The sequence below is a fragment of the Mus caroli genome, unplaced genomic scaffold (assembly GCF_978045245.1).
Source record: "Mus caroli unplaced genomic scaffold, Mus_caroli_1 scaffold_9, whole genome shotgun sequence".
NCBI lineage: Eukaryota > Metazoa > Chordata > Mammalia > Rodentia > Muridae > Mus > Mus caroli.
In genome coordinates this window covers 22241129-22529486 of record NW_028227264.1, presented here as the reverse complement: position 1 = coordinate 22529486, position 288358 = coordinate 22241129, and the positions used below count along the sequence as shown (strand labels likewise).

Genomic DNA, 288358 nt, shown 5'->3' with positions numbered 1-288358 from the left:
CTGGGACTCTCTCCCAATGGTATTTGGGTATGGAGTGCTGTGGCACAGGATCAGTTCAGGGCACAGAGGGAAACCGGAAGGCTCGGGTCTTTTATTTATTTTACATTTTGTAGTGTCTTTTATTTTGCATTTCTTATCTCTATTCTGCTTTATTATTTTATTTTATATTTTCTTTAAGATAGGGTCTCACTCTGTAGCTCCAATTATCCTAGAAATTACTATGTTGCCTAATTTGGCCTTGAACCCATGCCAATCTCTCTGACTCCCATTCTTCTCTCAAGTGAGATAACTTCTTGAGTCTTTAAAACAAACAAGGCAATATGGAAAATCTTGGACTTCACTAATAATTTTACACTTCAAATTAAAGTGGCCAAGAGATACCACATTAAAATCTTAGACTAACAATTTAAAGAACTTAAAATTTTTTTCATATGCTTAGCTGAGTATTCTCAGGGATTTATTGAGTCAGTGTAAGAATAACAGAGAAAAAGTTAAAAAAATAAAAATTAAGTTTGACTGAGAAAGTGAAATTTTTGCCCAGCCATGCAACAGGCTAAGATGAAAACCAGATCAAGACAAAGGTAGATGCAAGGGAGTCAAAATGACACTGGGGTCCTGGTCATGCTGTAGTGTAAAGTGTTATAACAAAATCTTCCTTCCAGGAACCTGCTTTCCTTTTTAAAGCAATTTTGTTTTCAGAAACCACGGGCTGTCAGGACCTGTGCTCTTTAAAGTCATAGAAACAATAACAGAGAGCCAGAGAACTCCAGCCATTTGGACATAGAGGCATAACCTTGATTTCCAGCCCCATGTTAAGGCACAGACATGTAGCTTCTGGTCTCAGCATATTTGGTCTATCTTAACTTTGTGGTTTTCTGTCAAAGTATTCCCAGGATGGACTTTGAAGTCTCAATGTCATTTTGACTCTCTTTTCACACAGCCCTGTTTAACTCTGTGCCTTCTAAAACCTTTCTTCTCCTAAATCACTGAGTAACCCAATTCTTGGATGAGGCCACTACAGGTTCTCCAGTGGTTTCCTGGTTCACAAAATGTCAGTAACAGAACTTCTCATACTACAGCTTTGTTCCAATGATGGCCTTTGTCAGACCAGTCTATGGCACAACTAAATGGCTATGATGAGTGTCTTCCGGGGATAGTGTTGTCCTTCTAAGTATCTTGTGGTTATCCAAAAATATTTTAAAAAGAAATTATTTCTTCCATAATGAGGAAAAGTTAGGCACGATCATTTTCAATAAAATTATTTCATCTCATATGCCATAACACTATTACTATTTCTAGGCAGGAAACTTACTGGTAATTTGGTTTTTTTCTTCCACAAATTGTTTTCTTCTAAAGTCATTATAGAAAATGTATTGCTTTTACATTAAAAGTAAACCCACAATTACTATTTAAACATTTCTTGACAAATAGTTCTCTTTTACTAGCAAAATAAAAATTAGGCTCTTTCACACACACACACACACACACATTGCTATAACATGTAACAACAGGTAGAAAGGAGACATTCAATGTCTGGACAGAAACAGGGGACAGAAGTGATAACTCATCCAATAAAATGGTGGTACCACTGTCTGTCACCCATCTGTAGTCTCCTTCTCTCCCTATCTGCACTCCATCAGCCAGAGCTACTGGTGTCATGCTCTGCTTACACATTTGAAAAGCACACTTTATTTTAGAATACTAGAAAGAAAAGTTGCAAGCACTTAAGAACACTGAAGAGCCATCTGCCCATCACCCTGTCAATGGTCTAGTGAAAAATACATCATCAACTAAATGCAATTATGTGTGTGGCTAGAAGAGCTGAGGAATGCTACTGTGGCACTTTCAACTCAAACAGAGAAGGAACATCATAGATGTCTGTCGCTCTCATTGGCTACTTTGACTTGATGAGCTAAATATTGTAGTGCAGTGCCATCTTTGGGTGCCTCTTCTGCTTCTCATTTGAAATTCATGGTTAAAATGAAATGCAACACAGAGGAAGGGGTGCATGTTTCCTGAATTATAAGAAAATATGTAGGACACCTTTCTACCTTGACCATCTTTGGCTTGTACAGTTCAAGCTGCCAATTAATTCTTGAGGTTTTAGTATTTGTCACTAGCACATGTTTCTGAGAGCCTTTGTCAAGGCAGAGCCCACGCCCTCTGCCAAGCGCCTCAGCGCTGAGACTTTGCTCACTGCCCCCTTTCTCCTCAGTGCCTGGAATCCCTAATTTCCCCTTTGATCACTATGAATTTGCCTATTTTATGTGTTTCAGATGACAGAAATTGAAGAATACCTGTCCCTTTTGCCTGGCTTACCTCAGTTAGCATGATGCTCTCAAGGGTCAGCCATTGTTACTGTTTGGATGCTGAACATCCTCTGTGAGTCCAAGTGGAAAAGGCGTGGTGACCAGGTGGCATTGTTGAGAAATGCTTAGTTAGGGTTCTACTGTTGTGAACAGACACTGTGACCAAGGCAAGTCTTATAAGGACAACATTTAATTGGGGTTGGCTCACTGTGCGGTCCATTATCATCAAGGTGGGAGCATGGCAGCATCTAAGCAGGCATGGTGCAGGAGGAGCTGAGAATTCTACATCTTCAGCTGAAGGCTTCTAGGAGAAAACTACCTTCCAGGCAGCTATGATGAGAGTTTTCAAACCTGTGCCCACAGCTGCATACCTACTCTAACAAGGTCACACCTACTATAACAAGGCCACAGTTCCAAATAGTGCCACTCCCTGGGTTAGGCATACTCAATCCAGCACAGATGCCATGACCCCTTAAGAGGTGGAAGCTTATAAGAGGTATTGAAGACACGACCTCAAAGGGGATTCTAGGACTGACTACCTTCCCATTCTCTTTTGCTTTTTGTCCCTGTCCTTGAGGTGACCAATGTCCTCCACTCTGGCCTTCTTTACCATTACCATCCAACATGTCCACCAGGGGTCCACAGCAACAGATCTGCCTGATTGTAGGCTGAGACCTCCAAGGCTGAGTAAAAGTAAATCTTTTCTCTTCATAATTTAATTACCTTGGGGATTTCAAGATGGTGAAGAAAAGCTGTAGATACCCAAGATGTAGCATGTGTAGAACTTCATTGCTTTCTGTGGCTGGATAATATTTCTTATGTGTATGCCACATTTCAGTTGTTATTCATCTGTGGATGGGTGCTAAAGGTTGTTTTCTACCTCTTGCTTATGATGAATGAAATTTCTGTTGTTGTTTAAGACCAGTTTTTTTGTTTTTGTTTTTTAATTTTTTTATAGCCCTGGCTGTCCTGGAACTCACTCTGTAGACCAGGCTGTCCTGGAATTCAGAGAGATCCTTCTGTCTCTGCTTCTTTAAAAAATGAATTAACTTTATGAATACTGGTAGACAAGTTTCTATTTAAGTCCTATTTTCAATTCTGCTGAATGTATATATAAAATGCATACATAGGAGTAGACTAGGGAGGGGGGGTCATAGAGTCATACTTTACCTAAATGTTTGAAAAATTGGCAAGCTATTTTTCAGTGTCTATCTTATTTCAGATTTCACTAGCAATACATAATACATCTATTTTTCAAGATGGAGATACATTTGAGACCTAGTTCATAATCATAGATCTTCTAATAATTTGGTTTACTATTTGACAATGATTCTAAATAAGATATACATCATTTTTCATCTTCAATTGAATTTCAAAATACTACAGACTCTGGTAAAAGATTGACTAATCACTGCTTTTAATATCTATGCTTGGTGATTACTCTTAATGCAATAAACCCAGCATTTCACCAGCTAGGACCTTTTGGCTAGATTTCAAGGTGACTCTTCTTTGTGTCCAATTCCAACTTTTTAATCGAACAACAGAGAATTCACTTATAAGGCACTTTGAGTAACTGTCACTTGTTTTTATCTACATGTAATTGTAACTGTTCTCACAGGAGAAAAGGTGTTCTAAGGAGAGAGACTTGGAGCCCTGCTTTTAGCTATCATACTGTTGAAATAATAGTCTTCACAAAATTGGAATTCCTCCAGGAATGTAACTCTGGGAGAAGGAAAAAGCTGAAGTCTTCTGGCAGACGGAGGAGGAACTGTTTCTTGGAAAGAAATTTCACCCAGTTGTGACAGCTTGTGCCTTGCACCAGAGCAGAAACAATGACTGACCAATTATGAACAAGACTTACCTTGGCTAGGACTGTTTAAGATATATATATACATATACATATATTAGATGCACACACACACTATATATATATATAGTACACACACACTGGTGCTTATTTAAATCTGAACTTTATGTCAAGACCTTGAAGATGTATTTGAAGGTCACCGAATATCTTTGTTTCTTGAATAACTCTCTTCTTCTGCTTTTGATTGTCATTTACCTGTTAACAATGAATGGCCATGTCTAGTTTGTTAAGGCCTCTAGGACCCAGACTTTGACCCGAATAATTCCATAGTAAGATACTTCTGCTAGTTGCATAGAAAATAAACTGTAAAAAAATTATCAGCTGGTGTATGCTGCCTGTTTGGTGGTCCAGTGTTTGAGAGATCTCGGGGGCCCAGATTAATTGAGACTGCTGATATGAGGCCCCCAACACATATACAGCAGAGGACTGCCAGGGTCTGGTTCAATCAGGAAAGATGCACCTAACCCTCAAGAGACTAGAGACCCCAGCGAGTTTAGAGGCCAGGCGGGGTGGGGGTGTGTGGGATGTGGAACAGTTGGGAGGGTGGACGGGGTGAGGGGTAAAATATGGAGTGTAAATAAATAAATATTTTTAAAAGGCATATATATACATATACATACACACATATATATGGTACCACTTTGATTCAAAACACCTTTTTCACCTCAGAAGAGATTTAGTTTCCTTTGATTTTAAATGTGATGTTGGCCACACCTACCGTCCTGCAGAGCCTACAACTCCTTCCAGATAAAGCCTTTGCATTTCACTCCTAAATTCTTGTAATGTGGCAGTGGCATGATGCAAATAGTAAAAGTTAAAACTAGTAAAGAGGCATGCTATGTAAATACTGAAGACGATATTGTTGTTTCTGTGCCTATGGCTCTGGCTATGTTTATCTTGGTTTGTGAAAATCTAGGATTATTGAAAGAGCCATACATTTCTCAGGCTCTGTTCTCTGTGGTGAATTATCATTTTTCCAGCAAGAGATTACCCAGAAAATCAACATTCACAGCCCACATGCGGCCATGTTTAAGCACAAGGCTGGGAATTCTCCATCACCTCTCCTCTTGAGATCTGCCTGTTGTTCCTGGCCCCTGCACTCTTTAGCTTCCTGTTGGATTCAGTCAATTGGTAACTCAGTAAAAGTTTCTGGAGAAAAAAGTCAGGACAAATGCTTTTCTTTGCCTCCTTTCCTGAGCAGTTTCCTCAGGCAGCCTGGAATGTTTGTTGTTGCTGGGTAAGGTGGCACACATCTTTGAAGAACTCAGGAGATAGAAGCAGGCAGATTTCTATGATACTTAGACCAGCCTGGTCCACATAACAAGTTTCAGGTCAGCCAGGGCTACATAGTAAGACTCCGCAAGGACTCTCCCACAATGCTCTCCCTCCTTACTATGGTAGCATCCCATTTGTTGGTGTTGGCAGCAAGCTCCTGCACTATTCTTTGTTCTTATCTTTGCAAAGTTTTTTTTTCATTGTTGGCAATAAATATTTCCGTTTCCTGAATTCAACCTGACCGCCCATCTGTTCTCTGTTGGGACTCCACATGGCACAGAAAGCCATGGAGCATCATAGAAGAGGGAGTGCAAGGAATTTATAAGTCAGAGGAAGGATTCGGGTGTTCCAGAACACTGTCTTCTAAGTCTGACATGACCAGTGCATCCACAAACTTACAGCAACTGTGTTCATATGCATAAGAGCTGCAAGTGGGGAGTGGAGAGATGGCTCAGCTCTTAAGGGCACTTTCTACTCATTCCAAAGACCTATGTTCAGTTCCCAGTTCCCAGCACCCACGACTGGCAGTTCACAAGCAACCATCTGTAGCTCCAATTCCAGGGGACCCTATTTTTATTTCCTGGTCTTTAAGGGCACTTCCATACACATGGCATAAGACACATAGAAGAAGAGGAAGAAGAAGAAGAAGAAGAAGAAGAAGAAGAAGAAGAAGAAGAAGAAGAAGAAGAAGAAGAAGAAGAAGAAGAAGAAGAAGAAGAAGAAATATAAAAGACCCACACAAGATTTAACCTGTTAACTTTGTCAAGAAATGTGAAGTGACTGAAGAGATTTCACTCCTCCCTGAGGACTGGTAGGAAGTTAGTGGTTTCTAAGGTAGGGGGAGATTTCTTTTCAGTTGTGGTAACAGGTAGCCATGCTTTTGTAAATATCCCCTTATCTATGCTTCTGCAAACAGCTTTAACAAAACCATTAGCGCATGCTCTCTCTGTCTCTGTCTCTGTCTCTCTGACTCTCTCTCTCTCTCTCTCTCTCTCTGTGTGTGTGTGTGTGTGTGTGTGTGTGTGAGAGAGAGAGAGAGAGAGAGAGAGAGAGAGAGAGAGAGAGAGAGAGAGAGAGAGAGGTTGAGCAGGAGCTGATTCTCTGTAGGGGGAAAAGACCAACAGGGAAAACTACAAACTGCTCCCATATGTTGCAGTGAAATGGGTTCTGGGACTAAAAGATTTTTGGTACTTAGAGCTTAAGTACCCAAATCAGAAACACCAAGGATGAGAAACCAGGAGTCAAAGAGCTTGATGTTTGAGATAGCCAAGCAAACCTGAGAAGAGACAGACAGATATGGAGAAGCAGGTCCAGTGTTGGGTGGTCCGGCTAGCAAGCTTCCTTGATCTCCTCTAAGAATCTGTGTTAGGCACTGCCATCCCGTTACATATTGTTGGTTTTAATGCAAATAATGGTGACACACTAAATAAACATAGCTTTAAAGAAACCTCTACTCATTTCAGGAAAGAAACACTGGGCATAAACAAAAGTCACCTAAGTCCATGCTCCATGGCTTTCTGTGCCATGTGGAGTCCCAACAGAGAACAGATGGGCGGTCAGGCTGAATTCGGGAAATGGAAATATTGCCAACAATAAAGAAAAAAATCTTTGCAAAGATAAGAACAAAGAATAGTGCAGGAGCTTGCTGCCAACACCAACATACGGGATGCCACCATAGTAAGGAGGAAGAGCGTTCTGGGAGAGTCCTTGAGGAGTCTTACTGTGTACAACTACTTCTTGATATCTGTGAGAACAAAGAGAGCTTAGTGTAATTAACAACCTTTGCGATTCCTGAAAAGAATCCACAATGCCAGCCACGTGACCAAAAACTAACAGATACAAAGGTCAATAGCTAACAAAATAGGAGTTAGAGATGGACAGAGGGCCTTCAACTATGCCTAACTGGGTGGGAGCACATGCACTGTTGCAGTCATCCTGGTTAGGCCGTACACAGAGCATGGTGACCCTTCTCTGGCTCAGCCCACGATCTCCCAGAGAACTACCCATTCTCACAGTTTGCCCAGTGTCTGCTATGACACACTTTTAAAAAATCCCTAAACAAGTCCATCAGCCATTTTTCCTCTTGGGAGTTTCTCTCACTTGTCCCTGATTTTTTACTTTTCTGTAAATGTCCTCAACAAAGCTTTCCTCCACACTCAGTGGATACTCACACCTGAGTTTGCCTCTTTAGTCTTCATTGGCGTCAGGCAACAAACTTGGAAGACACTGCCTCCAGTTCATCTTAGGTGACTGAGTGCCCACCCTCATAGGTCCTTGGGTCACAGTCAAAACTGTAGTGTCTGTTAGCGGAAGAGATTGGCAGGAATAGGACAGAGAGAGTGACTGGGGGAAGGGTAGACACAAACACGATCTCAAAATATATTACATACATATGTGGAAGTGTTTTAATGAAACCCATGACTGGGCATGACTAATGTATGCCAATACAAATGAAGAAATGAGCAAGAATGGGGTGTTACTGTTTCTTTAAGTAAAGCTCACGGGGCAAAACTCACCACTTTCTATCTTGGCGTGTGACAGTTCTGGTTCACAGCGTTTCAATAAGTGTCACAAAATTTCCTAAATAGTTTTCACTGTGACTCAAAAACATCAGCTTGACATTCAGCACCTGCAGCCAGTGGGAAGCAAGGAAGTGCAAGTGTTCGAACCACCGCTGACTGGCATTTCTGAGGTGGCTGGTAATTGGCCACTGGAGGGAAGCTTCCCAGGAAGTCGGGCAGGAAACCAAAGAGCAGCACTCTCTCTAGCCAAGGACCGGGCAGGTGTGGCACAGATGTTGGCTATTATTAATCACCAAGGAGATGCTTTGCTCAAAGCCACTCACATCCAGATTATTATTTCAAGAAATGCTGCATAACTTGCCAGATTGAGCTGTAAAGTTTTGGATTTACGTAGAGATCGTGAAACTGAAAAGCCCCATTGATACGTTTTAGTATAGCTGTGAAATTTAATTTAAATTAGAAAACATTTTTACTTAAAACATCGTGGCAGATCTTCTAAACAACAGCAAGGTTATGTTTTTATTTTAGTTACCACCAAATGTCTACTGTGCTATGTATTTCAAAACTGTCATATTAATTTTCATTATCTGTAACTAATTCTCTTTCATGATTATCTGTTCCTGTCTTATGAGATGCTTTTAGTATATGAATGCAGAAATCTCTATTTCTAATTCAAATTGATTATATATATTATCATTTATATTTTGAGTACTTTTTTTCTTTAGTATAAAAAAAGTTTGTGAAATTATATATAAGTGCTTTAAGTCAAGTGAGTGACTGATACAGATCTTAGAGTCTTGTCATTAGAACGGAACACAGGATGCTTTGATAATTCCATAACAAAATACTGTATCCTGGGTAGCTTAAGCAATAGAAGATAGTTCTCTCTGTCTTAAGTCTGGAAGTCCAAGGTCATGGTGTGAGCTGCTGTTAGTTTCTCCCAGGGTCCAGCTTTCTGGCTTCTCACATACTCTGGGTGCTCATGTGCTCTCTGTGCACATAGATGTGGGGTCTATCTGAAAGTCCACATTCTCTCTCTCTCCCCTCTCCCCTCTCCCCTCTCCCCTCTCCCCTCTCCCCTCTCCCCTCTCCCCTCTCCCCTCTCCCCTCTCCCCTCTCCCCTCTCCCCTCTCCCCTCTCCCCTCTCCCCTCTCCCCTCTCCCCTCTCCCCTCTCTCCTCTCTCCTCTCTCCTCTCCCCATTTGACTATTTGTATTTTGAGTCTTTTCCAATTACAAATGACCCTATGAATACAGGATCTTTGTGGTAGTAGGAATCTTAGCCAAGGTTCTATTGCTGTGAAGAGACACAGATACTTGATCCGTGATCGCAGATACTTTTATAATGAAAAACAATTAGTTGGGGCTGGCTTACAGTTTCAGAGGTTTAGTCTATTACCATCACGGCAGAAAACATGGCAGCATGCAAGCAGATATGGTGCTGAAGAGGTATTGAGAATTCTATAACTGGATCCTCAGGCAACAGGGAGAGAGACTGGGCCTGGCCTGTACATTTGAAATCCCAAAGCCTACCTCTAGTAAGTCCACATTCTCTTTTTAGGACAACACCATCCTGTAGGATTAAGGCCCACTCCAATGCCTTTATTAACTTTATAGATTTTAGAAGCTCTTTCTCTAACTACAGCTATATTCCAACAGACTCAGGGGTGAGATCTTCAGCGAAAAAATTTGAAGAAGACGTGATTCAAATCGTTATAGGTGATGATATTCTACTTGCTGACTTAGGTGATGGTTTTAGAGGCATATTAGTTTCTTTTCTGTTGCTGTGATTAAACACCCTCACAAAGGCCGCTTAAGAGAGAAAGGGTTTATTTATTTGGCTCACAGATTTCACAGGAAATATAGTGCACAGTGGCAGAGGAGACGTGGTGCTAGCAGCGTGAGACAGGAAGCAGAGGGAAAAAAGAGGAAGTTGCCTGCTGGTGTTTAAAACCACCTAGCTGAGACCTCCTAGCTGGGTCGTGATGCATGTCTTTAATGCCAACACTCAGGAGGCAGAGGCTGCCAGATCTCTGAGTTTGAGACCAGCCTGGTCTATGGAGCAAGTTCCATGACAGCCAGGGCTACACAGAGAAACCTGTCTTAAAAATCCAACCAACCAACTAACTAACCAACCAACCAACCAAAAGCCCTTAAAGCCTGATTCCAGTAATAGGACTTCCTTGAATAGGTCTAGAACCTTCCCAATCAGCACTACCAGCTGAGGACCAAGTGTTCAAACCTAGGAGCCTATGAGAACCAAGCACTTTATATTCAAACTACATCAAGAGGTTTTCAAGATAATTATTCATTAAGTGATTTAGTCACGATTTATGAACTTCTGTGATTTTTTTTTATTTGCCATGGTTTTTAAACATTTAAACTGGTTGGCTGACCACATCAATCAAACCACCATGATGTTTTGAGTTCACTATTTTGGACTCTGTATTGAAAAATAAATTCCAGCCGGGCAGTGGTGGCAATCCCAGCACTGGGGCAGGGTAGGGGGGTTAGGGTGGGGAGAAGAGACAGGTGGATCTCTGTGAGTTCAAGGCCAGTCTGGTCTACAAAGAGAGTTCCAGGACAGCCAGGACTGTTATACAGAAAAACCCTGTCTAGAAAACAAAAACAAACAAACAAACAAACAAACAAATGATAAATAAATAAACTACACCCTTCTGAGAGTCAAAAACAGGAATAAGCTAAGTTGAGCCTCCATTCTGAACACTGTCTTCTTTTCCAGGGAAAGTATTAATATAGTAATTTACACCTGTCACCTCAGTACTTGTGAGACTTGAGGTAGGAGGATTTCTGTGAGTGAGACAAGCTCGCCGGGGCCACAGAGTGAGACCCTGTCTCAACAATTCAAAAAGTTATAGCGTAGAGTATTTTAGTACATTTACATGGAAAATTTACTTTATACCTTAGTGGATTTTTAATGTACATGTATTCACACATGTATGCACACATATTCATATATGTAAATACATATATATTCAAATACACACACATATGTGTATATATATGTGTACATATATACATGTATATATATATGTATATATATATATATGTATATATATATATTCAAACTGTGTTAATTTAAACTCCATCTCCTCAAAGCTACAGACTTGAAACCTGTTCCTTCTTGTTGAATCTGCCCAGTGGGCTATGGATGACCCGGTAAAACTGTAGGACTCTACCGAAAGAGAATGGCGTCCCAGTCAATGGCAGAGGCACATGGCAACTGAGGGTTCAGAGAACATCTACTTTCCCAGGCACCCAGAGAATGTGCCTCTCAGAGTAGACGTTTATCCGGGGTGTTCCTTTCCACATTGTGCCATTGAGGTAACCTAACATGTAATTGGGTTGCGTATTATCTTTTCTTAGTGAGAAGGACAGACATTGGTTATGTGGTGATTTTTGAAGGGTAATGAAAGTCTTTTCTACCCCAGGAGAACTTCCAACGAAAGATTCCCATCAACCCATTTACTCATCTGCCTGCTCTCCTGCAGGGCTCCAAGTATTGGAAAACACAAATGGAGAGCAAGCAGTTCTTATCCTTAAGGGGCTCTGCCTACTGACAGAGCCAGGTGCGTAAACGGGTAATTATAATGAGTCAGGGAGTAGCGGGAGCTGAGGCCAGTCTCTGGGAATACAGAAATGGAAGCAGATACGCAAAGCCATTTGGAAGTTCCAGGGATTCGTCCCAGAAGGGGATCTGTGCTCACACATAAGGAAGAAGGAATTAATTAGGTTATAATCAGCTGAGGGGAACCACCTGAGAAAAGCCACCAGCGCCAAAGGCATCTCAGGGTATATGACGGCAGTAATTTCTGGGTTTGAGAGACAGAAACGGAGAATGTGTGTGGAGAAGTGGAAGCGGAGGAGACTGTTGGTTTATGTTAAGAAGGATGATGTCGTATTTCCTTCAGCCACATTCATCTTGTTCCTACATCAAAAAAGACTTGAGAGAGAAACGGAACAAACAGAAATGGCAGAACAGTCAGGAAAGGGGGTGGGAGTTTGAGCCCTTGCCGGTGGCAGTGAGGATGGGGCAGATTTGTGAAACGGGAAGGGTGATGGAGGGACCAAGGATGAGCCAGGGCTGGGATGACTTGAAGGATAGAGATGGCAGGGGAAGAGCCCAGGACCAAGCTCTGAATATGACAAGGAAGGAGTACACAGGCTCTAGAGACTGAGTACTCTGCCAGAAAGTCTATTAGGAAGAGAACGAGAACATCCTCCCCTACCCCTGCAAGCAGGAGAGTTCCAAGGGTCCCACTCAGGCAGCAAGGACTGGGTGTACCTGCTAACAGCAGTTCAAGGGACGTAAGGTGCCTTGTGTTCTCCAATGCATGAAATGACTGATCTCCTCCCAGTACCTAAGCCTTTACAAGATAGTTATCTAATGGTTTGTAAGAAGAGGGCTTTGCACCCAGAGACTGCCCCACCTGGGGATCCATTCCACATACAGCCACCAAACCCGGGACTTTATTGTGGATGCTGGGGAAGTGCTTGCTAATGGAAGCCTGATATGGCTGTTCCCTAAGAGGCTCTGCCAGAGCCTGACAAATACAGAGGTGGAAGCTCGCAGCCAACCATTAGACTGGGCTCAGGAGCACGCGAGGGGGGGGGGGGCAGGGGGGGGATGGAGGAGTTGGAGAAGGGACTGAAGAAGCTGAAGGGGTATGCAGCCCCATGGGACTGAACTACCAACCAAAGAATACACATGGAGGAATCCATGGTGCTGGCCACATATGTAGCAGAGGATGGCCTTGTTGGACATCAGTGGAAGGAGAAGCCCTTGGGCCTGAGAGTGTTCGATGCCCCAGTGTAGGAAAATGCCAGGGAAGGAGGACAGGAGTGGGTGGATGGGGGAGCACCCTCATAGAGGCAGGGGGTGAGGGATGGGATGGAGGGTTCCAAAGGGGAGACACTAAAAAATCAGACACCTTTTTTTTGGATTTAAATGACCACATTAACAAGTGGAAGTATCTGGGAGTTGCTGGTGCCCATTAAAAAACAACTACTTCCTCTTGGTCAAAAAAAAGAGAATACCTGGGTACCTGACATTCTAAGACACTCAAAATGTTCTACATTTTTGCCTCTTCCCATTAACAGTTTAATCTAGCTGCCTCTGTCAATAAATTTACTATAAGACTGACCCCCAGGAAAGCTGATAAATCATAGACATGCTAAGGATGGGGAGGACTAAGTATCCTTTTAAGGATACAATGTATCCCTCATTGCTTCTGCTTGCTGAGCTTCCGTTTTGTAGTGCTGCCTACCCATTTTCTGGGTTATTCAGAATATCATGATGGGATGACTATTCCTGGTTGTCAAACTACATCTGGAATGAACTCTAATCCATAAATAGAGGGCACACCTGTGATCCAGATCTTGAGACTGGAAGACACAGGCTGCTGACCTGGATCTTGGCATGGAAATCTTGAGGCATAGTGGCCATGAAAAGCTTAGGCCCAGGTAAGGCAGTACATGCCTTTAATCCCAGGAGACTGGGGCAAGCAGATTTCTGAGTTCAAGGCCACTCTGGGACAAAGCAAGTTCCTGATCTAGGTATGGTGGTACTTTTAATCTGGGCCACACCTTCTGCTGGAGGCCTACATAAGGACAGTGGTAGAGGAAGACTCGTTTCTCCAGCACATCTATTGGAACCTACCTCTTAAGGATGCCAGCATATACAGAAGGCCAGCTGAAACAACCAGCCATATGAGACGGATCAACTATAGATTCTGGGTTTCCAATTCACAGCTGCCCATTGTTAAATTAGGTTAACTACAGACTTTAAGCTATTACCATACATTCCCCTAAGATATAGAAACATTCCTTAAGTTCTGTGACTCTAGAGAACCCTGACTAAAAACATGTGACTTTTTCTTTTCCTGATTTTTTTGTTTTGTTTTGTTTTAATCTCTTTTTCTTTCAGATACTGACCAAAGCCTGGGCGTACTTTGATGCTCTGGGCTTTTCCACTCTTTCTCTGAGGCTCCCATCTCCTACCTTCACAGTGTGTTGCTTGTTGAACACCACTGTGAAATGCATGCTCTCTCCCTTCCTCTTGTCTCTCTCTCCTCAGGCAGCCATGAGGTCTTACTGCTTGCCTTTCTTGTTTTTCTCTCAAACTCTAAACTTGTCCTGGAGCTTCCTCCCCAGCTTGCTTAAATTTTTTTACGTGAAGGAGATTAAGACTAAGAACATTTGCTAAACGCATGAAACTCAAGAAGAATGAAGACCAAAGTGTGGACACTGTGCACCTTCTTAGAATTGGGAACAAAACACCCAGGGAAGGAGTTACAGAGACAAAGTTCGGAGCTGTGATGAAAGGATGGACCATTTAGAGACTGCCGTATCCAGGGATCCATCCCATAAGCAGCTTCTAAACGCTGACACCATTGCATACACTAGCAAGATTTTGCTGAAAGGACCCAAATATAGCTGTCTCTTGTGAGACGATGCCGGGGCCTAGCAAACACAGGAGTGGATGTTCACAGTCAGCTATTGGATGTATCACAGGGCTCCCAATGGAGAAGCTAGAGAAAGTACCCAAGGAGCTAAAGGGATCTGCAACCCTATTGTTGGAACAACATGATGTACTAACCAGAACCCCGGAGCTCTTGTCTCTAGCTGCATATGTATCGAAAGATGACCTAGTCGGCCATCAATGGAAAGAGAGGCCCATTGGACTTGCAAACTTTATATGCCCCAATATAGGGGAATGCCAGGGCCAAAAGAATGGGAATGGGTGGGTAGGGAAGTGGGGGGCGCTATGGGGGACTTTTGGGATAGCATTGGAAATGTAATTGAGGAAAATATGTAATAAAAATATTAAAAATTAAAAAAAAAAGACTAAGAACACCAAAAGGAAGCCCCAGTTTCACCAGTAACACTATAAAAGGAATATTTATTATTTTCCAATGAGTTATGGTGAGGGCTGGAAAGATGATGACTCAGCAAATAAAGGCATTTGCTACTGGGCCAGGTGACCTGAGGTTAAAGAGGGAACCAACTCCCCCAAATTGCTCTCTGATGTCCACTAGTGCACCATGGTATTTGTTCTCTCTCTCTTTCTCTCTCAATATATAAATATGTTTTTTTAAAAAAGTTTTATTGATCTTTAAAGAACCAAAAGGTTGTTTTTATAGAGTCTAATATCTAAATTATTTATAGCTATAATTATGCACTCCCAGGCTATCATAAAAATTAACTGTATCATCCTCATCTCTTGGTTAAACTATTTGGCAAAATTCCACACCCCTAGGAAGCTATCCAAGTTTTAAACCTTCTTTCCATGAACTACACAAAGTAAATACCCAATAGTGGCTGTACATAGACACTTAGGGGATAATGTCCAAGTGCTTATGTGACTTTAAACTTTGTATGAACACAGGTGTTTCCTAACATTTCTCTAAGATAGGTTTGCAGATAAATGGCATGTTATATGATCCACTTGTCCATATGATTTTCCATTCATTGTAAATATACTGCATATCATTTTGGCTACAGAAGAGTCTTATAAATTATATTCTTTATTCTTTGAATAAATGTCAATAAATGCTCAGCTGAAAACATACAATATAGAATGTGCTTATTTATGATGGGTGTATTAGTTACTTTGTTGTTTCTGTGATAGAACAGACAACCTCCACCACCTCCACCACCTCCACCACCTCCACCACCTCCACCACCACCACTATCAAGCAGCTTAGAGGAGAAAGGGGTTTCTTTTGGCTTACAGTCCAGAGAAAAGGCATTGCGCATGAGAGTGTGGTTCTGAAGTTAGCAAGCAGGGCAGGCACATTTCATTCACACACAGGATGCGGAGAGTTAGCGAGTACAGGATGAGGCATAGGCTGTAGACTCTCAAAGGCCACCTTCTGTGAGTGATGGACTTTTTCTAGAGAAATTCGGTCTCCTAAAGTGTTCCACAACCCCCACAAACAGCACCACTAACTGGAAACTAAATGTTCAGATACACAGCCTATGTGGAACATCTCCCATCCAAACTACAATATGTATATTTTATATTTGAGGTTGATGATAAAATCCTACAATTCCTGCTAGACAGAACCTACTTTAGAACTCTTTCTCTTGACAGGTGATGTGACACGATGGTGATATAACAATTAGAGACACTTAAAAATTATATATGTGGATGTTTCACCTGCATGGACAAGTATGTGCCACATGCCTGATGCTCATGGAGGCCAGAAGAGGGCACTGGATCCCCTGAAGCTGAAATTGTGAGCTGCCCTGTGGATGCAGGAAATCAAACCCGGGTCCTCTGGGAGAGCAGCAAGCACTTTTAACTTCAGAACCATCTCTCCTGCCCCCAAGACACTTCTGAAAAGACCTCTACTTCCACGTTACATGGGAATAATGAATAGAGGGCAGGAGACAGATAAGCCTGGACAGCCCTTCGCTCGTGACGGCAGTACTCAACAGTGGTATTGATAGATCTGTACCCCGAAGATTCTAGATTCATTTTCTGTCTTAGCCATTTCAGGTTGCACTGACATCCACCCAGTGGATTTGGACTTTACGAACACTGTATCTTGGTTTTATGGTCCAGGATATGAAATATTCCTCATAAGCTCCTGTACTTCCATGTTGTGCCCCGAGCACTGGTGCTGCTTTGGAAGGTTGAAGAACCGGCAGAAGGCAGAGCCTAACTAGAGGAAGTGGGTCTCTGGGTGCAGGCCTTTAGGTGTCGTTCTGTAGCCAGGCCCCTCTCCTTGTCTGTTCTCTGCTTCCTGTTCCTCCAAGATATGAGACTTTGAGGAGTTCCGGCAGCATGTCCTGCGATGTCTTCCCTACCACCATGGACCATATCCCCAAACTGTAGCCAAAATAAACACTCTCCTCCTTAGTTCACTTTTGTAGAGATTGTGTCAGAGCAAAATACCAAGTAAGGATCAACTCATCATAACTGAAATGTTGGGTTGAATAACGAACACCAAATATGTAGATAGTCTCGCTTGGAGAAAAACATCTTTGCATATGTCATAAAAATGTTCAGATAATTAATGATTTTAAAATTTAAAAACCATCACAGATTACCTGAGTGGATCCTAACCACCATCTCAGTCTTTATAAGTGAGAGGCAAAGAGAGAGGCAGACAGTGGAGCAGACCATTTGTAGACAGACCAGTGACTGGATGGACAGTGCCACAAACCTAAGGAAGGGGCCGGGTGGGAACATCAGAGGCAGGCTGGATCTCCATCAGTGGACTTCAAGAGCAGCTCCTCTGGACTCCTGGCCACTCAGTCTCTGTCCATCCTGAGGTCCTGGAGTGTCCTGTAAGTTCATGTGACCTCAGTTGTGGGGTTAAGAGTGAAACAGAGAGATTGGTTTCACTTGGCACAGATGTGAAACAGAAACACGAGAGCCTTGCTCCCAGATCACTCCCTGGGGGAAGCTTCACTCGTGTTGGGGGAAGGAGGGGACCAGCCTACAGAGAAGAGACATAAAAGCAGTTCGGGTCCCGCTGTTAGTGACAGACCACTGAAAGACAAGACGGAACATCAGTGGTGGGACCCTCCTTGAACTCCCTTCACATGTGGCCTGAAGTCTGTATTAGAGTAAGGGTACAGGTTTTTAAAGAGCTGGCCATAGATACATGGACTGAGGTGTGTAAAGCACAAATACTTTGAGAGTTATCTGTGGAAAATATCTGCTAAATTATAAAATCAAAATAAATACAAAAGTGAAGTTTTAAAAGAATTTTTCCTTTAAAAATTTTCTTCAACATTTTTTTAGGAAAAGAATATCACAAAATACAGTTTTTAAAAAGTTGGTTGATATACATTTTTGATATATAATTGATATATTTTATATGTTGATATGTTTGAGGTTGTCATATAATTGACACACTGACATATTTGATATATGACAAAATCAAGAGAATATGAGAGTCTTTTCAAGCAGACAACCTTCTGCGTGTATTTTACTACATTTTCTTGGCTACATTTCATGGGTGGATTTATGGTCATTCCAGGGTCACATCCATCGTGGGTGACAATCTCTGCCAATTTCAATGACCTCATGGCTAGTAAGAGTCATTTCCATGTTAGGCAAGCTATCAATAATATAATGAATCGACTCTGACAGGAGCCACAGAAGCATAGCCCGTCTATTCTTATGCAAATATGATCCCACCCACTTATTCTTATGCAAATGTGATCCCACCTTACTTCTCTGTTAGCTGGATCATCAACATCCTAGTGATCATCTCACGTCACAGAAGTGTCATGTAGGGAAACAAAAGTGACGAGAGCTGAGGATTTCTTTCGCACGGTTTCAGGTACAACAGCTGACTTCTGCGGATGCCACAACCCCACGCCTGACGTGATGCATCCTGTAATCCCTTGAAAGGGGCCAGTGGAGGTCCGGGGCACTGTGGCTGGTGCTTCCTTGTCTTCGTAGGGAATCTTTCTCTGTATGCGCACAACTCTGTTCAGCTCATCAACTGAACCTGTAAGGTGTGACCCAGACAGACTCCCTGCACACAGAATTCTCCTCCACAGTTGGTGGAGACCCAAGAACGGCTGAGTCTTACTTCATGCAGTCTTTCCGCAAAGTACCATAAGATGCTAAAGGAGTTTGATAGTTCATATATACCCTTACCTGTTTTAGACCTTGAAAACAGATATAAACAGCACACAGAACACCCTGCCCCCTCCCTCTTCCAAATTGCTTTCTGGGTTCTAAACTACCCTCCTGTGAGGCCGATAACAGTACTGTTGGGAGCGTTTCAAAATGGAAGCATGTATACCCGGATGCTTCATGCTCTGATGAAATAAATCTGTCTTCACACTATTTTTATCTAAAAGTTTCAAAGCGCTTGGAGCATGGATTATGAAGTGATGTTTAAACAGACAAATGTGCCATTGGAGAGGACATTTTGCATTCCTGGGGACACCCTGCTGATTACAACGAAGGGAAGAAAAGCTCTGTGCTGTGGCTGAAGACACAGCTGCGGGGCGGAAGCAATCTTTCTTTTTGTTTTGCTCATTTTGGCATTTGGTGGATTTTTTTCAATGCTGTCTGAAAGCGTGAATATAATAACAATATGAAAATTAAAGTCTTTTATCCTTGAATTCTGACAAGTTGCCAGAGCGGTAACATTACTCAAGCTTGTAATCACTCATGCAAAACTCAGAGGTTTTGAAAAACTAAAAATAAATCGGAAAACAGTGGAAACGTGTGTATAATATACACCCTACTTATCTCTATTGATTTATATTCTGAAACTGAAATTAAGGAATACACTTTTGTGGGGTATTGTTCTGTCAGTACTTCCTGAAGTGAAGTTACATATAATAATAAATATGAAGGAAACATTCTCACTTCTTGAGTCATTTAGGAGTAATTTTAGGAGTCTTAATTGGCTCCATTTTTACTAATTTGTGATCATTGAATGTGTGTCTGTGCATGCACATTTGAGGGCATGCATGCATAAGTGTGTGTACATGCATTTGTGTCTGTGTATGTATGTGTGTGTGTGTGTGTAGTGTGTATGTGTCTATGTGTGCATGTCTACAAATGTGTGGATGATGGGACAGTCAGTCCCTGGTGTTCTGATGATGCCATATACTTTTCTTTGGGGACCAGGGTCTTTCACTGGCCTGGAACTCATGACAAATCCAGGCTGTCTGGCTAGTTGGCATGCATGTGGTACTAAAAATAAATAAGTAAATAAAAAAAAAAACAGAAGTTTGCTGGAAAATATTAATTCTTTGAGAACTTAATACAATGCATTTTGATATTTACCCATCTCCTCCTAAGTCACCCCCACTTTCTTATGCCCTCAACCTCATGTCGTTTTAAACTTTTTATTTTTAATTAAATAACTCACTGACTCCAATCTGTGCTGGGGCCACACACTAGAGCACTATTGATCTACCAGGAGCCATTAAAAGAAACTGGCTTCCTCCCATTCCTGAGAAGCCACTCACTGTCTATAGTTCCCAAGTTAGGGGTAGGAACTTACTAAGCCTTTCCCACTCCATGATAGAACATTTATTGGCTTCATCTTGTTTAGGTCTTATGCAGGCAGCCACAGCTGCTGAGTCCATTTGAGCCCAGAGCCTGTCACGTCCAGAAGATACTGGTTTCCTCCAGTCCTGTACAGTCATGTACATGTGTGTGTGCACATGTGTGTGCGTGTGTGCGTGTGCGTGTGTGTGTGTGTGTGTGTGTATGTGCACATGTATGTTGGGGACTGGCCAGCAGCCCGCAACGTGAATGGTTCCACTGAGATGGCAGCTCCGAGCTGAAAAGAGAGGAAGCTAGACGGGGAGGAAGAAGAAACGAGGCCAAGACAAGTTCATCCTGTTCAAAGCCCAATTTTACTAGTACCGACATCCAGTTATAAAGGAAGGGGGAGGGAACCCGATTTCCCACCAAATAACTCGGGGTCCAGTAGCAGGGTGAACACGTGTGTGGCTCCGAGCAGCAAAGCGACAGGGTCCAGCAGTGGGCATGGCAGAACAAATGAGCAGGAAACTCCACCCTTGAGCAAGCAGGTTCCAGGCTGGGGGAAGGGAGACTGCACATGTATATGTACTGCGTGTGTGATACAGATGTCCCCATTTGTGACTGAGCACTCCACAATCACTAATTCTCCACACTTTGAATAGATGTGGGTTTCTGCATTAACCACTGTCCACTGAACAGAGAAACGATGTCTGATAATGTCTGAGACCTGCATGGTCTCCAGATGGAAACTTGGATGTAGAGAGCACTTAGATCCTATGTCCATTCAACAGAATAATAGGAATGGGTTCAACCCTGTGGTCTGTGTTTTGTAGCTTCTAATATGAAGTTAACAGATGGCAAAATTGGATACTGAGTCACTAAATGGCTTAGCTAAATATGCATATTAAACTAAACATTAATGTCAAACAGACAAAATTTCTCTGCAGCAAATGTGATTTTTTTTCATGATTTTTTACAATAAGTCTAATGAAGATATTGTTTCATCTCAAGTAGAGGGCTATAGGTTAGCACTGGGAGTGTATGCCTTGCACTGCAAATGTTGTCAAGAACTCATGGGTAGGGAGCTCCCTCAAATGATGATGGTGATCATGGTAACAAACATAATCTCAGAATGAGCTCAAACTATGTACCAGGTAAGGATGACTTCATCTCCTGACATCTGACCCCTTCTCTGGTCATTTCTATTGTCATCTCGGACATAAAATATGTTCCAGGGAGGCAGAGAAATTCCCCAACCCCTGTATGCAGCACCAAATAGCCCAACTCAGCCTTTAAACGTGTTTGTGCCGTTCTGCCCCAGAGCTCTCCAGTCTTGGACACATGAGAATCTTCTCAGGAGCCATAGCATGCTCCACATTCAGTTAGAATTGGGTCAGTTGTTTTAATTGTTCCTGTCTGAAAGAACTGCAGGGATGGAAATGGAGAGGAGCCTGAGGAAAAGAAGGTCCAGCAACAGGCCCAAAGTGGGATCCAGCTCAAGGGGAGGTCCCAAGGCCTGACACCATTACTGAGGCTATGGAGTGCTCACAAAAAGTGACCTATCAGGACTGCCCTCTGAAAGGCCCAACAAGCAGCTGAACGAATCAGAAGCAGATATTTGCACCCAACCAATGGACAGAAGTTACTAACCTCTGTGAATGAATTTAGAAAAAGCTGAGGAGGAGGACAACCCTGTAGGAGGACGAGCAGTCTCGATTAACCTGGACCCCCTAGATCTCTCAAATACTGGACCACCAACTAGGTAGCATACACCAGCTGATATGAGGACCCCAACACATATACAGCAGAGGACTGCCGGGTCTGGGTTCGGTCAGAAAAGATGCACCTAACCCTCAAGAGACTGAGGCCCTAGGGAGTTTAGAGGTCTGGTAGGGTGGAGGTTGGAGGGTGTAAACATCCTTGTAGAGACAGGGGGGTGGGGAGGAGGTATGGGATGTGGAACAGTCGGAGGGTGAACCAGGAGGGGAATAAAAATCTATACTAAAAAAAAAAGGACTAAATAAAAAAGGAAGCAGAAATAAAAGAACCTTTTCAATTAGCTTCACAGCATCACTATTTTACTGAGGAGTTAATGTGCGTGTGGGGGTGTGGAGGAATCAACATCTGCCATACGTCAGTGTTTGTCAGAGGTGGGGCATGCATACATGGGGTTTGGTATATTGTTCATTCTGGTTTTTGAAATGTTTCAAATTTTCATAATAATAATGTCCCCTTTTGTGTCTCATTTTAACTCATGACTCCAGTGTATAATGACTCCAACTCAGTTCCTGGGGGCTCCAACCAGTAACAACTACGAAACGACAGGGAGCAAATGCTTATAAATGCTTACTCTTGTAGGACGAATGCTGACCCAGTGACGGGGCTTGAATGGCCTGTTCCTTATAGGCTCAAACATTTGAACACTTAGTCCGGAGTTGGTAGAAGTCTGGGGGAGGTTTAGGAGGTGTGGACTTACTGGAGAAAGTGTGCCACTGGGCTTGAATTTTGAGAGTGGATAGCTTTGCTTTCTAGTTCTTTCTCTCTCTGCTTTGTGCTTTGGATTAAAGCAAGGGATCTTTCAGCTTCTTTCTGCTGCCACGCCCACCGGCCACCACGCCCACCGGCTACCACGCCCACCGGTTACCGTGCCCACCTGCTGCCACGCCCACCCGCTGCCATGCCTACCCGATGCCACGCCTACCTGCTACCATGCTTCTCCACCATCATGGACTCACCCCCCTGGAATCGTGAGTTCAAACACACTTTTAAGTTTCCAGAATCCTAGTGTTTCATCGCAGCAGCAGAAAAGTAGCTAATGTGCCTTTGAAGACCTTTAAAGATTCTCTGGTTAGATTAGATGGAGACATTATGTACCAAGAACTAAGCTGTAGATAGCAGAGATGTTCAGGGAGCAGTAGTGTACAGAAGGAGTCTGCATGTGGAAGGTGAGGGTCCGTTACACTTCCTGAAAGCATCAGAAACTTAGCAAAACTTAGCTATCCTTTAAGAGTCAGCCTTTAAATCCTCCGTTTCACTTGAACACTCTTTCTGTTGTTAATAAAAACATCAAGTTTCCTATCTTTACTGTAACCTTGGTTTCTACAGTTCATCTCTATACAGCGGATCTCATGTCATTATCTGACCAGATCTTTGTCATGAAGAACTATTTTCTTTATTTTTGCATCCTTCAAACCCTTCTGAAAACGACTTGGGCATTCTAAGGATCCAATAAGAGGGTACTGTATTAAATAAAATAGATAATGCTTAATGCCACTCTCCTAAACAATCTTGTCCCAGCTCTTGAAATGTGAATATTCACATGCTGCTTAATTGGGAATCAATATTAATTTAGAAAAGAGTACTGATCAGAGAAGAAAAATAAAGGTTGGAAAGAGACCCGTGACCCCCTTTTTTTATTCCATCAAAAATGGACGCTATTCTTTTCAAAGAGAGCTATAAATAAACACCCCAAACCACTCCCTGAAAGAGGCACTTGGTCTGGCCAAGTGCAGCCTTGAATGTTAATTCTGTTCTATTGAAAGCTCCTGGGCTTCAAAGACTTCTCCAGCATGGCTGGCACAAGAGCAGTTTTATCTTCCACTCAGGCCTTGGAATGACCCAATTCTGTCACTTTTAGTGGAACAAATAGTTAGAAGGAAGTTAGTTGACAGAGATAAAAAGCACATGTGGTGGTGGTGTTGGGGACAGAAAATCTCAAGAAAATCTTTAGTAGGGCATTTCCTTGGGACCGTGTTAGTTTGCAGTGAGGTAGCAGCTATTGCTTTGAACTTGGTAAATTCAGGCCATTCCTTCTGCTTGGTTTTAATGTTCAATGTGGCTCAGAATCATGCCGCCGGAGGTCCATGCCACAGAGGAGATAAATGTGTCCACTAATCAAGAATGGACCTGGCACCCAGATGAGGAGGCTCTGTCTGCTTCTAGACTGAGGAAATCCTTATTTTTAGGAGCACTGCAGCTGGTGTCCTGAAGCAAGCCAATTAGACATCAACACTACTATAAAAGTGAGCAGAAATTAATGGGTATTTTCCCTGTTACCAATAACAAGTCTTTCCCCCACCTCCAACACATACCTCCTAAATGAAGATAAAGTCACTATGCTTATCTTGGGGTGCAATGTAGATTTCTTTCTTCTATTTTACCACAAAAATCTCAGTTGCCAATACCAGAGCATTTGTATTTGCATAAAAGTATCACAATACACTGCAACAGACTTTTAAAAAGTGCTCTGCCAGCTTTCTGCTCACCAGCATCCCTGCCAAGAACAATTAGTAACGCCAAATAACATATTACTAAGTATCTATTGGAAAGCACCAGCGAGCTCCCAGAACATCTAGACAAAGGAGGTCACTGTTGTGAGCCCCATATTCCCTCAGATTGACCTCTTATGCCACTGGCCAGTTAATGAGCAGCACTGGGAAGCAGAAAGCAGAAGAGACTGGAAGGAAACAAAAATGAACTTGGAATCTATTGAGATCTAACCCTGGTACCCCAGCATAGCTGTAGCCATTTTGTTCCATGCCTGTGTAGCTATTTCATATTGTTGCTATAATATGCCTGCCAGTCACTGACACAGAAGAATAACTTGACTCCGAGCAGGGTCATGCTGATCATTCTGTTATTTTCTGTGTATTTTGTATGAGGTGCGTTAATCTTAAGAAATTCCAAAAACCTAATTTATGAAGGACCCATCAAGTTAAAGGTCAATATAAACTGCTATGCCTAAAATGGCTTGAGTCAGAGCTGACCACTGGGCAGCACTTCCTTCACCTGTGTATTAGCTCACTGTGACTTTTGTGAATTTTTCTTTATAAGCTGACAGAGAAAGATACTCATTGTCATAGCTCAGATTCTGAGTTATGCCCCCGGTCCAACCAGTATTAGGGTGTGCATTCAATAAACCATCCCCGTCTGACTGAAATTGGTGTTAATGTGGTTTATGAAGTGACTCATGGACCGCAACAGAATTCATCAAAGAAGACAGGCTCTGGCTTTCTATTGGGACTGTGAACATGTGAGGAGCAGGAGAGATGAGAGATGGACAGGTCCATCCTGGGACTGCAGGACAGAGCAGCTTTGAAATAGCCCAACCCAAGTTCAAACAAAGGCCATCTGTGTCACTGCCTGCTAGAAAGAAAGAGGCCATTGGGATTCTTCAATTTTACTGAAAACTTAAAGCACAGCGGGAAGTAAGGTGAAATGACTGAAGAACGAGAGACCAGATCACAAAGTAACACAGAGAGGGGTAGCTCTGGGAAGTCCCCTGATCTACAGTTCAAATTATCCATGGTTCATACATTCAAGAAATTACACGATGGAAAATTTCAGCAGGCTAAAAGCCTGAGGTAAAATATCGAAAGGAAATTCTGAAACTGAGAAGTTTAGTTAGGGTTTCATTGCTTCAAAGAGACACCATAACCAAGGCAACTCTTATAAAGAAAAACATTTAATAGGGGCTGGCTTGCAGTTCAGTTCATTACTGTCATGATGGGAAGCATGGCAGCATCCAGGCAGACATAGTGATGGAGAAGGAGCCAAGAGCCTTGATTGGAAGGCAACCAGGAGAGACTGTTTCTTCTGTAATGGGTGGGACTTGAGGACTCAGAGCCCTCAAAGCCTACCCCACAGTGATGCATTTCCTCCACAACTATTCTAAAAAGGACACACCTCTGAATAGTGTTCCTCCCTGTGGGCCAAGCATTCAAACCCATGAGTCTATGGGGACCTATTCAAACCACTACAGTAACTGAAATTATGAAATAAATATATAGACCCTAAGTGTATAGTGGTGGGGGGTCCCGGGGTCACCTGGGACTTCACTGTTCTCTTCCTTTTGTGGTGACATGGCATATTAGGTGGGGTTCTCTAGAGGAACAGAACCGTAGACTGTGTGTACACATCACGAAAGGATATTTACTAGAATGGCTCAGAAAGTAGGGGGTGAGCAGCCCCACGCCGGAAAGACAGGGAACCAAGTAGCTTTGCAATCCACCAAATATTTTAGTGGTCCCAGGCCGGGGCTGAGAGCCTGGATGATTCCTGGGGATTTGCTATTTTCAGTCCACACTGGAATGCCAAAAGGAGGAAAGATGGTAGCAGCACCGGTGGCCCCAGCATAAACTCTCATGGTGAGAAGTGAGGGCGGGCAGGCGGGCGGGCGGGCAGGGGCGGGCAGGGGGCGGGCAGGCAATGCCCAGGCCACCTACCTGGGAGAAAATGCTGTCTCTGAGTTAACTCTTTGTGGACATGCTCTCAAAGCCTCATTCTCTTAGTTGATTTCAGATCCTGCTGGGGATTTTCATGACGTAGGTGGTTCGTGCACCAAGAAAAACTAACAGGCAAATGCATTTTCAGAAAAAGATGCCTATTTATTTATCATCCATTGATAGTTTCACATAGTCTGTAGTGCATTTTGGTCATTTTTACCCCATTACCTCTCATCCTCCCTCTACTTCTGCTGAGCCCTCTCATCTCCCCAAATCCTCTCCTGTTTTCATGTCTTTGCTTTGTGGTCAATTCACAGAATTGCACTAGGGTTGCTTGTGTGAGCAGGGAGGAGGTTATTCCTGGAGCAGGGGCAGATGAACAATGACGACACCACCGAAGAAAATTACTTTGATCCTGCCCAGCAACAATGGATTACCAATAGCTCCCGGGACTGGTTTGAAAGAAAATGGCCCCATAGGCTAACAGGTTTGACTCTATTAGGAAGAGTGGCCTTTCTGGGGTAGGTGTGGCTTTGTTGGAGGAATTTTGTCACTAGGCTTTTGCAGTCTCAGATGCTCAGACCACACCCAGCAGGGCATTCTCTCCTTTCTTACTTTTTTTTTTTTTTTTGGTGATAATATCCTGTGGAATTAGAAATCTTTATTTTATTGGATATTTTCTTTATTTACATTTCAAATGTTATCCCCTTTCCTGGTTTTCCTCCTTCTCTGAAACACCCTATCACATCCTCCCTTCCCCTGCTTCTATGAGAGTGTTCCTCCACCCACCCACTCCCACCTCCCTGCTCACAATTCCCCTGCACTGGGGCATCTATCAAGCCTTCATAGGACCAAGGACCTCCCCTCCCATTCATGCATGACAAGGCCATCCTCTGCTACAGATGCAGCTGGAGCCATGTATACTCCTTTGTTGATGGCTTAGTCCCTGGGAGTTCTGCGGGGTCTGGTTGGTTGATATTGTTGTTCTTCCTATGGGGTTGCAAACCCCTTCAATTCCTTCAGCCCTTTCTCTAACTCCTTTATTGGGGACCCTGTGCTCAATCCAATAGTTGGCTGCTAACATCTGCCTCTGTATTTGTAAGGCTCTGGCAGGGCCTCTCAGGAGACAGCCATATCAGGCTCCTTTCAGCATGCACTTCTTGGCATCCACAATAGTGTCTGGGTTTGGTGACTGTATATGGGATGAATGCCCAGAAGGGACAGTCTCTGGGTGGCCTTTCCTTCAGTCTCTGCTCAACACTTTCTCTCCATATTTGCTCCTGTGAGTATTTTGCTCTTCTAAGAAGGACCGGAGCACCTACATTTTGGTCTTTCTTCTTCTTGAGTCTCATGTGGTCTGTGAGTTGTATCTTGGGTATTCATAGCTTGTGAGATAATATCTATTTATCAGTGAATGCATACCATGTGTGGGTTTTTTGTTGTTTTGTTTTGTGATTGGGTTACTTCACTCAAGATATTTTCTAGTTCCATCCATTTGCCTAAGAATTTCATAAATTCATCGTGTTTAATAGCTGAGTAGTACTCCATTGTGTAAATGCACCACATATTCTATATCCATTCCTCCTTTGAGAGACATCTGAGTTCTTTCCAGCTTCTGGCTATTATAAATAAGGCTGCTATGAACATAGTGGATGTCCTTATTACATTTTGGAACATTGTCTGGGTGTATACTCAGGAGTGGTATTGCTGGGTCCTCAGGTAGTACTATGTCCAGTTTCCTGAGGAACTGCCAAACTGATTTCCAGAGTGGTTGTACCAGCTTGCAATCCCACCAACAATGGAGGAATGTTCTTCTTTCTCCACATCCTCGCCAGCATCTGCTGTCACCTGAGTTTTTCATTTTAGCCATTCTGACTGGCGTGTTCCTTCTTCCTTTGAATCAAGTTGTAGAACACTCAGCTCCTTTTCCTGTACCATGTCTGCCTAGAGACTGCCATGCTTCCTGCCTTGATGATAATGGGCTGAACCTTTTCACTCCAAGGTCAGAGCAGCTGCCTAACACTCTTCTGCCCTTAGCTTCATTTGTAGTCCTCAGCTGAGAACACTATACCCAGAACATTCATTAAGCCTTCTTTCACATCTTGTCTTCAAATTTCAACTTGATGGGACATGAATAATTCACACTCCTCGAGTAGTTTTCTGCATGGCTGGACTAATCACAGAAGCCTACCTAATTCACTGCCTTGTGTCTGACTGTGTAAGTGTTCACTAAATATTTATTGAATTATGACTTATTGTGCTAATACAAGCTTGATGTTGGCAGACATGATTCTCGGAAATGGTTATGATGGGAGAGGAGACCTTTTCCCTCTGAGGCCTTCCAAATTGGGTTAAGTTATTGTGTTAGAAGGGTCTGGCTGTCTTGCCTGAAACAGGCAGTGGGAAGAGTAGCCCAATCCTGACGTCTTAACTCAGTACCATGGAAGCAAAAGTGGCAAATGGAAAATGAATCTGTCATAGTGCAAAAGCACCTCTCTGTATCTTACTCTTTCCCAAATCTCATCAGCCATTTGTTCAGGGAGTTTTAGGTTTTGAGAAAGTGCATTCAAAGCTCCACTCACCATATCTTCCCCCCCCTCCCCCCCCCCCGGTTTCCGGCAGCTAAATAACCCTCTAATCATTAGATGGAAGAAGTTTCACTTTACCATCAGACTCTTCAGACCCCTGCAGGAAGAAATCAGCCCTCCCCCCACCCCACCCCCGCCTGTGTTCTTGTAGATCCAGAGAGTGATTTAAGGGAGCCAAACTCCTTCCTGCTGCTCTTTCTATAGCTAGAGGGACAGGCAGTTCCAGGAACAAAGAGGGAGGTAGGGAAAGGAAGGAGGTCAGAAGAAGGAAATACGTTCAGGAGAACCAGTCCTGAGATGGCTGGAACTGACTCAGCTGCCGGCTCTGTGGTGAGGGCTGTTCCTTCATCTCTTCTCATAAGTCCTGAGAGATGTTACCTTATCTGGCAGTCTCCACCACTACCAGAGACCATTCAGCGGAAGGACTCAACCCCTGCAGCTTATGGAAAGGATTTGAGCTCACAGTGAGACACAAGGGAAGAGAAGCCAGCCACAAGCTTCATTTACGTTTCTTGAGAAAAGGATACATGAGTGTCACCAGTGGGTGACTACATTAATATTTAATTTTCTTAATTAATAGTAAGGGCTCAGATGTGCATCTTTTATGGGTAGTGCCATATATATTAAGTATGTAGGAGTCTCATAAATGTTAGGGACCCTTGGTGTGTCTGTCATTGTGTCTAATGAATGTACAGTCCAGTTTTACTCAATAAATAATTCATCTGCTTACAGCCCTCTTATACGTATCCCTCATGATGTCTCTTTAGAAACACAGGGTGGCAACAGCCTGAGCTATCACAGCTGACCAAGTTGGAACTCTTCCCTAGCTACATGACCAGAGAAGCCCTCTTCAATGCACCCAGAACTACCTCCCTCTGACAAAGACCTCCCTTCAGCAGAAAACAGCTATAATCCCCCTGCCCCAAATTTTTAACATCCTTTCAACATTAGGAATGGTAGTCTCCTGCTGAAGGAATACACTTCCCATCTTCATTTTTCAGACTATAGAGTCTGAAAGTCATTTCTGCCACTGTAAAGAGCAGCATACCACTCTCTCCAGTAGGCATTTGGACCATCCACACCCGTCAGTGAGAAAGATGTCCACGTGCTGTCAATCAATATAATCCTGCCTAAGGTCAGGCCACACTCGCTTTCCACCTGCTTTCTCTCTGTCTTTTTAAGAAATAATCTAATATGTGGTACAGGACTTTCACCATATACATATATTGCATCCTACATAATGACATATATCATATCTTATATACCCACCTCATGAATTCTCCTACTTCACATCAACTTCTTTTGCTAACTTGTTCCTATTTTAATGTTAAAAAGTATTGACCATTTTACAAGCTATACACTTACTTGCCAAACAGAGTTAATTTCAAGAACATATTATGACACATTAAGAAAATTCATTCATGTGTGTCTAGTACCAACATATCATACTCACTATATGATACCTTAAAAAAAAAGAATGAATTTCAGGATAATTGCATACCTGCTACATCAAATAAATGAAAAATGTACCTTACCTCCTTATATATTGTAAGTTATAAGCTACTTAGTGATGTAAATCAGCAACTATTAGGATTTTCCCATGAGCCTGTGAGAAGCCTGTGGGTTTGCTCTCTGACCCCTGCTGTAGATGGTCCTGCAGTCAGCTGGCTACTCAGTGGGACTGTGGATGCTTTAGAAAGGGAAGAAGTTTAGGGTCGAAACCCAAGGAAAGAAAATATGTGTATGTCCTTCCTTTATATTATATTTGCATAATAAACCTTGGAGCCAGGCATTGGTCGTGCATGCCTGTAATTCCTGCACTAGTGAGGCTAAGGCAGGAGAATTGTGAGTTTGAGGAGACCCCGTGAAGAAGGAAAGATTGAAGTTGGCAAGGAAGGGAAGAGAGGCGGTCTTGGGCTGCTTTTTTCCATGAAAATGTAAGTCAAAAATCATGTTTCCAAAGATTCCCAGATGGTTAATGTAGTGAAAGAGATTTTTAGGAGTAAATTTTTTTTTGTAATAGTAGTGGGGACTAGAACTTTGATTATATACTTAGCATGTTTTGCTTTGTATTTTTAGTCAGTCTCCAAGTTGCTTAGAGCGTCACTGAATAAGTTTGGTTGTCTTGCCTCGACCTCCTGAGCCGCTGGGATTATAGGCTTTGCCACTGGGCCTGACAAAACTTCTACAATGATAAATTATATTTGATTTGATATGGTTTTGCAGAAAACCAGCCAGCCAGGGGAGAAACAGCCCCATTCCTGTCTTCCTACCTTTCCTATTGTGACAGAGAGACTACTTGCCACCTCCGGAAGTGCCACTCGAGCATGGGAGCAGAAGGAAACCAGGCCATGCCTCCCTGCTTTGGTGCCAGCTGACGCTAAGCCCGGAGAGAATCCCTGATAGCTGCTCTTCCCCGAGGCTGTGGAAAGTGCAGGGCAAATGGAGCTTCAGGAGATGAGGGTGACCTCATTTCGCTGCAGGGAGTTCTAGCACAAATTAGCTTACTGTACAGTAGCACACTTCTGTCTTATAGTTAAAGAGTACATGCCAGGTTTCCCAGTAGTGGCCTGAAACTACACATGGCAATAAGACATCCCCCATTTTTTGATGCAAGCACATTTGTTATAAAGTTTGATTAATAAATTAGGCATAGTAATAAATTAATAAAATATAATAATAAAATAGATCAATCCTAACTACACTGCAATATAGTATATACCTCTCTTGTGTGAAGATAAATGCAAATATTTTCAATTAGTGAACAACAAATTTAATTATAAAATGATTATGGATAAACAAGCCTTTGAAAGACTCAATAAGAGGTGTGAGCTATAGTTTCTGCCTCAGCATCTGATTAGAGACTTGACCTAATTTCTCTGAAGCCCAGTGGCATCTGATCACCTTTTGCCCTGGTTAAGATGATTCTATGTGGTTATTTGTGGTACAGCTTATTTGTGCCTCATCCTAAGTAAAACCATCACAGCCCAGCAACTGATCATGATACAACCTGTCTAACAACTAAGATAGTCAAACACTGCAGTTGTTTGAAAAGGTCCATAGGTTCATGTGTTTCCGTGGTTGGTTGGCCTTAGGTAGTGGCTCTATTAAGTGGTATGGCCTTATTGGAAGAGGTGTGGTCTTATTAGAGGAAGCATATCACTCTGTAGGCAGGCTTTGAGGTCTCCTAAGCTCAGGTTCTGCCCAGTTAGGATGAAAGTCTCCTACTGGCTGCCTTTGAAAGACAGTCTTCTTGCTGCCTTCAGATGAAGATATAGAACTCTCAGCTCCTCCTGCACCATGCCTGCCTGCACACTGCCATGCTCCCACCATGATGATAATGAACTGAACCTCAGAACCTATAAGCCATCTCTAGTTAAATGCTTGCCTGTATAAGAGTTGCCTTGATCATGGTGTCTTCATAGCAATGAAACCCTAGCTAAGACACACACATCTTATTAAAGGGACAGTTCCCAGGTCCCCCCTCAATTTCTCATATGCTGGCTACTCTCTCATTAACTGTCCATTGGCATCACTGGTCTCTCTGGAAATAGTAAGTAATAAGATTGTTGTGTTTTGTGCCTTTTAGCCTCATCTTATGTTGCCTGACACGACCCCACCCAAACCTGATCTTATATCCACCCTTATCATCCTCTTCCACTGGGTTGTGGTCTCCTCTAAGGCTCTCAAGACCTCATAAGGAAAACACACAGGGCTGAAGAAGCGGGCAAATGGGGGAAAAGCTGCAATCCTGACACCTGAATTAATTAAATAACTTTTAATAGATTTTTTTCATAATGTTAACTGATCCCATATTTCCTTGGGGGTATGCCACACTCGCTCATGATTTATGACTTTCTAAAGTACAATTAACTTTTATATTTCATTAGGGCTTTTAGATCTATGTCAACAAAGGAGATTAAACTATCATTCTTTAAGAGAAAGACACAGAAAATAGAGAGAAGAGGGACGAGGAGGATGGAGAGAAGGGTGGGAGAGAGGGAGGAAGAGACAAAGACAGAAACAGAGAAACGGAGAACCAGAAGTTGCAAAGAAGGTAACACAGTTGGCAGCCCCAGCTTGGGAAGCTTAACAGACTCATTTCCAATGCATGTGGCTTCCTAACTGCCCTCACCTGAGAAGGATGCTCACCTTGTTAGGATGCTTCTGAATGGCTGAGTGATGCCCATCAGTCTGTGGAGCTTTGCCAAAGCTCCTGCCCCTACATTGGGTGCATCCTAGACAGTCCAAGTGCTCCCTGAGTCCCATCAGCTGCCAACTTTAGGAGGGAAAAGGGGTGATCACGCATAGCATTTCAGGCTGTCAGTCACTCTACTAAAGAGAGGATGCTTTATTCTGACTACATGCCAAAGACTCTCAGGCTGAGTGGTGTTTTCCTAACAGGCAGAAGCAGAAAGTCTACTGTGATGCACTGTTGGGTAGATACGAGGCTGGTTCAGATTTAGCAGGTGAACAGAAAGCCCACACTTGTAAATGCCAGCTCTTACTTACCAGGCCACGGTCACCTAATATAACCAAAAGGAATTAAAGCAGGACAAATGGGGGGGTCCATAGCAAAACTGATACCGTGGCAATTTTATTGAGAGCAATCAGACTTTTTTATACCTTCATCAGAAACAGAATATAATTGTCAGTACCAACACAGTTGTAGTTCCCAGGATACAGTGATGTTTGCAAGATATACTGGGTATACGAGATTAATGCGATGTTTGCAAAGTATACAAGGTACACAAGATTAATGTCTACAACCAATTATCCTGTCAAGCTTCCGTGCTTTCTTGACTACTAAAGGGACACTCCGAGAAGCACAAAGCAGCCTGAACACTTCACTACTAGAGGGAGTATGTTGGTCTCTCAAGAACTGGAAGGCACATAGTGTGTGCATCAGGAGCCATGGGCACTAACCTGAAAAATCTATGATGCATGCCTCTCAGAGCAGCTAGGCTGGGCCAACTCTATATGTCCTTGTACATACCCTACTGAGTCTGCGTGGCAGTGTCTATGGGAGGCCCCTAGGTGCCCTGCCTGACAAGAAAAGGTCTCTTTCACTGGAGATAATGACCCCGTGTGGGAAGGTGGTGTCAGGCTCTGGGACTTACATATTGCTGCTTTTTCTTGATTCTGTCACATCCCATCCACGATGAGAATGATTGGGGAATCCCAGAGATGGAGGCAGTTGCAGACCAGTGGTCCAAGAGGAGCCACCATAAAGGCTGCTGCCCATGAGGGTGCAGAAGGCACACACAATATCAGGAACTTGCCATAGCAATACTCAACATGAGAAGGGAAATTATTTTAGCTGTCTAAAAATAAAGCCATTCTACAGATTTTACCTCAAATGGTTGAGGGCTGGGGAAGATGATGGTCATCTTGTAGGAAGAGAGTATCTCAGAGAATGGCCACCCATCTCTTGTGATTGACAGATGGAAACCAAAGCAAAGTGAAGCAGCAGAACAAACAAGCACAAAAGAAAAACAATCTCACCACAGCCACCGAGTACCTGCAAGTCCAGGAAAGTGCAGTTTAAGGCACGTCTGTCCTTTATTACTGAGCAAATGTCTGGTCTCACAAACAACGCTAGTTTTAGATTGCTCACTAGTTTAAAACAACCCCCTCAATTTGGGGGAGGGGTGTAATTAAGTAAATTATATATACTCTGTCCTAGTTAGATTTCATTATTAACTTGACAGAGCCTGCCAAGTCCTCTGAGAGAGAAGCCTCAGTTGATAAATTACCTAGACCAGATGTGTTTGTCTTTGGGGGGCTGTCTCAAGTTTCAATTGATATAAGAAGGTCCAGTCAACTGTGAGCAGTACCCAGTCTCAGGCAGGAGGTCTTAAGTTGTATAAAATGGCTAGCTGAGCATGAACTTGTGAGCAAGGCAGCAAGCAGTATCTCTCCATAGTTTCTGCTTGAGCTCCTGCCCTGACTTCCTTCAATGATAGATGATAACTTGTTAAGTGAAATTAATTCCTCTACGACAAAACTATTTTTGGTCAGAGTATTTTGTCATAGTAATAGGAAGGAAATTAGAATATAGTTACATGGATATTGTTTTGGTATAAGTGGGCATTAAGCAGTAATTTGAGTAGGGACATATAACACACATATGTAACTAAAATTTTTGTAACTTGATTGAAAATTGCAAATCCCAAACTTATATACTATATAATTTAGGTACAGTTTCAGCTGCACAGGTGGCTATGGCAAGAAGTCTCTTAAGTTCTGGAACTCAAGACTTGCATAGGCTACATAGCGACACCCTTATGTATCTCAAAGCTAGAGAGGTGGGGGAGGAAGAAGGAAGACAAAAGGGAGCAGAGTGAAGGTCAAGAGGGGGGCAGGGATTGCTTCTGTGTCTCTGGAACACTGATTATTTCTCAAGTTCAACAATCACTGATGTGTACCAACTGACAAATCTTCCTCAACTGGTCAATGTTGGTGTTTGGATTGCTACACTTGAAGATTCCACTAAGTTTGAACATGCTGATAATATAATTTTCAAAAAGCCACCATATATATAAAAAATGGCCATGCTTTAGTCCAAAGCCTTTCCTAATTTCCCTGTAGTCACAGTAATAATTGCTGTAATGTGTTTTATATAGGGCACAGATACTCTGGTAATAAAATAAGTACTTACAAATTATCTTAATACAAATATTGTCAAAGTATGTAATATTCTTGAAAGAAATGTCATTATGAATCCCATTGCTTCATACAATGTATATACACTAACAAAGTTTTTAATATAAAAATTTGGCTTAATAAAATAGGAATCCTATAACTCCCCTATTTTAGAGAGTTATGTAATCCAATATAAGTTAAAGCAGGGCCTTCAAGGATAAAAATGTGTATGTGTGTACATATTTATGTCTGTGTGAAACATTATTCCTACTTAATATCCACTTGACAGCTCAATTTTGCTTATTCCTAACTTTGGGGAAAATAAAGGATTTGCTGTTACAGTATTGCAACCTGTGGTTCCATCTGCAAACGTCTCAATAGACAATCCCTAACAGGACTAGAATTAATATTTTTGCTAAAGCAACAACTGCTAAGTGCTTTGCTCATCCGGTAGAATGTGAAGTCTGGTGCCTATTTCAACAGCCCCAGTGCAGCCTCTCTCTCTCACCCTGAAGGGATTTCTAGGCTGCCTACAGGGTCATCACACACAGTTTGCAGGCAAGAGCCTAACGGCATCCACCTTCCCAGAAACATAGATACAAGGTTACCTCCATAGCATCCCCCTCAAGGAGTCCAATCTGACATGCTGCTCAGGCACACATGGATCCAATAGTTTTAGCGCTTCTGGTTTCTGGCAGCAAAAGGTGCCTTGTTTACAAGTTTTACGTACAGATGAAAATCAACGGGTTCCCAAGTCACTGCCCTCAGAAAACCCTCACTGCAGATACTTTGGCGGCTGTTCTCGTGCTTCCAGAGTCTCAGACTACTCCGTGCTGCTGTTTGGTTGTTCCTGGACTTTGGATGAAAGAAGTTGCTCCTCCTGGCCATGTGCCATCCACTGCTCAGTATCTGGCTACTTGCTGGCTGCCTTAGATCCCAAGCCTATGACCTCCACATCCAGCTGTCTATTTTGCTCAAGGACACAGCATGTTCCAACATCACCAGGGTTCTGGAGACTTGGTAAGATAGGATGGAGGGAAACTCGGAATATCTTGTATATACCACCTAAAGAGGGCCTTCTCCGGTCCTCAGCCACTTCCCAAATTTGCTGGACAGTGTCTACTCTCCGACTCTGGGACCACCTTCAGACCAGGTAGGATTGGCTGTGTGAAGCACAGTGGGTGTTTGTAGACCATTCAGATGTATGGTGAAGCACACGCGATGGGGCTCTCAGAGATACCACCGTTTACACTTCCATAGCCAGTATGTTCCTTAAGAAGGGCAGGGCTCAGAAACAGCTCCTTGGCCAACCTTTGGGCATTCATATTAATGCTGGGTGCCCTTTCCAACATGCAGTCACATCTCACATTTGTGATAGACCATTAGCTAAAGTTTTGAAACAAAATTCTTTAAATATGAAATCAAAAGGCAGAGCAAATAGCATCAAAAATTTTCTGTAACTCTCTTGGCTCCCAGACGTGCAAAGCAAAATCACCCACCTCCACAACAGGAATCCCTGTCGAGCCACCTCTTTCCCAAAGTTCTGGAGGTCAAGCCTAGGGCCTCATTCTCATGCTAGGGGGTACTCCATCACTGTAGCTACTCCTCAGCGTCATAGTCATGGGTAGCACTGGTAGTAACCCATATCTGCACTTCACTTTTTAAAACATACATGGGGGTGGGGGCAGCGGAGGGAGCATGTCTTAAAAAAAAACATTCAGTAGCTGCTGCAACACAGGCATGTCATCCCCAAGCTCCTTTTGAAAACCCCGTCTAATTTATAAACTCCTAAATCTCTCTCCCTCCAGGCTATATAACCCTCCTCAATTTGTGCATATGTGTTTTGTCTGAACATATGTATGTATATTATATGCATGGTATGCAATTGATTACAGAGGCCAGAGGAGGAAGTCAGACCTCCTCGAACTGAAGTTACAGACAGTTGTGAACCACCATAAGAATACTGGGAATCGAACACAGGTCCTCTAGGAGAGTTTCTGGTTTTCTTAACTGCTGAGCTGTCATCTCTCTAGCTTCTTTTGTCGATTTTTAAAGATAATGAATGTGAGACCTTGATCCTTCCCCATGAAAGCTGGGCTGGGATGAGGAGGCATACCCTTGGGCCATGATGTTTCCTTTCTGATAGGTGGGTGTCCTGTTTGAAGCCCCACTTGCACTAGACCCTAAACCCTTTCCGGTGCAGTCTCGTACTCTTCTGCTGCCTGCTGGTCCTCTTGCTGCCAGATGCCCACTTGGAGAGGATCCTCCAGTCCCACATCTCAGATGCCATCTCCCTTTGAAATCAAGTGGGCAAGGAGTCAGATACAAGAGAACCAAGGAAAACTGCAACTGTGTCTTGGTCACCGTGTCTCCTGAGAATTGAATGCCCCTTTGTGATTAAACATCCTCAAAGCGACAGTTGGGTTGTTCATGGTGTATCAGAAGCTAATATTCCAGGCAATCTCCCTGCTCACATTACAATATTTACATTGTACCTTTTTAATCTTCCTTCTGTGGCCTTCCTAGAGAATTGTGTTCATCTTACGTCAGAGGAAGGGTACTTCATGGTAACACCGATGAAACACATTGTCTTAATTAGGGTTTGCGTTGCTGTGAGCAGACACCAAGACCATGGTGTCTTATGAAGGATGACATTTAATTGGGGCTGACTTATAGGGTCAGAGCTTCAGCCCATTATCATCAAGGCAGGAAGCATGGCAGTGTCTAGGCTGTCATGGTGCTGGAGGAGTCAAGAGTTCTCCATCTTGATGAGGAGAGTCTCAAAGCCTGCCCCCACATTGACAGACTTCCTCCAACAAGGCTACTCCAACAAGTGCTACCCCCTGGGCCAAGCATAAAGGGAAACCCAGTTGACCATGCTTTGGGTTGAGGGGCAGGCCACCTTATTGCATGATTGTGCTGTGTACTTCATAAATAATTGTAGAAGTGTTTTTAAAAGCCACAATGCGGAAGCCACTGGGTTCCTTCTCTCTCTCTCTCTCTCTCTCTCTCTCTCTCCCCCATTAAATGGTCTGTCTCTCAAAAGCTGACTTCTTTTCTTTGAAAAGACAAAATCCGGGAGGCCCCTGGATGGCAATGTGGTAACTGGGAATTCATCCCTTCAAGCCAAAATGCCAGAGTGCACTTCTCTCCCTGTGCTGTAGCCTCTGTTGATCTAGCCATGGCTGTAGACCTCTACCCAGTGTTACCATGAAACACTGTTTCTATGACAAAACATGAACTGGTTATATGCCTTCCTCTCTGCTTAACTTTCTCTGCTTGGGCTATGATCCCGGTCTAGCCTTTGGTCTGTATTCAAAGGTGTAAGCCTACACATTTACACTAAATGGTTAAAGTTACTCAGTGGTTAAAATTAATCAAATTGAGGGAGATTGTTGCGTTCAGACGGCCATCTGTCCCATATCAGTTAACCTTTTGATTTCCTGAGACTGCTACTGAGCTCAGCTTTAGAAGTTTGTTACACATGCAAAGCAATATACAAGAAGTGAGTTCAAGAGAGAAAGAAAGTTTTATTGAGTTTTATTGGTTTATCGAGGGTGCTAGCAACCTGGAAGAAAGTAAACATGTTATTATCTCCCCTCTCCTCCTCCATCTTTGAGGAAGCAGGGGATATTCATGAATACGACCAGGTTAGAGGGTACGCATAGAACTCAACCCCATATTAGACAGAGTTAGTCTGGCACTAACTGCAATTGCTCAACTTCTTGGGGTGGCATTTTGTTATCTTGAGGGTAGGATGCCCCTGATTTTCCCCTGATCAATTCTTGTGATCAGAAGCTGTTATCTAGCTGTCATCTTTGAAGTGCAGGGAGATCAGAAGAATGTGAGGGAGAAGCCTTTGTCTGTGAATAAGGAAGCGAACAGAGGTAGGTCGAGAATTTCTGCCTGAGAACAGTTTTAACCTGAGTGGTAGCTTAAGTCAGAGATGTCGTCTATGGCAAAGCTGGAGAGATAAAAATGAATTGTGCGGCTGCTTGACTTCTTACACTAGTGACTTTTAGAGTCAACTGAAGGCCAGTGATACTATAGAGTTTATTCAGGCAAAGCCAGGGCTTCACACATGCAAGGACAACACTTCCAACTGAGTTGAGTCCCCAGATTTAAAACTCCCAAAGTTACACCATCAGAATAGGTGCTACAAAGCTGGGCCTCTCCTTTTTTTTCAGTAGTACAAAAGGAAATGGCAGAGGGTTAACTCCCCAGGCCCATCTCAGCATAATACCAGAACCAGGGTGTCTAGAAGCATCGGCAGTCTGTTCTGTCCTGCATCTGGGGGCCTCGCTGCCTCTGGGGTTAAAGGGAGAGACCCAGGTTGCTTTTCCGAGTTTTCGAAGAGTGTTGGCATTCTATGAGTGGGTTCCTGCCTCTACCCTTGTAGTGCTTTTATTTCTGGGTCAGAGTCTCTTTCCCACAGGGATACTTGATGTTGGATTTTGGCCCATCCAGAGAGTATATTAATTTGAGATACTAAATATAATTACATCTGCTAACACATACCCCCACCCACTAAACTAAGGCAAATTTTACAGGTTATAGGACTTAAAGCACAGACACATCTTTTTGGGAAATGTGACTTCTCTTTCTGATTCACAGTACTTCATGAAGCCTGTGACTTTCATTTATCTGTAAAAAAAACAAAAAACAAAAAACAAAACAAAACAAAAAACCACACACACACACACACACACATGTGCATATACATATACATGTGCATGTATATGAATGCTCTGTTTTGCAAATACAGGTGAAAACTGTTTTTTTCCTATTTATGATCCACCTTGCTGTGATTGTGGCAAATCCAGTGTTCTACACCAATTCCCCCCCCCGCCTCCCCCCCCCCGCCAGTTCTCTGGCCTTATCCAAATATACCAGGAGACTTGCGTCATTGTGGTTGTTGTCAGTGGTAATGGTTGCACAAGAAGGGCAGGTGTTTCTAGCTGGTTTATCAACAAGGTGCATGTAGGTCTTACCAACTCAAGGTGTTCTTCCTGGGGTCTAGCCTACACTCACAACACTGAGGCAACTTTTCTTCCTGATCCAAAATGTCCTTTGAAATGTTTGGCAAGTAAAAGTGAAAATCTGGGGCCTGGCGGTAGGGTGCTCATGTAGAACACACAAGAACCTGTGTCACCCAGCACACACAGAACTTTTGCTTGATCCCAGTACTATGAAGGAACATTCACACCAACACCCCCCCCATACACACAAATACCCCCCTCCCGCCCATCCCCACCTGCCAGGAAGCATGGCCACTATTCTGCCCACAAGCCACCATCAATTCGCTGATCAGACTTCAATCTCAGGTCAGGCGACTCTGACCTCACTCCTACCCCCAGACACCATTCCTTAGCTCCTGTCCTAAATAAGAGAGATGCCTTGGGAAAAGGAAGCCATGAGTCTCTAAGACTGATATTATCAACCAAGGTTGAACTGTGGGGGAAGGACAAATTCTCATTTTTCCACTTTTCAGACAAACCAGACAAACTGGAGGAAAAAGAACCAGCAATAAACGACAGACAGCTCTAAAAATGTGACATCTCAATAAAACTGCCTTCGTTATCTCTGTAGTTCTGATTTATTTTCTAAATCTTATGGGTAACTCTTAAGGCATATACTAATCTGATTTGTAAGATTGGGCTTATTTCAGAAAAAAAAATTATTTGTGTGTAGGTGGCGTGTTGGTATGAATGTGCCTTCAAAGTACCGGGATCAAGCATAGGTTCCTGTGTGCTGGGCGACAGGTTCCTCTGTGTTCTACATGAGCACTCTACCTCTGCACCACCAGGCCGAGCGTTTCACTTTTACTTGCCAAAACATTTCAAAGGACATTTTGGATCAGGAGGAAAAGTTTAGGGACAGCAGCAGTGGCTCATAAGGTTGTGGTTCCAATAGAAGGGGAACAGGCGCCTGGCTTCTCCCCTCCTGCTCCCCAGGGCTTCAAGCATGACCCCAAGATTTAAAGCTATCCTAGGACTGAGCCTTCAAGGAAATTATTTCAGGAAAAATATATGAGAAATAAGAGCTTAATGGTGTTTTTGAGTTCCATTTCCCCTTTAAAATCAACTTAAATATTCTCAGAAAAATGTAGAATCCCTACAGAGCTGGCGATGAAAATCCGCCCTTAGCCACATTTGCCTGTGTTGTACTTGGCAATGAGGTTTCTTCTTTTTGAGGTATATCAGGGAACTGAGGATCTAGGAGTGGGTTTGAGAGCTCATTTCAATCTCACCCTTTATAAAGATCCACCCCCAAACAGCGCTGCTCCGCGTTGGTTGAATAATTCACAAATGGACAGATGGAAGCAGGCTTAGAGAAACCGAAGGCGGCAGCACACAGCAGCGCCACACTCACCCAGCCTTTTTCCCATTGTGGCTAAAACAATACAGAGAAAGATTTAACAAGGCAGCTCACTAATAGACCTTTTCTATGTGGATTTATTAAAAAAACAAAAAGCAAAACAAAACAAACAACATCAAAAACCTCTTCTTAGTGACGTGTTATGATCTAGAATTGGATAAAAGAGACCAAGAGTAAGATGGAGCCCAGGCGGTGCACCTCGAAGCCTTCCTGTGGCTTTGTCAATGGTCCTCGTTCTGTTTCTTTCTTCCTTTTTAAAGATTATAAAAACATGGTGATTGTTTTGCTCATTCAAAAGCAGGAACTGAAAAGTAGGGCTGAAGCCACCACTGCATTTTCCTGGGCCTGTCAGGCAGCCCCCCTGTGGAGCCTGGGGGCGCTGTGTGGGGGGCGCTGTGTGACTCTGCAAATTAAGCATCCTGTTAGCGCCCTGGGTCTCCATCTAATTTTCAGTGACCTTGTGAAAATTTCTTCAAGTGTCTGAGTTTGTGTTTGATTTTTAGGTGTGGAAAATAACATCAGCCTCCTACCAGGAAGGGACAGGAGTGATCCCAAATGAGTATTATTGAAAATGCACTGCTCACAAGGTGTGAAGGGTTGACTCAATGCAGGGTGACTAGATGGTGAGATGGTGAGAAATCACACACACACACACACACACACACACACACACACACACACACACACTGCGGGGAGGGGGTGGGAGGACTAGGACTGTTCTGTTACCAGGTTTGCACTGCACATTGGCTACAGCTTTAGAGGCACCGGCAGCTTTGCTGTGGTCTAAGAGCAGAAGTAACCCGCATTATCTTAAAGAAGCCAAGAGTTAACATTTGCACCATCAGACATTTTAACAAGAATTTGGAAGGAATGTGGCTAAGAGAGTTTGGTTTGGCTTAAGCATCTCAAGGCCTCAGAAGCCGTTCAGTCCACCCCTTCCTCCTCCCTTAGCTGTCCTAGTGGTTGCTGGAACCACACCCAAGGAGGGCTGCTCTCCCTCCCGGTGTATTGGACAGCAGCTCCAGACTCTCCTTCCGTTCCTAGCCTGCGCCATGGCTTAGCCTTGTCCTCTGCTGCAGCAGCGTCAATCTGCTCATTTTCCTGTCAGACAGACTTTTCAGAATTTGAAGCCAGAACTCCCATTTGGCTAGACTACTGTCTTCAAGAAACATTTCTCACATCTACTTATTGTACGGCCTGGTGCGGACTCAGAGTCTTCTTGTAACTCAAGATTTCTTGTTATTGTTTCTCTTAAAGATATTGTTTTCAAAGTGACTCGTGGCCCAAAGAGATGGGTCTAATAATTCAAAGTACAATGAAGTCTCCTTTACTTACCTCTTTGTCTTCTTTTCATTCCGGATGGCTTGAAGAACTAAAACTACATTTCCCAGATTGCTTTGCTGTGGATAAGATTCCGGGTAGCATTTACATTCGGCCACATAAAAATAACTCAGATGAGCCTTTGCTTCAAATGTTTTTACCTGAATAGAATAAAAAGCCTTTGACGGATTTTCAGTAGTGTTCCAGCTTTATATAGTACAGGGTTTAAACATAAGGCTAACCTCTTCCAATGAGATGGAACTTAGAATCATTTTATCATTAAAACAAAATAAACAAAACAAAACCTTCCTTTGGCAAATGGGCTACATCAAACTAGAAAAATCATTTAGGAAGAAATCTTTTCTTCAATTTTTCATCTAGAACATATTTTTCTTAATATATGTTGTATATTTTTCAATAGATTAATATACAGAATGTGGTAGTTTATATATTGATTGTTAACTTAATTGGCTAAGCAATACCTAAGAAATCAGTAAATCACTTGTTATATCTGTGTAGGCCTTTCCAGAGATGATTGGCATGTAGGATGGCAACTGAGGAAAAAGAGCTACCCTGTATATGGGCAATGCCTCCAAAAATGGGGGAGGCCTAGATAGAACCAAAGAGGAGGCAGTAGGAAGCCCACTGGTGTACCTGACCCCCTCTCTCCTCTGTGGTTTCTAAGATGCTAAACTCCGCTCCCCACCCAGATCTCTCTGTAATAACTTCTTCCAGCCCCAACTTACTTACAGTTCATTTGTTTCTCAAACTCACGATCCAGAGCAGGCTACCCTAGAACTCTCACCAGCTCTTCTGACTCATCTCTCCAAGTGCTGGGACCGTAGGCATGAGCCACGACCCAGAGCTTATCCCTGCCTTCAAATCTAGGCTTCTTATGTGGAGCTCTGATTTCCACGCTTGATTGTTCTGGACTCAAGCTACAAAGCTCTCTGTGACTGCAGGTTCCACTGGTTGGTCTGCATATTCAACCAACTGCAGACAGAAAGTATGCCCAACGGAGTCTGAAACGTCCAAAATAAAATCTTGAATTTCACACACACACACACACACACACACACACACACACACACCCCAAAGAATAATTTTAAAGGTAATCCTATGTATTTAAAATAGGCAGTGTAATATTTGGATCTATCTATCTATCTATCTATCTATCTATCTAATTGATCTAATCTGTCTATCTTCTACCTTTCTACCTAATGTATCTATCATCAACCTATCACCTATCTCTATCTATCTACTACTATATCATCTATACATCTCACAACCAAGTTAGCTAACATAAATCTATCTCCTTCTCAGTTACCTTTGGTTTGTATACATGTTAAAATAGCCTCTATTCTTTGTGCAAATTTCTAGTACACCAACACACTATTATCACCATGGCACACATTAGTTTTTCAGAACCTATTTTTAATGGAAAGTGCTCTTGACCCACAGTTGCCATCTCTAAAGAGAGGAAACAGAAAGTCAGCTTGCAATATAAAAACAAAATGACTTCACTTATGAAAACCTTTATGGGGTCAGCAAAGCACAGATTAGAAACTGGACAGTCAGTGAAATGGTGACAACTCTGGGATTTCAGGCCACCAGAGAGTGCTTCCCTCAGGCAAAGGGGCACACTGTCAAGATGTTTCCAAATGCACCCTGAAGGGAGGTCTGCACTGTGACTTTTGTGAGGATGCCATGTAATCACAGCATTGTGCAGCCTCCAGCTTCCCTGGACACCAAATCCACTTTGCTGTGTTCTGCATCACCTCTGCTCTCTGGGAACTGGACCAATGCCAGGGTGTAAGTCACTGGAGTTCACTCCTGCTCATCAAAGGACCTTTACTTCATACTTTGTTCCTTGTAGTTAAGTGGCATTTTCTTTCTTTGGAACTCAAAGTAGCAAGACACTCTTTTTTGGATGCCCTTTCCTCCTTTGAACATATATTTTTTGCAGTGCTGGTGATCCAACTCAGGGATCGCTGCATGCTAGGAAAAGGCTGTGCTGCTGAGCTGCCCTTTGGGATTCTCGTAGCTTGTTATCTTTGTCTATACAATCCCATATTTCCTTTGTTAGAACAGCTAAAAATGTCACTTTGTAGATTCTTCAGTCCCTTAAGATAAAACGGCCTCTTTCTATAGATATGATTCCCTAGTGCTGGTCAGAAAAGCATGCTTAGAATCTACCTTGGCAGCCCTCCAGAGCTACTCAGACTCAACCGAATCAGAAATCTAAGCATGCCTACATTGGACACTGAGTTAGGGTTTCCATTGCTATGGAGAGACATCATGACCAAGCCAACTCTTATAAAGGAAAACATTGAATTAGGGCTGCTTACAGTTTCAGAGGTTCAGTCCATTATCATCATGGCAGGAAGCATGGCAGCATGCAGGCAGTCATGGTGCAGGAGGTGATGAGAGTTCTACGTCTTGTTCCAAAGACAACGAGGAGAAGACTAACTTCCAGGCAGCTATGAGGAGGATCATATTGCCCACCCATACAGTGACACACTTCTTCGAACAAGACCACACCTATCCAAACAAGGCCACAGCTCCTAATAGTGCTACTCCCTGGGCTATGCACATTTAAACCACCACAGACACAGCTTAGCTGCAAGTTAGGTTCAGACTACAACCTGATTATGTTTGAACTCCAGTCTTAGATTGGAGGAAATCTTGGAAATGAATGAAGACATACCCATAAGGGGCCGAGTTTGCTGAGGTCACCCTTACTGCTTTTTTTACTCCTAATTGGGTTAAGCCAAATATTAGAATCTCCGCTGATGTGGGAGAATAGACTCCCTGTATCCTATTTAACTATTGCTAGTCTCCGATGGCTTCAGAGCTGCCATGAAGGCTTACTGCAGAAACGCTAGACTCAACTCTCTACTTAAGCCCCTTTTCACTAAAGGAGAAAATCACACGGCTTGCAGAGCCGTCAGGTAGTTTCTTACATATGCCCCAAAACTCTGGATCTTCCTTCTCATCTGTCTTTTCTATTGTATATACAATGGCCGCCATTCAAACCACAGGTTTGAGTCCCTCTGTAGTAGCCACTCTCCAGGCCAGCACCAGCTGCACCTCCCTATCCTAGCTGCTCCTCACCTTCATCTTAGCAGGGATCCCTTATTATAACACATGAAACAACAACAAATCAGTCAGTAGATGCCAGGTTGCTCTACACCCACCTCAATATCTGTTTTGGTTAAGTTTCATTGCTGTTGAGAGACACGGTGGCTATGGCAAGTCTTATAAGGACAACACTTAATGGGGGCTGGCTTACAGTCTTAGAAGTTGAGACCATTATCACCTTAGCAGAAAGCATGGTGGTGTGCTGGAGGAACCAAGAGTTCTACATCTTGATCTGCAGGAAGCAGAAAGACATTGTGCCACACTGGATTATAGATTGAGCATAGGCCCTCAAATCCCACCTCCACAGTAACACACTTCCTGCAACAAGGTCACATCTACTCTAAGAAAGCAAGACCTCCTAACAGTGCCACTCCCCACGGCCAAGCATCCAACATGAGTCTATGGGGGCTACTTCTATCAAACCACCACATTCCACTCCCTGGCCACCATAGGCTCACAGATACAATATAATGCAGAAATTCATTCCGTTCAACTTCAAAAATCTCCATAGTCTATTCTATAACAATCTCAACCCTGATAAAAAAAAGTCCAAAGTTCACCGTCTCCTCTGAGATTCAGGCACAGCAACATACTTCCTCCAACAAGGCCACATCTCCTAATAGTGCCACTCTTTATAGCCAAGTATTCAAACACATTAGTCTATGGGGGGCATTCTGATGAAGCCGCCACAATATCCTACTTATTTCTTTTCCTATTGATCATTCATCACCCCACTGGAGTTTAGTGTAGGTTCATTTGCTTTTCCAGAGAAATTGCTCTTTCCTGACAAATCCAATGGCAAATTCAGGTCTTCACCTCCATCCAGAGTTATCCTTGACACAGCTGATCCTTGACTCTCCTCTCACCTGGCTGGAAGCTCTTTCCTAATCCCTTATGAGAGCCCTTCTTGTCTAGCCTGTGTTCTTCAAGTTTCCATTGAGGGCCTGTTCTGTCCATCATTCTCTTGAGTATACTATCTTAAAACTATAGTTATCACCTTAAAGCCCAGTATGACTGGAATTCTTACCTTTCTATATTCTTAGCTCACATAGCTGGTCTCTGAGCCATCCCTTGGTATCTTTAAAGCTTCGGCCCCTTCCTCATTGCCATTGCCCTAGCCATCTTCAGACTCCTGACATTTTTCACAGAAGACTTTGATAGCTTCTAGTTTCAGGGATGGGACAGTGCATTTTCCCATGGAAGAATGGTAGATAGCAGATGTAGTAAGCAAAGCCAAAGGCATGATTTATAGATCATATATTCTCTATGTGACCACAGGTCTTATTTCCACCGATGTATAGGAAGTATCACAGTATCTCACAGAAGACTTGAGCTAGCTTCCGGTGGACTTCCTGGCTCTGACCCTGGTTTCCACTATTCATTCAAACCTGTCCTTCTAAAACAGATGTTAACAAACCATTTCTGTAAAGGATCCGATAATAATTATTTTAGACTCAGCAAGCCCTACTAACTCATTTGCAATTCTCAGTGTGGCACAAGATGGGTCATAGTCACCATTAAGTAAATGAGCAAAAAAAAATTAAAATAGCACAGATGTGATTTATAGTCTCCCCTCTCCAATGTATAAACTTGATCTCATTCTTACCATTGACTTTAGGATAAACTTCATATCCTTCCAAACAGTTTATGACACCAGTTATCACTGAGCACCCCCCCAGTGTGGCAGCTATATTGGAAGACCTGTACCTGCCTTGCATTTCTATTTACAGCTAAGTAGTTTCTGAGACTGACATAGATAACCAGTGATTGGGAAATTTATATCATGTAGCATTGAGTTACAGTTCTGTCCTCAGGAAAGCTGTGATCTTAGGCAAGCCTCAATTTCTTCACTTGTGAGAATACATAGTAATATTAACATTGTTTTGGAAAAAAATACTAGCAGCCCCTTTTGAAATTCAGGTACATATAAAATAAATAGTGTAATAAGAAAGGAAAAACAAGTATCCGTCCTGCCTATGTAGACTTGGCTGGTCCATACTTCTCCCTTCCCCTCTAAGTCACTATCTTGGGGTTTCCAGTCTGCCTTTTATTGACACAGGAGGTCAGGAGCAGCTCCTTGGATTCCTAGAGAGTTTGTGCACCTGTACCCTCTTCAAACTTACGCATCCTTTTCGTTATAGAAGCTGACACCTACTTATCTCAAGTCTAGAGTGGGAGCCTTGGCTCCTGACCTTTTTCTGGAGTCATTTATTCCTTTCATGAAGCTAGCTAGAAATAACACTGGTGTGTGTGAGTGTGTGTGAGTAGGAGTATGAGTGGTTGTGTGTAAAACTGTGACTTGTGTAGGTGTATAGATGTGAGTGTGGGTACGTGTGTGTAATCATGAGTGTGCTTGTGTAAGTGTTGGGAAAGTGCGTTTTCCCATAGAAGAATGATAGACAATAGATGCAGTAAGCAAAAGCAGGGTGTAATTTGTAGACTTTTTTTTTGTGACCACGGGTCTTATTTCCACCTATGTGCAGTATCAGAATATGGGTCTAGGCTTAAAAGTCAAGTAGGGAATTCTTATTCATATACTTGCTGCTTTTAAAGTACTCCTTCGTGCAGCTTTGGTTGCCTTGCGACTTGAAGAATCTGATTCATTCAGGCTGTTATAATACACCTTAATGAACATTTCTGATAAGCATCTAAAGCTCTGGGGACCAATCTTCTGTGTTCACAAGGAACTTTGCCTCTCGTCTCACATCAACTACACAGAAGGACCCTATAAAGCAGATGCAATGGCTCTGAGCATGGCAATTCTTTCCTTTGTTGCCTGGAGCTAGAAAAAAATCACTTTTAATGAGGGATACCTAGAGAATGCATTAAAAGGCTTTATACAAAATTCACCTTTTTGGGTTACAAAATCAAATTCAATTACTGTGAGTGGCACCTTTTACAAAGCACCCTTTGTATATCCATAAATTACACCCTGAAGCATTTCCACAGAGAAGGACATTCATACATGGGATCCTATAAATGATCACGTGTCAGCTTAGAAATCCATCCCAGTCTCTTAATTTCCTGTTTAAATTTTTCTGCTGTCTTTATGAAAATTAATAAACCAAACTGTAGCATTTAAACTCTCTATTATAATGACTTTAATATAAATGTCAAATGCTCTGTTAAATATTAAAGTATAAAACATGTCCAATCTATTTATATGCTTTCTGCAAATTTTGGATAAAAGCCTTCTAGTTCCTCTCCTAGTTTGCTTCAGCTTGTATTTGAGTGTCCAGAATTTGCTGAGAACATGTGGGTTAGAATATTGCTCCAGATTGGTCTGTGGGCACTTCTATGACAGATATTCTTCACTGAAAATTGATGTAGTAGAGCCCAGTTCACAGTTGGCATCACCACCCCTATATAAGCAGTCCTGAGCTGTATTAGAAAGCACAGTCCACTGTTGGTGTCGCCATCCCCATGCAAGTGTTTCTGAGATGTATAAAAAAGCTAGCTGGGCAGAAGCTAGGGAGCAAGGCAGTGAACTGCACTCCACTGTGGTTTCTGCATTAAACTCTTGTCTTGATTTCCTACCCAAACTTCACTCAAGATGGACTATAAGATGGAAGTGTAAGATGAAACAAACCATTTTCCTCTCCAGGCATTTTTAGTCATGGTGTTTATCGTGGCAATGGAAAATGAAACCAGGTCAGTCAATCCCTTTAAGTCTGAATGAAAGCAGAGAATCTTCCTTTTTAAGGAGGAAAATGAATCTACACACCACCTACTAACAAAGCTACCAAATATATGTAGCAAAATGTGATGGAACCGAAGGAATACATAAATCTCCAATGATCGTTTGGATACATCCAGACCTCATTTCCCACAGTGGACCAAAAACTATACAGAACATGAAAAAGACTGAAGAGTAGACTAGTATAAGCCAATAGAACCTAAAAGACTATGTTTTAAAAAAAAATCTACCCTAAACCAACAAAATGCATATTTTCCTGAAGTGCACATGGGACATACTCATGGGATATGAGACAGATGGGATCGACCATATGTTAAAACAGAAAACAAGTCTCAATAAATTTGACAAGTTTGCAACCAGCAGCAGAAATCAATAATCGAGAAAAACTGGAAAATCTACAAATTGGAAGAAATTAAAGAACACATTCTAAAAACAATTCAATCCATGACAGGAAGAAGTATTGGTCTTTCTCAGTTCCAGCTAGTGCCTGCTCTTGACCAGCTGATGAGATCAGGTGGTGTCCCCAAAGCCAATTTGACTGCAGCACCTCAGTGGCTCTATATGAAGTGGCACTATATGAAGATGGCAAATCCTGTTCTTTTCACACACAGCGTCTGGGCAATTTCCCAGAGCAGGAAGCAAATCTGATCAAGTCATGCAGATGCACAAACTGACAGTGCTTTGAGCAAAGCCATAAAAATTCTGATGAAATAGAGGCTGAACCCGAAAACAGGGAGAGGCAGATGACCCCATTGGCAAGTGCTTGTCGTACAAGCATCAGGAAAAGCTTGGCCCAGGAAGTCTGTGCCTATAATCCCAGTACTAGGGAGGCACAAAGAGAAGCCTGGAGCTTGTTGATCAGATCCTGTCTGAAAAAATAAGGTTCTCCACCTTTAAAAAATAAGCTTTCACTTAGAAAAGATGCCCAGTGTTGACCTTTGATCTCTGCGTATACTTGCTCAAGAACCTACACACACAAACTCAGATGAAATGAATAAAGCGCACGTGGGGAGGAGCAAAGGATCAGAAGTGATGGGTACAGCAAGGCATAGTGTCATCAGAGGCAACTGCTCTATCATCTTCTGCCAGGGAAGAAATGTATCAGAGTGCATCAGCAGAGAAGCACACCATGACCTAAATAGTGAAGTACAGAGAAAAAATGAGTTGGTTTGTGGAAAAAGAAAGAACCAACATTTAAATAGCAGAGATCTGGATGGTGCCCACAACAGAACATATGCACATTTATAGAAGCATATGGGAAGAATGAGCTAGATTCAATAAAAGACCTGAGACGGTAGTATCAGGGAAGTGATGAGACAGGGCATCATCCTGGACACCCAGGAAACAAAGAGTCTCAAGGAAACATGGTACCCAAGAAGAAGAGAAAAACAAAAACCCATGCCAACAGAGGCTATGGTCAGCACTTTTAAATAAAAGGGACCTAGATTGTGGAAAAAACAGAGTGAAGCAAAGATATAAAGAGCTAGCCAGCATAGAGGAGTCTGTTAAGATATTTGACAGGAACTTAAAGCAACAGGAGCAAATTTCTCTGTTTCCTCCTTTATACAAAGAAGCCAAATAAAGCTTCCTTCCCCTGGCTGTGAAGATAAAGGGAAATGCTTATCATAGAGCCTGAGCAAAATGAAGTCATTAAAGAGAAATCATATTACTGTTGCTGTATTGTCATTCCCTAGTGTGATGGTTTGTATATCCTTGGACCAGGGAGTGGCACCATCTCAAGGTGTGGCCTTGTTGGAATAGGTGTGACCTGGTTGGAATGGGTGTGTCACTGTGGGTGTGGGTATAAGATCCTCACCCTAGTTGCCTGGAAGTCAGTCTTCCACTAGCAGCCTTTGGATGAAGACATAGAACTCTCAGCTCCTCCTGTGCCATGCTTGCCTGGATACTGCCATGCTCCCACCTTGATGATAATGGACTGAACCTCTGAACCTGTAAGCCAGCCCCAATTAAATGTTGTTTTTTTATAAGACTTGCCTTGGTCATAGTGTCTGTTCACAGCAGTAAAACCCTAACTAATACAGAAGTTGGTACCAGAAGTGGGGTATTCCTGTGACAACCTGACCATGTTTTGGGGAGGACTGTGGAAGGACTTTGGAACTTTGGGCTTGAAGATCCATTCGTTGTTAAGAGCTCTGTCAGATGTTGTGTAGGAGCTTGGAAGATAATGCTGAGAACAGTGCAGAAGATGGAGGCCTGGTTTGTGAAATTTCAGGGGGAAAATTAAAGACTCTCTTCAGGGCCATTGCTGTTTTTATTGTGAAGATTTTGTAGTTCTGGTTAGCTGGGACTGAAGAATCAGCTGTGATTAACAAGATACCAGAACTACTAAAGCAAAAACTTTGCATTACTGGGACTATTGATGCTGGTTAGCTGGAGCTAAGAAATTAGCGGTGATTAAGAAGAGACCAGCATCGTTGAGGTGACATCTTCTGGGAAGTGTTTTCTGAAAGCACAAAGAGGCTGTGTTCCAGAGATAGGCAAGGTTGTACTCCTTCTGCAGTGGGACTTGGTAATGTGTAAGGGTCACCCAGGTGGTACTGGTTTTGAAGGCATGAAGGGGTCACACAGCAGCTCAGGCTCGGCACTGTGAGAGGCCATGGAAGGCCATTGGTGAAGGTGCAGCCCCAGTTGTAATTGCAGGCCCAGGACTGAAGGGGTCATGCAGTGTTTTGGAGATGCCAGTACCAGGAGATGACCACCAAGAGCAGCAGCAGCAGTGGAGTACAGGCATCTGGAGCCCAGAGGACGACGTGTGTGCTACAAAGGGCATGGCTGGAGAAGTGACCCAAGCCCTTGGAGGAGCCCAGAAGATCGTGAGTTGGATCCCAGACGTTGGACGGTTGGAGATTGATTTTTGCTTTGATTGTGACTGTGCCCTGATATTTTCCCTCTTGAAGGAAGAAACTGTTTTAGTGGAGCCCACAGTTAAGAGACTTTTAATTGTAAAAAGACTTTGGATTTTAAAAGAGATGGATATTTTAAAGAGATTGAAATTTTAAGAATATGTAAAGACTGTGGGACTTTTAAAGTTATTTAGATCTTGGGGATGAATAAGAATGTAAGGGTTGAGGCTTACTAGTGATGTGTTTGTGTGTCAAGTTGACAAGGGGTCAATTGTACTGGCTGGTTTTGTGTGTCAACTTGACACAGCTGGAGTTATCACAGAGAAAGGAGCTTCAGTTGAGGAAATGCCTCCATGAGATCCAACTGTAAGGCATTTTCTCAATTAGTGATCAAGGGGGAAAGGCCCCTGTGGGTGGGATCATCCCTGGGCTGGTAGTCTTGGGTTCTATAAGAGAGTAGTCTGAGCAAGCCAGAGGAGGCAAGCCAGTAAAGAACATCCCTCCATGGCCTCTGCATCAGCTCCTGCTTTCTGACCTGCTTGAGTTCCAGTCCTGACTTCCTTTGGTGATGAACAGCAGTATGGAAGTGTAAGCTGAATAAACCCTTTCCTCCCCAACTTGCTTCTTGGTCATGATGTTTGTGCAGGAATAGAAACCCTGACTAAGACAAATTGGTACCAGGAGTGGGGTAAAGGATTTGAGGCTTGGCACCCTGAAGAGAGCCTATGAGAGGCTATTGGTGAAGCCTACTTGGAGTGGAATACCCCAGTGTATTGGAGATGTCAGTACCATGGAGTGATCACCAAGAACTGCAGCCGTAGTGGAGTGGATCAACCTGATCTTAGAGTGCTACAGAGGGCAGAGCTGGAAAAGTGATGCCAGCCCTTAGGAGGAGTCCAAAAGATCAAGTGGAATCCAAAGACACTGAAACAATAAGCTGTAACATTGAAATTGCCTTGGAGACTCAAAGATGTTAAAGATGCCAGAGCCATGGGACACATGCTGAGGAAAGCTGCTAACAGGGAGTGGAACCAGCCCAGGAGAAAGCAGTTTGTTGCAGTCAACAAAGATGAAAAAGGAGTGGAGATCTGAAGACCGCTTTGACATCAGCCATGGAGATGCAGAGTTTGGAGTTTGCCCAGCTGGTTTCCTGCCTTGCTTTGGATAATAGTTAATTAAGTTGAATAAATCTCAAAAGAGACCTTGAACTTTGGACTTTTAACATTGTTGCGACTGCTATAGACTATGAGGACTTTGAAAGTTGGACTAAATGCAATTTGTATTATGCTATGTTTAAGTGTGGCCCCCATAGACTTATGTGTTTGAAGAAGTCTATGGGGACCAGGGAGTGGAATGTGATGGTTTGTATATCCTTGGACCAGGGAGTGGCACCATCTCAAGGTGTGGCCTTGTTGGAATAGGTGTGACCTGGTTGGAATGGGTGTGTCACTGTGGGTGTGGGTATAAGATCCTCACCCTAGTTGCCTGGAAGTCAGTCTTCCACTAGCAGCCTTTGGATGAAGACATAGAACTCTCAGCTCCTCCTGTGCCATGCTTGCCTGGATACTGCCATGCTCCCACCTTGATGATAATGGACTGAACCTCTGAACCTGTAAGCCAGCCCCAATTAAATGTTGTTTTTTTATAAGACTTGCCTTGGTCATAGTGTCTGTTCACAGCAGTAAAACCCTAACTAATACACCTAGTTAACACACCTGAAGATTCCAGCAGGCTGAAAGTGTACTGAGGATCAAGGAGACAAGATGGTAGGCTCTGTAGAAATGACAGTACTTAACAAGCAGAAGGAATCCTCAAAGTGTAACAGTGGTCGGTATTCATCAGAGTATCCGTGTGCTGGGAGCTGGAACTCATTTACATAAAATTCCATCATCCTGAATGATGGAGATCCATTCTGTCTCTTGCTCATCTCTCTGCATTTGGGTATAATCTATTCTGCATGTCCCATGGATCTTCATCTAGTTCTACTTTAGTTTTTATTGTGTAATATAATTTAAATTCTGATTTAGTTATGGGATGTGTATAATACCACCCACAACTTATTTCCTCCTTTATATTTCAGCTTCTCTTCATACTCCATACTTTTTAAAGTACAAGCTATGTATGTCTAGACACTAACCCTTTTCTGTGTCAGCCTTATACTGCTATCTCACACACCACACACACACACACACACTGTTCATATGTAGATGGCTCTGTTCAGGTATATGACATTGTGGTGGTTTGAATAGGCATGGTCCCCAAAGACTCATGTTTTTGAATACTTGTCCCATAGAGAGTGGCACTATTAGGAGGTATGGCCTTGTTGGAGTAGGTGTGGCCTTGTTGGAGGTGGGCTCTGAGGATGGTCAAGCTACACCCAGTGTGGCACACAGTCCCCTTCTGCTGTCTCAGATCAAGATGTACAACTCATCTTTCTTCAGCACCATGTCAGCCTGAAAGATGCTATGCTTCCCATCATGATGATAATGAACTAAACCTCTGAAGCTGTAAGCCAATTAAATGTTTTCTTTTATAAGAGTTGCCATAATCATGATATCTCTTCACAGCAATGAAAACCCTAAAGAAGACAAACATATTTTTCCAAATTGAAAGTTTTAAGAATAGTCTTTCTCTATTTCCTTTCCAACCTCTCAGAATCAACTAAATGGTTTACAAACCATAAGCCAATCATGTGTGTGTGTGTTTGAGTATGTGAGAGTGAGAGGGATAGAAAGAGGGAGACAGAGAGGGAGAGATGGGGGGGGGACAGAGAGAGAGAGAGAGAGAGAGAATAACAGAAAAAAAAAGCCATGGATAGAGAAGGCAATGTAGGAGGAATTGCAAAGAGGAAACAGAAGTGGGGAATGATGTAATTATATTTTAAGAAGAGAAACAACTTAAAAAGAAAAAAGTGAAAATAGATTAGGGAGTGATAATGAGTGAGTCCAGACTTTTCCTCACAGCAGGCATTCCTGTCCACACTCTAATTCTAACAACAGGATCTTTATTTCCTGTCCCATCTCTAGGTTCTCAGTCCCTTCTTTGCTTATCTTCTCTTATGGAAGCATCCCTTCCAGGGCTACTTTGTACATAGACCTGGGGAAGCAAGACACTCAATGCAGGAAAGCATAGACGTGTGGGCATTGGACTCACTGCCCAGCGCTGACAGCAAGGGGAGTCTTTCAGGCCAATGCTCTTCTGCCTGGGAGCCACTGAGCTTGGTTCTGCTGCTGAGAATTAGCAGCCTCTGTTCACCTTTCCTCAGGGAGAATCACACACACACACACACACACACACACACACATACACACACACATACACACACACACACACACACATACACACACACACACACACAGTTTTTCATGCCCCTGGCTGTGACCAATCATAGCTCTCTTAAAGAGAACTTAGTCAAAAGTCAAATCCCAGGATAGAAAGCATAAGAATAGCTCATAGTAAATTAGGGCAAGAGGAAATTCTTCTGTAAGGAGTTTAGATTAGGAAATACAATAGATTTAGCTGGTGTTTGGCTCATTTGAAAACACAGTGGAATGTCAGAAAACACTTTCTATTCATTTATAATTTTTATACATTTTATAAATTTTATATGTATACATTTATATACATACATATGGAATTTATTTTAAAATGTATCAAAGTTTATGGCTTAACTAAGAAAACTTGGTACCTTGAAATATAAGTACTTAAATTAGAAAAACAAATATTGTTAACTATACTGGAAGTGTAAACTTAAATTTTGACTTTAAAATTACATGTCTACTCTTTAAGCTTTTACCTTTCTTACCCTCATCTCTAGCCCTCCTTCTCTCTTTCCCTTCCCCACTCTCTCCACGTGGCCATGGCCAGCCTCTCTCTTTCTTTCTTTTTTTAAAATGTATTTTATTTTTTATTAGATATTTTCTTTATTTACATTTCAAATGCTTTCCCAAAAGTTCCCTATACCCTCCCCCGCCCTGCTCCCCTACCCACCCACTCCTGCTTCTTGGCCCTGGCATTCCCCTGTATTGGGGCATATAAAGTTTGCAAGACCTAGGGGCCTCTCTTCCCAATGATGGCCGACTAGGCCATCTTCTGCTACATATGCAGCTAGAGACACGAACTCTGGGGGTACTGGTTAGTTCATATTGTTGTTCCAGCTATGGGGTTGCAGACCCGTTCAGCTCCTTGAGTACTTTCTCTAGCTCCTCCATTGAGGGTCCTGTGTTGCATCCTATACATGACTCGGCCTCTCTCTTTCTACCTTCTCTCTTTCTCTGTGTCTTTATACAATAAAGCTCTAAAACCATAAATAAAAATTACATGTCTAAATCAATTTACAAATTTAAATTAGAATTAAAAGGCTTTTCTAGTGCAATCAATACCTTAGAAACAAAACAAGTGCATAATTTTAAAAATACATAGTAGTAAAACAAATATCAGTACTGTGGTTAATATTTGGCTTCATATAGACATGGCTCTGTTCACTTCTAAGACTTTTGAATGGGGAGTGCTTAGACTTCAGAGAAATAAAAACATCATCATAATGTCATAGAGAAAATAAGTAACAAACACCAGAAAAGATATAGACAAAAGGGATCACTTCTATACTGCTGATGGCATTGTAAAATAGTTTAAGAATTATGAAAATCAATCTGGGGGATCATCAAAAACTTATATACATGTATATTTATGGTGTGTGTGTGTGCACGTGTGTGTGTGTGTGTGTGTGTGTGTGTGTGTGTACAATACAATTCAGCTATATACTCCTGAGAAAACATGTAACTGGAGCGTGTTTACAGTTTCAGAGGTTTAGTCCACTAAAGTCATGGTGGGAAGCATGGCGGCATGCAGGCAGAGAGGTAGCTGAGAGTTCTACATCTGGATCCACAGGAAGCAGGAAGAGAGAGACACTGGGCCTGGATTGAGCATTTGAAATGCCAAAACCCACCCCCCAGTGACACACTTCCACCAGTGAGGTCATACCTCCAAGCTCCCATCAAGTAGCTCCACTCCCTAATAACCAAGAATTCAATATGGGAGCCTATGGGAGCCATTCCTAATCAACCCACCACAAGTCGACACTTACCTTTAAAGATACTGAAAGGACTTGCACGTTTAATTTAAAGCATTTTAAAGTTCGGTGTGCCTTCTATTGTAGTGAAATGGAGATGACATATGCTGAAGAACAGTCTTGTTTGGTTTCAGTGATGTGTACTGATTAGGCTGTGATGTTTGCTGTGAATAAAGGTGAGATAGTACCACAGAATTGCAGCATCCAGAACTTGGCTGCTTTTCCTCCTACTCAGCCAGGTCCTGCAGCATGGGTCTCTGGAGAGATTTTTATGATTGGCCCTATGCAGTTACCGGCTTGTCCTATCTTTTACATTTCCTTCCACTTACTGTGTTCTCATGCAATGTCAAAATCCCTTGTGCAGGTCTCAAAAATAGCCCTACTGCCGTTAAGGAGACACCAGAGGCAAACTACACTTGTGATTTACAATGATGATGTCTATTCTCAAATGCCCTCTAAATATAGCACCTACTTGCTTGAAAAGAACAAGACAGGTTTCTAGGTTTCAAGAATGTGAAGGGGAGCTGAATGAAGAAAATTGTGAGTCAGACTGGCTGTGCCTGGTGCCAACAATTCGGGGAGTCATGGAGGTGGAGGCTTGCCTATGCAGCTGGAGCAAGCCATTGTTGTTCACAAGCTAGTGCTGCTGCTGGTAGGAGAACTCCTAGCTGTTTCCTACCCTAGTTTTCAGACACTAGAAATTAACAAAAACAAGTGGGAAGGGCAGAGGCACTGCAGTGATGATTCATTCAAATAAGTAAGAAGCATTGCTTTAGTGCAAAGGCATCTAGGTGTGCCCATATGAGAAACATCAAATTCGTTAGTGTCGTCTAACGCGTAGAATCTCATTACTGACCAGCTCAATCACTTAGTCATCCAAGATATCTTCAAGGAACAGTGTGTGTGTGTGGGGGGGGGGGGGGGATGTAGATAAACTCAGTTAGCAAAGTGTTTAGCTAAACAAGTCTTAATCCCGATCACTTGCCTAAAATATCTGGGAATAGTGGCCAGCCCTGGGGCTTGCTAATTAGAGTCTAGCCCAGTTGGCTGGCCTCAGATCTCAGTAAGAGAGTGAAAGACCTCAGTGGGGAGACCCCACTCACAAGTCCCGAGATGGCACACACACCCAAGGAATCATGAGAGACCGTCTTGATGCAAACATATGAGATAGCTTAATGATGGAGCTCCGGGCCAACACCTATCTCACGCAGGAGACAGAGGAGTCGACCATGAGGCTCAAAAGTTTGGGGGTTATATAGGAAAAGAGTGGGGGTAGGAGAAGAATTGGCGTGGCTTCACACAATTGGACAGTTTAAACATCGGCACACTGTACGTGCAGAGCGAGGTAACAGCAATTCTGAGGGGCAGGGGCTTATGACTCAGCTGAGATAGTCCAGATGTCTTTGCAGGTCTTCTCCTATCTTTATGGCTAGCCAGTTCCTGGAATGACTTAACAGCAACAGCCTTTGTTCTTTTCCCTTGGCCCAAAAAGCCCTCCTAACTAGCAAGCCACATGAGTCATGGACCTTGAATTTAATTTTCTTTCAAGAGCTTGTTTTAAAAATAAATTAATTAATGAAGATTAAAAATGAACAGAAGGATTAAAATTTAAAAAGTGTATTTGTTAGGTCCCCAAATTCTGAAAGGCAGTGCATATATCCAGAAATTAGTCTAGGCTCTGTTCAGACTGGTGCTGTAGAAAGATTTCTGGTAGTGAGATAAAAACCTATGAATAGCATTTCTCCGAATCCTGTGAGACAGGTTTCTATACGCCAAAAGGATTCACTTCCATTATCTTCCCTTGACTCTGGCAAAAGGACATATGGCTACCCATTGACATCTACTTACCTGTGGGTACAAATCAAAATCCATAGTGCCCTCTAAAGGCTTCTAATCTGAGGTACTGCACACTTCACTGTTCTTAGAGCTACTCAGTCTCCCACTGAGAAAGACAAACCCACAGACAGGTCTACCTTTCAGACAGGCTTCCTGAAGATGGAGGTAACTCAGTAAACTTACATAACTAGGTTCAATGAAAGAAGAAACTCAAACTACAGGGGTATTGTTATTTTAAAACCTGCCTTTACTATTTCTTTATTTAAAAAAAAAATGGGGAAAAAAAAAGCTTTCTGATGGCTGCTCTCAGTAATCAAGCACCCGTGTCTCTGTGTCTCGTGGTAAATGATTGAATATTTCCAGAAAAAAGGAAAAGTAAAAAAAAATTAAAGGTCTGAGGAAGTGATTTAAGGTGTGTGAATTGTGAGGTTCTGAGAGAGTGATTTAACATATGTGAAAAAAATGAGACAGACATACATAATGGTGTGATGGTTTGTATATCCTTGGACCAGGGAGTGGCACCATCTGAAGGTGTGGCCTTGTTGGAATAGGTGTGACCTGGTTGGAATGGGTGTGTCACTGTGGGTGTGGGTATAAGATCCTCACCCTAGTTGCCTGGAAGTCAGTCTTCCACTAGCAGCCTTTGGATGAAGACATAGAACTCTCAGCTCCTACTGCGCCATGACAGCCTGGATGCTGCCATGCTCTCACCTTGATGATAATGAACTGAACCTCTGAACCTGTAAGCCAGCCCCAATTAAATGTTGTTTTTTATAAGACTTGCCTTGGTCATGGTGTCTGTTCACAGCAGTAAAACCCTAACTAAGACAAATGGTAAGACTGCAAAAGTTCAGAGTTTGTAGGTATTAATCAAAGGAATTCTGTTAAGCTTTTAGTCTGGCTTTGATAAAGCATTGGCTACTAAACTTCCTTTAAAAATTATCATAGTCACAGGCTCAAAAAATTGCAGTTCTTGGTTGCTTTCTAAAGGTAGACTTAAAAGCGCTTCTTGCGCTGAAAGCATTTCTGTCCAATCTCTCTCTATCTAGTCCTTGGGCAGATGGAAGTGTTCATGAGTTTCTTCCAGAACTATCTTTTGGCTTCTTTTCCCCTTGGTTCTCTTTCCTCCAGGAAATCTCTCTTACTACTGATGGATGTTCATGTGTGCATCATGTTAGTAACTTCCCAGGCTTTATTGCTGCTATGATCCAAAGGCATGTGTCTGCCTAGGATGCTCAGGGACACTTAACTGATTTTTCTACAGTGAGAATTTCAGTGCAGATTATAGACAATCGTTAAGCTCATGGTTCTAAAACTTCTATCTCGCATCAACTCTAAAGGTGTCATGTGAGCTCTAGGGAGTTGCAGCTTGCATCTATCTCCCACAGGTCAACTGAACCTCTTTGCCTCCAGTTGGGTTTGTATTCTCTTTTTTTTTTTTTTTTTTTTTTTTTTTTTGGTTTTTCGAGGCAGGGTTTCTCTGCATAGCCTTGGCTGTCCTGGAACTCACTCTGTAGACCAGGCTGGCCTCGAACTCAGAAATCCGCCTGCCTCTGCCTCCCGAGTGCTGGGATTAAAGGCGTGCGCCACCACGCCCAGCGGGTTTGTATTCTCTTTGTTGAGAAACAGGGGTTTTTCTATGCCCGACTTGCTCTGAAATAATGACATGGAGAGCTTTATATTTATTAACAAGATGGAGGCTTTATAGCTGGGCAGATTCCAAGCTTATCTAAGCTCAAGATATTGGCCTGGCCAATTTTCCAGCCACATGGCCCATTACCTGCGGGCACCTCCTTCATTCGTATCTAATGGTGACTCCCCGATTGAGATTTCTATGGTTTCCACCTCAGACCCTCTCCTTTTCTCTGAGGATGGATGTCCCATCTTCTGCTCTCCTGCACAGTTATAGGCTGTTCAATTCTTTATTTGACCAATCAGGTGATGGAGAACAATGTTTTACAAAATACCGAATTAGGAGCTGCTTCATAATAATGACAGTAAAAAAGAAGTCTGAGCTACAATCAAATCTCTGGGTACAGAATACAGAGTACACAAAAACATCTCCCCACATTTTGTCTTCCAGATATCCTGGGGTGGGGGGAGGACCTGAAGTAGCAAATAAAGATTCCACCTAAGCTCCTTAATTTTACCTTCTGTCCCTAGTCTTTGCCTGTCCCAGCAGATTTCTACAGAGCTGACAAACACCATCCAGGCATCAAACTCTAACCCTGCAACTGTTCTAAAAGGAGTTCATCTCCATAGCCTCACTGTTAGTTATGAGAAAAGCCATTTCCATGACTGTCCGATTAAAGCAAGCTATATTTAGAAGTGCACAAGGGACTGGCTAGAATGACTGCTTCTCCCTTTGTCAGGGTTTCAAATAGCATCCCCTTACTGGCTTTTTGTGAGTTAGGGCTAATAGAAAATGGCTGTTGAGATAGTTGGTTATTAGCACTTAGACAGAAGAGTGGAAGGCTAAGAGCTCAAGGCTGATTGTCAGGGAGACAAGCATGAGAATACGTCCTGTGGATGGGGAATCATCACAGGTGTTCAGGAGTTTAGTAAGGCAAAGGTTTGGTGTTACATATATAAAATGTATATAATTTGTAACCCCATACATCATGGGGTTACAGGTTCAGTATAGGCTGAAAAACACAATTTACAGGATACATTGTGCTTAGGAAAGAGAAACTTATTGTAAAGTACAGAGACATAACAACGATGTACAACAGTGTGGCTCCTGTGTTCCTTTCACTTTGTCTCAATGGCCTTTCAAACCCAGAGAGCCCTGGAGTTGCAGATAACTGATGTAAACAAGTCCCCAGTGTGATGTAGTCTGATCAATGTGCTTGTCTCTTCAGTTTCTTTCAGGCGGAGTTACTTGTGTTATCTCAGAACAAAACAAACAGCTTTGGAGAAGAAACTCAAGGTGGTCGGCTGCAGCAGAATACTGTCCCAGGACGCGGAAACTATCCCAGGATGGCGAATACTGTCCCAGGATGGCGACATCTCCAGCTTTAGCTTCCTTTCCTACACCTCATTTCCTGAGCTTGAGTCTGAAAGAGCCAGGTCAACACCTCACACATCTCAGAAACAGGACACAGATAGGAGAGCCTTTTGCCTTATAATTTGACAGCATGACAGCTGCTTAGAGGCCTCAGAATTCACAGGGGTGCCTTTCTGCTCGCTACTCCACAAAGTGATCATGGGAATTTAAGAAAATTTAAATCTGGAAAAGGAGGATGGTTAGTATCTAAATTACTTTAATAATCAGTAAGTAGGACTCTAGTTTCAAAGATTCCCATGCTAATGTGGCCTGCTTTGTCACTGACTATGACCAAGTCTAATTTAGCTCATTTTGCCACCATTTTGAATTCTTTTTACTCAAGGAACCTGACAAATTTATTTTCCTGTGTCACATTGGCTAATGTTTCCATTCTTTATGATGCAATGTTCTCGGTTAGTACTTTCAGTGGTTACTTCTGCTCTCATTTCTGATTTTGTTGCTAATGGTTTAGCATCTTTCCATTTGAATTGTTTCTTTTATTTAGAGAGTGTGGATTAGATAACTATGCCTAGGTTCCCTACCCTGTACTACATTCTTGCTGTGGAAATACACCTGCATCTGTTGCCATAGTGGGTGGAATAGACTGCTGTGATTGATTGACATTTGGGTGGACCTTATAATATTGTATGGTCATTGAAATGTCAACACACATGATAATAAAAGCTTTTAACTAGCTTTTAATTTTCACAAGAGGAGCATATTGCAGGTGTCTGGAACTCCTTCATAAAGGATGGGAGAAGAAAATATGTGTAAAAAAAATTGAATCAGACCAGAAATAGATTTTACTTAGCAAAGCCAAGCCAATTGTAAATCAACTAAGCCCTGCTACATATAGACCTGTGAAGATGAAAAGAAATGTTTACTGCAAGCTGTTCAAATCTTGAGTTTATAACGTAACAACAGCAGACTCATTCAGACAGTGGAACTGGATGTTGGATACGAGTCACATGTGTGCCTAGAAGCACTCATGTACACAATCCACACATGCTAACAATTAAGTAAAGTTGAAATTAAAAATACATTTCTGGAAGACAGTGTATTCTGGAAGACAGAAAATATGCCAAAGGAACATCTGGAATCATAAGAAGGTCAAGGCCGAATATTTGAAGCAATGAGTGTGTTGTTGTAAGAAAGAAGTGGGATCAGTGAAAGACAAGACAGTTTGCCCTAGAAAGGAAACGGAGAGCTCAGACAATAGAAAACTGAAGAATGAGATTGCTTATTGCTAAATCACAGCTGTGGCATGTAAAGGTAGGATAACACCCACATCCTCGCTTAGAGTCCTGGCATCAAGATCTATAGCATCCTGTTAAAAATATGAAATATTATGGCTACCCAGATAAGCCAGTAGGTAAAAATACACACCACTAGGCCTGATGATGTGAGTTTGATTCCTGGGATCCATGTGCCCTGGCTTCCATTAGCTGCCCCCTAACCTCCACATATACTCCACATATCTATGGCATGACCTCCACATATACTCCACTTATCTATGGCATGTATATGTACTCATGCACACACATGTGCACACACACACAATTTTTAAATTTTCTAAGAAGAATTAAAAGAATGCTAGAAGACCATTATAATTTTTTTTCTGGGGAGTGGAGAGATGGTTCCGTGTTTAAGAGCCCTTGCCAGTCCTCTAGAGGACCTGAGTTCAGTTCCCAGCACCCATCTGGACCTCTAGCTCCGGAGGATCTGACACCTCTGTCCCGCTCAGACACCTACACTCATATATACACACCCACATGTAGACATACACACCTATACACAGTTAAAAATATTTTTTAAAATTCTATTTAAGTTCCTATGGTGACTTATTTAATAATAGCTTGTTGAATCCAAATTTGGAAAGATATTCTTGGGGACATCCGAGGGTTCATCCAATTAAGTACTTATTTTATAGACATGTAAGGGTGATTGGTGGAAAACAGTGGTGTTCCCAGTGCTGAGGAAACAGACAGACAGACAGACAGACAGACAGACAGACAGACAGACAAAGAGACAGAGACAAAGGCAGAGAGAAAAGAGGAGCTGGTAAGTTATAGCCAATGAATGAGTCAGCCTGTCTTAAAAGAGGTGGACAGCACTGGGAGAAGACCATCTGAGGTTGTCCAGCCTCCACATGCACATGAACTTGAACACACCCATCTATGCACACATGAATGACACAATTTATCTTAAAATCATGTATTCTTCTATCTTCTTATAGAAACATCATAGTTATAATTTTCATATTTAGGTCAATGGTCTCCTTTAAACTAACTTTTGTCTTTGGTGTGGCAATGTAATGAAATTCAATTTTTAAAAATGGCCAGTTGCCTCACCATTATCTATTGAAAAGATAGTGTCTCTTAACCTGGATTTTATTAGCATCTTTGTTGAACATAGAAAACTGAGCCTTCTCTTCTGATCCATTGATCTATGACTTCAACCTCATGCCAAACAGGAAGCTTGCCATTTTGGTTGTGTAGCTCTCTGTTAAGCCTTGGAATTTTCCAGTGTATCTTCTCAATTTTTCCTTGGTTCTTAAGGCTATCTTGGTTGTTTGGAGACTTTTTTTTTTTTTGCTATACACATGCTAAAATCAGCTTATCAATATCTAGAAGAAGCAATCGCTTCTTTGCAACAGCACTTTGGGATTCAAACCAACAATTTATTGAACACGGATTCATCTCTTATTTAAGTCTTATTTAAGACTTCAATTTCCCATCAGAAATTGCCTCCTTTTTCAATACAGAAGACTTTATTTCCTTTTGGTAAAATTACTTCTAGGTATTTTCCAGTTTTAAGCTATGGTAATAAATTACTTTAAGTTTGTCTTTATATATGGTGACACATTTACATTTTATATTGATATATATTTGGTGACTTTGCTAAATTCATTTACTAGCAGTAGAAGTGTGTAGATTAATTTGGATGTCTTCTGCATGCAATCAGATGATCCACAGATAACTGTTTGTATCATGTTTGTACTTTTCCAGTATTTGTAATGCACCTGGTTATATTCTATTTTCTGTGAGTTGTGAGTGGACATCCTTGCCCTCTCTTGATATTATTTTACAATATATTAGTTACAGATATGTTTGGCAGATGTGTTCCACCAGCTCGAGAAAGCTTTATTCTTGGCCTAATCTGTTAAGGGTTTTGTCTTCATTGCTGAAGTGTTAAGTTATTTTTACTCCTATTACGATGAGTAGCCTTGTCTCCCCTTTATTGCAGAGAGGTCACCAAATTGGTCAATTTTTTAAGGTTAAACCAATTTTGATTTTCTGGGGGCAAATGCCATTAGGTTACAGTAGAATATTTCTTTTACGAATCATTGCATTCTAAAAATATGTTTATGAGAGATAAGAGCCTAATCTTCTCTCTCAATAATATCTTCCCGGGTTTGAGGGAAAGTATGTGCTGACCTTGTAACTCAAACACTTCATGACGTGTTCTCCTTTTCTTTAGTCTCTGTATGCGTTTATATGGAATCAAAGCTCTTTCTTCCTTAAATTTTGCCGACTTCCCCAGGAGACTGGCTCAGCTTGGATTTTTTTATTATGGAAGGATCAGCAGCTGAACCCTCCCTTTCTCTAAAGATCATGCACCTCCTTAGTTTTGTCTTATTTATTCGTTTCAGTTTTGGAGAGCTGCTTCTTCCAAGAATATCTTCCTTTTATCTAAACTTTCAACAATATTGGCAAAGGCTTATGAGCAAAACATTATACGTTGTCTTAACATCTACGCGCCATGACCTAGCGTTCCCAGTTGGCCGTCTCACGGAGGTTATCTATGGCTTTGCTCATTATCTCCTGATCAAACTTTGCAAGACGCCAAGGCTCTCACTGAATCTCTCTAGTGCTCTTGAGTTTTACAGCTTTCCTGTCTTCATTGTATTTTTCTTTATTATTTATTTTTCTTCTAACTTCTTTGGGTTTGTCGATTTCTAGATTCTGAATGTTATCATTTGGATAAACAATTCTTTGTTTTCCAGTACATCCAGCTATAATTACAAACTTCCTTTAAAATCTTACTCTAGCTGCATCTCGTAATTTTAAATGATGCATTTTAACTTCTATTCAAAGATGTTTTTTAAGTTTCATTTTTTAGTTTGTTTTTCATAAATGTGCTGTTTTGTTTTTTACTAGTATTTATTAAAGTGTGTTTAGTAATGTATATATGTAAAAGGTTTTCACTGTGACATTTTCTTACATGTGTATAAAGAACTTTAATCTTACTTCCCCCTTACCCTCTCTGACTCTCTGCATACACACATATGAGAGAATTCGATTGCTTTCTTTCTGAGGCCGGTGCATCTGTCTTAATGAAATGACCTCTACTTCTCTCCATTTTCCTGCCTTGAAGCAGAAAATGTGTGACTAACCAGATTGGGTGCCTATAGGGGACTTTTTGAGTATAATTCTTGAATACGATAAAATGTCCATTATTTAACTCAAGTCAGCCATTCTCTACTTCTCAAACCTATCCTAGATAGATTTGTGGTTAGAGGTGATGGTTTATCACTTAAGAAAAAAAGTCACATGTACTGCTTGTTTAGTTAATAAAAGAGATACACTCTTGAATTAGAAGGCTAGAAAGCCACATGCTTAAACTGTCTTTGTATCCTTTGTTTGTCTGGCAAACCTATTTATGTGGATCTGTTTTAGCACACAGGACAAATCTCTACATAGGTATAGCTGGCATGTTCATCTATGCATTGCTTCAGTGAGTAACAATTTGTCTCTTTGGTTGCCCAGATTGTTTTCCTGCATTAAAAGGTAGGTTGCTGGGACGTCTGGAAGGTCTCAAACCACCTTCTTCCCACTGATAGCTTCTGAGGCTGTCTGTTGGGAGCTTAGCTGGGGTTGCTGACTGGTGACCTTGTTTTCCTTGCCAGTGGACTTCTCTACATAGATCTCTGGGTTTCCTTCCTGTGTGGGAGCTGGGCTTCAAGTAGGAGCATTACAGTTCAGTCCTAGAACTTCTCTCCTGCAGAATTCTAGTGATCCAAGTCACTCTGGTTTTGGCATCTTGTTGACATTCTGGGAAGCAGAGTGAAAAGCACACGCCACATCATATTTTCAACTCCTCCGTAGTTTAAACTTATCATAGACCAAGACATTCAAAAGAAATAGGTCACAGAGTTCAGCCAGGATTAAGTAAAGAGGAAACACATTCCATCTTAAAATAGGGAGAGGACAGAGTTCTGAGAGCTAATCTTGCCTGGGCCTGGTGGGGCACACCTGTAACCCCAGCATTTAGTGGGAGGAAGAAAGATCAGGGATTTCGTGTTATTGTTGGAAACATAGAGAGTTCATAGCCATTTTGGGCAAAATTGTCTGAGAACAATAACAAAAAACATGTATAATGACACTGTTTGTCATCTGATAAGTGGGCTTCACAGCCTGTTTTGTACATTGTAAGCATAACAAGTGTAACATGATGTGTGTGTGTGTGTGTGTGTGTGTGTGTGTGTACACATGTGCATGTACATGTACATGTGTGGTATGTCTGTCAATCTGCCAGTCTACCACTTGATCAATCTATTGGCACTTTTTAGTCTCTCAATATAAACTTGAAAATCTTCCCTTTTCATATTTGAAGCAATTTTGATCAGTTTCATTTACTCTTACATAAATCTCATTTTGTGAAAATTGTCACAAAGAGTAGGTTGTACCAGACCATGGAGCGGTCAGTGACTTGACCACTGGTCCATGCTGACCCAGAGACAGAATTGTCCACAGAGTGAAAACTGTAAGTGAACTCAAGTGAGCAGTGTTTTGTTGCAAACAACCAGCTCTCTGGATAGCACATTATATATTGTAAAGGAATTTTAATCCAGTAACATGATTGTTCTGGCAAGGGATCACATCCAAAAACCTACATGATCCAGCCAGAATATAGACACACCACACACATTTAATCCCTCTGCCTGGAATACAGCAGGAATACAGCATGCCCATAGTACACTCCTTTAATCCCTAACAGTGAAAGTAAGGTTAGTTTGTAGAAGAAATCAGCCATGCTTGAAAGTGATGTTTAATTAATGGGCAGACAAAGTGACAAATCAAGGAAAGATTTGATGGACAGAGTTAAAGATAGTATATGAGACAACTCACAAGAACAGTCAAAAAAGAAAAGCTACTTAAGAGCAGAGCAGAGGGAGAGCAATCAAGGGAGAGAGACAGAGACAGAGACAGAGGAGGCCATTTTTACAGATATAGGTTATAGACAGAACAAGCTAGACACAGGTGAAAATAGAATGAGCCAGAGAATAAGGAACTAAAAGATTAGAACATATTGTCAAAGTTATTATGAGACCAAGCAGAGCAATTCAATCAGAAGCTGAGAGAAGCCGGACTGAATCAGTCAACTTCGAGAAGAGTTCTGAGCTATAACAGCTGAGTTGAACCAGCCAGGCAGAGTTCAGAAAGACCTAGAAAGGGTGAGCTTATTCAGCAGTAAGCCTCTGAGATGACAATTATATCTGGTGGATAAAGGTAACATTTACAGTCATCTCTGCTAGTCATCTCTGTTGATCTGTGAGGGAGTTAGCATATCACAGAACACCACTGTATTTAACACTCAGCTCTGATTTTCTGTGACTTATTTTTAACACCTCAGAACTTATTTACAGCTGTGTTTTACCTCCTGCCTCGGCCTTCCATCCAGTAGTAATTTGAATTGAAGCTCCAAATCCATTTTCTCTCCTTTTGACTCTCCTTCACACTCCAGCATGGAAATACACAACTTATGAGGACAGAGTAGGGAGCCTTGGATTATTTGGCACGGGAATTCTGGATTTTTTGCTTAGCAAAGCTCCAAATTCACGGGTGAGATCTATATTTTATTTCTTTTGTGCTATCTAGATCAGTTTTGGTGTGCAAAGTTTTCAAAACTGAGTTGGAGGTGTGAAAAAAGTAAATTGAAAATACCTCCCTCGTTTTATGCTCAGCAATCATTTCAGCAGCACAGTGATCATCAAGCGTTTGGTGGTCAGATAGAAACGACCCGTGTGTAAGATCAGCCGGGGGTGGCAAAATTGTTGGAAGTAGATATTGAGTCCGTTTCTTAATTTTTCTCAGTGATTACTATTCTATTCAACTTTTCCCCTGAGGTTGATTTTTAAAATTTCCTCTTTCCCAGAAAAAAAAAATCAGCTATTTTACCTGGGTTGGTAAAATGCTAGCCACTTCGAGTGGTCCCTTCACACTGTAATGAAAAATTTAATGATGCATAGAGTAAGTCAACCATGAAGGACAGGGAGGACAAAACGAATACATGTTAATGGCACTTAGGCAGACAGAGCTTGCCCTGACTGCCGGACAAATTGTTTTAAAGCAATTTAGCACTTTCTGACTTCTAGGGGGAAAAAAATTACACAGACGGTTGTATCTTAAAAATGAAGTTTGTGAAGTATCTTGTTACGAAATGGTCCCAGATCTCTGAGCTTCCAGCTTTTGAGACACAATTTCCTTTGGCCTGAAATAGAGGTAAATTCCTCGTGGGCAGAAAAAGTGGTTATTGTCCCTGGGGGAGCCTGTGGTTTGCAATTGTGTTTACAATTGAGGGAGAACAAGTGAGATTGAATTAGATGCTTAGCGGTCTGTCTTGGGCCTCAAAAGTTTTCTTGGTTTCAGATTTCGCTGGGATCACACTGTCTGTCGAATACAAACTCAGGGAAAATAAGGAGCTCCTGGTATTTCCTGTAGTACAGCTCATGACTCATTTGTAGGCATGGCTCTCGGTTGTGCGGATTATATCATTACTACAAGCTAGAATCTTCTGCCCCTAAAACTTCCTGCACTCTTTGTTTATTCAGACCTTTGCCACACTTGTCCATGACTTTCTCAGGAGACAAACAATTACTGGGAAACCTGTTTAGTTCTCTCTGTGCCTCACCATTTTGACAAAAGACAGGAAAAAAGTAGGATTCATAGAGAATACCATGTTAGACAACAGCAGACTTTGCATGCCCCATATTACTGTTCATGTTAACATGCTTGGATTGCCTTGGTAAAGAACCCGAGTCTGGGGGTGTTGCCTAAACAGCACAGTGTATTTCCTCACAGTGCACTAAGTTCTGTGCTGTGAGGCTCTCTGTTGCTTTCTGCCATGACAGGTCAGGACAGACTCTTAATGCTGACTCCTGTGGGAACAGCATAGCTTCCTGGGATAGCCCTGCCCACTTCCTAGCAATGATGTCCATACCCCTTTCCATGTTACATCACTCGGCATGCATCCTGCTCAGCTCTCACCGAGCACTCTTACATTCCTCACACTGGGCTTGAGGTCAGCCTTCTGAGCCCAAGAGAGAGAGCTCACAGACACAGGTACAGAAAACACACATCCTGCTTGATGTGTCTGGCCCGGCCCTTTGTTTCGTCAGTTGAATCAGTGCACCCTCTGACTCAAATGGCTGCACCATCAGGCCAAGCCCCCGATGCCTGTCACCCACAGACTCCCTGCTTGCATCTGCCTTTCATTTACTTAGCTTTGTATACTTGAGTGGTCAGTATCATAGTTGTGACACCACATGTACTTAGAAAGCAGCTGGAATACATCTGCATTTCCCTCTTTCCACGAATTCTGTAGTAGGTATAATTACATGACAGAAGATGGAGGGTTGAAGAAACCAGATAACATTCCAATGTTAACTTTGAACCTACAAGGAAGTAACTTTATATTTAGTAGCAAATCCTAGCTATTTAATACCAAATGTATAGAGTACTTAGCCTGAAGGGGCATTCATCAAGTACTTATTAAGGGGGTAACTGAGCTCTCATCAGTTCTACTGTAGAACAACAGCACACAGACCCAGAGTCTAAATCCCAGGCCAGCTTGACTCACTGTCATCAAACTGGAGTAATGGCTACTAGGACCCATGAATAAAAAAGAGAGGAACTGAATATCTCTCCAAATAATCTCTAATACACTGCCATTGGCTTTGTGCATAATAACACTGAATATTGTCACCATGACAACACACTGTCCTTAGTCATATTCAGACCAGTAGGTATATGTCATAAATAGAACATTCATTTTCTTTCTATCCAATCGTGTCTTTACTTTTAATAAGAGAAATAATAAATGACTTATTAGCTTTTGGCTCTGAAACGCATGAAGTTAAGGAAGTTCTTATTCAATAAGTCACATAACCACAAGAGGCGTACAAATTTATTTCATATTTTCCTTTCATAACTTCAAACATCTGTTTATTTTGATTGTATTTACTATTTATTGCCTTCTTTGGTCCCTCCGCCCCCTCATCTCTTGCTAAATCTTCTCAAGAAGATATTCTCATACTTTTTTTTTTTTTTTTTTTTTGGTGTCCTACTGGGTTTAATTGTCGTTAGTTGCATGATTGTGAGTGGGAGTTTATTTCCTGGAACATGGATAACCAGTGGCTTCACTAGTGAAGAAAATGACTCTCCTCCAACAGCATCCATAACTGCCAATAGCTCTTCAGGGAGGGGCGTGGCCCAGTGAACCCCTCCCTGTCCCATAATGCACTGCTGACAGGCACAGGCTCCTGTAGGTGGCCATGGCTTCTGTGAATCCAGCTTACAATTGACACTTTGTGTCCCGAAGACATTGTTTCATAGCTCCCCTCCCCACTGTCTGGCTCTTACACTATGTCTCCTCTTACACAATGTTCTTGAGTCTTGGAGGGAGATATTCTCACATTTGGAGCTTTTCTTGGTCCCTTAATGAATAATAAATAATCCATAACTGTTAGTCGAAAATTTGTGTGCTGAAAACACAAAAATAAGCACAGATGACTTTCTAGTCCTTGCACTATGGATAGCACACAAGTCTATGTCCCTAAGTATGTCATGTGAATCTGTAAACTTAAAATTAGAGGTCACATGGCCACATAGCATTACTGACATTCCCTGTAATGCAGACACAACCAATTACTGCCATCTCTTTACACTTGTGGTTTGTTTTAGATCTCGTTCAGATAATCTCGGCCTGTCACAACAGTGACGAGTTTGTATATATCAAGTGACAAGTTGGCTAAATTAGATGGGAAGAATGCATTAAATCAGCAGATTGTCTTTCTGTCATATTTTAAAAATGCATTAGACAAGGGAGTGTCTTCCATTATTTCATGCAATAAGATGTGCTCCAGGATACTATTTTTGGGATTTATTTTTAATCTTAATTATGTGTATGGTGTGTGCCTGTTTGGGTTTGTATACATGAATATGGGGAGTGTCAGACACGCTGGAACTGAAGTGCTTGTGAGACACCCAGTGTGGGTGCTGGGAACCAAACTTTTGTCCTCTGCAAAAGTGTCTTCTTAACTTTGAGCCATCTCTCCAGACCCTAAGAAAAGCTTAAGAGAAGAATATTGTTTAATTATGTCTTCTATTTAGTATTTCTTATCATATTTTGGATTTTTCTAGGGATATGGGCTTCGCAGTAAAAGTGGTGAGTAGTGGCTATCGCTGATAAATCAGTATGTGTTATACATGGTGAGTTGCTTGTTCGTTTGCCATTACTCCTTGTTATAGTCTATCAAGAGATCCATCACCACCTGACTTACCTTAATGAAGAGAAACCCAGAGTTGGAAAGGTCTGAGTAACTCATCAGATTACTACATGAAGAGGCAAAACAGGAAACTCTGGACTTCACTGATGCTCATCTTCATTGCTTCAAAAAGTCTGTTTTCATTTGATTTCAAGACAGAGACCATTTCTAGAAGAAAATATTTACAAGTGAATATTAAACAAAGACAGTTTGAATCCTTTGTCAGGTGCCTTGAATTATTTGATTGTATCTTGGCTTCCTGTCATTCCATAGAACCAAAAATGTCTCCACCCTCCTCTGTGTAGGGCCAGAGGTCACTGCTGGATTTCAGTTCTTAGCCTCTGATCCCTGCTCTGCACATCTCTCAGTGAGTGCTAAAGGCTCCAGGTGGCAATGACATAATGGGCTTTGCTTAATGGTTCCATCAGCAGTTGGTGCATCTGTGGTAGATGTAAAACCAACTCTCAGCTTGGAATTAAATCAAGATGCTCACTGTACATGAGGGCAATGGAAAGAATCAAGAATATAGCTCTAAAAGCTCCATTAATACTCCCTTAGAGACTCCCTCGTGTAGAATGCTCATTAAAACACTCTGTTATCAACTTTTCATGACTGTGGAACACGTCTCAATGTTAAAAACCCCAATAATAAATAATATTACATTTAATATTATATATAAATACATAAATAATAAATAAATATTTAAACAACCCTAAATCTAACCCCTAACACTTAATGGAAAGAAACAAGTCTCATTCAGGTTTTTGCAGATAAGAAAAGAAGAAAAATGAGTTAAAGATTTACAAAAAAGAAAAAGACCTCAGAACTCTTTAGGATTTCCAAGTGAATGATGGGCTGCCAGAGTCCTGAGCATAAGAAAGTGACCACTGGGAAAGCCAGTGCTTGGCTAGAGAAAAGGCCAAGTACTCAGGTCTATGATGTTGGGATCAGGGACAGGGAGCAGGCTCTGCAAAACAGTCTTATCTTTTAAAGGTGGTTAAAGTTGGTGCTCACTCCAACATAGCTATGCAGACTACACCAGAATTTCTCAACCATGACTCAATGACACTTTGACCAAATAACTTTTGGGATGTGTGTATGTTCCTGGTTGTGTATGTGTATGTGTATGTGTATGTGTATGTGTATGTGTATGCGTATGTGTATGTATATGTATATACATATAGGTTTGCACATAAATGTGGAGGTCAGGAGTCAACATTGGGTATCCAGCACTTGCTGTGGTTGGAGAACTGAGTTCTGATGATGCTATGGAGCCTTGGTTTCTGTTGTTTATGTTCTTGCCCTTGCCTCTTACCATCTGATTATCTCTGGTCTTAGCTGGTCTTGCTGTCTCTGACTGTGGCTTGTCCCTTCCATGAGTCTGTGTGTCAGCACTCCTCAAGACCAGCTCTCTCCTGGCAGGATTTGGGTATGGAGAGCTGTGGCATAGGGTCAGCTCCAGGCACAGATGGAAACTTGAGGGATCCTGTCCCTGGCTGCTTCCTGAGGACTCAGGGCAGGTCCCTCTTGGGCCAGGTATTTGAGCAGAAGAGGTGGCCTTATCTGTGTTCTTAGGTGTGTCAGCACTCCTGGGAGACCATCTCTCTCTCGGCAAGATTTGGGTTCAGGGAGATGTGGCACAGGGTCAGCTCCAGGCACAGATGGAAACTGGAGGGATCCATTCCCTGGCTGTTCCTGTGTCCTGAGGGGTCTGGGAGGGTCCTTCAGAGAAGTGGTGGTCTTACCTGTGCTCTCAGGTGTGTTAGCACTCCTGGGAGATTAGTGTAACTCTTAACAAACAAGTGAAAAATTTGTATGACAAGAACTTCAAATCTCCGAAGAAAGAAATCGAAAGACCTCAGAATATGGAAAGATATCCTATGCTCACGGATTCATAAGGATTAACATAGTGAAAATGGCCATCTTACCAATAGCAATCTACATATTCAATGCAATCCCCTTCAAAATTCCAACACCACGCTTCAGAGACATGGAAAGAGCAGTTCTCAACTTCACATGGACAAACAAAAAAATCCCTGATATTAAAAACAATTCTCAACAATAAAAGACCTTCTGGGAGAATCACCATTTTTTTTACCTCAAGCTGTACTACAAAGCAATAGTGACAGAGACCACACGGTGTTAGTACAGAGACAGATAGGTGGATCAATGGAATACAATCGAAGCCCTGGAAATAAACCCACACACCTATGGACACTTTTTTTATTAGATATTTTCTTCATTTACATTTCAAATGCTATCCCAAAAGTCCCCTTTACCCTCTCCCAACCCTGCTCCCCAACCCATCCACTCCTGCTTCCTGGCCCTGGCATTCCCCTGTACTGGGGCATATGATCTTCGCAAGACCAAGGGCCTCTTCTCCCATTGATGGATGACTAGGGCATCCTCTGCTACATATGCAACTAGAGACACAAGCTCTGGAGAATGTTGGTTAGTTCGTATTGTTGTTCCTCCTATAGGGTTGCAGAATCCTTTAGCTCCATGGGTACTTTCTCTAGCTCCTTCACTGGGGGTCCTGTGTTCCATCCAATAAATAACTGTGAGCATCCATTTCTGTATTTGCCAGACACTGGCATAGCCTCACAAGAGACAGCTATATCAGGATCCTGTCAGCAAAATCTTTCTGGCATACGCAATCCAATCGTGTCTGGCTTTGGTGGCTGTTTATGGGATGAATCCCCAGGTGGGGCAGTCTCTGGATGGTCCTTCCTTCTGTCTCAGCTACGAACTTTGTCTCTGTAACTCCTTCCATGGGTAGTTTTTTCCCCATTCTAAGAAGGAAAGAAGTATCCACACTTTGGTCTTCCTTCTTCTTGAGTTTCATGAACAATCAAAGAACCTATGGACACTTTATCTTTGACATAGAAGCCAAAAATATACAGTGGGAAAAACAAAGCATCTTCAATAAGTGGCGCTGGTCTAACTGGCTGTCTCTCTGTAGAAGAATGAAAATAGACCCATATTTGTCACCTTACACAAAGCTCAAGTCCAGGTCGATCAAGAACCTCAACATAAAACCAGATACACTGAATCTGAGAGAGAGAAAGAGAGAGAGAGAGAGAGAGAGAGAGAGAGAGAGAGAGAGAGAGAGAGAGAGAGCCTGAACTCATTGACACGGGAGGAAATTTCCTAAACAGAACTCCAAAGGATCACAGTCTAAGATCAGCGATTGATAAATGGGACCTCATGAAACTGAAAAGCTTCTGTCAGGCAAAAGACACCATCAATAGGTCAGATTAGCAACCTACAGATTGGGAAGAAAATCATCACTAACTCTATATCCAATAGAAGGCTAAAATCTAAAATATATAAACAACTCAAGACGTTAACCTCCAAAAAACCAAATAACTCAATTTAAAAATGGGGTACAGAACTAAACAGAGAATTCACAACAGAAGAATCTCAAATGGCTAATATGCACTTAAAGAAATGTTAAAAGTCCTTAGTCACCAAGGAAATGCAAATCAAAACAACCCTGAGATTCCACCTTACACCAATCAGAATGACTAAGATCAAAAACTCAAGTGACAGCACATGCTGTTGTGGATGTAGAGAAAGAGGAACACTTCATCATTGCTGGTGGGATTGCAAACTGGTACAACCACTCTGCAAATCAATCTGGTGGTTCCTCAAAAAATTGGAAATAGATCTACATGAAGACCCAGCTATACCACTATTGGGTCTTGCACGCGCCTGACTGGCCAGGAAGAACGACGCTGCAACAGGATCCTTCTGCATATGTTTATTGGGAGAGCTTGATTGCAGAGACAAAGAGAGAGACCCCAAGCCCAGAACTGGTGCTGCTCATATAGGCCTAGGAGAGGTGTTCTCTCTCATCTGATTGGTTAACTTGTCTCTCATCTGATTGGTTAACTTGTCTCTCATCTGATTGGTTAACTTGTCTCTCATCTGATTGGCTAACTTTGGTTAATTCTCAAAACCTCATCTTGGCAAAAGAACCTTTACTGCCTATGTATGTGTGGTGGCCAGCAGTAGCCAACTGCCACTCTGCAACTGCCACTCTGAAACGGCTTCCCACAATTGGGCATGTACCCAAAAGATTCCCCACCATACCACAAGGACATGTGTTCCACTATGTTCATAGAAGCCTTATTTGTAATAACCAGAAGCTAAAAACAGCCCAGATGTCCCTCAACTGAAGAATGGATACAGAAAATGTGGTTCATTTACACAATGGAATAACATTTAGCTATTAAAAACAAGGGCATCATGAGTTTTGCAGGCAAATGGATGGAACTAGAAAATATCATCTTGAGTGAGGTAACCCAGACACAAAAGGACATGCATGCTGTGTACTCCCCGATAAGTGGATATTAGCCAAAAAGTACAGAATACATAGTATGTAACCCACAGGACTCAAGAAAGCTACAAGCTGAAGGACCCAAGTGAAGATGCCTCAGTCCCACTTGGGAGGGAGAAGAAAGCAGCCATGGGAGGCAGAGGGATGGAGAGACGTGAGTGGGAGAAAGCAGGGGGAAAGGAAAAGGGAAAAGGGATCAGGTATGGGGGTCATGAGAGAAGCCCAGAAGGCCAGGAGAATAAATGGAAATATGCAGCCTGGGGGGGGGGGTGGTAGGTGGTGGGACCCTCTAGAAAGTACCAGAGACACAGTGGGTAAAAGATTCTCAGGACTCAATGGGCATGACCTTAACCAAAGTGCCCAACAATGGAGAGAGGGAACTCAAAAAGCCCAACTCTAATAGATAGACAGGGCCTCAAGTAGAGGAATGGGGCTATCAACTCACAGTCAAAATTTCTGATCCAGAATTGCTCCTGTCTAAAAGAACGGCAGGGACAAAAATGGAGAAGAGACTGAAGAAAAGGCTGTTCAGTGACTGGCCCAACTTGGGGTCCATCTCATGAGGGACACTAAGGCCTGACACTATTACTGATGCTATGATGTGCTTACAGACAGGAACCTAGTGTGGCTGTCGTCTGAGAGGTCCTACCACCAGCCAACTGAGAAAGATGCAGATACTTACACCCAATCATTGAACTGAAGTCGGGGACCACATGTTGAATTAGGAGAAGGGTTAAAGAAGCTGAAGGGGAGGGTGACCCCATAGGAAGACCAGCAGTCTCAACCATCCCAGACCCCAGGGAGCTTCCAGAGACTGAACTACCAACCAGGAACATACACAAGCTGGTCAGAGGCCCCTGGCACATATATAGCAGAGGACTGCCTGATCTGGCCTCAGTGGGAGAAGAGAGACTTGAGGCGCCAGGGAAGGGAGAGGCTTGGTGGGAGAGAAAGTACCTTCTCAGAGGCAAGGGAGAGGAGGAATGAGATGAGGAACTGTGTAAGGGGGACTAAGGAGAGGAGGCAATGACTGGAGTGTAAATAATTTAAAAATTAAAACATACACACAAACACACACACACAGAGTAAGGCAGCATTCATTGTGGCCCACATTTTGCAGCCACGTAGTCCATCACGGCAAGCTGTCAGAGATATGAAGTGGCTGTCACATTCCACACAGTCAGGAAGCAGAGAAGGATGAGGGCTCAGTACATTTTCTCCCCATCCCTGTTGATTCAATGAGGATATCAGCACGATGCCACCCACGCTCAGGGTGAGCCTTCCCTCTTCAGTAAAACCTATAAACCAGTTAACAACAACAACAACAACAACCAAAAGACCATCTGAGACAGCCCAGAGGTGGGTGTCACAGCAGATTCTAGACATAGCAAGTTGACTGTGAATATGAAACCATCACAACCCGACAACTCGTCATTGTCTTGCCCGTCCACAGCAGATCGCCTTCATCCATCTGCCACAGAAGTCATCTTCCGTCCCGAGACCCTCTCTGCACAGCAGCCTGAGAAACTCTGCTAAGCACAAACCCTGCTGCTTGTCCTGAGCAGGTGACAGCTCTCTCCTCCCACGCACCATTGCCTTCTTTTGTCTGCTGCTCCATTTGTATTGATTCTCAACTCCCTGTCCCCACCTTTGTACAGCAGCCCTTCAGTTCAGTGTCCTCAAATCACTAATTTGTGCTTTTATTTGGTCTGGATCCGACCAAGGCAAAAATAGATAAATTACCCATGCCATCCTACTATAACCTGGATGTGGATGGGGATAACTTTAAATCAAGACTTGGTGCTCAGTGGAACATCTAGTCACTGTCCTAAGAGATGGAAATGATTGAGCTAGTAATTACCGTCTCTGATGGTATCAGAACAGTTCGTTCTGTTGTGGTTTTTGGATCTTTGCAGGTTCCAAGTGTGAACTAAATTAGCAACATACAGAAGAACCTTGTGCAGTCCTTGGGGCCCTATGAGGTTCGGTAATATTTGTTTTGTTTAAAAGGAAAAACGAAAGGGTCAGTAGGGAGTTTCTGAAGCAGAGATTTTTGCTACTGCAGAAATTCTCAAGCCTGCTGTGCTCTGCAAACCCAATATTACCTCCAATCTGGTATATTGTGATGGAAATTGCACAGCAGAAGTCAGATCTGGACAGCAAAGATATGGGAAATTATTTAACACAGCAAGAGGAGCCCCTGTCGACGGTAGCATTCCTCCTGGTTGTGTCAGCAATCTTTCTCATCAGGAACGCTTTCTACAAGCTTTGCAAAGGCTCAAGGCTGAGTTAGGCACAAAGGTTAGCAGAGGTGTGCTTGCCCAGTGCTCACAAGGTCTGGATTGGATCCCAGAGGGCAAAATCATGGTGTCCAGAGAAAGAGTAAATAGGAAGTGGGGACTTGACTTGTTAATCAGCACAGTACAGAAACAAAGGTCGTGCACTTGATGAGGCTCCGGCTTTTGGCACCTTGTAGATGAAGCAGAATTTTCTGCAGAATTTTAAGTTCAAAGGACTACAAACAGGTTTATCAGTTCTATTTAGGAAGCTCTGAGAAAGGAGATAGTTAAAAATAATGACTGTGAGTTGCTCCTTGCTGTTTAGAATTCTGCTTTTAATTAACAAAGAATATACTATAAAATCTGTTCTGGGAAGCTGGAGAGATGGCTCAGCAGGTAAGAGCACTGACTGCTCTTCCGAAGGTCCTGAGTTCAAATCTCACCATGTGCCCACATGGTGGCGCACAACCATCTGTAACAAGATCTGACACCCTCTTCTGGAGTGTCTGAAGACAGCTACAGTGTACTTACATATAATAAATAAATAAATAAATAAATAAATAAATAAATAAATAAATAAATCTTTTAAAAAAAAAGATCCTTTCCGAGAAAATAATATTATTGAATTTGGCTGGGTGGTGGTGGTGCATGCCTTTAATCTCAGCACTTGGGAGGCAGAGGCACGTGGATTTCTGAGTTCAAGGTTATATATATAACCTTGCAGTTATATTTGGTTGTTTGCAGAAGTGTTAAAGACACATAGTTTCAAAATGGACAGAAAATAGTTTTTCTGTAGTCAAATTCATATTTTCCAAACAGTCATAATATGTAGTTTGAGAGCAGCCTTAAGATTCATTTATTTATGTATTTTACGTATATGGGTACTTTGTATGTACATCTGCACACCAGAAGATAGTGTCAGACAGTTAAGCGCTGACTTGTGGATTCCCAGAGTTGAACTCAAGACCTTTGGAGGAGCAATTTGTGCTCTTAACCATTGAGCCATCTCTCCAGACTCCCAAATACACCTTAAATACAGGGTTGCTCTATTAGGACTCTGTGTGGTCCACTTTTCTGAACAGTATTGTTAGCTAAATGTATGGAACCTCTAATGATCACATAAAAATAAACCAAACAAACAAACAAACAAAAAAGGTGGAGATTCTCTGGATAGCTTATTAAAAACTACTTCTGCAGTTACAGAGCACTGGCTGCTCCTTCAGAGGCTGATTCCCGGTGCTCTCATTCAGCTTACAACTGTCTGTAGCTCCAGTGCCAGAGGCTCCAATGCTCTCTTCTGGCCTTCAAGGGCACTAGGCATGCAAGCGGTACACAGGCGTCCATACAGCAAAACACCTCTACACAGACACATACACACAACAAGACAATCCTGCCTAGTACGACAAATTACAGTACAATATTGCACCCTCCGCAGAGCTGAAATGAACACCAGAAAATGAGTATGGCTTTGAACACCTTACAAACGCTAAGTGCACACTGCATTTAACTGTTCCACATGGCTCTCCGCAGAGCAGCCCCCAAGGCTTGGTGAGAATAACTGTAGGGCATGAGTGGGGTGGTCCAGGGAGGCACCAAGAGGAGACAGTGAAAGCAATAAATCATCCAACAGGACGGGAAGCCGACACTTCAATAAACCAATTAAAACAGAAAGTAAGGAGGCTAAGAGAGGCCAAAAGCAAGACAGCCTGAAAACACAGCGGATATTTAATACTTTATAAATATTATTTGATCTGTGTAAAGTGCAAACATTATCTGATTTAAAATGGCAATTTCCACATACCAAGCAGGAATATTAGTCCTACTTTAGAGGTAAGAAAATTAGGCTTCAGGGTTTGGGATTTAGACCCAAATCCACCTAGTCCAGCATCCATACAGTGTAATGAAAAAGAGTTAGTAAAGAAAAAACACACACACACACACAAATCCTGGTTATTGCACTGGTAAGATAGCTCAGGGGTTAGAGGCTCTTGCTGCTAAACCTGATGACCTGAGTTCAATCTCCAGGAACTGCATGGAGGAAAGACAGAGAGAACTAACCCCCACAACCTTCTACCTGATATCTACATGCCTGCTGTGGCATGCACATACACCATGCATAAACACACGCACACATCATACCATACATGCATACCACACCATAAACATATATACATCACAACACACACAAACACCACATCAGACAGACAGACACATACCCCACCATACACACACAGAGCACACATACCACACCACAGCATACCACACCATACACACATACAATACACAAAGTGAGCATATACAACACATCATACCATACACACACTACAAATACCACATGCACACCACACCACACACACACATACCACATACACACACTCACACACTATCCCTCACATATCGTACCATATACACACCACCCCTCATATACCACACACATACACACACATACCACCTCATGCACACACATATATATCATACCAGACAGACATATACACACCATATCATGAACACACATACACACCACACACACACCACACTACACACACATACAAACATACACCACACACACACCACACTACACACACATACAAACATACACCACACCACACATACAACATACCCACACACATACCACACCATACAGACACACCACCATATAAACACATAGCCCACATCATGCACACACATACATACTACACCACACACACCACACTATACACACACATACACCACAACACACATACAACATAAACACACACATACCACACCATATACACACCACATCATGCACACACATACACATCACACCATACAAAGATACATACACACAACATCATGCGTACACATATATACCACACCATACAAACACACACACACACACACACACACACACCACTATACACACATTTAGAATTTAAAAAAATAAAAAATAAATTCATCATCCAGTGGACGACTTGACTACAGTAATGAATTTATCACTGTGGCCCAGTTTCCTCTCGGGCTTTATCTACAGCTTAGGAATTTCTTTCTCTACAGAAACACAAATCTTTGTATTGTAAATGCTTAAACTAGGCAAATTTGGAATGATACATGGATGTTTCCATACATTTGTTCATATTCCTAAAACTTTTGCTGGTTTCTTCTTCCTCAAAGCACCTATAAATATCTCTGCAGGAAGAAGTGTTAAGAGCAAGCCTTCCAAGATGCTGTGTGCACTCCGCATAATTCTCGTCCAGATTTAAACTGATTCACCATGGAGATGAATGACCTGTTTAAGGGCATGCTGAACCACTGGGAAAGTTTACTTAATTTATTTTGACAGCTGCCTCTAATTGCTTAATAGCACACATTATATGGGTAGTAAAACGCTTAATAACTTAAGATCTCATTGCTATTTCAGATGGAGTGATAGGCATGTATTTGCCAGGTGTGTGTGTGTGTGTGTGTGTGTGTAGTGTGTAGTGTAGTATGTGTGTGTGATGACCTCTGGCCCCCACTTGCATGTATACACACAAGCACATGCATATATGCAAACATGCACACACCCATACAAAATAAACTCTAAATAAACTATAATTCTCTCTCTCTCTCACACACACACAATTGTTCTAGGACTCTCTAGAGAATCCTCACAAGCCCAGGCACATCTGTGAAGATGAAGGCCAAATTGGTGTGACTGGTGTTTCTATAAATTAAGGAGCCAGAAAGTCACTGGCCTACCCTCAGAGGCTGGAGAAGTGTTGGAGTCCCACAACCTGTGAGGGAAACATCTTTGCTTCTAAATCACTTGTGTGTTGGGGATTTATTCAAAGACACTGCAGTTCTCAGATGTGAACATACTGAGTTATATGAGGGGTGTCTTCAGCAAGTCAATATTTCCAATTCTCAGCTGTGAAACAAACAATGACTCAAAGGTAATGTAGGCTAATGTTAATTTGTGTGCATGGGTCTTTTTGTGGGGCTGTCTTATTATTATATGTTAATCTAGCGCCCTCTTGTGCAGTACATTTTAATAACAAAGTTTGAAAATGCATATACTGTGTTTCCATATCCAGGTACTAGAGGAACATAATCATTAGATAATATTACTTTATCTTCTTTTTTATTTTCAACATTGTTCAAACAAAAAGACAAAAGACTGAAGATTACCTGCGGTGAGGTAAGGTGAGAGCAAAGGCCACTTTTCAGAATCAAGACAATTCTCTCTTCAAAAGAAAATATTTCATCCTTGGTAAGATGATACAATGACAACGGTCCCCCTTCCCTTTCTTCCCACCAACACCTCCCATATGCCCCACCTCACCGCTGCATCAGGCAGAGACCATCACAGAAAACCACTACCAATCAAAGGGCAGAGTTGTGAAGCCCAGTCCTAAGGGATAGGTCAAGACATTTCTTAAGGAAATCTAACTCACTCTCAAGAGAAATAGGGAAAGTATTTTTGTAGTGCAATATAATGAATGAGTTCTGGTGGATTCTTGGAATTTTAGGGCAAAAGAAAAATGTGTTGCTCCAGTGAGAGGCAAGAAATGGTTGCACTCCTCACTCCTGTGTGCATGGAGGCCAGCTACATCGTGCTTCTGCAAGCATGGCCAGCACCAGCTACATTGTATTGTTTGCTCTTCTGGGGAGTAGAGCACCCAACCTGTGTTTCAATTTCAGGAAATGTGATAAGCTAGCAGGAGTGAGCCCCATATGCAACAGCATCCTCTGGGTAGTGACTTCCAGATGTCACAGCTTCAGGCTTTTCTCTCCATCACTGACATGGTTTGAGTACCTTGAAGTCCTGACTGTGCTCCCAAGAACTCGAGAGTGCAATCCTCCATTTTGTTTTGTTTGAGACGAGGTGTTACTATGTAACTAATCCAAGATACCTTAAACTCTTATCCTGCCTTAGCATCCTAGAATCGCAGGCCACCGCAGCCTGCAGAATGAGGCCTTAATTGGAGACAGGGTCTTTATGGGTGTAGTTAAGTTAAAATGAGGTAATTTGAGTGGGCTTCAATCCAGTACTGTTTCTAAAAGGGGGTGGATGGGAAGAGAGCTGAGATGAGCATGGCCAAGCATGCCTGCAACCCCAGAGCTTGTAGGTGGAAACAGAAAGATCGAGAGTTTAAGGTCAGCCACCTGCAGGATAGGAAACTCTGTCCCCTCAAATAGGGTAGGGGATGTGATGGCTGTTCTTGGTTGTCGGCTTAATGAAACTGGGCAGACTTGTGAGGGGTTTTTCTTGATTGGGTCATTTGAGTGTAGAAGATCCACCTTGACCCTGGGCCACACCTTCTGCTGGCAGCCTGTCATAGGAGGCATGGAAGAAGGAAGGAAGATTCTGCTCTTTGTCTGCTTTCCCTCCCTCTCACTGGCAAGTTCATTTCTTCACTGCTATGAGGGCCTACTTCTTTGAAATTCCAACATATACTGAAGAGTACCTGAGACATCCAGCCTTGTGGATTACTGGGTTCTTGGACTTCCCCTTTGTAGGCAGCCACTGTTGGACTAGCTGGACCACAGCCTGGAAGCCGCTCTAATAAGTCACACGTGCGCATGCGCGCGCCGAAAGTTGCTTCTCTGGAGAACCCTGACTGGATGACTGGGTACAGGGGCATCTGTGATTGGTGTGATTGATGCTTCTATAAACTAAGGAGCCCCCCAAATCATTGGCACAGCCCAGAAGCTGAGAAGAAGCACTGAATGGTCTCCACAACCTGCCAATTCTAGTGATTTTTTTTACCCTGCAAAACTGTGAGAAGGCGCCTTTCTGCTGTTCCGAGTTTCTCTGTGTGTGACACTAAAGAGGGAAATGGAAATAATGAAGTGTTATTATGAAGGATTTACCAATAAACTCACTTAGAAAATGCTAAGTTACACAAAAGTAAAATTCAGCTGCAGGAGCTTTGTCTCTGTTGGGCGGCTTAAAGAACCCAAACCTGGCTGACAGCCACTGATCAAGCCCTCCCTTATCAGGGAGAGCTTAAATTTTGCCAGGCGACTAGGGTGACCCTGGCTGACAGCTGCCCTGGGAAAGGCAGCCGAGGTCAGTCTCTGAGAGATAATTTCTACATCATTAATCTCCCCACTTGTCTAAACAACCAAGCCATGGAATTACTGTCTCCGTAAATCATGTTTAATTGCTCAAGGTGTAACTTGGGGCTGCAAAGCTACGTTAAGTTGACAGGGATTTCTGTTCAGATGGGTTCTCTTCCACACAGAAGCCTGAGCTAGTGGTGCGCTATTATTAAAGAGGTTTTGGTTTTTTTTTTTCCTTTATTAATCTCTAAGTGCTTGGAGTGATTTCTCACTGGGGAGGCATAATAACACTCCAACAGCACTTAGTTAAACAAATATATCACTGTGTCGTCAGTGGCACAGTGCTTCCTCACGGCTAGGTAGAACAGCAGTTTGGGGTGATCAAAAGACAGTCCCCACAGACACCCATATGGAAATACTGGGGTGTCTTTGAGAATGGCAGAGCTTTTCTTCAATCTCGGTGTGCTTTGATTGTGGAACTAGGATTCCAGAAAACTTGACAATGCCGAAAGCTATCCCAAGCTTGTGGATCTCAGAAGGAGAGCGGTCAGAGGGGGTGGGAGAGGACAGAAGGTGGAGAAGTAAGATATCAGTGAGCAGCTGATCTGGGGGCTTCTTCAAGGGCTTGTGGTAGAAACTAGACAGAGGCCCGGGAAAGGAGGTGAGCTGGTCGGTCCAGTTGGCCCAACCACAAGGTGTCCAGGTGCCCTGCTCAGTTTCAGTCACGTAGTCATCCATAGCCTCTGGCAGAGGTGCTCATTTAGGACTTGACAGAGAAACTAGAACCAAAACTCTGCCCTGACATTCTTGGCCTCCAGCAAGGACGTTCTCCATTGGAACTATGGCTCTGGGATCCCTGCCCTACCTGACTAGTTGCTATCTCAACCACTCATCTATATGAAAGCTTTCCAATACACTGTAAAGAATACAGTGTTCTATTATAAAAAATAACTCACTGGAAAAATATTTTTCTAATTATGTCCTAGATATCTAAAATTTGCATGTGTCATACATTGTTTTAAAGGAAACTTTAGTTATTATTACATTTCATCATTAATATTTTGGTTATTTCTTTTTAAGATGAAAGCATTTTCTCCTTGTGAAACTAAAGCAGTATTTCCCCTAATTTTCTTTTTTTTTTCTTTCTTTCTTTTTTCTTTTTTCTTTTTTTTTTTTTTTTTTTGGTTTTTTCGAGACAGGGTTTCTCTGTGTAGCCCTGGCTGTCCTGGAACTCACTTTGTAAACCAGACTGGCCTTGAACTCAGAAATCCACCTGCCTCTGCCTCCCAAGTGCTGGGATTAAAGGCGTGTGCCACCATGCCCGGCTTCCCCTAATTTTCTAAAGGGGTTAAGTATAATAATAAACCAGTTTATTTCAAAACATCCTTTCATTGTCTTCCAAACCATGTATATGTGGCTTGTTTGAAACATAATCTATTTTGAGACTATATTTTGCATCTGGTTATTTCCCCAGGACTCTGATTCAGCCGGGACGCCGACTTACCTAGGAGAATATGCACCATGAGGAAAATAATCACAACTCAAGTTCTGAGGTCATCTGTTTCATTCTTCTATTGGTAAGCTTATTTCTGTGAATGGAATATAAAGTCTCCATTCTATGTAAATGCCTCAGGCTAGAATGCATTCTGCCTTGTGCGTGTTACTTCAGTATCAGGTGAGATCTCTTTGACAACCTAGAGATGCTAAGAGAGGCCACTGGGGGTGGAGAGACATGTTGATCTCTTCACTGCAACCAGAAACCAGTCTCCAGGCTTACTGTGCCCCCCCCCCCCCCCGCACAGATGCCCTGTTTCCCAACAGTCACTGATTAAGTATCCTCACAAGTTCATTGGTGGTCTGTAATTTAGCCAGGTGTGAAGTGTTGTCAAGATGGGGCTGACTCGGGACACTTCACCAGCTGGGCCCTTTGGGTTGCCCGGAAGTCCAGCCTTTCTCAAAAGTGGGTTAAAGCTTTCTCTGTTCTCTATACTCCAAAGCTAAGTGTTAGTTTATTTACTTAGGACCTCAAACAGTGAACGGTGAGGTCTTTCCCCACCCCCACACCATTCCTTCTCATTGCTGTCACTCTGGACTTAAGGGTTTTTAGTTCACAGTCTATAAATTTCAGAAGCTAGAGAAATGATTCAGTCTGTAAAGTGCTTGCCACACAAATACAACTTCTTGAATTCTATTCCCAATACCTCTTGGGGATGGGGGAGACCAGGTGAACTCTAATATAATTACAATTCCAGTTATCCAACCTAGTCTATTCCACAGTCTACGAGCACCAAGCCAGTGATGAACTCTACCTCATTAAACAAGTCAAACGGCTCCAGGGGAACGACCTCTGACCTCCACTAGCATGCACACACATGCACATGCAATTCCATGCACACAAACCTGCACAAACAAATAAATTCAATGGGTTTTAATGAACGACAGCCACAGAATATGAGTGTTTGCTCAATGGGCTACTCTTCAAGCAGGCTCCTGATCCCTTTCTATGCAACTCGATGCATTTTTGATTTCTCCTTTTGGTGCACAAGATCTAGATGTTTTTCATGAGACATAGTGCAAAAGACTAAAACCCAAATTCTAAAAGAGGAGATTGTAAATGTGAGGCACAGCTCTCTAAGAATACATATATGTGTCATAAAAAAAAAAACATGAGTTCACACTGATAACTTCCAACTCCCATTTGTCATTACATAGTGTTGTTGCGCTTTGTGCTTACTGCGGGAGATTTCTCCACTTCTCCCTTTGTGTTTTTGCGCTGTACTGTTTTCCTTGTTGAAGTTCCTGACTTTGAGCATGTAAGCTACTCTGCTAGGTCTATTACTTTCTCTTCTCCACTTCAAATGTGTCTTTATTGTATTTTTACCACCTTTCCTGCTATCTGTGTATATCTTACTATGAATTCCACAGGTTGATTTCATCCTAGGTTCCTTCCCATTTTACTTTCATCTATAATTTTTCTGCCATTTTTTTTCCTGCTCTTCCCACACGAAGTTTTAACTCTTGTTGCCTTTCCAGCTCTACCATATACTTTTTTTTTTAAAGTTCTGTTTTGAAATCTTTCATACAGAGGTGATTAGAAACTGATTTTATCTTTTTTTAAACTTTGCTTTATATTAATTGATAAGTAGAAGCTGTACACATTTTGGGAGATACTGCTATGTTTTGATGCATGAATATCTTTTGTAATTATTAAGTCAGGGCAATTAGCACAGCCATAACTTCAAATGGTTTTAAAAATCAAATATCTTCAGCATACATTATCATGACATGAATTCTAAGGAAAAATAAAAATGTTTTTATTGTGTGCATGCATACATCTATGTATGGGCACACACGTGTGTACATGTGTGTGTATACACATGTAAGTATGTGCACATGTGTGCATGTGAATCCTGGGACATTCTAACTATGTAGGCCAGAAGACAACTTTGAATCCCAGTCCTACTTTCCACTTTGTTTGGCTATTGGTCTTTTGCTGTCTCACTGTCATATGTTTCAGGGTAGCTGACCCACAAGCCTCTGGGGAACTTTCCATCTCTGACTCTCATGTCTGTGCAGAAGTCCTGGCATCATGGAAATGCGCATTATTATGTCTGTCTTTGGTGTGGTTTTAGGGGTGCAAACTGAAGTCATCAGAATTTCACAGCCCACTCTTTCACTGATGTACCATTTCCTTAGGCCTTGATATAGTTTTCTTTTAAAATATAGTTTCTTTATATTTTAGGCAAAAATGCAAGGAATAAATGATAAAGGTATACACACACACACACATTTATCTATAATGCATGCTGACAATATTTGATTTTAAAGTTATTTGGAATTCATCTAGACTTACCCTAACAATTTATGGTCATAACCAGCTTCATTTGTTTTATTTGCCTTTCATTTCAGCATGAAATTAAATTTAATTAATTAATGACATTTTAATTAAATTGTATTATTTCATAGATAGCGACCTGGCAACAGGATTCAGACAGAAAGCCTGCCCTCCACTCATCCCTCCTGCACCTCACGGCGCCCTAACAGAGAGAGACACAGCTCTCACATCCTTTCTTTCCTGCCCACTAGTGCTTGGCTTTGTATGTGTTTTCCCCCTTTCCTCCACAAAGGACAGCATATTATGCATTTATTTGTTGTTTGTTTATGGTTGTACTCTGTTGCTTACATCCTGGCCACCTCTCCTTGACAGTTTACCACCTCATCTGCTCTGTTATGGCTGCAAATTGCATTCCACTGAGCTGCCTCACATGGCCCTTTCTGCATATGCTCACTGTGTTTAGGGAGTAGGTGACCCAGAATGACGGAATCCAGAAAAACGGATCCTTATGCTGTCTCTTGCAATTTAGGCACACAGTGCCTCCCTTAGTGCCCATAAGAGGTGGGAGGCACACAGTGTTCCCTTAGTTCCCATGAGAGGCGGGGTCTAAGTCCCCCAGGCATATGAACTCTGCAGATGCTCGTCTTTTATATGAAATGGCATGATGCTTACATAGGACTTGTACATGTTATCAATCTTGCTGTACATCACTTCTAGGTTACCTGAAGTACCGAGCACAGTGTGGTGTCAGTAGTTGGTTCACCACACAGTATTTAGGCACAATGTCAGAGACAAAGGTCTGCGGGTAGATGTTCAGTATAGGTGTAGATTTTTGTCAAATATTTTTTTTCCTCTGCATCTGAAGATGCAGATACGCGAGCAGACTGTAGCATTTATTTCTTTGGTTCTTCCAAACACTCTTGAGTTTTCAGAAGGCTCTGCCCAAATCTGCTTTGCATGATATTGGTGACAGCAGGATGTTTGGCTTTTGATGTGATCAGTTCTACTTCCTGGCAACAAAGTAAACAGCCGCATCTGCTCCCCTGTGGCCAGTAGTAGCTCGTAGAGAGCCTCCTCCCTGGCAAACCCCAGAATGAGTGACATTTGGGCCCTGGAACTTGCTTTTCCAGTCCACCTACTACTTCTCCGAGCTTCCTGTGATCACTCTAGTAAGTCCTTTCTCCTGCTTGACTATGCTAAGAACTCTGACCCAAATGTTCTTTTGAAAAGGTAATGACTTGACAATACTATAATTAGTGAGTGAGAATAAGAGTGAAACTCCTGTCCTTGGTTCCTTTGTAATAAATCAACTATGACCCGCCCTTGGTCTTTCCTTCACATTTCTTTATCCTCACCCTTCTGCTGAAAAAATGATAAAAATACACCAGGGGTTTTGAGTTCTGTAACTTGCTTCCGTGCACGAGGATGGCTGCTGAAAACATAAAGAAGCTTTGGCCCTCTGCCCACAGGCCTCAGCCAGGCTCCTCGTGTCTTCCTTGATTGGCTGCCAAGGTGGCCACGCAGTAGACTGCTCTCAAGAGAGGAGCTCTGCAGAAAGGAGTGGTGTTCTTAAAAATGATATTTAAAATTCTAAGTCTCCCTCATTTCAGCCTTTAAAGCAAGACTTTTGTGCCCTAAGCTAGATAATTGAGAAATTTGCTTGGCTGATTTCATAATTAGAAGCTAAAAGCAAATCTCACAGACTTGTGATGTTGTGAAGCCTGGAGGATGCCATAGGAAGGGGTTTGGGCTTTCTTCTCACTGGTAAAGGAGATGGAGCCAGTGTGCTGGTGTCCTTTAGACATGTGGGAGGACAGGAGAGACCTTTGTAACCTGTATGCCCAGGGCCAGAGCAGAGACGATCGTCAAGAGATTAAAGAGAGATGGCAACATCTCCTGATCCACCGTATTTGTCATGGTTTACTCGGCCCTTCCAGGATGGACAGAGCTTCGTGACACTTCCGCTCTTCGCTATCATCATCATCCCTATAGTGAAAAGTCAGGTCCAAGCCTCACCAGCACTGAAAGTAAGTGTGTGCCCAGTTAGGCTTCTGAAAAGACCAGTCATAACTCCCCAGTCAGCATCAATGCAGAGCAGTATTGTGGGCAAATCTAGATGCCTTGGGGGAGGCAGAGCACAAGGAACTCCCTGCCCTATGAGAGGGGAATCTGCCACCCATGGCACCTTATACTAGATATTACACAAATGGCTACTCCTGAAGTGTTAAGGTCTAACACGTATGCCTCTCGGCTCTGATCCTCTGCGCTCAGCGTCAAAGGTGGAAAAGTCAAACAGCACTAGATGTTCCAAATCTGTTTGCTTTTCTTTCCCAAGAGAATCACCTTGCACTTCCCTGGGCAGTTTCACCGTGTAGGACAGTAAACCAAAGCCCGATCCAACAAAGTTCCTGGCAAATGACATTCTAGAACTGAAGTTAATAACCGTTAGGGCAAGCCAGGGTTTCTGACTTCATCTAGAAGATTCCAGCATGCTTGCTCATGCTTCCTTGTCTCTTCCCACACTTAAGTTCATGACAGACTTGTGATGATTGATGGAGTGCTGAGGCTTAGACTACACTCATATAAATGAACACAGCTTCAGGCCAAGCAGGGACTTTCTGTGTGAATGAGTCTTACTATCTGATCTTGGGAGTGGATATTTTATTAATTGTTCCTTGATGGGGACCTACCCTTCTCTACTGGGGAAAACAGAAGTTGCTGAGCACACAATGATTAATATTTTGATATGCTCCCTTCTGTTTTCTCTACAGTTCTTATATTCTAACATAATTGGAAATATTATCACAATAAGACCCGCGTGAGAAGTAGGTGCATTCTATATGCATTATTCACGGTCTCCATCACCCAGGAAGAGCTGGCCTAGTTTCTCTCTTCCATAGGGGCAGTCTGCATGGCTCAGGTTCAGTTTGACTGTTAGCAACTGTGGCAGGTAGTATTTTCCACACACACACACACAAACCCACACACACAACCCTAATTTAGTGAGAAGGTAGAATTGTCTCTTGAGAACTGATTGGTAAGAAATGAGCCATCTGTTTGGGAAAGCTGACATTCAAAGATGAATCTCAAAGGAACATGTGATGTGATCAAGTCGAGTCCTTGCACTGCACTTCCTTGTACTTCACTTTGCTTGACTTTTAGCCCAGTGGGAAACGGTACCTCTTCTCACTAAAGAGCTTTGGATGAGGATAGGCAGTTACTGTGCCAGCCCTACCCAGTGATTCTCCATTTCCACCTGCACCAGAGCCTTTGGGGAAGTTTGGGAAATCACAGAATCAAGTCTTCTCGGGTAGAGAAGAGTCATTGCATAGCAAGACTTTTAAACTGGCACATGAGGCAGTTTGTTACAGGTGGACCACAAGCCCAACTCTGAGAAACTCTGGTAAGCTACAGTCTTAGCGTTCCATTCAGTGAGCATTGCTGAATGCCAGGACTGAAAAACAGCATCAGCAGTACAGGAGGCAGGAGCACACAGCACTAACATGCAGGACATGGGAGCACACAGCACTAACATGCAGGAGACAGAGCACACAGCACTAACATGCAGGACATGGGAGCACACAGCACTAACATGCAGGACACGGGAGCACACAGCACTAACATGCAGGACACGGGAGCACACAGCACTAACATGCAGGACACAGGAGCACAGTGCTAGCAGAGCAATACCAGTTTGTGTTTGTTCAGCACTGAACAGTTTTCAGATTCTTCCCATGTTTTATCTCTGTATGAACTGTGTGAGAGAGACAAGAGAGGGAATGACATTTGCATTTCCTGTAAAAAGAGGAAGAGGGAGGGAGGGAGAGAGGGAGGGAGGGAGAGAGAGAGAGAGAGAGAGAGAGAGAGAGAGAGAGAGAGAGAGAGAGAGAGAGAGAGAGAGAGAGAGAGAGCTTAAATTCCTCCAGTGCTACATCTGCTAGATGACGAACATGGATTGTTTGGAAGCTCCTGCTGGAAGGAGGGAAGCTATTGCACGTACACAGATGTCTTGAGAAACATTGGTTTAAAGCTATTCTGGGGGAACATTTATTTATGTCTTTATCATACAGACAAATCGGGGATACTCTATATGTCCATCCATAGGGTCCTGACTACAGAAAAGGCAGAGAACCTGTCCTGCACTTGGAAGTTCTGGAAGGCCATTTTTTTGCACTAAGCGATTAAAAAAAAAAAAAAAACTAGCATGAGAGACAGGGAGGGAGAAGAGGAGGGGCAAGAACAGGAGAGGAGAGAATTCGGTATTCAGTATTGTTCTGAATAACTACCTTGGAACAAAAGTCCTTCAACAGACCTTTGACTGGATTATAAATAGAATGTAAAGTTGAGAAGATGATGTCGCTAAGTCAAATTGAATATGAATGTGAGACATATCTGACGTAGGAAAGGAAAAGAAAACTCTCACTGCTTCTGTGAGTATTCCAGTTCCGCCTTATCTGTGTAATTGTTTCTGTTTATTATATTCCATTTCATACCTAAATCTGACAATAGTATCGCAAAAGTATTAGTTTATATGAGCCAAATGTCATAAAATGAAGCCTAGTTTTAAAATAATATTTTTACACTTGCCAAGGTTTGAGAACAGAGTCTTTGGGTCTTGCCAGAATTTAAAGCAGAAGAAAGAAACCATTAACTGACCACTACCATTTATTTACCATAGTATTTAATATCTTAATATTTACTGTATAATTTTTCAGAATTGAGTAACAGTTAACTTTCAACCAAGCACTGTGTACCTACCCTGGGCAAGCCCCGGTGGTACAAAGATATTGAAATGAGGTCTCTAGCCAGGAGAAGCTGGCAGACTTAACCTTTACTTTTTAAACTGCAATCAATTCTGCTCAGAGTAACACATGCATAGGGGCCCTGAGATGAGGAAGCTGGTGTTTGTAGAGGCCCATTCATCATCATCATCATCACCACCATCATCATCATCACCACAGGGTCTCAGCTGTCTGAGGCTGGTGTCAATCTTACTGTGTGCCTGAGAATGACCTTGAGTCACAGATACACACCACCACCCTTGAACCATCTGCTGTTTGTTGCAGCAATGAAAGCCAGGACTGGTGTTATGTGCCTGTGAACCCAGCACTTTTGAGGTAGATGCAGAAGAATCAGGAGTTCAAAACCAAAGCTAGCCTCAACCAACTGTGAGTCTGAGGATAGCCTAGGCTACATGAGATCCTGATTCAGAAAACACAGACACAAACACACAGACACATGAGAGAGAGAGAGAGAGAGAGAGAGAGAGAGAGAGAGAGAGAGAGAGAGAGAGAGAGAGAGAAATTTTCCCTGTGAGCGATTGCCATTACTGAAATTTTTTAGAGGGCATAGACTACTGCCTGCCTTCATGTATTTCATAGGTATGAACCTGGAGGAAAATGTCAGCCAATCTCACTTTGGTGGCTATTTCTTAATCATAGATTCTTGCTTTGGAAGCTGGTGAAGGTGAGGCAAGTTCTTTGGGGGGCCCCTCCGGCTGAAGTGGCAGTTTGGGGGTCTCCTGGACCACCAACAGCATCTGTGGCCACCATCAAATTAACCTTGTCCTAGAAGTTTGTTCTTGTCAAATGAAGATGTGGCAATATTTACACAGCAAATATTTTTAGAGCACCTGCACTGCCCAAAAGCTCGGTGTGAGAACACAGTTGCGTATTTCAGTCATCCGACAATTTTGATGCATGCACGGGTTTACAACACACCAGCTTAATTCAAACATGTGCTGTGCTCAGACTCTGTCCCCAGAAGACTCATTTTGTCCAATGGTGAAGTTCAAGCATGAGTACATTGCACACTTCTCTTGGCAATTCTTACAGATAGGCAATTCTTACAGATCCTGTAGTTTGAAGATGGGAGGTGTGGCGTATGGTTTAGATAAACATTTCTGGTTTTACAAGGGGGACATTCTTCTACTCACACCAGCAAGTTTGTGGCTTCCAGAGTGCATGCTGTACTAGGACAGTGGCTTCACTTCACTCATTAGGGTGTTTGGATATAGGCTCCAGCCTGTGTGCTCCAATTACTTTACTAAGTAATAGAAGGACTTTAGGTTTTTGTTGTTGTTGTTAGAGTTGTGAGGTTTTTAATAAAACACTATCTCTGTGTGCTTCTTAGAAAACTAGAGGAGAGAAAATCTGCTCTGGGGTGGCGTCTTTTAACTTCCAATTGCTGCCCTGAGTGGAGATAGATCAATTTTTGTTACTAATCAGCCACTCTGCTAACAATTTCTTTGAGACACATTTATTTCACAACTAGTAGAGAAATCTTTGCTCTGAACAGTCTCTAGGCTTCAGATTCACACGAGAAGCAGTTTTTGCAAGTCATTGCTCTCTGGAATAGCTGCATGGAGCCTTGCCTTGCCTTGAGAATAAGCACAAACACATACAAAGACACAGACACACAGACACAGACACAGACAGACACAGACACAGACAGACACAGACAGAGACACAGACACAGTCACAGACACAGAGAGAGAGAGAGAGACAGACAGACAGACAGACAGACAGACAGACAGACAGAGACACACACAGAGAAGAGAGAGAGAGTACTTTAATATAACAGTCATCGTTTCATTGAACATCTATCATAGGCAGGCACTGGATTAGACATGTTAACCAGTATATCCTTCACAAGAATCAGGTTATTGTGGCTCCCCACTTTTTATATGTAACTGTCTCACAAGTTACATGTCTCACATTCAAATTCTGACCTTGCACTATATCATAAATCCCTCAATCCAGTAATCATGCCCAGAGTCCTGAGATTAATATTCTACTCATGCAGATTGCTACATATGGGTGAAGACTCAGCTGGCAGAACTCGATACTCTTGCAACTGAACAAAACCTTCATCCTCTTCCTATTTCTGGATCCTGTGGAAGCAGCCCCTGTTGTAGGCTGGCAATTTACTGTCATTGAACAGCAGTTGTCCAAGATGCCTGTAGAATGGGTTGATGCGTGCGTGTAAACATGGTTTACTGAATTCAAGTTACATGGAGCAGAAGGTTGGTTTAAGGGCTCTATGCATCCCGTGGCAAATTGAAGAAAAGTTAATCGTGTTTTTTAAAGCTGCCCATTGTGGCCTTATGAGTGAGGTATAGCTTCACAGTGTATCTACAAGTCACTTTTACTTTATAATGATTTAGAAATTACCACTTATGAATGGTAATTTGCAAACTTTCAATTTTATAATATTTAATTACACAGGTCCTTTTTGTCATCACAAAAAAAGATATAGAAAGTAATTAAGTAACCGTTTTTTGGGGTAAGAAAAATATCAGGCAAAAATGATAACATAATTTGAATCTTTCCTTCTTTTTTCCCTTCCTCCCTCCGCTCTTCCCTCTTCCTTTCTCTTTCCCTCCTCCCTTCCTTCCTCTCCTGAGATAAAATCGTACTGAGCCCTGGCTGGCCTAGAACTTACTATGTAGATCAGGCTGGTCTCAAACTCAGAGAAACCCTCGTGTCTCTGCTTACCAAGCACTGAGATTAAAGGCGTGCACCATCACACCTAGCCCATGAGCCTTTTGACTTACATACTGGAAATATCAAATGCTTAGGAAAGGGGCTATATTATCACGGCTGGATGTGTTATTTTTTCATCCACAAATAAATATTTATTTTTTTAACCTCAGAATTAGATTAATTTTCAGAAAATTAATCTATTCAGTATTGCTTAAGTTACTTTTTTTTTGATACAAGCATAAAGAGGATGCCTAAATCAAATTGTTGTTATATCTAATATCAAGGTCGTCTCTTTATGTATTGGACTTTGTAGTTTTGGGAAATAGGATGAAGAATTTACTTCCTGGAAAGTCTTACACAGTTACTTATTCAAACCAAGGTATGATTTAATTATTTATTTTATTAAAGATTTATTTAATGTATGATTTAATTATTTATTTTATTAAAGATTTGTTTATTTATTTTATGTATGTGAGTATACTGTAGCTGTACAGATGGTTGTGAACCTTCATGTGGTTGTTGGGAATTGAATTTTTAGGACCTCTGCTCATTCCTGTCAGCCCTGCTCCCTCTGGTCAGCCCCGATGACTCTGGTCAATTCCATTCATTCAGTCCCTGCGCTCTCAGTCTCTGCTTGCTCCAGTCCAAAGATTTATTTATTTATTATTATTATACATAAGTACCCTGTAGCTGTCTTCAGACACACCAGAAGAGGGCGTCAGATCTTATTACAGGTGGTTATGAGCCACCATGTGGTTGCTGGATTTGAACTCAGGACTTTCAGAAGAGCAGTCAGTGCTCTTACCCCCTCAGCCATCTCACCCAGTCCCAATTATTTTTAAATATATTATTACTTGAAACTAATTTCTTTTCACTCTCTCTCCTCCCTTAAAGCCCTCCCATGCCCCTCTCCCAAGTTGATAGCCTCTTTTCTTTGATTATTATTGTTACACATACACACATGTATATATGTAAATGAACAAATAAATATAAATTCAACTTGCTGAGTTGGTTTTTGTTGCTTGTGTGTGTGTGTGTGGTTTCAGGAATGACCACTGCATTGGAGAACCAATGAGGGACCTTACCCGTGGGAGAGACTAATTTTCCTTCTCACAGCGGGCAATGGTTGCCTGTCTAGGGATGAAACGCTTTGAAAACTTTCTCCTTCCACACTAACCACTAATGTTGCTGTCATTCCAGTCTTTGTTATGCAGCCATTTCTAGGAGAGACTTACAGAAGAATTGCTGGTCTTCTGGCTCTTACAGGCTCTCTGTCTCCATGTCCACCATGTTCTCTGAGCCATAGATGAAGGAGCTGTGGTGACGATGTGTCTGCTGGGACGGGGCTCCTCCTCTGTTGATCTCGGTCACGTCCCACGTCCGCTGTGGTTTTCTGGGATGATCTCCCTCTGTTTCTCTGATGAGGGATGTTGGGTATCCTCATCCAGGAAAGATTCAACCCAAAGAGGGCTCATGGGTCATGAGTGTGGAAGTAGGCTTGTGGGATTGCCAATGGCAGAAAAGGTTCAATCATATTATAGAACATAATACCAGCAGCTTTGTACAAGTGTTTGTCTTTAACAGAACTTCAAATACAAGAAACGTTTAGAAAACAATCATAAGACAAAAAGCAAGACACAAAATTGTTTATGAAGAAAACTATATTAATGCATAAAATAGTAGTAGAAAGTGGTGCAGCTGTTGGGAGTTAGGGTTGTGATTAATCAACATGCTCACTTTAATTTATGCAACATTTTACAAAGGAAGAAATATTTTAATAAGAATAAAATGTTATTCCAATTTAAAGATTATTGAATAAATGTTATTGATATTATTAATATCATACAATGTACAAATATTATTTAAATGTATTATTTGGAGTTTTCTTCCTCCATGAGTTGAAGCTAAGAAAAACTTGAGGCTACTTTTGGGCAAAATTTAAATATAAATGAAAATAAAAATACAAATACAAAATAATCAGAACAAGTTTAAAACTCAACGTGAAAGAAAAATCGAACTTATACAGAAGCTAATAAATCATCCAAAAATAATCTGGAGTAGACTGATCATTATGGTAAATATCTCCAGTCAGCCTTTTTAGAAGCATTCCCTATGATAGGCAGTTTTCTATCTCTGTGCCTGACATCAGTGACTTAAGGAAAGGAAGATTTCCTTTGGCTCACTGTCTGAGAGGGTTCTGTCTGTGGCCAGCTGGCTTATATAGCTTGGGTTTGAGGTAGTGAGGTAGAGCCTCATGCTAGTAGGGTGTGGTGGGAAAACGATGACCATCTAATGTCAGTCAGCAAGCCAAGACAGATAAAGGACAGAGGTGGGATGTGCTCTACTTTGAAGGCATGTCCATAGTGAACTACTTCTGTCAGCCATTCCACACTCTCTGGTTCTCACCACTTCCCAATGTTATGAAACGGCCAGTGATATGGTGCCTTGAGATTGGATAGAATTATCCATTGAGTAGTCTGAGTCTCCTGGTCCTATTGCCTCCCAATGATTGCACCTGCCTTCTAGAGACCAAGCTCTAAATACACGAGCCTTCTGAGGAACATTTCATATCCAGGCCAGAACATAGATATTTGAGTGGGAAGTTGGGTTTTTTTAATGATGTATTCGTAGATCATTAATGTTAGATTCGTAGACCATACATTCTTTGGAAGTTTTGTCTTACAAGATACTGCTTTTAAAGTCTGTTGTTCTCACACTGAAAACAGAGCAGAAGGTCATGTTGCAAATCATGCTCTCAATAATATTAATTAAAGAGATGAGCGAGTGAGGCTGAGGTGGCAGCCCAGGCTTTAACAGGCCCAGAGCACAGTACCTCAACGTATGCACCCTTGAACTCCTAGATATTGCTGTTTTATCATCAAACTTTATATTTTCCAGCATATTTTGCAAACATTTATTCATAATTTTTTTCTAAGCATTCTCTCAGCACATAACCCCATTAAGATTCAGACCACGATATGAATCCACTGTATTAAAAAAAAAATGAATGATTTGCTAACCTGCCATTTTCAGCCAATACAAATTATTAGGTTGCATTTGCACATAATTGTTTTAAAACATAAAAATCAGAATGTCTTCTCCAACAGCCTTCCCTGCTGTTCATGGCTTGGCAGCCAAATTCATGGACATTATATAGTACACAACACTCAGGATCTTGCTCCCTAATGCCCTCTTGGTGAAATGTTTGCAACTCTGAGATTCCATGCTTAGAAGATGGAGCCCAATGACGTCTTAGCTGGTGGATACTCTTCAATCTAGGAAAAGTTATAAGGAAGCTAATACGTCATCCAGAAATAACCTGGAGTCAACTGATCATTATGATAAATATCTCCAGTCACCGTCTCTAGAAGGGCCCACCCACTTGGAAAAACCACTTCTCTGTCTTTCACAATAGTTAACGGGTTTCATCCACTTGGTTCATACTTGAGGTGTTAGCTGCTTTCCCCAACTCTCTCCCCTGGAAAGTTGTCTTTTTCAACAGATGAAAGCTAATTAGTTTATAGTATCTACAAAATTTATTATTGGTTCATATTTTTCCCCATGATTTTAGGGTAAGAAGAATGCGGAGCTAACTTGGGACAAATGTAAATATAATACAATCAGAAACAATTTAAAACAAACTAAAATGTACACACATGTAACACACTCTACACACACAAACACACACACATACACCCACAAGCCACTCGGACAAACACACAAGCCATGTTGTCTGACTATAATTGGCTGCAGGAGAAAATCAATACAGACTTTGAGTTTCCTGGAAAATGCAGCCAAAAGAACAAGTAGGGTCTATAGCATTCACTGTTCAGGAAAGAAAAATTGAAGAGTCTCCAAAGCCTGCAGTATACATATGACCTCCGTAACAGTCTCACATGGGATGTGGATAAAGTTCCTACATGGCTGTTTCTTGACTCCATACACACAAACCAGTTTCATGATACTGAGAAATTACCCAGGGACAGCAGTCTCCATTGAATCAAGAGTCCAAGGGTAGTTTCAGCTTATTGTCATAAACCATGACTGCATTAAACAGCCAAAAAGCAGAGAGCTGTATCACCAATTATCCATCTAACAATAGACATAGATATGAAATGTTTTTTTATGAAAGGACAGTCCAGCCAAATACCGTAAAATCAGCCAAACAGTGGGCTTAACATTTTTCACTTTGCAGATCTTGTACTAGGTTTTCTCAATGAAAGTGTGGGACTATTACAGATTTGCTTTTGATGACTGTCTAAGGATCAGCTTGTACCTTTCATGGTTATATGTGTACCTACAACAGATCGGGACAAGACATGTTCAAACTATCCTGTAAAATATAGTTGAACTAAAAATAAGTTTATCAATCTGTGTTGATCAGTTAAAATCAGGTGTAGGAGAGTAAACCGGTATTTTTGAGTTTAGAAAAACAAAAATACGTGATTGGATATCAAATGATGTTCATCATTTGAAGAACATTTTAATATCACAAACAGTAATCAAACACTAGAGATTGTGATCACATTTGTTAATGTTTTTTTCAAGATGAGCAAAAAACGCTGTTTACCTATAGTGATGGGTAATTCATGTGTCAACTTGACTGGTAAAGCCAGTAGAATGTTTAAGGAAGAGAATGACCTGGGAGTGGGTGAAGAAAGACCTCACCAAGGTGGGTGGGCATCATTCAGTCCTTTGTGGCCAAGTAGACATGAAAAGAAGGAGGGATGTCAAGTTTCTTCTCGTGACTATCTTCTCTGCCCTTGGACTTTGGGGTTTCTGATTCCCAGGACGAATCTTTGGACGAGGGTTTTGCTCAGATTTTGAGTTTGGCTGAGAACTATGTTGGGTTTTCCAGTTTGTAGTTGGAAGACCACTGGTCTGCTCAGTTTCTGATCTCATGATCCAATCTTGATAATAAATATATTTCCATGTATGTATGTATGTGCACACACACATATTCTCTCTCTCTCTCTCTCTCTCTCTCTCTCTCTCTCTCTCTCTCTCTCTCTCTCTCTCTCTCTCTCTCTCTCTCTCTCTTGGTCCTATTTTGCTGGAAAGTTCTCATTAACTTACACTCCTTTTGGTATTACTTGAAAAACTACCAAATGCTTTCAGTAAGACAAAAGAAAAAAATTAGCCCTCTGATATAGAGCAGGTAGGATACAACCTCTAGAATAACCTGCAGCTGACTGAAGATGCTTTAAGAATTGAGACCCTAGGGGCTAGAGAAGTGGCTCAGCAGGTAAGAGCACTGAGTGCTCTTCTGGAGGTCCTGAGTTCAAATCTCAGATCACAACCATCCGTAATGAGATCTGACGCCCTCTTCTGGTGTGTCTGAAGACAGCTATAGTGTACTTACATATAATAATAAACAAATCTTTAAAAAAAAAAAAAAAGAAGTGAGACTCTAACATGTTCCCTGAAAAATACAAAAGTGGAAGGAACAGCATAGAGGATTTCTCCTTCCTTTCCCTATCAGGTTTTCTGCAATATTGGCATACTCAGTATTCATGAGTAAATATGTAATAGCTAGTAAAAATATTTAACAAAGAACTTTGACTTATCCCAAGATTGAGAACTGTATTCCAGTGTGTGTGTGTGTCTGTGTCTGTGTCTGTGTGTCTGTGTCTGTGTCTCTGTGTGTGTCTGTGTACAGGTACAAGCACTTATGTGGATGGAGGCCTGGCAGGGATTGTGCCTTTGAGACAGGATCTCTCACTAAACCCAGAGCTCACTCCTTCGGCTAGGCTGCCTTCACAGAGCTGGGGCAGCAGGCACTTGTGGCCATGCCTAGCTTTTTTAGTTGGTCCTGAATTCAGTTCCTTATGCTCACAAAGTGAGCTCTCACTTTCAGTTCCATATGCTCACAAAACATGCTCTCGCTCACTGAATCATCTCCATAGCCGCACAGAGAAGACTCTTTAAAGTCCCTCCTCTGGGACACATTTCTGTTTGTAACAGTTACTCCTAGCAGGGAAGATGGTTCAGTCATCAGAGGGCTTGCTCACAACCGGAAAGACCTGAGTTCTGATTCTCAGAACACATGCACAAAGCTGGGCTGGTGATCTGCATGTGCGTCTCCAGTGGTGACAAAATGGAAAGTGAGAGAAGGTGAAGGCACGCAGATCTCAGGAAGCTCATGGGCCTGCCAGCCCAAATGACATGGCAGCTCCTAGCCAATGAGAGACTGCTGAAGAAGGCTCCTGGTGACCAGCATCCAAGGTTCTCCTCTGACCTCGACACAGGCACTATCCAAACATCTACACCACATGTATCCATCACACAGTAGCACGGCCTCCATCACATCTCCTTGTGGTCTCTCCTGAAAGAATTTCCTGTACCCTACCCTTGATGACAGCTTTGATTTGAGAGACACAGCATCTGAGAGCTTCACCAGTTGCCTCGTAAATCTTCAAAACTTAGCGGAATCCCCCAGAATACAATGGTGACTGTGTTTCTTGATTGCTCTGCTTACATGTATGTAAAATCAAAGTAATTTAATAAACTGTTTTATTTTTTAAAACACAGGTATATGTCACCATCGGCTCACCTCTATCAAGTTTATAAAACCAGGATTTATTTCATTAAAACCTCCTAAAATTCTATTTTGCCATTCCTAACCTACCTGCCAAGAAAGATTCTCAATCATATAGGTCTTGTTGGCCACCCCATTTCCTATCCAAAGCTTGCTCCAGGCCAGCTGTCATTGAGAGTGGTCCCATAGCTTGCCCTTGGTCCACACTGGTTGCTATAGAGGTGCAAGGATCAATGCTAGAATTGCTGTGGACTCAGTTGTCTTCATCTGTTGCCAACCTGTGCTGGGAAGAAATCTTTCTGCCACTCATCTGTGCTCAAGCACTGTCCCTGCCATGTTTCTGGGATTTTTCCAGAGAAAGCTAGGAAGAGGAAGAGAACTAGCCTGCACGCCTACAAGCACAGGTAAGACCACCACTTCTCTTCAAATTCCTGGCCCAAGAGGGACCCCTCACAGAGCAATCAGGTCACAGGAACCAAGATCACCTGGGGACAAGATCCTTCTGATCTCTCTCTGTACCCCAGAGCTGAAATTGTACCACAGCTCTCCATACCCAAATCCCTTCAGGAGAGGACTGGTCTCCCAGAAGTACTGACACAGAGGCTTGCAGGAGGGACAAGCCACAGTCAGAGACAGCAAGACCACTAATACCAGAGGTAACCAGATGGTGAGAGGCAAGAGCAAGAACATAAGCAAGAGAAACCAAGGCTACTTAGCATCATCAGAACCCAGTTCTCCCAACCACAGAGAATCCTAGTTACCCCAACACACCAGAAAAGCAAGACTCCGATTTAAAATCACATCTAATGATGATGATAGAAAATTTTAAGGAGGACATAAATAACTCCCTTACAGAAATACAAAAGAACACAAGTAGAAGACCTTAAAGAGGAAACACAAAAATCCCTTAAAGAATTACAGGAAAACACAACCAAACAAGTGAAAGAACTGAACAAAACTATCCAAGATCTAATAATGGAAATAGAAACAATAAAGAAATCACAAAGGGAGACAACACTGGAGATAGAAAACCTAGGAAAGAAATCAGGAGTCATAGGTCACCAACAGAATACAAGAGATGGAAGAGAGAATCTCAGGTGCAGAAGACACCACAGAAAACATTGACACAATAGTCAAAGAAAATTCAAAATGCAAAAAGTTCCTAACCCAAAACATCCAGGAATTCCAGAACACAATGAGAAGACCAAACCTAAGGATAATAGGTATAGAAGAGAGTGAAGATTCCCAACTTAAAGAGCGGTAAATATCTTCAACAAAATTAAAGAAGAAAACTTCCCTAACCTAAAGAAAGAGATGCCCATGAACATACAAGAAGCCTACAGAACTCCAAATAGACTGGACCAGAAAAGAAATTCCTCCTGTCATATAATAACCAAGACACCAAACACACTAAACGAAGAAAGAATATTAAAAGCAGTAAGAGGAAAAGGTCAAGTAACATACAAAGGCAGACCTATCAGAATTAGACCAGACTTCTCACTAGATACTATGAAAGCTAGAAGATCCTGGGCAGATTTCATACAGATCCTAAGAGAACACAAATGCCAACCCAGACTACTATACCCAGCAAAACTCTCAATTATCATAGATGGAGAAACCAAGATATTCCACGACAAAACCAAATTTACACAATATCTTTCCATAGATCAAGCCCTACAAAGGATAATGGAAAATGCCAACACATGGAAACCCTAGAAAAAGCAAAAAGGTAATCTTTCAACTAACCCTATAGATGCAAATCAAAACAACCCTGAGATTCCGCCTCACACCAGTCAGAATGGCTAAGATCAGAAACTCAGGTGACAGCAGATGCTGGCGAGGATGTGAAGAAAGAGGAACACTCCTCCATTGGTGGGACTGCAAGCTTGTACAACCTCTCTGGAAATCAGTTTGGTGGTTCCTCAGAAAACTGAACATAGTACTATCTGAGGACCCACTCCTGGGCATATACCCAGAAGATTCTCCAACATGTAATAAGGACACATACTCCACTATGTTCATAGCAGCCATATTTATAATAGCCAGAAGCTGGAAAGAACCCAGGTGTCCCTCAACCAAGGAATGGATACAGAAAATGTGGTACATTTACACAATGGAGTACTCTGCAGCTATTAAGAACAATGAATTAATGAAATTCTTAAGCAAATGGATGGAACTAGAAAATATCATCCTGAGTGAGGTAACCTGATCACAAAAGAACACACATGGCATTCACTCACTGGTAAGTGGACATTAGCCTAGAAGCTTGGAATACCCAAGATGCAATTCACAGAGCACGTGAAGCTTAAGAAGAAGGGAGACCAAAGTATGAATACTTCAGTCCTTCTTAGAAGAGGAAACAAAATACCCATGGGAGGAGTTACTAGGACAAAGTGTGGAGCAGAAACTGAAGGAAAGGCCATCCAGAGACTGCCTCATCTGGGGATCCATCCCATATACAGTCACCAAACCCAGACACTAGTGAGGATGGCAACAAGTGCTTGCTGACAGGAGCCTGATCTGTCTCCTGAGAGGCTCTTCCCATACCTGACAAATACAGAGGTGGATGATCTCAGCCAATCACTGGACAGAGCACAGGGTCCCCAATGAAGAAGCTAGAGAAAGGACCCAAGGAGCTGAAGGGGTTTGCAGCCCCATAGGAGGAGGAACAATATGAACTAACCAGTAACCCCAGAGCTCCCAGGGTCTAAACCACCAACCAAAGAATACACATGGAAAGACCCATGTCTCCAGCTTCATATGTAGCAGAGGATGTCCTTGTAAGTCATCAATGGGAGGAGAGGTCCTTGGTCCTGTGAAGGCTCTAGGCCCCTGTGTAGGAGAATGCTATGGCCAGGAAGCAAAAGTGGGTGGGTTGTTGAGCAGGGGAAGGAGGGAGGGGATAGAGGGTTTTTGGAGGGGAAACCAAAAAAGGGATAACATTTGAAATGTAAATAAAGAAAATAATAGATAATAATAATAAAGTTTTATTAAAACTTTTCATATAAATATATCACATTTATGATAGGCTATGAATAACTAAAACAAAAACTGATGGTCAGTAAGCTATAGGACTTAAAATTCTAAGCCATAGGACTAAAAATACTGACCATGAATAAGTACATTAATCAATAAATAATTAGTACAAATATTTCTCATTTAACATTTATATTTTTCTGTCTTTATTAGCAATTAAATAGTTGGTAGCAAAAAGAAGTCTGGCTGTTAGACGTTTAGAAGGTGTGGGAATCGCGATCAGCAGTTGACATGACCACCATCCTTTTGGGTTAGAAGCTGTCAGTCAGCATGACATCAGCCCTCCTGGCCCATAGCCAAGGCATGAATGAGAACTAAACTATACATCAAACTGATGGATAAGGGCCAGTAGGACTTAACACTTCCTCTCAGACACGAGGATGATTACTGTAAAGGGGCCTTTCTGGCAGGGCTAATCTTTAGTCGTTCTCTGTTTGCTCTATGCTCCTTTCTTACCTGCCTCCAATAGATGAAACAAAGAACTGCAGTCAAGAAATGATGGGAATCTGCCCAGTTACCTACCACTCTTTTAAGAATCTCTGAGTAAAATTCACCCATGGAACAAGCTAGAGTTGATGGACTCACTCTCTGGCCTGTGGGCGATGTTCATTTATAAGAAGGGCATCCTTTTACATCTCTCTGGGAAAAACTCACACTTCTGAAACAACCGCTACCTCCAAACATCTCCAGCACCTCAACACCACCATCTCAGGACATATTTGTGGCACCTGATTGTACCCTAAGTCAGAAGTGATGTCTATAGACAAATATATATCCCATATATAGCACAGATTAACTTAGATGGTTAAACTCATATATTTATATCATTATGCCCCTACAGTGCCTACAGGCAAAACTCAGCAGGCATCACTATACACAGGAATATGGGGTGGCTACCCCTGAAAGCTACAACTGGGTACCAGTGAGTGAAGCTGAAGCCAGCAGCAGCTGGGCAAATCAACACCTCACACTTCTATCCAGCTCCACCGAGGTCACCAAGTTGCTTTCCTGGCTTCCTTTAAAACATGGCCAAAGCTGCATTTAATCAAAGAAAACATCAGGGGCACCTCTGTTGTGAGATTCTTCAAAAGTCTGAAGTACATGTAAGACAGAAAACAAGGCAAAACCCAAAGCTAAAGTGAGCCAACTGTGCCAGACTGAGTGAGACCCGAGGAACAGACAGTTCTGTGCAACGTGCGTTAAGGCTGCTGAATGTATATCAAAGTCATAGGGGCGAGCCCTGAGAAACTGCATAGTGATGTCTTATGTACCATTATGTTTAATAACATACAAGAAGGCTAGGGAGATTGCTCCAATGGGTCAGGTACTTGCTTTGAGAGCAAGAGGGATTGAGTTCAAATCCGTGGCACCCACATAAAAGTTGGGTATGCGTTAATCACAAATATGGGAGGAGAAAGACCATAGCCTTGTGTGTCTGTAACTCCAGTATAGTGGGTATGTAGAGAAAGGTGGATTCCAGGATTTCACTGGACATCCAGTCTGCCCAGAACACACAGCCCCAGGTTCAGTGAGAGACCCTGTCTCAAAAAAAAAAAAAATTAATTAAGGTGGAACAAAAAAGAAAGATTCTGTTATCTTCCTGTGACTTCAAGCATGAACATGTGTGCCTCACCAGCCCCCTCCACCAGCCCTGGCTGTCCTGGAACTCACTTTGTAGACCAGGCTGGCCTTGAACTCAGAATTCCACCTGCCTCTGCCTCTGCCTCCCGAGTGCTGGGATTAAAGGTGTGTGCCACCACTGCCTGGTGACAAAGGGATTTTAAAAAGGAACTGAGATAAAGAGATGAGGATAGAGGGTTTAAATATACTATTTATATTATTTAAATTATTTAAAATAACATATCATTTTAAATATACGTTTACATATTCATATGGAAAGCAGAATGAATAGAACATACTTTTGGTTTCCTTTAACAATTATAAAAAAAATTATGGGGCTTGAGAGATGGCTTAGCAGTTAAGAGCACTGACTGCTCTTCCAGAGATCCTGAGTTCAAATCTCAGCAACCACATGGCGACTCACAACCATCTGTAATGGGATCTGATGTCCTCTTCTGGTGTGCCTGAAGACAGCTACAATGTACTCACATAAAATAAAATAAATAAATCTTTCAAAAAATTATATCAAACATCAATTGATATATAGATACACTAATAATCCTCAGTAAAAAGTGTTGAATTTTCTCCCAAAAGTAGGATTTAGTACATTTATCAATTAATTGACCAAGAAAAGAGAAAGAATACATTGTTAAAATAGCACACACGCACGCACGCACACACACACACACACACACGTAAACACATGGTTTGTCTCTCTTGCTTTGGGTAGAAACATGATTTTCTGCAGATTCTCAATCTCTCAGAACATATCAGTTTTCATTTCTAGAAGACTCTTAGAACCTCTTGAATCTTTTAAAGGTGGAAAAACTAATGTATGAGAATCATAAATCTTGTATGGGGAAGGCAGACATGAGAACATGGAAACTGCACAGAATAAACCCAAATTATGTTCTCCGTGAGCTAGCCTCAAGTGGCTTGTATGGCTTGGTCAGGCCACCCCACCTCAGTCGACACAGCTCTTCCCCACATCTTTGATGCTATGTTCCAGGCCACATTTAAGGATGGAGTAAATCCGGCTGCCTGTAAAGGCCATACACAACTGTCTTACGGCTGTGGTCCCCAACTCAGGTGTGCAAGGCACCAAGTACCCCTGTCGTTTCTAGACAGTTCGGAGCATCTCCATATGTAGTCATGAGTGTTTTTGATGTCTTCCTTCTATTGCAGATCTCTACTGACGACCTGCAGCTGAAACTTCCAAAAGGAGGAAAGTCTTGTATCCTGACACCAACACTGTGGTTGATGCACACTGGCATGAGCAGTCACTTTTGCAGACATCAGGGATCAAAGTGGGTAGAGCTCCCTCCTTGGTCCCTTGCCCTCTGTCATAAGTGGCTCTCCCTGTGTAGCTTGGCTCACAGAGACCAGTAGTGCTGATCTTCCATGTTCTGTTTCCTTTTTTTTTTTTTTTAGAGAGATTTATTTTATTTTATTTTATTTTTATGTATATGAGTACACAGTAGCTATACAGATGGTTGTGAGCCTTCATGTGGTTGTTGAGAATTGAATTTGGGACCTCTGCTCGCTCTCTTAGTACCAGCTCGCTCTGTCCCAAAGATTTATTTATTATTATATATAAGCACACTGTAGCTGTCTTCAGACACACCAGAAAAGGGTGTCAGATCTCATTATGGGTGGTTGTGAGCCACCATGTCGTTGCTGGGATTTAAACTCAGGACCTTCGGAAGAGCAGTCAGTGCTCTTACCTGCTGAGCCATCTTGCCAGTCCCAAGGTTCTGTTTCTTGTAGCACCCACGCTGCTGTGAACTTTGCTTCACATCTGGGTGAGTCTGGAGAGAAGGGGAAGAGGAGTCTGCAGTCACATACTTATGAACCAATGTGAGTCAGATGTCGAGAGCGAGCCTTCCCGTAGCTGCCCACTCTGTTCTGGAGGCCGCTCCTCCTCAGAGGACTAGGAGGGTTCCTTCCAGAGGCCGATGAGATTTGAGCATCTCTACAAGCACTGTCTCAGGGGCCATCCAACCTAGCTGTATAGAGTTTCAGGAATCCACACACCAAGTAGAATTATCCATCATTTTCCAGCTGTCTATGAGGGTGGTAAAAATCCTGGGTTTTATCTGTAAAAGGTCCTATCTGTCAGCTGGCTGATAAAGATACCATAAAAAATATGGGGCACAGATTGGAGCATCAAAGAGAAACAGGCAGGCTGCAAGGAATTTTTACTTTTTAGACCCTCTAATCATGAAACGGTAAAATCCATTTTCTTCATTACCTGAAAATGCATTATTCTGAGTGATGTCTCCAGAGAAGATGATACAGCAGAAACACAATGGCAGAGGCAGGAAAGGCAGAGGGTTAGAACGGGGTGCCTGTAAGTCAAACACCACTAAAGATTGCCAGAAATACACCAGACACTGGAGCTAGGTAAAGACCTCCTGTACACCCATACAAGGAGCGCTTCTCTGCCTTCAAATATCAACAAGTTTTAAATCCCAAGTGTGTAGTACAGAGCAGGCTGGGTGGATTTGAGGTCTGTGTTCTTAGGAATTGAACCTTTAAAGCTCACTGTACATTCTCTACGCTAAGGAAAGACTTGGGCTGGGAAAAGTGGGCTCTGCCAAGACTCAGGCCGATGACCTCATCCCCTCCAGAGCAGTGGGTCTCAAGCTTCCTAACTGCAACCTTTTAATACAGTTATGTTGCAGTGGCCCCAATCATCAAATTGTCTTGTTGTTACAGCATAACTATAATTTTCCTAGTTATAAATCAGACTGTAAACAACTGTGTTTTCTGATGGTTTTAGGGTAACCGCTGTGAAAGGATCTATCAGCCCCAAAAGGAATTGGGATCCACAAGTTAAGAACCAGTGCCTTAGATGTTCTGAGACCACAGCTTTGGAGATTGAAAAGACAGTCCTAGGCTAAGGTGCTTGCTGCCAAGCCTGACACCCTGAGTCTGATTCTCAGAACCCAAACAGCAAGGAGAACTTCCACAGGGTCATGGCATGTGTTTCCCAACACGGACACACACACAATCACACAGAGTAAAGGGTTTTTAAATTAAGCAAGAAATACAGTTTACACAACAAGAAAGATCATTGTATGTCTGCATGAGGTCACTGAGGGTGGTAGCTGACGAGAGACCAGCTCATCTTCAATAAGGAAGTCAGAGAGCAGAAGTCCGCTGACAAAGCAGGGCAAGACTATACTTTGTTAGGAAGTGAGACATTGTTCAGACTTCCTTATGCTTTCTTATGAACAGGCTGTATTAGCCAACAATCCTGTCTGTACGTGAGTTGTGCCACCTTAGGTTGAGGGTTCTGGGCTGACACAGATCTTAGTTAAGCACTTCCTTGTCCTTTGATTCCTCAATGACCCAGAACAGGCAAACAATATGATACTTATGTTTGATGAATTAGATGACTGCATCTACAACTGGACTTGTGCACTGAGTTCTGGATGGTCTACTTAAGGAGAACACAGGGAGGCAGGCGATGCTTTAATAGGAGTGACTGTGAGGGTAAATCGGTGTCATACATGGAACTGTCGTGTGTACGGAGATACCCAGAACAATAAAGACCCAAGAAAAACAGATAGTCAAGAAATCATGAGTTTTACTTTATCAGGGAGTTTTGATCAGTCAGTCCAATGATGCCAATGATGAAAAGTCACCCTCAAACTGCCTGAGGGAATACTTTCAGGAAAAGCCCTGGTGATAAAGTTTAACAGCAAATACCTATGAATGAATGTATAAAGCTAGTAATGCCGTAGCACTGTTTTCAAAACATAGTCACCGGCTCACTCTACATTTGCGAGACCCCTACAGAAGTAAATGTAAGGTCAAGCGATTTTGAAAAAGAGGAGACCTGTTCCTTTCCTGCAGCTCTAACGTTCTCCGGAAGCCCTACCCATGAGGCTGTATGGATTGGTGCAGCCACAGGTGATGAGCCCAGAGCACAGAGGAAACTGGAAGATGGAGCAGCGTATTGTTTATAACAGCAACTTGGCATCTGATGGAGATAGCTCAGTGGTAACGTGGGGAGTCTGTCCATTTGGTGCTGGTGAGGAAACTGGGAGAGACAAAGGGGAAATGGAGGATTTAAACAAAATACAAAAAAAAAAAGGACGCAACAGTCAGCAATCTCTGTGAATAGCAAATTCTTCATGCATCCAAGACTTAAGCCCAGCATCTTTCAGGCAGGCAAACAATCTACCCCTGAATGGCATTTTTCTTCTTTTCTTTTTACCTTTGGGGCAGGTTCTGTGTTGACCTTTGAACTAACCCTATAACTCCAGCAGGTGTTGAACCTATAATCCCCCTGCCTCATCCTCTCAAATAGCTGGAATTTGTGGGCCAGCACCAAGAGGCCCAAAGAAAGATAAAGTTTAAATTAAATAGAAGAAAATGTAGAGGTATTGCCAGGTGGTGGTATCACGCGCCTTTAATCCCAGCACTCAGGAGGCAGTGACAGATTGATATCTGTGAGTTCAAGGTTAGCCTGGTCTACAGGGCTATTCCTAGGGTAGCCAGAGCCACACAAAGAAAACATGTCTCCAAAAAGCAAACAAAAATGTAGATGTGCACATTTGTGATCTGGGAGCAGGTAAAACTTAAATTCCTAGCTAGCTTCAAATATATAGGAAAATTCTATCTTACATAAATCAATTTTAAAAAAATCTATAACCGTATATCAGAAAAACAATAGTAAGATGAAAAATATATTTGGAAAGGAGGCATCAAAATGGTCCTGAGGGACTTTGGCTTCTTGATTTATTCATTCAATAAGTGCAATATATTTATTCAATCAATAAGTCAATGTTTATTTTGTATTGAACTATTCTATGTACTGATGGTAGAGGGAACAGAATCTCTGTCTTGAGGTATTAAAATTCTGGGTGCTTTTTGTCCTCACAAGGTTAAAGAAATTTACTTCTGACATGTGGGTTTTCTTTTTAAAATTATAATCATGTAACTTTGTAACTGGGAGAATACTTGGTTGTGTTTCTTCTAAATTAATACTTTTAAAAATATTTCTTTAGTGTTGGGGGTGGCTTACACAGACCACATCACCCACGTGGAGGTCAGAGATCAACTTGGAGGAGTTGACGCTTTCCTTGCACCAAATGGGTTCTGCGGGTCAAACTCGGGTCATCGGGCTTGGCTGGCCTCTCTCATCTGCCCTAGATCTCAGGGGGCCCTGCTGACACTCTGCTGGTGTGTAGATTAGGATCGCGGCAGCTTGGTGGGTGCAGAATGCCCATTGCTCCGTTTCGATTCTTCTGCAACCTGTATGTGACTAGCAACCTCACCAAGCTGCAGTCTCTTCCCCAGCAAAACAGCATAAGAATGATGCTCAGTGTGAAGTTAGCTTACAGAGGAAACAGGAAACGAAAGAACATTAACTAGAACAGCACTTGGCACACGACAAAGAAAACTCATATTAGCTAGTTTGCTTTCCCTATCTTGGTATATCATGATTCCAAAAATGAGATTTTCCTGGAGACTGTATTTCAAAAATAGAACTGCTTTGGGTTGTCAGGGAAATAAACGATGCCTTCCTGTAAATAATAATAATAATAATAATAAACAAGAACAATATAAAACAAAAACCAGCCCCATGCTTTCCTAGACAGTGTAACCTGGTGACACATGAAATGTGTCTCACTTTCCCCAGAACTTGAAGCCTTGAGTCAGGATGCTCAACAGAAAGGAAGTAAGAGACACCACCCCCGCCCCCGCCCCCCCTAAACCCCCGCCCCCCCCCTCCCCACCCCCCCAGCCTCCCCCTTGCTGTTTTAGCCTCACCTTGCAAATCCCCAGTGGACTTAAATCCTGGAAAAGGTGAGCACCCTGCCCTGAGGTGCCCGGGCTGGAAGCCTAGCACTTCACATGAGGTTATGAAATCACACATAATTGTCAATTGTCTGAGGAGAGATTAATGTCATCCAGCTGGCTTTTTCAAAAGGGTGTGAACTGGACGGATGAATAATGCTCAGAGGGAAGAACGGTGGTTCCTCTGATGGGGAGGTTCTGTTGACTCTGTCATTCTTCCATTCGGTGGGCGGAGCCAGTTGTTGGACAAACAGATCCAACCTGATTTAAAGGGGGGAAAAAAGATGTGCCCTCTGTCTTTTAGGGTTACGGCGGTGGAGAGCAGCTGGACAGCCTGTGCACATGCAACAGCAGCAGTCGCTGGATCCCAGAGAGAGCATGAGCTCCAAGCCAAAGTCCTTAGAGATTATCGGAGCGCCTTTCTCAAAAGGACAGGTGAGTCTGGCTTTGAATGACTGGTATTTATTGGGAAATGTTACATTTTAACACTTGCCAGGCATCGTGGTCTAGCTGCAAGCTGGAAATGTTACATTCTAACACTTAACAGGCGTTGCCTTGGGGCTACAAGCTTCCCAGCACCATCTGGGCTCCAGGTGCTAGTGCTCAAGTCTCCTCACCACTGTGTGGCATAGTATGCTTGCCGACTTAAACCCACTTCCTCTTTTGGATCCTGCCAAAGTCCATTTCAAGACGAAGAGTCACTACAAAGTTTGAGAAAAATGATCTGGATGCAGATCACCTGTATCTGGGCTGCAGTTTCTCTCCTAGTTACGGTGGCTCTTGGTGCTTTTGATGTTTTCTGAGTATGGAGTGAGAGATTGTAAGAAAACACATTAATCTGGTTACGTAATTCATGCTTAGAAAAATGTAATGGGTGGTGGTAGTCTTTAGACTTGTTTTAATTTGGATAACTTAAATAATAGAGCTTTTGCAAGTTTGCTAAGAATTCATGGTATTTTGAGCTTGATGATTTTATGAGTATTAGTTGGGGGTGGGTGGGATGGGGGGGGGCTACATCTCTCTTTAAGGAGAACAAATAAAACAATACATCAAGTCTGCACCCTGTCAGGACTAATGGGTCCATAAATCTCTGCCTAGTCCACCTAAGTGACTCACACATGTCAGCACTGCCTAAATGTGCTCCTCCATTCCCCCTCTGCTTGGATACACTCAGGCTGCTAATTAGAATGAGATAACAGAATGCCTTAGGCTCCAAATATCTGTGTTTAAAAAGGAAGGGGGGAAATCCAAGCCAAGCAAGGTGGTTATGTAACTCCTGGGTCCTTTTGTTTTATGTGGGGTCTTTCTCTTGGCTTTTAGACTCAGGCAGCCTTTAGCCTTTTAAACTGTGAAACCTAAAGGTATACTCTGGGTTTTCCTCTCCCCCACCCCCACCCCCATACACACCCTCTTCTCTATACAAATTGTGGAAGGTTGGAGACCCAGACTGTATTTGGTATCAGTAAACAGCATTTCACCTTCTATGGAAAACCTCCACAGAGCTCTCCCAGAACACTAGAATATGGGGGTATTTTGTTGATTCATGATGCCTTTAAAACCACGATATGGGTCTGGGTAAGTGGCTCAGTGGTTAAGAGCACTTGCTCCTCTTTGGGAAGACAAGGGTTCCGTTCCCATCCCCCACATCAGACGGCTCACAGTTGCCCATAGCTCAAGCTCCAGAGAATTCAGCATCATCTTCTGCCTCCATGAGCCTCCCCCACATGCACACACACATAATGAAGCAAATATTTAAAAAAAAAATCCATAATATGCTCACCTGTTCTTTTGTTTTTAAATTTTTTACTTTTCTTCTTAAGTGTGTGTGTGTGTGTGTGTGTGTGTGTGTGTGTGTGTGTTTATCGCTGCAAGTTTCATATACATTCAGGCACTGGGCCATCTCACCAGCCCTGCATTTATCCTTGGAATGGTTTATAAAACAGACTTGAAAATGAGGACAACAACAGCAACAATTAAAAAAAAAAAAAAAAAAAAGGGAGGGAACCCAGGAGGAAGGCAGGAAGGAAACAGACTTTGGCCTCTGGGCATCAGCAGAGGCCACCATCATGGTCAAAGCCCTTCTAGGGGACTCTGTCTTCAAATGCCATCTACTGCCCTCTCCCAGTCTCAGTTACGCTCCTCTGACAGAGATTCCCCTTAGCTGTGGGCAGGAGCCTGGAGATCATTGTGTCAAGCCTGTAAGAACAGAGGTATATTTTCCTGTAGGAAGCCATTTGGCAGAGGGTGAAACTGTCAACACATATACATAGTTGGCCTACCCAGGCCTACCTAAGTGTGGTAGAAGTTTGACACTAGGGAAAAAGGAAGAGTAGAGGGAAGACAAAAGTTTGAGTCTGAGAACAACCCCATTCTCTGCCTCACCTCATTTCGGGGCACCAACTACAAAGTGAGAGGCACTGTTTTCATCTTGTGGTTGACTTAGCCAAGGCTTAGAGAACTCTGCCCATTTACTCAGTCATGGACTCTTCACTGTGTGCTTGCTTCCAGGCAGGATTGTCTTATTCCAAAGCTTGTGCTCAGCTCTATAGGAAATCTTTACCTGTGGCCAGTAAGGGGCTGGGCATGACACTTTAGTCAGGGATGCTAAAAAAAGAAATTTACAAAGTGGGCAAAGAAACCAAGCAATGAGCATAGAGCAATCATAAGACATAGGTTTAATGAAAGAAATAAAGTGGGATGCCAGAAATGTCATCGTGAAGGGCTAGGCTGTGGTTGGTAGAGGTGATCCTCGGGTATGTGGTGAGTCTGAGGCTGGGTATGTACTAATAAAACAAAATAAAACAAACCCTACATATTCCACTGATAAACGTACCAACAGTCACAGCAAACACAGTGCCAACTAAGGTCTATAGGATTCCTTCTGCTGCCTGAGAAGGAGGAGAAAGACCAGTGAGTCTTTTTAAATTTTAACTTGGGTTATCCCCTATATGTCAGTCCTCCACTGCACCATGCAGAACTCCACAGGTAAAACATTTAGGTTGAAACCTGACAAAAGTACAACCACTTTAAGCTTACCCCCGGCCAGCTTACAAATAAATGAAACTCAGGCTTTGACAACCACTGGGGGTCACCCTTAATCTCCTCATTTAACTGCTGGCCTGGCTTCCTCCCCAGTGGTGTGCCCAGATACTCGCTGTTTCTCCTGGCCATGTGCTCATGGTCCATCTCCCCTCAGGGTGGCTTCTGCTGTCCTTCTTCTTCCTTCTGTCCCTAGTCTCTTCTCCTCTGACCAGGTCACTCTGCTGACCAGTACACACACACACACACACACAGAGAGAGAGAGACAGAGACAGAGAGAGAGAGAGAGAGAGAGAGAGAGAGAGAGAGAGAGAGAGAGAGAAACTTAAGCACTGTTCAGCCCCAAAACAGAAAAGAGTTTAAATATCCTTATTACAGAGAAATGAGAAACGTTTAAGGTGATGGCTATGTTAAACTAAGTTTACTTTACCAGTGTCTCCAGGGATGCAGACATTATGCTAAACATCATGACTATATGTACATGATATAAAGCAATTGAAAAAATGAGATTGAAAACGATCTATGAGCTGCAAAGAGAAGAACTTGTCAGGCAGAATATTCAGGGTACCTGGTGACCGGTAGAAGAAATCTGACACCATAGATTTGTCTAGACGCTAGGGAAGATCATCTGTCATTTAACCTGAGAGGAAGTATTTGCTTAGTTTAGGGTGACAGTCCCAATCCTCAGGGTACGCACACATGACTTTTGTCACCAATCTCCTGGCCAAGATCCCTTTCTGTGTCTCTTATTTGGGAGGGGAACATTTTAAAGTGTTAGAAATCAAGATCAGAGAGAGAGAGAGAGAGAGAGAGAGAGAGAGAGAGAGAGAGAGAGAGAGAGAGAGAGAGAGAGAGAGAGGAGTTATTTCTTTAGACTTCTATTGGCCAAGGGGGGCTGGGGAAGAATTTTTCTGAATAGGAAGGTGGACTCAGCAAGATGCATTTCTCAGGTCAGGTTTAAATGGGTGGGAATCTGAAATACTATGCTGTCCACAAAGGTTTCAGGTGACAATTTTCCTGGTTATCTGGTTTCTCCCCAAGAGCCCTAACTGCCTGCCGTGAGGACCTGCAGGTGGGTTTCTTCAGGTCACCGTCTTCCCCTGCAGAACCCTTTGCCCTAGATTTCCCCCCAGGTTGCAAAGTTTCTTCACCAGCTTGTCACCTTTCCTGACCATCTACCAGTGTTGCAAGACCCAGCCCAAAGATCCTCTGTTGTCGCCAGCCTTCATGGCACTCCCTGTTCTGGATCCAATTAGAAGCATCCTGTTTTTGTATCAGCGTTGAAACAACCACCCGTGTACATAGGCTGCGACTTGCTGTCCATGCTTAATGGGCTTGCATGGAATAAGTGTTTATTCTGAGGACAGCAGAGTGTGCTGGAAGAGGCAAGCATGGCCTGGTATTCCAAGACCAAGTGACAGAGCTCCTTCTGCTACTTGGTCTGCTATTTGCCAGGATGAAAACGACTTTGTGAATCTTCTCTCTTCCTGGCATAGGTACAATTCACTCCACCTTACTGCAAAGATTAGAAGGGAAAATATATAAGGGTGTTGGACCCACCAAAGCTTAAACACTGAATGTTAACAGTTCAATTGATTGAGGAGTAAGTTTTCTTGTGGGCATTGGCTAGTCACAATCATGACTGAATACTGTGTTTTTTTCTGTTCTTCAGCCTCGAGGAGGGGTAGAGAAAGGCCCTGCAGCACTGAGGAAAGCTGGCCTGCTGGAAAAACTTAAAGAAACAGGTAATTTTAAAACTGAAAGGTGATCAGATAATGTCCCTCTCACTCTGAAGGAAGGACGGGCTTCTGAGGGATTTGCTAAACCAACAGATCCACATCCTGCTGAAGAAACAGGGTCTGGGAAGGATGCCCAAGAGACACTACAGATGGAATAGCCTCACTTCCTTACTTGGCTGTTTGGCCTTTCTGGACAAACGACTGTACAAAAGGATGTATGATATAAGAAAGAGGGTTGGGTGGCTGGTAGGGGAGTTGGGGAAATGAGAAATGAAATACAATAGCTGCAAGAAATACACCTTACTATTGCAAGAAGATCCCTGGATTGTGAGAATAAAGGAGAACAGCAATGCTAACTGTAATAGGAGCAGCATCTAGTTTGCACACATGTGGACATGCATGCAGTGAAGTGCCGCTAAGGTACCACAGCTAGAATGCATACATTTTCCAGTGAGATCAAAATGGACAGCCAATTTAGAAAGCAGGGTCACAGTTTCATCAACATACAAGACCTGTACATGAGTAACAGCAATATTTATAAAAATAAAGAAATGAAATAATAAAGTACCCAACTGGTTCATGGGTAAAGAGTGGTAGACCCAGGAAATGATGTAGTATTCAGCAATGGAAAGGCTCAGACTCAGCTCAGACAAGGCCACTGATAGGTCTCAGCAACAGCATGCTAAGTGGGAGGCTTGGCACAAATGAGCAACTACAGTTGATGTCAGGTTCTAGGAAGACAGAAACACAGCTAAAAAAAAGCAATAAATAGTTGTTGGGAGTTGAGGCAGGCAACTGCTGATGGAGGAACAGAAGTGTTTGTATGATGGGGGTTACAAGATCATAGGTGCTTCCCACATTTCCTGGCCTACACATTTCAAATGATTGAGTTTTAATGGATAAGCGTCACTTCATAAAGCGAGAAAGGAAAGAGGATAGGGGTGGCGCTAGGGCAGGAGGGAGTGTGAAAGGAGGAAGGGAGAAAGAAGGAAAGAGAAAGGAGAGGAAGGCAGGAGGGAGGAAGGCCACTCATTGGAGAACAGAAAACCTGAGTGAGTGGCCTTATCCTGGGTTAAATAGAATAAACTTGTTACATATCAGATGAAAGTTCTTTAATCTGTGGTTAAGTTTCAAGTGCACAGGGATAGAATAAATACTTCAACAATGGCTAATTTGAAGCCCTGAACAGATCCTATATCCAAGTGCTACAGGACAGTCTCCGGTCTAGACAGTCATGTCAGAGCTTGTGACAAAATGCACAGTCAGGTTCCTAGGAACTTTGGATTCTTTGCCATTTTGTTTGTTTGTTTCTTTTATTTTGTTTTGTTTTAAATGTGAAGAAGTGTGCATTTCCTACACTCTCTGCATTGGGAGGTTTAGGGCTAAACACAGACATTTTCAGCACACAATGTGGGTGAGTCAAGGAGACACTGAAGGCTTCAGCAGGTGACAGCATGGGTAATGAAGACCAGTATCAGAAGACTTACAAAATGCTATAGCACTTTACTACTGCATGTTAGCTGCTTCTGATGTATTTCTGGGGGGGATATATGAAATATTAATTTTTAAACCAAACATGCTTATGACAGAAATATAAAAAGCACTTAACACTTGGGTGCACACAAACACACCTATATACATCTATACACACCTATACACACTTACTTGTTCACTACTGGATCAAGATCACAGTTATCATTAGCATCCTTCAGCATCCTTGTCCATGGATTGACTCAGGAAACATGGAGGGCCTGTTATGTGGCACGCACGCAGCAGCTAGAGTGCTGGCTTGTAACCTGTTTCTATCTAGTAACGTTAAAACTTTTAATGGCAGAGTATGACGTGAGAGACCACGGGGACCTGGCCTTTGTTGATGTCCCTAATGACAGCTCCTTTCAAATTGTGAAGAACCCACGGTCTGTGGGGAAAGCCAATGAAGAGCTGGCTGGTGTGGTGGCAGAGGTCCAGAAGAATGGAAGAGTCAGTGTGGTGCTGGGTGGAGACCACAGGTGTGTGGACTGCTACATCCCTGGGGGTCGGCACAAAGGGCATGAGGAGACCAAGAGAGGGTTTGCTACCTCTCCCTCTATCTCTCCATAGATTTGTATATTTATAAAATCAATCTATCTAATCTCACATTCCAGCTCCTCAGGCCTCCCCAGGACATGATGCCAGAGCAAAATCATAAACTGGTTCTAGACACAACTCTGATATAGAAAACCAGGATCACTGAGGCAGGGTCAGAAAACTTAGAAAATGCTACAGTAGTTAACTACTTATATGCATTTGGGACATATGAAATATTTATTTTAAAACATATATATATATATATATGTGTATGTACATATATATATGTCTGTCTGTATACACACACACACATATATATATGTATATATATATATATATATATATATATATATATATATTCTTTAGAGACATTGTATGGGTTAATTTACTATGGAAACATAGATCAAGCTCTATTTGAAGTCTTAAAATATCTTTATCCAAAAAAAAAAAAAAGCCGGGCGTGGTGGCACACATCTTTAATCCCAGCACTCGGGAGGCAGTGGCAGGCAGATTTCTGAGTTCGAGGCCAGCATGGTCTACAAAGTGAGTTCCAGGACAGCCAGGGCTATACAGAGAAACTCTGTCTTGAAAAAACCAAAAAAACAAAAAAATATCTTTATCCATATAACAAAAAATAAGTTGTGGATTTTGGCATAATCTTACATTTTAGAGATTAGCTTCTGGGGAAAGTTAGTTTACTAAACTTGATTACTGATTATGTACACAATTCATTTAGGTGAACAATTTTAAAATATGTGCTTTTCATTACAAAAGCACTATAAAACTTTTCAAAGAACTCACATGCACACATGATCAGTTTTACAACTGCTTTTGTGTTATATCTCATGTTTTGTTCCAGATCAACAGCCTAGAGTTCATTGTTGCTACTTATTATGCACAAAAGGATTATCCATATTGCCAGATAATCAGGAATGATTCCATGTGTATGCATATATCTGTGTGTATATACACATATCCATATTGCCATATAATCAGGAATGCTTCCATGTGTATGCATATATATGTGTGTATATACACATATCCATATTACCATATAATCAGGAATGCTTCCATGTGTATGCATATATCTGTGTGTATATACACATATCCATATTGCCATATAATCAGGAATGCTTCCATGTGTATGCATATATCTATGTATATATACATATCCATATTGCCAGATAACGAGCTTTACATTTTCACCAAAACAAACACCAGTGTCGTGCCTAGAGCGGTTCACTGTTTTGGATATGGGACCCTGTCCTGGGAGGCCCAAGGAGCTGAAAAGTGAGAACTTTCCTGCTGCTCTTGAAGCAGAAGCTGCTTCCTGCCTGGCACTGTGAGCAGGCCTTCCACTGGGAAGCTGAGGGGAGCCTGGAGCTCCCTTTCTTTTCTCTGTGGGGACATTTGGAAGTGACAGTTAAGATAGCCTGAAGGTGAGACAGTCACAGCAGACATCAAGCCAAATGAATAAACAACCCTAGGTAGGCATGAACTGTTCGAGATACGGATGCTCAGACCTCTGGGTGGCATCTGCTATGTCTCCAGGGGGCGACGACACTGGCATCCTATGTCTGACCTGCCGTGTTAGCTTCTGCCTGAGCAAGGTACCGTTCAGTTCTCCTCCCACTCTCGTCTCATGTTTGGAGTCAGGAGTATTTGGATGGCTTGGATGACGAGAGTGGATCCTTGTATGGAGAGCAGGTAGGGAGTTAAGGGAGCTGAGCGCTGACTTGGCAGGGAGACCCCGGCCACAGGGGATGAGGGAACTTCTAGGGGTTCTTCCCAACTCAAAAAGGGCTGCATTCTGAAAAGCAAACAAGCACACCAACCAACTTGAAAGGCTCTGCCATGATTGAACACCGAGAATCAAGTACTTATCAAGGGAGAGGAGAGTTCAACCCCAAGAACTAAAGAGTATCCAGGGCTAAGGAATTTGTGTAGCTGGTGCTTGTTTGGATACGCTATAATTTGTAATTTTTATTATGAGTTGATTTGTTAAAAGGTAAAACCACCCACATCTTTCTTACTGACATTATTAAGGGCAGTGACTGGCGAGAACCATCCCTTCTCTACTGTTAAATTAGTTTAACCAGTACCTCTAAGGTCTATGGAGGAGCTCACTGGGCATAAAGGATAATCACACAGGCACAGTACATGAGGTAGCAATCTGAAGTATGTGATGATGTTGCAAACTTGATGTTCACACGCCTTCTTTTCCTCCCAAGTCTGGCAGTTGGAAGCATCTCTGGCCACGCTAGGGTCCACCCTGACCTATGTGTCATTTGGGTGGATGCTCACACTGACATCAACACTCCCCTGACAACCAGCTCTGGGAATCTGCATGGGCAACCTGTGTCCTTTCTCCTGAAGGAACTGAAAGGAAAGGTAAAAGACTCCTCCGCACACTCACACAAGAGGGAACTCTCCGCAGTGGTTCTGGAGGGAGAAGGCAAACAGGGGGAGCCTTCTTGCACTTTATTCTTGGGATGACTGAAGCTATCTTCTCTGTAGTAAATAAGGAAAAGACAAGTTGATAAAGATGGCGGGGTTCTTCCCGGACAGCTTGCATCCATCTGCACTTGTCTCTGTATCCACGAGGTTCCATCATCTCAGATACTAAAACTGGATGCTCAAGTCTCTCAAATAATATGGCACAGTATTTGTATGTAACCTGTGTGTATCCGCCCCCATCCTTTAGATCAGCTCTAGATCACTTATAATACCTAATACAATCAAATGCTATGAAAATAGTTACAATTGTACTGTCAGGTGAATAGTGTGTATATGTTCAATGCAGACCAAGGCACTACAGGCTTACTAAGTACATTCTTAACCTATGCCTGGTGGAAACATGGATGCAGAGGGTTGTTTTCTTTTTGGATTCTTAAACGGCGCTTTGTAGTGGATGGGGCAGACTGACCCTTTCTAAGCAGGTCTGCAGAGATTCAAAGGAAACCAACTTGCCCAGAATCATGCCAACAATGTCACAAGGCATGGGCAAGTGGGGCTCCTGGTTCCTGCCTCTTCTAAGGACACACCACAGGCTTTTCCTTTCTCACCAAGAGATCCCCTCTACCTCTGAGCCTATCAAAATGGCAGCTTTGCCATGCAGATTACACTGTGTGTGTGTGTGTGTGTGTGTGTTTTGTGATAGGTTCTTGCTAGGTGGTCCAGGCTGGCCTTGAACTTTCTGCCTGCTTTCTGAGTGCTGAGATAGGAGTGTGTGGCCATGTGTGGCTTTCAGTGTCTTAAGATCTGGGAAGCACTTATCGGAACCACAGGAGAAAGCGCTCCTCCCTGTTCCTTAGAAACTTCTCTCAAAATTCTGGCTTGCGAAACAGAGGTACAGATGTTAAGAAATGTTAAGATGTATGTAATTGTCTGTGCTCAACATTAAATCCAGTACTGTCGAAGAGAAACATATTTATCTAAATGGAAACACCATTGTTTCTAGTTCCCAGATGTACCAGGATTCTCCTGGGTGACTCCCTGCATATCTGCCAAAGACATCGTGTACATTGGCTTGCGAGACGTAGACCCTGGGGAACAGTAAGTTTATTCCATGTTCTTTTATATGCTAGGAATGCTTTACTGGTCAAATCTGTTAAGAGTTTTGAGGTTTTTTGTCACTATGTATATATGTATATATGCATGTATTTACATAAGCATACGTGTTTATATTCACTTATAGACCATAGTATTATTTGGACAATTTATAACAGTTTATTCTTAAAATACAACTAGGTGCATATATACACAGTTCACAGGACTTATAGTAATCTTTCCACCCAAAGGAAATGTAAGAAAAGTCAGCCTTACTAACTGCAATGAACTGCAATCTGTTCTTTTACAGCTATATAATAAAAACTCTGGGGATTAAGTATTTCTCCATGACTGAAGTAGACAAGCAGGGGATTGGCAAGGTGATGGAAGAGACCTTCAGCTACCTGCTGGGAAGGTACGATGCTTTGTGTGCGTGTGTTCATGACTAAGGTTTCCTCCTGACATTCCTGTCCGCACAGGCTGTTAATAAAATTTAGGTAAAACCGTGGATTTCCATGTGATGCTTTTATAATGCAGGGTCAGGCCTGCATTTGATTACTGACTCCTAAACCACTTTACACTGAAAGCCTCTCCTATTTCCTGACAGGAAGAAAAGGCCGATTCACCTGAGCTTTGATGTCGATGGGCTGGACCCGGCCTTCACCCCGGCTACCGGCACACCAGTTCTGGGAGGCCTATCTTACAGAGAAGGTCTCTACATCACAGAAGAAATTTACAAGACAGGTAGGAGAGTCTGAGGCACTGAAGCAGCAGCTGTGCACTTGGCCAGTGTGGATGTAGGCCCTCCTGACCTGGAGAGCAAGCACGCTGTTTCTTCTAGATTACCCGTCACATGATGTGACACACAACCTGTTTACTGTCAGTCACCAGCTCTTCTCCACAGATACATTTGGGAGTCGGGGGGTCACAGACTTTGATCAACGATATCACTATGCCTTTTTTTTGTTGTAGGGCTGCTTTCGGGACTGGATATCATGGAAGTGAACCCCACTCTTGGGAAGACACCAGAGGAGGTGAACAGTACTGTGAACACGGCAGTAGCTTTAACCCTGGCTTGTTTCGGAACTAAACGGGAGGGGAATCATAAGCCAGGGACTGACTACCTTAAACTGCCTAAGTGACTGTGAATGCACCACATGAAAACCATCTGGGGCATCACAGCAAGCCAAACAGAGCTAAGCAAACGCCTTCTCCTCCCAAGGGCTTGTTCTTTTAGAAAAGAAAAAAAAAAAATTTTTTTTTTTCCCAGTAAGTATGTATTCCAGCAGTTCCTTTCTGGTATGAAATTCAGGATGTGGAAATCAAAACAGCTATAAAACTAGGAAACATGTATTCTCCATTTTAGCATAAGTTATCCTTAAGAAGTAGTATCAATTAATGTCCAATTAAAAAATGCACCAGCATTTAAAATACACAGTGATGTTAAGTGTCAATTTACAGTTGGAAGCAAAGATATCCAGAGAGGTAGCCTATATCCACGCTGTTCAAAAGATGTATAATAAACTCTTTATAATAAAATTCTGTTGTCTGCATCTTTCCAATCACATGTAACATACTTACCCATGTACATACCATACCACTATATATGAATACATATAGATTTTCCTATAGGGCATACAAATAATTGTCCCTAAAACAATGGAAGACATTGATCATTAAGAGTTGGTTCCTACTACCGGAGGATCCAGTAATACCTCTCCTGGGCATATATCCAGAAGATGTCCCAACCGGTAAGAAGGACACATGCTCCACTATGTTCATAGCAGCCTTATTTATAATAGCCAGAAGCTGGAAAGAACCCAGATGCCCCTCAACAGAGGAATGGATACAGAAATTATGGTACATTTACACAATGGAGTACTACTCAGCTATTAAAAAGAATGAATTTATGAAATTCCTAGACAAATGGATGGACCTGGAGGGCATCATCCTGAGTGAGGTAACACAATCACAAAGGAACTCACACAATATGTACTCACTGATAAGTGGATATTAGCCCAAAACTTAGGATACCCAAGATATAAGATACAATTTGCTAAACACATGAAACTCAAGAAGAATGAAGACTGAAGTGTGGACACTATGCCCCTCCTTAGAATTGGGAACAAAACACCCATGGAAGGAGTTACAAAGTTTGGAGCTGTGATGAAAGGATGGACCATTTAGAGACTGCCATATCCAGGGATCCACCCCATAATCAGCTTCCAAACGCTGACACCATTGCATACACTAGCAAGATTTTGCTGAAAGGACCCAGATATAGCTGTCTCTTGTGAAACTATGCTGGGGCCTAGCAAACACAGGAGTGGATGCTCACAGTCAGCTATTGGATGTATCACAGGGCTCCCAATGGAGGAGCTAGAGAAAGTACCCAAGGAGCTAAAGGGATCTGCAACCCCATAGGTGCAACAACATTATGAACTAACCAGTACCCCAGAGCTCTTGACTCTAGCTGCATATGTATCAAAAGATGGCCTAGTAGGCCATCACTGGAAAGAGAGGCCCATTGGACACGCAAACTTTATATGCCCCAGTATAGGGGAACGCCAGGGCCAAAAAAATGGGAATGGGTGGGTAGGGAAGTGGGGGGGAGGGTATGGGGGACTTTTGGGATAGCATTGGAAATGTAATTGAGGAAAATATGGAATAAAAAATATATATTAAAAAAAAGAAAAACAAAGAGTTGGTCCCTCTCTTGTAACATGGAGCCTCTCTCTCGGGCTTAGACAGCGCCCAAGCTCACTGGTACTAGACCACCCTTTTTTTTACGAAGCAAACATAACACCAATTTTTTTTTTATATAAAGCATGACTGTTGTGCAGGTGTCCACAAAGAAGGGATTCACAAACATCTATGCAGGAACTAGAGGAATTAAAGAAGAGCTACTGATATATATTGAAGTCCACCTAATGTTACCTAGGCTTGGAGAAGCCCGGCCTCTCATCTGCAGCATCCCTCATCAACTAAAACTCACCTTGGCTCTGTAATGAGACAAGCAGAAGGGAACTACAAATGCGGATGGATTGTAATTATCAGAACACATGCAGTTATGTGTGCTTGCCCTCACCTGAACTTTTCCAGCAAAGGCAGGGAACTCAGGAATGTAAATTGGCTCCACAAAGGGATTTTTATTGTTTTAAAAATTAATGCACGTTAGTAAGGCTTGACCATCAGACTTTTCACGTGCAGTCCTAGTGCATGAGCCGAATTACTGCCTCTATGGTGTTTAAGATAAAGATTACTGAGTTAATTGCACAAAATAGCGATGTACCTTTAAAGCACCTTGTACAGTACAGTGGCCACCTGTAGCTATTTACATTAGAGCTTAGTCAAAATTTAAAGTTCAGTTCCAAACGTTAAATCTTCAATAGCCACACGCAGCTATTAACTACTGTACTGCAGGGAGCTCTGGTCCTGCCGTCATGCTGGGTGGAGCCTGTTAGGCATGAGAACAAAGCACCTGACGCCACACTTTACAATTACTGCAGTCATTTTTTCCCCAAGTTATAAACCTGAGTTTCTGTCTTCTATTAATGTCTCTCATGAGTAACTCTAAAATTCTACTCAGAGAAAACTGAATTTTTTACAAATTTACTGGAATATATATGCCCTTGAGAAAGTTCCAAGACTGCTTTTCATTCTTCTGTCCAATGTCAATATATATAACTATATGACACTTTCATTCACATACCAGTGTCCAATGTTCCCATTCTAGGATCTCAAAGCAAAGAAATCTAGTCCTTGTGGCACAAAGAACATACTGAAGATTATGATAAGAATAACTTTGGGGTCCTTCCTAAAGTTTCTGGAGAAGACTAAGACTAATTATTATTAGCTGAGAAACATTAACGATACTGTTGTATAATTTTAAGATAGGCATACATGGCATGTAAGGTTGAAGTGACTGCAGGGCCTCAGAGGAACACACTCACAGTGCAGATCTGAGAAGTGGCTGGCTGGATTCACCATTATAGTTTTTTACCGAGAATAACTCGGGGTTGCCGGGTGGTGATGCTAACACCTGTAGTGCAGACACTAAGGCAGTCTCCAGGCTGTAGGAGATCATAGTAGCTCATTAAAGAAACAGTTTATTTGTTCCACTTTTTAAGTGCCATTTCCCTTCAAATTAGCACCTCAAAATCAAGCCTTACAGAACTAAAATATGTACATTTAAAATTTGTGAAGTTACGAAAATTCTGAGACTTGAAGACTCAGGTGAGCATGGCCCCAGAGAGGCGAATGATTCAGTTACAAAACAGTCAGGCAATCAGACATCTGAGCATGGCTTTATTAAATTTCTAAATTTCTGATGGTTTCATTTCATATAGAGAGCTCAGAGCGAAGCAAAACTCCCATAACCTACGTTGGTAGAAACTTGGCATCACTTACTGGGAACCACTTGGAAATCTAAAATTTACAATAAAAATTTTATAGGCAGTAAAAAAAAAAAAAAGACAAGAGTATGAAACGTCCTTTGTTCCAAGTGAAGTATAAGGCCCTTTAATTAATAAAAAGGCTCTATTTGGAAGGACATTTATGTATAAAAGGGTTTGTAATGGCCATTTCACATGTGCTGCATCTTTAAGATAATGTATACAAGATGTAAAGATGTTACTTACAATAATTTAAAAATGGCTAAGACAGGAAATCTGAGAGTGCCTAGTAAAAGCCACTTGAGTATAGAAACATTCCTAGAGATTTGAATAAAATGATATGAATATGAACAACATGTAATTTACTTAATCTCTTAGAGACAAAACATACACAAGGAGAAGGGATTCAGTATTTGAATCAGAATAAACCAATCTGAACATGGTGGCTGCTCTTGTTTTACTAGCACGGTGTTCAGATTTAGACGTGAGTCCACTCCTCTGCATCAGTCACAGTGCCTCTGGCTTCACTGAGTCGCCGGCAGAGACGCTGGCACCTGGTTAGACTGAGGTGCTGGAGACCCGCTGTTGAGGGCCTGGGGTGGCACTGCCGGCTCCATCTTGCTAATGTGCGTGATGAATCGAAGACGAAGCTTTAAAGCCGGCTTTAAATTACAGATAATCTTCTCTACCTAAGAAGTGAGAGCACAATTACGGAAAAGCGGAGTCCACATTTACTCAGTGACATCAGCTGTCAACAGTACGCCACAGTGGGAAGCTGGCACACAATTCTTTTCTTACACAGGCAAGCACATGTGTACTCCCACACACATTTTGTATATACATTCTGTGTGTACGTGCCTGTCTCTGTCTACACATGCACTTCAAGAACTTATGACCCTTCTACCTGCTTAGCTACCCTGCTATCCACAACTACACTTGCTCCCATTAGGAGATGGACATCTACCAACTTGGTCATCCTTCTGAGCCAATCTGAATGCAATGCTAGCAGAAGCAGAAAGCATTTGCAATAGTTCTCCCCAAAGCTGTCTTCTTGATTTTACAGTTGGACTCGTCATACTGTTAGACCCAAGCAGCAGGAATGTCTGCAGTGCCATGCACTCAGAACATGTTAAGGGGACAGATGCACCAGCGTCTCAGTGCTAATGCTCTTTGATCTCAGGGGAAGGCCTGGAATGTCAGCAACGTTTCTTTTTGTTTTATTCCTGTGCCAAAGTTTAGGTCCAAATACAAAGAATACATTTTGGGTTTAAAAATCTTCATCAGTGGGTTGGAGGGACAGATCAGCGGTTAAGAGCACTGACTACTCTTCTGGAGGTCCTGAGTTCAAATCCCAGCAATCACATGGTGGCTCACAACCATCTGTAATGAGATCTGACGCCCTCTTCTGGTGTGTCTGAAGACAGATACAGTGTACCCATATACATATAATAAATAAATCTTTTAAAAAAAATCTTCATCACTTCTGCCCATTTTTATGTGTGGGAACAGAAACAGACACAAAAAGAAAAGCTTTCTTTCAGGAGGGAAGTGTTAAGTGTGACACTGCTGTGAAGGTGTAAAGGAGCATGGTCTTCCTGTCATCAGCTCCATACACCAGTATCCATGCTGACACAGCAATTGTCTTTCTATGACAGAGCGGTGAATATGGTCAAAGAGCACACACCAGTGTGGAAACGTTACAATGAAGCCCACTGCTCAGTGCTGATCAGACAGAAATCCAACCTGGCAGAGAGGAAACAGCGGCCAGGCACTGAGGAGAGAGGCTCACTGCAGCCATGTGCCTTACTGACACCCCCAGAACAGCTCACAGCTTCCTACACATGTAACACACACGACTAAGGTCTTCCCACTTCCTGCCACCTCTAGTAGGAAATGCCTCTTCGTGTGTTGATTTAGGGTGCATCCCTTCAGCTTCACCACAGGGCTTGCTGTGTCACATGACAGAACAAGTCTGACGCCTGGGAAGAAAACCTTCTGAGCAGTGGCGATGAGGACATCTTCCTGGGACTCTGTTCTTCAGGCTAAGAACCCTCACGCTCTTCAGAAACTCTCAGTAGCCAGCCTCTTGAGTAGCATGGCGTGACTTGTACTTGCACCACTGTGTTCAACATCCCATAATGCACCCTAGCCAACGGGGTGGGGGGAGGAAAGCCTCCTTCCCGAGAGGTCTTCCTAGCCATACCACCTGCTTCCCAGGTGAGCAGACTATTCGAAGAGGCGCCTACTCACTGCTGCCTTCATCACAGGGAAAGCTAAGACATCATTTCTTTATCACTGTATCTACAATTATGTTCTCCTGTAGCCTACTCACTGCTGCCTTCATCACAGGGAAAGCTAAGACGTCATTTCTTTATCACTGTATCTACAATTATGTTCTCCTGTAGTCTACTCACTGCTGCCTTCATCACAGGGAAAGCTAAGACATCATTTCTTTATCACTGTATCTACAATTATGTTCTCCTGTAGCCTTAAGAGGTTAGATACTACTTAGACATCTTACAAAGCCAAAAACCCCAAACAAAAATGTTTATCACCATGTATTATGTTTGATAGGTTAAAACATCACTAAAAAGTAAAAAGACAAACTTACTTGCTCTTTCACGCTGTCGCCAGTAAACATATACTTCATATGATACAGGAAGTCGCAGATGGGGTCCATGTAATTTAAGTGCGTGCTGCACTGGTCTACATTCAACAGCATGTCATAAAATGCCACGCCAATCTATCGGACGGATAAGGTTAGATTATTTAAGTGACTAAATGATCAAATCATTCAACCCAACCTACCCAGTCTCCCACACTGACACGGGGTGGCACTTGTCCAGAGGGACAGTCACAGCCCATGCATCTCTATGCAAATAGGACACAGTCTACACTCAGAGTGGGATCACAGAGCTATGCAATGGCCTAACTAGAATATCTCTCTACAGCTAAGTCTCTCTTAGAGTAAGATACAGGATCCCCTTCTAGACATCACCTCACCAGTAACTCACTCCAGGGATGCTTAGGCTTAGTGTACCTCCGAGCTCCATTTGCTAGCTAATTAACAAAAATAAAGACTTGTCTTCTATTTTATTCTCTGTGTGTGTGTGGACCATGTGCATGCCCAGTTCCCAAGATGCCACAAGAGAAAACCTGGAGGCCCTGAAGCTGGAATTATAGGTGGTTGTGACCTGCCATGTAGTTGCTGGGAACTAAGTCCAGATCCTTGGCAAGAGCAGCCAGTGCTTTTACCCGCTGAGTCATCTCTCCAGCCCTGTTCTACTGTTGCCCATTTTCTTAGAAATGCTTGCCTTCCTCCAGTCCCCTTACTGTAATTTCTCACACACACTTCTGTGCCCACAACCCTGGCTACCTCCTTGAGGACAGCTACTTTCCCCTGCGTCTCAAGCTCAGCGAATTATACACTAAACTCCCTGCAGGCACACGGAGCCCCCAAGTGGATCCCAGCCCCCACGAAACACACCTTACAACTTTCAGCTAACCAAAACACTTGTCGAGAAACAGCTCTTTGCGACTTGCACTAAGCCAGATGACACCTTACCTCAATCATGCACCGGGTTCTCTCCTGTTGGAATCTCTGTAGAAATGGCCCTACGAGATGGTACACATAGAGCAACTGGAACTCAGTCTTCACCACCGGGAGAAGCACCTCAGTGAGAAACCTGAGGGTCGAAGATAAAACCTACGTGAAGTCCAAGCAGCTCAATCCTCTGAATGTTAGTACACTGCTTGCAAGAGTGTAAGAAGACTGGAAGCGCTGTTTTACCTGTGACTTTTGGTAACAATATTCTTTCCTTCTGGGTACATGTATGTGGGTGTGGAGTGCATATGTCTGTGGGCATGCAGGCCTGTGTGTGCAGGCCTGTCAGCAGCCCTGGAGCTGGGCTGGCATCCAGCAATCCGACTGTCTCCACTCCTCCCCACAGTACTGAGGTTGCAGGTGTATGTGCAGCCATGTCTGACTTTCTATGTGCGTTCCTGGGATTTGAACTGAGGTCTCCACGTCCACACAGCACACTCTCTGTCTGAGCATCTCCCTCTCCTGGTAACAATAGTACCCTGTAGATCTTGCATAACTCACCTGGTCTCATTTTCAACTGACTGATCACTGAAATAAAATACTTCGGACTTAAAAGTAATTCCTATATAAAGTACAGGTGTTAAATGACAGGTGGCCTACCTAAATGGAAAAGAGAATTTGCGGAAATGCCATTCTCATGAAATTTAGATCTAATTGACAGCTTTTTACAGTCAACAAAAAGTAATTTGCAAATAGATTAAGTCCAGTTTTCAGTTCAAAAGGCAATTTCTGTGATACACTCTGGGGCAGAGATCTGAGTAAGCCTCCTAAAAGTACAGTGGAAAAATGAGCTATCACTATTTGCACACCTAAGAAATTAAACAATTCTGAAATAAAAGAGGCTTCTGACTAACCAGGGCGCCCGCTATCTGAAACACACACTGCAGTCCTCATGAGTGAGAGCCACTTCCTTGTAAGTCAGACTTAGGAACAGAGATGCCCAATCTCATTAGGGAACCCTGCTTACTTTGGGATAAGCGAGAGCTGCCCGATGCTGGAGTGGTGCCACACAGCATGGGCTAGAGCTAATGTATAGCTGCAGCTCATCTCGGAGTAGGACTGGTGACAAGCGGTGAAGTCGAAGAGGCGGAACGGGTAACCAACCCACTCTGTCTCTGATGTCAGGCTAGAACTGCTGATTACATTCACAATTCGGTCATGAAGCACAATCCAGTATGGCTCCTTTAAATCAGAAAAGTCTGGTTAAAAAGATACCACGTACCCAGCAATGGACCTCAAAGCCTAGCTGCTGCCCCGCTGCTTTTGCATCCACTGAAGTTTTCCGCTTGTCTGGCTTGTGTGTGTACAATGGACAGTCTGAAACAGCTAACTGGCTCTGCACTGACTGGCTAAGCTAGGGAGAGGCTGTCATGAGTCCCTGCAGTGTATTAGTGCCTGACATTTAGTAAACTGACTTTGCTAATCTTTACTATACAGACAAGCCTGTGACAGACACGTGTAAAAACAGAAATAAATACCTATATTCTACTTTGAAAGCATATAACAAAGCATGGATTCACAGAGTTATCCAGCAAGTGTAGAGAACACGGTGCTGATCAACATTATTTAAGGCTCAAGAGACAAGGAGGAGGTCAGAGAGGAGGAGGGAGAAGTCACATGGGCTGGAGCTGGCGGATGACCGAGGAGAGAAGTTCGGCACAGTGTCTTATTTACTAACATTTCTCAATGAGCATAGCGTGCAGGACTGGCTGGATACACAGCATGTTAACTGGCCCAAACCAGACCAGACTATGAGACAGAAATGAAGAATGGATGGGGGAGCTGCTACTGGAAGAGATAGGTAGGTCTAGCAGATACATTCATAAGTGACAGAGAACGGCAAAAGGACAATGACAGTGACTGTAACTATATGTATGCGTTGACACGGTCTCATGAAGCCCAGGCTAGTCTCAAACTGGTGATGTAGCTGAAGATGAATTAGAAGCTTCAGTCTTCCTGTCTCTACCTCCCAAGTGCTAGGATTATGGGTGTGTGCCACCACACCAAGTTCTGCACACTCACACCCAGGGCTCTGCGCACGCTAGCAGGTTCTCTACTGACTGAGCTGCATCTCCAGCCTCACTAGAACTTTTTAAGAAGCAATGGTATGAAAGACTGAAGAAGGAGGCAGTTCATTAACTGGCATGAGCTTCTGGGGCAAGCTTACTCTGTATGCATATCTCTGGTTGACACTGCATCACTACGTACAACCCACAGTTAGCAACTCACTGGGAGGGCTGTGATGATCAGACCAATCGCATTCATCCACGCTGTAATGTTCTCCCTTGGCACTAAGGGCTGGCTGCAAGAGGACAGGAAAAAAAAGTGACATTTTGAAAACATTCTCTACACTTGACTAAGGATCTTGTTTTGTATAGATGACTCACCAATCAACTCCAAATAATAATGGTTTGATTTTTTTTTCAAAAAAAAAAAATACACAAAATAAGTCCTTTGTATGCGTGTCCTTTAACAACAGTCTTAAGGCTGAAAAACGATTGGACTTTATACCTTCTCCCTACTTTCTGCTGATCTTTTAAGAGGACATTTTTGGAGTGGAGGATGGACCTGGGGACTTAACCCACTATCTAGCACTTGCTGAGCAGACGCTCTAACAAGCTCTACCCCTGCTCCTGCTCAGCTGTAAAGAGACTTATAGTGACAAGCTAACATTATTACTCACTTTATCGACAAGCAGGTTAGAGAGGTATCATGTGAGCAAACCTTGGTCTAGTGAATGTGACCACTGGTCATTCTCTTACCCCTGCACCTCAGCAGTGAGAGTGGGACCAGAAGATGGCTGTTACGCACAGCGCTCACTCTGGGGCACAGGTCTGCCTGACAGCAACCCCGTCAGAAGTAAACAGACTCCGACTTCAAGAAAAAGGACACAGACCTTTTCAGGACGACATTGAGAAGGGCATTCCCCACATCTTTGCCTGGAACCGCCAAGGCCATGAGTTCCACACACGTCACATGCAGAGCATGGGCAGCGGGGTTGGGAAACTCATTGAATCTCCAGTCACAGTTTGGGAAGGGTCCTGGAGACTTGCCCGCCATGGGTGCAAAAGATTAAGGCAATAACAATTTGACTATTCTAAGATTAATGGTTCACACTTACATAATATGTTTACAGATTCATAAAGTTCCAAACATCTCATTTGATTATCAACTGATCTGATTATAGGCTGTCAAGAAGTGATTTAACTGAAATTAAAACATAAAAGGATAAACAATACAAAGCAAACATGAGATAAGCTATCATGAGAAAAGTGTTGCGTGACTTAAGCACACTGAGCAATACCCACAAAACAAGTGGTTGCGCTTACACATGGACTCTCAGAACAGATGCTATACCAGGAGGAGACAGAACAATGTGGCTTCAGGTCTCTTTTTCCGATTTCTTTTATAGTCGCAGGGCAATTTCATGTAAACATTTCTTTAAAAATGAGTAAGCCTGCTACCACAGGAAATACATTCTTTTGTTTAGGCATGGTATACAGACATGTTATGTAGACTGCTGATAACTGTACACATGAAATCAAACTCAAGAAATAAAAACATACATAAAAAATAAAAGCAAAAGCTAGCCGGGCAGTAGTGGCACACACCTTTAATCCCAGCATTTGGGAGGCAGAGGCAGGCAGATTTCTGAGTTTTGAGGCTAGCCTGGTCTACAGAGTGAGTTCCAGGACAGCCAGGGCTACACAGAGAAACCCTGTCTCAAAAAAAAAAAAAGAAAAAGCAAAGGCTATTTAGTTCAAAGTCTGACTGCTGTATATTAACATGTATGCTATAAAAGTACTCAAAAATTTAATATTTAATTCATTAATTGAGGTAGGGTCTTGTTATGTAGCTCAGGTTGGCCTTGAACTTTTTGGATATCTTCCTACCTCTGCCTCTCAAGTGCGAGTATCTGCTGCTATACCTAGTTTTAAAGGATGTACTTAAAGCAACCAGACTAATGCTCTCCAGGAGCAATCTGATGCCTGCACTGTAAGAGACTGCATTCTAATACAGAAGTAGGATTTCCTTTATTGAGACAAATGTCTATAACGTCTGCTCTTATGTTTGAGTCAAGCCGGTGCACGCCTTTAATCCCAGCACTTGGGAGGCAGAGGCAGGCGGATTTCTGAGTTCGAGGGCAGCCTGGTCTACAGAGTGAGTTCCAGGACAGCCAGGGCTATACAGAGAAACCCTGTCTCCAAACAAACAAACAAACAAACAAACAAAAAGTTTGAGTCGCAACAGAGAAAACTCCTATACGTCTGGTATGATGATGCAATTTAAAGATTCAAAAATTTTACAGAGATAAAATAATCATAAAGGCCACTTTAATCCCATCGTGTGGGAAGCAGATCTGTGAGTCTAAGGCCAGCCTGGACTATACAGCAAGTTCTGGGCCAGCTTTGACTACACAGTTAGACTGACACTGGAGACCTGAGGGTGAGTATAGCGTGCGCTCACAGCCTCAGTTCCTGGGGAGCTGAGGCAGAAGACTGTCCAAGGCAAAGAGTCTAAGGTTGGCCTAAGCAACTCAAAATTAAAAATGAGGTTTTGAAATACAAAGAATATTCCCTTAAAAACCGCTCTTACAAGCTAAAATACTGCTATTTATGGAGAGTCTGGAAGAAACGTGACAGAAGAAAGGATATTGTCTACCAGTCGGCCAATCAGCTTGCAGTAGTAGGAGTCCTCTGGAACCCAGGGGTTGTCCTCCCGTGCATTCATAGCATGCTTCAGGTAGGTATCACTGAGACACCAGCCCTGTGGCCGGTTATCTTTGAGGGAGCCAATGATTGCATGGACAAGTTTTCGTTTGAGATGGTCACGGTTTCTCAGGCACATTTCATAATAGTGCAAAGTATTATACAGATAAGTCACTGGCCGGTCTGTCAAGAAGAAAACAGCTCAGCGTGTTTATCAGTTACTGATAAGTACGAAGGTGAATCCCGTGCTTCCATGACTACCTAAAAACAGCCCAGAGAACTGACATTACTTCACACTCTGGGCCATCGCACACAGGGAGCACTTTAATCCTAAATCAGGCAGAAGATCCCTAACAACACACAGTCTGTGAGGATGGTTGTTCTGAGCAGACACTTTCACTTCTGTAAATTTACTGCACAAAAATGATGGAAAGCAACAAATGTCAAGTACAGTCACAAACAAAGGGCTTAGAAATTATCACAGAGAGGTAGAGGTCTTCACATACTGACGTTAATAACCAACCTCAGCACAACAGATGGGAGAAAGATCCAGGTGCAGAATGCTGCAATGTATTTTTAACCAAACAAAAGAAGGCAAAGAGTGAGAACCCAGAGTGGCAACTGTCACAGTGCCGGCTCAGAGACTATGGCCAGCTGCACACACAGTGGGACTTGTCACTGCACACCCATTGGAGACAAGTGTTCCCATGTCACCTAATCCAGAGCACTATTTTTAAAGGCATCCATTCTCCCTTGAGCCTGACACTTAACTCTGTACAGTAAAATACTTCTGCTTTCACATTTTTGTCATGGGCTCTATCATGCTCTAGTTTCCAGTCTTAAGACCAGAGTTTCAATGGTCTCCTAAGCAAACACAGCCCAGCAAAATCGTGTTCCTGGCTCCGGTGTATCCACTGCATGGCCCACGGCTTTTTGAGAGGCTGTGGTGTAGTTCTGAGAAGGGCTGTGAGCCATACCTAACCTCATCATTCTAAAACAATGACTCCCACGCACCCATCTTACTCCGTGACTTCCAGGACCACCATCTTTAGGTTATAAAACCGAAACTGGCATTTAATGTGAGCCTGCAGTCAGGCGTGTTTTCCTTTCCTGGCCTTATTTTGAAGCTCACAGGTAAACTTTTTTTTTTTTTTTTTTTTTTTTTTTTTTTGGTTTTTCGAGACAGGGTTTCTCTGTATAGCCCTGGCTGTCCTGGAACTCACTTTGTAGACCAGGCTGGCCTCGAACTCAGAAATCCGCCTGCCTCTGCCTCCCGAGTGCTGGGATTAAAGGCGTGCGCCACCACGCCCGGCCTACAGGTAAACATTCTTAACTCAGTTCAATAAAGCTATCTTCCTTCAAATAGGCCTTTATCTTCCACCACCACAGTTTTCCCAAAAGACCCCTATGACTCGTATGCTTATGGCCCTCCTGCTCATACAAACTGTGCATAGCAAAAGTTCAAACTGCACCACCCAGACCTGCCGACACTCACTTTCTTTATAGAGAAACCTCATGGCTCTGTGCTGTGCATCTTATGACACCTGTATGACTTCACCCTGCAGCCCTTCAAACCTGCAGAACCACTTTTACCACATGGCGTGCTCAGCCTATCTGTTCATAAAGGTGTCAGATGGAATTACAAGCTGAGCAAACTCACCATGGAATTTATATAAGCCCCCTAGGTGATCCAGGAGAGTCTCTAGTGACTTGGACACTGGAAGCAGCTCTAAAAACCTGTGGATTACTATATCAAATACTGGAAGGAACCGGAGACACACATTTCCAAAGTAGATGGGCAGATAAGGGGACTGGATTGGTACAGGAGGGTCAACCTGCTCTGCGAGGCCTTCGAAATACAGCTTCTCGGGATATTTCTGTAGGTGAGGAGACAGACATGTATTAGAGCAAAAAAGCAAGCACAAAAGAGCTACCAAAAAAAAAAAAAGGAAGGAAGGAAGGAAGGAAGGAAGGAAGGAAGGAAAGAAAAGAAGGGAGAAAGAAAAAAAGAGAAAAGAAAACTACAAAAAATATTTTTTAAAGCACATGCCCCCTTAAATCAGCAACACCCCAGCACCCCAAAATTCATGCCATACTAATTTTATTACCGCTATCTTCATTTGATTCAGAATCATGCCGACTCAAAGTACAGTTACATTTTACTCTTATTCATTAGCATAGCCTACAGCTAACTCGCTGTGGGTCTGTCAGAAGCCATAAAGGAAACCACAGGCCCACAGTGCCAACAGCCCAATCGATTGAACAGCCATCCCCGCTCTGCTCTCTCTCAGAGTGGGTACCTTGTGGTAGCTCATGTGCTTGGTGTGCCAGTCACTCTGGAGCCAGTGCTCTGGGGAATTCTCCTTCACAAAGTCACTTACTCGGTTTCTGAAGTCATTTGGTTTGAGCAACAGCAACTGAATGATGAAATAACAAACCTGGGCTTCATTTCCTTCATGACTACGCATAGCCTTTGGAAATAAACAGAAAAATTAAGAGAACTTGTCGTATCTGATGTGTAGTCTACCCCAAACCAATTTTTCATCATTCCTAAAGATGATTTGACCCTTTTGGCCTACTTGTGGTTCACTACTCCTCCTGCTAGGAATGTTTACCTTAAGGTAAAGCTTTCTTTGATGATGTCACGTGACGGCCTGTTTTCTGATGCTCTTTCCCCACATCACTGCACTACCTTTGCCAGGTACACTGTCTTAGTCCCCCTACTACACTACAACTACCTGTAAAGAGGTCAGTATTAATGAACAAAGTCACTACAAATACAACCAGAATGCCCTGGCTGGCCTTGGGCTCTCGATGTGGACCAGCCTGGCCTTGAACTTAGGACAATCCCCCTGCATCTGCTGGGATTACAGGGATACGCCAACGTACCCAGCCACTAATAATTTTTAGAAAGTATATAATTTCCTAGTGTAATTCAGTCTTTTGGTAGAACTTGGCTTGCAGGGTTGAAGTGTTTGCAGGCTCAGAGTCTGGAGCGCTGGCTGCTCGTGCAGGTGGTGTGGGTTTGATTCTCAGCACTACAGGACTCCTCAGAACTCTCTCTCTCTCTCAAGTTCCAGATGCTCTGACACCCTCTGCTGGCCCCCAGACACACCGTACACGCGTAACTCAACGTCACGTGCAAGCAAACCACTCATGCACATGAAAACAAAACAAACCCTAAAACAAACAAACAGACGAACCAGCTACCTTTGAGATACACTAACAGGCATAGCCAAGGGAACATGTGGAGGATGCTGGGTACACACCACAGTCAGACTCCTGACGACTGAAGGGAATGATTACATCAGCTAGCACCCTACAAAGACAAGCAATAGCTTTTCACTATTTCCTGACCTGCAGCCTCTGAGAATAAATCATTTGTATTTCAAAGCATAACAAGACCAGAAAACTCTATTTACTTTTGTATCTTCTGTGAATATAATACTAATCATTGAATATGCACTGAAAAAAGGAATCCAGGAAGTCCTTCTTCTTTAAGGAAGCTTAAGCACAGCATAAATCCGTGAAATTCTCTGAAGCCAAACAGAGGAAATCAGCATCCGGCCTCCCACTCACACAATTCCATCACAGCATGGTAAAAAGGCTTAGAAACGTATTCTTACCAGGCAGAGAATGAGTCTGTCCAGCGTGACAATGTTGTACTTCCACACCATGTCATTGAGAATTTCAATGCACTTATTGAGTTGCTGACCTCCTGCTGACGTAGAGAACTCATACACCAGGAAATCTGCAAATGTTCTCACATGGGCCACCAGGGCCCTGGCCCCAATCCTCTCCAGTACCCTACAAGGCAAAGAGTGAGAACTGAGCTCTGGCATGGACGATGCTGACTGCCAAGCAGACTGAAACCCGAGGCTTCTGGCTTACTTGTAGCCAATCTGACTAATATGATCCGTCTCCAGGAGCATTTTCCAGAGGAGGCAGAGGAAGAGTGGAGGGAAGCCCTGCACAGAGAACTGCGTGATGATCTCGTTTTCATCAGTCATTGACTTCCACTTCCTGTACTCTTCTTCCACATTCTTCTTCAGATTAAAACGGCTTTCCTGGGGCACATTATTTTGCTTGAAGAAAGCCTAAAAGGAAGAAGAGAAGTTCACGTCACTGGATACAGAAGAAAGGACCACTGGACCATCGGAGGCGAGGAACTTGATGTGCATTTGGTTCTGGCGGAACAAGTACCTCCTTCCGCATTTATGTATCTTATAAAACTAAGTGTCCTTCAGTCAGGCAGTAATGAAAGCCTGAACGCTACAGGCTGGCCTAGCAACTCTAAGTTCCTTTTTTCTAATTCCTAAAGTCTAAGGAAGTTTAAATTCAAAGTCTCTTCAATCATTTTATGCTAGTCTTTGAGAGAAGGAAGAGAAGGAAGAAAAAGAAGTGTGTCTCCCACACAGTATGTATTCACTGATAAGTGGATATTAGCCCAAAACTTAGGATACCCAAGATATAAGATACAATTTGCTAAACGCATGAAACTCAAGAAGAATGAAGACCAAAGTGTGGACACTGTGCACCTTCTTAGAATTGGGAACAAAACACCCAGGGAAGGAGTTACAGAGACAAAGTTCGTAGCTGTGATGAAAGGATGGACCATTTAGAGACTGCCGTATCCAGGGATCCATCCCATAATCAGCTTCTAAACGCTGACACCATTGCATACACTAGCAAGATTTTGCTGAAAGGACCCAAATATAGCTGTCTCTTGTGAGACGATGCCGGGGCCTAGCAAACACAGGAGTGGATGTTCACAGTCAGCTATTGGATGTATCACAGGGCTCCCAATGGAGAAGCTAGAGAAAGTACCCAAGGAGCTAAAGGGATCTGCAACCCTATTGTTGGAACAACATGATGTACTAACCAGAACCCCGGAGCTCTTGTCTCTAGCTGCATATGTATCGAAAGATGGCCTAGTCGGCCATCAATGGAAAGAGAGGCCCATTGGACTTGCAAACTTTATATGCCCCAATATAGGGGAATGCCAGGGCCAAAAGAATGGGAATGGGTGGGTAGGGAAGTGGGGGGCGCTATGGGGGACTTTTGGGATAGCATTGGAAATGTAATTGAGGAAAATATGTAATAAAAATATTAAAAATCAAAAAAAAAAAAATCAGACAATTTACCCCCCCCCAAAAAAAAAAAAAAAAAAAAAAGAAGTGTGTCTCCTTGTCAGGTTACATATTACATATGCAGTGTCTCCACAAGGAGAATCGGTTATGGCAGACCAGTGGTTCTGATTCTGGTCCCTGAGACGCACGCTCAGCCAGTCTTCAGGCCCTACGCAGATCTGCTCAGCCAGAAGCTCTAAGGCTGGGATCCAGAATCTGTGGCTTGGCAAGTCTTCTGACCTGTGACAAGTGACACTTTAGCTTCACTCAAGTCCACCGTGAGCAGACAGACACACTAGGTTTGCATTCCTCCTTCTTATGCAGCCACAGTTATAATTCTGTTGTATAGTTAAAAAAAAAAATCAACACAGTCAAATGTAGTACCTTTATGCTCTAAGGAGTTTCACTGAAGCTTATTTTCCTCCATCTTAGTGTTAGTACAGAAGTTTTCAGGTATTGTGCTAACTCTTGTGAGATTCTAAAACTGGTCATTTAAAAAACTGAAGCCATCATAATTACATTCTCAGGAACACATTTAATCCTCGATAGGATGAGAAGGAACTCAAGAGATTTTGGAAGTAAAAAGAAGAATTTTCAAAAAGGAAACAGCCAATTTTCTTCAGCTATTACCAAGTCAAGCACTCCCTAGAAAGCCACAGTGACTGGAAGAAGAGATTACCATGTATTTAATACGTAATTCAGAACCAAATTACCTGCAGAGGGGCTGGAAAACAGCTAAGGGTGTGTGAAGCCCAGTTATGAGGAGTAAAGTTCATGATGGTCTGAAGGATATCTTTACACCACGTCCCCTGTATTGAATCAGATCCTGTAAAAAAATCTAAACAAACAGACAAGAGTCAGATCTCCATGACCCAAACTACATACTGTCAAAGCAAGCCAAAGCAACCTGAGATGTCTCAGCGCAGGACGCTCGCTCTCTGGGTACCTACATTGTACGTAGGATCTACACCTCTTACTTGGAGAATAACTAGGAGTGACCAGGACTTTTTATGAGAAAATAGGAGCACAATTAGTGAAGAGACAACAAAGGACTTTAGAATCTTTTTTATTTTTAATAAAGTCTTTCCGGGGCCAAGAGAATGGAACTGAAAAAGCAGATGCCAGACTACACTTGCCCTGTAAACTGTAAATCTCTAAAGCCGAGAGGTTTACTTACAGGAAATAACAGTTTACAAAACCATAGCTGAAACTGATAAATCTGGTATCTTCCCTTTCCTTTTTTAAACAAACACCTCTCAAAGTGTGGTCCGCTGGTTTCTAGCAGTTGCAGGTGTCCTTTCCGTCCTTCTTTTCATTTTTTGAGATAAGGTTTTGCAATAAAGTCTAGGTTTACCTCAACGGTGCAATCCTCCTGCCTCAAACTCTCCAAGTGCTAAGATTACAAGCCTATGCTGTTATAGCTAGTCCTATTGTCCTTTCAAGGACTTGATGTGTTCAGAGATATTCAGATAATAATTCGCAGCTATCCTTAGCATTTCTCAATGGTACAGTGAAATGCCTGGCTCTCTGCATACTTCAAAGAAGGCACCAGACTACACTATTATACACTATTATACACCACCTGATTTCAACAAGGACAAAAGGTACCAGTCTCAGTTAAGATCACGGCTAATGTCCTATAAATTAAAAATAGTAAAGTTATCAGGACGGACTTTGAATGTTATTACAAACAGAAGAAAAATTTTAAATGTACACATGTGTGTGGAAATATCATGTGATATCCCATAAATATGTAAGATTCTTTTTATGTGTCAATTAAAAATGAATGAAAATACTGTCAATGATGCTGTAAAAATGAGCATATACAGACCCACTCCCACTGTGTGGAATGTGCATGGTGTGCCACAGTGCAGGGAGGGTGAGGGAAATGACAGGACTCAGGTGCAACAGCTGCCTTTCTTCATGGGATTTCAATTTTAGGTAGAAGAATATCTGACAGAAAAGCCAGTAATTATGCAGATGTAAACATCTGGCAGACACTCTCTCAAAAATTAATTCACCCTGTTGTTTTAAGAGAAAGAAAGGACAGAAGGACAGTGTCTTCTCCAGATGCTGAGGCTGTTTCAGGTGGAAATTAGAAACTGGAAAGGCTCCTGTCCATGAGTGTGAGTGTTTTCCCAGATGTAAAGATGTTCTTACAAAATTTATAGTGGTATCAACATACACAATTATATGGAACTATAATGAGGTGTGTGTTCATATTTGCTACAGGGAATGTTTTCCAAAGGACAAACTGATAAAAGACACATACATTAAAAATGTACTCAATATAAAAAATAGGCCAGCGGACCATGGGGCAGCAAAGTGTGACAGTCCATGGGCAGGAACAGGGTTTCACATACAGCTCAACTTTAAGGAACTTTCAAAAGCAGACAAAGGACACGCAGTTATCTGAAAAGCCTGAGGTGTCTGAGAGGCCATGCTCTCCTCATGTGCTCTAACCACCACAGCATCATACACTGAAGCAGAGAGATGCTGTGAGACAGATCACCTATGAAAACACAGGAGAAACCACCTACGTTTGTTTGCTCAGACATTAGAGGACAACCATTCAACAACAAACAAAGGCGCCACTCCCCTCCCGTTAGAGTGGAGTTATAGAAACTACTTTTTACATGTTACTTACGCTAAGGTTACCTGCTACAGTAGTTTTAAATGAGTAAGTTCTTTTTAAAACTTCTCTATTTTTAATTACTAATATTCTTATTTATGGACAGATGGAAATCCATAAAAAGAAAACCTTTGGGAATTTCCTTAGAATGACAGTGCCATGAGCTCCTCCCACCTTTAGCTGATTCTGAGGAGAGACCAGAGCCACTGGCTTGCTTTCCTGAAAGGCACCTCCCTAGCATGTGCTCCCACAGTGGTCTGAGAGGAGCTGCACAATGTATGCTAACATCCCTTGCAGGATCTCTACCTGTGACGTGGGTTGCTCTGGCTAAGGTCAGGATCAAGGCTCGGTTCAGCTCTTCAGATTCCGCGGACAGCACTGTTTTGGGATCATTGAGGAAACGCGTGAACTGCGGCTGGACCTCTGAGCTTCCCAGGGCTGTGATGAGCCTCAATGCAGTGCTCTCCACACTGAAAGCAGGAACGCACAGTTCAAATGTATGTCGGCAGATCCAATTGCAGAGTTGTGAACATGTGATAACACAAGGATTACATTCTTTATTCTTCATTCATTTATATTCTTTCATATAAATAACCTTCCCTTTTTGATGCTAAATTTTACAATGCAAAACAGCTGACCTTGTACACATTTGATAAAGGCCATAGACTAGAAGAAAACCCTTCTCCTAGATAGATGGCACCTCACTACTAGGTAGGTAGCACACACCTGCGCAGTCAGCACAGTGGTTTGAATAAAGATGGCCTCCATAGGTGCATAGGGAGTGGCACTGTTAGGAGGTGGGGACCTGGAGTACAGGTGGCTTCCCTGGAAGAGAGATGTGATTCAGAGGTGGGCTTTGAGGCCTCAGAAGCTGGACTCTCAGCTCCTTCTTCAGCACCATGTCTGCCTGCATGCCACCATGCTTCCCACCATGATGATAATGGACTAAAACTCTGAGCTGTAAGCCAGCCCCAATTCAATGCTTTTCCCTTTAAGAGCTGCCATGGTCATGGTGTCTCTCTTCACAGCAATACAACTCTAAGAGAATCAGCATTTAGGAGGCAGAGGTGCGGGGATCAGATTTTATATATTGTGTTGGCTAAAAAAATGAATTCAAGGCCAGCTTATGCTACACGAGATTGTGTCCCGTCCTCCATTAAGTTACAAATTTCTATCTGAAATATGTTTTCACTTAAATCAAAGTTGAAATGATACCTTTTTTTGGTATTCAAAACCGGGTTTCTCTGCCCTGGCTGTTCTGGAGCTCATTGTGTAGACCAGGCTGGCCTTGAATTCACAGACAGATCTGTCTGCCTCTGCCTTCCATAAAATGGTACTTTAATCATGACTTGAAACATGTAAATCCAATTTCTTTTAAAAACTTGGATTTCACTCTTTTGCTGGAATTATAGTGTCTTAGAAGCAGAATTTAAATTTTACAGCAAATAAGAAAAAAAAAGGAGATGGGGGCAGTGGGATTAAGACCCCCACTTCCAAGCATGGGTGTACTAAACCCTAGGGGAGGCAGCCTGCAGGCTACTCACTCACCACAGATGGAGCTGGTTCTGGTTGGTCTGGGCGACTGCAGCCAGTGTGTGGAGATGGCTGAGAAGCTGAACTCGGTAGTGGGGCTGAATGTGGTGCATTCGGTGGCTGAACATCTCCAGCAGTGTATGCAGGATGCCCCAGGCATGGGACTTGAAGACAGTGGGCAGAAGCTGACCTACCAGGACAGAATTCCAGGGACCAGTTAGCAAAAGGACATCCCTGTGTATATCAGAAGAATGTCACTGAGGATGTATGTGAAAATGACTATAAACACAGACACACACACACAAGTATTTACATATTTCCACTACAATCGTAGGGGTAAAAAATCCAGAGCCTAAATACACACTCAGTTTATTTTTCCTTTCTAGAGTTTGACACATCAGCTTCAAGTTAATATGGAAAAATAAAATGAAAGCAACCACACAAAAATAAAACAAAAACCAACCAACCAAAGCCAAAAGAGCCCTTCTGGTCTGCTGCACATCACGGTCACCTTTTGGGTATTTTTATAGAGTCAAGGTTTCCCGCTTCTGAGTATGAGATTCATTTCTCTCTCTCTCTCTCTCTCTCTGTCTCTCTCTCCCTCTGTGTGTGTGTGTGTGTGTGTCTTGATACTGCTGGCAACTGAAGCCAAGGGCTCCATTACCCAGGCTGGCAGTGAGCTTCCTCAGCTGACACTTCAGGTGTACACCATTGCAACTAGTGTAACTCAAACAGACTCACTTTTGTAACACCAAAGAAAGAAGGGAAGAGGGAGGGAGGGAGAGGAAGAAAGCCAAGCCAGCCAGCCATGGGGGCACACAATTCCAGCACTCGGGAAGCAGAGGCAAGAGGCAAGAGTTCAGAGCCAGACTCACTTACATAAGGAGTCAGGAGGCCAACCTAGCATGGACAACAGGAGACACTATCTCAAAAAAGTCAAAACCTAGACCAAAACAAAAAACCTAATGTCTTTCCTTGTTCATTCTTTCTTCCATCCAAAGAAAGCTGGGTTCACTTCTGGGAAAAAGTTACTATGGTTAAAATTCATACTACTGGTGAAATGAATCAGAAAAGTGCCTGTAGTCAGAAAGTACCTATTATTCAGAACTGCTAAACACTAAACACGCTGTCTCTGCACTGGATGACAACTCCTTCCCATGGCCACACTCAGCCTCGCCTCATGGCGGTAGCAGTGCTGCATCTAAGAATGCATGTGCAGGAGAGGCCCTGTCGCACTTGGGGGCTTCTGAGCAGCATATTGCCATTTCTTGCCATGCTCCCTCCCATCTCAGACACTAAGGGAGGCCTGTTCTGCCCTTTGACTCCCATAGCACCCATCTCTGCCCCAAAGCATGCATCTGTCACTGCCTGCTTCCTCCCTGTCCTGTCTCAGCAGGCTGGCCTCACGTCAGGGACTCGCTCCCTGCTTCATCCTTAGCACTTGGACAACTGCTCCTTGAATTACTGACTTGTTAATCATTAGAAACAGCAGCAAAGTTTCTTACTGATAAATCCTTTGATGCCCAAAGACTCGATTTCCATGTAGACCAGTAAACGGCTGTAAGTTTCCACCAGGGCTGGAGCCAGCGCAACACTGGATTTCGTATGAGCCAGTTTTATCACTCTGGTTGCAATGCTGTGAATAAGGCTGAGGAAGAAAGAAGAAAATGAGAGCCCGTGTCTATGAACACAGCTGTTCTTCTCAGAGGCAGATACTTCCAATATCTGGCAATAGTTCCAGTGGACCTGGCTCACTTAACAAGCTTAAGCTATATCAGGCGCTTGGTAGTGGCGTCTGGACAACTGGAAACAAACTGCTGTTTCCACAGGACTTTAGGGCTGGGGGTGTAGGAGCTGGGATACACACAGGGATCCTTCTGCTCAGGGCAAAGCAAGCTGTCCATATAAGCCATAAGAGCATGACTGAGTGCTTTTAGCCAGCTTCTCCTCTCAAACAGGTAAGAAGTACCTTAGAAGAGCAACATTTACCACATCCATCACAAAACATTTAGCACAAAATTATTTAATAAATTATCAATAAGACCCACATGTTTGCTTCTAGCAGGGCTTTGCTCAAATTTGTCACATATACAAGTGAAGTACCACACAGTCTGTCACAATGGGTACCATCTGAGGGGAAAAGCACAGCTTTTGCAGGGCTGACACTGTATCTAGGGAGCTACAGACAAGACTTCTCTGGCCTATTCACAGTGCTGTCTTAACTTTGCGTCAGTACTTAAAGCTTGAGAGCACAGAACGTGCGGCTTGCCTAGTCCTTCTCGAGGACTGACTGTGAGCAGTGTTACCAGGCAGCGTTCTACTCCCCATGCCAAGGGAACTGTCAGCCCAAGATGAGACCCTACTGCTGTCCCACCCGCCTCCACACGCCGGCCTCCGTGTGCACTGACACCCACTTCTCAGCATGCTGTGCCAGGTCTCACTACAGCTCCAGCCTGGCTACCCTGGGCACTGGAGGTCTAGTGCCAACACAAGCTTTTCTGCCTTCCAGGAAACAAACAGGACTCTAAAAGTGTCCCGGTGTGTAATTTGATAAGGCAAGAGCCTTAACATCTTAAATTCCAGGACACAGCAACTCTCCTTTCAGAAAACTGTTTAGTAAAAACTCTAAGAAAAAGACTCAGTCAAACACAACTACAGACGCCACAGTGACTGCTGTGAAGGAAACCTTCATCAACATCTCTCTACTACATAGGAGCCACCAAACCCTCGACACCCAGCAACATAGAGTTCTTATGACGCTCAGGCGTCATAAGAAACTTTGTTGTAGCAATCTAAAACTGTTCTGGATGAAAAAAAAATCACATGAAAAGATGTTTATTACAGGAGAAAACCGAGATAAAATAGCACACTTTTCTCCACAATATATAAAAATCATAAATTTACTCATTGAAAAAAAAAAGATGCAAAAATGTTTTTCCATTTTCTTGTGAAAAGGATAAAGTCACCATCTGCCTTACACTCCTCTGCACAGTCTATAGTTTCTATAGTTACAACATTCATTTTTGTGAAGAAATCATTTTTTTTCTTTTTTTTAGATATTTTCTTCCTTTACATTTCAAATGCTATCCCGAAAGTTCCCTATACCCTCCCCCCGCCCTGCTCCCCTACCCACCCACTTCCATTTCTTGGCCCTGGCGTTCTCCTACACTGGGGCATATAAAGTTTGCAAGACCAAGCAGTGATGGCCGACTAGGCCATCTTCTGCTACATATGCAGCTAGAGACACAAGCTTTGGGGTACTGGTCAGTTCATATTGTTGTTCCTCCTATAGGGTTGCAGACCCCTTCAGCTCCTTGGGTACAAAAATATGGAACGCTTCACGAATTTGCGTGTCATCCTTGCGCAGGGGCCATGCTAATCTTCTCTGCATCATTCCAATTTTAGTATATGTGCTGCCAAAGCGAGCACGTGAGGAAATCATTCTTAAATGCACAGACCATACACACACATGTACACGTACATACGTGTAATTACAAAACAATTCCCAGGTAGAGAAAAAGTACACACCTCATCTTGGCATGCACCGTCAGTGAGTCCAGGAGGTTCATCGGTAAAGGGGTCACGGATGCTGAGGCCAAACAGCTCGTTCCAGGGAGAGGCACTCTCATAATTCCATTTCCATAAATAGTTTCTACCAGCGCTCCCATAGGTAACGTAAAGCACTCTGAGTTTGTGGAATATGCGTTACATAGCAGGGCAATCTTATAGTCATTCATCTGTAAGCTTTTATTTCTCAGACTCTGCTGGAGGAACCTGTAACATTCAACAGAAAAACTCAAATGATACCCATGAAGTTAATTGCAGTTTAGTAATTTCAATCATATGCTGTTGCTAGTACTATGTTTATTCTTACAGACACTACAGTTTCTGATGAAATATACAGTGGCTGTACCTATTAAAGCTTGGGTAATATTGCAGATGGCGCTTCATCCTAAGTTAACACTCACTGGATATTTGTCAAGTATATACACTATACACAATGCACACTATTTTAGGCTAAGTTCCATAGAATGAAGAAATAACTCACAAATTAATGAAAAAGATTTCTATTTATTATCTGCTTAAATAACAAAAGCCTTCATAATTGGTTCACAATGAAAAGATGATTACGGGTATTTCATAAAATAAAAGCCCTCAACATGGCCCTCACCACGGACAAGCTCTATGAAGAGATCTGGTGGTCCCAAAAAGGAAGTCCAGCTACTTCCTAACACCAAGACTGAGGAGCAGTTCTCTCTAAGGGGGCGTCTTCTCTGCGTCATCACAGCTTTGGGACACACAGAAGGAGCCTGCCAGCCACATTGGCTCCCTCTCTTCTGGCCATCCCAGGGAGTGAAAGATGCCTAAATTAGATCATGTCCAAATCATGAGCACTTGGGAAACCCTGAAATAGTCTCATGTTGGTAAGAGATAAGATACCTTAAGTTGTAATTTAAAAGTGTAACACATAAAAACCAGAACTAGTCTTGAAAATGTGTAGAAAGATATCCAAGCACATGAGAAGGCTCGGTCAAGTTGTTTTCTGACGTTGCTCTTGGCCAGTTCCTTACTGTAACATATATATTAACTATCAGCCTACTGGGCCGTGCGGGAGACATCAAACACCACGCAAATACTAAGATCAATACCAGTCTACAAGCCACTATTAACGCAACAAGACAGTTAAGCTCCACAGAACAAACAACTTACTCATGGTGCAGCTTCAGGGAATGGGGTATTGGGATCTGGAGCGTGGAGTCGCCATTTTGAGCTTTTCTATTAAGATGAATCCAAATACAAGTCATTGCAAAGGCGTGTGTTGACTGTGGTTTGTTAATATCAGGAACTGGGATACACTGGAAAAGAGTAATTAGCTGCCATATGAATGAAGATCAAACAGTCATGTGCAGCTCAGAAATCCTTTACGGTGTAACGCGTTAAAACTCCTATCTTAGTTTAGCCCCAATAGCTCTTTGACCAGTCAACATTACAATGAGAGGCCTTACAGCATAAAAGTTTCAAAAAGATGTTCTTGTTGGCAAGTTTCTACTTCTTAACAAAATAAAAGATGCTTAACCAAGGTTTCCCTATCACAGAACTAATGAACAAAAGTTGTTTAGAGTTTAATTTTGAAAAATTGAACATATTTCAAAAGCGTAACAAATTGTGATAAATTCTGTAATTCTCACAAATGCATTTCAACTTTTAACACGCAAATAAAAACACAACTGGGCATGTTAATGTGGTCCACCTAATGTACACACTGTGATTTAGCTTTAAAAGTAAAAAAAAATCTTGAAGACAGCAACACTAGGAAAATATGAGAAATATGAACTACAGATAGCTGGAATCTACTTTAAAATTACAATTATCCAGCATTAAAAACGACAACCAAAAATAATAAAGAACGATGCAGCATGAAACAAGAGTGTCCTGGTGGCAGGGACAGGAGTGGTTAGTGTTCTATTCACACTCCTGGGTTTAAAACTTTTCCATAGCCGGGCGTGGTGGCACACGCCTTTAATCCCAGCATTTGGGAGGCAGAGGCAGGTGGATGTCTGAGTTCGAGGCCAGCCTGGTCTACAGAGTGAGTTCCAGGACAGCCAGGGCTACAGAGAAACCCTGTCTCGAAAAAACAAAAAGAAACAAAACAAAACAAAACAAAAAACAACTTTTCCATAAAGTGGTTCTTCTAGAAAATGGTAACCATCAAAATAAATTATGCTTTTCTCAACCAGGTTATATAACAGAAAACTGGGTTGTGGCACCATGAGACCCAGTCAACAAACAAAACCTAGGCAGTAACACACACCTATTACGTGACCACTCGGTGACACGTACAGATCAAGGGCATTATGACATTTTAAAGCTATACAGCTACTTAGAACGCACAAGAAGAGTTTTCTACAAATACTCAAATTGTGACCTCAGACAGATGCTAGACAACAACCTGGTTCAATTTCTTGATTTCACACACAAGAAAACCAAGGACAAAAAGAGACTGAATGCCCAGAGCAATGATCAGAGCGAGCCATGGACTAGCATGAGAAGGTACACACGGTGATCCAGTCCTCTTGCACACACACTGGACAAGCTCCAGGGCTCTGCTAAGGACTCGGGGACACTTACCTCCTTCTCCGGGTACAGCAGGTCAAAGAGCTTCATGACAGGGAGGAAGTCAGCGAGCGCATTCTTCTGAATACTTCCAGAAATGAACTGAAGCAGCACCCACATCAGATGGTCTCGCCCTTTAATCAGTCCTCGCCCTGCTAACTGTAAGAAACGTTAGAGCACAAGTGTACACTCAGCAACTAACAACACGTGTAGAAAGGTGCGGGTCATGTTTAACAGAGCGCCTTCATGTTATAGTCTGGATCTCAAATGGTCTACAAAGGCTCATATACTCAGGTCTGGCCACCACCTAATGGTGATGTTGCAAGATGGGGGTGGAGTGCTGAGGAGGCAGTGGCTAGTGAGAGGACGTTCTCTTCCCTCGCTTCCTGGCTGTGAGGAGGTAGTAAGCATTCTCATTCACACATTCCCTCACCATGATGTTCTGTCTGTCTTACCGCAAGCTCCAAAGCAACTTGGCTCAAAGACCAGGGATAGACAAGGCAAAAACGGCAAATAAGCCTCGCTGGTATGCAAGCCTTCCTTCCTTCCTTCCTTCCTCATCAGCTCCTTAGCTAGCATCGTCACACTCACTGGTCTGCAACAGGGACTGACACACTTGGTGTGTGTGCTTGGAAGTCAGTATCTTAGCTTGGGTATTCAGTAACTACTGAGTCTCCATGCAGGGCATAAAATGCACAGCAGGCTACATTATATGTTTTTCTGTGCTCCTTTAAACTACACATATCAAAAAAAAAAATTAAACATGAGAATCAAGCTCGATATTCTGTAGGCAAGAGGCTCCTGGACCTCCCAGCCTGGTGGACCTCCAAGCCTGGTTCATGCTTCTCTCAAGCCCAGGCAGGCAGGTCTACCTCCTGCCTGCAGAGAAAAACTTCACTCATTCCAACCAGGAAAGGTAGAAGTCGCTGCACCTCCGAGCTATGCTACAACTCCCTTTCTTCTGGCACAGCCATTGGGAAAAAATGACACGCGCACACACACATGGAGACAGACTCTGGTTTACTACAAGAGGGAGGGCGTTGGGGCTGAGAACAAATAGAATACACTATATGTGAGTATGAAATCATCAAAGCACAGACTTAAGCAAACATGCGTGCGTGTGTGTGTGTGTGTGCGTGCGTGCGTGCATGCGTGTAAAGGGATCCACGCTAGTGTGACGTTATGGGTGTAACACTTGGCCACACCCACTTGATGTGCCTAAGGTCTCACAGCTGACCCCAGCTTACCTCACACTTACAGTCCCACTTGTTTTCCCTTTATTGAACCCGCTGTCCTGTCCTGCTCATTACCAAGTAGAAACCAGTGAACCAGCAAAGGATGGCAGCTTCCTACTAAGCCTTCTGTTACCTGCCAGTCGCCTAGTTTCCTACAACTTTTCAGTCTATCTATCTATCTAGTCTCTGGCTCTTCCTCCACTGTTGGTACAGGCCATCGACATCCTTCGTCTAACCTGTGTTGTCTTTCCTACATTTTTGGTCACACCCACCTATCTCTATACTGGAAAGCTACTCCATGTTGACAATAGCAGCAGTTTTTCCATTCTGGTTATTTTTCTGTCTCTTCACTGCTGTCAAAAGAAAATCTAAACTCCTGTAGCCACATGAAGTTGTCTGTGCCTGACTTTGCTTACTGGGCTTCTTCATATCATCCTGAATCTATTTTTCTTCCCAGCTTTCATTCAACTTTGTATCTTTCCAAATATTAATACTACTGTTAGCAAAGTACTTTGCTGTTTTCCTCTTGGGAAATGTCTATTTATTGTTGAAGCATTAAGCATCTCTTTGATAAAGCTAGTTCTTATGTCTTCATTTAGCGTCTACGCCCTTTTTACTCATTCTATGGCAAACCTGCCTCCATGGTGTGCTGACTGGGTTTCTGGTCACCTGACACAAGACACATTCATCTGGGAAGATGGAATTTCAAGTGACAAACTGCCTTCATGAGCCTGGCCTGTAGGTACCTCTGAGGGATACTGTCTTGGTTAATGACTGATGTGGGAGAGTCCAGCCTACTCAGGGCAGCACCCTGGGCAAATGGTCCTGGGCTGGGTAAGAAAGCAGGCTGAAAAAGCCATCCTGCTAGCTGCATTCCTCCATGACCTCTGCATACATTTCTGGTTCTGGTTTCCTGCCTTGAGTTCCCTTCATGGTAGACTGTAAACTGTAACTGTAAGATGAGATCGACCCTTTCCTTCCCAGACTGCTTTTGCTCATGGTGCATGGTGTTTTATTATGGCAATGGATGGGGGGGGGGGGGGAGAGAGCGAGCCGGGGAGAGAAAGAGAGAGAGAGTGAGAGAGAGAGAGAGAGAGTGTGTGTGTGTGTGTGTGTGCATGTGTGTGTGTGTGCGCGCGCGCACATGGAGACAGACTCTGGTTTACTACAAGAGGGAGGGCGTTGGGGCTGAGAACAAATAGAATACACTATATGTGAGTATGAAATCATCAAAGCACAGACTTAAGCAAACGTGCGTGCGTGTGTGTGTGCGTGCGTGTACATTCCCCTCTAGTGTAAGACTCCTTAGTGGTACTACAGTGTCTTTTCATTTTGTATCATGTGTCCTGGCATTGTGGGTATATGTAGAATGAGTGACAAACTCGAGCTTATAGTCAGAAAGTAAAAAGTTAAAAAACCACAAAGGCTCTACAGAAACCATGTACAGGGGCACACACCTTTAATCCCAGTCCTTGGGAGCAAGAGGCAGTTGGGTCTCTATAAGCTTGAGGCTAGCCTGGTCTACACAGTGAGTTCTAGACAAGTCAGGCAACATGTGAGACCCTGCCTTAAAACAAACAAACAAAAAAAACTAAACAAAAGCAACATTAGGGCTCTGCCTTCTGTCCCCTCTGAAGCCAGGAGCCGGGAGTGCTCAAAGCCAACTAAGCCACACTAAGGAGCAGCAAGATTGGCTCTGAGGAGGCGCCCTTTGGTCATACCTTCTGGTGGAGAGAGAGGACCATATGTGGGAAACTGGCAAACTGGAAAAGCACAAAGAAAATGAGCTGGCTGGAGAGGTGCTGCCACAGGAGCTGGCTGGTTCCCCCATCGTCAAACTTCTCCTCGGTCTCTGACCTCTCCATGGCGTACACCACCAGGTCCACCAGCTGGTCCTCCAGCACAGGGCAGCGCTGCTTGTGCTGTAGGCAGAGATCACATACAGTATTCCAAAAGCCTCCTGCTTAGTCACACAAGTCACCAGCTAACAGGCATCGATCATAACAAGAGGCCAAGAAGCATGGGATGGAGTTGACGTTATGGTTAGATCTAGTCTATTAAAGCTGCATCCTGTCCTGTTAGCACAGAGGAGGGATCCATGGAAACATTTTTTTACTTGTCTTCCACTTCCATTTTTTTTTTTTTTTTGGTTTTTTTGAGACAGAGTTTCTCTGTGTTCCCTTGGCTGTCCTAGAACTCACTATGTAGACCAGGCTGTCCTCAAACTCAGAAATCCGCCGGCCCCTGCCTCCCAAGAGCTGGGATCAAAGGCGTGCGCCACCACTGCCCAGCATAGTTTTTAATTGTGATACAGAATTATTTCAATTTGACAAAAGGCCATCAAAGCACTGTAGATTCCTTTCTCAGGACAGCAGGTTAGAGGGTCCGGACGTTATAGGGAGATGCTGTTACTTTTGCAAACTCAAAAATTGAAAGGCCTGAATTTCCAGAGATTAAAGATTTAGACAAAGAAAATGAGGCAATAATGTAAACCTGTGTGTTTTAAAGTGAAGACTCCAAGTTTACAGTTTCCCTCTCCGAGGGAGGTGACTCTGCTCTTCATGTGTGACAATAATGTTGTATTGAGATGGAAGCCTTTTCCATAACCAAAAAGAAACTGATCCCAGAGCACCATCTGCTCTCCCCTCCTCTGCAGGCCAAACATAATGCAGCTTTAACTTTAAATTAGATCATTTTAAAATCTAAAACAAGAAGAGTCGGTTTAAACACTAACAATGAAAATGCAACTTCCCTTTCTAGAGGCAAAAAGATCTGTGCTTGTGAAAATGATGTATAATATGCTTTACCAAAAGAGTTAAGCCATATTTTAAAAGCATCTTTACTTTTTTAAAAATAATAATAAATGCTATATTACTCAGTAGCAGGCAGTGGCAAGCCTTTCTAATGAACACAATTACTAAAATATAGATGATTTTCCCTATACTTTATTTAGATTTAATTATTGATGTCTTTTGCCATGAAAAAGGGATATGATTTCTTGAATTTATAGAAAAATGCAAAATGGGGACAAATTTGGAAGGAAACAAAATGCCCCCCTGCCTCCCTCCCCTCTGCATGCTTCGCCAGCCCCATGTTGTAAAGCTCCATTGTAGCTGCACTTTCCTGATGCATGCAAAGAAAACAGACATCTACCCCACAAGTAAGCATCGATGGTTGTTTCATATTATGTTTTCCCAAAACTACAAGGCCATGATCACAGTTGAATCACGTTACAAGTTTACAAATAGCAGTATTAACGCCACCAGTTTAGACTCCAGCACTTCTCCTCCAAATGTAATTATCCGGACGAAGCAGAGCAAGGTGCAACAGACAACACTACAGACTAGCTCTCAAGTCAGCATGCAGCTACTGTGTACAGGGCTTGAAATTTACTAGTTCTGCCAACCACCAACAACCTCAGAAAGGTGTCAGACAACACACGTTTACAGCGAGATCACTCAAAGGATGCAAGAGTAAGAAAAATCTGTGAAAAGAAGGAAAGCCAGGATTTCCAGTAGGAATTTTTTTTTTTAAACTAGTGAATTTGCTTCTACTGTAGACTAGCCGATTTGTCAACTGTCCCTCCATCCATGGTGGCCGCCCATCAATCTATTTTAGGAGAAAGAACACCTGATCACTCTGGAGTTTCCCTTTCTAGTATTAGCTATTTGTTTTTTGGTTTCTAAGGGCTGGATTTTTACCTCCTCTATGTTTTCAGGCATGTTTCCATGGTCACTCAATGGTTTAAAGAAGAATGCCAGAAATATGAAAATTTTTGACAAGATAAAAGCAACTGGGAAATGTATAGTTAAAGTTGATGGTTTTGACATATGCCACATCTCATAAGTATACCCCAGCTTTTCAGCTGAGATCAAATACACCAGTAAATAATCTCTGGTACATAAGGCCCTGTATCTAATATAAGCAAAGGTGTATTGGGCTAACTTTTGGATAAAGCCAGGGACATTCCCTAGAAGCAAACATAAAGATGGGGTGACTCACGCTGCTGTGTCTGACCATGGGGCAGCATCAGCGACGGAAGGCCTGGGACATACACTGAACTACACTTGCACGTCACAGTAAAGTCCGATGGTCTAGCACACAGCCGCCACTAGGGCGGGGCTGTATGTATGTTGTACGGGCAGCCTGGTATACAGTGTTCCCAACCTAGGGCGCCACAGCAAGACCCATCTCAAAAAGCAAAAAGTAAATTTGCTTTCATTTTCTGCTTTAATCTCTTTTTTAAGCCGAGGTTCTGCTCTGTAGCTCTGGAGAACCTGGTATGCACTACGAATCCCAGGTTGAACTCATACTTGAGGCTGTCTTCCCACCTCAGCCTCGGATTCCAGGGGTATGACACCACACCCAGTCTGCTTTAGTTTTCAACCACTATAAAATAAGTATGCTAAAACGAAGAGTCTCCACCATACTTCAGATTATCTTATAAAGCAGGAAGCATAAACATGAGAGGTACTTCAATAATTTTATTTATGAATCAATAGATTAACATAAATATTGAACGTTTAAATTATATCTACATGTATATTTAGCTTAAACCTGTTTTAATAATGAGAATATCCAATTCAGTATTTAAAAATCATTTTTCTACATAATAGTTTAATGTGTACTAAACCCTATTTTACTCTCAACTCCACTGTGCCCTGCTTCCTTCCTACCCCTGGCCAACTGCACATGACAGAGCTCTTCTGTGCCCACTCAAATCCACTACTAAGTGGCATGGGACACTTTTGAAATAACAGCTCACTTTTGCATTAAACATTTCATAAATTTTGCTTACAAGGGGTTAAGTTAATTCTAAATAGTAATTTAAATGAATTTTAATACTGTCTTCAGAACAAGTTGGGAGGACTAAATCTCTCAATTCTATTAATCCCTACTTTAACCAAGGAGGCTGCTAACCAGAGCCAGTTAGTACTCGCTCCTATGCACAACATAGACAAGCTGGGGAAGTATACATGACTTAGAACACTTTAATTTCTAAGAAAAAAAAAAAACACTAGAAATTCTATGTCAACCCAGAACACAACGTTTCTCTTTTTCCACTGCTGTTCAAGCTCAACACGCTACACTGTTGTGGCTGTAGAACTGGGCTGTTATGACCTGTGACCAATTTTAGGATTAACCATAGCCCAATTCCTACTGGAAAATGTAATAAGGACAGGTCATAAAGTCTTCAAGCTTTAATTATTGCACTGTTAGAGAAAGGACAAGAAAGTACAGCACAGAGTATACAGTTCTGTGATGATAAGAGATGCAATAAGATGGCTGGATTTGTTTTAGTCATATGGATTTATACTGCTGGTTCTCCTTTCATACCCTACTTTCCACATGGAAAATAATACACCAAGGCACTTCGGCATATTATCTTGCATCTATAGATCCCCTCACTACAGAGTTGCCTAAGACAACAATTACTGATGAATTGTGAAGTTTCGACAATGTTTACACTACGGTGGGACCAATACTAATAATGTTCTGTCAGCATTTCCATTATAAACTTTATTTTTTATGGATTTATGTCTTAGTCATAAACTTTTTATAGGTTGAAACTTGTTATTAAAATCATCAGATCATAAAAACTCTTCTTGAATTATTTTGTCAATTTCTATTTTGAGGACAGCTGCCTCCTTCCTCCAATGTGGAAGGGAGCCATAGGTGGTTAAGACTATCTGGGGGAGGAGAGAGCTATAGGTGGCTAAGGCTATGTGGGGGAGGAGTGAGCTATAGGTGGCTAAGGCTATCTGGAGTAGGAGGGGGCCATAGGTGGCTAAGGCTATCTGGGGGAGGAGGGGAGCTATAGGTGGCTAAGGCAATCTGGGGAGGAGTGAGCCATAGGTGGCTAAGGCTATCTGGGGGAGGAGGGGAGCTATAGGTGGCTAAGGCTATCTGAGGAGGAGGGGGCCATAGGTGGCTAAGGTTATCTGGGGGAGGAGAGAGCTATAGGTGACTAAGGCTATGTGGGGGAAGAGGGGAGCTATAGGTGGCTAAGGCTATGTGGGGGAGGAGGGGGCCATAGGTGGCTAAGGCTATCTGGGGAGGAGGGGGCCATAGGTGGCTAAGGCTATCTGGGGGAGGAGGGGGCCATAGGTAGCTAAGGCTACCTGGGGGAGGAGGGGAGCTATAGGTGGCTAAGGCAATCTGGGGAGGAGTGAGCCATAGGTGGCTAAGGCTATCTGGGGGAAGAGGGGCCATAGGTGGCTAAGGCTATCTGGGGGAGGAGGGGGCCATAGGTGGCTAAGGCTATCTGAGGGAGGAGTGAGCTATAGGTAGCTAAGGCTATCTGGGGGAGGAGGGGGCCATAGGTAGCTAAGGCTATCTGGGGGAGGAGGGGAGCTATAGGTGGCTAAGGCTATCTGAGGGAGGGTGAGCTATAGGTAGCTAAGGCTATCTGGGGGAGGAGGGGGCCATAGGTGGCTAAGGCTATCTGGGGGAGGGGGGAGCTATAAGTGGCTAAGGCTATCTGGGGGAGGGGGGAGCTATAGGTGGCTAGGGCTATGTGGGGGAGGGGGGAGCTATAAGTGGCTAAGGCTATCTGGGGGAGGGGGAGCTATAGGTGGCTAAGGCTATGTGGGGGAGGAGTGAGCTATAGGTAGCTAAGGCTATAAGGCTATCTGGGGGAGGAGGGGGCCATAGGTGGCTAAGGCTATCTGGGGAGGAGGGGAGCTATAGGTGGCTAAGGCTATGTGGGGGAGGGGGAGCTATAAGTGGCTAAGGCTATCTGGGGGAGGGGGGAGCTATAGGTGGCTAAGGCTATGTGGGGGAGGAGTGAGCTATAGGTAGCTAAGGCTATGTGGGGGAGGAGGGGGCCATAGGTGGCTAAGGCTATCTGGGGAGGAGGGGAGCTATAGGTGGCTAAGGCTATGTGGGGGAGGAGGGGAGCTATAGGTGGCTAAGTCTATGTGGGGGAGGAGGGAGCTATAGGTGGCTAAGGCTATGTGGGGGAGGAGGGGAGCCATAGGTGGCTAAGGCTATGTGGGGGAGGAGGGAGCTATAGGTGGCTAGGGCTATCTGGGGGATGTACTTGCAGCTTCACTGACCGTTAGCCACCAAATTATAAGAGGAATGAGTCAAGTACGGTGTAATGTTTACTCAAACTTAATCCTCAGACACAGAGTGAAGCATTCTTGCAAAGTTAGCTAATACTTACCTCTAACTCAAGTGAGAGCGGGTCAGGGTTAATGTGACAGGTTACAGGAGGGAACTGTCAGGGACTTTGGTGGTCAGGGAATTTCAGTTTCACTTTACAAAGGCTCTTCCAAACAAGGGAACTTGGTAATTTTTTAGAAGAAAAAAAACTGAAAATAAAAAAAGAGGTATTGCTACTGTGGTGAGTTTGGCATGCAGTTTCAACACTGAGCAAGGTTTATGGCCAAGCCGTATGTCCGAAAAAATAGGGCTTTATCAATGGAAGCACTGGCACAACCTTCACTATGGTATTGCAAACAGCAACGCCACCTTACAGAGCCTAGAAAGAGCCTTTCTTAAAACCAAAAGCTGCTCAATTTTAAGATGCTGGGCTCAAAAACGGTTAACAAAAATTAACTAGAACCACTATTGTGCTTAAACTCTCAAAGGTGCGAAGCCCAGAATGGCCTGGGCTGCAGAAGAGTTCAGCTTACTGGATGTAGCACAGTGGTTGTCTCCTGCCACAGGCAGGCCGCTCCTGAAAAGCCCGCTCTAAGAGAAGGGCACATCTGGCAAAGACTGACAAAGAGGTGTGGGGTCACCTAAGAGTGTGACATTTCTTAGTCAATCCCCATGTTTCCAAAAAGCCTTCCCTCTTTAGAGCTTACCACTCCAACTTTTGAAAGGCAGCGTTTCTCTATGAAAATGTTCTATTTTTCATTCCTTTTTGAAATTGTTTTGGTTTTTAAGGCAAATCAACACAAGTATTTTTGTTGTTGTTATTTGTTTTTGTTAATAGCCTGGAAAGACATGAGGCTACCACCAATCTCTCCAACTCTGAAAATTCCATCAGGCTAACTTTAGCCCTAAAATGAAAACAGTAAAATGGAGTTGGGGGGTAAAAACGATCAAAAACTGACAGGCTTACTGAGTGCCAAGTGTTGTCTCTTTCTTTAAAAAAACAAGAAACCAATATATATATATACACATATATATATATATTTCAAATATATATATATTTCAAAAAACCACAAAAAAACAAAAACCATCCACCAAAAAGAACTCTCACATCCCAAGAAGGTTTTCAGTGGCCTTGGTCTCAGCATGGTCCCGCCAATTTCAAGCCCCGACCATACACGTACTGTCTAAATGAATCAGCGGCTACAAAGCGGCCAGCGTATCGTTAGTCACAATACAACAGTAAGGTTGTGAACATACCTGAGCAATGTTCAAGGTCTAGAGCATTGGAGGATGGGCAGGACAAGACAGGACAGAACAAAAATAAAGGAAGAAAAAAAGAAGAGACAAAACGGTGACTATGAGGCCAGCCTCAAGGAACCCCAGTCAGCACAAACCCGCCCACACGTCAACCACCGACACGCCAAAAGGAAAGAGAGGGAAAAAAAGGAAAAAAAAAAAAAAGGAAAAGTCAGCAAGGCGGCCACTCTGAGGATATCAGGGTTATAAAAATACACCAAACAACAACAACAAAAGGTCAAAAAATATGGTTAAGTCATGTGTAGGTTTCTCTGGCAAAAGGGAACTTGAAACTGGCCTTATAGGAAAAAAGCAATGCAAAACAAACCAATTTTAAAAATACCTCCCTTTAAATTTAAGCATTCTTAATGTAATATATATAAAAGCCATATTAGCATACCCTGTTGAGTAACCTGTATACTGAAAAGGTCATCAGAGAGCTCTTAACTGTTCTGCTCGGTGAGCTACAGCAAAGAAAATAGCACAGTGCAGATCTACAGGTTTATGGCTTCCAGCATAATACAGTACCTGCTTATTTAAACCTAGCATATTGCAGACCATATCCCTGGAATAAGGTTGCTCCAATACATATCTCAACAAAGCAGTCTGTGGTTCAAACAGATCCTTTAAAGGAAATAAAAAAGAAATTATTGCTTCAAGATTAACAAAGGTGAATTCAAATTATTTGGAATTAAGGAGACTCTCCTCATGCACTTTTTACCTTCCCAGAGTAGGCCAAATCTAGTGGGGAAAAAAATGACATTTATTGCTTACAGGTTAGGTTTCTACCTTGGCTCTCTCATTTCCAAACCAAGGTGAAAGCCTTTGGCAGGGCCTTTTAAGGGTTACAAGTGAAGACAAACACTTGAATCGGGCCTTTTCATTTCCCCTCTTCCTGAAAACAGAACATTTAGTTTCTCCTTCAGAGACTGTCTTTACAATGTCAAGTGTGTAATTGTCAGTTAGGTAGGTTCTGTCCTTGGCCGTATTCACTAGACATAATGAAGCATCCTTACTTCCTCTCTGTTCACAATGACAATTTCCCACAAGTTTCTATGTAACTAAACACATAATTTTTTAATATTCTTATTTATCTTTATGTCTGAGTGCTCTGTATCTGCATATACACCTGCACACCAGAAGAGGGCATCAAATCCCATTACAGAGAGTTATGGGCCACCATGTGGTGGCTGGGAATTGAACTCAGGACCTCTGGAAGAACAGTCAGTTTACTTAACTACTGAGCCATATATAACCCAAGGCCCACAGAATTTCTTAAATTAAATTAAATCTAGTTTACAGAACTACCACTATAAAGGTACATCCAAACTTAGAACCCTTTTCTGAGGTTACGGGTGTTTTATAAGTATCTTGTACTCCCTCAGTATAAGCTGCTGGGTCCTGTGCCAAAGTGGCCAATGTTATATTTAAACACAGTTTAGGAGAGCAGTGCTATGCCTGTGTCAGCTCGTTCTAACAGAGCTGGGACATATGATACATGTGTAGAGAGATTCTGTTGAGGCTTATTCTGAATCTGCATATTAGCTAGTGTCTGAGCCGCCATCAGTCTCCTAACACATGCCCCATCCTTACTTGTGCATGTGCTGCCACAGCCGTCACTTGGACAGTCACTGCAAAGTTTACTTCAGAAACGATCTATCTGTATAATGATCACTTGATTGCAATTTTTTATAGATCTCTTAGATGGAATTCTGGAAGAAATGGGGTCAGGGGAGAGCAATTTAAACTGATTTTTTGTGTGTGTCTATGTGTAGTTTTTTTAAGATAAGGTGTCTTTGTGTAACCCTGGCTACCCTGGACTCACTTTGTAGACTAGGCTGGCCTCAAACTCAGAGGTCTGCCTGCCTCTGCATCCTGAGAGCTGGGATTAAAGGTGTGCACCACCACACCTGGCTTTAAACTGATTTTACAGATATGCATTTAAAAACTGTACTAGTGGAACTGTGAAGTAAAACTAAAGAATAATTATTGTTTTCATAAATGATTTTTCCTTTTCAATAGACCCCCCACCCACCCACCCATCCCTCAGCTTACCCAGCTCTCTATGTGCTTACTGCTCTGTCCTCCACTTGTGCTTAGTAACAGGGAGACACACACATGCCCTTCAAGTAATCATTTTAAAGGGTTCCTTGTGAAGCTGGAGGGATGGCTGATCTTCCAGAGGGCCAGGATTCAATTCTAGTCCCGACTGGGCAGCTCGCAACCACTTAAAACTCTCACTGTGGAGGATCTGACACCTCTGTGTGACCTCTACGGGCACTGCATTCATGTGGCATATAAACATACATGGATCATTTACAGACAGAATAAGCAGAGTCTGCTTCACATAGAAGCTCTATAGCAAGTGTTGATGTGCTTTTCTGAGACAGGATTGCTCTGGTCTAAAACTTACTTTGAGGCCTAGGACGGCCTGGGCCTCACAGTGACCTCTTGCCTCATCACTCTGAGTTCTAGGGATATGAACCACAGCGACTAGCTTTGTAGGTACAGTCCTAACAACAACTAGACTGGAGCCAGCACAGTCTTCAAGCTGCTCAGGAATGTAGTTAGGGACTGCGGCTCCTCAGCAGGAAAATGCCCCAATTTCAGTGATTACAGAAACACACCCTCTTTGCCTTGGTCACATTTGTCATAAACATCACTAAAAGGAGAATCTTCTGCTTAGAAATCTAATCAAAGCGAATGAATATGGTTCCAAATGTTCTCTTCAAGGTAATTATTCTTTCCAAACATGACAAGGGTAAAAGGCCAACAGAATAGTAATGTGTGTGTGTCCTGAGTTCAAATTTGGAGTCATTAGGTTTTTAAATGTAGAGCCTTAGACAAGAACTCTACTTAAAGAGAGTTAACCAGAAGTGTACCACTGAAGCAACTCTACAGAGTACACTGGGGTAGTGGACTGGCCTAAGCCCAGGGCTGGTGGCACAGCTGCCATGCCAACACTGAACGGCAAAGGCAAAGGGACCATGCCAGCTCAAGGCTGACTATGGCGTCTAGGCCAGCCAAAGCTACACAGCAAGACCCTAGCAAAGACACAGAAACCAAAGACACAACCGAAGCACACTCCATTTACTTCTCTAGACTATTAATAGGCAATCTGATGGGGGCTGGAGAGATGGCTCAGTGGTTAAGAGCACTGGCTGCTCTTCCAGAGGTCCTGAGTTCAATTCCCAGAAACCACATGGTGGCTCACAACCATCTGTAAAGGGATCCAATGCCTTCTTCTGGTGTGTCTGAAGACAGCTACAGTGTACTCATAAAATAAAATAAATAAATCTTTAAAAAAAGAGAGAGAGAGAGAGGCAATCTGGCATCGAACACTTGAAAAAACAGGATAGATGTTCTTAGATGGCCAATCCTACACTGGACTTAAAACATACCTTATCATATGGCAAAAGGCCTTTCAAAGGAAATCGGAGAGTTGCAGGGTCCAGTTTCCATGAGTTACAGATGGCTCCCGAGTTGTTCACAACTGGCAGAAGACTGCATCGGCCTGCATGCATTACAAAAATATTTCCATGTAAATGTGCCCAAGGCAATGGCAGGTCCTTCGTCCCTTTTCAGTATTTAATGAATATGCATGCTGAGCCAGGCGCTGTTAAAATGCCTGTAATAGTGTTGTCAGGACACTGAAGTGTATAAATTTTTATTGCTTATATTTCTTCCAGATGGCTAAATAATTAGTACAAGGCTTCAAATACAATCCAGTTGCACTCTGTTTAAATGTTTCAGGCAGAGCTCAGCATAGCATGGTCTATGAATCTGGCAATTGGCTTTTGCAAAGGTGTACTGGTGGACAGTCACCTTTGTAGTCTGGCAGCAAAGCTGCTACAAACTGAAAACAACACACAGCTTCCAGTGTGAAGAGTGGACTTGTAAAACTATAGTCTGAGATCTCTTCTCCAGGGCTAATGGGTGATTTTGTTTGTTTTTATGTTTGTTTTTCAGGAATGTCCCTAGAAGGCTTTGATGTAGCACATGTCTGACTGCCTAAGTAAGCAGTAGCATCTCTTAGACATCCCAGAGAGACCACAAGCTCAACCCTTCAGAAACGAACTCAGCATGATCTTCACCTCTATATTTCATTTAATGATACTAATATCCAGTCAGTTATAAAACTAGAGAGCTCAGAATTTATATTTACTTCTTTTTATATTCCCAGTGTCTAAAGTAGCACAGACGCATAAGAAATGCTCAATATCTGATCATTTTTTTAAAAAAGCTTGTATTCCCAGTATATGGGCATTTCAAGAATTAACAAATGATTACATTGAGCATAAGGAAGAAGATAGCTAAGAGATAGTGCCTGGGCTACAGTGTGTGAACTCCAGTGCCTGGATTACAGGGCCTGGGCTACAGTGCCTGGGCTACAGTGCCTGGATTACAGGGCCTGGGCTACAGTGCCTGGGCTACAGTGCCTGGATTACAGTGCCTGGGCTACAGGGCCTGGACTACAGTGCCTGGGTTACAATGAACTAGAGAGTCTCGAATTCTCATTACTATGGCCACAGAAGAACCTAGCTGACATTTCCAGTGGTCCTGAGTTTAGGAAGCATTTTCAGGGGCCAGGAATAGGGGTCAGGTGGTAGATTCTTCAACAGGCATGCAGTCCTGGGTTCTCTCCCCACAACCACATACACTGAGTGTGGCGGCTCATGTTTGCAACCCCTGCACTGAGTTGGACAGATGAGAATCAGATGTTCGAGTTCACCCTTGCTTACATAATCTCAGGCTAGCCTGGGTTATAAGGACCGTGTCTAAAAAAGCCAAAACCAAAATATAATGAAAGGGTGCCCAGCTAACTAAGATATACAAAATAAAATAAAAGGTGTTTCTAGTCAGATGAAACCCAACTGTTGAAATGGTCGTATGTGAAAGATGCCCAAGTCTATGACCTGTCTTTGCCTTACTCAAAGCACCTAAAAGTGAACATTATTATTAGATTCCTAGAGTGTCACAGTGGCGAGTCACACCTAAGAGGCCATCCTTCTGCTATGTGCAAGAGATTCCTGCTGACTAAGGACACAGGTATTATGTAATACACTAAGTGTTCTTTAAATGTATCTTACCACAAATGGAGTTAATCCTTGCTGTGGGCCTGAAGGTATCCACAAAGTCTGATACCAAGTTTCCTAGTAACTAAAAGAAAAAGAAAATAAATAAATCAATACACAAGCAAGGTTATCCTGCATCTCCGTGATACTACACAGAATTAGTACAAAGCCTGGCACAGACAGTTACTTAGAGACGAGTGTGCCCTTTCTTTTTCTTCCAAACACTTGTCTCCATGTGTCCTTAAGTTGAGCCAAGTCACACCACTGCATCCTTACCCAGTCAATGAAACTGTAGTTTTTAAGCACATAAGAACTGTCTCAATGGGTTAATAGAGATACAAAACAAATATGTTATGCTAAAAAGAAAATGCATTTCCTGGGTCAGCGACGTGGTTCAAGAGGGAAAGGTGCTTGGCACCAAGCCTGAAATATCAGTGATCCGGAGCACAGTGAGACAAGAAAACTGACCTCTAACCACATACACGGGGTACACAGACTGCCCCTCCCCCAAATAAACATTAAGTAAACTATGTAGAGCCTAAGGCTACCTGACCATGTGAAAACGCGCACATGACCTGAGTCTTCCTTTGAAACCCTCCCAGTCTCCAGAGTTCTCTGCTCACTCTAATACGTAATTACCTTCTCAAAGGGGCTGTGAGATGAAAAGGCTCAGCAGGTGAAATCACTCACTGTGCAAACCTGATAACATAATGCTGAGTCCCTCCGACACAGGAGAAAACCAACTTTCAAAGCGTCCCAACTCCACACTCACGCTGCGGCATGTGCACAGACATACGGTTCGTGTTTGCTTGTTTATGTCAGGTTGACACAGGCTAGAGTCATCTGAGAGGAGGAAGCCCCCGGTGAGAAACTGCCTCCATAGGATTAGATTATAGGTGAGGCTGCAAGTCATTTTCTCAGTTAGTGATCACATAACCCACTGTGGGTTAGGCCCTTCCTGGACTGGTGGTCCTGGGTTCTGTAAAACAGCAGGCCAAGCAAACCACGAAAGCAGGCCAGTGAGCAGCACCCTCTACAGCCTTCTCGGCCTCTGCCGCAGCGCCTGCCTCCAGGTTCCTCCCTGCTTGAGTTCCTATCTTGATTTCCTTTGATAGCACAAAATGATATGGAAGTGTAAGCCAAATAAACCCTTTCCTCCTTAGCTGCTTTGGTCATGGTGCTTATTTCATATCAATATAAACCTAACTAAGACAGGCAGACAGACACAAAGACAAACAGACAGACAGACACAAAGACAGACAGACAGACACACACACACACACACACAGAGTATGTGTACATACAAGCAATACAATTATATAACATCTTGATAGGAACTTAAAACTTTAGAAAATGAAAATTTTACCCAGTGTGGAAGTTTTCCCTCAGGATATAGTTTTCTGATCTCTGTGACTGCAAAGTAGGCTGGCAATAGGCAGGCATTTCGTTCTAAGATATAAGCTATAACCTAAAACAAGCAAAAAGCATTATTCTTGACTAGTCTCACACAAACAACCTATAAATACGACGACGGCAACAACATTAGTTCAGAGCCAGCTGGGTTACATGATACCCTACCTCAAAAAACAAGACAAAGGACTGTGAGGTAAACTATGCTAAACTGCCTGACTTAACCATTCTACAAGGTACATGCACACATATGTACATGTGTGCACAGTCTTTTAAAAAGCAGAATTATTATTTTAAAATATAATATTAGCAGAGAAATTCTCTTAGAGAATTATAAAAATGAAGGGTATTAACAACAGAATGCATTTTGGGTAGTAATACCTTAAAATGCTTTAAATAGTCATAGATTTAAAATGGTAACAGAAAAAAAGAATAACTATTACAGTATTATTAATAGTTTAAAAGAAACATGGCCACTGTCTATCTTATAATGATTTAAAATACTTTATACTCCTTTCATAACTATTTAGCAGAAATTAAATTTTTAAAATTTCCTTTTGCAATCCAGGAACAATGAAGCAAAAATCTCTGAAAACAAAAATGACTTGGGCTGAGATATAGCTCAGCAGCAGATGACTTGATTAAAAAACAGAACTGATTTTATTTCAGTAGAAGGAACTAAATATTCTAAAACTATTGCAAGTTACTAGTGTGTGTGCTGTGAGAGTTATATGCACAGTGTGTGCATGCAGAGGAGAGGGGTAAATATCAGGTGTCATCCTAACGGTTTCTGCTAGGCTCACTGACCAGCCTGTCTCTGTGCCACAACACAGGGGTATGGCATTGGGCAGCAGGGTGCATGCCTGGCTTCTTTACTGAACTCTTATTTCTCCTGGTTCACAGCAAGTGCTCTTCCCCACTGAGCCATCTCCCCAGCTCCAGCCACTGTATGCTTTAAAAGCACACACATAAACAAACCCAGACGTGGGTGACATGTTTACATTACCTCTCTTGCTGCCAGAAGCTGCTGGACAACAGCAGAGCTCACTGTATTTGGGATTGTCAAGATTTTCTCCAAAATCGCTTTGAGAAGGTCTCGAACACCCTGATGAGTATAAAGAAGACAAGAAGACATGAGTCAAGCCAAAAGGTAAGTGTGAAGTCTCTATGTGAGACACAACAGCCAGGTGTCAGAAGTATACACTTTTAGATTTTTCCAATTCATTACTAACACTAACCTGAGAAGAATAATGCTCTATAATAGGACAAAATTCTGCATGAACAATGAAAATCACTTAAAAGTAAAATGGAACTTTCTATATTCTGCCAAAAACAGATGAAGGCTCCTCCTCTTACAAAGGGTAAGAAAGCACAGCTTTGCTCTGTGCAGAGATGTGTGTGAGCCCCTGACAAGTCTGCTGTGACTGACCTAGGGCCACGACTGGATCATTTCAGACTGAAGAACAAGCAGACATAAAGCCTAAGGCCACACACTGGCAATTCCTTGACAAAGGACAGTAACAAAAGTACATGAAGAAAACTGCTCTCAGCTGTGGCTGTGACACTCCTGACTGGACCTGCACTGCTGCTGTGCTCGGTCAGCTGCAGAACCCTGAGGACAGCCAGTAAGGAAGGACACAATTCCAAAGAGACCAACGTAGAAAACAAACCCCGCTCTGTGTCCTTCATTTCACAAGACAAAGAGCTCTGGCATCAAACATGGATTCTGCCTGTGACTTCCCATTTCATCATAATAATATATTAGTCCTGTGTGTCTTTTAAAATGTTGGGAGGGAAACAACGGTAAGCCAGCTAAATAGTTTTAAATCCCTTCAGCACATATGCAAAAAGTCAAGTTATGAATCCTCTCTGCTTTCTTTCTCACATGAAGTAAGATTCATGTCAGAAAGCAATCACTTTTTAGAATTAAGAAATAATACCTTGTAATCCACTCCTCCAATGATTTTCCGAACCAGCTTAAAGGTTAAGGCCCAGAGCTGTGTTCTTTCCCATTCGAGAGAGTCAGAGTTGATCAAAGCTTCACAAACCATCCTGCGGGGAGGGAGGGGAAGAACGTTCTAAATCTAAAGATTCTCTACGGCTCTGACCTGCTGTAGATGCTGAATATTGTAAGTGTCATGCCAAACATGCTTTCTAAATCTATACTGTTAAAGTATTCCAGGTATATGAAATACTTCCTAATTCTCACTTAGAAGAAAGCTCAAACATTAAGTAGAACTAAATGATATTTACTAGGAAAAAAAGAAAAAAACACTCTCATAAGCTGTTGGATAATGTTTGTATCTACCCGGTGGTGGCAGACTGTCCTCTCGTCAAGATGACTGCACTGCAGTCCCATATACTTCTGTGAAGCCTGGCACTGATGCCCATGCCTCGGAGAGGTAGGGATGGGCTGTGTTGTCTGAGCAGGCTTAAGGCTATGGCAAAGACGCGAAGCTACTTCTTGACTATACTTCTTTTACAGACTTTTCAATTCTACCAGCCTGTGAGAAAGCCAGGTCCCGGTAGATGGATGACACCGTAGTCACAATTGTAGTCGCCTGTAGACACCTGATGACACCTGGATGAAAGCCCCCAATACAGGTTCCCAGTAGACTGAATGTGGAAAGCTTTGTAAGGATTTCAGTCTTTGCCACACTAACTATAATTAAGAAACACTATGAAAACAAAACAAACACAAGGCAGGAGACGACCCGCAGTTCACAGTTCACAATGCTTTTGTACTGTCAGCCCCAGCTCAGGGAGTCTAGCGCCCTCTCCTGGCCTCCTCAGGAACACTACATACATGGCAATCACTAACAGTGCATATACATAAAAACAAAACAAATTTAAAACAAAAAGCCCTGCCTCATGAGTCAATTGACATATGAACTCCATGCCCCTTCCCATCTCTTGTCTCTGTATAACAACCTCAAAGCAAGTGCACAACTTTATAACCAAAGGTCTTTCCACCGTTCGTCCCCACCCAAACATACCTGGGTGGAAGGATTCCAGTCTCAACTGCCATTGCCAAGCAGTCATAGAGGAAAGAGATTCTCTTGGGGCTGTGTTGGCCATGAATAAATTTAACAATCCACTGAACACACTGTTCATGAGACTCCTAAAAATTAGAAGACACTTTTATTTTGGGCCTGAAGTCACAATTTCTAAGTAACACAAATGCTAATATTATATATACCTCAAAATCTATCAATACTGTTAATGAAATATTTCACTGTGAATATTTAAATGAATCCAATCCCCATGAACCCAAACCAGAGCCCACCATAATCCGAAGATAAGTTGAACTTCTAGGCTTCCCTACGTTAACTCTCGATACCAAAGCCATGCTCACACTGAAGCCTGCCTTCCAGAGCATCCTGGAAGGATCTACACGCCTTGCCCCTCCAGATGATCACCACCCATCATCTGATTTAGAATTGCCAACTTTATTTGTATCTTTCTCTCTCACTATCTAAACGTCACAGCATAAATCACTAAATCCTTAGGAAATGACTTTAGCAATTCCATGTGCCTGGTGGGGGGTGCAGCAGGCATGGCACTTGCTGTGCTGAGTTTGATTCCCAGGGTCCGTATAGTAGAGACTCTCTTGTAAGTTGTCCTCTGACCTGTACACAAGTACTGTCACACACATACACACACATACACACACACACATACACACACACAAAGTAAAAAAAAAAGACCAACAAATATTTAAAAATGCATAAAATATGCTAAAATATTGAAAGATAAAAAGTAAATTTTACCAAGATAAAATTTCCCAGTGCTTGATACACAAGGATAAGAAAATATTACTATTTTATTGTATGCCTTCAGGGAATTATATTGGTTGTTGGTATTGATAATGTAAACTAGATAACCCTTAAAAGAAATAATTAGGTAATTTCCTTAAAATTATAAATTGCTGGGGTGATTATGAATGTTTATATCCCAGTACTGAGGACATAGAGACAGGAGGGTCATGAGTTCACAGACAATCTGGACTACAGATCAATTCCCAGGCAAATCTGCGTTACACAGATTATATCATGTGTGTTATACACCTCCCCTCCATAACTAAGACAAAAAAAAAAGCTTTTGATTTATACCAATATTATGCCCAATAATCAATCCTATGCCTGATCAATAGTATTACTTACTGTAACAATACTTAAAAGTAGTGGGCCAGCGGTGGTGACGCACACCTTTAATCCCAGCTCTTGGGAGGCAGAGGCAGGCGGATTTCTGAGTTTGAGGCCAACCTGTTCTACAAAGTGAGTTCCAGGACAGCCAAGGCTATACAGAGAAACCCTGTCTTGAACACACACACACACACACACACAAGTAAAAAGTGAAGAGAAACATCTAGCTAAGTGTGGTGGTCTAGCCTATGACATCAGGAAGCAGAGGAAGGCGGACTGCTAAAAGTTCAAGTCTAACCTGGGCTACATAGCAAAACTCTTATCTGGAAAAAAAGAAAGAAAAATTTGAAAGCAAGAAGGTAGTTAATAAATAAAGGTGGTAAGGACACATAACAATATGCTACACCGCTATAAGAAATAAGAAAGAAACTGTAACTCAAAAAATTCCTTGAAATACCTTTAGAACTTACTATTAATGGTGAGAAGTACAGAGCTAACTGCTGACCAATACCTATGGTATATGGTGATTCTATAAAAATAATTCTGAGCCAGGCAGTGGTGGTGCACGCCTTTAATCCCAGCACTTGGGAGGCAGAGGCAGGAGGATTTCTGAGTTCGAGGCCAGCCTGGTCTACAAAGAGAGTTCCAGGACAGCCAGGGCTACAGAGAAACCCTGTCTCAAAAAACCAAAAAAGTAAATAAATAATAATTCTGAGCCTGCGGATGTAGTTCAGAGATGAATGTGTGACTAGCATGTGGACACATGTTCACATGTTCAGAGACGAGTGTGCGAAGCCCTGTGTTCACCCCCGCACCCCAGGAGTGTTTAAAGAGAAAAGAACGAAGATGGCTTTATAATCCTAGAACTCAGGACACAGAGAGACAGTCTTATAGCTAAACAGTTCCAGAAACACAAACTAGGATGCTGGCTTCAGACAGGAAGGGCAGGTGGCTGAGCTAGATCAGGAAGATGGCCAGCCTGTGGAGCTTGGTCACGCCTGCCTTATATATTTCAGGTTCACGTCAAAGCGTGACCTTTTGAAAATAGAAAGTTTGAACATATGGCCTTTAGGATCCATAACTGGGTGGCAAATTTTATACTGGCTCACAGGCACAGAAAGCCCAGTGGCTCACTTCTCTGACTACAGCGCATCATGAGAAGATAAGTACGACTCTAGTGGGGACTCTTATCACAGTGTCTTTATGAGGGCATATTTATAAATACTAGGCCATTTTTTGAATAGTGACATTTTTCTTTTACAAGAAAAGTTTAGCATATCTGTTTCCATTTGAAAACCAATTTATACAAAGAGGATAAAAACTACCTTATATAATATAACATGGAAGGAAATTTTAAAAACATTTCCCACTGTAATCTTATTACCTTGAACTTTTAACACAGGGTCTCCAGTAAGTACATTTACATAAAATGATAGCAGTCTTATTTTTCCCTTTCCTAAACGATCTTAAGAAAAAGATCAAAGAAGATGTAAAAAGTAAAAAAGGAAGGCGTCAAACGTCATTAAGTGGATGTTCAACATGAAATGTCTCACCTGAGAAAGTCCACTCCAAAACTGCCGGAAGGCCGCCAAGCAGCTAATTAGTTTTGTTTTTTCATCCTCAGGGGTATCCATAAACATTCTGAAAAAACAAAAATCACATTATCTGCTGCTAGTTTTAAACAGGTATACAGCCTGTAAGGTAGATTTTTTTTTTAACTCCCCAAAACCAACTTAAGTGGAATCTAACAAAGATAAATCTACAAACAAACAACAACAATAAAAAAAAAAAAAGCACAAAGATCTGCCTGCCACATACTCACCCTGGGAAGGCCTCTTCTATAATTTCTGTTTTCTGCAAACAAACAAAAACTAGTAAACGATCTGACTACTAAAAGGGGGCGGGGTGGGAGATGTCCCCGAGAGGAATATTCCCGGGAAATACAGATAGAGCACGACACTTTTATCAGGACCGCGGCGGGAACTAACAGCACTTTCTTGGATCTGGCAGCAGTCCGGGGGTGGGGGACCGCCTCCCCGGTTCAGACGCCTATGTCAACATAGGTGCGGGAAAGGAGCTGCCCCAGGCCCGCAGCCTGGAGCGGCACGCAGCCTGCACTTCCCGAAGCCATGGCTCTGGCTTACGGACAGTGGCACTCACCACCACCTCCTCGAAAATGCTCTGCAGTTGCGTTTCCATCGGTACCATCGAGCCCCGGGCTCCGGGGGAACCCGGCGACAGGCGGGTGAGAGCCAGGGTCAGGAAGAATGGAGCGGAGGGGCGGAGCCACCAGCAGGAAGCCGCCGCTCTCTCTCGCTCCGCTACTTCCTTCGGTGCCCGGCGAATGAGCCCGCCCGGTGCTTACCCGTTACCAGCCCCTCCGAAATCTGTATCTCTGCCAGTTGGTTCCACTTGTAGAGGTGGCCCCGTAAACTGACAGCGCTGCTTGATCCTGGGCAAGGCCACCCTCTCCTGGCTGGAGCCAGAACTGCGACCTGTTTGGAGTTTCACTTGCAGATCCGAATCACAAGGGCTGTGGCCAGAACCAAGTGGGTGGACTGTCAAGAGCTGACCTCGTGAAGCAGTTGATACCACGTTATTCTTGCCCAATAGGACCCATGTCTTCACTATGGTACCCTCAGTTGCTAGCACAGTGATGGGCGTGTCGTCATCTTTTATTGAATGTTGAAAAAAAAAAAAAAAACAGAATAAACCCTTTATTGTTAATTCGCAAATAAGTGGCGGCACTAAGCACGTCACTTTAAAACAATCTTCCCATCATCCTGGTAAATTTCTGAAAACTTTTTTTTTGTTATTGTCTTAGTATGAAAAAATTTTTGTCTATCCAAAGGCTATTCGTCAATGTTTTCTTCCAGAAACTTTGTTCTAGCTTTGGTATTTAAGTCCATATTTTTAAAATTGGTTTTCATGACTGGAGATAAGTTTTCACAGGATTTTCCTCCCCTTTGGGGAGATGTAAATAAATGTTTATAAACCCTAAATAGAGGACATTGACAGATTAAAGAAAGGATCTTGCCGGGTGGTGGTGGAGCACACCTTTAATCCCAGCACTTGGGAGGCAGAGGCAGGAGGATTTCTGAGTTCAAGGCCAGCCTGGTCTACAAAGTGAGTTCCAGGACAGCCAAGGCTACACAGAGTAACCCTGTCTCAAAAACAAAACAAAACAAAACAAAACAAAACAAAACAAAACAAAAAAAACTCATTCAAATCCAGCTTGGTAAAACAATGAGCTTATTATAGTTTCTTATAGAAGCACGGTGACTCGGGTGCCCTCATTACTGGGAACTCCTACCTCAAGCACAGATGACTTACAAAAAGGCATACCCGTGTAGTACCCTCCCAATAAAATATTTAAATTTAACAGAATGTTGGAGAATAGAGGGGCTTCTGGGGAATCGTGTAAGAACCATCTTGAGTTTCCATGGAGTCTTCATTTTATTTTATTGTATTGTATTTTATAGTTTTGAGACAGGGTATTTTGTACCCCAAGTTGACCATGAATTTACTATGTAGCAGAGTGACCTTGAATATTTGATCCTTCTATTATTGAGGAATTCTCATGGAGAGAGATGGGACGCCCCTGAGACTTTCTGCCAGGAAGAAGTGTTGGGTTAGGATTAGGATTGGACCCGGCGTTAGGGTTAGGTGTGCTAGCTAGGGTTTGGGTTAGGATTGAACTCAGGGCTTCCTGCTTGCTAGACAAGCAGTTTACCAGTAAAGACACATTCCTACTCCCATCTCTCATGTGGGTTTCAGGCAACTGAAGCTGCTCTGCTCTAACAGTGAAGCAGGCACTGCTTCCTGAGAGCTTATGGGCAAGAAGCTGGTGATTTTCCAGTCATAGTCAGGCAGAAACTTAGCTTCCCAACAAATGTAAATGATATCCAACCACTGGATATAGCATTGTTTTCTGTACCATAGCTACTGAGATGAACTGTTTAATTTTCTAGTTGAAAAGTAGCCTGAAAGACTTATATTCAGTGTTCTGTTTGCTATGGACATGATATGAAAGACGGTGTAGTTTAAATAATAGAGATTTATGTTGATGTTGATACAAATCTGGAGGACAGACAGTCTCTCTGGCTGGTAGATGGACATCTTCAGCTTTCTTGTTGTCTTTCCTTTGTGTGGCCGAGGTTGCTATTGTTCCTCCATATTCTCCTCTTTTTTTTTTTTTTTTTCCTCCTCTTCCCATGTCTTCTGGTCCATGATAAGTCTTATGTGTTTCTAGGCTGGTCTTGAGCTCATTTTGTCAAACTGCCTTCTAAATATGTATGCTTATACTTATAGACTTGTACTAATGTCAGCCTTTAGTCAGAGAAGATACCAATATCCTGGTGTATACTTGCTAAATAACCCTGAGGTCCCACCCCATATACTGAGTAGCTATATTCTTGAATAAACAGGTTAAATGATCTTCGGGTCCCATCATTTACTGAATAGGCATATCCTGGCATAGATAGACTACTCCTTACTGGGTAGCTATAAGTAGTGGTTTGGGGGGACGGAAAACTCTTTCATTTTTGAAGATATGGAGTTGTCTATGCTCTAGTGCAGGGGGTCTCAACCTACAGGGGTAACAAATCAGATATCCTACATATCAGATATTTATAGTTTATAGCAGTGTCAAAATTACAGTTGTAAAGTAGTAACAAAATAATTCTATAATTGGGGTCACCACAAAGAGAACTGCATTGAAGGCTTGCAGTTTTAGGAAGGTTGAGAAACACTGCTATAGTTGGTTGCACTATATCTCTGTGTGTATAAGCAGCCCTAGCTAGACCTAGTGGGTTGTAAACAAAATAAGGCATGAAGTTGGGAGGAGGGCATGCTGAGGCAATACGAGGAGAATTGGAGCAACAAACAGGGATAAATCGGATCATACTTCATTGTATACATATATAAAATTCTCAATAAATTTACAGATAAATTTTTACATTTGTTTACATATGTATGCGCAAGTGCCATGGTGTGAGTGTCAAGGTCAGGGGTCAACTGTGAGGTTAGGGGGCAACTGTGGGTTCCAGGGATTGAGTTCAGGTCACCAGCATTTTCCTGCACCCCTGAGCTTTCTCCCTGGCCCTGTTTAAGATGAACCCCAACTCTACTTCATACTTTGTTTTTTCTGGAAAATATTTTCTGGGTTAAACCCAAGGATCCAGTTTTGTCTCATTCGAGATTCCCTGAAGGATTCAGGGAAATATTCAAGTTGATAAGTCTTCATCCCTGGCACCACGGATGTTTGTGCACAATCACTCTGTCACAGCCTCCTGAATGTCTTCTGGGCATCTTTCTCATGTAGCCAATAACTAGGTGATAACTCAACAGAGACTCAGTCTCCCAGAAGCTTTGTTGTAGTCACTTCTGGTAGCAGAAAATTAAACAGTATTTTTTTTCTTTCTTTCTTTCTTTCTTTCTTTTCAAGACAGGGTTTCTCTGTATAGCCCTGGCTGTCCTGGGACTCACTCTGTAGACCAGGCTGGCTGCGAACTCAGAAATCTGCCTGCCTCTGCCTCCCGAGTGCTGGGATTGAAGGCGTGTGCCACCACTGCTCAGCTAAACGGTATTCCTTAATATAAAATGCTGGGGACAGCAGACAATGACAGGGACTGCCGGCAGTAGGCTGGGATGGAGACATTTCAGTAGTCCAAGGCAGCTCTTTGTAAAAAATAGCTGTTCCCATTTCTCCTAACCTTAGCCCTAGACAACGGCTGTATAAATTTCATTTGTGTGTGACTGCTTTTCAGTTAGCCTTGATGTGCATAATTATGCTATTATATCTGACTTTCTTACTTCTTTCTCCATCTGCTCTGGTGAATTCTGTGAAACTAGATGTTCCTTGATGTAATGACTCTTAAACAATTAAAAATTGAGGCATGGGGCACAGTACAGCACAGCACAGCACAGTCCTAATGGCCCAGGTACATGCTGGAAAGTTCTCATCTTGGAAACAATGTAACAACTGCACAATGGTAGTTCCAGATTAATGCTTGACTTGCAAAGAAAGTTTGAAGAAATTATTAGAAAATGAAATAGAGCCAACATTGGGACCCCAAGAAAGGGAAAATTATTAAAGTTATGAAATAAGTTTTGCATAACATTTGAGAGTGGTTCCTGGATAAACAGGTATAGAATATGTAAAATCTTATATTAGTAAAATTACGTCAAAACACTGAGACTCTTAGGAGAGTCATTGTGTACAATGTGCAGAAGCAGAAAGCTAGCAGAACTACTGAGTTAAGGGTTAACTTGATTCTTTCTGGCCACTGCCTGGCAGCTTTGCCCATGTCATTTATCATTAGAGTTTCACAGGAAAAATGCAAGTAGCTGGCCTCAGAGCTCTGAGATCTGAAATATAAGTTAAAGTTTAAATAATGATAAGTTTGCAATTATTATTATTTTGGCTATAGGCTGGGAATGGAAGCTTGAAACTTTGGGGAACAATTGTAATACTTAATTCTTTATGGGATGTGGTTATTCTTTTGAATTTGATTTGGCAATGATTATACAATGTCCTTTTTTCCCCCTGATTTTGGAGTATCAATAAAAGACTGGGGCAAGAAAAAAGCGAGAGAGCATGAGAAGAGCACGTGAAGAGTGAGTGAAGAGAGAATACGAGGCATATACGGAGAGTGTGTGTGAGAGTGAAAGAAGAATGCATGTGGTGTGTGTGTGAGAGGTGTGTGTGAGAGCAAAAGGGGAACACACAGAGGTGTGTGTGAGCATGAGAGTTCAAGACAAGCACACAGGAGAAAGCAGAGAGCACAAGAGAATGCAGAGTGTGTGCAGCCTCAAGCTGCGAGCGAATGAGAGAGAGAGAAAGAGAGCAGAGAATGAGAGAGAAGAGAGAGGAACTTTAAGCCTTGAAAATTTGACTGTCAGCTTGTACCCCCCACACACAAAAAAGCAGTCTGTATATATTTATTATGCACCTTCCAGATATCCCTGCTTCCAGATGAGAACTCCGATCCTGTGTCGAGGCTGGACCCCGGCAGTAAGGGGACAAAAAATAAGAAACTTCAAGGTTAGTGGCTGAGCATTTGCCAAGTATGCTTAAGGTCCTGGGTACAACCACTGACCCTTTCATTAAAAGCCAACAAAAACAAGAAAGAAGGAACAAGGGAAAGAAGGATAAAGGAAGGAAGGAGAGGAAAGAAAAGATAGGAAGGGAGGAGAGAGAGGGACAGGGACAGGGAGAGAGGGGGAGGGAAGAGGAGAGTTCTCAGCAGAGAAGTCTAGCTGACATCACCTTAACCAGGTGATCAGACATTATCAGCAATGAGAAAATATGAATCATGCATCAGCCCGATAGGATGTCATGAGAACATGGTATATTTCTCTTCTTTTCTGCCAACACTGCACAATCTTAATCTACTTCATGAAGAAATACAAAGCTCACTATTTATGGGCATTCTCCAAAGCAACCAAGTACTTCACAGAAAAGTATCAAGCTAAGGGTGATGGGCATTCTGAGAAGCAACCGGTCTGTACTAGTCCAAGCATTTGGAGTTAAGAGGGCTAAGGAGTGGCTGAGAAAGACTTCAAGAATGGAAGAACTATTCTACAACACCTGAACACAAAACATGGCTCTCAACAGATCTCTACACACACTAATGGAAAGTTAACAAAACCTCATAACAACTGAGCATTAGATGGGTCATGGAGGATGATGCTAGGCCCTGATCTTGATAATTGTGGCAATATAGAAAAATGCCTTTATCTTTAGAACATACACATACTAAAGCAGTTTTTGGTGAAAAATCTAAGAATAGATTGGCAACTTGTGGCAACTTAGGGCCAAAGCTGTGTCAGAAATTTTTGGAAACAGTTAAAACAGAATGTTGCTCTTGTGGTTTGAAAATGGAGTGTTCCCCTGTAGGCCTTTGTATTTGAACAGTGCCCCGACCTGGAGAAAGTGAGTCACTAGTGATGGCCCTTGACAGTGTACAACTCAGCCTGCCCCACTTCATGGTCGCTCTCTACTTCCCAAGTGTTGGTACAATGCGGGTAGCCAGCTTCTTGGTGTTACTGCCATATCTCCCAATCATTATGGCCAGTCTCTGCGAACCCAAAAAAGCCATTTACCACTGAAGTTTCTTTTGTGTAGGTATTAAAATATTTGTTACATTTATTTATATGTATGTGTGCAGAGGCATGCCATGGTACATGTGTGTGAATCAGAGGACAGCTTACAGGACTTGCTTCTGTCCTTCTGCTACACAGGTTCTTGTTAAGGAATTTTATCACAGCAGTGAGAAAGTAACTAAAATATACAGAATGAATCTGTGTGGACTCCAACAATGTGTGAGCATCCAAAAATGTCTTTGTGAAAAGCGATGCATAGTCTGTTACTGGTAGGATGTTAGGATTTCTCACTTGGTAAGTGTAGTCACACACACACACACACAGTATGGAAATAGCCAAACCCACAAATGTTAGGTCCCTCATATACAATGGTGTAGGCAGGCAAATTGGTTCAGCATGTAAAAACACTTGCTGCCAAACCTAATAACTTGAATTTGATCCCTAGTTCTCAAATTACAGAAGGAGAACCAACTCAATTCTCAAAAGTTGCCCTCTGATCTCCAATATATTTATGCTATAGCATGCAAGTACTAACAAATGTATATACACACACACAGAGAGAGAGAGAGAGAGAGAGAGAGAGAGAGAGAGAGAGAGAGAGAGAGAGAGACTGCCAACCAAGAAAACCTACCTGAACTTCAATGCCCAGCGGTTTTATTGGTGCTCATCAGTGGGTGGTTTTAACTCGCAACAACTTGGACTCTTCTGGAGAAAGAGTCTTAACGAGGAATTATCAGGATCAGGTTGGCCTGTGGGTCACTGAGTGTCATAGGAAAGACCAGCCCAGGGCAGGCAGCGTGAGTCCCTAGCTAGGCTCTCCACTGGGTCAGAGTAAAGAAAGGCATTGAGCTAACAAGGATTCGTGCATTCACTTTCTCTGCTCTTGACTGTGAATAGAATGCATCTGTCTTCCTGCAATAATGGACTACCTGAAACTATAAAGCCAAATAAACGCTTTCTTCACCCCAACTCTCTTTAGGTCAGAGAATTTGTCATAGCAACAGAAATTAAACAAGGGCAAGACTTCGCCTAGTGAGCTTGTGTGGCTCATTTCAGCTTGCAGCAGCTTCTCCAGAGGTTGACCTGATACTTCATGATCTGCCCAATTCATATTGTTAGACTGCCTAGGTGACCCACGCCCCCCACCCCAGGGAAGCCAAGTCACTTCTATGATATGTGACTTTCTGAGGTCATGATCCTCTAGAAGGCAAGGTAAGAACCAGGCCTCTTTCTGGTCAAAGCTGAGCTCTTTACAAGTTCACTCAATACTATGGTGTAACCCCCCCCCCCCCGCCTTAAACCACAATGTCTGTAAAACAACAACAAAAAGAAAAAAACCACTGAACAGACTTCATAATGTTCCTATACAAGTTTATGCAGAATGGCTCTCCAGTAATGTCTTTTTAACTTTATAACTATCAGCATGATTTTACATTTGAAACACCCATAAATTTAAAATCTTGAAATACTCTTCAGAATGTCTTATAACCAACACAGGGACTTTCTCTTTTTTATGTGTATCATAGTGCATCCATATGCAACTGAAACTCCGATCATGGGATTATATATCTTAGAGAGTGAAGAAATCATTAAAAATGCAAAATATAGTGCTATGGTTTGCATGTGCCCAGTAAAGGCCCACTGCTCAATTGGTCTCTAGAATATGACACTGTTGGAGGTGGGGCCTTGTAGAAGGAAGCCAGGGTACTCAGGATGAGTGGTTGGGTTTTACCACACCCTCTCTATGATGACATTCTCTGCCTCATCATTGGCTCCAACACAGCAGAACCAATGACCAGGAACTGAAATCTCTGAAACGATGCATCATAATAAACACTTCCCTTTTACAGGTAGCTTTTTTATTTTTTATTACAGGAACAGGAAGCTGACCAACAAAGCAACAGTGCTCAATTAGAAATTGCTCACTCTGTGTCTGATTTGAGACTGAATTTTTAAGTGAATTTTTTAAAGTGAATTTATTTTTAACGAGAATTGGCTGTTTTTCAAATGTTAAGTTCTCTTCTGAAGGCTTAAGGAGCTTTCTGTGTGCACACATTGATGTGAAGCTAGTCTGACCAATTCTGTTGTTAGTGAATACATGCTTGGTTCTCTCTCTCTCTCTCTCTCTCTCTCTCTCTCTCTCTGTGTGTGTGTGTGTGTGTGTGTGTGTGTGTGTGTGCATTTTCAGCAAAAGAAACACAGCTCTCATCTTGAAGGGGATAGAAGATTATATGGTATATTTTAGAGCCGTATGTTAGTGATTCAAGACCAGAAATGTAGATTTAGGTTACCCCAAGTTTCATGTGCTAAGGAGTTAACAGTTTGGTGGAGAGTGTACAGTAAAAGAACAAAAAGAGTCATGAATCGAGTCACTTTTAAAAATACATTAGTGTAGGGATGGAGAGATGGCTCAGCAGTTAAGAGCTCTGGCTGCTCTTCCAGAGGTCCTGAGTTCAATTCCCAGCAACCACATGGTGGCTCACAACTATCTGTAATGGGATCCGATGCCTTCTTCTGGTGTGTCTGAAGACAGCTAAAGTGTACTCATGTAAATAAAATAAATACATCTTTTTTGTTAAAGACACTATAAAAATACATTAGTGGATCTATCAGGTAGGTTGAGTACAGTAGAGTGGGGACATCTCTGTGACAGACTTCCAGTGCTATCTGATGACATTATGAGCTTCAAAGTTGATGGAAACTATAGTTCTGTCCGAAGATTACAAATAGCCAGAAATAATGAGGTCACACTCCAAGGAGGGGAATACATGGATCGTATGAGGGCTAAAGACAGCCCAAGGTAATTTGTCTCTGGACTTACAACATTCTAACCTTTCCAAAACACTGAAGTCTGTCAGTCATCATTTGTAGCTAAAGGTTCGTTCCAGGAACTTTGAAGTACAGTATATTCAGGCCTACTGTTGTATGTTTGTGGATGTGCATGTGTGTGTGCTTGGGTGTGTGAGTGTAGGTGTGCTTGTGCATGTGTGTGACTATATATGCATATGTCCATCTCGATCTATTTACTAATCTCACCACTAGCTCTTACCCTGATGGGAATGTTTTCTAGTTCCCCTGACTTCCCACTCCAAAGCCCAGAAATAATTTGCTTCTAACATGCCTAATCTCTAATGAAGACAGGCCCCACACCACCACTCACACTGCCCTCCCTGGGCTTCACTCCCTGGCACTATGCCCAAGTGACTGTAGCAGAGAATTTGAATGGGCTAATGGATGTTGGTAAAATGCTGTTTCTAGTTATGTCTGATCAACAGAGTTTAGTTTGCATTCGTAGGCTGACAAAAGAAGATAGTGTTTTTTTCAAACAGACTAGAAGAAAGTAAAGACTAATTTCCTTTGTTTTCATTGGAGCAGGCACCTTCCTGAGAGTGAGAAATGGATATAAATAAAGAAAAATGGTTTTAAAGTTTCTGGACTTGAAGGTGGAGGAAGGAGACTATTAGCTAAAGAATGTGTGTGGCTTCCAACAAAGCCTGAAAGGCCATAATACACTAGTCCAGAGAGGGCTCCGGGCATGCTGATAACTGGACTTTTGCCGGGTATGATTAATACTGGACTTATAATCAACAGAACGATAAAGTAATAAATTTCTGTTGTTTAGATACACCCATGGCAATTTGTGACATCAGAAGCAAAAAACTGTTTGTTTTCTTTGTTGAGCTTAGGCTGTGCTGTGTGCTAAGTTTCTCTACTTTGTGAAAAACAAAGGTATTTCAGGCTATGCCTTGCCCAGGGACTCCATTTTACAGGCAGCTTTGGACTCCGTTTTGACACTGGAGGATGATTGTAAACCAGGGTGAATGGACAGACAGATCTACCCAGTACCACCCATATGTCACCGAAGAGATGCCACCCTATAAACTTCTCATTCTGAATTGAGATTGTAGGAACATTAAACTTATATCAGGTCCAACAACTTATCTGACATGCTGGACCAAGAAAAGGGTGTAACCCCCTCATCTGGGTCCATAAATTGATCAACAAACAGCAATGGTCCCACACCCACCTGTCACGTGATACCAGGTGAGTGTGCACCAGGGACCAGCAAAGCACTCTCCACCATCTGGAGGTTCTAGCTCAGCTCTGTGCCTCTGTCGATATGGTCTACTAGAAGTCTGTCTGCTGCCTATCTGCTTGTTCATTTGGGCTTGGACCCACAGTTCCTGCCGGGGACCCAGTTTTGCCCTATTATTTCAGCAGCAGCAGCAGCAACACCTCTTTCCTGCAGCTGGTTCATTATATTATCAATACATGCAATGTACACATTCCTTTTTTTTCTTAAGGTTTATTTTTTTTAATTAATTTTTTATTAGGTATTTTCCTCGTTTACATTTCCAATGCTATCCAAAAAGTCCCCAATACACTCCCCCCCCACTCCCCTACCCACCCACTCCCACACCTTGGCCCTGGCATTCCCCTGTACTGGGGCATATAAAGTTTGCAAGTCCTATGGGCCTCTCTTTCCAGTGATGACCTACTAGGCCATCTTTTGATACATATGCAGCTAGAGTCAAGAGCTCTGGGGAACTGGTTAGTTCATAATGTTGTTCCACCTATAGGGTTGCAGTTCCCTTTAGCTCCTTGGGTACTTTCTCTAGCTCCTCCATTGGGGGCCCTGTGATCCATTCAATAGCTGACTGTGAGCATCCACTTCTGTGTTTGCTAGGCCCCGGCATTGTCTCGAAAGAGACAGCTATATCTGGGTCCTTTCAGTAAAATCTTGCTAGTGTATGCAATGGTGTCAGCTTTTGGAAGCTGATTATGGGATGGATCCCTGGATATGGCAGTCTTTAGATGGTCCATCCTTTCGTCACAGCTCCAAAGTTTATCTCTGTAACTCTTTCCATGGGTGTTTTGTTCCCAATTCTAAGAAGGGGGGCAAGTCAATGGCCTTTCTGTACACAAAGGATAAACAGGCTGAGAAGGAAATTAGAGAAACAACACCCTTCTCAATAGTCACAAACAATATAAAATACCTTGGCGTGACTCTAACTAAGGAAGTGAAAGATCTGTATGACAAGAACTTCAAGTCTCTGAAGAAAGAAATTAAAGAAGATCTCAGAAGATGGAAAGACCTCCCATGCTCATGGATTAGCAGGATCAACATTGTAAAAATGGCTATCTTACCAAAAGCAATCTACATATTCAATGCAATCCCCATCAAAATTCCAACTCAATTCTTAAACGAATTAGAAAGGGCAATCTGCAAATTCATCTGGAACAACAAAAAACCTAGGATAGCAAAAACTCTTCTCAAGGATAAAAGATCCTCTGGTGGAATCACCATGCCTGACCTAAAGCTATACTACAGAGCAATTGTGATAAAAACTGCATGGTACTGGTATAACGACAGACAAGTAGACCAATGGAACAGAATTGAAGACCCTGAGATCAACCCACATACCTATGGTCACTTGATCTTTGACAAGGGAGCAAAAACCATCCAGTGGAAAAAGTACAGCATTTTCAACAAATGGTGCTGGCACAACTGGCGGTTATCATGTAGAAGAATGCGAAATGATCCTTTCCTATCTCCTTGTACCAAGGTCAAATCTAAGTGGATTAAGGAACTCCACATAAAACCAGAGACACTGAAACTTATAGAGGATAAATTAGGGAAAAGCCTCAAAGATATGGGTACAGGGGAAAAATTCCTGAATAGAACAGCAAAGGCTTGTGCTGTAAGATCGAGAATCGATAAATGGGACCTCATAAAGTTGCAAAGCTTCTGCAAGGCAAAAGATACTGTCAATAAGACAAAAAGGCCACCAACAGATTGGGAAAGGATCTTTACCTATCCTAAATCAGATAGGGGACTAATATCCAATATATATAAAGAACTCAAGAAGGTGGACTCCAGAAAATCAAATAACCCCATTAAAAAATGGGGCTCAGAACTGAACAAAGAATTCTCACCTGAGGAATAACCGAATGGCAGAGAAGCACCTGAAAAAATGTTCAACATCCTTAATCATCAGGGAAATGCAAATCAAAACAACCCTGAGATTCCACCTCGCACCAGTCAGAATGGCTAAGATCAAAAATTCAGGTGACAGCAGATGTTGGCGAGGATGTGGAGAAAGAGGAACACTCCTTCATCGTTAGTGGGATTGCAAGCTTGTACAACCACTCTGGAAATCAGTTTGGCGGTTCCTCAGAAAATTGGACATAATACTACCAGAGGATCCAGCAATACCTCTCCTGGGCATATATCCAGAAGATGTTCCAACCGGTAAGAAGGACACATGCTCCACTATGTTCATAGCAACCTTATTTATAATAGCCAGAAGCTGGAAAGAACCCAGATGCCCCTCAACAGAGGAATGGATGCAGAAAATGTGGTACATTTACACAATGGAGTACTACTCAGCTATTAAAAGGAATGAATTTACGAAATTCCTAGGCAAATGGATGGACCTGGAGGGCATCATCCTGAGTGAGGTAACACAATCACAGAGGAACTCACACAATATGTACTCACTGATAAGTGGATATTAGCCCAAAAACTTAGGATACCCAAGATATAAGATACAATTTTTAAACACATGAAACTCAAGAAGAACGAAGACCAAAGTGTGGACACTGTGCCCCTTCTTAAGGTTTATTTTATGTATGTGAGTACACTGTGGCTGTCTTTAGGCACACCAGAAGAGGGCATCAGGTCTCATTACAGATGGTTGTGAGCCACCATGTGGTTGCTGGAAATTGAACTTGGGACCTCTGGAAGAGCAGTCAGTGCTCTTAACCCCTGAGCCATCTCTCCAGGCCCAATGTACACATTCTTTTTATTGTTGTTTTGTTTTGTTTTTTTCAAGACAGGGTTTCTCTGTGTAGCCCTGGCTGTCCTGGAACTCACTTTGTAGACCAGGCTGGCCTCGAACTCATAAATCTGCCTGTCTCTGCCTCCCAAGTGCTGGAATTAAAGGTGTGCACCACCACTGCCCAGCCAGTGTACACATTCTTAACAGCCCATCTCTGAAACCCTTAAACTCCTTGTTGAAGCCCCTTTAACTTAAGTTCATTCTGTAACTCAAAACAATTAAAATCTACCTGCTAGCCATATTTACTGTGTGATGTGTGATATGACAGCTAGTATTAATGATTAAGATTAGGATAGGAGGACCTGCATTGGCCAGATGGGATCATCTGTCAAACTGCTTCCATTAATACCACTGCACCTTGTGAATGTACAGTTATTCAACAAATTGTGCATTGGGGCTTGGTGTGTGTGTGTGTGTACGTGTGTGTGTACATGTGTTTGTGTATGTGTGTGTGTGCATGCACTTGCACACATGCCACAGCACACATAAGGTGTGTGCAGGAGTCAGTTCTTTCTTTCTGCCACAGGGGCTCTGACTGAGGCAAGAGCTCAGGTGTCAGGGTTGGAGCTTAGTTGGCTTAATGTTTCGGTTTAGATTTTTCTCTGCTCTCTCTCTCTCTCTCTCTCTCTCTCTCTCTCTCTCTCTCTCTCTCTCTCTCTTCCTCTTGCTCCCCTTCCAATCCCTTAGGCCCTCTCTCCCTTCTTTCTCCTTTCCTCTTCCCTCAGGCCTTTAACTATAAAATAAAAGAAGGTATGTTTACCTATTCATATTACTTCTCTCTCTCTCTCTTCCTCCCTTCCTTCCTTTTCTCATTCCCTTCCTTTATCTGTTTAATATCTCCTTTATTTCCTCATAAAAGTAATTTGGGACTTCCTATGAATTTTAGATGGATTATTAGTATATTACCTTGAGATCGTTTAAATAGTGAAAGCTGTATAATTTTTTTATCTACAAACATGCACTCAAGCAAAATTGGAAAAAACATAGTAGGGCAATGTTGTCTTTTCAGACTATGTTGGTGTTCTCATGTTAAGTGGACTCATTGCCCCTTCTGGACTCTTAAATGGACACCAGAAGGTACAGATCAAATCTGCCCACCATAATATTATTCGTATTTCTCTCTCTGTCTCTCTGTCTGTCTCTGTCTCTCTTTCTCTGTCTGTCTCTGTCTGTCTGTCTCTGTCTCTGTCTGTCTCTGTCTCTGTATCTCATTCTCTGTCTCTCTCTGTCTCTCTGTGTCTCTCTGTAACTGTCTCTATCTCTCTGTCTCTCTATCTCTGTCTCTCCCCCTGTATGTGTGTGTTTAGCACATATGATGCACTGTGACAGGTGTTATGGCCATAACTTTATTTGAAACTGTCCTGGAAGTCATTTGCACTTCACTTTAATTCATTGGCTTCGCTGAATTTTCCATTTCATATAAAATTAGATACTTCATGTTTCAGTGTCATCTTCTAGCTGAATATTCTGAGATCTTACTGGTGACACAGAATTTTAGAAATCAGCTATATTCTCTTTTAGCTTTAATCTTTTCTTAATTATAATGTGCATAAAATGTTAACTTTGCTTAAGATCTCCATGTTTTATTTAGAAGTCTATTTACCATTTTGTTTTGGTTTGGTTTTTGGTTTTTCAAGACAGGGTTTCTCTGTGTAGCCCTGGCTGTCCTGGAACTCATTCTGTAGACTAGGCTGTCCTCGAACGCAGAGATCCCCTTGCCTCTGCCTCCCAAGTGCTGGGATTAAAGGTGTGCGCCACCACTGCCTGGCCTATTTACCATTTTTACTACTTCCATTTGGTCTTCTGAGAGTGGAGTATAGATCATCCAGCGACAACTGCATTCTCTCCTTTACACTCAAGGGGGCCAAACAAACAAAATTGCCCCACCTGCCTTCCGTCAGGTATAGATTTTTAAAGCAAAAATCAATGTTAGGTGACAAGATGTCCATATCGGTTCATGTCTATGATTCCAGCTCACAGGAGGTACAGACATGAGGACAGCAAGTTAAAGGCTAGCTGGGGATATGTGGTCAGACTCTATCTTAACGAATAAGATGCTAAGTTGGTGGCATCTGTCCCTCACAGCTAAAAGCAGGAAGTGGACTCGGATTTGCTGCTTTTATGTGTTAGCCTAAGGTGTGGACACTGCCTTTTAGGATTATTATATTTTTAATAATGAAATCTGTCATCCATATGGGAGAAAATATGGGGATATAGTTCAGCTGATACACTATTTGCTTAGCATTCACAAAGCTCTTGGTTCAGTGCCCTAGCCCTGCAGAACCTGAGCATGGTGGAACACTACTGCAGGGCAGTACCAGAAGGTATGAACTGAAGGATCAAATGTTCAAAATCACCTTCAGCTACATAAGAAGATGGAGGCTTGTGTAGGTTGCACAAGATCCTGTCTCTTTCTAATAAAACTCCATCACTGGTGAGTGGATATTAGCCCAGAAACTTAGTATACCTGAGATATAAGATACAATTTGCAAAACATATGAAACTGAAGAAGAACGAAGACCAAAGTATGGACATTTTTCCCCTTCTTAGAATTGGGAACAAACACCCAGGAGTTACAGAGACAAAGTTTGGAGCTGAGACAAAAGGATGGACTATCTAGAGACTGCCATATCCAGGGATCCATCCCATAATCAGCCTCCAAACGATGACATCATTGCATACACTAGCAAGAGTTTGCTGAAAGGACCCTGATATAGCTGTCGCTTGTGAGACTATGCCGGGGCCTAGCAAACACATAAGTGGATGTTCACAGTCAGCTGTTGGATGGATCACAGGGCCCCCAATGGAGGAGCTAGAGAAAGTATCCAAGGAGCTAAAGAGATCTGCAACCCTATAGGTGCAACAACATTATGAACTAACCAGTACCCCGGAGCTCTTGACTCTAGCTGCATATGTATCAAAAGATGGCCTAGTAGGCCATCACTGGAAAGAGAGGCCCATTGGTCATGCAAACTTTATATGCCCCAGTACAGGGGAATGCCAGGGCCTAAAAGTGGGAATGGGTGGGTAGGGGAGTCGGGGGGAGGGTATGGGGGACTTTTGGGATAGCATTGGAAATGTAATTGAGGAAAATACCTAATAAAAATATTTTAAAAATAATAATAAAACTCCAAGTAGTAACAGCAGTAGTGATAATAAACATCTCAGGACAAATGTCTAGTGTACCTTCACTGTGTAAAGAAATGGAACATTGCCAACACCCTATTGTCCCACCTTTTAGTAGTATCCCCTCCCCACTTCCATGGCAACACTGCCCTGACTCTTAGGTTTGGTGTCACTTTTTTCTACTGCCTGTATTTTCATCCGTTGATATATGTGTTTTCATTTGCCAATGGTGACTGGCAACAGAAACGTGAGATATAAAGTAAGGACTGTGTGATGTTTGCTAATAGAATCTCCCAGAAAGGGCTGGAGAGATGCCTCAGTGGTTAGGAGCACTGGCTGCTCTTTCAGAGGTCCTGAGTTCAATTCCCAGCAACCACATGGTGGCTCACAACCATCTGTAATGGAATCTGATGCCTTCTTCTGGTGTGTCTGAGGATAGCTATAGTGTACTCCTATACATAAAATAAATAAATCTTAAAAAAGAAAAAAGAATCTCCCAGAAAAACATAAACTGGGGTAGGGTCCTCAGAGCATGCCTTTAGTTTCTCAGAGGTTTCCAGTGCTGAGTTACCTTCTGGAAAAAGTCAATAGAACAGAGCAGAGAGAGCAAGACCTGGGAAAAACAGAGTCCACTGCACTCTGGGTGTCCCACATTGCCTATTGAACAGCTGGTGTGGGTGGGCTATCATGTGTTACTGAGTTTCTAACCTTACACAGATGCCTCTAGATCCCTGGGGCAGTTTTCCTGTGCAATGAACCAAAATGACTGTTCTTTCCCTCACTTAAGAATTGAGACCTCAGCCGGGCGTGGTGGCGCACGCCTTTAATCCCAGCACTCGGGAGGCAGAGGCAGGCGGATTTCTGAGTTCGAGGCCAGCCTGGTCTACAAAATGAGTGCCAGGACAGCCAGGGCTACACAGAGAAACCCTGTCTCGAAAAACCAAAAAAAAAAAAAAAAAAAAAAAAAAAAAAAAAAAAAAAAAAGAATTGAGACCTCCAGAGGCAAGAAAGTGTTTCCTGAGAACCTGATTAGGCAGAGGTATTCAAAGCTCAAAATCTGGTAGGCATCTGCTGGGGAGCTGGCCACACTGCCAGATCCTTGGTCACTCTGCCAGTCTAAACTGGTTTTTCCCTTTGTCCCACACATCTGTTGTGCCATGTATTCCTTTGTTATCTGTCTGGACTGATTTGCTTTGATCAAATGTCAGATCAGAAGTTTCCTGGAGGTGGTAAGTGGTTGCTTCCCATTTTATAGTTTAGGATCTTGTTTTGCTGTAAATGAGGGTAAAAACTCTGCATGTCTTAAGATGTTCTTCTTACTTTCTTATCCTGAACAAGAGTGAGCTGTATGTGGAGTTCTAGATTGAAGATTACTTTTTCTTTCTTTCTTTCTTTCTTTCTTTCTTTCTTTCTTTCTTTCTTTCTTTCTTTCTTTCTTTCTTTCTTTCCTTTCTCTCTCTCTCTCTCTCTCTCTCTCTCTCTCTCTCTCTCTCTCTCTCTCTCTCTCTCTCTCTCTTTCTTTTTGTTGTTGTTGTTGTTTTTCAAGACAGGGTTTCTCTGACAGCCCTGGCTGTCCTGGAACTCACTCTGTAGACCAGGCTGGCCTCGAACTTAGAAATCCACCTGCTTCTGCCTCCTAAGTGCTGGGAGTAAAGGCGTGTGCCACCATTGCCCCCAAAAGATTATCTTCTTAGAACGTGTTAGTCTACTGTCTTCTGTCTTTTATCATGGCTACTAGGAAATCCTAAACTCTTTGGATTCTAGAGGCATTACAGGTACCCATCTTTGTTCTCTCCAGAAGCTTGGGAAATCTGTTTTGGTAGATGTCTGTATTTTATTCATTAACTGGGCATGCAGTGGCCATTAGACACATTTTCTTTGGTTCTAGCAAATTTTCTCCAACTATTTTGTGATTTCTCCCTTTCTCTTTTAGTTCTGTCTCACTTCAATGTTTATTACTTGATAGAGGCTAAATTCTCCATGTGAAATTTTAAATATGTTTTGATGTGTGCTGGTTAGTTTTTGTCAGTTAGACACCAATTTGAGTCACTCTGGATGAGGGACCCTAAATTGGAGAGTTGCCTCCATCAGATCAGGGCGCGCAGACCACTGTGGGTAGTGCTATCTGCAGGCAAGTAGGCCTGGGTTGTATAAGAAAGCAGGCTGACCCGAGCTGTGAAGAGCAATCCAATAAACTGTGTTCTTCCATTGTTTCTGCTTCGAGCTCTTGCCTTGAGTTGCTGCCCTCAGTAATGGATCATGACATAAAAGAGGGGGGAATCCTTTTCTTCTCTCAAATGCTTCAGTGCTTTCAGTGGTCAGTGCTTTCAAAAGCAAATTAGGGCAGCAAGTATCTAAAAGATGTTAAAGCTCTCCACTAAAAATTCTCCCTGTGTGTGTTTTATAGTCTTTCTTCCATCCCTCCCTTCCTTCCTTCCTCCCTCCCTCCCTCTCTCCCCCCTTCCTCCCTTTCTTCTTTCCTTCCTTCCTTTCCTTCTTAACAGGGTATCATGTAACCAATGCTAGCCTCAAACTCATTCGGTAGCTGAAGGTTATCTTGCCTTGATTGTCTTCCCTTACAGCACCACACATGGTTTATGTGGTATTGAGCACTGAATTCAGGCCCAGGTACATGCTAGGCAAACACTCTACCATCTAAGTGACAGCCCCAGCCAAGAACCCACTAATTCTTCCTATGCTCACCAAGTTGTGTAGCCTTTAGTACAGGTTTAGACTATTTTAATTACATGACTATATCTATCTATCTATCTATCTATCTATCTATCTATCTATCTATCTCTAGATGTAGATATAGTCCCTAACTCAAGCAGGCCTCCAACTGGGAATTCTCCTGCCTCATCCTCCATAGTGCTGGAGTTATAGGTATGTGCTACCTTGCTGATAGTTTTTAAGTCCCTCTACTCCTTTCTACCTTATTTTGGTTGTTATTACCTTTCTTCAGCTGCCTAGAAGTTCTTCCTGAGTGTCCATGATTGAGAATAGAGGAAGAAAGAGCTGCTTCAAAACTCTGAGCTGTTGAACAGACTTTAAACAGCAATATGGGTTGGCTTGAGGCATGCTCTCTTGGGAAATCCCCAAGGCTGAGCATTTGAGCTTCCCTCTTTGACATGTCTGAAAATCAGCAGATCAGACACCTTCAATGTAATATAACCATTGGGTTAGCATTCTGAAGCGCTGCTTGCAAATAGAGCAAGAAGTCTGTGTTCTTACCTTTCAATATGTGTAGAGTCTCTATCACTCTCTTTATATATATTATATAAAATATGAATATGTATATAATATGTTTGTATACATACATCCACATATATACACATATATATTTACGATTGATCTATATTGTTTCTGTATCTTGGAAGGCTGAAAAGAACTGATTTTTCTATACCACTTCCCATAGAAAATGTACTTCTTGCTTTGTTCCCTTGGTGCTACATCAGTACCACTAGCACAGCATTCTTTACACTGTATCATGGTCCTCACTTTTTGTTTCTTCAGATTTGGGTTCTTTAAAGTCAACCCAGAAGTTTAACATTCTTGCACCTGCTAAGTCCCAGCCCAAAGTTTGCAGTTCAGCAAACCTCATGTTTATTATTCATTCCTCTGGGTGATATACCAGCCTTCAAAGTCCCTTCATTTCTTGGACATAGCTTCTTCTGAGGTAAGAGGTAGTTCTAGTGGGCAGTTGTGGTGCACGCTCTTTGTTAACATCAGGACACTCCAAGCCATGGCCTAACTATGTGACTCTTGACCTGCTTTGCCAGGATAACCCTCAATCCCACAATCCACTTGGCTCAGTTCCCACCCTCACTATTGGGACGTCATTTTCTGTATAAATTAGGGAATCACCTCCCCTCCTCGCTCTCTCTCTCTTCTCTTTCTTCTCTCCCCCCTCTTTCTCTCTTTTTCCTCTTCTCTGCCCTTCTACCCACTTCGCTGCCCCTCCATCTCTGCACAATAAACCTCTCCCATGTGGAACTACCTTGGCCTGGTCTACTGTTTGGTTTATCCGCTCAAAATATATAGATTAATATTATTTGATATTAATTAACATATCACCCTTAATCCCAACACTTGGGAGGCAGAGACAGGCAGATTTCTGAGTTCAAGGCCAGCCTGGTCTACAGAGTGAGTTCCAGGACAACCAGGGCTACACAGAGAAACCCTGTCTTGAACAACAACAACAACAACAAAAGCCTGGGGCATTTATATAAATCAAATTATTCCTGGATTTTGCAATGACTAGAAAAGGTTTTCAAGAACCTTACTGAGGGTAGAGTGGACTTCAGTGCTTGAGGCAGGGTAGGACACAGTACTGCTAGGCTGGAAGAGTATCTCAGAGGTATTGACTTCGCAGAGAACCAGCAAGGTGGTCTGTAAGTCATAACTGCTCATCTACATGGATCCATAAAGGCATTGTCAATTTCATTACTACACGGGTACTATAAAACACAGTTATCATGGCCCAGTCATTGATTCTAATCTACCACATGTCATTGCTTGGATGTCTAGTAATGCATTCACTTTACTTACTTTTCATTTGCACAAACTTGCATCTTCTAGCCCATATTGTGATCTCTGCCTTGTATCACATTTGCCACCTGGACCTAGTCTGATACTGATGACAACCAGGCTCACATAGATAGCTAGTTCTAAACTCAGCCCCCACGCTACAGCTCTAACATCTGTCCTTGTTCTGGACTGCTAACCAAATTAGTTACTTTCTCCTGTTTTTCCTATTTGTCAATCTTCTCATACATTTATATGTCTTTCCCCTGTAACTCACCTTCCCTGAAGCAGATCACCTCCTCACAAAGCCATCTTTGAGTGACTCTCTCTTTCTGTTTTGTTGTTGTTAATGTTTGTTTTTTTGTTTTGTTTTTTCTGTTGTTGTTGTTATCTTTTGCTGGTTTAGTCCGCTTTTCCCATCCCCCTTAGTGTGTCTAGTTTCTCCAGACTCTCCTGGTCCATGTCCACCTACCATCCATCTCTGGCCTGGAAGTCAAGGTTTCTGTGACTCAGAGCAATGGCAAATTAATTAATAAATAGGTGAGCTGAGGATGGCTTCCCCTGAAATGAGTTCTTTGCTAACGAGTCTTATACTTCTCTTATGCTTGCTTGTATTAATTAGACTAGCTATGGAGGCAATGCATTCAACTTTGGCCTCTATTATGACCACTATTTTTTTCTTTAAAAAAAAATTGGAAGGGAGGAGATGTTGGGGGTACAAAGGTCCTCTTCACAGGTCAGTAGTGCAACCAGAAATATTAACATACAGGGGCCTTTTCGGATTGGAGAAGACTAAAATATCCGTGTTTTCCTGCCCAGAAGGCTGGGAGTAGCTTTTGTTAATGACCCAGTGACCTCTTTGCTGTTTGTGGAAGCAGACCTCACCCAAATTCCCCAAAATGATTATCCCAGATTCTTCCCTCCCTAACTCCCAGTTAATAGAATCTGTCTTTAGGGGAGATATCACATGTACTTTATAGCATACTGTGCCACCAGCCCCAAAGTCACAGGCATACTGACATGGGCAGAAACCTTGGAACAATAAGCCAAAATAAACCCTTCCTCCTGAAGTGGTCTCAGATACAATGGGACAGTAGCAGAGCGCTAACTAACACAGAGGATGTGAGGAAGAGGGAGGTTCTGAAATGTGGGAGCTAACTGAATGCACTGTGGAAACCCAGGGTCAGAGTCAGCGATCCCTTTACATTACACTGGTGCAGAATGAAGCTACATCTTGGAGAGAACTGGAAAATAGTATCTGAAGCTACAGTGGGCAGGGGGGGGGTGTGTCTCAGAATTAGCAAGCATTTGGAAACAAAAGCATACAAATTATTGTATAAAATGTCACTGCCCTGGAGGCTGGCAGATCTAAAATCCACAAGATTGACCAGAGTAGCCTGAGGGAGAGCAGGCTAAAGCTACCTCCCAAGATTAAATATTCTATCCAGTAAATTTTTGATTTTACTCCTACCCTCCCGCCCCCATTTGGTTTTGGGAGACAAGATCTCATCTAGCCCATGTTGGCTTTGAAGTCCCAGTGTGGCTGAGATGATCTTCTCATCCTCTGGACTCTACTTCCCAAGTGAACTCCTACAAGTATTTACCACCATGATGCCCAGTTTTATGTGGTGTTGAGGAATGAGCCCAGGGCTTTGCAAATTCTGGGCAAGCACTCTACCAAGTAAGGTATGTCACAGTCTCTAGGTTTTTCTTTGACCACCAACGAAAGATTAAGAAGAATCCCTGTGCTGATTTGAGTAGAGATGGTTCTTGTAGACTTTTAGGTGAATGTTTGGCCCACAGAGAGTGGTGCTATTAAGAGGCATGGCCTTGTTGGAGGAAGTATGTCACTGTAGAAGCAGGTTTTGAGGTCTCATATCTCTAATTATGCCCATTATGGCACACAGTCTCTCTTCCTGTTGCCTGCAGATCAAGATGTAGAACTCTTGGTTCATCTAGTTCCAAGTCTACCAGCACATACCGCCATGCTTCCCACCATGATGATAATGGACTGAATCTCTAAATCTGTAAGATAGCCCCTTAAATGTTTTCCTTTGTAAGAGTTGCCATAGTCGGGCTGGTGAGATGGCTCAGTAGGTAAGAGCACCCGACTGCTCTTCCGAAGGTCCGGAGTTCAAATCCCAGCAACCACATGGTGGCTCACAACCATCCGTAACGAGATCTGACTCCCTCTTCTGGAGTGTCTGAAGACAGCTACAGTGTATTTACATATAATAAATAAATAAATAAATAAATAAATAAATCTTTAAAAAAAAAAAGTTGCCATAGTCATATTGTTTTTTATCAGCAACCCTAACTAAGATAGAAGTTAGGACTGGGATACTGCTGTGATAGGCCGGACCATACTTTTGTATGGATTTTGGGATTTAGGATTAGGAAAGCAGTGGAATGCTCTAATGGAGGCTGATTAAACCATACTAGTAGGAACATGGAAGACAGTAGTGCTGAGAGTAATTTGAACTGTGAGTGCCTAGCTCAAGAAGTTTCAGAGAAATTTAGTATATTTCCTAGAAAAACCATAAGCCAGCCCCAATTAAATATTTTCCTTTTTAAGAGTTGCTGTGGCGCCGGACGTGGTGGCGCACGCCTTTAATCCCAGCACTCGGGAGGCAGAGGCAGGCGGATTTCTGAGTTCCAGGCCAGTCTGGTCTACAAAGTGAGTTCCAGGACAGCCAGGGCTACACAGAGAAACCCTGTCTCAAAAAACCAAAAAAAAAAAAAAAAAAGAGAGAGTTGCTGTGGTCATGGTATCTCTTCAAAGCAAACAAACCCTAACTGAGACAGACCAATTCCATTATCATTCATCATTTCAACATTTAGACTTATTTGTGTGTGTGTACATATGAATGTAAGCATACACCAAGTGTATGCAGGAGCCCATAGAAACCAGAGGAAGCTGGAGCTGGAGTTACAGAGACCATGGTCAGTTGCCTGATTTGTGTGTTGGGAACCAAATCTGGGTCTTCTCGAAGCGTATCAGCCACTCTTAACCACTTGGCCCTCTCTGCAGTCTTTACTTACATTTTGAAGGCAATTATTTTTAAAAGTCAACTGGTTAGAGTTGTTACCACATCTACAAAATATCATCACAATAATATCTCAGATCCAATACTTGATCCAATAACTGAATATTATGGCTTCTCCATGATGACAATTAAAAATCAGCCATCGAAGATGTTAGCAGGACCCTCAAGAACGTCATACGTGGCAGAGGTTTTCCAAAGCCAGAAGCCTCTAAGAGTTCAAGCCACTCGGCAAATGCTTATGTATTAAAACTCAGTTGCTTCCCATTTTAAAGGCACACTTTGATACAGGCTTAGTCTCTCCTAAAATCATTATCATTGATGTTGGGAACTGGGCTATGTATAGACACTGTATCTCTTGCTTCTGAGATATCACTAGCCAAGAGATCTTACAAATGCTTCCGAATCTTTTTGAATTTATCTGTAAAGATTGATCACATAGAGAGGATAATTTCTGCAGGAAGTTTGAAAATAAATCCACCATCTAAGAAAACATCTAGCTTGTTCTCAGCTATATGTAAAATCCCCGAACGGATATTAGAAAGCATTACTGTCTTAGCAAAATTCTAGAAGATTTTATTTCAACCGACGAGGAACTTGAGTTCCAAAATTTAGAGCAACAATAACAAAAAGCATTAAAAACAAACCAAGACATATCCATAGATCTTGTCTTAGGTTTCTATTGCTGTGATAAACACTATGACAAAAAGCAGCTCGGGGAGGAAAGGGTTTGCTGCATATTACAGCTGTAGTCTATCATGAAGAAGAGTCAGGGCAGGGACTCAAAGTCTTGTCTATAGACAATCTGGTGGAAACATATTCTCAATTAACATTCCTTTTCCCCATATAATTTTTGTGTCAAGCTTGTGTCAAATGGGAGAAAACTAAGCAGCACAATTGAGCCCTTGTCAACTTGACACACACACACATCACCCTTTAACCACAGGCTTTCCTTTCTTATTTGTCTTCAAGATCATCATTGATAGTAATAACAACACAACATAAAACACAATCCAACTTTTAAAAATTCCCACACCCTTTTAAAAATTCCAATGGCTTAAAAATTGAAGGTCTCTTTACAAGTCCAAAGTCTCCTGTGTGTAAGTTCCCAAAAAAATAAAAAATAAAAAGCAAGTTAAATATTTTCTTATTATGAAAGGGGAAAACCAGGGCACAATTACAACTAGGTTCAAGCAAACCCCAAACCCAACATAACAAAGAGCTGAGTGTCTGGTGTCTGGGCCTTACTCACAATTTTCTGAGCTCCGAAGGCCTGCACAGCTCCACTTCTTGGCTCTGCCATTCAGGGAACACACAGTACATCTTGTATGCTCAGGCAGGCTCTACTGGGTAATTGCTGCTATCCTTGGGGCTCACACCCCTGTCCTGGTATCTTCCATATGCTGGAGTCTTTAGAGGCTGCACCCATACCAATGACTTCCTGGCTTCTCTTTCAGGACTCTCACTCTGCCACATGATGCCAACCGTCTGCTTTTCTCCAGGATCCTGCCAATCCCAGCATGTCCCCTGCAACTGAGGTTCTACCTTCTCCAGTCGATGTCCTTTTCCAGCATCTCAAAGTACCCAGCCTCAGCTGATCTCCATAAGCCTCAACCTTACAGCTCTGCTGCTGTGAAAACCAGGAACATGAGGAGACTTGCCTACATTATTAACTTCTGCTAGCTTGCGATACAGGCTTGGCCCCCTGTGAACTAAAATGTGGGGAGAGTGTAAGTTACTATGAAGGGGGCCTGTGCTCATTGGGTTTTGTCAGCATGATGCAATCTACTGGGAAGAAGGAATCTCAGGAATTTGGCCTGTGAGACATTTTCTTGATTAATGATTGATGTGGAGGGCCCGACCCACTGTGGGCAGATGGTCTTGGGTGTATAAGAACAGGCGATAAAGAGGCAGACCAGTAAGCAGTACTCCTTCGGGGCCTTGCTTCAGTTCCTGTCCTGATTTCCCTTAAGGACTGACTATAAATTATAAGATGAAATAACCCTTTTCTCCCCGGGTTGTTTTTGATTGTGATGCTTATCACAACAATAGACAGCAAAATAGGGCACCTACATCTAGTTAACCAGTTAAAAGACACAATGGAATGTTTGATGGCAGATGGCCATCATTTTGATCCTATAATTAATGGGCCACTAAAAGAAAGCTCCAGTGCCAGGTGTGAGATACCACCATGGGAGTTATTGGTCAGGGAGGCTCCAAAGACCTCTCCCCCAAATGCAGGCTTTTGTAATTTTACTTGATTGTCCTCTGGAATTAGATGAGAAGATCCTATTGCCAGAAGTACCAGACATCTTGAATACAAAATATAAGTCAATAAATGAGATAGAGATTTCCTTTCTGATAGATGGCTTTCATAGTGTCCAATGGTAATATGTAGCCTGCAGGCAGGGAGGGTCTCTGGGAGGCAGACACTATTGTACCCAGCTCTGAACACTGCAGACTACAATAACCACTTGCCTGACAAATGTGCCCATTGGTGCTGTAGTGGCACAATTATTATGGTGGTAATTAACTACCCCCTGATTTGACCCTGATTACGACCTGTACCATGAGAGGGAATCCATGATTCTAGACTGTAAACCCCGTCAAGAACTCATGACTAAAGAGATCTTAGGCTCTAGGGGGAAATCAACTAAGTTTCCTTAGTTAAGTTGGTGAAACATCCAAGTTTCTTACAAATATCTGCATTTATACATGCGAGCAAAAGCTTTTCTCAGCCTTAATCAGAGAAGCCTCTGATTGCAGTGAATGGAGGTAGAGACCCATGGCTGCCTGTTTATAGTGTTGATACAATCTCGTGGTATCAATGCTCAGGGAACATTGCAGAGAAGGCAGACTATCTGAGCCAGAAGCCAGTGAAGCGTTGTGAAGCACCATCTTCTAAGCATCCCATGGCGTGGCAATTGGGAGCTCATACCAGGTTTGCTCATTGGGTCTGGACAAGTCAAGGCCAGCCAACAGTCAGTCATGGCTTGGGAAGGAGCTCCCAGGGTTCTGCAGGTTACTGATAAGCTATCAGCAGCTAATGGATTCTGGGATAGAGGGAGGCATAGTAGCTAGCTGTGTATCTGCTGATGAGCCCAGCAGGCCCTAATGGACAGTTTCAAAGCTATGGTCATACAGACAGCCCTTGTTAAACTCTGGGATATAAAACAAGACAAAATGTCATGAATATGGATAAAAAGAGACTTGTCGCTGGGCGTGGTGGTGCATGTCTTTAATCCCAGTGCTCGGGAGGCAGAGGCAGGTGGATTTCTGAGTTCAAGTCCAGCCTGGTCTACAAAGTGAGTTCCAGGACAGTCAGGGCTATTCAGAGAAACCCTGTCTCAAAAAACCAAAAAAAAAAAAAAAGAGAGAGAGAGAGACTTGTCAAGAAGAAGGGTGACTAACAGGAATGAACTGCAGGTAAGAGAGGGTGTATTGCGGGTGTGGACAATAACCAGAGCACACAATATGAATGTATAAAACTGTCAAGGGGCAGAATTTATTAATTTAAAACTATGCAAGGCCTGGGCTTCATGATTTCAATAGAATCTTCCACTTCTGAAAAGAATTCCTTTTGTTTTAGCAGTTAATGATCCCAATTCTACAGATAGGGCTTGAGTAGAAGAAGGTAGGTACATAATGGGCCAAGGAAATGACGGAATAGAATTGGACACCCACAAAGTCATCAAAGAAACTTGGCTTTTGTGATATAGATGTTTTTGCTTGGGAGAGTGACCTGACTAACACAAGACAGATTTGATATGGTTCTAGGAGCTATTCTTAACATTTCTGAGTGTTCCTTTAGCAAAGCATATTCTTCTCATATTTATCTTCGCTGTATTATAGTTGCACAAGTTTACCCAGAGCAGTGCTTTCCATGGGGTGTAATCCGGCATTTTAAATAATCTCTATACCAGAGAGGCGTTCTCCGAGTTTGTTTGACAAGGCAGGCAGTGCTTATGGGACTAATATTCCACAATACTGCATTCTAAGACTCACTGGCTTTAATGTCATCACAACTTGAAGAGTTCACTATGACTTTTGACTCCACTGTTATTTATTTACTTTTTTCCATTGACCTGAATCTTTATCTCATGACAGAGTAAACATAATGTAAAGCCCCAGTCTATATACATTAGACAACAGAAACTTATTATTGCAGTTTTCTATTACGTTCAGACCAGCCTATGGGGGCAATTTCTACTCAAACCACCACAAGAACCTTCTAGTTGATTGCTTAAAATAGGCTTGGAATGGGAAATTAGAAGACTTGGGCTCCAGGTCTTATTCTGGTGTTTAGCAAACAGGCAATACTGAGAAAGTAACCACATCATTTAAACAACCAAGGCTTTAATCTACTCACTTGACAGAGAAGAATAAAAACAATTATGAGGAACACACGTCATTTCTAAATACTTAAACTGAACCTATGGACTTACACATACTAAGCAATCATTTCCTAATTGAGCAAGCATCCTTAAAGCTATTCTTAGTTTGACATCAGATAATTCGTGAAAACATTTCTTAAGGCGTGAGAAAACAGCCATCATAGAGTCATCGAATTATTTCTGCCATGATGAACTGTGTCCCTTCAAACAGGGCTGAGCAACCTCCAGCTGCCAGGAATGAGTACTCTATCAGGTCAACTTAGAGTGATGGAACTGTCTTGGACCTGGGAACAGGGTCCCTTTGGCTGGAACTAAAGGAAGCCAAGAATTGGACTACATAGATGTTGAAGCCATTAGAGGCCCCAGTGATAGGGATGGAGACAGAGAAGGGAAGAAAACATTAAAGGCTCAAGTTCTGCAGCTGTCAGTTGCTTGATCCAACCTTAGCATCATGAAGTAAGTCTGTGGCACATTCACATCTGCATTCATAGTAGCCCAGTGGGTAAGGAGACTTAATAAAACTTGGTCCAGTCCAACTCCTTCCTACTTGGAAAGCTGCTTAATACTGTTGTAGTAGCTATTTCTGTTTGTCAATTTGACTATATCTGGAATGAACTACAATCTAGAGTTGGAAGGTTCACCTGTGATCTTAAGGCTGGGAGATACAAGTTTCTGACCTGGATCTTGGCATGGAGATCTTGAGGCATAGTGGCTATGAATCCCAGGAGGGTAAGGCAGGGAGAGCTCTGAGTTCAAGGTCATCTGGAACAAAGCAAGTCCCAGATCCAGGCTTGGTGGTACACACCTTTAATCTGGTCCACACCCCACACCTTCTGCTGGATTCCAATTTGTGGACATTGGAAGAAGGAAGACTCTCTTCTTTGCTTGCCTTGTGGGACTGAGCAGCTGTTAGAGCCTTGGACTTCCATTCACAGCTGCTGCTGACCATTGTTGGGGAGTTGAACTACAGACAAATTCCCTTCCTATATAGAGACTACCCATACGTTCTGTGATTCTAGAGAACCCTAACTAACAAAATACCATATAATGCAAAAAAGCAGTGAAAACATAGTATCTTAGTCTATCAATGTGAAGAGACACTATGACCAAGGCAACTCTTATCAGAGAAAACATGTAAGTGTGGACTTAGGTATAGTTTTGAAGGTTAGTCCATTATCATCTTGCCTGGGAGCACAGTACTGGAGAAGACAGTACTGGACAGTACCGGAGAAGTAGCTTTGGAGAGTTTTGTATTCTGATCCATAGGTAGGAATATATATATCTCTCTCTCTCTCTCTCCATCTATCTACTGAGACTGAGGGGGGGGGGAAGAGGGGGAGGAGGCAGTGGACTTTTGAAACTTCAAATCCCACCCTCAAGGGACACACTTTTTCCAACAAGACTACACCTCTTAATCCATCTGATTCCTAGAAATAGCGCCACTCTCTGGTGACTAAGCATTCAAATATATAAGCTTATGGGAGCCCTTCCTATCAAACCACCACACATACTATTTTGTCGTTTGCTTTAAAATAATTCTTAAACTGTAGACATTCTAAAATGTAAGATACACTCCTCTCATAATTAAAAAAATCTTTACAGTAGTTTCAGAATTTCTATTATAATCAAACACATTTTAATTTGTTTTAATTACCTTAATTACTTAATGTATATTGTGTGTGTGTGTGTGTATGTTGGGGGTGGGGGGTATTACGTGTGTGTGAGTGCAGGGGGCCTTGGAGGACAGAGGAGGAAATCAGGTCCCTGGAGCTGGAACTGCTGAGCAGTCTGACAGAGGTGCTGAGATCTGAACTTTCTCTGCAGAAGCAAGCACGTGCTCATGACAGCTGAGCTGTCTTTCCAGTCCTCCAGTCCTTTAGTAAAATTACTAGCTTGCAACTGCAGCATGACATCTACATGGATGTACAAACTCCCTGGACAGGGCTTCTTGTCAGCCTTTGGAAGATTGAGATAGGAGGGCTTGGAGAACCACTCTGACTAACATGGTATATGATACTGCCAAAAACACAAACAGAAACAAAATCCAGAAAGCAACCGAGCTGGGGTGGAGCTCAGCTGGTATGAAGCCATGGGTTCAGTTCCCAGCAATTTGTAAATTGGGGGGCCACATGATGTAATCCTGGTGCTTAGGAGATAAGAAGGGACACAAGTTCCTTCCACAGACAAAACCAAAACAAATGAGTAGCTTTTTATAAGTGTGATTAATATTCTATTCTTGCTATCTATACATCCCGATTAGTACGTATTATTACTTCTAAAGCTGTAAAGGACTCCTGTCCACAATGTCCGAGAGAGAAATGGACTTTATTCTGTGGGCAACGCTGTTTGTTAGACAAGGCTTTTCCCTCTTCAATTGACCAATCGCTACAGAGCTCTGCTTTTCTCCCGGATTTAAAAGTCAGCCACAGCTGGGGCAGGCAGGACAGTTCCTTTTTCCCTCCCCAGAGGGAAGAAAGAGCCTTGTTTTCTGGCTAGACAGGTTTACACAGCTCCGGGAACAATGGATTCCAGGCTAGCATTAGCCACAGAGGAGCCCATTAAGAAAGACAGTCTCAAGAAATACAAGATCCTTTGTGTGGTAAGTAAAACTGTTCATTTTAGTCTCACAAGCTTGGTGGCAGATGTGAAGTGCCTGCCTTCCCACTTAGGCTTGCTTGTGTCGCTATTAAGTCAGAATGTGAAATACTTGTGTCCAGCATTAGGTTTGTTTGTGTTGCAATTTAGGTTAGAATGCTAAGTTATTGTGTCCAGCATTTGTGACAGAAATCTGAAACCGAGCTGGACTGATTTTGTTTTCCACGTGTTTATAATTAGAGCACAAGCAATTTTTGACTGGTACGAATACTGTACGAGCAAGAATTTAGCAACTGAAATCACGTGACACATATGTCTTAAGGATCTGTTGATCTTTATCAACATTTCATTCTATTTATTTACCATGTGGGGATTATTTCTTTTGCTTCCTTCCTCACTTTGCTCTGTTTTCCCCCCATATGAATTAAGAGCTCCTTTAGAGACTAATCCACCCCTCCCCGTTTCCAATCTGAATGTCCCTAACAATACATGAATGTTGTTGAGGGTTTTATCTTTTTGTTTCTTTTTTAAAATGTTCTCTCCCCCTGCTTCCTGGATAGTCTTGAAACGCTCACTTCCAAGACATACTTGCTTCTTGACGGACTTATCTTTATCTTCATTGAATGTTACTCAAGACGTCACTCTACATCCTTCTTACCCAGTGATCTTTTCTTCAGGCAATCCGTGTGTTCCCATGAGATGTTAAATGATAGCTTCCCCCCAACCCAAGCCACCACCATCTCCGACTTCTCTTTGGATGTCTCCTGCCTGACTTACTCACCCAGCACCTCAAGCCAAAACCAAATGCAGTATTTTTTTTTTTTTACATCTGGCTGGCTGCAGCTGCCCTCAGACTCCTCGGGCTAGCATATGTCAGCTCTCCTTTCTGTTTCCCAAGAAAGGTCAAGCAGTTTGTAGCTATGACCCGTGAGGACAACAAACCCTCAGTAGCTCCTCAAGAGTTTATCTTTCCAGGACTTAACACAGCCCTCCTTGCGGCTTTCTTGCCCTTACCTTAATCTTAGTTTGTCACTCAAGGAATCAAACCCCTGGGGAGCTAAATCTGGGTCCTAAATGTATTTTTAGATTGTTCTTTTCTTTTTCTTCCTGAGGCACCTTTGGGCAGGCACACAAGCTCAGGTTTCTTTCCCCAGGACACTTCCTACTCTTTCTCTAGAGACACTGGGTTTCAATGGGGCCTGGGTCTTGCGGATTAGCATAATTATGCTGACCCTGGACCCTTGGGGATGCGCCTGAGCCTTCTGCAGCTGTGCATATGGCCAGGCCCCACTCTGATGATCTGGGTTCTGGGAATTGAACTTGGGTCCTTGTGTTTATAACATAAACACTGAACTGAAGGAGGTAGCTCTCTGGCCCAAGGTTATAGACATTTACTCTTTCAAGCATGTTTTCTTCTTCCTTATTTTGGGGTAGGGGTGTGGTTTCGAGACAGGGTTTCTCTGTGTAGCCCTGGCTGTCCTGGAATTCTATAGACCAGGTTGACCTTGAACTCAGAAATCCACCTGCCTCTGCCTCCTAAGTGTGTGCCTGGTTTCTTCTCCCTTATAAGGAAGTTCACTTTTTTTTTTTTTTCTTTTGTTTTTTCGAGACAGGGTTTCTCTGTATAGCCCTGGCTGTCCTGGAACTCACTTTGTAGACCAGGCTGGCCTCGAATTCAGAAATGTGCCTGCCTCTGCCTTCCGAGTGCTGGGATTAAAGGTATGCGCCACCACGCCCAGCGGAAGTTCACTGTTTTAAAATCATATCTCGAAAAGGACTCTAATTGTTCCATTTCTTTCTTTCTTTTAAGTTTCATTGAAAACTTTAAAGGTTTCAGTGGGTACAAGCCTGTAATTATAATACTTAGGAGGTAGAGGCAGTAGGGTCAGCTACATACTGAGTTTAAATCTCAAAAAGCAAACAACAGAACAAAACTGAAAAATAACACATTTACAGATCTCTACACATTCCTCCTATACTTTATTTAGACAAGCTGAAACCAAATGTTGGGCTCCTCTGATGTTTCAGAATCTAGAACATTTTTCCTACTTTGTATTCAGCATAAGGTAAGGAGCTTTAAATAAAGTACACATTAAATGAAAGGAAAGGGGGGCTGGAGAGATGGCTCAGGGGTTAAGAGCACTCACTGGCTGCTGAGTTCAATTCCCAGCAACCATATGGTTGCTCACAACTATATGTAATGGGATCCGGTGATGCCCTCTTCTGGTGTGACTGAAGACAGCAACAGTGTACTTATTTAAATAAAATAAGTAATTCTTTAAAAAAGGAAGGAAGGAAGAAAGGAAGGAAGGAAGGAAGGAAGGAAGGCAGGCAGGCAGGCAGGCAGGCAGGCAGGCAAGCATAAATACAGGGAATAAATACAAAACCATGAAAAATATAAATTTTAACATTACAAAATTTTAAAGCATAGTAAGGACAGACAGATACTGTCCTTAGAAAATTTAAACAGAAAAAAAAACACAAAAAGGTGTAGGTCAGAATATATTAATCTGAAAATCTAAAACGCATCATGTTTACTGTAAGGAGTTGGCCAATGCTGGCTTTAGTGCTTTCTGATAAGTCTGGTAGGGATAGCTGTGGCTCCAGGACTCTGAGCCTAGGCTTAACAGCTAATGTTCTTTCTTTCCCAGTGTAGCCTTGACTGCTGTGGAACACACTTTGTAGATCAGGCTGGCCTTGAAATCAGAGAGTGGTCTGCCTCTGCCTCCTGAGTGCTGGGATCAAAGATGTGGGCCACCTACTGTTCTTTTTTTTTTTTTGGTTTTTCGAGACAGGGTTCTCTGTATAGCCCTGGCTGTCCTGGAACTCACTTTGTAGACCAGGCTGTCCTGGAACTCAGAAATCTGCCTGCCTCTGCCTCCCCAGCGCTCGGATTAAAGGCGTGCGCCACCACGCCCGGCCCTACTGTTCTTAAGTAGTTTATACTCACTGCCTTTGACTGAGCAAGTACACATTGGACGATCTCTCCCTGTTGTTACTCAGATGTAGTTTGAGACTTCATGGGAAAAGAACTGCTTTAATAATGCATTAATGTGTTTTCTTGGGCACTGTGTTAACTTGTCTGGTAAATGTTAATGCATCTTTTTTTCAGTTGATTTTCAAAATGCAAACTCCTCAAAGTCAATAGTTTGTGCAATTGTTTATTACATAAGCAATTTTGTTACCACATTTATTTGTTCTTTTGCAAGGTTTGTTCTTTGCTTTTAAATTATAACCAAACTTATTTTATTTTCAAAAGTAATTTGAACTCATGACTGTTAGCATTATTTTAAAAATTTTAAATTACAGTTATTGGGGAGGGGCACACATGTGCTGTAGCACATATACAGAAGCCTGAAAACGCAGGCGGGGGGGGGGGGTGGCGGGAGGTGGTGGTTGCTTTCTATTTCTACCTCTGTGGGACCCAGGGATCAAACTCAGGTCACTGGGCCTGGCTTTCCACTGTGTGATACCCAGGGATCAAACTCAGGTCACTGGGCCTGGCAGCAAGCATCCTCACTCACTGAGCCATCTCACTGGACCCTGTATGGCATGTACAGCCCCATTCGCCCATTCTTGTCACTTGAACTCACAGCTTAGGTAAAAGAGAATCTAGCCACATCACTGTTTGATCTGATTGAAGCTCCAAGTCTCCTATGCTCACATAACTTTGTGAGCAGGAGTGATTCCTGTGAACTCCACACTCTCTGGTCGAGAAGCTTCCAGATCATGTGACGTCAAAAGTGTTCATGAACTAAAGAACAAAGGGAAAAAACCCTGTCAGTTAACAACTTGCACACTGTGCGTTGACATGTGTTAATTATTTTCCTTGTCCTCTGGCTAACTAGCAATGAGGTACTTAAGGCTTTCACAGGTCTACAGGATGCCGGAGTCTATTCATACAAATAGGGACTTTCAAGGGAAAGTCTAGAAAGGAAGAAAAAAAGAAGGTAAAGGGAAAAGTATATAGTTCGGTGGTTTCAATGCCTGCTTTCACTCAGTCTGGAGTTAATCTCAATGTATTTGAAATATGGGAGTGTTTGAATCTAGGCTTCTGTAGTACATGATCTACAGAACATTTTCTCATGGGACTAGGAAGTATCTCAGTTATTAGAATAGCATGTGTGAAGTCCTGGATTTGATCTCCAGGCCTGGAGGAGGTAGGGTGGATGAGGTAGTTTGAGATCATCCTCGGCGACTCAGTAAGTCTGAGGTTAGCCTAGGCTACACGGGAACTGGTTTCAAAAGCAGGTTTGAAGAAAAACAAATACTTATTTTCCAAATCTCCTTTTTATCGGACATTAAATGAAACAGCGTGCTTTTGTTGTTGCTGCGTCTGATACCTCTGGTAATTAGCATGCTGCCTGTACTGTGAATTGATTGCAGTCTAGAGGAAAGGTACGAATCGGTCATTTTGTTTAGTTTTAAAAACCACAGAGATGACTTCTCCTTTCTGTAATAGGTTCTTCTTGCTTTGTTGGTGATTGTATCGCTTGGATTGGGGCTGGGACTGGGACTCAGGAAACCTGAAGAACAAGGTACATCCCCAGGCATTTTTTGCAAAATACATGCTCTCCCCTCCCCTTCTTTCTTCTGGCTTTAACTCCTTGGAACCTGTCTGTTCTCCCGCCCCCAAGCCCTCCCCTACCTCCCTCACAATTAATGTTACTCATTGTTGCTCATGGACTTTCCTCTTTTACCCTGACACACAGAAAGGAAAACAAAGTCCAGAGGAGTCAGAGGAGGGGGACTAATCACAGACATCCTGTCCCAGTCCTTATAGCAGCTAGACATGTCTGATGGCTCTGTCCAGCCTCTTGACCCTCCAAGGCTTTGTTGCTATTGCTATCTCCTCTGTGCATTGATAGCATATTAACACTGTCACATCATTCATATCCCACTGTGAAGTTAATCGATGCCAAATTTTTAAAAACCAGATCATACTAAAAGCTTCATTTTTTTCTTATAAGAAACAAAGAAAAATAGGTAATATATACTCTTAATTATAAGATCATATTCCCTTTGTTTTATCTTACTGGTATGGATAACAAATATACCATTTATAAGTAATAATGCAAGCATTTTATATAATTTAAAATTTTTAAATTTTATTTAGTATCATGTATATGTGCAGTGTGTGTGTGTGTGTGTGTGTACAGCATACATGTGGAAATCAGAAGGCAAGAACCTGGGGAGTTGGTTTTCTCATTCATTATGAGACTTAGTGGGACTCAACTCAGGTTGCCAGGCTCCCATGAGAAACACTGTAACTTTCTGAGCTGACTTACTTCTTCTATCGTTCTCATAGATTGTGTTGGTGTTTTAACTCGGGTGCAGTAGGAACTCACTTGATGTCCCTCTCAATGTGACTGATACATTTTACTGAGAAAGGATTTAGCAACTCTGTAGCAGGGAGGCTTCTGGGGAGGTTAGCTGACAATTTCCCAGTCACATTTCCATCTGAGAACTGACCCACAGTTCGTCTATACAACCAAGGAACACAGAGATTTAAAAAAAAAAAAAAAAGTTGACATTAGCTGGAAAATTCCTGTCATCTTGTGGTCACCAGACTGTTGTCTCTGAGGGGCGTGGCCGATCCTGGCCAGAGTGAATGTTGGCAAGCTCTTTCAGTGGTATCATAATGTGGTTGATACATGCAAATGGATATTAGTTCTTGGCTATTTTATCCTCCAAATTTCATACCTTGACTTTAAAAAGCGTAGACTAATTTCTGGACAAACCCCTCATTGTCTCAGCATTTTGGTCATTGACTTCCTCATACCTATTACCTGGGTTCCCAGAGGGCTGCTTCTTTATTCTAAGTCCCTTCATCGCAGGTGCTCAGCTCTCGTAGTGGCATCTCACGCTTACTTTTTAGTCAGGCCCCTTTGGACTTGTTCATTCTTTTCAATAGTCTGTGGCATTTAGCACGGTCAGCCCATTTATTATTAATTCTTGTGCCCAGGTCTCTTCTGTTAAGCCCAAATCTTGAACAACGTTAACCGTTCTCTGCTCCATGTAATCCTGACTCATTGGCAATGTGGGCTTTTAAACTGTTTATGCATTCTTTAAAACTTTTTGTCATGTGTGCATCTTCCTTTCTTTCTTTCTTTCTTTCTTTCTTTCTTTCTTTCTTTCTTTCTTTCTTTCTTTCTTTCTTTAGTTCGTTCCTTCATGTACTCACTGAAAGCTGAGCATCAGCTTGTGTTCTGTGTTTTCTAACTAGGATGTAGTGGTGAGGAAGACAGACAAAGGTCCTTTCAAGAATGTATGTTTCTAGGTTGAGGATGTAGTCCTGTTGGTACAGTTGGTTTAGTGCTTGTCTAGTGTGCATGAACAGACCCGGGGTTGGTACTCAGGACCCCATAAACTGGATATGGTGGAGGACACCTGTAGTTCCAGCACTGAGAAGGCAGGGGGATCAGAAGTTGAAGGCCATCTTCAGCCATATAGTATTGGGGAGAAGCAAGGGGGTCCAAGGAAAAAATAATGAGGGAAACCAAAAAGAAGAAACTGTTATGTCAGGCAGGTATGTGAGATTGGATGTGGGTGCAAAGCGACTGACAGATGAATTATGAGCTCATGGAAGTGAAGCAGTGAGGATTCTTTCCAAGGAAGACCATTGAAGGCAACTAGAAACAGCAAATGTACAGGTCTAAAGCAGGAGAATGGATGTCTGCTGTGTTCCACTGAGGAGACAACAGGAAGGTCATGATATCTAGACCTACCAGGATCACAGTGAGGCAGTCACATGATGGGATCAGCCAGGGAGAAGTGAATACCTCGGGGCTGGAATGTCAAAGCTTCTTCGTCTTGGATTTGGACTGCAGAGTTTGAGCTGCAGAATGCAATAATCTGGTTTGTTTCCAAATGTAGCATGAGCTAAGGCGGCTGTGTTCCAAACATGGAAGTGTGAGAACAGAAACAGAGAGGACAGTTGGGACATTTAGCACAATCGCATGCACAATCCCTGACTTGAAGCTGGTGGCAATAAGTATTTGGATCCTGGAACCATTTGTATGGGTAGAGGTCATACATAAAGTGAAAATGAGATGCCTCAAGGATGGCCTCGTGGTTTTTTGTTTGTTTGTTTTGTTTGTTTGTTTGTTTGTTTGCAAGAACATTTGAAAATACTAAGCTTTCTTTACTACTTGAGCTGGGTATGCAGTAGAGGTGGGGTTGAACAATACTAGTTCAGATAAAAAGTTTCAGTTGCTTGATTTTAAACCCATCTGTTATAATAATACTTTGAAAATAATCACAGCCGGGCGTGGTGGCGCACGCCTTTAATCCCAGCACTCGGGAGGCAGAGGCAAGCGGATTTCTGAGTTCGAGGCCAGCCTGGTCTACAAAGTGAGTTCCAGGACAGCCAGGGCTATACAGAGAAACCCTGTCTCGAAAAACAAAAAAAAACAAAAAAAAAAAAAAAAAAGAAAATAATCACAATGCTCTGATTCATATATTTTGGGGGTCAAATAGAGTAGGCTGATTTGAGAGGTCTACCTCCCCTAGAAACATTAATTTCTTTGATTTTTACCACTGTCTTCATCTGGTCTTTTTTTTTTTTTTTTAACATTTTGAACACTATCCTTGACTCCCAAAGTGTTTATATCTTGTTTGGCCTCCATATTTATTGGTTTCTGTGTATATGAGGCAAGAATACCTACAGAGTCAGTTTCTCCCCTTGCAACTGATCAGTTGTCCTAACATACTGAAACTCACTATCATTCTGTTAACACCATTTGTTTAAGGAATCTTTTATTAATGTAAAGTCTCTATGGCCTCGTCTTTTGTTTTTCCCACCACTAATACTCCAATACCCATCGCAATGCTTGAAATAGAACGAAGCTTGGGCTGTAGCTGGTGGACTGCTTGTCTGGCATGTAGCATGCTTAAGGCCGTGGGGTTTAATCCTTAGCACCCATGACCTGGTGTGGTGGCACATGCCTCTTACCACAATATTCAGGAAGCTGAGTCAAGAGGACCAGGAATTCAAAGTTACCCTTGGTTGTTTCGACACCAGTCCAGGCCACATGAGACCCTGTCTTAAACATAGTATTTTAAGTGACAATTCATAAATTTAAAGATTTATTTATTTTATTTATATGAGTAAATTGTACCTGTCTTCAGACATACCAGAAGAGGGCATCGGGTCCCATTACAGATGGTCGTGAGCTACCATGTGGTTGCTGGGAATTGGAACTCAGGACCTCTGGAAAAACAGTCAGTGCTCTTAACCACTGAACCATCTCTCCAGCCCGATAATTCATAAATTTAAAATTATGTAGTGATTTCCAAAGAATGGACTTAATGTTGGCAAAGCAGAATTCACCCAAACATACTAGCATGCACTTGTTGCCTTCAACTGGAAATTAAAAAGGAGAAAGCAAGTATAAGGAAATTGTAGATAGTATTTATCTAGTTCTCATTCAATTCATAGCCAAGATAAATTATATTTAGCTTGACACATACTTAGTTCAGGAAGCATCAAGGAAGAGGAACAGGCTTGTCAGGGAGGATCATGCTGAACCTGCCTTCTGGACATAACAGGGCCCACAGCAGCTGTGGTTGCCTGCCTAAGAAAGACCTGAACAAGATCACACCTGCTAACATGCTAGCGTGGGCTGTAAAGGGGATGGGGGTTGGGGAAGTGGGGAGTGACTCCCCTACCTTACTTGAGAAATTATTTACAACTGATGGTTGATTAGGGGGTGGGGTGAGGAACGGAGAATCAGTTTTGACCCCTGGTAGAACGACCATGATCCAATGGATAGTGTCAAACACATGTGTATTTGGGCAACATAAATGGACTCACTGGACTATAAAAATATGAAAAGAGAACAGGAAGCTGGGCGTGGGAGGTAGACCTGGCAGTGAGGTTAATATGATCAAAATCCATTCTGTACATGTGTGAAATTCTCAAGTAAACAATAAAATATTATCTTAAACATAGCTATAACATTCTTCTTTTTAACCATGAATATGCTGGTGATTTAAAAACTAGTATCTGTAGTTTCTCTTTCCTGAAAGTCAGCCTCAGTATCCAGACTCCCTAGTAGGTATCTACTTGCTCAGACATAGAGAAGCACTGAGTTATATTGTTTGAAAGCCTTGCTCTCCATGTTAGGAGTAATTCTTTTTTTTTTTTAACAGTAGTTCCTATTTTTTTAAAAAAAATTTTAATTAGGTATTTTCTTCATTTACATTTCAAATGCTATCCCAAAAGTCCCCCATACATCCCCTCCCACTCCCCTACCACCCACTACCACTTCTTGGCCCTGGCGTTCCCCTGTACTGAGGCATATAAAGTTTGCAAGTCCAATGGGCCTCTCTTTCCAGTGATGGCCTACTAGGCCATCTTTTGATACATATGCAGCTAAAGCTCCGGGGTACTGGTTAGTTCATAATGTTGTTCCACCTATAGGGTTGCAGACCCCTTCAGCTCCTTGGGTGCTTTCTCTGGCTCCGTTAGGAGTAATTCTTAATTTATTCCTCCTTTTCTATTTTTCATAAAAATCTTCTCTAAAATGCACTTTACTTTGCTTAGATTGTATTCGTGTTATCTTTATGAACATTGCTGTTATTTTCCTTAGACTCTCAACTTTCTGTTTGTTGGTTTGAGTTAAAATCCTTGACTGGTTTGTGAGTTTCCATCCACTACCTCTGCCACTTATTTTCTGGAGTGGGTTTCTAAAATGCAAATCTAGTGTGTGTGTGTGTGTACTCTAATGACAATGACTTTCCTTAGCACAGTTGGGCCTCAAGCATCTTAGCAGAGTAGAGAGCACCCATCCTCACACCTTTTGAAAGCAACCTTTCCAAACTATACATCATCCTTCTTTGCATTGCTAATTTGCAAAAGCCCCGCCCCTTTCCTGAGACTCAGTGGAGTCACTTTGCTCCTTTGTCTGTGCTAACTTCTCTGTGTTCTCACCCACTAGGGATGAAACACTGGCCAACTTCTAAGTGTGTTTGTCCTTTGTCCTTCCTTTGACAGGCAGCTGCAGGAAAAAATGCTTTGACTCATCGCACAGAGGACTGGAGGGCTGCCGCTGTGACTCGGGATGCACAGGACGAGGAGACTGCTGCTGGGACTTTGAAGATACCTGTGTGAAATCAAGTAAGGGTTCTGATGGTCTTTCACTAGCATGTTAGTCTGTTCACTAGCATTTTAGTTATGCTGACATCATTCCGATATCACAGCCTTCTGCCGTGGGTTAGTTTCTAGGGCTACCATAACAAAATAACCACATTCTAGGTAGCTTTAAAAACAACAAACAAACAAGCTGGAGTCCTTTCTTTCCTAGAAATCCAACATCTAGAGGTTGGCAGCATTGGCTGAGGGAGAAGAGTTTCAGCCTCTTTTCTAGGGTCTCGTTTGTCACTGGCAAGCTTTGATGTTCTTTGACTGGCAGTATCGCAGCTCTGCCTACGCTGTCACATGATGTACATTTCTCACACATAGCCTTCCTCTAACTTTACTGTCGCATGATCTGTATCTCTTCACATAGCTTTTCTTGCCCTCCCTGTCACATGATCATGGAAATTAGGCTTTCATTATCTCTCAAGACCGGGCAGTTCTGCACATAGCATCTGTTCTAGATATCTATACAAGGTTAATTATTATCATTTCCCCCTTCTCAGTAAACGCAGGGGCCTACACTTTGCTTGACTGCAAGCATTACCTGGTTTCCATGGGATTCTCAGATGATCCTATTTCTTCTGTGACGTCTGTCCCTCCTTTATTGGCTGTCTTTAGACAAGGCTGGGCAAGGTGGCTCTTGATTATATCCATATTGTCAGTGCTCAGGACACTTTGACATGTGGAGTTCCCACACTTGAAAAGGAATAGGACCAGGATCCAGAACATCTGTAAACTCAAGAGTACAAGTTCAACTTAAGAAGTCTCATTATGGGCTGGAGAGATGGCTCACTGGTTAAGAGCACCGACTACTCTTCCAGAGGTCCTGAGTTTAATTCCCAGCAACTACAGGGTGGATCACAACCATCTGTAGTGAGATCCAGTGCCCTCTTCTGGTGTGTTTGAAGACAGTGACAGTGTACTCACACACATAAAATAAGTAAATAAATCTTAAAAAAGAAAGCTACTCTTCACAAACAGCGTACACGTTTAATTTAAGAAGCCTCATTATTCTCGGCTACCCATGCAGGGAGAGTGGAATCACAGCTTTTGTTTTCTTTTGTTTTGTTTTGTTTTGTTTTGTTTTGTTTTGTTTTGTATGATGTAGTTCCATTCATTAAATTTGATAAATCAAGAGTCTGACTGTATTGTAATAACGCAGGGGCAACGTGTGGCATTGTATCATGCACCTAAGTGCTTAGAACTGCATTGAATACCTTTTCAGCTCAAATATGGACGTGCAATTTATTCCGTTGTGGGGAGAACAGACTGGAGACAGCCCTCTGTTCCTGTGCGGATGACTGTCTACAGAGGAAGGACTGCTGTGCTGACTACAAGACTGTGTGCCAAGGTAAGCAGAGACCATTCATTGGTGCATTTGCCTCTAGGGCATCACTGGAACTCAAGAGTCTCATAGAGCTAGCTATCCTGAGCTACAATTGAGGGAGAGAGAGAGAGAGAGAGAGGAGAGAAAGGAAGAAAATTTAGCTGTTACTCCACATACAGGAAAAGATGGAATGTTTCTAGTGTGAGATGAAATGATGAAACGGGGTTTAGAAAGGAAGTCTATTTTATACAGAGATAAAAGAGCTTTGTACCCCTATCACCATATAGCCACAAGGGGGTTCCAGTCCAGTGATGATGCCATGTGCACTTGTCGTTTGAGACACTAGCTGGCAGTTCCCAACCCGAAAGCATGTGGGGAAGGTTTTATAACAGGTATTGAATGATTTGTGTCCTGAGTGTTCTATAGACTGAGAACCCTTAGGGACTTACTGCGGATGCCATGTCCCAACGCAAGCCTGTGACTCTGGCTCCACCAGATGCCTCGTAGGGATTTGCTATCGTTGGAAGTTTTCGAATGCTTCAGCATAGTGATGACTTATGAAAATTGCCCATTACGTGAGCACTGAACTTCCTGTCCCTGTAACTCCACGCTGCACTGAATTGTTTTAAACACACTAGAGAAATTAAATTGGATTCTAAGTTTTGGAATAAGAGACAGAAGTTAGCATATAAATGTTGCTAGTGCTGGGTTCTCTTAATCGAGAAATGAAAGAAATGAGAACTGTCCTCCATTGTCTCGAGAAGTTGAATGCTTGGTCTGTAGTTAGATTACTGTTTGGGAAGGTTCTGGAGGCGTGGCCTTGCTGGAGGAAAAGTGTCCCTGTGGGTGGTCTTTCAGAGCTAAAATAAAATCCCTTTCTGACTTTCCGTTTGCTCTCTCTGCTCTGTGTGTGCCCCTAAGGATGTGAGCTTTCAGCTTTTTCTGCTCTGGCTGCCACGCCACCTGGGTCTAAGCCTCTCTCCCTGACACAACAAATTCATATCCTCTGGAACTTTAAGTTCAAATAAATTCTTTCTTCTATAAGGTATCTTTGTTGCAATGTTTTATAGCTCTGACAAATTGCCAGAAAGAAAAGTGTGGCTAACACAAAAGGTCCCATGGAGATCTTTTGTGCAAACAAGGGATTTCAAGTGGTAGAGTGTCCCGGTCCCTTCTGGCCCACGGCTGAGCTCAGCTGTAGGATGCTCATTGGTCAGCAGTAGCTACTATGACAGGGCAGATTTCAAGAGGCATCTTCTCTTTCCCATGAGAAAGATATATATGTAACTCTTTTTTTTTTTTTAAAGATTTATTTATTTATTATATGTATGTACACTGTAGCTGTCTTCAGACACACCAGAACTGGAGGGCGTCGTTACGGATGGTTGTGAGCCACCATGTGGATGCTGGGAGTTGAAATCAAGACCTTCGGAAGAGCAGTCAGTGCTCTTAACTGCTGAGCTATCTCTCCAGTCCCCGTATATGTAACTTATATTTAACATGGGGCATGCCTTGGGCCCTTAATTAAGTCCTTATTTATAGCATATGGTCACTTTATCCTTCATTTATGTGACTTACTTGTCTCAGAAACATTACTCACTATAGTCTAGGAGGAAAGAATGTCTTCTATATTGATTTTATATATATATATATTTCAAATTTTTATATAAAAAATAATTAAAAGTAATCAAAACCAGGCTTCCTGGGAAGTGGCCTGAGATGGTAACAGTTTCCAAATACTTAATAGTATTACTGAGCCATAGTGAGTCATAGATTTTTTTTTTCTGAGTATTTAGAAAGCCAAGTATGGTTTGTGGTTGGCTAAGCTTTCTAATTCCACTGACCATAATTTTTCTTGTCCTTGTATACTCCTTTCTTTTGCCCCAATTTTGTAACTTCATTATTTTATCTGAAGGCTTGTGCTGGGGTCATGTAAATTTTTATCTGAGTTCATTGCTTGGCCGTACCATGAGAAGCTGTTGTTATAAACAGGGCTAAAGTTTTCATTAGTCTGGTAGACTAACCAATCGCCTTTTTATTTCCAAATTAAATGTAATGCTTTCTCACTCTAAAGATACAATTTTTTAGATTGAAAGAAATAGTTTCAGAGAGTAGTTTGGGGGGAGTTTAAATGATTTAGAAGTTAGAACTTGCTTGTAGTTTTTATATTTTGACAAATTTAGAAAGCTTGACAAACTGATTTATTTTGATCAAGCAGAGGCAGAGAGAGTCATCTTGTGTTTTCCTCTTGTTTGCCCACCAGCACTGCATCAATGCTGGCCAGTCCCAGCTTTTGCTGACAACGCATACTTTTTATAAACGTAGCGTGACTTGCAGATAAGTGCAGAGTGAGCAAGGCAAAGGTAGACTGACTCAGTAAGATAAGCAACTAGACTGTAACCCTGCTCCAAAGAGAAGAGTGCGTAAAGGATGGAGAAAGCATTGAAATAACAGTGCTGGCTGTGTAACCTCTGGCTGGGAAGAAATTACTCATACTCCCACAGAGAACTCTGCTGTTTCATTGCTATTAGGAAGAATTCAACCCTGTGTGTCTCTAGTTGTTGTCTACTAGTGAACTGTTATCTTGAGTTGGGAAAGGAGTAACCTAGATAGACCCTGTTTATCTAGGTGCTTGAGTGATGCATAGTCTGGTCTCTTAGATGATTCACAGTGGGACATGGCCATGGAGCCTAGGGCCATGATCTGCATTATCTACAAATCGATCCTTTTCTTTTCTTTTTAAAATAGTTTTGTGTGTAGAAGTGTTTGCCAGCACATAGGTCTGTGTCTGTTCTCCACGGATCTAGAAGAGGGTGACAGATCTGAGACTGGAATTAGAGATAGTTGTTAACCTCCATGTAGGTACTGGGAATTGAAGTCTGGTTCTCTGGAAGACCAACCAGTGAGTGCTCTTAACTGCTGAGCCATCTCTACAACATTGTTTTCTTTCTATTTTTTTTTAAAAACAAAAATATACATGTTATTTTCTTGCCATCTTCCTCCCCTCTGTCTCTGTCTCTGTCTCTGTCTCTGTCTGTGTCTGTCTCTGTCTCTGTCTCTGTCTCTCCTCCTTCTCAAAAGAGATTATTTGAAAGCTGGCATTAGCATTGCAACATGGGAACATTTTCAGTATGTGACTAAAAAACAAATATTTAATAACATTATAACACTACCCATCAGTATAATTACTTCAAGTCCTGAAATATCCAATCTTTGTCTCATAATAGTTTTTAAAAGATTGAAGCAAATCCAAATAAATACTTGTTATTGCAACTGGCTCATGTATTTCAAGTCTTGTAAAAAAAAATTATGTTCTCCCTTTTTGTGCCTCTGACATTTTATATTCTGGAGAAATGGGATCATTTGTTCTAGAGAGTTTTCTAGTCTGAAGTGTGCTGATGGAATCCTTTGTGACTTAAGTAACTTACCATTCCATACATATCCAGAAATGTAGAAGTTAGACCCAGACCATTGTTGAAACTCTGCTATTGATTGATTGACTGATCTTCGTCTTGATACATACCATGTCTGCTTGTATCTTCTGTGGGAGGTGTCATTAGGAGTTACACAGGGTCACATGTGTCTTCTGTCTTTTGGGGGGGGGGGGGGTGAGACAGGGTTTCTCTGTGTAGCCCTGGTAGTCCCGGAACTCACTCTGTAGACCAGGCTGGCCTCGAACTCAGAAATCCGCCTGCCTCTGCCTCCCAAGTGCTGGGAGTAAAGGCATGCCCCACCACGCCCGGCTTGTCATTTCTTCTTTTTAGTTAGCTGGAATGTTTTATTAAGGGAAACATTCATGCAGCAAGTTTTGTTAAGATTTTTCAGTGTTTTCCATTTGATACCAACCATTCCAGTTGGCCATTTCTTTTCTTCATGATTTTCTTCCTTTTTTCTTTAGGTTTTATTAAATCTAGTGTTACTACAGCCATTATGAAAATGCCCTTGAGGTGAGGACATGAGAAAAACAAAGCCATTGATGAAGAAATATTCTTTCGCTTAAGGACTCTGCATTGTTTTTCTGGATGGAATGGCTTCCCTTCCTGGCACTTAGCAGTGTAAATCACTGATCTCAGTCTTCAGAGCTCACTGCCCTTGTCACTATGTGAGATAGAGCATGCTGTGTCTTGGAAGGAGTTAGTCATCCATCTTTAGAGCAGCAGTGTTTTAGCAGCTGGAGAAGGCACACCCAGTTAAACCCCTGCTTCTCTCTGTATGTGGCACAGCTGTCTTAGACTGTATGATCTGCTTTGCAGGGGAAAGCCCATGGGTGACAGAAGACTGTGCCTCATCCCAGGAGCCCCAGTGTCCACCAGGGTAAGCCTAAATGACATGGGACTTCATCTTCCTTTAATAGCAGGCACATGATGCTGTAAGTGGGGGAGGCCAAGGAGAATTTCCACACTATCCTCTCAAAATATAATTGTTTTTTTTTTTTAAAGATTTATTTATTTATTATATGTAAGTACACTGTAGCTGTCTTCAGACACTCCAGAAGAGGGCGCCAGATCTCGTTACGGATGGTTGTGAGCCACCATGTGGTTGCTGGGATTTGAACTCCTGACCTTCGGAAGAGCAGTCGGGTGCTCTTACCCACTGAGCCATCTCACCAGCCCTCAAAATATAATTGTTAACAGAAGTTCAGACTCCTTGTGGATTCACAGTCAACAGGCATTTATTTGCTTTGTTGATGACAAATTATTTCCTGTATTATCTGATTATATTTATTAATAGTGCCAGGAGTTGGCTCTCTCCCTCTCAAAGGGTCTCAAGCTGTGCTGGTCATTGGTTAGCCATTCCCTCCATCTCTGATCCATCTTTATCCTTGCACATCTCGTGGACAGGACAAATTTTGGGTCAAGGGTTTCGTGGGTAAGTTGGTGTCTCCCCTCCAGTAGAGACTGGAAGTCCTGCCTGGCTATAGGAGGTCACCACTTTAGACTCCATATTCCTAGTTGCTGGAGTCTCAGCTAGAGTCACCCCCATAGGCAGGAGGATCACTGCTTATCCAAGAGAGCCCAACTGATTTCCATTCTCTCTCCCATCCCTCTCTGTCTCCATCCCTCTCAACACTTGCTCCTACTCTGTTCCCCTCCCCACTTCCTCTTCCACCCAGATGACTATTTCCTTCTCTGAGTGAGAGTCAAGCATCTCCCCTTGGGACTCCTTGCTACCTAGCTTCTCTGGATCTATGGATTGTAGCATGGTTATCCTATACTTCATAGCTAATATCCACTTGTAAGTGAGTACATACCATGCGTGTCTTTTTGGGTCTGGGTTACCTCACTCTCTCTGGACATATTTGTTGGCATATTACCAACATTCCCAGGGCATTCCCTATGGGTAGCATTGGAATTCAGACTAAATTTACTCCAGCTGGGACTCTTTTCAGTCAATTAACATCCTTACAGTTAACTTCCAGCTGAGTGGAGGGGAAGAAATTCAAGGAAAGAAAGGCTCACAGTGACCTTTGCCAGGACACAACCATCCACCGCGTCTCTCCTCCTATATGTGTGACTGATCTCATTGTGCCTAAAGACATGTCCCTTGTCACCTCCCCATCAAGGTGATCTTCATTTTCTCCCTTTTGCTCACAACTCTCCCGTAACCTAGAAGTGACTTGCGTGTAATTAAAAGGGTATCAAAGCAGACTAGGAAGAAATAACCTGCCTCAGCCTCAGAACTGGCTGGGGTCGTGCTGCGGTGTTGGCTCACTGGGCCCAGCAGTTAGAGGATGGGGTAGCAATGGCAAATGCTGAAAAGAATATTTGGCTTTATAAAGAATCAACATCTTAAAAGAGCATCATTCCATTAAGAAAAATGTTTACAGAGCCAGGAGCGGTGGTATTCCAGGATAAGGAGTCCCAGCTACTTGAGAGGCTGAGGCAGGAGGATCACTTGAGCTAAGGAGGTGGAAGACAGTTGAAGCAACATAGAGAGATGTCTTTCTTTCTTTCTTTCTTTCTTTCTTTCTTTCTTCCTTTTCTTTCTTTTTTTGAAAAGTGTATCATATTAAATTATAGCTCTTGAGACAGTGATCTTGGAAATAAAAGTTCTGAGTTGATAGCTATTAGACCAGAAAGACCAGGTCCTAAAATAAGAACCTAGAACTTTTAATGGCAAAATTAGGTAGATGTTTGAAAATCTTCACTGTCTCAGAGAAGGTATGGTATTTTTAATTATACATATATTTAATTATATGCACATTTAATTTATACAAAAATGACACAGAGATATGGAGGAGACAGAGATAGGATCTGAGTTAAGGTTATAAAATGTTTATTAAGAATATAACCAGGTAGTGGTGGCTCATGCCTTTACTCCTAGCACTTTAGAAGCAGAGGCACCAGATTTCTGAGTTCGAGGCCAACCTGCTCTATAGAGTGAGATCCAGGATAGCCAGGGCTACACAGAGAAACCCTGTCTCAAAAAAACCAAACCAAACCAAACCAAACCACCTGGTTTCCTACCCAGAAGGTGACCTTTTTCGCCATCTGTGGAGGCAGACCTCAATACCTTTTACTATAGAGGTAGACCTCCCTGAAATCCACCACACTCTCCCTCCCTAGCTCCCAGTGAACAGAATCCATCCCTAAGGGGAATGTCACATGTACTTTAGCCTGCTGACCTCTGTGTGACCTTAGTCAGAGACCATTGGATTCTAATCCCTTTAGCTATAGAACCCACCTTCACAGTTATATGTACTTTGTAAAGGAGTTTCTAAGCTTTATTGTGCACCTGGAATGGGAGTGATTGTTGCCTGGAAACCTTTTTCCCAAGCTGTACCCTGTTTTAAATATGCTGATAGTGGACCATCTGGCATCAGACTGCCCAAGTCGATCTGAAATGAGCTCTCATTCTCAGCTCTTTACTAATCAAGTTTCTGTTTTCCGTTTCCAGGTTTGACCTGCCACCAGTTATCTTGTTCTCCATGGACGGTTTTAGAGCTGAGTATTTACAAACATGGAGTACCCTTTTGCCTAATATCAACAAACTGAGTAAGTCGGGCCAGCCAACTATGTGAGAGCAATAAGGAGCCTACTGCTCCCATCTCTGACAGCATTGATGGCTTGTCTTAGCCCTCGGTCCTCTCGAGATCTCCATGACTTAGCCCTGTGGTCTATACATTTTCACTAGGGAACGTTTTCCCTACTTGATCGTTCTCCTTGACTTTTTCTTAAGTGGGGTGCTCATCATTTTGTTGATTTTGAGGGGTTCCATTTTAGAGTGTAACTTCTGAATCATGGGAACCCGTTACGTATACCAATTCAAAGGTGGCATTTGTCAAAACTGGGTTCTGAGTCTCCGCAAGGTTGCTGGGTATATCTACCATTCACTAACACTCTACTAGAAGCTCTGATCTTCAGGCTCCATTGCCACTGCTGCTCTCGGATTGTGTAGAAACTGACTCCGTCCACTCGGAGCATGAGACCTCAGGCTTGTAGTAAGATGGTCATCTCCAAGTGGATAGGGTCACTGTCGGATCATGGCAAGGCTTGAAGTTATGATACATATTGTTCTCATCATCACCTTTATCACCTTGAAGCGTGATGCTTCTGGGTTAGGGCACTCAGACCTTCCTGAAACTCAACACAATCATAATTATAAAAGCTGAATGCCTGAGGTCACAGGATGAGAGCGAACTCGGGGGCTTCTAGCATCTGCTCTTCTGCAATTCCTGTCTTTCATTTCCTTCTCCCCAGACTCTTGTATTTACAAAATTCTCAAATACAATCATGGTTTTATTGGTTTCTTGTTTTGAATTTTCTTCAAATTATTATTAAGTGGCTCTTTCAGCTTGGGTAAGCTGATCGGTTTCTTCGTTGGTAAAATGAAAGACAAGATCCAATGATTTCTTCAGTTAACCCCATGCCAAGATGATGTGGAAAGGCAGCCTGCTTCTCTCTGCAGCAGTGGCCCCATGACTCCAGACATTTTCCCTCATTTTGCGTCTTTGGCAAAAGAGACTGAGAACTTTCCAAGTCTGAAGTTTGCCACTCTGCTGAGCACCTTGGGTGTGGAGGGTGAACTGACATCTCTCAGGTTTTATACCTCATTATTTAAATGTATTTGGTAACATGTCTATGAAAGCCTGTGTTCTAAAGGGAGGTCAATAGGAGACTGGACTGAATCTGTTTTCTCATCCCATTGAGAACTGGAAATGTCATTTACAAGTATTTCAACCATAGCTTTCTGGTTTCTGCTTAAAACACATTTTTAGCCATTTGGATGCCATCTTGATAGCCAGTGCGTTAAAACCTCACTACTTAAGTCTGTCAACCCAAGTGACCTCCCTGTTAGTTTCCAGGGAACTGGAGTATGATGCTTTGGATCTGAAGTACCCCTGCCCACAGGCTTGTGTTTTAGACACTTGGCTCTCAGCTGACAGTTTTATTGCAGGATGCTTGGGAACTTTTGCAAAAACTTTGGAACCTATTTGGAAAAAGTAAGTAAGCAGGTCCTTGGGGTATTCTTCCTGGCTTCCTCTTCCCGCTCTCTTCCCACTTCATGTGTGACGACAGGAGAAGGAGAATTTCATCTGTTATACACTCTTGTGTGCTCTGCTCACTCTCACAGAACTCAGCAGCCAAGGACTGAACCTCGAACCATCTAGAAACATAAGCCAAGCTAGATTCTGCTTCTCTTGTTGTTTATCTGGGTTCTGGTCACACTGACCGAAAGCTAAGTAATCTATGGATTAAGAGCAGATATTATGAAGTAGGATCTGCACTACAGTAGCCATCAGGTGAAATAGGCATGACTCTTAAGGAAGTCTAACTACCAATCTCTAGCTACAATAGTTGTGGGAACTGAGTATGATCTCAAACCACACAGCAGTGAGACATAGGGATAACTATTCAGTGGATGAGGACATGACTGCCGCATGCATACTGTAGTAGGCTTATGGTGATGTTTCATCTCAGTGTGGAAGTCTGTAAATATAGACGCCTAGAGACAAGACTTGGAGCCCTCCCAGTGAGATGGAATGGATCTGGTCTGGGTTGCAAGCCCCCTCCTTTGGAAAGTTAGGTGAAAATAAGTATCAAGCCAACAGAAAAAACTCAACAAATTTCTTTTGTAGGGTTTTTTTTTTTTTTTTTTTTTTGAGATATAAGTTGGCAAGGTTGGCAGTTACAAGCAGTAAGCCTCTTCAGTTCTCTGTAGCAGGCCTTTTTCTCTCTGCCTTCTACTGTATTTTGATAAGAGCCCTTGGCACTAGGTCCACCCTCAGGAATATGAGGCAGTATTGTCTGTGAGTGCAGTGCTTATAGTGGGCCTCTGAATGTACTCACTTTACATGACAAATTTTGTATAAACTGGTTCACAATCCAATAGCTTTTTTGATCTTGTCTGTGTTCTTAAATATAAATCAAGTCTCATAGTTAACATATATTTGAGTTGTTTTTTTAATATATTAATCCAATCTTCATCTTTTTATTAGCTGTATAAACTTTACGTAGTCAGAGATATGGAAAGATTTCTTAGTGTCATTTTCACACCTTGCTTTATGCTTGACATTAGTCCTTAAAAATTCTTATGTGTTTAACTTTTAAAACATGCTTTGAGTTTTTCCATTTCATTTTATATAATTTCTGTAGATATTTTCTTTGTATTTACCATGGCACTTATATCCATATTTTCATCTTATGATTATAACAGGCTATTTTTTTTATTTGGTTTTTTCGAGACAGGGTTTCTCTGTATAGCCCTGGCAGTCCTGGAGCTCACTTTGTAGACCAGGCTGGCCTCAAACTCAGAAATCCGCCTGCCTCTGCCTCCCGAGTGCTGGGATTAAAGGCGTGCGCCACCACGCCCGGCTATAACAGGCTATTTTACAGTAACAAATTTAACTGTGTAGACCGTGACACTTTCCCCCAACACAGTCACAATTTCTACCTATGTATTAATATATATCCATCATCATATTTAGTTACACTATTGTTTTGTTTTCTATGTTTTATGTTGGAATTAAATGTGATTTACTACCACGCGCAGAGAGTTAAAATAGTCTGTATTTGTCTGTATGCTTACCTTTGCCCATGCATTTCTTGACTTTCTTATGTGATTCGTGTCTGCATCCTTTTCAAGACAAGTCTGGTGCTAATGAACTCAGGTTCCTGTAGAAACCTGTTTCCCCGTTTCTACCTTTCTGTCTCTCCTTTCTCTTCTTCTTTATCTTCTCAGAGAGAAATTTTTCTGGATACAGTGTTGTTGTTTGGTAGGTTTTTAATCTTTCTTTTAGCACTTTGAATTCATTATTCTACTCACTTCTGATTTTTAAAATATTTATTTATTTATTTAATGTATGTGAGTACACTGTTGCTGTCTTTAGACACACCAAAAAAGGGCATTAGAGCCAGGTGTGGTGGCGCATGCCTTTAATCCCAGCACTCAGGAGGTAGAGGCAGGTGGATTTCTGAGTTCGAGGCCAGCCTGGTGTACAAAGTGAGTCCATGACAGCCAGGGCTATACAGAGAGACCCTGTCTCAAAAAACCAAAAAAAAAAAAAGGCATAAGATTCCATTACAGATGGTTTTGAGACACCATGTGGTTGCTGGGAATTGAACTCATGACCTCTGGAAGAACAGTCAGTGCTCTTAATTGCTGAGCCATCTCTCTAGCCTCTCACTTCTGATTTTTTTAGAGGGGGGGATCTACTTACAGTCCTTCAGAGGTCCCCCCTTCTGATGCTTTCATTATTTATCTTTTGATAATTTTATTGCATGTATAATAGTATGGTTGTCTTGCTTAGTTTCATGTCTTTTTGGGTACCTGTCCATGTTCTGGAATTGGAGGTCTGTCCCCTTTTCCAGATCTGGGTGCTTTAGCTTTTATTTCTTGGAATAAACCTTTAAGCTCACCGGGTGTGGTGGCGCATGCCTTTAATCTCAGCACTCGGGAGGCAGAGGCAGGCAGATTTCTGAGTTCGAGGCAAGCCTGGTCTACAAAGTGAGTTCCAGGACAGCCAGGGCTACACAGAGAAACCCTGTCTCGAAAAACCAAAACCTTTAAGCTCCCTTTCTTTCTCCCCTTCTTCTGGAAATCCCACGATGTGTATATTGGTCCACTTGATGATTGTAATACTCCTCATCTTTATTTTCTCTTTGTCATTATTTCTAAATTTTGTTCTTCTGTATGAATAACTTGCAGTGAAATCCTTGACTTTTCAGACCTTTTCCTCTTGATCTAGTCTGAATTGTCTGATTTGCAGAACTCTGGTGAACTCTTCAGTGAAATTATTGCAACCTTTGGTTCTATTTTTTTTCTTTTTTTGGTACATTTGAAATACTGTCTCTCTATTTTATGGAATTCGGTCTGTGTATCATTAATGAGCCTCTTTGCAATAGCCATTTTTAGCTCTCTATTAGATAAATCATACTTTACTGCTTAATTAAGGCAAGCTTCTTGTTCCTTTCTTTTGAACTTGTTTTCTTGTTGCCTTCATTGTTCCTTTACTAATTATAGACCATATTCAGGTCTATTATTAGACAAGACAGTCACTTCTCTTAGTCACGGTCTATTGGTTTATAATAGAAAGTTACCAATCAGCCTGATTATATACTATATAAGCTAGAGGTTTCTCAATCTCATAGTAGGTTCAACTTTTTTCTTTGTTCTTAGGGGATGTGCAGGTATGAAATATATGTCAGATCTCATCCAAGCAAGCACCAAGCAAGCAAGACCAAAGCACAGTTTCATCATCAGTAGACGGTTTTAACTCTTTCTGACCCCAGAGAAGTCAGCTGGGATGGTGAACTCCGCTTGTTTCGATGATGGAGAGGCAGCATGCTAATTCGTATAATAGATACATCTTTTAGCTTCCATACTCCGTTGTCAGCTTGATGAGATTTAGAACCATCTGGGAGCTGGGACTTTAGGGATGCTTCTGGGGGATTGGTCTTGATCAAGTGGGAAGACCTAGACAGAAAGGGTAGGACCATTCCCCGAGGCAGAATCCTGGATGGTGTCAAAAGAAAAAACCCAGAGAAGCAAAGGCAGTCATTGTCCTCTGTTTCTTAACTTTGAATTCAATGTGACCAAGCGCCTGAAACTCTTGTGGCTTTGAATTTCCTACAACAAAGGACTGTGAGCCAAAATAAATCCTCTTTCCTTTAAGCTGCTTTTGTTAGGTATATCATTTCCTTGTCAGGAAAAGTAACTTAGACAGTGGACAGCTCAGAGGCCATTCTTCTGCAGAAACCCTGAAAAGACGGGGGATTAGATGTAATCCAGGGAAGTCTCTGAACTGGGGTCCACTCCTTACTCACACTGAGCTTAGTCAGCATGAGGAGCTGGGTGAATGTGCACAGACTAGTTCATCCTTCTTACTTTCTTTGATTCCTGGGGAATTAGAATATGCTGGGTCACCCCAGCTCTTCAAAACCGGCGAGAGAAAAACTTGCCACTTGGATTTTAGCTGGGAAGTTTGGCCATTAGAAGGATGTCCTAATTCTCTTTCCCCCCTGAGGAAAGCTGGAACCTAGAGGTTCCCAGAGGATCGCCTCGTGGGATACAGAACTATTCTGGGTGAGTGGGAACTGTGGTCGTTACCATGTGGCTGTGTCTGTCTTTTGGAGCCTCTGAAGAGGGTTCTGGGGTTCCCACGCAAGGGACTGATGCATGTGTTGCTACTGAATGGCTGCACTTGTGGGACGAAGAGCAACACAGCTTCCTCCTCCTTCAGCTTCCTAGCGTCAACCTCTCTTTAATCTATTCTCTGTGTGTAACGAGCTTAGGCACACAACTTGCAATTAGTGGGAGGATCAACACCCCCCCCCCCAAACACACACACACTATCCGGGTTCCACTGAATTCTGGATATAAAACATAGGTTAACCATTTGATGAGTCTTCTCAGAAGGTACAAGCAAGGTTTGTAAACAATCAAAAGGCACGTCTCCAGTCTGTAGCTATTGCTGAACTGTTTGTATGTTGTCACTCTGGGGCAAGGTCTTGTTCATATTTTATTAGGATTGCTTTGAAGCTCCTACCTGTCCCTTAGCTAGTCCTCTGTCCTTATGGCCGTAGAGGTTGTAAGCCTGCTAATGCATTTTTATCCTGTTTGCATTTTTGGATTATGTTTGTTTAGCATTTTCTTTCCTTTCTTGAGTGTTTGTACATGCACATGAATACGTGTACTCGTATATGTAGAAGCCAGAAGCGGATACCAGGTACTCTCCTCAATCAATTTATTTGGAGTACATCAGTTCACCAAGACAAGCTGGCAGGTGACCTCACAAGGATCTGCCCATCTTGGCCTCCCTAGTCTAGGTTTAAAGATGCATACCACCATGCCCTGCTTTTTATGTGGGTGTTAGAGATCCAAACTTGCTTTCTCAAGTTCACGAAGCTAACTGAGCCATCTGCCCTAGATTTTTTGTTTCTCTGAAAATGTTTTTTCTATAAATTATGTTACAAAATATTTTCTAGGCAACGTTTTGTAGTCAAAACAAAACCTTGCCCTGATAGCCATCATGTCTGGCTAGAGGCTTTCTGTTGGATCTAGGTTTAATTTAAGTTTCTACTTAGATTCAGAAGAAACACACTGCAGGGAGGCCATGCTTTCTGCAGGCTGTCCTCTAGTGTCCTGGTTATAACACAGGACACAATGCAATAGCCGAGTCTGAGGACAGTTTCAGGTGGGTCCTGGTTAGGGCAATATATACCTAGGGCAGGGCTGCTCAGTTATACTTCATTAATACCCAGTTTCTTCAGGCATTTGCAAACCTGAGTCTTCCCACCCATTTTCTAAGGAAATAAAAACAGAAACTGACTCTATATTTCCTGTTTATTTTTTTCTCCCATGTCATTCTTTAAATGGTGAAAGTAGATTAAATCTCATTTTATTTTATCCTAGAACTTCATGGTAATTTGAGTTTATCATGTCCAAAGCAGAAGACACCCCCACCTCTCCTCTTTGCATCAAGGGCTGTACACAGTGGACTCAATATGGATTTCCAGGAGAGTCTGATGGGGGACACTTCTGAATCTTATTAAAAACAAACCATGGCTGGGAAGTTGAGCAAAGTCAAGGCTGTTTGGGAGAGCATTGTTTTCAGCTGCAGAGCATGTGACATTTTGGCCCTTGACCAATTTCACGTTGTGTTTTAACATAGATGGAATCTATAATGGGAGAGTGGGCTTTGAGAATGAGAGGTCGTGAGACCTGGGTGTGGAAACACTCCTTGCCTTAACGCTGCACAGGAAATGGCAGTGTGCTCCAGCAGGTCTGACCTCCTCTCCTGGGGTTACTGCTCACACAGAAAACAGAACAATGGGAGCGCAATTAATGCCACACTTTGTGAAAAACACCTAACAGGAAGCGTCAATGGTCAGATGGAAACTGACCCCAAAATAACAAGCTGTAGCGTGAACTTTGAGAATTTTACCAGGCGGCACCCATTTTTGCAGTTGTACACTTCAAATGCTCTTTCAGCCTCGGAGGAGAGTCTGACTGGTGACTTCTGTTATGCTCAATATTTTAAATGTAGGAACTGCAGCTGAGAGCCAAATTCTGGGTAAAAATTGTTACTGTTAACTATCAGACACATAAAGCGAGGAACCAAGAGAAAACACTGCCAGTAGTGTGTACTTTAGGGTACTTTTATCTTAAAGGTCAGCAAGTTGGGGCTCCTCAGCCAACTCTGCCTTTAATGCATTTGATTCCATATATGCTAAGAACTGGATTGTTTTTAATGATTTAAAAGAGAAGAAGAAAAATCTTGTGGGATGTAAAATTTGAGTTTCGATGTCTACCGGTAACATTTATGGTATCTCAGTGAGTTTCCTTGTGTATGGATTGGCTCACCTGCGGTGCATTCCCAAAAAGAATAGAATTTGAGTTGCTACAGCAGAAACCACATGGCCTTGCCAAGTTTAACATCGATGCCTCCTGGCTCTTCCCAGAAAAAAAAAGCCCATTTGACTCCCAGAAATGGACTAAATTTCAGGGTCAGAATTCCTCCCTCTTTCCATGTCTAAACCCTTTTTTAGTTTCTGGAAAACATGCTGGTATTTAGTTATCCACAATAAACACCTGCCTAATGTCTTACTCTATTGTCTTACAGAAACATGTGGAATCCATTCTAAATATATGAGAGCAATGTATCCCACCAAAACCTTCCCAAATCATTATACCATTGTCACGGTAAGTGCTTGGATCAGTGGAAGATTGACAGGCCACAGGCAGGGAATTGACTGCACTACACAGATAGGGACACATTGAGCAAGAACTGGGCAAGCTTGTGCTACACACTTCATAAGTGCACCACTGAATCCAGGCTAGAAAGGCATGGCTCGGTGTTCTCCATCCATTGACCACACGCGCCTCACATTAGGCTAACTCACCTTTGTGAGGCCACAGAAATCTGTGAGAAACACCATTCTCCTGGATCTTTTCATTGCTCTTTCCTTAACTTGAAGTCAGCTGGGAAGTGTGGCACTCTGTAAGCACTGATACTTACATGTAGAAAATTCTAGACTCAAATATCTATCTATCTATCTATCTATCTATCTATCTATCTATCTATCTACTAGTTTTACTTGATGAAATTTTGTTTCATAAGTGGACTCATTCTAGTGACTTTAAAAAAAAAGATAAGACAACCAAAGCAAATAGATTCTCCTCATTAAATGAAAAAACATGGGTACCAAGCAGGTAACTAAGTATGCAAGAGATGTTAGTTTTTTTGTGTTACACAGCATGTGAAGGAAGATAAAATATTGTAACTTGTGAGTTGTTTAGGAGCCCACGGCCCCAGCCTGGGACTGAGAACAAAGCAGAACAGCCCCCAGGCATGCCAGGGCAGGGCTGTTGTTAAGGCATTCCTAAGAACATCTTGACTGTAAAGATAAAAAGGTATGCAAGGACCAGCAGGGCTATATTATCTGAGTCAACACCATCTGGCCGGAACCTCCCCTCTGTCTCCTATTGCCCCTTGGCGCCGCTGGGTAAAGTCATACATCAACTGGTTGCTATGTGAACAAAGATAAGCCCCCAGCCCACAGGAACAAAGTCCTGATGCCCTGTAATCTTTCTGTTAATGTTTGAATAAGCCAATAGTGTGTTGCTATGCTGAATTCCACACCCCTAAACCCTTACCCCATAAAAACCCCTAGCTTTTGAGCCTCGTGGCTGACATTGTTATCTCCTGTGTGGGATGCATGTCAGTCCGGAGCTCCGTAATTAAACGTCCTCATGTAATTACATCAAGAGATGGTCCTTTGTGATTTTTTGGGTGCACGCCGAATCGGGAATGGGGTGGGGGTTTCCCCAGTAGGTTCTTTCACATGTTAGTTATTTTGCTCATTGCTAGAACAACATACCAGACCGAAAGCCATTTAAGCATGAAGCACTCTGCTCATTCTGGAGTACAACGTGAAGGGATCCATCCTGACACAGTGGGTGGCAAGGCAGCAGGAGCTAGAGGCTGCTTGGTCGTGCTCGCGTGTAGTCAGGAAGTAGAGAGAAAACAGGAAGTAGGACAGGGCTATAAAACTCCAAGGCCTGGCGAGATGGTCAGCTAGTCAAGGTGCTCGTCACGGGCCTGAGAACAGGAGTTCTATGTTCAGGACTCACATAGTGAAAGGAGAGAAATGACTCTTCAAAGTTGCCCTCTAACCTCCCTGGGCTTGCCTTACGTAGCATGTACATAACCCACAGCACACATGCACATGCACAGAAAGTAAATATATAAACACACCTCCTGTCCAGGCCTGTCCCGCTGACCTACATCCCCCTTCTTCCGTCCAGGCTTTACCTTCTAAAGCAGTGGCTCTCAGACTGGTTTGCAACCCCTTGGGGAATCACATACCAAGTACCCTGCGTATCAGATACTTACATTACGATTCGTAACAGTGGCAGAATTGCAGTTATGAAGTAGCAATGAAATAATTTTGAGGTTGGCAGTCACCACAACAGGAGGAACTGTAGTCAAGGGTTACAGCATTAGGATGGTTGAGAACCACTGATCTAAAGGTTCTACCCTCTCCCAGAACAGTACTTTCAACCAGGAACCAAGTGTCAAACCAACCTAGCCTCTGGGGGACATTGAACAGTGTAAGCACAACAGTGAAGTCAGAACAAACCATCTGCTGCTAGCTGCAACTGAGGCCAAGATACATGGAGGATAAGAGCTGTGTCTTCCCGATACTTAGTTTCAGATCTGTTCCATGGAAAAGTGTACCATTCTCCCTAGGTATGTGTAGAGATCTGTTGCTATTGCAGCTTGCCTATAGTTTACTAAAGCATACTTCATAATCTTATTTTTGTGATAAAAATTATAGGGTTTGTATCCAGAGTCACACGGCATCATTGACAACAATATGTATGACGTGCACCTCAACAAGAATTTTTCCCTTTCTTCAGTGGAGAAAAGCAATCCCGCCTGGTGGAGTGGGCAGCCGGTATGTAGCAGTCCCACCCTGGCCTCCTGGCCTCCTGGCCTCTGCTTTCATGGACAATGGCTCGGTGTTCTCAGTCTACCCGAGTTTCTCACCAATCATGTAGTTTCTAATGGCTGAAGATGTGAAGATTTTACCACTATTTATTATAACGATATGAATTTTAAAAAACATTTGTGGTTGCTCACTGAGGTGGTTGGTTTGGCGTTGACATTGGTCTTGTATCATCAATGGACCCATACTCAACTTTACTCAAAAAGATAGGTAATTTCCCCCATATTGTTCTGCAGTTCCTTCAAAGGTGAAGAAGTACGCGATTCTATCAATGTGGGAGAAATAATGAACAGTTACTACCTTACTCCATGTTTTATTGTTGAGGGAGATTGACCAATCATAACATTTTAATTTACTGTAAAAACAAGAACAAATTCGCAGTCAAAATAGTTGTTAGCAGGAGGTTATAGTGTTCATTCTTAAACAATTATCCTGTTGTCTTTCACTCTTTATAGATTTGGCTAACGGCAATGTATCAAGGTTTAAAAGCTGCTTGCTACTACTGGCCGGGATCAGATGTGGCTGTCAATGGCTCCTTCCCTACCATCTACAGGAATTACAGCAAGTAGGGAAAGGGCCTTTCCATAAGGATCCATCTAGGCAGGGATCTGTAGACAGCTTTCCTCATTTATTTGTTTGCCTTAAAGATTGATGTGTGTGTGTGTGTGTGTGTGTGTGTTTGTGTATGTATGTGCATATGTGTGCATGCGTGTGTTTGTATCTGTGCAAGTGTGTGTGTGTGTGTGTGTGTGTACTGTCCTCAAGTGCACCATGAAGCATATGTAGAAGTCTGAGGACATTCTGAGGGTCAGCTCTCTTCTATCATACAGGATCTGGATTAAGCTCAGTGGCAGGCACTGTATCTGCTGTTGTAGTTTTGTTTTTATTGCTGTGGTTAAATACCATGACGGAAAGCAACTTACGGGAGAAAGGTATTTATTTAGGGTTGAACTTCTGGGTTGAAATCTGTCACTGAGAGATGCCACAGAAGCAGAAGCACGAGACAGCTAGACATCTAGAGTGAAGAGCTCAGAATGAAAGGGTGCCTGTGTGATCACCTGCCTGCTTGTGCTGACCTTGACTTCTCCATACTGAAAGAGTTCAGAAGGCGTGGCCTGGGGACTCTACTCCCTGGCTTGTCAGCCTTGCTTTTGACTTTCACAGAAGACGCAGTCTGAGGGTTTTGGGGTTTTTTGTTTTTGTTTGTTTGTTTGTTTTGTTTTGTTTTTGAGACAGGGTTTCTCTGTGTAGCTTTGGCTGTTCTAGGACTTGATCTGTAGACCAGGCTGGCCATGAACTCAGAGATTTGTCTGCCTCTGACTCCAGAGTATTGGGATTAATTGTGTGCCCACTGTTTCCTGGCCTGAAAATCTTTTTTTACAGCTTTAGTCTGCACTTTCATCTCCTTGCCTGTATTACTAAGGCCCCTGTCTCCCCAACTTTCTGTTTCTTCTCTCCTGTGATCTATTCTCAATCATCAATCAAAAGGAACCTTTGCCAGTCTAGTTACAGCACTTCATCAAGTATTTCAGTGGCTCCTGGCACACATGCTCTGTACATTAGCAGACCCATGCATGGGTTCTGATGCTGCTTTGCCCACCTGCCTAGGGATAGCGCCACTTACAGTGTAATGGGTCTCCTTACATCAATTCATAGGCAAGATGATCCCCTATAGATATACTTAGAGACCAACCTCTACCTCAAAGTACACTGTTTGCAAATAGACGACCAGTACATGTGATGTATAATGAGTAAAAGCCAACAGTTATAAGTTATCAACTTGACTTGTTGATAATCAACGGCTTTCATTTTAGTTGTGCAAAGTTAAAAGGAGAAACAAGTAAAAAGGAAAGAAAGTGACCATTTTTTGATGAGATGAGTTTGTGGAAAGTTTTTCTGACAGTGGGGCCCTTTGAGCGTGCCACGCCCCTTTCAGTGGAGCGTGCCACGCCCCTTTCAGTGGAGCGTGCCACGCCCCTTTCAGTGTTTTGATCCTGTACTCAGAATGGATGCATGAAGCATTGACTCCTCCCCCTAAGGAAGAGTATGTTGGAATTACTTGATTAAATTTTTAAAACTTTTTATTTCAGTTCTGTTCCATATGAAAGGAGGATTACAACACTGTTACAATGGCTGGACCTGCCCAAAGCTGAACGGTGAGTGACAGCTCTGTCTAAGAGTGCTCCATTGTGATGTATATGTGGTTAAGACTAGAACCTTCTGTACTATCACCCGTAAAAAACAAACAAAAAACCTTGGAATTCCCTTTTTGTCCTTCCGTCTGTCTTCTCTTCCTTCCTTCCTTCCTTCCTTCCTTCCTTCCTTCCTTCCTTCCTTCCTTCCTCCTCTTCTTCTTTCTTCCTTCCTCCCTTCCTTCTTTCTTCCCTCCCTCCCTCCCTCCCTCCCTCCCTCCCTCCCTCCCTCCCTCCCTCCCTTTCTTCCTTCCCTGTCTGTCTGTCTGTCTGTCTGTCTGTCTGTCTGTCTGTCTTCCCTCTTACTTCTCCTGCCTCCTGCTCCCAGCCACTTCTGGCAGTTTGAGAGATTTGGTTACATAGCCCTGCCAGCCTGAAAGTCACTCTATAGACCAGGCTGCCTTGAACTTCCTGCAATACTCCTGAATCGGCCTACTGAGTGCTGAGACTGACGGCAGTTATGACAGACATTTCCAGAAATGTCTTGCAAACTGAAACCTTCTCTAGGACTGATTCACTCATTAGCACTTTGTAGAGAGTCGGACAGGTCTAGAGCCAAATTACAATTTATTTTAAGCCATGTATAGCCCTCTAAATAGTCACTCCTTATCCAGCTCTACATCAGACCTGACATCCAGTGACTAACATGTTAAAAGAAAATCAGAATATATTAGCATAACAAAACCCTAGTTTCCAACCACTGAAGAGCTAAGAATACTATCAGATAACTTCTAGGGCTGAGAGCAGAGTTGTCCCCATTTTTGCTGTAACCACCCCCCCCTCCACCCATCAATGTATTTGAAAGTGTCTGATTTATGACCTCCTCTGTTCTGTGACTGTAAGAGCTCCATCAATCTGTTTTTGTGTTGAAATGTAGAATTCGGGGTGAACTAAATCTGCGGCCATGACCAGTCACATTTGGCTCCACAGTAAACTCTATCCTCCTGGAGGTGAGAGTGGTGTTTGGAGTTGACACAGGCATGTGTCACTAAAGCAGCTATTGTCACTTGCTTTTTAGTGGGCATTTCCTAAGATTGATTTCTGAGAACAGGTGCAGAGGCAGACAGATATCGTGACCATATTGAACTGGGGCAGGAATGACAGGCCCTGGTTCTTGTTTCCGAGGATAGATCCCAGGCTGAAGGAGCCAGAGTGTACTGAGAGCTTCAGGTAAACTTCACATCGGCAGCCACATGCTGATAGAGGAACAGAGAGTCAGTCAAAAGCCAGACACTAGCACGTAGAAAGGGCTGGCCCATTAAGAGAGGTCTTAGCTACAAAAACAAGATGTTTCACAACTGAGCCACAGTAGTGCTTTTTATCTGGAAAGGTGTCACTTACGTCTCATTAGGAGACTCTAATGTCCTCAAGCCAAATGGATCTTCTGGCCTCTAGCCTGGATAAGGAGGGGGAGGGGGCAGGCATGCTCATGATCCCAAATTATTCATGTCTCCCTTTGTTTCAATTTTACCTGTAGACCCAGTTTTTATACCATCTATGTGGAAGAGCCTGATTCTGCAGGGCATTCGAGTGGACCAGTCAGTGCTGGAGTAAGACGGGGTTTTCTTGCTGGTTTTGTTTGTTTGTTTGTTTGTTTCTCAACAGATGGAAAATCATTTAGGCCTAACCTACAACATAAGACAGGATTTTAGAACTCTCTACTGAACACACACATTTAAGGAATACATGAGACCAAGAAATTAAAAGTCTAAAGTCAATATTTCAGTTTAATAGTTCAATCATAAAATTGTTAAAAGTTCTAGGAAGGATAACTGCCTAATTATCTATACCTTAATTCCTTTGATTGGCAACCCGATGGAGACTTTGATGAGGCACTGTTAATTCTCATGCTGAAAACTCAAGGGTAGATGCTGCATGGCCACTCAGCACTGTAACATGGACATTTTAAGTGAAGTCACTTGCCAGTCTCTGTGGTGTGTCCTGGGTGCCTACTGTACACACTGCCACTCATGGCGTTCCCAAGCACCTCAGGCACTCGGATCAATTTCCTCATTAGCAAGGCCACTCTCATACAACTTTCCCACAGGATCATTGTCCTGGAATACTGTTTTCAACACACAAAGGCATTCAGGTTTGAACCCCACCCTCCCACCCCCCATTGGCCATAATGTAAAAGCTCCCAGGAGTGAGATGCCCTGAGGAGCCTCATTTAACTTTGGCCATCTGCTGCAATGTAAGCATGCTTGCTTGCAGCTCCTTTTGTTGTTATTTACCAGGGAAGTCCATTTTCCTTCTTTTTAAACCAAAATTGTTCCTAATGTAAGCAAGGCTCTGGCCAGTTCTCCCACACTCCGTGGACCTCTTCAGCCTCCTGGTACTGTTCTGAACTCACTGTGAAATGTTACACTTATTCTCGGGGCTCTGAGGGTGAGGAACTCATTGACTACAAGGCCCACTCAGTGTTTATTCTCTGGTTTACCTGTTGTCTGTTTATTGCTATGCATGTTTGATGAGATTAGTCATTTTAGGAGGAACACTGTCTCTGGATTTATCTGCCTCTGAATCTGACTTGTACTGGGTCCCTTTAACTTTTTTCCCCTTTCTTTTCTATGATCTAGTTTGAAAAGTATCTAGTTTTAAGTTTTAAGAGTAATTATGAGAAATGCTGCAGAACTTGAGCACTCAGAGGCGTGTATGAGGTCTTGTTCCAGTAGATGTCGGTGGGATTGTGGTTTGCCAGGAGAAGGTTGTAGTCAGGGTCCTCTGGAGGAACAGAAGGAAGGGGATAGAGATTATACACACACAAGAAGAATCTATTATTATGCAGGCATTAAAATAGTAATGGCAGCCTAATTACACCTGCGTTACTGCAAGCACCATGATTGCTCTGTCCTTAAAGCTGGGTGCCTCCGCCATGGGAATAGTCCCATTCTGGTGCTCTCTTGCTGGGGAGCCAGCTACTCAGTTTATAGGATGGGATGCCTCAGTCTCGGGCAGGCACCTGGAGTCCAAAAGTCAGAAACAACATCAAGGTAAATCAATTCCTTGTATTGAGGTGGGCAGCCATCTGTCAAGGCAGGCCCTCCCACATCAATCAAGACAATCCCTCAAGTGAGGCTTCCTTTCCGGAATCTGTGCCAGGTTGACATTAAAAATCAACTGTTAGAAATTCTCCCCTGAGTAATGAAAAGGAAATGGGATTTGTCAATGGCCAGTAGACTGAGTATATACTACAGGACAACACAGAAGGGCCACATACAGATAGACTACTGGCCCCCTTCCCCAGTAGACAGCACCAGGATAGTAAAGAATGATAATAGTAGGTGGCTATTGCTGTGAGCTACTTACTCCGTGCTGAGTCCACTCTTTGAAGTGCTGTGTACATAGTAATTCAAATCCCTGATTAGGGCACTGGGAACCAGAGAGAAGGTTACAAAAAAGCCTAGCGTCCAATCATGCAGATCTCTTTGGGCATTGGGACATTGTTATAAGGAAAGTGGACTGGCCAGTCCTGTATGTACTGAGAGATCATTTTTATTAGGCATGAGGAAGAAACATTGGTCTCTGCAGTAGTCTAGTAGAGAGGGCAGGCTTGGACCTGGGAGGAGGCCAGTATCAAGAGTGGAGGAATGTGTGATTTTGAGATTCAGTCAGCCGATCAACGGGGTGTGAGGTGGGTGGGGACGGGAGAAGATGGTGCATCTCTGCCCTCTGCCAAATGCAAATGGCAATTGAATTCATACAGAAAACTGAGAGCAGGGAAGGAGCTGGAATTGGAAGCATGGAAGCACAGAAGAGGACACGTGAGAGAGTAAGGAGGGATGGCAGAAGAGAGATAGGACAACGCCTGCGTAAAACTCACAGCAAACAGGAAAATGGACAGAGAAACGAACAGCTATAGTTGGAAGGCTTTGCAGTTTTATTATTATCATTATCGTTATTTTTAATAATATTTTAGTTCAAAGTTCCCAACATTTGTAAATTAAAAGCACAAAGGCTAGTTTAGTGTGCTTTGGTCCATGCAGTAAGTTAAACGTTTATTAATTTGTTCTAGATTTTTCACTCACCAAATCCCATCTTCATTGGCTATACAGAAGAGTTTCTGGTGGGTCTAATATGCTAGGCAGTCCTAGGGATGGAAAAGACGATGCCGTAGTACATAAAACTATCTTGAACAAATAAAGAAAGACTTAACATCATCTAACTTTTTTTTTTAAAAAGCTCATTTAAAAAAATGTAATAAAGCCTTTAAGAATGAGATTTAGCTAATACACAATGGAACATTACACTTGAAAGAGCTGTGTGAAATGATTTAGAGGCCGCTGGGATTTGGCCAGTGAGGAAGCCATGGGAGTCCAGAAACTTTCTTTCCCTTTTTTACCCTTTCTCTCCTTTCTTCCTCTCCTCCTCCACCCGGCTCTCCCCTCCTCCCTCTTGTCTTTCCCCTTCCTCCCTCTTCCCTTCCTTCTCCTCCCTATTCCCCTCCCATTCCTCTGATTCTTCCCCTTTTCTCACCCACTCTGCCTGCCGCCTCCTGTTCTTCCTCCCTCCTCCTCTCCTTTTTCTTTCTCTTCCTTCTTTCCTCTACTCTCCCTCTCCTTTTCCCTCCCCCTCCCCCTCTCCCTCCCCCTCCCCTTCCCCCTCCCCCTCTCCCTCTCCCTCCCTCTTTTCTTCACACACAGTCATACCCTGCAGACTGGCCTTCAGACCTCAGTAAGAGTCACACGTTACTCATTATCCGGTAAGGAATCACTATATACATCTTCAGTAGAATACAAAGTCAGGAGGGGACCAAGTCATCCTGGAAAGCACATTAGGCACAGGCGGGCTTCAGTGCTGACAATGCCCAGAGTCTGGGAGAGCACTACTGTAGAGAAACATACGGAGGTAGATTTCATCTGAGGGGATGGTGGGCCTTTGGGAAAGTATTCCTGTGTAGAGCTTCCTGTGTAGAGCTTCCAGGCAGCTGGATCCTTGGAAGCTCCCAGTGCCCTGTGTCTGTCTGCAGTGCAAAGAGAAGCTGAGCTTTCTCCATCCAAACCACACCATAACTACTCTATCCTTTTCATAGTATCATTCCCAACGCTGCTTGCTTTCTCCTTCCGTGGACTATAAACTCCTAAAAGATGCCAAGGCTGGTTAGCAGTGTGGAGAGTTAGGGCATATGGTTTTCACCACGGGATGTCCAGTGGCCGCAGGGTATCAGGTGCTGGGGGAAGAGAAGAGCAGAACTGACTCTTGGTGTGTTTGGGAGGGTAGGATAGAATGGCGATGGGGAACGGGACACTGGTACATGCCACAGGGTGGACAGACTTGACTGTAACACTCTGAGACCAAGAGTCAGGTGAGAGTCTTGGACTTAGTGATAGATTAGTTTAAGAAAGGTCATGGGTTGGGTTCCATTCTTTGTCTCTTAGTAAGTGTGGGGCCCTTGGCATGCTAAGCCTTTACAAGAGGACATTCCAACTGCACAAGCCACACCCAGGACTGGGTTCACTGAAGATTTCATATGATAATACACTGATGTCTTTAGCTCTACCTGATTTGTAAAATTCTGTCTCTAAAGAAGAAAACAAAGATAACAAATAGTTGCAGTAAAAGTTAAGAGAGACAACACATTTCTCTAATCCTTGACTGTGATATTCACCATGTCACTAAGAACACACTGAAAAACTACAACTTTGAAAGTTCAGCAAACTTTAGGTCATTTCAATGTATAATATCGATAAAGTAGAGAAAAATCATGAAACACAGACTTATAAACAGTTAAATGAAAATGAACCCCAATTCACTAGTCAGAGACAAGCATTGTTTATATAACTTGATATCTCTGTAGCTTCCTGTCCTCTTGTTTTTACCCAGAAAGGGTGAGATGCTTACATACAAAACCATGGCTGTGTAGTATGAATGGTTGAATTTACAATTTGATTTTCTTTGTTAATGGTAACAAGCTATCTGAAAATGTTTTTTTTTTGTTTGTTTGTTTGTTTTTTTGGTTTTTTTTTTTGCCTGATTGGGTAATTATTCAGTGAGCTGAAACAACCTGAAATGACGGTGGTTTTAACCCTCCGTTCCTTCTCTCTTAGGTAATTAAAGCCTTGCAGTCAGTTGACAATGCCTTCGGAATGTTGATGGAGGGTCTGAAACAGAGGGATTTACACAACTGTGTCAATATAATCGTTCTGGCTGATCATGGTATGGTGGGTTTTTAAAACTACATTTTAATCATCGATTCTATTTTCCCTCCAAAGATAATGCAAAAATGGCAGTGCTATTTTAAATACCTGAATGTCTAGATATAGATGCTACTGAAGACACAAAAAATGGATTTTGTGTTAGGTTCATGGGGTCGGGGGGAAGGTCTAAAGTTTCCACTTTAATTATTTAATAGTCCTGAATGTCTGTCCACATGTTTTTTTTTTTTTTCCTGTGAAATAGAGTTAATAGTAGCTCACAAAAATGTGGTCCACTGGGGCTTCAAAGTGCTTCTTCAGGCTGCCTTTCAGCAGTGACTTCTTTGCAGCAGTTGGCTGTGCTTTCCAGCTGCTGCGCTTCCCTGCATGTGCGAGCCTTACCAAGCTCCTGTGGGCAGGTGTGCGCTTAGCATTGTTCTTGTCTACAGAAGCCCCCTAGCCTCTTGTTTCCCAGCTCGAGGTGAACTCTTGTACTAAATAGTGCAGTAAGGCACACCCCCTTCCTGCAGGCAGGCCGTGCATTCACACACATGAACCTTGCCCCATCGATTCCCACTGCCTTGTGTGTTTAAAGCCTCTAAAATGATTTCCTATGTCTTTGCCTGCTGTTTCGGATCCTTTAATTCATTGGTATTAAATGAATAATCATCTGTGCTCCCTGCTGAGTCTCACTCCATGAACATGGCTCTTCTCATCCACTACCTCCATTTTCAAGTTCTACCATTTAAAGAATAATAATGAATTAAATTGTATGGATTTTCAGTTTGCCTGTGTCTGAGATGTGTAACATAAAATATCTGACAATACCAAACTGTTATCCTTTATCCACATCCAACGAGGTTTTTATTTTATTTTTATTTTAATTCAGGAATGGACCAGACCTCCTGTGATAGAGTGGAATACATGACAGATTATTTTCCTAAAATAAACTTCTATATGTATCAAGGACCTGCCCCTCGAATCAGGACTCGTAATATACCTCAGGACTTCTTTACGTGTAAGTATGAAGGAGGAAGGAGGAAACGTTGAGAAAGTAGCCAATGCTACCACATTCCAAGAGCATGTTGAGACCATAGCCTCCTTTTTGGCTTTTTGGAGAAACCACACAGAAGCACTTGAGACATCCCGAGTTTCGGAATACATGGTCCGTGCTGCTCTCTCAAACTGCTGGGCAAAAACTATACTGTATTCCAGGCTCTAATTCTAAAGTAATTTTCTTATTTAAATAATTTTTATTCAATTATCCAAGATGACAATTATTGGTAAATAAATGTGTGGGTCAAAGCTGCTATAACTATGCACATTTTTTTTTGGTGTGATTTATGTGTAATGTGATTTATCTTTTTGTTTTGAAACAGTTAATTCTGAAGAGATTGTCAGGAACCTCAGTGTAAGTCTATTTTAGAACATTTTACGACATATGTCTATGTTTAAGATCTATTAATGTATTAATATTGTATTTAAAGTACAGTGGCAGATATATTCCTATTGCTTAGAATTTATGAGTTTATTATTGCTAGGAATGACACTAAATTGTTGTAAGTATGGGTGGCCAGAATTCAGAAAAAAAAAAAAACAAACCCTGGAAGATGGAGCAAACTATCAGGATAAAGAAACACAGACTGCACAGTGGTTAACGTCACCTGGAACCTATTGTAAATTCAATGAGATGCTAGCACTGAAATCCTCCATGTGTAAGCAACCTCTCCCCCTACTGGTGCACTGGTGAACTGCATACGTGCTGTGTTCACACAGGGAGGCACACTAAAAAGTTTCACCTGGACTCTCAAAATCCACTTACTGTTCTGTGTTCCAACACTTAAAGAGTTGTACGCAGCTGAAGTTCTTTTGGCCAAGACTCCCTGTCCACAGCATCACACTGCAGGCTGCGTTTCAGGGTGAGGGTGGAGCTGCACAGCCTGCGAACAAAGAAAGGACTGCTTTCTCGAAGTGGTCCCTATTCCCTGGGAAAATGTAGTAGTGCAGTCTCAGCCAGAACTGGACTGGAACCTCCACAGAATGCTAACGATGATGAGAGACACATTTAAACCTTAGATCTGATGGCTTTGCACCAAATTCTCAAACACAACAAGCCCTTGCTTCTTCTGAAGCAGGCATTCTAATCCCAGGGTTCTCTTGATCTGCCTCAGCTGCACACGGAGAAAACCCGTGAATAAAAAATGGCAGAAGGGTTCCATAGACACTTCCTCTCCTCTTTCATCGATAATTTCTCCTCACTCTCCCATTCTGATATTTCTTTTAAAGTTTGTTTCTATGTCAAGTCTCAAAGTTCCTCATTTTTCTCTGCACATTGCCAACCAGGTAATAGTGACACAAGCTTGCTCATAAAGATGGGATATTAGGGCATGACGTCTGTGAGAACAAGACTGAGAGGAGTTTTCATTTTCTTACATTCTTGCTTATGTTTTTTCCCCCGTTTTATTTCTCCTGAGTTTATGAAAGTTCCATTGTAACTATTTCTCATTTCTTAATTTTTATGTTACACAAATAGATACTAGTGTGGTTTTCATTTTTAAAGTTTTAAAATAGCAATTATTGAAATTTTTTTGAATAAAATTTTACTTATTTTTGATGAATCCATGAACTCTTCACAAATAGAGGAGTATATATATATATATATATACACTCAATCTGCTTAAGGTTAGACAACCTTTTTGATTGAATTTTTGGTATTATTAAACTAATTTGTATATGTGTTCATATCTACTAACATATATAAATCTATTTTATATATCTACTAAAATATATAAATCTCACTTTAAATCTACACATACCTCATTTTCCATTTTAAAAAAAAGGGAGGAGAAATTTGTGGAGATTTCAGATAAATACCCATGAGTACTAACATAAGAGAGACCTCAAACAGTCAATATTTAAGTTTTGTCATAATGACTGTAGTAATGATAACTATGATTACTATATTTGGTCATGTGGATAATAGGGTAATATTGCTAGTTAATTAGCTAATCTTAAAGCTACTTATTTTGAAATTTCATTTATTTATTTTTAATTAATGTGCATGTGTTCCTAAATGAGTTGATTGTGCATGTGCTTGCAGGATCCTGAGGAAGCCACAAGAGGGTATGGGATCCCCTGGAATGGAGTTATAGGTGGTTGTGAGCCACCATGTGGGAGCTGGGAACTGAACCCAGGTCCTTGGCAGGCACAGTCAGTGCTTGTCACTGCTGAGCCTTCACTGCTCCTGCCCGAATCCACTTTCTTCTAAAACTTGCTTAAGTGCTTGCCTTATGTTGAAGTTTTAAAAGGTAGTCTGCGTATTTGATGTGCCATGGGAGAAATGCTTGTATGTTTTTTCAGTGTCGAAAACCTGATCAACACTTTAAACCCTACTTGACCCCTGATTTGCCGAAACGACTGCACTACGCCAAAAATGTCAGAATTGACAAAGCTCATCTCATGGTGGATCGGCAATGGCTGGGTTTCAGGTTTGTGTCTCCCCATAGGCTCCCAGCAGACACCTCTGGCTGTGAGCTCCTTAAGCTCTCTCCCACCCCACCTCCGAACCCCTGTTGTTAGGGGTAAACTTCTCTGACCCTGACATTTCTTTGGCCTCTTCCTGCTAACTCAGCACTTCTTTTTTGGTAATATTCTTGTTGGAAAAAAAAAAAAAACCTAACCTTTTGCCTATCAAGTGCTTTTCCTTTGTTTAGTAAACTTTGTAATTGACTGTATGTGTGTGGTGTGCAATGCATTTGGATATATGTTGTCTTTTATCCAGTTGTGTGGTTTTTTTATCCAGGAACTGAATGATCAGAGGCAGGGGAGAAACCCTAGATTGTGATTAAATTATTTCTACAACAGTAACTGAGGATTTTTTTTTAAAGATTTATTTATTTATTTATTTATTTATTTATTATATGTAAGTACACTGTAGCTGTCTTCAGACACTCCAGAAGAGGGAGTCAGATCTTGTTACGGATGGTTGTGAGCCACCATGTGGTTGCTGGGATTTGAACTCCAGACCTTCGGAGGAGCAGTTGGGTGCTCTTACCCACTGAGCCATCTCACCAGCCCAACTGAGGACTTTTTAAAGCGACTTTTGGGGAGCATGAGTGTCAGCTTTTTTCTGTTACAATGGTAGCTGTCAAGTACACACCAGTACCTGTCTAAAAACTAGCAATGATAAACAGGGGTATGTAAGCACTCACCTGAGGTGTGTGACAAGGCAGATAAAATTAGCATAACTGCTGTTAGACCCAAGTACAGGATTCAAGGATACAAAAATGATGGGTCACACAAGGGTTGTCAGGGAACACAGGAGAAGACTTCTGGGAGCATGGCTCTTTACTTGGGTTCAGAAGACTCAGGGAGGGCTTGGCAGAGTGTTGTGCACAGAAGATTACCATGGGCAGTCAGTCAGGCACAACTATACAAGGCTCCAGGAGTAGAAATCAAGTCCTGCTGCTAAGTAAGAAGTAATGGGCTCACTTTCTTTGCTGGGAAATGTCTCTCGCTGAGAGCCCTGTGTAATATAAGATGGGCTTCTTTAGCTCTGCACAGTTGCAAAGCACGTAAGGGTAGAGAAGAGATTCCAGGATGGGAGGAGCCATCCATCACTGGTGGGTTCCACTGCCTTGAAATCATGACAGAAACTGCTCTCTGAAGAGTGTATTCAGGGTTATGGCAGTCACAGGGAAGTGGTGGAGCTCGGGGATGATGACATTAGTTATGCGATATATATGTATTATATATTGTATATGTGTGTGTGTGTATATATATATATATATATATATATATATATATATATATATATTGCCCTCTCTGTGGTATCTGAAGACAGCTACAGTGTACTTACATAATAACAATAAATAAATCTTTGGGCCAGAGCTTAACGGGGCCCAGAGCGAGCATTGTTGGAGTTAGCAGAAGTCCTGAGTTCAACTCCCAGCAACCACATGATGGCTCACAACCATCTGTACAGCTAGAGTGTACTCACATACATAAAATAAATAAATACTTTTAAAAAAGATTTATTTATTTATTTTATGTATATGAGTACATTATACTATTGTATACTTCAGACACACACTAGAAGAGGGCATTTGATCCCATTACATATGGTTGTGAGCCACCATGTGGTTGCTGGGAATTGAACTCAGGACCTCTGGAAGAGCAGTCAGTGCTCTTAACCTTTGAGCCATCTCTCCAGCCTGATCATGGGCTTTTTATTATTCTTCTAGACTTCTCTGCTATAGATCAGAAGTTACTATTTCCCCAGGTACCAAAGCCTTATTGCTAAATTACTGAATTCTCAATCATATTGAGCTTGATGGACAAAAGTGAGTTTGAAGATGAAATCTTACAAACTGTCTATTGTATTTCATGTTTTGTTTGTTTTTGTCTATGTATGTGTGGACACATAGGCCATGGCATGCGTGTGGAGGCAGAGGTCAGTTTTCAGGAGTTGGTGACTAACCTGAGTTCAGGCTAGGTGGCAAGTGCCTCTATCTGCTGAGCCATTTCCACCTACCCTGAAGGTGAAACCTTTGAATCATTCACATTAGTGTTCTTTCTTTGCCATCTTTGAATTCTCCTTGTAAAAGCTAAAGGTCTTGTTCTCTTTGTCCTCCTCTTTGGTTTTCTGTTTATCAATGGTTGTGAATCTGAGCATGTAAATAGATATACATATACATATCGGTATATAATCTAAATCTAAAGCTTGACTTAGAATAACATCTCACGTCCCATGTGCAGACCAGTGTATAACAATGTTGTCTTTTTGCAGGAGCAAAGGGAGTTCCAACTGTGGTGGAGGAACACATGGTTACAACAATGAGTTCAAGAGCATGGAGGTAAATTACTGCAGATTTTAAACAGAAACAAGTCAACAGTGAGAGAGGAAAGGACTGTGCGGCAGCAGGCATACATGCATGGAGAGGAGGGCTGTGGGGCACAGTGGAAACGCAGGACAGTGTAAGGAGCTGCTGGGGAGGCTTTGGGGTAGGTGCCTTTGAGGGTGCTATGCAAATTTAGTGTGAAAGAACTGGAAATTCCAGGGTGACATTTAAGCAGAGGTTTGAAGGTGCAACAATTAATTTTTCCAATATTGAGGAACAATGAGTGTCCCATGCAGAAGAAATAGCCAACTCAGAGGCCCTAGTTTGCAGTTCATCCTTTCTTGGGAACAAAAGAGCTTTGGCAAGCTACCAGAAGGTGTTCAACTACGGCTGTTGTGATTTGGAAGGAGAAAGCCAGAGAATAGCTGGGCCCACAAGTCTGAGTGTATATTAAATGTGAAACAAGAGATGTCGAATGGCAGTTCAGAGCCTATGCTGGAAACAAAAGCTCAAGTCTCAGGCATAGAAACTGTTTAAAATGGAGAGGACAAGGTTCTGTGCTTGGGAGTTGAATACAGACACAGAGAAGGACCAGTTACTCAGTGCAGGGCATCTCTACTTGAGGAAGGCGTGGAGAGAACAGTGACAAGCAAGGAGACATAGAAGTTGGCGATTGATAGTGAGGAAGGACAGGAGGGGTTTGTGGAGCTCTGGAGCCCAGGAAAGGGACCGTGGAGAGGAGCCATGATAGAAAGCTAAGCTCACACTCTTCCTCCAGAGCAAAGCCTGTGGTTTCTGCAACCTGATTTCCCTGCTTTTAAAAAATCAATTGTTTTGGTTACACCATTAATTGTTGCTTTAGTTATCTGCAGTCTTAAATGACGAGATCTGTTAAATAATGTCAAGTTAGAATTGATTAATTAAATATGAATCAAACACTCGGGTCTCTTTATCCCGTAAGTAGTGAAGAGGTGCCAGAGAAAAGAGGAGTTAGGAACTTAGCCAGTGTTCAATGCTCAAAGCATCAGTATTTCCCCTCATGCATTATTATACTCTGTTAAGACAGAGGCAAACACATCTTGGACCCCAGCTGAGGGCGATTGGTGCAGGTCACAGGTAGAGGCTGTTTTAAGACACATTTCTTATCCCTAAAAGAAATTCTTAAAGAGGCCTAAGGAACAAATGGGAGGTCGTCCCAGAATGGAAATGTGTGTCTCTTCCTAAACTTTGTGAGCCAGATGTCTTTTTTTTTTTTTTTTTTTGGTATTTTGAAGACAGGGCTTCTCTGTATAGCCCTGGCTGTCCTGGAACTCACTCTATACCAGACTGGCCTCGAACTCAGAAATCTGCCTGCGTCTGCCTCCCGAGTGCTGGGATTAAAGGTGTGCGCCACCACGCCCGACTCAGATGTCTTTTAATAATAATATAATTCTTACCACATAGGCAATCTTTTTGGCACATGGACCCAGCTTTATAGAGAAGACTGTTATCGAACCATTTGAAAATATTGAAGTCTATAATCTACTGTGTGGTGAGTATGTTTAAGTCAACTCACAGCAAAGGTGTGGAGTTTGCAGTAGACTTATAAGCTGAAATTGGGGATAAATTGAAGGCTAGGCTCTGTGTTAAGGAGATGGGAAGCAGAGAGATAAGAAAAAAGTTTAATTCAGAGCTTTCCAGTCACACGTGTGATGCCTTTTGTTTTACTAATAATGATAAAACTTGTATTCTAGGAAACCCAGATAGAATAATTTAATAAAACTTAGAAAATTAAAATAACAATTCTAACTTTTTTTAAAAAAATGAGCACACCTAAGTCCAAGGAGCTATCTCAGCCAGGAAGTTGCTTACTGCACATGCGTGGACACCTGAGTTGGGCCCATCAGTAGCTGTGCTTAAGTCCTCTGTTACAGTTGCTGATGGAACAGAATCAGGCATGTCTCTGGGGCTCACGGGCCAGCCAGTCTAGCCAATTGGTTCAGCCTCATTGAGAGATGATGTCTCAAAAAAAGTTTGAAAGATGTTGAAGAAGAAACCTGATATCATTTTCTGCTCTCCACAAGCGCACACACATATGTTTGCACATACACGCACAGATGTGGACATGCATGTATGCGCGCACACACAGACACACACAGTCAGCTTAAAAGTGTTTTCACGTAATTGAGAAGAGAAGTCTTTTGGAACTAAGGGGGATAATAAAGTCTGATTTAGATAGAAACTTGTTATTATACTAAGTGTTAAAAACTTTACAGAATTAGTGTTGTAGGAACCAAGTCTTCTATATATTTGCTTTAGTCTACCATATCAAGAGATCATTTGCTTAGAGAATCCAGGGAGGAAGCTGCAATTTCCCTGTCAGTTAGGTGTGCAGACTATGATTTTCTTCATCTTGCTGCTGGCAAAAAGTCCCCATTTGAAGGATGGTGGGGTCAGATATCTCAGCAGGTGGAGGTGGTGGCAAGTTCAGTCCTGCAACATACATGGTATGAGGAGAGAAACTGAGAACAGATTCCCACAAATTGTCCTCTGATCCTCACACGCATGATGTGGCACAGGTACCGCTCCTCCATCACAGTACATAAAAGCATACTACATACATACATATATACATATACACATACATACACACATACATGTAATAAAACCTTAAAAAGAATTTATTGCAGTCTTAACAACTTAAATTCTTGACTCTCATAGCTGGGCCTCTGTCAGGGAGTCTGGCCTTGTTGAGATGGTTAGACTGGATAGGACCTGTCTTAGTTTGGGTTTTCCTGCTGTGAACAGACACCATGACCGGTTCAAGTGTTATAAAGGACAACATTTAATCGGAGCTGGCTTACAGGTTCAGCGGTCCAGTCCATTATCATCAAGACAGGAACATGGCAGAGTCCAGGCAGGCATGGTGCAGGCAGAGCTGAGAGTTCTACATCTTCATCTGAAGGCTGCTAGCAGAACGCTAACCTCCAGGCAGCTAGGATGAGGGTCTTAAAACCTACGCCTACAGTGACACACCTACTTCAACAAGGCCACACCCCGGGCCAAGCATATACAAACCATCACAGGACCCGCGGAGGTCTTAGGCAGTATTATTGCACAGGAGTCTAAGGTTAGTGATACTGGATCGCTACAGACAAATCAAGTTGAAGAAGGCAGTAGAGGGCAGCATGTTCATTCAAACTGGCCATGAGAAGACAAAGCAGGTTCCGGCTCATATCTCCACCTGTATCTTGGGGACTTTAAGGTACAAAGAGCTTTTAGGAATGAATCGAGGTAGCTCAGAGAGAGACAGTAGTCCGAAGTCTGTGCACTGGGCGAGGTCTTGCTCCATCCAGGAGATGTTCATTTTGTTCTAATGGGGAGCCCTATAGCGAGCGAACTTTGTTTCTCCTATGCTGCCAGTCAGTTGTCTGCAGCTGAGGGTTCCTTTGCTCTACCTAGATGGAAATCCTGGGTAGGCAGGAAGCAGCTCGGCAAGCACTGGTTCCTAGAGAGCTTCTGTTTCTACCACAGTTTGAAGAGCAGCAGCAGCTAAGCCAAAACAGAGGCGAGTGGCGCCCTCTGGTGTTGCAGTCCTCACACAGGCCTTGGGTACCAAGCCTCATGGCCCTTGGCAACAGGGATGTTACAGTCCTCAACCAAGCGTGGGTTGAGACCCTAGCTTGTGAGATGCTACAGTCCCCTGGAACTCACTTGATGGCCAAGGCCCAATGTTCTCTTCTCTGGCTCCACACAGCCGTCTCTCTTTCTTCAGTATTGCTTGCCCATTCTCTCCCCGCGTGCTCCTTTTCCTGTCTCCACCACCCTTAATCGTCTCTGACCAGGTTGCTTCTGCAGCTTGGTTGGGGGCAGACTATTCAAGGCGGCTGCTTCTGCCAGGACTCAGCTAGACAGGCCACTCAGGAGGTAGGGTACCACTGCTGCTGCCTTCTTCAGCTCTCTTTCTTGACGGCTCTCCCCTGCCTTGAGGTGCTTGCAGCCTTGTGTGTGTGTGTGTAGACTACTCACTTCCATCCTGTCACTTCTGGAATTTTTCACTGTCTCCGCCATTGTCTCTGCAGCCACTTTGTGCTACGAGCTCAACCTGCAGTTCTGACAATAGATCTACAAGACTATTCATGCAAGCCAAGGCTTTCCATTGGGCCTGAATCTGTAACATCAGGGGAGGTAGTGCAGGAAGATATCTCCCAGCCCATTCTCTGATTGGCCTGCGGGTTGTTTGGACCAAGCACAGACATACCCTCTTACCTCTTAGAACCAATCACAATTTTTGAGACTTGTGCACCTTACCAATTGTTGACCTAGTTAGTCATGGAGTTCTCCCTGGTAGATAGCAAGGGAAGTGGCGCCTCTCTGACCCAGGTGTGGATGACTGTGGGTTGGGACTACACAAAGTCCATTAGGAAGTATCTTCAAACAGCCGTGGCTTCCGCTCTGCCTTCAGGAGCCCAGGAAATTTGCTCCAGTCTTTGGCAGGAAGGGCATCTGCAGAGTGTTTGAGATAAGTGCTGTCAGATTGAGTTCTTATGTTCAAGGCAGAAAGGATGGCAACAGATGGTCCAACACTGCTAACCGGGAGCTGTGTGGCCCCTTCCTCCCTGATTCTTTGTTCATTTAAACAAAAGTGAAGGGGTTATTATCCATACTAATAGTGATTTTTAACAGATTTGACAGTAGGCACCCGCCCAGTGCCTCAGGAAAAGATGGTTTGCCCTTATTTGTCTCACCAAAGCTAGTTAACTAGACCCGAGAAAGAGTCCCTCTCCAGCAAAAAAGTGTCAGTTAGGCATAGTTTCATATGACCCTGCAATTATTCAGAGCTTCTAAAAAGATAATGCCTATAAAATATTTAATATAATTTGTTTTTATAGGAAAAATAGAAAATGTTCTGTAAATAAAGAATGAAATTTACTGCTTTAATGTTTTTATTATGCCGTGTGTGTGTGTGTGTGTGTGTGTGTGTAATTAACTGGAGTCACAGGCATCTAGGAGCAGTGACATGGATGCTGAAAATTAAATTAGGATCTTCTGCAAGAGCAACAATGCTTCTAACCATCGAGTCATCTCTCAAGCCCAAAGAACACGGTTTTGTAATTACAAGTATTGTGGTTTATGCCTTTTAATCCTAGCACTAGGGAGGGAGAGGCAGATGGATCTCTAGAGTTCCAGGCCACCCTGATCTATACAACCAATTCCAAGCCAGCCATGGCTACATAGTTAGAGCCTGTCTCAACAATACCAACAAACAAGGAAGAGGATAGCATCTTAACACTCATGGCACGCTTAGGTGGCAAGGTGATCATTTAAGCAATGTAGCTTAAAAATAGATGTAGAAGTTCATGCAGATTCATCATGGAGATGATCCCAGTGTAGACAGACAAGAGGCTGGGGACTTTGGGAAATGAAACTCAGCTACGTCACATCTGGAAACAAATCTACAGGTGGCAGAATTGATAGCAGGCATTACACTTTGGGTGGTTTTGTTATTCATATCCCACAAAGTCATTCATTGTTGCTTTCCATTTCCAAGCTATATGGAACTTTTTTTTTTTTTTTAACAGATCTTCTGCACATTGAACCAGCACCAAACAACGGTACTCACGGCAGCCTGAATCATCTTCTCAAGACACCGTTTTACAAGCCATCACATGCAGGAGAATTGTCAACGCCTGCTGCCTGTGGTTTTACTACTCCACTGCCTACAGACCCACTAGACTGCTCATGCCCTGCACTACAGAATGTGAGTGACAATTTCATGTCTTTACAAGAATGTAAAGGCGCCATCTTACTTACTGAGTAATTGTATATGGTTTCTCTGAACTTTATCAGGAAGTGAGACATTATGGTGTGTACACTATTCAAGTAAGTGTGTGTGTTGAACTTTCTTTAACCATTCAAATTATCAATCTTGGTGCTCTTCAAGTTCCCTTTTAAACCCCTTTCTTACAGTAAAATCAGACGATCATCCTCAGCTACTTAGAATAAAGGGGGCAGGGATTATAATCTGGTTTTAGGCACACGCAGTGGTATGTGCTGCATGGCATTTGTTGAGCAGTGGTATAGAATCCAGCAGGAGGCAAGTGAACACTGCAAAAAAATGGCAGTGTGTGCTGGGCCAGTCCTTTTAACAGATTAAGCCCTGGGCTGAGTCCAGAAGGAGGGCTTCAGATCCTAGGAGACTCTTGATAAGGTTACGTTTCACTGCTAGGAAGAGACACAAAGGCAAAGACTCAGAAGAGTAACTTACACTATTAGGGGTACATGTAGGAATTGTTCCTTACAGCGTGGGTGAAGACTTTAGAGGACAGAAAGTCCAGTGAAGCTTCTCACGTCCACAGGAGAATCTCCTCCTAGGGTTGTGGCGTTCTTCTCTTTGCATTTAACTTCAGATGGAGAGTTCCTACATACTGTTCCAGATAGCCTCAGTAGAGCTGCCATAAAAAATCGTGAATAACATAACATGGGTGACTTGTTCCACATTGTGGAGATAGAAGGGGCCCAAGAGAAGTCAGATATACTAGTCAAGGTCTTTCAAGCCTAGTCTATCTGAATACAATCCCAGCATCCCTCTCTGTAAAGCGTGCCTCTTGCTGTTCAAAATGTGGTCTTAGAACCTGCTTATATATCTCTTCTCAGTCAGAAAGACATGCATAATTAATTTCAGGCCATACCCCAGACTTGCTCAGTCAGAACGTGAATTTTAACAAGTCCTTAAGGAAACTATAATCACAGAAAAGTCTGAGAAGCATTGGGATGCACTCATCCCAATTTAATTCCAGCGATGGTCAGGATGCTTGTTCCCATTAACAATATCTCTGCAAACACACCACACACACACACACACACACACACACAATGGGGCAGAAATCCCTCTGTTTTGTTTTGTTTTTTTACACTGACTTATCAGTTCTCTTCTCTCTCTTTTCTAGACATCTGGTCTAGAAGAGCAAGCAAACAGAAGGCTAAATCTCAGCAAAGGAGAGGGTGAGTCGGTAGTAATGTGATGGTGAGAGCTAATAATACGCAACACCGCCCTTTGGAGATTTCCCAGACTGAACTCATGAAGACTCTTGAATGTAGATTTTATGGGCAATATAAAGGAGGAACAAGCAAGCAAACCCAGAGTTCTAAGAGCAGAGTAGGCTTAGGGTTAGGGCTAGGCTTAGGGTTACAGTGCTGGGGTGCATCTGCGTCTGCTAGTCCCTGTCAAAGATATGAACAGATTAAAATGCTGGGCTTGTACCTGACCTCTGTGGCTGTCCTGTGCCAAATCTGGGCCCAATCATTTCCTTTCACTGTGCCTCCATCTCTCCATCCGAAGTACTTGGACCCACCTCACGCAGTTGTAAAGTCCATGGAGAGAATTTACAAGTGTTTCCCTGCATTATTAGGACCATTTTGTATTGAATTCATAATGCTTCAGTTGAGTCTTTTGTAGATAGGGATCCAGGAATTTTTTTTTTTTTTTTTTTGGTTTTTTCCAGACAGGGTTTCTCTGTATAGCCCTGGCTGTCCTGGAACTAACTCACTTTGTAGACCAGGCTGGCCTTGAACTCAGAAATCCGCCTGCCTCTGCCTCCCAAGTGCTGGGATTAAAGGTGTGCGCCACCACCGCCCGGCCCAGGCATTCTTAATATCTATAGAGGATTATTCTTGGACCTCTTGTAGATACCCCACATCTGAGGATGCTAGAGTCCCTTATATAAATAGGTGTTGTATGTGCATGTGGCATCTATGTCTCCCATAAACTTTAAATTATTTTAAAATTACTTATAATATCCAATATAACATAAATGTTGTAAGAATAATGATTATAGGACACTGTTTGGGGATGAATGATAAGAAAAAAAGCTTGCATATGCTCAGTTCAAATTTATTTATATATACATATATAAGTATGTAATACTTTATTATATATACATATATATATGTATATACATGTATATGAATGATATTGTCAAGCTGTTTTGGTTGAGTTATATTAACAACTTGCACATAAATAGAAATAGATGATATAGGTAGGTGGGCTGGTAGGTAGATACATAGATACATAGTTATGTAGACAGAGGGTAGAAGCCATCAGCCCCTGCCCAGACAGATAGAGGGTGACTTTGCAACAGAAGTTGACTTCACAGAGTTCTGGAAACTGAGTCCAACGTCAAGGCGCCAGCAGATTCCATGCTGTCTCATTCTTACCTCGCAGAGCAGACATCAATAAAAATCTCTCTGGGGTCTCACCTCTAAGGCTCAGATCCCGTTTATTAGGGTTTCACGTCATGACCTAAATTATCTCGTAAAGGCCATCCCTCCAAACACCATCACCCTGGGGGACAGAGTTTCAGTGTGACTTAGAAAAGGCATAAACTTTCAGACCAAAGCAGACATACTTTTAATAAAACTCTAATATTTCTTTAGTTATTTAGCCTATAAAATAATGCACTTTTGTTTTTGAGTCTTTTTTTCTTTTAAACTATATTTTGAGAGCTCTTAACAGTAAAGCTATGGAGGAGGCAGACTACAGATCTTTGCTTAGCACCTGGGTTGGCCTGGTTGCTTATCTGAACTTTACTTTTGTGGTGGGCATAATGAGGTAATAACCTATCTCCCAGGGTTGTTGTAAAACGTTCCTCCAAATGCCTGATACATACTCAGACAGTGGAGGTTACCAATTTTACTAATTTCACAATTGTTTTATGTGATTTCAATTTTAGTGGCAGCGACGGAGAAAGCAAATTTACCATTTGGGAGGCCCAGGGTGATGCAGAAGAACAGAGACCACTGTCTCCTTTACCACAGGGACTATATCAGTGGGTACGGCAAAGCTATGAAGATGCCCATGTGGAGTTCATACACTGTTCTCAAGCCGGTGAGCTTTCAGCCTAGCAAGCAGTGAGCACCAGAAACATTCTGATGCTGGGCACCGCAAGGGTTGAATTCTGTTTTGCTGAAGGCTTCCCAAAGCGAGGGTGGACTTCTGCCACTTTGGAGGAAATGCTACAGATATGCTAGAAGGTGGGAAGAGAGAAGGAAGGCCATGTGTTGTGCCTGGAGGAGTTGGAAATAACAATTGAGGCCAGTCGGCGAAGTGCCGAGGAGGGAGAAGCAGATGGTTCAAACGAGTACGCATTAGCATTAATACAGTCCGATTAAGTTCTTTTGCAATTTTGTTAGTGTTGTTCCAAAAAAAGCCAGAAGGTCACAAAAATCTAAGTGCAAAATATGGATTTGCCGCTCATATTTGGGATGTAAGTCAAGCAGGAGGCAAAAGGGGAATGATACTATCCATCCATCTTCCTGGCTGTAAGGCAGGTAGACCTTGAAGGTGATGGTGACTTACGAGGCTCTTGCCTCTGAGTATTTAATGAGCATGTTGGTGTCTGCTGCGAGCTGTGAAAGGCACAGTATGATTATGATCTAACCCTTCTTTGAAGGATCTGGCGCTCTAGAATGCGGTGTGCACCTATGCGTTGTGTCACAGGTCTCCCTGGCCCAGAGTTGAGGATCTGTTGTGTAAATCTCCTTCCCTGTGCACTATCTGGCAAACTCCCAACTGCCCAATTGGTGCCAGAATGGTTAGTCCCCATCATGAAGAAGAGACTAGATCCCTGACTCACAATGTACACAAAGCTAACCTGCTGCTTGACATATCCTAAATACGAATGGCAAATCCATATTTCTCACTTATATTTTTATGACCTTGGGGCTTTTTGGAACAATACTAACAAAATTACAAAAGAACTTAATTAGACTACATTACTGCTAATGTGTGTTGAAAAGACCCATCATAGATTATTAGTACGTTTGCATTGCACATTGAAACAAATTATAGATATCACAAATGGAGATTAGGATCTAAGATAATCAACCTCTATACATAAACAATAGAATGACAAACGTCTTAGCAGACGAACAGGAAAAACGACTTGAGTAATTCAGTCTCACTAGCAATTAAGGAACTGTAGATGGACGCAAAGTCTACCCCTATCCATCCTTGAACCCCTTTGGGGAAGGCAGAGTTTTATTCGAGACTGCAAGACAATAACAGTACGGTCTGAATACTGCCAACTAAATGATATGGATCGGGTGAATTCGTCTCAACATTTTAAGGACAAAGCCATATCACCATCCAGAAGGATGAATAAATAACCAGGAAGCATTAGAGTGGAAAAATCATGACAAACCCTAGCTCTGACTGTCTGAGCTGAAGGCACTGTCTCCTTTAAAGACTGAAAGTAACTGGCTGGACTAGTTTATCTACTCTTCTTCGTCCAATTGAGGCAATTTGCAGAAAAATAAGCACATTTTTCTAGTCCTAATTAAAGCTTTCTTCACAGCCAACCCTGATTTAATCGCAACCATTGCTGACAGAACGCTCTCTCTCTTTTTTTTTTTTTTTTTTTTTTTTTTTTTTTTTGGCATAACCAGATATCTGGCTAGGAGTATCTACTCCCGTCTTTTTTTTTTAAATATTTTTATTACATATTTTCCTCAATTACATTTCCAATGCTATCCCAAAAGTCCCCCATAGCGCCCCCCACTTCCCTACCCACCCATTCCCATTCTTTTGGCCCTGGCATTCCCCTATATTGGGGCATATAAAGTTTGCAAGTCCAATGGGCCTCTCTTTCCATTGATGGCCGACTAGGCCATCTTTCGATACATATGCAGCTAGAGACAAGAGCTCCGGGGTTCTGGTTAGTACATCATGTTGTTCCAACAATAGGGTTGCAGATCCCTTTAGCTCCTTGGGTACTTTCTCTAGCTTCTCCATTGGGAGCCCTGTGATACATCCAATAGCTGACTGTGAACATCCACTCCTGTGTTTGCTAGGCCCCGGCATCGTCTCACAAGAGACAGCTATATTTGGGTCCTTTCAGCAAAATCTTGCTAGTGTATGCAATGGTGTCAGCGTTTAGAAGCTGCTTATGGGACGGATCCCTGGATACGGCAGTCTCTAAATGGTCCATCCTTTCATCACAGCTACGAACTTTGTCTCTGTAACTCCTTCCCTGGGTGTTTTGTTCCCAATTCTAAGAAGGGGCACAGTGTCCACACTTTGGTCTTCATTCTTCTTGAGTTTCATGCGTTTAGCAAATTGTATCTTAATCTTGGGTATCCTAAGTTTTGGGCTAATATCCACTTATCAGTAAATACATATTGTGTGAGTTCTTTTGTAAAAGTGTTACTTCACTCAAGATGATGCCCTAAAGGTCCATCCATTTGGCTAGGAATTTCATAAATTCATTCTTTTTAATAGCTGAGTAGTACTCCATTGTGTAAATGTACCATAATTTCTGTATCCATTCCTCTGTTGAGGGACATCTGGGTTCTTTCCAGCTTCTGGCTATTATAAATAGGGCTGCTATGAACATAGTGGAGCATGTGTCTTTTTTACCGGTTGGGACATCTTCTGGATATATGCCTAGGAGAGGTATTGCTGGATCCTCCGGTAGTACTATGTCCAATTTTCTGAGGAACCGCCAGACTGATTTCCAGAGTGGTTGTACAAGCTTGCAATCCCACCAACAATGGAGGAGTGTTCCTCTTTCTCCACATCCTCGCCAGCATCTGCTGTCACCTGAATTTTTGATCTTAGCCATTCTGACTGGTGTGAGGTGGAATCTCAGGGTTGTTTTGATTTGCATTTCCCTGATGATTAAGGATGTTGAACATTTTTTCAGGTGCTTCTCTGCCATTCGGTATTCCTCAGGTGAGAATTCTTTGTTCAGTTCTGAGCCCCATTTTTTAATGGGGTTATTTGACTTTCTGGAGTCCACCTTCTTGAGTTCTTTATATATATTGGATATTAGTCCCTTATCTGATTTAGGATAGGTGAAGATTCTTTCCCAATCTGTTGGTGGTTTTTTTGTCTTATTGATGGTGTCTTTTGCCTTGCAGAAGCTTTGCAGTTTCATGAGGTCCCACTTGTCAATTCTCGATCTTACAGCACAAGCCATTACTGTTCTATTCAGGAATTTTTCCCCTGTGCCCATATCTTCAAGGCTTTTCCCCACTTTCTCCTCTATAAGTTTCAGTGTCTCTGGTTTTATGTGTAGTTCCTTGATCCACTTAGACTTGACCTTAGTACAAGGAGATAGGAATGGATCGATTCGCATTCTTCTACATGTTAACAACCAGTTGTGCCAGCACCATTTGTTGAAAATGCTGTCTTTCTTCCACTGGATGTTTTTAGCTCCCTTGTCGAAGATCAAGTGACCGTAGGTGTGTGGGTTCATTTCTGGGTCTTCAATTCTATTCCATTGGTCTATTTGTCTGTCACTATACCAGTACCATGCAGTTTTTATCACAATTGCTCTGTAGTAAAGCTTTAGGTCCGGCATGGTGATTCCACCAGAGGTTCTTTTATCCTTGAGAAGAGTTTTTGCTATCCTAGGTTTTTTGTTATTCCAGATGAATTTGCAGATTGCACTTTCTAATTCGTTGAAGAATTGATTTGGAATTTTGATGGGGATTGCATTGAATCTGTAGATTGCTTTTGGCAAGATAGCCATTTTTACAATGTTGATCCTGCCAATCCATGAGCATGGGAGATCTTTCCATCTTCTGAGATCTTCTATAATTTCTTTCTTCAGAGACTTGAAGTTTTTATTATACAGATCTTTCACTTCCTTAGTTAGAGTCACGCCAAGATATTTTATATTATTTGTGACTATTGAGAAGGGTGTTGTTTCCCTAATTTCTTTCTCAGCCTGTTTATTCTTTGTGTAGAGAAAGGCCATTGATTTGTTTGAGTTAATTTTATATCCAGCTACTTCACCGAAGCTGTTTATCAGGCTTAGGAGTTCTCTGGTGGAATTTTTAGGGTCACTTATATATACTATCATATCATCTGCAAAGAGTGATATTTTGACTTCATCTTTTCCAATTTGTATCCCTTTGATCTCCTTTTGTTGTCGAATTGCTCTGGCTAGGACTTCAAGTACAATGTTGAATAGGTATGGAGAAAGTGGACAGCCTTGTCTAGTCCCTGATTTTAGAGGGATTGCTTCAAGCTTCTCACCATTTACTTTGATGTTGGCTACTGGTTTGCTGTAGATTGCTTTTATCATGTTTAGGTATGGGCCTTGAATTCCTGATCTTTCCAAGACTTTTATCATGAATGGGTGTTGGATCTTGTCAAATGCTTTTTCCGCATCTAACGAGATGACCATGTGGTTTTTGTCTTTGAGTTTGTTTATATACTGGATTACGTTGATGGATTTCCGTATATTGAACCATCCCTGCATCCCTGGGATGAAACCTACTTGGTCAGGATGGATGATTGTTTTGATGTGTTCTTGGATTCGGTTAGCAAGAACTTTATTGAGGATTTTTGCATCAATATTCATAAGGGATATTGGTCTGAAGTTTTCTATCTTTGTTGGGTCTTTTTGTGGTTTAGGTATCAGAGTAATTGTGGCTTCATAGAATGAGTTGGGTAGAGTACCTTCTGTTTCTATTTTGTGGAATAGTTTGTGAAGAACTGGGATTAGATCTTCTTTGAAGGTCTGATAGAACTCTGCACTAAACCCATCTGGTCCTGGGCTTTTTTTAGTTGGGAGACTATTAATGACTGCTTCTATTTCTTTGGGGGATATAGGGCTGTTTAGATCATTAACCTGATCTTGATTCAACTTTGGTACCTGGTATCTGTCTAGGAACTTCTCCATTTCATCCAGGTTCTCCAGTTTTGTTGAGTATAGCCTTTGGTAGAAGGATCTGATGGTGTTTTGGATGTCTTCAGGATCTGTTGTTATGTCTCCTTTTTCATTTCTGATTTTGTTAATTAGGATGCTTTCCCTGTGCCCTCTAGTGAGTCTGGCTAAGGGTTTATCTATCTTGTTGATTTTCTCAAAGAACCAGCTCCTTGATTGGTTGATTCTTTGAATAGTTCTTCTTGTTTCCACTTGGTTGATTTCGCCCCTGAGTTTGATTATTTCCTGCCGTCTACTCCTCTTGGGTGAATTTGCTTCCTTTTGTTCTAGTGCTTTTAGGTATGTTGTCAAGCTGCTAATGTGTGCTCTCTCTAGTTTCCTTTTGGAGGCACTCAGAGCTATGAGTTTTCCTCTTAGAAATGCTTTCATTGTGTCCCATAAGTTTGGGTATGTTGTGGCTTCATTTTCATTGAACTCTAAAAAGTCCTTAATTTCTTTCTTTATTCCTTCCTTGACCAAGGTATCATTGAGAAGAGTGTTGTTCAGTTTCCACGTGAAGGTTGGCTTTCTATTATTTATTTTGTTATTGAAGATCAGCCTTAGTCCATGGTGATCTGATAGGATTCATGGGACAATTTCAATATTTTTGTATCTGTTGAGGCCTGTTTTGTGACCAATTATGTGGTCAATTTTGGAGAAGGTGCCATGAGGTGCTGAGAAGAAGGTATATCCTTTTGTTTTAGGATAGAATGTTCTGTAGATATCTGCCAGATCCATTTGATTCATAATTTCTGTTAGTTTCTCTGTGTTCCTGTTTAGTTTCTGTTTCCATGATCTGTCCATTGGTGAAAGTGGTGTGTTGAAGTCTCCCACTATTATTGTATGAGGTGCAATGTGTGCTTTGAGCTTTACTAAAGTTTCTTTAATGAATGTGGCTGCCTTTGTATTTGGAGCATAGATATTCAGGATTGATAGTTCCTCTTGGAGGATTTTACCTTTGATGAGTATGAAGTGTCCCTCCCTGTCTTTTTTAATGACTTTGGGTTGGAAGTCAATCTTATCAGATATTAGAATGGCTACTCCAGCTTGCTTCTTCATACCATTTGCTTGGAAAATTGTTTTCCAGCCTTTCATTCTGAGGTAGTGTCTATCTTTTTCTCTGAGATGAGTTTCCTGTAAGCAGCAAAATGTTGGGTCTTGTTTGTGTAGCCAGTTTGTTAGTCTATGTCTTTTTATCGGGGAGTTGAGTCCATTGATATTAAGAGATATTAAGGAAAAGTAATTGTTGTTTCCTGTTATTTTTGTTGTTAAAGTTGGCATTCTGTTCTTGTGGCTGTCTTCTTTTAGGTTTGTTGAGGGATTACCTTCTTGTTGTTTCTAGGGCGTGGTTCCTGTCCTTGTATTGGTTTTTTTCTGTTATTATCCTTTGAAGGGCTGGATTCGTGGAGAGATAATGTGTGAATTTGGTTTTGTCGTGGAATACTTTGGTTTCTCCATCTATGTTAATTGAGAGTTTGGCTGGGTATAGTAGCCTGGGCTGGAATTTGTGTTCTTTTAGTGTCTGTATAACATCCGTCCAGGATCTTCTGGCTCTCATAGTCTCTGGTGAAAAATCTGGTGTAATTCTGATAGGCTTGCCTTTATATGTTACTTGGCCTTTTTCTCTTACTGCTTTTAGTATTCTATCTTTATTTAGAGCATTTGTTGTTCTGATTATTATGTGTCGGGAGGTATTTCTTTTCTGGTCCAGTCTATTTGGAGTTCTGTAGGCTTCTTGTATGTTCATGGGCATCTCTTTCTTTAGATTTGGGAAGTTTTCTTCTATAATTTTGCTGAAGATGTTTGCTGGTCCTTTGAGTTGAAAATCTTCATTCTCATCCACTCCTATTATCCGTAGGTTTGGTCTTCTCATTGTGTCCTGTATTTCTTGGATGTTTTGAGTTAGGATCTTTTTGCATTTTACATTTTCCTTGATTGTTGTGCCGATGTTCTCTATGGAATCTTCTGCACCTGAGATTCTCTCTTCCATCTCTTGTATTCTGTTGCTGATGCTCGTATCTATGGTTCCAGATTTCTTTCCTAGGGTTTCTATCTCCAGTGTTGCCTCATTTTGGGTTTTCTTTATTGTGTCTACTTCCCTTTTTAGGTCTAGTATGGTTTTGTTCATTTCCATCATCTGTTTGGATGTGTTTTCCTGTTTTTCATTAAGGACTTCTACCTGTTTGATTATGTTATCCTGTTTTTCTTTAAGGATTTGTAACTCTTTAGCAGTGTTCTCCTGCAATTCTTTAAGGGATTTTTGTGCTTCCTCTTTAATGTCTTCTACCTGTTTAGCAGTGTTCTCCTGTATTTCTTTAAGTGTGTTATTAAAGTCCTTCTTGAAGTCCTCTACCATCATCAGGAGATATGCTTTTAGATCCGTGTCTAGCTTTTCCGGTGTGTTGGGGTGCCCTGGACTGGGCGAAGTGGGAGTGCTGGGCTCAGATGATGGTGAGTGGTCTTGGTTTCTGTTAGTAAGATTATTACGTTTACCTTTCGCCATCTGGTAATCTCTGGGGTTAGTTGTTGTCGTTGTCACTGTTTAAAGATTGGAGCAGAAGCTGTGTTCCACTCACCAGAAGTCTTAAGATCCTGTGGCGGGTGTTGTGGGTAGCTGTCGAGTGTCATCCGACCCTGCGCCCTAGCTACCCCGGAGCTTTTCTGACCGGAAGAGGCTTGTGGCCCTACGTAGGCCGGATTTCTGCCTCCCCAACCAAAGCAGTCTCAGGTCCCGCGTGATTGGACTGGAGCAGAAGCTGTGTTCGACTCACCAGCAGTCTCAAAATCCTGCGGCGGGGGTCGTGGGTAGCTGGCGGGTGTCAGGCAACCCTGCTCTCTAGCTACCCCGGTACTGGTCCAGCCGGATGAGGCCTGTGGCCCTACTCAGGCTGGTTTCTGCTTCCCTAACTAATGCAGTCTCAGGTCCCGCGCGCAATTGGATTGGAGCAGAAGCTGTGTTCCACTCACCAGAAGTCTTAAGATCCTGTGGCGGGTGTTGTGTGTAGCTGGCGAGTGTCAGCCGACCCTGCGCCCTAGCTACCCCAGTGCTTTTCTGACTGGAAGAGGCTTGTGGCCCTACGTAGGCCGGATTTCTCCAGAACGCTCTCTTAATAGGCACACTATTCAGGTGTATGTGTTTTTCTTCAAGAGTCCTTAAAATAATCTCTACTTTCGTGTTTGCTTTGAGGGGGTCTGTATGTTCCAGGTCAGGCTCTTCATTCAGTTCCTGACTATGAAAAGTCTGGGTCAGCAGAGCTTGCATGGAGTTAACAGGGATGTTTATATTTTTCATGCTTCCCCTTGCAGCCTGGCATTCCTGAATTCACATGAGCAGGGACGATGCCAAGGGCAGAGAGACGGTCACTGGTTGCAGGCTAGGCTGTTAGTACAGTTCTTTATTCTTCTAAAGCTAACTTCCTTGTTAGCAGAAGACCCCCATCCCATCTCCAGGCCCAGAGGTGCTTGTGCATTTCCCTGTCCGCATGACAGGATAGGATTCTAGCAATTTTCTGCTTTCTAATTCAGAGATTACTCCGTGCGTGTGTTGTGGTTTGAGAAAATTACATAGAAGTTTGTTTGGAGATTCACATAAAACACTGTAGTTCAGCTCTCTCTGTCTGGGAAATCAGGCTTTAAATAAGCTCTTTGGAGCACTGATGCAATTGGTTGGTCTTTAAGTCTTACAGAGCTCTTGTTTCTCTGAGGTTTTGGTGGGTGTTTGTAATTTCTGTTGTTCTCTCAGGAGCCTTCTGGGGAGGAATTGTGACCTGAAGGCATGGTCCTCCTGCAATGAGCATTAAATCTGGTCAGGTTTGATTTGGGCGCTGCTCCTGGTCCTGCTCAGTAGTAGGAAGAGCTGGGTTACTTGCCTAATTAGATGGAAAATCAAAAATAAAGCAAAAATTGCAGTGGCTATTTAAAGGAGATGCTTCATGATTTAATTTAGCATAAAGTCAAAGAATTAGCTAATATTGATCAATACCTATAATTTGATATAAGCACTATGTATGTATATATGTGATGTATATATATGTAATATATAAAAACATAGCATATATATGTGTATACATATACAGACATATATATATATATATATATATATATACACACACACACACACATCTTCTACATCATTAAGAACTTTTAAAATCTGTGTGAGTGTATGTGTGTTATGTATGTGTGTATGTGTGTGTGTGTGTGTGTGTATGCACGTTCATATATATATAAGTGTGGATGTACATGTGGAGGTCAAAGGATGTCCTTGAGTTTTGATCATCACCTTCTGCCTTATTTAGACAGTGTCACTGTTGTCCATGGCCTAGTAAGCCAAACTAGCGGGGCATCTCAAGCTCTCAGAGCCTCTGCAGGCTCCACCCCAGCTGCAGGAGGCCTGGGATGGCACCGTGCATTGCACTGTAGCACTGGGCTCTGTGTAGCTTCTGGGGATCAGAGCTTAGGGCCTCCAACCTGCTTCCAGTACCCACCTATGAACCAACTTCCTACCCTGGAGTGGGTATTGTTAAAAAAAACCCTCTTGGTTCCTGTAAATTATGACCTAATCATGTCTGAAAGTCTTTAAATAACCAGGGGCAATACATGTTCCAGACATTTTTTGTGTGTGTGAACTATTAAAGTCATTTTTCCATAGGAAAAAAATTATGCAGTCAGATGAATACTCAAGAGGTGTGCATTTGTTGACTGCACCATAAGACACAGCTATAGCTTTTGTGTGACCCCACAGTTAAGGGGTATCTGTCACTTTAATGTAGCTGTCTTCACCGGTTGGTCAATTCCCATCCCAGAATGGGAAGGAGGCATCTCTTTGTTATTTCTGCTCATTTCCCCTTTCCTTAAAGAAGTTTGAGAGGTGGGAAGCATCTATTTTCTTAGAGTCTCTGACTGCATTTTATTGTTTTAGTCTGCTTCTCTTTGGGTTCAGAAACCCCAGGGGATCTGGAAAGATGGTGCGGGTTGCAGGTGTGCTTGAGGTGGGACGGGGCTGAGATGGTATAGGGCAGGAGGACCTCTCTTCCCAGAGGACAGGGTTGGAGGACATGACTGAACTCTGCATCCTTCCACAGCTGGGCTATCTCTTGCCTCATCCCACCTTCAGAAAGCAGGCCTGTTGTTTCCAGTCTTAGTGCGTGTCTCTTGGTTAGTTCAAGTTTGATATATGAAAAACAAATTTGATTTTTTTTCAGTTAGCAGAAAGTGTATGACGATGTTTTCTTGTTGCATCTACATTTCTTGCAACAACATAATTTTATTCTTCTTTGTGGCTAAATAAGCTCCATTGTGCGCATGGATCATGTTCCTTTATCTGTGCCTCTGTAGTGAATCATACTGCAGTCAACATGGTGTTTACCTATGTCAGTGATGTGTAGGCCAGGAGTGCTCTAGGTAAACACCTAGAGAGCAGGTGTGCTCAGACCTGGAGCAGAGTCATGTATGGTAGGTAGGTCTAGCTTTCAGTTGTTTGCCTTCTAAAGGAAGCACCATCCTGTTTTTTAACCTCTGAATATGTATTGTATTTTCTTATGAGTTTTCATCGCTAATGCTTCTTCACGAGCCTTAGAAGAAAGCAATGATAAAAGCATATATTTAATCATGACGAGAAATGGACTGAGCTCCTGGGAAATGCGTTTGACTGGAGAATTGCAGTGTTGCAGGCGTGTCAGTCCCTGTCTGCCTTCCCTGGGCTGCCCCATCTCCAACTCTCAGTGTTCTTGATGGTTGGCATTGCTCTTCCGCCTGAGAACAGTGCAGTGGGCACTGCCTTCTCTGTTGTGAGCTGACCTCGAACATGCCGTCCAGACAATGTAGCTAACATCCGCTGGAGACACAGTGCAGTGAATAAGAAACAACAACTTTAGCATATTTTTTTCTTGTTAAATAAATTATTGCAAGATTTGCAGAATAAGTCCATCAAAGCCTATGAAATAATGCAAGGAAAGAGCATATGTCTTACTTGTTTGTATCTGTTCATCCGATGTGGTGACCGCACACTACACTATATTCATGTGGAAGCCGGGGTCAGCTACCACCAATCATGTTTGCAGGATAATTCTGTGGATGGCATTCAGTATTAGTCTTTAAATGTAATTTAAAAAGAAATTACAACTTCAAAAATAAGGATGTTTGTGGGCTGAGGATGTAACTCGGTTGGCAGAGTGCTTGTCCAGTGGGTGCAAAGCTCTGGGTTCTCGGTCTACTACCATATAAACGAGACTTGGTGGAACATATCTGTAATTCCTTGGAAGGTGTAGGTCTGGGGATGAAGGGTTTAAAGTCTTCCTTGGCTGTATAGCAAGCTCAATGCCAACCTGGTAACATGAGACCCTGTCTCAAATATATATATATATATATATATATATATATATATATATACACACATATATGTACACACACACATACACACATACACATACACATGTATACACACACATATACACACACACACACACACACATATATATATATATATATATATATATATATATACTATGCTATATGTTGTATTTCTTATATATGTTATATAAAATACATTATGTTATATTACATTTAGGTAACTATAGCTCTTTGAACTAATTGTAAGCTGATTAGAATTTTTTACCCAGTTTAAAAATAATGTAGCTAATTCTCTTTTTTTTAAGATTTATTTTTTTATATATGTGAGTACACTGTCACTGTTTTCAGACACATGAGAAGAGGGCATCAGATCCCATACAGGTGGTTGTGGGTCACCATATGATTGCTGGGAATTGAACTCAGGTCCTCTGGAAGAGCAGTCAGTGCTCTTAACTGCTTTCTCTCCAGCCATCTCTCCAGCCCCAATGTAGCAAATTCTTATCTACATATAATTTGTTTATATTTTGTTTCCCAATTTAAAACAAGATTTATTTTTAAGTATATGAGGTTTTTGCCTGCATATAATATATTATATTATATATATAATATATTATATATATAATATATATATTATATATATTATATATATGCAGCATGTGTCTGTTTGGTACCCACAGGCCCAGACAAGAGTGTCAAATCCCTGAACGTGGAGTTACAGAGTTGTGAGCTGCCATTTGGGTGCTGGGAACTGAACCCAGGGGCAGCTAGTGGTGTCACTTCTGAGCCATTCCTCTAGCTCCAATATTTCCCACCCACCCACTTCTTATTTGCATGCATAACATATCCCTAAAGAAAAGTTCAATCCCCCCCCCACCCCCCCACCCCAAGACTGTTTTTCAGCAGTAGTTTCTATTATCCCCTGGCTCTCCGTTCAGGTTGTACTCTGCAAATGTTCTTTCCCAGGGTATATTTGATGTGTCCTCCCAACCCCCTCCTCTCCAACACCCCCGCCCTCACAGCCCCAGCAAACATAGCTGAACACATTCACTCCCGCTGCTGGTGTCGACCTGATTCACTAAGAAAATAGGAAGAGAGTAAATGAAAAACAGTCGAGGAAGTCATAAACCAAATAAGGCAATGGGCGAGCCGCAACTGTGGGTGTAAGTTTTCCCCTTTTCTCTCTTTCAACAGGGAGACACATCATCTCTTCCTCCCACAGTTCCAGACTGTCTGCGGGCTGATGTCAGGGTTGCTCCTTCTGAGAGCCAAAAATGTTCCTTCTATTTAGCAGACAAGAATATCACCCATGGCTTCCTCTATCCTGGTTAGTGCAACTCTTCGGGAGCGGCTAGGAAGCCCTCAGTCCGCGGATGTGGCGTGTGCGTTAAACATATATTTCCCACCCAAACGACCTGCTTCGGTCTCCTAAGAGGCTGCCCAGAGGTGGCACAACGGCTTCCTTAAAGGCTAATAAATTTTTCTGTGGGAACCACAGATTAGCTGTAATCAGGCCCAGCTGTGGAGAGAGTTCAGCAGGTTTAAGTTTAATTTTACAACTGAAGGGTATTTGGAAAGAGACACAAGCATCTAAGAAAACATTATCTCTGGCACACCGCCGGAGCTGAGGTCCTCACAGAGAAGGCAGCTGCTTCGTGCAAAGGACAAAAGCTGGCCTGTCTACTTGGTTGTGTGTCCAACAGCTTTGAACTGTAAATTAACCAGCCAAATAAATGAATTTCATGCTTTTTTTTTTTTTTAAAGGGAGGATGTCTCCTGGGGTCACATAAAAACCAGTGTGATTTTTCTAAAACTCAAGTCTCCCCACCCCCACCCCCCCACCCTGCTCCGTTCATCTGGGAATGTAATTTTCACGTATTCGTGAGAATTTCAACATCAGATTCTGGGAATGGTTTACAACTGGCATGTGACTCTAGCTGGTTTGTTTTGTTTTAAGAGACTCATGATTTAGAGACATACAGTAGAATGAGACAATGAAAGGGAAGAACGAGTCACTGAAATCCCATTCTTACTAAAACACATTTGTTTTACAGCAATCAAAGGAACTAATGAGAGTCGATATGATGCCTTAATTACAAGTAATTTGGTCCCAATGTATAAAGAATTCAAAAGTAAGTACCTTCCCCTGTCCCACACTGGGCAGTAAAGGGAGTGGCTCACCTATGCTGAACAAGCACTGTGCCCTGACCCATGTACTTGGCCCTGTATGCTCAGTCTGTTGCTATTCTTTATTTTGCAATAGGGTCTGGATAAGTTGACCAGGCTGACCTTGAACAAACTTTGTAGTCCAGTCAGGCCTTGAACTTGTTATCCTTTCTTCTAATCCCCCAGAATAGCTGGGGTTACAGGCTTGGTGGTGTATATGTATTAATGCTAAATTAAAAAAGCGACTCCTTGGCTGGGCAAACTAAACCTACACTTTAGGATTGCAATTTGTTATTCGCACTGAGTCATTTTATTCTGTTATTTTAAATAGGGGCACAAACACTGTGGGTGTTATTTCTTTGTGACTAACTACAATTTTGACTTGTTGCTAGAATTTGATAATTTTTTTAAGTTTTTTCTTAATCCTTACCTGTTAAGAGCTATTGATAGAGCAAAATTGTATTAACATTCACCATAAGTGAAAAAAAATGCAAATGTCTGTTTCCAGAATGATAATTAGTAAGATAGTACCTGTGGTCTGAAGATTGTTAATAATCACTGTTGAAGGAATTTGGAGACATAATTTGCTCTAATAAAATGAAAAAAGTTCTCATCAACATGGCTGCTTATTTTAGTTGCATAACTATCTTGTAGAATTATCCAATCACCATGGGCAATTACTGGAGTGGAATGTGGTGCTATTTAAATGCACCAACAATAGAAAATATTTGCACGTTCAGTAAAATCAGATATTTTCACATATCTCATTTTTTCATTTTTAGAAATGTGGGACTACTTCCATGAGGTTCTTCTTATAAAATATGCTGTAGAAAGAAATGGACTGAATGTGATTAGTGGACCCATCTTTGATTATAATTATGATGGCCATTTTGATACTCCAGATGAAATCACACAGTAAGTCATTTAATTTTTGATTTAGCAATATATTATCATAAAGTAAAATCTCAACTTGAACTAGATACTGTACAATCTCACTATCATATAGTATATGCATAGCACGTTCATATTCAGTTGCTATTGATGCCAATCTTCAATTTAAACTACCTAAATGTTTAGCTGAAAAGATTTATATGGCCAGAACTTAAACTAATGGTTTCCAGGTAAAGTTTAACAAAAAAATTTTATTGGAAAATTTATAAAATGTGAACAAAGACAATATGAGATTTTTCTGGAGGAAATGTAGAGTCTGAGCCATCAATAAATATAGAATCAAACCAACTATTATCAGAAAACCCAAGTGCAGACTAAGCTTACCTTAGTACATATCACAGGTACAGTGGACAATCCACAACATAGTTTCAATAGAGGATGCAAGTAGACTTCAATAGAAAACCAGCCAAACAAACTGTACACCTTAATACTAAACCCATTACAGCAGGCTGCTACGAAGTACTTTTCCACTTTAGTGTCTTTCAGTACTAGGCTTTTCCAGAGAGGAGTCCCATTGCTTCTTTTATTGTCAAAATGTCAAAAGGATAAAACCAAAACAGCAGCAGGATCCCAGCCTAGAGTACGGAAAGCCCCAGTTTCTACTGAGACCTTTTGATAAAGTAAACCTCACACGAGGTGTACAGCCAGCCCCAGGCTTTTCCAGCCCTTTCCTGTCACTGTTCTTTGACTTTGAGGCAAGGTCAAAGGTAGCACAGGCTGGCCTTGAACTTACTATGGTGCTGAGGATATATTTGAAATCCTGTTCCTCTTACTTCTGTATCCCCAGTGCCGGATTGGATGGTGGTGCCACCACACCTGGCTTTTGTTTGATTGTATAGTAGATTCTATGTCGTGGTCTCATCATCTGCTAATTTTAACAAATATTTTGAGAACTCTTTCTTACATGCTAGGCAGTTTTCTAAGCATTTACGTAGGCTTTGTTAATCTACAAAACAACTTGATGTCTGGTTCCATTAGCTCCGAGTCAGAAAAGAGGAAACCAGGGCTAAGAGAGGTTAAGTAACTTGTTTGATAGGTTTTTCACCAATTGGCAAAGCCAGAATGGAGATGCAGACAGTCTGAATCTGAATCGGTCATATGTTGCTGCCCATAGGAGCTCACAGGTTTCCAGTCGTAGGGTCCACAGATACCTTTATCTTCTCTCAAAACTTGGTTTTTTCCAGACAGGGTTTCTCTGTATAGCTCTGGCTGTCCTGGAACACTGCTTCCCAAGTGCTAGGATTAAAGGCGTGCGCCACCACCACTCAGCGCTCAAAACTCTTAATGTGTGCATTCGTGTTTGTTAGTAGAAAGACAACCAGCACATCATCAGTTAGTCGTCTGGATCTACTCCTACATGGACCCTGTGGATACTTCCATATTAAAGTTGGTCAAATGAGGGTCTTAGGGGAGCAGATGATCTACCTGTGCAGCAGAAGTACACAGCCATAAGAGACGGGATCCTTTGTTCTTAGCACTGACTCCATTAGAAGACACCCCAGTGAAGTATGAAGCCAAGGGACTTGGGAAACACAGGGCAGAATTCCATGGGCTTTCTTTGTGTCCTAATGGTTCACTGTAATGTTAGAATGACCGTACTATAGATTGTGACTAGAGCTCATTGACATGAAAGTCATAGATGATAAAACTATACTTTCCACACAATCTGCACTTTCCTCCTAGTCCTTCACCTTGCCATTTCCTTAATGCCGAGCTATAAAACAAAAAGACAGTTGTAATGGGGTCAAATTATGTCAATTATGTTTTCAGATATGTAGCTGGCACTGATGTCCCTATCCCAACACACTACTTTGTGGTGCTGACAAGTTGTAAAAACCAAACCCACACACCGGACAGCTGCCCTGGGTGGCTGGATGTCCTGTCCTTCATCGTCCCTCACCGGCCCACCAACATAGAAAGCTGTCCTGTAAGTATTCCTGGAGAACCTGGGGCCAGAAAATGATTATTCATATCTCATCTGAGCTGTCACAAAAGCCGTTCTATCCAAAACATATAGTTCTGTTCTTTGTGGGTAGAGTTCTATAGATGTATGATCTATAGAATTAATATTAATCATGCATCTGCATATGTAAACAAGTATTTATCTATGAATGTGTGTGTGTGGTTGATACTCACTAGGGTAATTAAAGTTTGAAAATACAAACTAGCACTATATACCATTTACTGACATGTAGTAACAGTTTAAAAACCATTGAGATTCATCCTGACTTATGCAAGTTAGTAATGTTAGATCTGTACCTAGGAACAAAAAGATAACTACCTAAATGATACTTCTTTTGAAATATTGCGTCTAGGGGCTGGGGAGATAGCTCCATTGGTAAGCACTTTCCAGGCAAGTGTGATGACCTGAGTTCACCATGGATAGTGTGTCCTACACAGGCAATCCCAACATGGCGGCGGGAGGTAGGGGGCCTGGGGTGACAGCACAGTGGGTAGGAGTTTATAGTGAAGAGTATTTTTTCTAGGAGTTTTGCTTGATTAAACAAAATTTAGTTGTATCAAATGAAGAGCCAAGGAAATAAAAACAAAAAATCACAAACCAGACAGTAGTAAAATATCTCTATGCCAGTGGAAAGATACACCATGTGGAAAATGGTTTTGCATTTCATTCTCAGGAAAACAAGACCGAGGACCTTTGGGTTGAAGAGAGGTTCCAAGCACACGCCGCCCGGGTCCGAGACGTGGAGCTCCTCACTGGCCTTGACTTTTATCAGGAGAAAGCACAGCCTGTCTCTCAGATTTTGCAACTGAAGACGTATCTGCCCACGTTTGAAACCATTATTTGAATGAATGGATGTAGAAAGCCATTTGACAAGTTGGGGACATTTCCTGTCAAAAAAAAAGTTAAAATAAAATTTTCTATTTTTCCTTAACCTTTAAAGTCATACTATACATTTTCATTTACAATCTGTCTTATTCATTTCTATAGGCATTAGAAGACATTTCATTTAATTTTATTTATTCTTCTGCCCTCCTCCCCTTGTATATACACACATGTGTGCTGGTGCCCAAGGAGGCTGGAAGAGGGCGCAGAGTCCTTTAGAGCTGGTGACATTTGTCAGTATTTGGCAGAAATGCATGGTGTTGATTTGTGTGTACTGAGTCACAGTGCTCACAAGGATGCTCTGGTGTTTACAGACTCTGCTCTGTAAACCAGCCTTTTCCCTTTGCAATGGATGCCTTCATGTGTGAAGACTATTGAGAGCCTCGAGTCTATGTGTAAGTTGTTCCCAGCGTGATTACTAAGATACAGCAATGAATGACATGGCAAATGAGCACTTTTATGTTGTGGGACATGTATCTTGCAGGTGAATTCCCTAAAATGGATACTTTCTGTATCTACAATTTAAAACAAGTATATTGCTACAGATTGAATGATCAGATCTATTTTTCAATTCTGAGTTCAATGAAGCATGGTTTCCAACTCATTCAAAAATGAAAATTTTTATCTTTTAAGTAGTATATATTCATTACAAGACTATAATATATTATACAATATATTATATATATTATGTATTAAATAACAAATTGTACATTTATGTATGTAAATATTAAACTCCTATGTAATCTTACCGACCAGTGTTTATAATGATTAAAGCCTACAGACCTGCAACCCTTGGCATGGATCTCCTTTGAAACATAGTTTTAAAAATAAGGGATTTGCCGGGAGTGGTGGCGCATGCCTTAAATCCCAGCACTTGGGAGGTGGAGTCAGGCGGATTTCTGAGTTCAAGGCCAACCTGGTCTACAAAGTGAGTTTCAGGACAGCCAGGGCTACACAGAGAAATGTCTTGAAAAAACCAAAAAAACCAAACCAAACCAAAAAAAAGGTGGGATTTAGGAAAATGTCCATTCATATTATTAAGGCTTAGAAGCAAATGTTTTTCCCCCTCAGATAATTTCTAATTTTTAGGAGAATGTGCACAGAATTTCAAAATGAAGTCTGCTCTACATAATTGATATATGCTCACTTAAAACTTGGAAAAAGAAAAGCAAACTCATTCTCTCAAAACATGGGACTTCCTAAAGCAAAGTGCAGCAACTGCTATGTAATATTTTAGTAAATGACTTGTGCTTTGCAGTCCGGTCCTTAAGACCTGTGTGGCCATGACTCATGGTTAGTACCTTGTGTGTGATAAGAAAGAATGATTTGAGCATCCCTAAGAATCATACCTTGGCCTTTACAAGTTGGCATTTTACTTTTATATAATAAAATTCAATAATCTCAGTCAATGGGATTTTCCCTTTTTCATCTGTTGACAGTAAAATATTTAATTAAGCAAATTTCAGAAGGCTTAAAATTTTATTTTGTACAGACATTTTTCTCCACGTCTGCTCGTTCATGTGCCATTTGATGCCTGGTGCCTGTGATGGGCAGAGAGTGACCAAGCCCTCTCAGTCAGTCGACAGGTTCGCCAGTGCAGGAGTGAGGATTAAAAAGAAAAAAGACAATTAGACAACACTGTAGCATGACCCCAGCCAGTTTTGAGGCTGAGGCTGGTTTATTTTTTCCCAATCTGCTTTTATTCCATTTTAATTACCTGCAAGTAACAAGGTCAGTTCTAGGTTGAGGAACAAGCAAGGCAATAAACAAAGTCCTGACCACTCCCGTGATCACTCTTTCTCAGGGCTTATCAGGATGACCAAGATAGCTGAGCGAGCCCACTTCCCTGTCCTAGCCCAAAGCCAGTTTCATGCCTGAAGCCTACTTCTTGGTTCCACCCTAAAGTTAGATTCCTACCTGAGCTTACTTCCTTGTCTTGGGCCCAATGTCCGATTCCTGCTTGAAGTCCATTTCCTTGTCCTTGGCCAATGTCAGATTCCTGCCAAGCAGCCCCAAAAGCTCTCCACAAGAAGGCATCAATGAGATCACCTGGAATTGGAGTTAACAATGGTTGTGAGCCTCCGTGCAGGTGCTGGACATTGAACCTGGATCCCCTGGAACAGCTGCCAGTGCTCTTAACTCTGAGCCATCTCTCTAGCACCCTTGAGAGGCTTTTTATATAGGTGACACTTAACATAGCCGAAATGCCTGCAATGGAATGAGTGGACCATGTGCTACTGGTAGTTTGGGTTATATGCAGTTTCATAAGCAGGCATATATAAAAGGGATATTTCTATGAGCTCCTGTTTTACTGAATTAAAATTACAATGAAGCACACACCTTCAATCCCAGCACTTGGGAGGCGGGTGGATCTCTGAATTCAAGGCTAGTCTGGTCTACAGAACTAATTCCAGGACAGCCAAGTTCACACAAAGACACCCTGTCTGATTTTTTTTTTAAAGGAATTACAATGAATTATTGTAGAGAGGGGACCTCTCTAACTCTTGGGAACATCGTTGGAAGGAAGAGAAACTCTAAAAGTTGGCTTATTTTCTAAACTTAGTTCGAGTTTTGAAAAATGTATTTTCTTGTTGAAATTGTATTCTTAAAAAAACAAAACAAAAAAACAAAAATGAAAACCCAAAAACTTCCAGGAAGAGTTTTCAGTGTCATAAGTTGAGAAAAAGAGAGTCTGTTGACCCACAAAGACTTAGAATCTAGGAGAGAGCACCTTCCTGCTGTGTGCTTGGGTAGACAGATGAGGAAGGTGGGTAAAGAAGTGTGCCTCTTCACATGAAGAAGTTTGTCGTTAGCCACCAGTGCTATTGGAATCTGATATAAGAATATCCACTAGTGTGTGACCACGTAGTGTGATCAGATGGGGTTTCTGGAGGCCGTGTTTATGCTTATAAACTTGGCAGATCTTAATGTCTATGCTCCATCTGGATTGGGGACTTGAGTTTATTTCAAATTAAATTTTGTTTGCTAAAAACATCCTCTTGCTCTGGGGAAATCTCTTTCCTCTCTCCTCTTTCACCCACACCCCCACATCACCATGGCTGTCGTCTGTTTACTTTTGGAGGGCAGGGTATGGGAATGGAAATGGATTATAAACTGAAACAGTTGTCAAAAACACAAACAAGGCTCTTGGAGGAAATGACTTCCTCTTTATACTGTGTCCCTGGTGGACCACAATCACTCCCTCAATCAGGGGGCTGGGATTTGGATAAACATCCAGACAGCAGCAAACCTCAGCCTTTCAATGACAGAGAATCAGGGCAATTTAGACTCATCCCAAACCCACAGGATGAATGTAGCTGGAATAACAAGTAGTAAAGTGTACTGCTGGATTTGGAGCTAAAGGAGCAGCTCCATCCTGTCTTTTCATGGTTCTTAATGTGCACATGAAAGCTCATAGAAGGTTTTTAGAAGTCTAGGAAGGCCACTTAGTACATCGCTGAACTGTCAATCCCAGCAGTCTCTAGGAGTGATGAAGGACTGTAGCAGAATTACATGATTTTTCTTAAAGTTAAGAAAATTTGCCTATAGAGCATCGCAGTGACTCCTTCTGTTTTGTCTCTTTAACATAGTGCCTGCCCTATTTGCTGCAGATAATCTCGACTCATCTAGCACAGCATCCTCACTTGAGTAGCATAAGACAGCAGTAGACCAGTTGTCCTCAACCTTCCTAACCCTGCAACCCTTTAATACAGTTCCTCATGTTGTGGCGACCCCCACTCACCATAAAGTTATTTTCATCGCTACTTAATAACTTGTAATTTTGCTACTATTGTAATGTAAATTACAAGTCAAAGGGTTGCTTGACTCCCCAGGTTGAGAACTGCTGGTCTAGGCTCTGAGTTCATCCCTAAGTTGCAGACAGTGGGGTGGGGTTAAACTCTGTCTCCCTGGTGGTATGTGTGATGTAGACTTCTTACTTTGTACAGCTGAGTTTTCTCTTTTCCACAAAAGGCAACTACTTAGTACCTACTTCTCAGAGAGTGGGTTACTGGATACAGACCAGGTACCACAGGTATTGTATATTCCCTTGATGGTGTATGAGGCTCTCAAAAGGCACTAGGGAGGTCCCTTCAGCTTGGGTTAGGCACAGTGTCAGCCGATGTGTTGACGTGGTGCCTGTTGGTTGTGGCCTCTGATTTGGAAGTTCGACTCCCTTACTTCCTGCAGGATGAGTCGGTCCATCCTCACTGCTGTGGTTGCCCCAAGCTTTTCCTTTGGCCAACCTTGATGACAATCCCTAGTCACTGGAATATCCTTAAATCCGAAGGATAATTTTATCCTCCACATTCAGAGATAGAAAATATCATGGCATAATTAATCCCATCACTTGAACATATTATAAACAAAACCACAGATTTACACTGGATTGGGCACCGTGGTGCAGACAGACTGGACACAGCAGTCAATTCAGATAAATCTTTCACCTGACCTGGATCACAGCTCAGAAAACATGTTTGTTCTGCAAGGGTTCCACCAGCTCTTCCCTCAGGTTCTGCCTTCAGGCTGACAGAGTTTAGAGTGAACTTTCATAAATCAAGAACACCAATGTAGACTCAAGTCTTCAGTTGATGACTGTGATGAGAGGATTCCCTCCAAAGACCCTGCCGTCCATCCATCTGTCTGTCTGCCTCACTGCCTTCCTGTCTGGGGCCATCTGCCTCATTCTGTCCCCCAGGCTATGACTAGCCTAGCCATGGGCTCACTCAATCTATTGCTTCTTTTAGTGTTTATTGAACCACTTGTATTCTGGGCACTAGGGGGTTAAACGACCAGTGTGGGGAGGGAGAGGGGATCTGGAAACTAAAATAGGAAGACATAGCACTTATGGAGGTGAAATATACTAGAAATGGGGCAAACAAAATTTTAGTATTGTTTCATTAGTGTAATGGGAAATCTTCCTGGGAAGATTTGTTTTTGTTTTTTAAATGTCTTCTGGAATTTTCAGAGTGTATTATGAAAACTATTGTAGATTGACAAGTAGTTATAAAAAAAAAACAGCTGAAAGGGCCCAGGTTGTTCTTTGGACAGCTTCCCCAGTGTTCACATCTGGTGTGCCGGTCGTACAGTGTCAAGCTGTGGAAACGACACAGTACTGCTGACCACTCGGTGGCCTTGTGCAGATGCCTTGTTGTTACACGTGCTCACAAAGCTTTAGCGTCTAGCATCTACACAACACTGAGAGATAGTACAGTTGCCCTAAGTGAGGCTCAGAAAGCAGAGGACCATACCTCAGTGTGCAGCCTCCTGCACTAAGTGTGTGGATATCCCCAGAGCAGCTTATTTCCATTGTCATGAAAGCTTTCTCCTTGGGGTCTCTTAACTGTTCCCATATACGGTTTGCTACATTACTTTTAATTCTTTGTGGCCTTTGGAAATGCATATTTCCTTAAGAAACTTAATTTCTCCAGTTCTTATCTCCATACCCCAGATCAGAATGGATGCCAGCTACCTAAAAAATCACAGATAAGTCTGTAAGGAGAGACGCTTCCACTTGCGGGAAGAACAGAAGGGGTTATTTGGCGAACATGGTAGGATAGTTGTTTTTTTATCAAGAATGTCCAGAGCAGTCAAGCAGCCAACTGGTTTTGAGAAGCAATGGCTAATAAGAAGTTAAGTATTGAAATGTAAAGTGTGTCTCTATTTTAAACCAGGAGCAACAGAGATAACCTGTAAACATTTATCTTACAGAAATAGCGTGGAAGAGGATGGAAGAATAAAGCCACGCTGTGTTTCGGGGGCCAGTTAGGGGAGGCAGCACAGAGCACCCGAAGGCTGGAAGCAGTTGTCGGAGCTGGTAGCAGTGGCAAGGCCTGGAAGGAAGTTTCCATATAGCTTCAGTAACCAAGCAGAGTAAGAGTGACTCAAGCCCTGTCTGCAGTTCAGACGGATTGGATGGAAACTTTGCAGGCTGGGCTCTCCTCCTTGGCCACCCTGATTTTACAAGCCACATGCTTGGAAACAGTAACTGGGCAATTACTAACCCGTTGCCGAGCGAGGGCGTAAATGGCCGGAAAAAAGCTCAAATTTGGATTTGTGACAGCCGTCAAGGTAAATCTTTTTACCCTTTTGTTCTGTATAGCTTTAGATGCTGCTTGGGCCTAGAATGGTTGCAGATTAGAGGAAGTAATTTATTCAGCAGCATAGGGTTTGGGTATATATGGCAGAATAGGATTTTTATTTTATTTTTTGGGGGGTTTCTTAAAATCTGTATTGTTTTGAAAGGTTCCATGTGTTCTAAGAAACACTATCGCAACATACTTTTGAAAGCACTAACTGTATTGAATTGTGCATCTTTAACTTTTGTGGACTATTGTGATGTACATAGCCACAGGGAAATAGTTACACAGTCAGGAAAATTAGTGTGTACATAGTCTCCCATGACAGGAGTGTGGACTCTCTCCCTTTACAAAACTCCTGAGATTTATTTATTTATTTATTTATTTATTTATTTATTTATTTATTTTCTTTACAAAACTCCTGAGTTTTGAGAGGCTGTGCAGGACAAGATTTCCACAGAGGCAGCTTGAGTCAGGAAGCCCTTCTTGTCACCTAGAGCTCCCAAGTTGTCAGCTCCAAAGTTCAGGGCACGGGGAGGCTAAGATCAGAGCTGAGAGGGGCCTTGTCCCTCTTCTAATTGGTGTTTGTCCACGTGTGTTTATGGGTATACCAGCATCTGTATGTTTACCCACTTGGTGAAGGTACTTTTCTCTTAACTTCAGGATTTCACTGTCATTACCACTACACACAGACACACACACACACAGACACACACACACACACAGACACACACACACACACAGAGGCACACACACACAGGCAAACACACACCATGTACACATATACCACACACACACACACCATGTACATATAACACACACACACAAACACCACATACAATATATACTACATATACTCATACAGACACACACACACAAACACCACATACAATATATACTACATATACTCATACAGACACACAGAGACACACACACACAGGTACTCACATATGAATTTTTTAGCACCTATTTTTAAATTTATTTTGTTGCCTTCCCTATTTGTCTTTAATGTATACTTTAGAGATAGACTTGATTGACAAAAAAATAGTCGTTAATTACTTATTTTTGTTAGGGTTTTGATGAGAGTTATTTGTGAAAGACACTGTGGGCCATCTGCTTGGCTTCCTTTCTTGTAGCTGAAGAATTCCAGCTAAAGACCGCATTTGAATTCTGTAACAGCAGAAATGGTTTTCTTTTTTGATGGGCATAAGAGAGAAAGGAGTGTGGGGCTGAGCAGGAAGCTTCACTTTTCCTAGCTTCTCCTGGGTGACCTGTGGTGTAGTTCATCTGCTTCACCCCTATCCCTCCACCCTCCCACCCCTGATCTCTTTAGGAGTTCTTGGTGTGACTTACAGAAGGCATAGGATGTTGGAGTTGTTTTAGAGATGGAGAGAAATGCTAAGTTTGCCTTTAGGGTGGACTCATGGGCTCTACCAGTGAAGTCCAGGCACATCTGGGCCCCTCAGATGTTAAACCAGCATTCCAATTTGCATTAATTGAGTTTATGTGGCTCTTTGCCATTCAAACCTCACTCTTTCTCACATATGCTTTACTTTATCCATGTCACTAAAAGAAATTTAAATGCATGTTTAATTTCTTATGAGGAAATGATACACATTACAAAGGGTGGTGGTGGTGGTGAATAACTAATGGAGAAAAGTCAGAATTAAAAAGACATGAATTTAGATACCTTGACTGAATTTAAAATGCCATCTTAAAATCTAAAACTAACATTGTTTTTATTATTATTATTATTATTATTATTATTACTGTTATTATTAACCAGAAGCAGGCAAAAGAGACAAGCACTTGTAACATCACAGCAGGTCACTGCCAAGGGCAGCACGCACATCTTTCTGGGGCTTCTTCGTCACTGTATGAACACTTAATGTAAACGCTGCAGCTTTAATGAGTGACATGCTTCTTCGCCATTTTAAAATCTATGAACTTAATTTAAATCTTAACAGACATCCAGCATATTCAGGAAGTATGATGATTCATGAAGTTTTTGCCAAGTAAAATTATTAATGGCAACAATCTATGAAGCGTGAGTCACCTCCTAAGTCAGTCTCTCCTTTCTTATACTCTACCCCTGCATCCCTTTCCTCTGGGGTTCCTTACCCATGATTCAGTCCTCCTGGAGAGTCAAGCTGATACCCTAGAAGGTAGGAGGCAAGGAGGGGAATGTGAAAGGAAGAACAAAGATGAAAAGGAATTCCTGCTGTTTTATTAATTTTTGAACATCCCAGTACCTTGTCTTCCTTTTCTGCTCTGTGATGGGAGGAGGCTCACTCTGCAACACAAGCCTCCGGAAACCATCTCAGATCAGTGGGAGCTGCCTCTTTGTAAGCAGCTAACGATTTTCATGTGCCTAGAGGCATATCTTCTAAGAAGCACTCTTTAAAACCTCGTGGCCACAATTGAAGGACTGCCTTATAAAATGTATTATAGCCTTTCCTGCTTCTTTAAATTGGCTGTTCTAAATATACCCAAGCATTTTGCCAAAGCCCCTGTTCATTAACATGTGTTGATTCTGCCTTTGTTTAGTCTCTGTCTTCTACTTTGTTGTTGTTTTTTCTTCTCTCCTGTGTATACTTTTTTTTTCTTCTGTAATTCACTCTTGCAGTGATGCTCTCTCCTTGTCTTTGGGGCTTTTGGGGGGGGGGTCTCTCCTCTCCTTACTTTTGTCTGATGGCTTCATCCTTGCCTCTTGCTTTTCTCATTTCCACAGCAAAATTGTGCTAGAGGCTGAATGTCATCTCCATCTAATTTCCAACATTAAAGTCTTAATTACCAGAACACTCGTCTGTGACTATATGTAGACACAGAGTCTGTATAATGAGAACTAGTGACCATGAGCTCATTATGGTGGTCCCAAGTCAGTACAACTACTGACTTATAGACACAATTTTGGGCATAGATAATGATAGATGATTCAGTACACTTCTGTCTTATAGAAATTGGACACAAATGGCTATAGGGTGGGCAGTGAAGGATGACAAAGCAGTAGACGACCATGTATAAGCCAACAGGACAAAGTTCAAAGAGATAGTTTTACAGCCCTCAGGAGGCAGCGACCCTGCCAACAACTCACCTCACGGTGCCCCCTAGACACGTGAGATAATAAAAATCTATTCTGTAGGCGACTCAGTCTATAGTGATTTAATACTGTATCCCTAAACAATACATATAGACTGTCTTAGAACTCATGTGGCACCTTAATGCCATGATAGTCCACTCTAGGCTGATTTTTTTTATTGAGACTATTGCTCTGAGTAGTTCTGATGTACTTCATAATATGAATATTAGTGACCTGTCATAGTTTAGTGCCTTCTTAGGTGGTAGAATTCGCTCAAGAATTTTTTTATTCAGTCAATGTATATTTAGTTTCTTTCTATCTGCCAGTCATGGTGTGACACAATGAAGAGTTGACACAGTCCTCATGGACTTCACAATATCGATAGTGGAGGCAGCCATGTAGGAAACTAGGGGCTGCAAAGTATAACAAGTACACAGGATAGCAGGAAGGGGCAAAGGAAGACGTTAGCACTCTACTGAAGTTTACTGATCGTTCTTCAGCCCATAGAGGGAAGAGAGAGGGCGAACTGAACTGTACTCCTCCGACTTATGCATTAAAGCTCTAACCCTCAGTTGATGGTATTTATAGGCAGGCACTTCAAAGGTAATCAGAATTAGATAAAGTTATGAAAGTGGGGCCTTTGGTATGGCATTCGATGACTTTATACAAATTGATAAACTCCTGACATTGAGAACACAGAGATGATGTGGTCATTGGCAAGCCATGAAGAGAAGCTTCACCAGAAATTGGCCATGCTGGCACCATGAAATAGGATGTTAAACCTCCAGAACTTGGTGCTAATAAATTCCCGCTGCCTCAGCTACCCAGCTTGTGCTATTTTGTGGCATCAGCCAAACTAGGAAAGGCCAGAAGCTAAGGCTCAGGGAATCCATGCCTATGGGTTGGACTCTCATCCCTTGTTGTATTCAATTACTTCAGCCTGTAGTCAGTTCTTTTCCTTCCTGCTAATATTTATAAACCAACTAATCATGATTAGAAACTGTCAAATATGCTAAGGCAGGACTTGCTCTCATATGATGTACACTTTAGCGGAAGGTTAGACAGCAAACTTGTATGCAAATGAACAAGATGAATGGATGCATGTTGATTGTGAGAGTGCCAAGAACAGAAACAGGGACAAAGTGAGTACTCTGGAATCTACAGAAAGAACACACAGAGTAGGTCTATCAGAGGAAGACAGTCAGTTAATTCCAGAAAATGAAGAGTTAGGTGGCCAGTCACACATGGATCTGGGAGTGTTCAGACGAGATGGGACTTGCAAGGTCCAAGGCACAGTGAGCTCTAAGCACTCTGGTAACAAAGGCAGTTATGTCCTTAAGGTCCATCAAATGGTAGGACACTGCAAAGGTGATACTAGCCAAGTCCAGAGGGCTTTGTATGCCATCTCAAAGATGTAAATTTGACCTTGTGGCCAATGAGGAAACTTCTAACATACTGAGAAGGAGAGTGGTGTGATAAGTTCTCTTTGTTCATCTTGACGATAATATCAAAGATGCATTTCTAGGCCAGGTATTGTAGCACCACATTTTTCATCCTAGCATTTGGAAGGCTGAAGTAGGGAGAGTTTGTGAATTAGGTCAAGGCTAGCTTGGTCCACACAGTGAGTTTGAGGACAGCTAGAGCTACATAGTGAGACTCTGCTTAAGAGGGTGGAGGGGAGGAGAAGAAGAAGAAGGAGGAGGAGGAGGAGGAAAGGGAAGGGAAGGGAAGGGAAGGGAAGGGAAGGGAAGGGAAGGGGAAGGGGAAGGGGAAGGGGAAGGGGAAGGGGAAGGGGAAGGGGAAGGGGAAGGGGAAGGGGAAGGGGAAGGGGAAGGGAAGGGTGGGAAGAGGAAGGGAAGGGAAGAGGAAGGGGAAGGGAAGGGGAAGGGAAGGGAAGGGGAAGGGAAGAGGAAGGGAGGGAAGAGGAAGGGAAGGGAAGAGGAAGGGGAAGGGAAGAGGAAGGGAAGGGAAGAGGAAGGGGAAGGGAAGAGGAAGGGAAGGGAAGGGGAAGGGGAAGGGGAAGAAGGGGAAGGGGGAGGGGAAGAAGGGGAAGGGGAAGGGGAAGGGGAAGGGGAAGGGGAAGGGGAAGGGGAAGGGGAAGGGGAAGGGAAGGGAAGAGAGCCAGGAATAAATTATGGGTTGGTCATGCAGTATCTGGGAAATGCTAACAAGCTGTTGGTTATTTATTTGAAACTCATATGTAGCTAATACTGCATTTATTTGTTACAGTTGGCACAATGTCAGATACAAGGGGCTTCTGTGATGGCTCAGGCTAGGGATGATGAAAACTTAGAAAGGAGTGAAGAGAGAGCTTAAAGAGAAGAGAAATGATTTCAGTAGCTGTATGGACACAATGTCACAGGAACATGCAGGGACATCCTACACAAGTGTGGTCATATGATCTTACATGTCTCATAAAAATAAATACCACAAGTGGTGTTGAAAGTTTTAACAATGGTGCTATTGAAAAAGATGATTAAGAGTATGGAAGATTAGATAGTATTAATTAGTGGCACATGCCTTTAATCCCAGCACTTGGGAGGCAGAGGCAGGCGGATTTCTGAGTTCAAGGCCAGCCTGGTCTACAGAGTGAGTTTCAGGACAGCCTGGACTACACAGAGAAACCCTGTCTCAAAGGAAAAAATAGTATTAATTAAAATGTTTGCAATTAATAAACGGTGTAAGTCATGTGTGATATAAACATTTCTGGGGAGGGAAATAGAAGGGCCCAAAGGGTGGTTATGAAAGTTTCTGTTATATTTATAGCAGTTTATCACTTTGACGACGAGGTAAGTGCTAAGATTTATTGAAGCTGGGTTAGTATATGAGGCTTTGGGGTGCATTAAGACCGCACTGTTTCAGCAAACACCCCAGACTGGGAAACAGATGCAGAAACAAGCTCCTCACAGCTCTGGGGGCTGGAAAACCTACCATCAATGCGATGACATTTGATGTCTGTAAGAGCTGCACCCTAATAGACAGCCTTCTTCTCTAACCCTCACAGGTTGGAAGGAGGTACAGGTGGCCTCAGCTTATCTTATAAAAAGGATGGATCACCTGTTTGTGAGCCCTCCACCTCCTGACCTAACTCCTTTTTAAAGGGCTCCATCTTTGAATTCCACCTTGGAGATTAGGATTGTAACATCTGAATTTTGGAGGACTCAACATTCACATCATTAAAAATACAATGGCACAGATTGAAGAATATAAAGTTTAAAGAATACAAGAGGGAGTGGTGATAGCTTGTCATCTGGAGTCCAGGAGAATGTAGGATTGCAGATGATAATTGTGTACGTAGGTGTACAGGTGTATGTGTGGGGCCAGGGTATGTGTGTGCATGCACACACATGTGTATGTTTTTGGATTAGAGAAAGAGCCTCAGGCTGTTTTCATAGCAGACTAGAAGCCACCTGCACAGGCTCATTTGTGTGAGTGGGCATTTCAATAAACAGCACAACCATAGATTTGATTTCTCTATCAACTGCAGAGAGACAGGAAGACAAGTTATGGTGAAATTTGAGAAGAAATTCTATGGCTCATGGAATAAGAAGATGTCTAAAGTTAAATAATGCAAGGGAAATTGTGGGAAATTTTTATCATATGGTTGAATTTCAAATACATGTAATATTATATGTGAGTCGATTATCTATCAGATCTGTCTAATCAATGTCCCTACATACCTATGTCTTTCAACACATCGTCTTATCTTCCACAGATTTCTGCATGATTTCCATGCCAGCTGGAAACTCACAAGGGCAAGTGAATGGGGATGGAGTTGGAAGAGAGGAGATGTCAGGCAAGCGATTGTGCTCAGGTTCCAGATCCTATTTATTGTGTCCCAGAATCTTCAAACTGGTTGTTTTGCAGACTGAAAGGCATGACATATGTCAAAGTGTCAAAGAACTTAAATTTCCCAGTTCTAAGTATTGAAGGAACAGATGCATCTCTGCAGGAAGTGGGATGGCTGAAGTTGATGAAGGCCGAGTGAGACCGGAGTAAACTGGAAAGTCAACTGGGGGTACATTGCTATCTAGAGCCATCTTAGTTATTTTGGGTATGAAGTGGCTTTTTGTGGGCAATGTTGTTTTCTTCATGTTTTCTGTGGCTCTCCCAGTGGGATTGTGTGCTTCCTGCTCACTGGAGAATGGAGCATTCAGTATCCTTGGATGCAGACATGGTTGAGAATAATTTTAGTGTGATCGGGGACATCTAGTGGGCAAAGCAGCTTTGTGGTTAGACATAGGGACTCTAACGAAGTACTTAGCCTATTCTGGAAAAAACATTAGAATAAAAACATCGTCTTCCTTATTATAGGATTACTATGAGATCAGAAAAGTTTGAGATTTATAAAACAACCAGACAGGGGCTGGTATTTAAGTGATGAATTGTATTAGATTGATAGATAA

General features: G+C 42.3%; 3 protein-coding genes and 1 non-coding gene across 6 annotated transcripts; 2 read left to right on the top strand and 2 right to left on the bottom strand.

Annotated features, from left to right (window-relative positions):
• Window positions 1-114573: 114573 nt before the first annotated feature.
• Window positions 114574-126233, top strand: Arg1 (arginase 1). The gene is made up of 8 exons (XM_021173919.2): window positions 114574-114735; window positions 119012-119084; window positions 120913-121087; window positions 123377-123536; window positions 124606-124700; window positions 125005-125109; window positions 125302-125438; window positions 125667-126233. Exons 1-8 carry the CDS (start codon window positions 114643-114645, stop codon window positions 125834-125836), a joined length of 1008 nt encoding a protein of 335 aa, XP_021029578.1. The 5' UTR covers window positions 114574-114642; the 3' UTR covers window positions 125837-126233.
• Window positions 126234-128989: 2756 nt separating this feature from the next.
• On the bottom strand, window positions 128990-200061 carry Med23 (mediator complex subunit 23). 3 transcript variants are annotated; one of them, XM_029482505.2, is made up of 31 exons: window positions 199972-200061; window positions 175443-175749; window positions 174900-174931; window positions 174631-174718; window positions 171929-172053; window positions 170873-170984; window positions 169939-170037; window positions 168889-168990; window positions 167538-167607; window positions 165849-165961; window positions 162976-163071; window positions 162409-162426; window positions 155766-155966; window positions 152825-152968; window positions 151406-151551; window positions 150224-150469; window positions 148201-148343; window positions 146711-146885; window positions 145469-145632; window positions 143244-143368; window positions 141293-141498; window positions 141028-141208; window positions 139702-139872; window positions 139062-139278; window positions 137348-137584; window positions 135589-135754; window positions 134922-134994; window positions 133660-133874; window positions 132654-132774; window positions 131700-131831; window positions 128990-129777 (listed from the first exon to the last, which is right to left on the bottom strand). In XM_029482505.2, exons 4-31 carry the CDS (start codon window positions 174715-174717, stop codon window positions 129613-129615), a joined length of 4050 nt encoding a protein of 1349 aa, XP_029338365.1. In that variant the 5' UTR covers window position 174718; window positions 174900-174931; window positions 175443-175749; window positions 199972-200061; the 3' UTR covers window positions 128990-129612. The 3 variants fall into 3 exon arrangements, with proteins under 3 accessions (XP_029338365.1, XP_021029506.1, XP_021029507.1); XM_021173847.3 differs by lacking the exons at window positions 175443-175749; window positions 199972-200061 and adding an exon at window positions 175238-175384; XM_021173848.3 differs by lacking the exons at window positions 162409-162426; window positions 175443-175749; window positions 199972-200061 and adding an exon at window positions 175238-175383.
• On the bottom strand, window positions 150018-150124 carry LOC115032282 (U6 spliceosomal RNA). The gene has a single exon (XR_003837922.1). It is a non-coding gene; the product is annotated as a U6 spliceosomal RNA (small nuclear RNA).
• Window positions 200062-205516: 5455 nt separating the features above from the next.
• On the top strand, window positions 205517-274845 carry Enpp3 (ectonucleotide pyrophosphatase/phosphodiesterase 3). The gene is made up of 25 exons (XM_021173940.3): window positions 205517-205712; window positions 210171-210246; window positions 215706-215828; window positions 217075-217200; window positions 221430-221490; window positions 224074-224171; window positions 232241-232320; window positions 234459-234578; window positions 235085-235194; window positions 236720-236785; window positions 238299-238371; window positions 242869-242977; window positions 243845-243973; window positions 244335-244366; window positions 246316-246443; window positions 248744-248810; window positions 250239-250326; window positions 254357-254535; window positions 255725-255779; window positions 257507-257661; window positions 270029-270161; window positions 270889-270966; window positions 271783-271915; window positions 273722-273878; window positions 274588-274845. Exons 1-25 carry the CDS (start codon window positions 205635-205637, stop codon window positions 274756-274758), a joined length of 2625 nt encoding a protein of 874 aa, XP_021029599.1. The 5' UTR covers window positions 205517-205634; the 3' UTR covers window positions 274759-274845.
• The last annotated feature ends 13513 nt before the right edge of the window (window positions 274846-288358 follow it).

Excerpts from the sequence above, each read along its gene's own strand:
- Med23 (XM_021173847.3), bottom strand. The coding sequence starts at position 175,285 with ATGGTACCGATGGAAACGCAACTGCAGAGCATTTTCGAGGAGGTGGTG. Across the intron at positions 167,608-168,888 it reads AGGGAAAACTTCCACACTGG|TTACTAGGAAACTTGGTATC; the intron begins GTAAAATTTTCA and ends TTTTTCTTTTAG. Across the intron at positions 152,969-155,765 it reads TCCTCTCTCTCCACCAGAAG|TTAGCAGGGCGAGGACTGAT; the intron begins GTATGACCAAAG and ends CGTTTCTTACAG.
- Enpp3 (XM_021173940.3), top strand. The coding sequence starts at position 205,635 with ATGGATTCCAGGCTAGCATTAGCCACAGAGGAGCCCATTAAGAAAGAC. Across the intron at positions 205,713-210,170 it reads AATACAAGATCCTTTGTGTG|GTTCTTCTTGCTTTGTTGGT; the intron begins GTAAGTAAAACT and ends TTTCTGTAATAG. Across the intron at positions 234,579-235,084 it reads CCTGGTGGAGTGGGCAGCCG|ATTTGGCTAACGGCAATGTA; the intron begins GTATGTAGCAGT and ends CACTCTTTATAG.
- Arg1 (XM_021173919.2), top strand. The coding sequence starts at position 114,643 with ATGCAACAGCAGCAGTCGCTGGATCCCAGAGAGAGCATGAGCTCCAAG. Across the intron at positions 123,537-124,605 it reads TGAAGGAACTGAAAGGAAAG|TTCCCAGATGTACCAGGATT; the intron begins GTAAAAGACTCC and ends CATTGTTTCTAG. Across the intron at positions 125,439-125,666 it reads AGAAGAAATTTACAAGACAG|GGCTGCTTTCGGGACTGGAT; the intron begins GTAGGAGAGTCT and ends TTTTTGTTGTAG.